Source organism: Lycorma delicatula, chromosome 11 (genome assembly GCF_047948215.1).
Source record: "Lycorma delicatula isolate Av1 chromosome 11, ASM4794821v1, whole genome shotgun sequence".
NCBI lineage: Eukaryota > Metazoa > Arthropoda > Insecta > Hemiptera > Fulgoridae > Lycorma > Lycorma delicatula.
This window is the reverse complement of record NC_134465.1, coordinates 59,703,883-59,992,240: the sequence shown is the minus strand read 5'-3', so window position 1 is coordinate 59,992,240 and position 288,358 is coordinate 59,703,883. Positions and strand designations below refer to the sequence as shown.

At 29.0% G+C, this 288,358-nt stretch overlaps 2 protein-coding genes across 3 annotated transcripts; one reads left to right on the top strand and one right to left on the bottom strand.

The window, feature by feature from the left end:
* Nucleotides 1–55,198: 55,198 nt before the first annotated feature.
* Ndf (Nucleosome-destabilizing factor) lies at nt 55,199–277,478 on the bottom strand. Its single transcript, XM_075379169.1, has 12 exons — nt 277,424–277,478; nt 277,271–277,307; nt 275,398–275,483; nt 270,400–270,526; nt 267,118–267,201; nt 248,089–248,331; nt 208,996–209,169; nt 76,689–76,799; nt 71,104–71,205; nt 66,511–66,673; nt 59,580–59,759; nt 55,199–56,632 (listed from the first exon to the last, which is right to left on the bottom strand). The coding sequence occupies exons 1-12, from the start codon at nt 277,456–277,458 to the stop codon at nt 56,433–56,435; spliced, it is 1,542 nt and encodes a 513-aa protein (XP_075235284.1). The 5' UTR covers nt 277,459–277,478; the 3' UTR covers nt 55,199–56,432.
* On the top strand, nt 156,584–177,171 carry LOC142332623 (uncharacterized). Of its 2 annotated transcripts, none has more exons than XM_075379168.1 (5): nt 156,584–156,746; nt 166,042–167,806; nt 171,030–171,159; nt 173,903–174,043; nt 175,385–177,171. In XM_075379168.1, exons 2-5 carry the CDS (start codon nt 166,083–166,085, stop codon nt 176,159–176,161), a joined length of 2,772 nt encoding a protein of 923 aa, XP_075235283.1. In that variant the 5' UTR covers nt 156,584–156,746; nt 166,042–166,082; the 3' UTR covers nt 176,162–177,171. The 2 variants fall into 2 exon arrangements, with proteins under 2 accessions (XP_075235283.1, XP_075235282.1); XM_075379167.1 differs by having other exon boundaries at nt 156,587–156,936.
* Nucleotides 277,479–288,358: the final 10,880 nt, after the last annotated feature.

The window sequence follows — 288,358 nt, the reverse complement described above, 5'->3', positions numbered from 1 at the left end:
TTTATTGATGGCTGAATTAAAATCCGTAATTTTAGTTCAACGTGCGTTTCGACGTGAATTCGGAAGAGATCCACCACACAAAAATAACATAACACGTCGGTTTAAACGATTCGAAGAAACCGGATCGGTTAAGAAACAGAAATCACCGGCAGACCAAGTGTACCAGACGAAACGGTCGAACTAATTCGACAATCGGCAATTAGAAGTCCTGGGAAGTCCATCCCCCGTCGAATTAGGTATTCCAAAATCAACAGTTCACAAAGTTTTACGTAAAAAACTGAAAATACACGCTTATAAAATCCAGATACTGCAGAAATTGAAACCCGACGATGATGTAAAACGTTAACATTTCGATGTTGAAATGTCGGACAGAATCAGTGAAAACGAATAGTTTTTAGATGATATAATTTTTACAGACGAAGCTACATTCCATGTGAACAGTGTTAACAGACACAATTCACGAATATGGGGCTATGAAAACCCACAGGCAATTATTGAGAACAACGCGATTCGCCTAAGTTAATGTTTGGTGTGGTGTGATGAAAAAACGTGTAATAGGGCCTTTCTTCTTTGCTGAAAAAACAATTAATGGAGTTGTGTATTTTGACGTGTTAACCGATTATTGCTTTCCTCAGCCGGATGAACTCGAAAACATTCATCGACTTCATTTCCAACAAGACGGTGCTCCCCCGCATTTCAATGCATCGGTCACGGACGCTTTGAACGAAAAATTTGGAGATCGATGGATAGGCCGGCAAGGACCCATACTTTGGCCTCCAAGGAGTCCAGACCTGATACCTTGCGATTTTTTCTTGTGGGGGCACATCAAAAGCGTTGTTTAGTTGTTTATACACAATAAATTCGCGACCTAAACCGCTTAAAAAACAAGATTAATAAAACAATGACAACCATTAACGAAGAAATGTTAACTAATGTTTGGAGAGAAGTTGAGTATCGTTTGGACATTTGTCGAGCGACTAAGGGCGCACATATTGAAATTTATTAATTATGTAAAAAAATGTTTGAGACGACAAATTTGAAAAATAAAAAACATAAACTGTAAGTAATTCTGTTTTAATTTAAACCATGTTCAAAACCGCACCATTCTTTTATGATAACCCTGTATATAATAGGGCTTTTCGAACCCGAACTTTTGTCTTTTATTCCAGATTTATCGAAAACTATGAGACGATCTTTTTTCTTTTTCAATTTTTCAGGTCACATTTGATATAAAACCAATAAAGTTACTCCTTAATTTGGAACCTAAGAATTACATCTGGCTTAATTTTACCGATTGCGCAGAAATTACGGCGAAATCATTCGCCAATTGACAACGCTAACGATGCGTTTCCGAATCTTTATTTATATATAAAAAGTAAATCGCTCACGTCGGATAGGGCATACTTTTGTTCTACATATATTTTTACTAACCCGTTCGAATAATTTATTTGCTGTAGTAGATTTTGTCGAGGTTAAAATCTCTATTGACTCAACTAAATGTTAGAAAACAACAATGTATTCTCCCACGTCAAACGCAATGATGTGAAGTGAGCATTTTATCGTCGATAAAAGTTTTTTTTACATCAATAATTCTAATACGTATATTATAAAGATTTTTCCGCTAAGATGAACTTTTACACCAAAATATTAAATGCGTATGTGTTCCGAGGAACTATGCTACTTCATTAGAATTTTAAATTCGTTTGTAGTTCTTTACGTTAACATTTTTTCTATTTTTTTTTTTCGGGGGGGAAATTCTGGGTTTCATATTCCGTTTATTTATTTATATTCAGTAAAGCCTAAGATAATAGCTCTTTCTCTCTATTATTAATAACTTCACCCATTACTCACAGAATATTAGAATTCGTTTACAACAAATTTTATTACATCATTTTTTTTTATGCTAGTTAATCGCTTGGTAAACGTATTGACAAATAATTCCATCACTTTTATATTTATAAAATAATTTATTTACAATTATAATATTTAAAATTGTTTTTTTTCTTTGCTCATATAAATGTGAATTCATGAAGACCGATATTTAATAAATAAAAGATTGTGCCTCAACCATGCCTTTATATTTATTACATTGAGTAATATTTGATAAAAATAACAACCGTCTTTATTCCTAAAAAAAAAATCCACCAAAACTCGTTTCGCGTAACTTCAACGTACAAAAAAAAGGTTTAATACTTTTGTCGCAATTTTTAATCAGTCACCGACCCATTTAAAAGATATTCCTACTAATTAACTAAAAATAAAAACGGAATTTCCATTATCTTCGTTTAATAAGTACCGTAAACAAAAACTTTCCGTTAACACGTTCCGTTAAAATACGCACCGTTTGGAAGAAGATCAAGATGAAGTCCAAGGAAACGATGGATGGACGGAACAAATCTGTGACCTAAACCGGAGAGGAAATTATGATTTTGTTAACATATTTTATACTTACCATTTACACACATACAATTTAATATTATTTCATAAAACTGTTATTTTGATTTATTAATATGGACTTTAATTTGTTTTTTCTTATCAGTAGAATAGGATAATATCCATCCATTCCTGACATGGTGATTTATATAATCTATAATAATAATATACCTACGTGAAAATAATTATTTGTTTATTCAAAAAGATAAATAACAAAATTATCATTTCCTCTCCGGTTTAGGTCATAAATTTGTTCCGTCCATCCATCGTTTCCTTGGACTTCCTCTTGATCTTCATCCAAACGGTGCGTATTTTAAGGCTCGTTTTGGTAATCGTCTTGCATTCTTAACAAATATTCGGCCCGTTTCTCTCTGTAAGCGAAAATCTTGTCGCGGATATAAACTTTGTTTAAATCTTTTCGAACGTTTATTAAAAGATATCTATCTCGGCAATCCGTATAGAACTCAATCTTTAAATTTAAAAACTCCGGTTTTACAACCGTAAAAAAGTACAATTTTAGTTGGTGCCTTATTCTTTAGGTTTCATCTTATACAAAGTGATTCAAAGAAATGGGAAATTTTGAAAGTTGTGTTGGTAGCCGTGGGCGATTGGTACCACTTGATAAGTGGCGCCAGCCTCTCTAACCTAACCTGCCATTTAGTTGTCATGGATCCTTGGAGTGGTGCGCAACGTGCATTTGCTATCAAAGCATTTTACAAAAACAATGACAGTGCGGAGGGAACGCGTAGAGAATTTCGCCGTCATTTTAATCTGGGATGGCATGACCGTGTTCCATTAGCACATGCAATTAAAACACGGATATCTAATTTTGAGGAAACCGGTTCGACAATGAAAAAGAAACCTCCAGGCCGTGAGCGAACCGTCCGTACATCACAGAATGTTCAAGCTTTACAAGATGCTGTCACACGAAGTCCACATCGGTAAATTCGTCGTCTCTCAGCATCTTTACAATCGCATAGTTCAAGTGTTCGAAGAATGTTAGCGAAGGACTTGCAATACCATCCAAACAAGTTGCAGGTCGTCCAGGAACTGAAACCGAACGATGCAGTTGTGCGAGCACAATTCTGTAATGTAATGCTTCAGAAGATAAACGATAACGAAGAGTTTGTTCACGAACTGTGGATGTCAGACAAAGCGCATTTCCACCTCAGTAGATTTGTTAACGAGCAAAATTTCAGATACCGGGCACAAGAAAATCCTACGCAGCTACACCAGCGTCCGTTCCACAGCCAGAAAGTGACCGTGTGGTGTGCTATGTCATCTTACGGTGTTATAGTCCCTTATTTTTTTGAGGATGACAACGGTCTTGCGATTACAGTGACGTCGGCTCGTTAAGTAGCCGTGCTTGAAACCTTTGTTGTGGAACAACAAAAGAGATTGCCACCGATTCTTAGCACAGCCTGGTTTCAACAAGATGGAGCAACGTCACATACTGCACGAATATCGATGGCAGCTGTACGCCGATTGTTTGGACAACGTGTCATTTCACGAAATGGTGACATTAGATGACCTCCCAGATCGCCTAATCTCTCAGCTTGCGATTACTTTTTGTGGGGTCACCTAAAAAGCAAAGTGTTCCACAGTAGACCTGCTACAACGGAAGAACAGAACGCAAAGATCCGAGAAGCGATTGCGGAAATTCCAGTCGACATGTTACGTCAAACCATGAACAATTTAACGAAGAGACTTCGTGAGTGTTTACGTAGAAGCTCACCTGGAAGATGTCATCTTTAAAAAATAAACTAAAATGTATGTATCCTAAAATGGCAACATTTGTACAATTACATGAAATAAAATACATTTTCTAAAAAAAATTTTTCATTAAAGTTATTTAATTTTTTTAATTTCCCGTTTCTTTGAATCATCCTGTATTTCTACACACCGACCTAAAGAAATATTAAAACTAATTTCTTTAGGTGTATCGTTAGGTCCATTATAAAAGGTAACAAAATAAGTGTTTAAAAGGTCTCACTTGTAGAAATGTTTTTACTAAAACGTTGGATAAAATAAGGCGCCTTACCTTTAAAAACAATCACCTTCGATTTCTTAAGAGACAATTTGCAATTAAAATCTTTAGCCGTTTTGCTGAATTTAAGTAGACTGAATTGCAGGTAATTTTAATTCTCGCTTAAAATAATAATCAAATTATCAGCATTAATATAAATATCCCCAAGCGGAATGCCCAGAGACAGTTCCACTTTCCACCGATAGATCAGTTCGTCAAAACATAAATTAAATAATATCGACAACAAAGGACATCCTTGTCCAATTCCTGAATTAATATTTATAAACTTACCACTCCAGTGACCCATCTTCACAGCAGTACCGGTGTAATAAATGTAAAAGCAAATCTTTAATTATTAATAATAAATAAAAAAACTATATTTTTTTTTTATAAATTATAAACAACGCAATTTTTTTGTAAACTACAATAAGAAATAAAATAAAATAAAATGTTCCGACCATTCCTACAAAAGAAACTACGCAGGTTGTGACTTAAGCTTGAATAAGTCTATTCTACGTATCATTATACGAACGGAACAGAGAAAGGGATGTATGACCTAAAGAAGATCAATAGATACTCCACGCTTTTTCTACCAAACAACTCTATAAACACAATTATATCTTTCAGTTGCAGTACTGTTTTATTTTACAAAATGTTTTCTCTTAAAAATAATAATAAAACATTACATTAAAGAACTTAATGAAACGTAACAAAACTTAAGTATTTGTAAACCTATTACGGCGATCCTTAATTATATAAAGCTAAGTACAAATTAATAATTTCGCTACAATTACGCGTCGATTACACGTTTCACGAAAATTTTCTTCCGATCGTAAGTTTGTAAATATTAAATATATAGGCATAGTTTATTAAGCTTTCGAAAATATAGAAAATGTTATATCTAGCGAGCTATCCCAACAAACACCTGTTTCTAAGGTAATGTAAGGAAAATAAAACCGGGACCGAACGGGCAAGTTAATCGGTCTGTAGTTGACCGTTAAACGTTAATCACCGATATACAATCCTATTGATATGACGGTAAGAAACAATCGATGTTTAACTCAAACGGAGAGAGGTGTGTAGAAGACTACGAAGAGATTTATTCCATCCCTCATAATGAAGTAATAAGCTTAAATTCACAACTACACTATATGATTATTAGGTATAGTCAGTACCCTTTAGAATGATTAATAAAAATACCAAAAAGGTAACACTGCGGTTATTTAAAAAAAAAAATTGTGTAATAAACATTCTTTTCTTCCACTTTGAATGTTTTTAAAGAATGATATCGGAGAAGAATGATGCGGATAAATTGATGAGAAAGAACAAGAATGACAAAGTACTTCAGGGAATGGACAAACGTAGATCGCTCTTTGAAAAGAGCCTCCGTAAACGATCTCATAGGTTATAAGCATATCATCGCTCACACTGTTCTCGGGCCAGACAGTCCAACTACTTGTACTTCGAAGCAAGTCGCCCGTCACCAAAGTGACGTCTGTGTTACTTTCTTCCAGTTTGGAAGAGAAAGTTGGTGGCTGCTCCGCATCATTAATCAAGTAGAGGTTCCTGGATTCCCCGAATTCGAGACCAGCGCCCCTGGGGTCAGTGAGTGGTGAACCCCAGGCAGTAGACTTGGTGTTTGCGTCCTGAGCAACCAGCACTCTGTTGCCTGGGAGACCGTCCAGAATCTTATCCAACTTCGCCAGCAAGTCGACGATATTCCATCCAAGCTGGAAGTATCCCGACACCAGTACGACATCGAGCGTACCCCTCGTGATTCGCACGACGGTGAATTGCTCATCGGACGAGTGGGGCATCCAGAAAACACCCAACGAGTTGAGCCAACCACAATCGCGGAGAGCGCCTGTCCCCCACGAGAATGAATAACATTCACCCTGTGGAAGCCGACCATCCTATCCGCAACCTCGTACCGCTCCTGGACCAAGAGGACCTCGAGGAGCCTCATGGCTTCGCTAGTGGCCGCTAGGGAATGGTGCAGGTTTAACTGCCCCAGTCGTAAGCGTTCTACATGGTCCTTGTCCTCAAAGGCTTCCCACGATTCAGGCGTCGCCATAAGCTGTATTTTTTACAGCTCTCGCCCAAGCAATTTCGTACGCCTTACACTGCCTGCCCCCGACTCTGTGTCCAGCATCACTGCCTTTCACCACAGTACAGGCGGCGCACTTGGCAGGCGCAGACCTGGCAGGGTACTTCCCGAAGAAGTACAGTGGCCACACATCTCCGACTGCGTTCTGCAGCGGTGAGAGATGTGCCCAAAGCCCTGACATTTATAGCATCGAGCTACCTCTATATGGTCGACCACCCTACATGGGGTCCACCCGAAAAACAACCTTCCACCGGCCACCAAGACCTGGCGGATCTTAGACGAGGTCTCCAACACCCAGTGACACTTCGGGGAATCCTTCCTCCCCAGCTGCCGAACCACCTTAGTTTCCCGAAGGAAATCTTCGACGGCCATATCCAACAATGGATTTTGACCGTGCAGAAACCTTCGGCGTTAGAAGGCGCGGGGATCGCGCTTCTGCGAATCGGTTAATTTGGTAGTGGAGAGTTGTAAGTTACGGTAGGTGGTCGTGGTTGGAAAAGGCCATACGAAGGCGATAGTAGGCTGCGTAAATACACCGATGGAAATGTTCGCCGAGGGATCTGGATCGGTGGCATCCTGGCAAGCCAAACAGATGACGGTATCGTGTTGTCAGGTTTAAAGGGTCTAAAAAACGACTTCCGGAAAAGTCCATCAGGGCTATGAACGAAAGGGGGGATGTGGCGATCGGGATTGTCACAAGTCGAGTGTCTTCCCCTAAGGGAGTCAGGATGTTTGAATGCTTAGTTTTGATATTTTTGACACAGCACATCCATGTACCACACGATAAATAAATAAAATAACTATTTTTATTATTTATTAACTTAACTATTTTTTAACTATTTATATATACATAGTAGATAAACACTTATACTTAAAAATTTTTTTTTCTAAAATGCCTGCAAAGAAAACTGAAATCGGTTTATTCGCCATATCCCCTACCCCTTTAATGAATTTTGAAAAGAAATCGGTTTGATCAATCTTCAAATATAAGGCCAAAAGCAGTACAACATATAAAATAAAACAACATAAATATGTTGTTTTACCCTAGATGAATAATTGGACCCAAAAAATGTGACGGCCATATCCAACAATGGATTTTGACCGTGCAGAAACCTTCGGCGTTAGAAGGCGCGGGGATCGCGCTTCTGCGAATCGGTTAATTTGGTAGTGGAGAGTTGTAAGTTACGGTAGGTGGTCGTGGTTGGAAAAGGCCATACGAAGGCGATAGTAGGCTGCGTAAATACACCGATGGAAATGTTCGCCGAGGGATCTGGATCGGTGGCATCCTGGCAAGCCAAACAGATGACGGTATCGTGTTGTCAGGTTTAAAGGGTCTAAAAAACGACTTCCGGAAAAGTCCATCAGGGCTATGAACGAAAGGGGGGATGTGGCGATCGGGATTGTCACAAGTCGAGTGTCTTCCCCTAAGGGAGTCAGGATGTTTGAATGCTTAGTTTTGATATTTTTGACACAGCACATCCATGTACCACACGATAAATAAATAAAATAACTATTTTTATTATTTATTAACTTAACTATTTTTTAACTATTTATATATACATAGTAGATAAACACTTATACTTAAAAATTTTTTTTTCTAAAATGCCTGCAAAGAAAACTGAAATCGGTTTATTCGCCATATCCCCTACCCCTTTAATGAATTTTGAAAAGAAATCGGTTTGATCAATCTTCAAATATAAGGCCAAAAGCAGTACAACATATAAAATAAAACAACATAAATATGTTGTTTTACCCTAGATGAATAATTGGACCCAAAAAATGTAAAGACCTGTAAAAAAACCAAACAACCCATTTTTGACATAATGAACTTTCCCGTTTTAATATAGCTATTCTAGTTGTATTCGCAAGCAAAGTAAAACGAAACCTAAAATTATTATTTTTGATTCGGTGCCAAATTAACAATAACTTACTAATGTTTAATCTGGCTCCGATTTCAAAAGATCAAAATTTATGAGAGAATTGAAAAAGTACGGTTATTTTTGTTCCTTTTTTAAGCTCATTTTATCTTACATTTTAATCGCTTACAAATTACGCTTAAGAATATAAAAACCCCTACCCTTACGTAAAAAATGTTGTTTGCGTCTTGAAAAAGTTTTCTTCAAAAAAATTAATAATAATAAAGCAATAAGGAAAGATCCCCGTGGCAGACTGACAGCGTCTCGGCCTTACATCCGGAGGTCCCGGGTTCGAATCCCGGTTAGGCATGGCATTTTTCGTACGCTTCTATGGTGAACTAATTCACTAGTCAATAACAGCTAGCGACTGCAAACTAAGATCCTGGAATGCTAGTAATTTTTTATTGTAGAAAGTTTTCCAGCCAGTTTTCGCGCAAAAATAGTTTGAATATCAGAACGGTATAAGGGTTTATATACTTTATAACACTACTAAGTAATCAAAAGACAAAAAAAAAAATCTTCTAGTAATTTATTCAGACAACGTAATTTTTCGTTAAAAAATTGTCCGCTTAGGTTTAACGAAATAAACGGAAATTGGGCCGTCAAAACAACTTCTTCACAAGATATGAAATGTAACCATTTTTAAAACTAAAATTAAGCAATTTTAATAGTAATGTTAATGATAGAAACTATATAATCAAAATTTCATGATTTTATAACGGGAGAACCTACATCGATTACTGTTGTAGTTATTTATTTTGCGTAACGTATTCATTACTGTACTGTACAGTACGAGTATTTAAAAGACAAACATAACAATTGCAATAATTTCGCTTCTCAATAACTTCTAAACCGAACTTTAAAAGGAAAAAACAGTTATTTTTTTCTGAGAATTTAATAATTTTTCATTTTTATTATAAAAACAAATACAAGAGAAATTATTATAAAACTGAATGTAAAAAAAAAAATTACAGGCAGATAATTTTCCAATATACAGAGTGATTCACGAAGAATGTAACAAATGTTTGTGATATATTCTACTGGGGAAAATAAAGAAGGTTTATATAAATGTACGTTCGGAAACGCTTAATATTGAATATGTTGTTGCGTTTAATACATAGTTAAAATCCCATATTTTTATACGATTTATTAATAAAATTCGATTTATTACGTCTACATTTAGATTCTATGGACTTTATTCATACAATTTTACTCAGAATCAAATTTTCTATAAGTTCTATTTAAAACCTTTACGTATTTATTATCAATTTAACAAAAAATTATGCCAAACATAAAATATTGTGTTTTTTTTGACTCCAATTTTTTGTTTTTTACCCCAGATTTTTCGAAAACTACTAAAAATACAGTTTTGGGACTTATTTTTTCAATTTTTTAAGGTCAGATTTGTTACAAAACCGCTGAATTTACCCCATAATTTGTGTCCCAAGAATTACAGATTGGCCTAATTTTACCGATGGTGGAGGAATCAGGGCGAAATCTTTCGCCAGCCGACACTCGCTAACGAAGTTTTTTCCGAGCCTAGGCTTATATGAACTTTCTTTTTTATTTTCACCGGTAAAACATATGATAAAAATTTGTTACATTCTTTCACTCTGTGATTCGAATCACTCTGTGTTTTGGCCTACGAAAAATGTTTCTCCTTATAAAAATTTGGCCAAAAAATAATTTTGTACCGTTTTACTGAAGTATATATATTTTATATTTTTAGAACAAAGTTAATCCACCGGAAAAATGACTTTTCAGAAAATGTATAATTTATTTATAGTCCAAAATATAAATCAAGAAATGTCTGGAAATACTTGAGTATGTAAAAATATGTGCCAGAATTATAATGGTTATAAACTACCGCACGTGAATCAAAAAATCGCTTCCAAAAATGACAAAATCACACTTAAGAACAACAAGCATTGCAAACCAGGCTTATTAAGAAAATTGAAGTGGTCTGCCGTCATTATCTTTACTGAACAAAATATACTGATGCATATCAGCATCTAGCCCGCTTATGTTATCCTTATAAGTCATACCTTAATTCTGTTCAAAAGGAACATCTCGATTCCCCCCCAAAGGGAGAAGATCCCACCTCGTAGCGTGCCCGGTCGCTACACCACCCCCTCCGTTCCTAGCCAGCAGTGGCTTTAACGGAGGACATCTTCTCGCCCTCAAACTGATTGTGCCACACGGCCTTCAGTCGAGGCCCCGCAGAGATGCCACCGATGCAGATGCCCTGAGAGACATCTACATCGGTAAAATTCACCCCGAGATAGATTTACGTATTTATGCCTTCAGAATGAAGACAACGGACACCTGCAGCTACCACGTCGCCCTCAGGAACTAAGCTAGAAACCTAACCGCGGAAAGAAGACCCCGCGCCTAGATCCAACTATTAAAGAGCCACTTTCTGAATGTCTCAGATCCGTACTAACAACCTCAACAATAAACTTTCCCACTAAAATTTGTACATCGAAATTTAGACCTAGTTCCCTTAAGAACCCCGCTTAATACTCAAAATGAGTTTCTATCTGACTCCGTTCCGGTCTGCCCGGGAGAGGAGAATTAACGCCTACTCCCGCACAGCGCCATCACGGAGTCCCGCGTGACATTCACCATCTTTCGCAGACTGCCGCCAAGACTCCCCTGCATACTACCAAAGCAGCACCCAGGGAAGCCCCGCCGACAGTATTATTAGCTCATTAGTGCCCCCGTCGGAGCGCGACCGCACCCACCGGGCAAGAATAATCCCGCCCGCCGACAACGGCCGCAACTCCGCCGACAGCCTGATTTAATGCATACCACCAGTACATCTAACCGAGGCACGCTGCCTAAGTGCCTACCTTCGGCCAGTCAACTGCCCAGGCGGTCCCTAGCCACCCAGGTTCCTATCACCTACTAGATCCCTTCGGCGGCCCTGCTCAGGGCGAGGAAGCGAAGGAAGCCAGCAACTATTGTCCACTCTCTACGAGTCCTCCAGTTGACTCGTAGATCCAAAACTGAGTTTACTATCTCGAGTTCCCTAGTAACTCTGGTACGTTCAGCTTCGTACCGGGGACATATGTAAAGGACATGGTCCACGGTGTCATCGACCCTACAGTCCGGACAGAAGCCGGAATCAACCAACCTAAACTTAGCCAATTTTTCCCTAAATGCACCATGTCCTGAGAGGAACTGAGTGGTATGCCGATTGGGGGATACCCAGCTAATCGCTCGCAACTCTCTAACATCGGGAAATATACCATGCGTATAACGACCTGTCAAAGAAGTGTTCCACCTATCTTGCCAAGAGTCGAAACCTTGGTCTTCGATCTCACGCATACGCCCAGCAGTAAGAAGGCCATCCATCTTTGCAACATAACGCTGGCTACGTTCCGTAGCCGAAATATCCATAGGTTTGATGCCTGCGATCACAGTCACTGCCTCTCGCGAGACAGTCCTGTAACCACCGACAACCGCTAACAAAAGAAGACGCTGGGCTCGTAAAAGAATGTCCCTATAACATTGGTGCCGCAAACGATGAGCCCAGACGGGCGCAGCGTACAACATAATGGCCTCACAAAGAATCCGCATGGTACGGAAATTCAACCCCCAATCGGGATGGACCACTCTACGGACGCCGAAGAAAGCATCAACTGCCTTCTTCGCCACATACTGAAGGTGCTCCTTGAAGAGAAGCCTCTCATCAAGGATAACACCCTGATACTTCTGAAGACTGACATACCTAATTGAACGACCGTCCATCACAACCCGCGGATGGCGAGTTGCAGCTAAACGGCCCTTCAAAAACATCATTGTGGTTTTCTCCGCACTGAAAACCATCTTATGCTGAAGACTCCACAACCGCAAAACCCTACATGCCTGTGCCGCTCTGAGCTCGATCTCAGCACTGTTCACAAGGAACAGTTACAACAACAATCATTACACTCAGATAAAGCAACGCTGACTGGGGTGAGCTCTTATGTTTAAACTACTTTACCTGTGTTACAGCCATAAATAGACTGTAACATACAGAATAAAGCAACACATTAGAACCGAAACAGTAGAATAACTTCTGCTAAGTTTCCTCAGCAGAAGAAACGAAGAAAAAATCTGACAACACAGTTGTTTCTGATGAACGGCTTGCACACAAGACTTAATTCAAAATATTCATAATTTTATCTAAATATAATATTTTTTCGTTTATTTAATTCAATGATTCTAACTAAAGCGCGCTTACCGTATTTAATTCGAGCATGTGCGGCGGTCGGAAATAACTAAACTAATATAATTTCACAACTTAAATACAACAAATTTCGCTTGTACGGTAGGCAGACCGGTGTAGCCGCGAGACTTAACTCACCAGGTACCGAGTCAACCGGGCGATCGAATTACTTTTTTACACTTTAAATATTATTCATTTTTTAATTCTACCGTTCAGCTATGAAGTTTCAACATAACTGTAGTTTAGAGCATTTTTGGGATAGGGGTGTGATTTTGAAAAAAGTTTTTTTGCAAATACGTTACTTTTTAATCGTAAACAAATGTGCCTAAGAAAAATATGACCTTAATTAAGTGAAATCCTACCTTAATTAGGTGAAGGCTATAGATCGAGGTCACCCTCATGACACTGAGGGTGACCTCGCTCTACAGGCTCATCCCCTTGACCTTTTAAGTTGAAAATTTAATGGCATTAATGTCACCATATATAGAACCTGACCAAGTTTGGTCAAAATCGGTCGAGTAGTTCTGGAGATATAAGGTGAATTAGAGGGTAACACCGAACATATATAAATATGAACATTAACATCTGGAAAATTTCCATTAGGTTTTTTGGGTTCCTTAGATGTGAAAACATCAAGATCCGGTGAAAACCGCATGTGCTCAAATTGGATCCATTACAATACTTTCCCTTCTAAAGCTATAGCGCTACCTAGATGGAGCAAGTAAAAGGTTATAATAAATAATCTCACATTAAAAAATGGTTACACGGTAGATTTAAATGATGCAAATGGATGACAAAAAGTAAAAACAACCAAAACTAATAAAATCATTCTGTTAACATTTTTTTTTTGTCTTCAGTCATTTGACTGGTTTGATGCAGCTCTCCAAGATTCCCTATCAAGTGCTAATCGTTTCATTTCGGTATACCCCCCTACATCCTACATCCCTAACAATTTGTTTTACATATTCCAAACGTGGCCTGTCTACATAATTTTTTCCTTCTACCTATCCCTCCAATATTAAAGCGACTATTCCAGGATGCCTTAATATGTAGCCTACAAGTCTGTCTCTTCTTTTAACTATATTTTTCCAAATGCTTCTTTCTTCTTCATCTATTTGCCGCAACATCTCTTCATTTGTCACTTTATCCACCCATCTGATTTTTAACAATCTCCTATAGCACCACAGTTCAAAAGTTTGTAATCTTTTCTCCTCAGATACTCCGATCGTCCAAGTTTCACTTCCATATAAAGCGAAACTCCAAACACATACTTTCAAAAGTCTTTTCCTGACATTTAAATTAATTTTTGATGTAAACAAATTATATTTCTACTGACGGCTCGTTTCGTCTGTGCTATTCCGCAATTTATATCACTCCTGCTTTGTCCATCTTTAGTAATTCTACTTCCCAAATAACAAGATTCTTCTACCTCCAGAATCTTTTCTCCTCCTATTTTCACATTCAGTGGTTCATCTTTGTTATTTCTACTACATTTCATTACATCATTAACATTTAAAAAAAAAATTATTCCACCAATACATTTTTTTTATTAATAAATTACTACACTTTAGAAAATGAAATCATTTTTTATAGTTTTTTAAATTGATAAATTGCACTTATACTTAAATAAATAAACCTAAAAAAAAATTAAAAAGGTAATTGACAGCAAATTTATTAGCTTTAAAATGTCATACTGTTTTTATCATAAATAAAACATTTGAAATTTCCATTTAAATGGTATTGAAAATTGTTCATAAACAAGAAATATTTTATAATAATCTCTAAAAAATTCATTTTAAAACAATTTATAAAAAAAGCAATAATTTAAACAATAAATTCATAGCTATGTGATATAAATTTAATCGGTTTATTTGCTTACAAAGATTACACATACCCAACTGAAATTAACCTACTTTTCAATAAATAAAAAAATATAATAAATTTCTATTTTTCTGATATAAATATCTTAAAGATTTGTTTTTAAATTTCACATTTTTTCTTAATAAAATTAAAAAATATCTATCCTAAACAAAAAAAAAAAAGTGTTTAAAAACAAACGAGGATAAATAGGTTACACACCATCTTAAAGTTCATAAAATTGATCTTACAATGACTTTTGTTTAAAGATTATGAACAAACAAATGCACATCTTCTTTTCTTTTTCAGATTTTTCTTCACACATTCTAGTAAAAAACTTCTCCTGGAATTCCTAATATTTGATTCCCTTTTTCAAGGTACATTAAGATTTTTCATAAACGCTGATATACGTACATCATCACTTTATGAACAAGATAATCTAGACTACCAAAGCTGCATCAAATATTTTAAAGTCCTTTATACTATTACATAACATAATCTACACTGCAATATACAAAGGAAAGCGGATAGACAAGTAAAACAAAATATCGAACATGTTGTTCACGGGTAAGTACAATGGGGAAATAATAAAATAAAGGAAACATGATATAAGTTTTTAAAAAGTTCAGTAAGAAAAATCAAGAGTAAGAAATGGTGCAATAAGAGAAAACTTACAATGTAGAGCACTTCTGTAGACAACTGAACAGTGCAGAAAATGGAAAGCAGAATAACAGCAAAAAGATTTTCCTTAATAATACAGGAAAAACTTTGAAAAGGGTAATCCAATAGAAGCAATTTAACAAAAAAATAGATAAATAGATCATATAACAACTGAACTGAAAAATGAGGTGGAGAAAGTTTTCAAAAAAGAATTAGAGAGGTAAAGACAAGTACAAGTAACAATAGGTTAAAGTAATATCGTAGAATATTGATCTTTAGTGTTTAATGATCGTAAAAGAACACTGCAGTTGTTTTGAATACTGCATACAATAGGTACACTAATTCACTACACAAAAACCAGTAGGCGGTGAGTGTGATAATACTCAGAGCATACAAGTGAAGAGTGCGTCACATATGTATTCCGTTTAAAAAAAAATCCCTTTCAGAACGCCAGAAGGCGGAGGTAGATTTCACTGGTAAATAATATTTCCACCTTCCCATCTGAAAGTAAAGAAAAACTTCAAATTTACTCAATATGACAATGGTTGCATGTGAAAAAAGTTTTATGTGTTTAGCATACGACAAGCCCCACCTTCTTACTATCCAGCAACATTTTGGTCATCCCTTGCCATAAGGGTTGGTCATATCAAAAATTATTTCACACAAAAGTTTTAGGTAATGTTTAGAGGACTAACGAACACTTTAAACCGATTCGATATTATGCCTATTAAGGAAGGTTTTTGTTTTGAAACCCCATTTTTTCCACCTCCTGGGCCAATGGTTGGTGATATCAAAAAACTTTAATTAGATAATTTTTAGCCCCTTATCTAAAGAATAGTAGGAGCTTTGAACGAATTCGACATTTTTCTAAATAAGAAAGTTATAGCGATACTTTGTTTTTTTAAAAAAGCCCCCCACATTTCCACCTCCATCGTCTGATTTTGCCCATTAACGAACTAGACCAACATTTTGGGACAAGTTATTTTTAAAGAACATTTTGAAAGTGATTGGCGCAAAATTATTGCAGTTATCATGTCCACAATAAGTGAAATATATATATATATTATATATAAACTTTTGAACTGACGGTGGTTTTGGGATCTGGGAGATGTGAAAAGAAGAAAATATGTAGAAATTTTCCGAAACTCGAATCATGGTACCCAATACAATAGGTAGCTTTCTTATGAAATCTACGCAAAAATAAGTACAGTATTCTTTTATTCAATGACTGAGCGCAAGAAGCTGTTCAGCTAGTTGGATGAGTTTAGGGGACAAGGAGTCATTATTTATTGTTAAAAGAATATGCTAGTTTCCTTTTATAAATAATATAACTAAATAATCCTTGAATAAAGTTTATTATTGATTCTGAGAATTGTAATCAATTATCACGATTAATTATAGTAATAGTCACGTTTATAATGATTTTATTTTACACCAATATTCATTACTTATAATAGAAACAAAATTATTTTACAGTTTATCTTTTTATGTAATTCTTTTTCTTGTAGAAATTTTGTTTTTAATTGGATTTTTTAATGATTACTTTATATGAAATTAACATTTATAATGTAATGTGAAATAAAATTTATAAAATACTAGTGGCCCCTTGCTGATCCACAGCATTATTACCAAGTAATTTTACAGATTTAAAAAAAATCTGTAAAATGTTTCACATCTCAACTCTTAACCCCATGTTTTTCTCTTTCCTTTCCTACCACACGTAAAATGCATATTCAAAACCTATTACCAGTGCATCCAGACATTCTACTGGATATAATAGGCTGATTTTTTTTTTATTTTGCTCAGAATGGCCTCCAGATATGTCATCCAACATCAATGGATCTTCAAAGTGATTTTCCTATGAATAATAACCTTGGAATGTTCCTCAATTAAGGAATAAATGAGGATTTTTTGAGGATTTCAAAGAGAAGACTCGAGCTTGGAGTCCGATTACGCTTGATGGTATATCTGTGGGCCATTCCAAGCAGAGTAAAACAAATCAGCCTGATCCTTCCAGTAGAATGCCCAGACGGACTGACTGGAAATATGTTTTCAGCCCAATATTTTTAATATATGATGGGCCTCAGAAAGGACTGAGAGAACCAAATACACAGAAAAAGAATGACGTAATTATAGCAATGAAAGATGTATGAAAAAATTCTTAAACCAGGTAAAATAAAGAACAGTATAAATGATCAAGATTGGAATGGAATGAATGATATGTAGAAGATGATGGTTAGGAAAAGTAAACATGAGATAAACCACATAATGAAGACTTATAACAGAATAACCCAATATGAATCAGCGTTGCAGTGCTGAAAATATGTATTATGAATTAATATAAGTATTTTTTTAATAATTTACTTTTATCAACCCACTATAATAAATATTTTCTTATCAGATGATGATAACTTGTTACTAAAACATATTGTTCAACATAAACAAAAAAAAATCACAAGATGAATTAAGGAATTCATTAAAAAATGTTTAAGCAACTCATCGTTAAAAATTTCATGGAAAATTGAAAAAACCCAAAAGCTTTCCTCAACTTAAGGCTATCCTAGTTCGTAGCGCTGTCATTTTGAAATCAATATTTATTACAATACATCAAGAAATTTTTCTAGCCAAAATGATTTACACTAAATAAAACGCTTAAAGTAGTAATTAGCAATAAATTGATTTTTTTTTTTATTTGCTGAGAAAGCTACAACCAACAATCCTCCATTACATTTAACAAACCTAATAAAAATTCAATTATAATTCAAATTTCAACAAGATCTCTCCTACAAAAAATTGTTGGTGAAAATCTTGGACACAAAAATATTTATGCTGGATGACAAAATCAACTAAAATATGAACGAAGAAGCCAAGAAAATCAGATTGGCCATTTCTATTGTTACAAGCAAGAGTGAATGAATTTCTTAATCGTATTATTACTGCTGCTAAAAAAAAAAAATAGTCACAGATTCAAAAATAAAATATCTACTTCTAACAAACCAAACAAAAAGATTTTTCATGTAAGTGACAAACAATACTTAAGCTTATGAGAAAGAGCCTTATTATGATTACTACCATTTTTAATAAATTACTAAACCATTTTAAAGATATTTCATATCAATTTACCAAAGATAAAAGGGGAAGGCTGGAGCATATACCTCCCCCTGGGATTACATTGCCAAAGGCTAACGAGTAGAAAATGCGATAAAAGTCAGACCGTATAAGCAAAGTGTGCGTCACAATTATTCTGTGATAAAAGTGTAGTAGTATTCTGTTGTGGAGCTGAGTTCAAGAAGCTGATTTGCGAGTTAATTGTGAACAGGATACAAGGTCATTATTCATTGTTAAAAGTATAAGCTAGTTCCCTTAACAGTACAAGTAAATAATCCTTGAATAAAGTTTATTATTGATTTTGTAATTTGCTGTAATCACTTAATAATTTTGTATTAATTTTCATTAGTTATTGTAAATTTCATAATAGAATCACACTAATTACTGTTTGTAATATATAATTTATTTATTTTGCAAATACTAAAGCGTAAATAAACAGTATATTTTTAAGAATTTTAATATTTATTGGCTCTCAATGTCACTTATTGAACTGATAACATACAACAATACAATATAAAAAAATTTGGCCTATCGTGATGCGACAATGTTTTGCATGAAAATGCTTGGTCACACCTGATTGAAACAATTCGATCATCATTTCAAAAATTTGACTAGGAATTATTTGAGCACTACCAGACTGATCTGTTCCTTCTCCATAATTTATATCTGTTTCCTGAAATAAAAGATTTATCTTATAAAGAAATAGAAGAAAAATCACCCCTTTTTGAAGTGATAATAATGTCAAAAAGAACTGTCAATGAGTGGCTGACAAACCCGAAGCATGATTTTTACAATGATGGAATAAAAAATAGTGACACACTATGGTTAAGCATTTAAAATTTAAAAGTTGATTATAATGAAAAATACAGAAAATTCTCATTACATTCTTGATAACTTCCTCATTCATTTCATTAGTTCATTTTTATTTCAAATAATTAAAAAAGATCCAAAACTGCAGTGAATTAAGATTGAACTTCCATGTATTTTTAGGAAAATAGAATACCACTAGTTGCAAGCGCCTTCAATAATATAAAAGTTCAGATATTTTTATTTTAAGATTATAATATTTCAGAACATACTGTAAGCTCAGTTAAAGAAGTACAGGTCTTAGACCCATACCCACCAGGTTGGTCTAGTGGTGAACGCGTCTTCCCAAATCATCAACTGATTTGGAAGTCGAGAGTTCCAGCATTCAAGTCCTAGTAAAGTCAGTTATTCTTACATGGATTTCAATTCGTGTTACTAGATCGTGGATACCGGTGTTCTTTGGTGGTTGGTTTCAATTACCAACACATCTCAAGAATGGTCAAACTGAGACTGTACAAGACTACACTTCATTTACACTCATACATATTATCCTCTGAATTATTATCTGAAAGGTAATTACCAGAGGCTAAACAGGAAGAAGAAAGGTCTTAGGCCCAACATTTCTGAGATGGTAAATTGAAAATTCAAAGTATCACAGTACTAGTAAACAACACAACAAATAAGATCACAACTTATATAAAAAATTAATAACAGAGCAATATATATAAATGTTACCTTATATCTCCAATGGTTACCGCTGAAGAATATCTATCATGGTTTATAAATACATCAACAACATTGTGATTAAAAAGTAACAACAGGTTAAAAAATAATAACTAGAATAAGTAGTAGCTATTATATAAGCTATAATAGTTTGTCGTATATACTTGAATGGAAGGTGGATTTTAACAAAATCTTACTTCATTACAGATGTGGGGTAGACGTCTGAAATATTCCTATGTAAGAAATTTATGGGTTATCCACCTTACATTAATTGAATCAAAATAAAACAAATTTTAAGCAGAACTGTAGCAAATTTCTAATTAAAAAAAAATAAATAAGTATCGGTGAGGTTAACCCACTGGGTTGGTCTAGTGGTGAACACGTCTTCCCAAATCAGCTGATTTGGAAGTTGAGAGTTTCAGAATTCAAGCCCTAGTAAAGTCAGTTACTTTAATACGGATTTGAATACTAGATCGTGGATACCGGTGTTCTTTGATGGTTGGGTTTCAATTAACTACACATCTCGGGAATGGTCAAACTGAGACTGTACAAGACTACACTCATACACATCATCCTCTGAGGTAATATCTGAATGGTAATTCCCAGAGGCCAAAAAGAAAGAAAAAAAAGTACAGGTGAGGTACATATAAAACTTAAACCGTAACTTTGTTAAAAGAATCATTCATTACCTTATACTTAATTTGATCTACAAAATTTAAATAAATTAAACTTTTTTACAGATGCCTAAAAATGCATTATAATTAAGTAAATCTGTTACATGTAAATTTTATAATAAAACATTAATCAAAGACCAAGATTTATTTATTAATTAATATTATTAAAAAATATTTTGATATATAGTAGTATTAAAATCAGAATAGAACTGGCAAATAAATGATAAATAATTTTTTAATTGTTACATCTTGCTTAAAAAGCAATAACCTTTAAATCTGTAAACAGCGCTCATAGTAATGCTTTTTATTGCAAAGATGATTATGTTTTTATAATAATTAGGCATGTGATATATCACGTCAAAATTAATTGCTTAAAAGATGTCATTCAATTTACAAATTTCTTAATATTTTTATTAAACTGGAGGTACTATATTAATAGATTTAGTAGTACAATTATTGATCAGGTTTAAAAATTCAATTCATACACTTTTAAAAATGTATACAAATAGAACGTGCTGCATGGCAACAATGTTTCTGTTTCATTACAAGAGTAAATACAATCCTAATTTTAGCAACATTATAAGGAATTGCCAATTTAATGATTTAAAAATAACTAACACAGCCACGTTAGGAAAATTATTTGTTTAAAAAATACACTTGCAAATTAATTTTAGAAAACCCACTACTAATACAGTGTTACCTTTAAAATTTATCTATTATTAAATAATTAAAATAAACCACAATTTTTTTCAGTCCAGTTATTTATTTACAGAATAAAAAAAAATAATAATAATAACTGATAAAAAATATGGATGGATTTAATCAATTCAAAAATGAAAAAAACTTATACATCAATAGAAAGAAAAATAACTAATTTAAAAAAAAAAATATTTCTTTGCTTTTCACATTTTAATTTTAATCTTGAGATAAATTTTACGTAAAAACTTTCAGATGGGTGGACAATCTAACCTGATCTAGTCTCATGAGAGGGTTAGAGCGGAAGTTTTAAGAAACCATTTAATTTATGGATTGGCTTACTGATAAAAATTAAATAAAGAACTTCAATAAAGTTTATTTTATAACATGTTATAAAAGGAATTGAATTCTTACTACACTGATCATATTCAAATTTATAAAAGGGTTTTAAAATATAGACATTTGCTAAGTGCAAAAAGTTAATTAATGAAAAATAAAACGAACAAGCTGATGAACCCATATTTGCATATATCATAAATTGAAACAAACATTTATGCTATATAAATTCTCTAGCCTTGGCACTGAAGATATTTATAATCTCTAAACAGAGGTCAGCATCTTTAGTTCAGCAGTAGCATCTCAACCTTTCTTCCGAAAGATCCCAGCTTTGAATACAGTCAATTTAGAAATTGTCATATGCTAAAATGATCTTCACATCACAACCCTGTGCCCAAATTTTGAGCTTATATATACAATTAAATATCTAAAAAAACAAAATCACAATACTGCAAACAAAATAATGGCGATATTTATAATGAAGAACATTGACCCCATCATACGTAGGCAATAAACAAAGAAATAACCTAAAATTATATAATGAATTCAAAAGCGATTTCTAATTTGATAACACATTTCATTCAACTGATGAATTTCTTAACACATAAAATATCAAGAAAATACGGGATGAAATTTGAATGAATGCATTTTCTTGGCTTTTATGATTCCTTCTTTAGAATTTTTAAATCTATAGAATTTTCATAAAAGAAAAAAACACCTGGCAACAATATATCAAACTTTCGCAGTGATTGCACAAATTTAAAAAATTCCTCCTCATTATAATTTAACATCAATTTATTTTTTTTATTTAAACTTAAAGTTTATTTATTTTCGTATCTAAAGAAGAATAACAATAAAAACCATCTTCTAACCTGATTTGTTAAACCAGGAAAAAAATAATTAAATTCAAATAACTTCTACTCTTTGCTTAGACAACTTACTAAATTCATTAATCAGAAACGTAAATAAAATTAAATATATAATATTTTGGTTGTATGTATGACTACCATAATTAATAAGGACTACAACAACCAAGCATCACTTTGAACATCGTAAACCATACTTAGTAAGATAAGTAATTAATGAAATGATTTCTGCAGCTTTCATCCCAAAGCTTAATAAATTGTTTCACATCGGAGAGCATTATTATCATTATTATGTAAAATGAAATGGTAATTATAAAAATTAAAATCCTCTCACACCAAGTTTACTAGATAAGATGAAAAGTGAAGTGGTTTCCAGCTGCCTACTTTACTGAATAAAATATAATGTTGCAAATCAGCGTACACTAAGCTTAAGTGATGTTTAGCCCTACATCATTATTTTATTCACTAAATGGATTAACTGTTTAATGAATACCATTACGCTTAAATAAACCAAATGAATGAATAATGCCTCGTGTACTTCAAACGGCTTTCACAAATTACAACTATAAGAAATAGCAGGGATGGATTACAGCAAAAATGAATACACAACAATTGACAAAAATTCTTTTACTCAGAAAATTAATATTTAGGATAATTAGACAAAAAAAGTTATATTTAAAGCTAAAAATATTTCAATGGTGAAAAAACAAACTAAATTTGTTCAGCAGAGATTTCAAAAAATTTAAATTTAAATAATAACTGAAGAAGTATTATTATTCATTTCACAATGTTTAAATCAATTCTATTTTTGTTCAAAAAATATTATTTTATTTTAAATCTTTTATTAAAAACTACACGTTGCATAAAAATACAATTTACAAGGAATGAAATAGTAAAAAACTAACACTGATAAAAAAAAAGAAAGTATACAAAGAAATAACATAGACAACTAGTTACGGGAGTGCAAGTTAAGGTTCATTAGAATACAAGAATATGCTAAAATTAACAGAAGTTTTTCACCCAATTACACTGAATTTCCATGTGAAAATATTTCAATACTAACATCAAGCTGTACATTAATATACTAAAAAAAAAAAAAAAAACTAATACTACACAATGATGACGACAAAGAGATTTAAAACATCTTCAAACCATCAACTATACAATTTAATTTCTTATTTAAAAAATCATATTTAAAAATCTTATTTAAAATTAAATCATTTGAAATGAAAGATAACTTTCAACATCATGAAAAAAATTGTGGCTTGAACTGAGAAGCTCCTTCACTAATTTTGAAGGTAGTTAGAAAAAGAATTTATAACAAAATTTGTAGAATTTTGAGTGATTTATGTAGATCTTTTTACAAATCAATTTTTAGAACAGTTTAAAAAAACTAAATTCAATAAAATTTTTCAAAAACTGATAAATCAAACATTTATTTGTACTTTGCCAGTAAATTAAAAAACAAAAAAAAATTAACATCAATTTTGTTAATAATAAAACAAAGAATTTTATAAATAAATTTACAAACTGTTAAAATTATTATTAAAAAAAAAACTCATTGTATAACAACTTAGTACTATCTAATAATAATTTATCACAACATACAAGAGTTCATTCTGGACAACAGTCTTGAGGTCATAACAGCAACGATAAAATAAAATTCAACACTTTATAAATTAACAACTGAACCACATACATACATAAATCGCCTCATTATAAAACATAATCTACATACTAATTTTCTAATGGTTAAAGGATGAAAATTAAACATTCTGATTTAAAATATATTGCTCGAAATATGTAGTTTTTATATCAAAATAAATCCATCCTTTACATATTTAAAAAAAATTTTACTACGTTTAATAGTCAAACTACCTAATAATAAATCTGAGATTAGACAATAACAGTGCTAAATGACATGATTTTTTAAATATTCAATAAAAAATGAAAAATGTACCTATTATTGACCAACCAAAGAAACGCCCTCTTTTATCAGCTCATCTATTTGTGTGCTTATGAAGTAGTTATGATCAAACATGTTTTCCAACAAGGGACAGAATAAAATGACAGAATAATTTTGACACGACATATTCACGCCTGATATTAACCACCATTTCCAATCTGCCAGTCTTGCTCTCAGTGATTACACATTAGATACTTCATACTTTATGTCTTACTCCACTTTTAAGTCTTCTGTACATAACTGAGACCTGCTAATATACATTAAGGTGCCTTTTCCGGTAAAATTCTTAAATATTTAATTTTACACTGATTTTGATAGATTTCTTTTTAATATTTACTCTTTCCCCTTCATAAAAGAAAAAAATGCAATTAAGTGCAAGTAATGATTCAATGGAAAATGGTCAATGATATTTTATGTTCCTAGAAAGCAATGCTTATGATACTGCTGATACCATACGATTATTTTTTGGCACAAACTAAACCTTCCAAAATCAATTATAATTGATAATTTCAATTTGTAAATAATTAAATTTTACTTAGTAATTAACTAGATTCATCAATTAAATCATTTTAATAATTTAATCTCATAATAGAACTCGCTTAATAAAATTTAGTACAAAATGAATCAGGTCTACTGTTAACAGAATTACTAAAATTATTATTTTTTAATTGTCATTACTGCTTTATTCGGCACAAAAAAATATAAACAGCATGTGGTAGACTGCACCTAACATTATTCCAGTGATCTGTAAATTGATTAAATATAACTCATTTTTACTATTTTTACCTTACATCACACTCTTCAATTTCCAAGATATTATTTCAGAGATATTCCATGTTTGTGGAACCATCAGACTATAAGGATATCATTACTGCCTTACCCAGGACTTGGTTTGTTATTTCTCTATACAGTTTACAATTTTTAAAAAATCTAACATTTTTTCCATTATTTATTTACTGATTAAATAACATATTGTTAATCACACAAATGTAAATTGATTCAAAAATAAGATCATGAATTTTACTTAAAAAAGAAATATTTAATTTTTCACAATATAAAAAAAACCAAAACATTGAAAAAAATTCTTAAACAGTTTCTGTTGATTGTAATATGAACAAAATACAATAATAAAATTGTAAGATGTTACCAAATACCAGTAATTTTTGTCTTGGTTTCCACTCTTAAATATTATGCTTGGAAGTATGATATAAAATAATTTTAGTGTATGCAAAATGCTATTTGATTAGGGTTTCATTCAATTTACAGCTGAAATCTAATACAAAACTTTTGAAATCAGAAACTTCAGTAGTATTATACAATTCTAAAAAAAAAATTGATAAATATATAGATAATTAAATATTTATATACCTGAATAAAGTACACAAAAAAAGGTGGCAAAGCACTGCATGATGTTCCCATACATTAATAATAAAATTTAAGAGTTAGAGGCAAAAAAACAAAATATATATTTTTTTGGTCAAGGCAGTTCCCACACTTCTATATGGCACTGAAACATGGGTCCCTAAAATTAAGGATATAAAAAGGATACAGGCTGTGGAAATGTCCTTTTTGAGGAGTTTGAGGGGTGTAACAAGGATAGATAGCAGGAGGAATGAGGGCATTCATTATAATTTCAGGATATGTAGTGTTAACAATGAAATATGCCATTACAAGTATGTAGGAGCAGCATCTGGAGTGAATACATGATAAATGAATTCCTATGCAGTCTTTTTTATATGCCCCTGTTGGTAGGCATGATAGAGGAAGACCTAAAAAATGCTGGAAAGAAGCCGGAACAGGTCACTAACCTAACCTGTGATGAAAGGATATATTTTTTAGAAGTGGGAAATAAACTTTACGAAAAGGTTTTCTAAAAATATTCATATATAAAAAATGCTTTGTTAAACTTTGTTAAGCTTAACAAATTTGATTAAGTAAAGTTTTCTCTAAATCTAATATCCCTTTGATAAACACTAAAATAAGAAAAAGAGAATTTAAAAAAAATTTCTGCATTTTAGCTCTGAGGGTCTATAATTAAAAAAAAATTTTAGACATTTCTTGATAGCTCAATACATGAAGTATAAACTTTCAAAAATTTTTTTTAAATATTTAAACCAAAGAGATAAAGCGAAACAACAAAAATATGTATTTCAATTTTAAAAGGTGGAGGCTTATTTTTTGATAAAAATATTTTTGGATTATGCATTATCGGTAACAAATTTGCTTTAATAGTTTTCTTTAAAAGCCTCTGAAAAAACCAAATCAGTTTTATCGCGGTAACTTCCACTTCTTAATGAATTAAAAAAAAAAACAATAATAATACAATCACTTGCCCGTACATATATGAGCCAAGACAAATTTGAAGAAAATCAGTTTGATCAATCCTGAGATATAGAGCCAAAAGCAGTGTGAAAAATAGACATAGATATCTTTTTCTGTCTAGATGATCTACCTGGACCCTAAAATATAAAGATTTGCAAAAAACCCAATATCTCAATTTTGTCACGATCACTATACTTTCTTCTTTAATAAGCATAGCTAGCCTATTCTTGCTACATTTGGCAGGAAAGAAATAAAACTTTAAATATTTTATTCAGATTAGAACATAAAATTATATCTTAGAGGCCTCATCAGAAACAGATGAATGCTACTGCATGGATAAAAGAAAAGGAACTACTTCAGAAATTTCCGCAAACAATCAAGGAAGATTTTAATCAGAGCAGCATTACAAAACATGAAATTAACTATGAAAAAAGCGATTAGAAGTGATAACATTTATTCAAAGAGTATAAAAACTGAGCTGTACTTAACAGGTATAAGAATAAAATCACAAATAGAAAATTTTGTTTAAATGTTAACAAAGAAGAAACTAAATAAAATTAAAACTTGATAGCTATTTTTTGATCGATAAGCAGTTATCACCACGGAATAATGTGAAAAAAATGTACTATCTTATAACAAAATCACCAAACAGTGATATCAACACTAAGAGATCAATCACTTTTGAGTGTAATAAGCTGCCTAAGATAATCTTGAATTATTACTTTCAGGACAAGAAGAAAAATGTTGTACATCCTAGGAGGAGACTGCAAGAACAAGTTCATTGAAGCAGCAACAGGTTGTGAGCCTACCACTTGAGACAGAAGGAAAAAAGAACGGAAAACTAAACACTTAAAACAAATCAAAGAAAGAAGATGACGATAAAATAATTAATAACTAGATAAATACTTAAAAATCATTATAATAAGGAAATTTCCATGTTCATAGAATAATAATAATAAATGCTAATTAAAAATTATGTAGTATTATTTTATATAATCTAAAACAAAAGTAAAAAGTTAACTTGAAAATAATTTAAAGAACTCATACTATCTACTTTTTAGATTACTCATGTAGTAGTTTTTTTGTGTTTTATAAGTACTGTTTATATAGTTAATAATTTTATCAGCGTCATTTCTTTCTTTCATTTACATTACACGCTTGTTTTTTTTACATACTAATTTCCTCAGTATCTACAGGTGTTTAACATCTGAATTCTTTTTTTTCTTAATTGACACCTTTTTTTTTTTAGTAAAATGTATTTTTTATTTAAAAATTTATTTCAATATTAATAACTAAAAATTATAACTAAATTAATTAATAGTGAAGCAAATGTGGGTTGATAAATTTATTAAAAATAGCAAATGAAGCATAACAGGCCCATTCTTTTAGACCAAAGTACTGTACCTCACAAATGTAAAAATTATTTTTTTGTTAGATTTGATATGAGGTAGATATTGTTATCGTATTGGAACAAATGACTATTCTTTTTTTTTATAAAAGGTAACATTGCTCATAAATATAAACACCTGGAACAGTTAATTTAACATTCAATAAATATTTGTTTATATGATTCACATTTATGAGCACAAAACAAATCTTTAAGTCTATTTTGTGAAAACTTGTTGACTCTTTTAAGGAACGCCAAGATGTAATGTTACATTTATTAACCATAATAATACAGGGAATAGTTATTTTATTTAGTTTAGATTTGATACTTTTTACATGTACTATTTCTATTAGCCAGTAGTTCAACATTTCGCTTTTTGTTTTATATATAGAGTTAATTTAGTTTTAAAACAAACATCCTATTATGTTAGTGAAGAGTTTAAGGTTTTTTCATTTTACTACGCTGCACTTCTTATACTTAGGTAGAGATCTTTTACACTTAAGAGATAAAATATCTCTATAGGTGTGAGAGAAGGCCATCCATAAAATACAAAAATAATACTAATTTACTAATTATATAAACATTTATTTATTTAAAATTACAGATACAGATGAGAATATATCTTTTCTTCTGGCCCCAACTTGTAGAAAAATAACATGGTGATGAGAGGCATAAGGTTTTATTAAAATATTTCAAAATGGAAAATACAGTTGAATTCTGTTACAGATGGAATTAATTTGATTGTTCCATGAAAATGCATCTTCTTACAAGTCAATCAAACATTTCATACAATGGTGAATAGAAATGTTTAAGTATATTATCCACACGATTAGTAACAAAAAATCTAAATGGAGAAACAAATTACAACAGTTCTCTATATTTAAATTTAGATAGTTAGAATCCACACAATAAATGATTTCTTTAACTGCTCAAGTAGAACTTTTTTTAATCCTATTAAGTAATAAAAATCGGGTACAAGTACAGTCAAACATCTGTAAATAGAATTAGTGGATAAAAACAAACTAATTATAAAAAAGTGTACTTTGGACAAACAGGATGTACTTTAGAAAAAAAAATCTAGTCTTTTCTATAACTACATAAACTTTATACTAATTTTTAACCATTTCACAGTAATAAATTATAAAATATAATTTACTTATACTATGTAAAACGATATATTGTACTTAAGATGCAATAAAAGTGCCACATTTTGTAATTAAAGTAAAAGCAATAAAACTTTACATCAATTGAAGCAAAATTCAATTGACAGTAGTACCTTGGCCTGATACTGGACTAGGTCAACTGCCAAGCTGTACTTTTGCTAATAGCAAGCACTATCTTAACAGTGTAATCTTTAACAGTACTGACAAATCATTCCTTGAAAACTGTTAAGAATAATATTATCAGAAATCAATAGATAAGATATATAATAACTTTTTCACATAAAGTATATGAAGACCAAGAATATCACAAATAATTCATGGGAAAAAAATACAAAATGCAGACATCCACATAGGAATCAATAAATATAAAAAATAAAACGACCATAAATTGGAGTGAGTTGGATATTTTAAAGAAAAAAAAATGAGAGAAATTTTACTTGGTTCTTGTAATTTTAATGTGTAAAATATAAATGGTCATAAATATCCATCACAATACAGGAGGCTCTTTATATACATCCTGCTAAATACAAACAAGATATTAAAATTATAAAACAATTTTATTTAAATTGATTATGCTAATACCATTAAGAAGTAGAAAATAATTTGAAATTATTCTCTCAAAAATTAAATTTGAAATTTAATTACAAAACATCCAAGATGCTTAATTCACACATATAATATAAACAACTGAATAAGAAATTTAATTTGAAAAAATTAATAAAATGTAAATTTTGAATTAATTAATAAAATTTAAAAACTTTAAAAAATAACAAATAAATATTTTGATTTTTTAAAATTTCAAAGTTTTTGAAATTTTATACCAAATAAGTTGGTGAGTTATTTTTAATTTGGCACAGACTTCTTAAATTCAAAATTACAAAAAAAAAAAATTATTTGCATTTGAAATATGTTTAAGCCTACAATAAAAACTCCTGAAAAACCTGTTTGTTAAAAATACAAAATCGAGGTAAGTGCAACTTGATAACAGTAAGGAATGTTGACAAACAACATGAAGAGACTGCTACCATAAAAGCTATTCCTAGTATAAGCAAAAAAAGTATAATTTTGAGCGGAAAGTTTTCCAACTAATTATATTGTATTTTCACATGAAAATGTTTTGAACATAAGGCATAAAGTATATATATCATTTCACTACAAAAATCTAGTACAATGGTAAAAATAGCAAAAATGGAAAAAAGTTGATAAAGTATTGCACAACTTTCCTGGCTGTTAAAATAATAAAAATTAAACAAGTTAGACAAAAAATAGAATACATATTTTTCTGTGGTTGAGAATATATGTTAAAAAAAGTTTTCTAAAAATATTCACATATAGGTTAAGCTTAACAAATCTGTTTAAGTATAGTTTTTTTCTAAATTTAACACCACCTTTAATAAAGGCTTAAATAAGAAAAAGAAAATTTTCAAAAAACCTTAGTTTATATTAAGTATAAACTTTAAACAATTTTTTTAAAGATATTTAATCCAAAGAGATATGGGACAAAAGAATAAAAATTTCAATTTTAAAAGATAGGGGTTAAATTTTTGGATTATTTATATAAGCAGTGTAGGTAACAAATTCACTTTAATAAAGTTTTCTCTAAAATGTCTGTGAAAAAATTGAATCTGGTTTTTCACGATAAATTTTTTTTTAAATTCATGGTTTAAAAAATTTGAAAACTATTATGACCAAATGTATAGAAATATTGAGTGGGAAATCAGATCAGTTAATCCTAAAATAAAAGGCCAAAAGCAGTGCGACTCATACATACATGTTTTTTTAATCTAAATGAACTAGCTGAACCTTAAAACTTAAAGATTTTCAAAAACCCAATATCTCACTTTTTACATGATCACCATTCTTTCCCCTTTAATTCAAAAGAAAAGAAAAAACCATATGATTCTCTATAAAAAAAATCATTGAAATTTGCCTATTTGGCAAAGAGCATATTTAGCTTGAATATAAAAATAAAACAAATGGATGAAACTGAGAACCACTTCTTTTTATGAAGTGAACATTTTATAACCAATCTGCAAATTACGTGTACTTTCATTGTAAAAAAAAAAATTATGGCTCTGATAATTAATTTTTTCAATAACAAAACCAACCAAAGCAATAAGGTTATTTAATATGTGAGGTAATCACGTTATAAAAAAATATACACTAATCCACTAACATCAAACAAAAACTTTTATTATAATTATAAAGAGTGGTTACATTCGCGTCATTATATAATAAGCACTCAAAAATGATTTGTAAAACAAATACTTTACACATATGTCATACAACCTCGTCAAAATAATTAATACCTTCCATCGCATTTAACATTTATTAGAAAAAAAAAGTATAATGGTGTGTGTGTGTGTTTTGTGTATAGGACTGATAACCCACCGGGTTGGTCTAGTGGTGAACGCATCTTCCCAAATCAGCTGATTTGGAAGCCGAGAGTTCCAGCGTTCAAGTCCTAGTAAAGCCAGTTATTTTTACATGGATTTAAATGCTAGATCGTGGATACCGGTGTTCTTTGGTGGTTGGGTTTCAATTAACCACACGTCTCAGGATTGGTCAAACTGAGAATGTACAAGACTACACTTCATTTACACTCATACATATCATCCTCATTCATCCTAAGTATTATCTAGACGGTAGTTACCGGAGGCTAAACAGGAAAAAGAAAGGACTGATAAATATAATCTTTCTGCATTTTTAAAGATCTTTCTGGAGTATTATAAGGAGTAATTGGTGGTTATAATGAAATTGTAACCAAAGAGGTCTCAACAAAATTACTTATCATCAAGCTGCTGGCATTTGCTAGTAGACTTGATAAATGAAAAGTTTTTGGATCCAAATTGATAGATTAAAACTTAATGATTAATAATCACAACTATTATTTAATAAATAATAACAATTACATACACATTGATTTGGCTATTTAATACCTAAATAAAAACAATTTGTTACAAAAAACATTCGAAGCAGTCAATGTAAAACTAGTGTATATGTTGCTAGCAATGACAAACAGATCAGTAATATATTGCTTTAAACCTATTAAAAGTTTTATCGATCTATGTAATCAGATTTTCCCTTCTAACAACTCAACAATTTCCTTACCTTTGATTTTTTCCAGAAAGTAATCAAGAGATCCCCACCACCCAGATTTCCACTGGATTCATATAAATAAAGTACTTCTAAAACTATTAAGTCCCTGACAGAAACACTCTTATCTTGGACTGTGATTGCTTCAGGCAAATTCAATTCTTTTAATATATTTTACGATCAATAAAAAGGCCTCCTTTAGAAAGATAGTAATAGTCACCTAAACTTATACAACAAAAAATAAAAACTCATTCACAATAATGTAGTTTGAATGTTGTATCTGTAAATACATTATTTTACTTAAGGACAAGTTGTTATAACAAGCTGAAATCAGATTATTAAAGTCAATAACACTAGTATAAAAAAATATGTATGGAAGAATTTTAATCATTTTCATTTTCTATAAATTTTAATTTACAACAAATGTATAAGATCAAAACTTTTATTTAAAAGAACATGGTTTAATCTAGCCATCTTAAAATGTATAAAATATTAACAAATAATCAATGCTGATTAAACTGGAAAAATGTTCTTGAAATCTTACATTTTCAATACTTGGTTAATCTACTTGTGACAAAAGACCTTCTGAAGACCACTATATAATGAATCCTTACTCCACACACTCCTTTAGGCAACTCTTGTTTCAATGACTTAAAAGGTTTGAAAATAAATAATACTTTTATTTGTATTAAAGTTCTTAAGTGAATATTTTTTACCTCTGTTGTAGAGTTAAAAAATTGGTAGTTATCTAGCTAATATGCATGGTTCTATCCAGACATTCAAATCTACCTCAGTTCCTTTTATACGGGTTTTAGTAAAACATAATTTTAATAACAATAACAAAAAATAATGAATTCTGCAACACTGAGACAAATAAATCGTGTATGACTACAAAAAGAGTTTTTATTTATATTTAATATTATTATTGTTAAATAATTATTTAATGTATTGATTCAAACAATGTTATAAAAAGAACAGCCACAAAACAATTTCCCATTCATAGCAATATAAATAAATAACAGTATTTGAACTTTCAACTCCCATATACAAAATTGTCTGCTTAATTTATGTTACCTTATTTTTAATTTTTAACAACGGTGGACTCGATGTAAAAAATCGATAACAAAATAACAATACCCAAGAAAATAAGCAGAAAAAAAAATCAGATAATAAGTCTAACAGAAAGATACCTTTTTACGGAAAATATAGCGATTTTATATGGGGCTAAGAAGTTTATAAATTTTGCTGTAAAGTCAAGTTAGATTGACATACTGCTAAGCCGTATGGTTTCATGAATACCAACATAAAAAATTAGCACATACATACATAATTAAAAAAAAAACCAAAATACATGACAGCATACATTAAATCATAATGTTTCTCACGAATAAAAGATAAGAAAGATCGATTACCTTGAAGATTAATAAAAACAGCTGTTCTTGACAAGTAGTTTAAAGAAGAAAAAAAAAACAAAAAAAAAATAAAGCAAAAATGTCACGCACTAAAACTGATTGTATTAACACACTGTTTAAACAATGTCCAACTGTTTGTAAAATAAAATCAATGTTCCATCAAAAATTAACGTTAAGTTAATTCAAACACTTGGGAATTAGCCAAAACCATTACAGTTTCTATTAACTGATATAACTACAAACAAACAGCTTGTAATGAATAATCGAAACATTTCACAACAGGATATAAATACAAAATCAAAATTTATACTATTTGTACTGATCATTACTAATTTTAATATTAACAACCATTTAAATAGAGCATGTTAAAAAAACGCCTCAATGCACCATATAAATAAACGCCATCTTGACGTTAGATCCACGGCCTTTTGTATTTTGAACTTACAGATTTATTATTTAATTTGGTAGTTTAATTAATTTTCATTAAAACTCATAAAATAAATGACTTTATTTCACGTAAAGCATTAACTAATCGCTGGAACATAAAAAAAATAAGTAAAAAAAAAGAAAAGAATTATTTCACTGATAAGGTACGGGCGGTAAATTTAATCTATTTCATGAAACAATTTCCTTTTCTAATTTCAGTTTTATATAATTTAAATTTTTGTATTTTTAAATAAAAATGGATTTGTACGGTCAGTTGAGTAAATCACTCTTTGGGTTTAAGTTAATCATCAAAGAAAGATCGTGAACACAATTTCTGTTTTCAGATTATCGGGATAAGTAACTAATTGTTAGTATTAATATTAAATTATTTTAAAATATATTATTAGTATTTTATGTTTGTGGGATATTTATTTTTGAATATTGTTATAAACTACATAAGATTAACAAATTAAATTCAAGATTTTTTATTACATAATTACTGTTTATTTTACTTCAACCTACCTTTTTTTTTAATAGATTACAAATTAGTGAATTACCAACTCACTAATTTACAATTTTACCATGGAATTTGTATAAGGTTTTATTTTTAATTATAGTATAATTATGATAATGAAAATGAAAATATGTATGTATAACTGAAATCTATATAACGTTAAATGTAGCCTAAAATAAAAATGCAGTAAGGATACTTATTTCTCATTATACAACCGTATTATTTTACTCTCCATGGTCTTCGAGAGTGAGATATTAGTTACCAAAAAGTTAAATTTATTTAAAAAAATTAAAGTACATTAATATAATAGTTATACTTATTATGATGACAAAAATATTGCATTATAAAGAAATCATCAATAAGTAAATTTCATTCCAAATTACGTGTTGCTTAATTTACTTTCACAAAACCTCAAACTGTTGGTAATAATTGCGGTCATCCAACTCAGAGCTCATAAATAAATATATATAATATCTATATAAAAATTTTACATTTTAATAAATCTTTTTCAGCTGAAAATGTTTTTTTTTAACTTATATGAAATTTATTCAGACCATTTTATTTCATGTTTTGTATATCAAACATGAAATAATAAATTGCAATACTATATAAAATCATTAAATGTAGCAATTTGTTTTTCTGCCGCATGTCTTATTAAAACAAATGTGGTGTAAATATATGTCATATGCAAAAGTAATAAATAATAATAAAAAAATTAACAGATCGTTGCTGATTTATTAGCTGATTTTCAAAGTCAAAGGTTCTGAAATTTGAGTCCTAGTAAAAGTTAGTTGCTTTTATACTGATACTACTGTACTTTGGTGGTTGAAATTCAATTAACCATGCCACTCAGGAATAGTCAGCCTGAGTCTACTTGACTACATGTCATACATAACACACCCCCATCTCATTGGGCCATGAGAGTTGCTTATTGTTCACTGTCACTAATATGTGACAGGTATCAGCACATTACAACACTGTACTGAATATTTACAGAGTAAATTAGTACTGGTTGTTTCAAAGCAATACCAAAATGTTCACTTTGATAGTGCATATACATTAATATAACGGGTTGTCAAAAGACCAATGCACTTAGTCTTTCACACAAGTGAAATGTATTCTAAAATAAAGGAATTTCTTCTTATCAAGAAGACTTTTGGAGTGAGATTCTTATATGAATCTCAAGTCATAATATTGCCTATAACCAATATAGTTACAAACTTAACATGTGTGTGTACATATATACTTGTGTGTGTGTGTATATATATTTAAAACAGTGAAAAAGAAGCATTCTATGCCAAATTTACTAAAGAAATTGATGAACAAAGTGGTTTTCCATTATTTCTTCTTCATTGAGTCGAATATACTGTTGCATTCTGCCAATCCCACCAAATGATATCTATTCTAGTCACCACTGGGAATGGCTCTGGCACTGTGAAGACCATAACTATCAGAGAAAGCAAATATGATATATAATTTCTTCTGGATCACTAAATATAGAAGTTAATTTTACAAATTCAAAGCAATAAAATTTTAATTCCTTAAATGTAGTTTCTAGTGAAGACATATCAATAAAAAAATAAATTCTATTAAGAAGTAAACATTTTTTATGCTCTCTCCTAAAAACATTCATAATTTTCATAAAAATCATTCTAAGAACATAAATTGAGCTATTAAAATTTAAAGGATTTTGGTATTTGATTATTTATTATAATCTAAAACTAATTAAGCCTGATTTAAAATATAAGAAAATAAATTTTTACCTCTTTGTATTTATGTTCTCTGATAAGAAAGTAGACAAACCCCTACAAAAAAGATTATGACAAAATTTCATAGGTTTTCTGAAGATCTCTTCAGAATAAATTTAGATACTTTCTTCAGAAGGTTTTGACTTTTACTCTCTAGTTGAAGACATGACTACTCCTTTCGAATGGTAAAATTTTCTAAATTTTCACACTACTTCTGTACATGGTTTTTTGTAAATTTTACCTAATAAAAACATACCATATTTATTAGCTATACAAACTCCTGCCACAGGTGTATAGATTGCAAAACAACAAAGCCTACTGAACTATTACAAGCAAATCAAACTGCAAATTGCTAAAATTCTATTAGAAAAATAATTTTCCAAAAAGCTGCGATTCTACCAAATTTAAAAAAAAAATGTTTTGTAAGGTATAAATTTTATCAGTTTTGAAAATTAATATATAACTTTCCAATTTTAAATAACTATTCTTAACACAAGCATGAATTACTTATAAAAAATATTTTTTATTAGGTGGTAAGTAGGAAATGTTTAAAAAGTTCTATATGATAAACTGGAATTGTGTCAAAAACTAACTGCTAGAGGGAAATTTTTCTTTATTTTTATAAAATGTTTTGGTATAAGGACTTTAGTAATGAAAAAAAATCTTTTTAAATACCTGAATATTGAATTATTCAACTACAAATTTCAAGTTAAAGAAATAATGTGTATACTTTAGAGAAAGTAGAGGGAGAAAAACACAATTTAACAACACAATCAATTCTAAATTTTAGAATAATTGAATTACCACAGTTGGTTTTGTCTACTTTCCAGTTATAAAAATAAGAATGTTTGAGGCTGATCAAACCATTATATCTTAATAACAATGGCACTTCAATACCAGACACTATTCTACTGTTAAGATCTAATTAACAACACATCCCGGTCTGGTGATCAAAAGGTGTAACAAGCTACATTAGTTATATGAATGAGAAATGCACCAAAACTGCCTACGACTGAAAAAAAACACTGGACTCCATTTCAGAAATAAATAATAAATACCAGAATTGTGTTTAAAGTGATGTACTTAAACAAATTCTCTCATAAAATCTGTTTATAATTTTAGGCCTGAACTAAAAAAAAATTATCTTCAATAAACTACAATTTTCAGTGTTTTGTTATATTTTATTTATTAAATAAAACTTAAATATAAAATAAATGAAAAGCCATCATACATTTTAGCATTCAAGTCTAACTTCATTTTGATGATTAATGAATGAGAAATACTATTAATTAGAATACAAATTAACATTATTGTGTTGAGGATGTATCATCAATAACTACAACTATACTTACCATTTACTTGAGGGATGCAGCAGCAGTAATCCATTTTTGTTTTGGACCATTGCTTCAAACACGCATAAGAAAATATTCCAATAAGCGAAGCCACCTATATTTTTTTTTTAAAACCTCTAGTATGGTGGCAACTAGTTGCCAACAGCTAATATATTTATTTACTCAATACTGGGAACAATATTCTGAAGATTTTTTAGATAGATCATCAGTTTAGTAGTGTATGAAAAATGCAAAGCCTGTTCTTATGAATAAAAAGGTAGCACTTACTAATTTGACAAAGAAGTCTGTGGAGTGATGAGTGTATGTTATATATATATATTTTTTTTTTTTTTTGAAAATCCAAATAATTCATTAATACACTGACCATCTTGTTAATAAAATTTAAAATTATATGAAATATAAACCACATAACACAGTAATTAGATAAGTGTAACATTACACAGCATACAAAAACAAGGAGGTACACCTAATGTAGCAGAACATTTGATAGAATGCAAACATAGTATTATTGATTGTAAAAATAATTTAGAGGTTTTGGAAGTTCATAATAATGATAAAAAATTAATATACTTGAGAAATATTACGTTTATAAATATAAATAAAAATATAAAATGATGAACCACCAGATCATCAGATAAAAGATGACGATTTAATAAAAATACAATCTTACAGTGGGCAATAATAGAACAAAGCAAAATACTACGTTTTACATATTTAATCATTCCAGTACTGAACAGCAAATTTAATACACATTCAAAATTTCAAAACGGAAACCAAATTTGAATAAAATGGCAAATTATTAAAAAAAATATGTTTTAATGTAGTTATAAAATTTAATACAACTGAAGATGCAGAATATCACGAAAAATCAATTAGTGGAAATTTATATGGTAATTTAATTTATATCTAACTAGCTCTACCCGCCACGCTTCGCTGTGGCACATTGTGGTTGCATGGATGAGAAATGAGAAACAAAACAAAGCATACGTTTCATAGAAGTTTAATTTTGCAATACTTGTGGATATACAATATTTTTTGTTTTTCCACTGTCTGCGTAGATAGGCTATCTGGTTTGTAGACTCGGGAACATGCAACATACAGTTGCCCATGTGAGAAGCGATCCGCATCTAAATCTAAACCACACAATTCTAAAGATTGACCTTGAGATTTATTGACTGTGATTGCAAATGCTAATCGAATTGGGAATTGCAATCTTTTTAAATTAAAATGGTGTATTGGTCGGGATTATGGGTATTCGAGGAATGAGGACATCTTCACCTTTGAAAGGCACCGTTAAAATCGTTGCTTCCACTACGTTATTCATCAATTTCTTAACTGCAAGTCATGTGCCGTTGCAGAGTTTTGGCTGATTAATATTCCGCAACAGGATAATTGTCATTTTTTGATCGAACTGTTGCTAGAATCAAGCTAATGAGGAATGTTTTCCCAGTTCCTCCTGGCGCATCCAAGAAGAAGGTCCCCCCCCCCCCCCAACTCCGTTATTTATCATTTGCATTATGCGATCGTAAACGCCTTTCTGTTCACGCGTTAATTTGGGAATGCTTGATCGGACATATGACTGAAGATCACCGATGTTGTAACTCTGTTCACGGCGTAAATCCACATCAAATGAAGCAATCGCAGCTCGGGTGGGTGCTGGCATTCCCAATTGACTAAGAACTTTATTTGCAATAGCTAAGCACTTTTCTTCAATATTTATCAATGCTTTGTTGTAAATGCCTTCTGTAAATTCCATGGTCATATTGGTATTTTCTAGGCGAACTCTGTGCAAAATATCCTCAGCCATATGCGATCGATATCTTTTCCATAACTCAGTGGGAGATGAAGGGAAGCAAGCGGTCAATATAATTGCGAATAATGCGCGAATTTGGTTTGGATGTGCAGTGTTGCACACGTCATTAATACATATATCCCACTGTTGGTCATTTTCTAATAAATTCAGAGCTTGGTGAAAGGCGCAGATCAATCACGACACGATCACACAAAAGTACCTCGATTAAAGTGAATATTTAATTCAGATTGTATAATAATCTGAATCAGATGCAAGTGGATACGTTTTTTTTTTTTTTTTTTTTTTGATAAATAATGTAATTGGGAATAGGTATTGTTTCACATGTGACTGCGGTTGTCGTTAACTAGTATGGCGAGTGTACCCCTCACTTCCGGCAGATGGTGTGGTCACTGGTACACAACTGACCGTTAAAAAAACTGTTTTCTCGCGGTCGCGGGTATGTGACTGATGCAAAAAATAGATAAAAACAATCTTTGATGCGGGTTATATATCGTGCTAAAATTTGAGCTCAATCGATGCAGAACATTTTGAGTTTTTGAAGCATACACAAACGAACTTAACATTTTTATATATAAAGATTTATGTGTTTTGGTGGTTTATATTACACACATATATATATATGTATATATATACACACAACACACACACAATTATATTTAAATCTATTTTGAAGTTTATAAAAGTCATTTTTTAATTTTTTTGCATAGTTAATCAACTAATTTTAGAATGGTTAAACTGTTTAAATTTTATTTGTTACAAAAATAAAAATTTTTGTATTTTTATTTAGATAAATATTTATAGATCTTGCAAAATACCCAAGTAGCTGTTGCGGGATTAAAGCCCAGTAAAATGATGTTAGTAACAAACTTCTTTATGCTGTTAGAAAATTGAAATTATTTTTTTAAATGCCTTGTTCAAGATGTGCTCTGTGACTCAGCAACCTATATAGAGCTACCAAATACAGGGAACTATATAATCAGCTCTATATAATCTATATATATAAACTATATAAGTATTAGGTGTTGGATAAATATACACAGAAAACTTAGACAGAGAAATAATAAATAACTTAATTTTTACTAATAAATACTGACTATAATTACTTTTAAAAATGGTGTCACTAAATTATTAATTTTTCAATTTTCTTTTAATAAAAAGTTTTAAGTATTTGCATAATATAATTTCTGTTAAAAATTTAATATAAAAGTTGAGTTCTGATTTTAAATTTTATTTTTGATTCTGAAACAGTTACTTATATAGGCTATTATTCACTGTATTAACAAGTGTTTTTCCTTTTTGATACTGCCTACAACTTGTGTGGAAAACGGACAGTATTTTTACAGAGAATAGGTTAAAATATTACTGATCAATATTTTAGCATTGACAAGTTCTAAATGCTTTTCCTTGAGATATGCTTTTAAATAAACAAACATTTTTGTTATATTTCCACAGAATATTTCATTTAAAAAGTTATTAGTTAATCTTTATGCTGTTTATAATGTGTCTGAAAAGCAAGGAAGTTTTACAGCGATTCACGTACATTATTTTTAAAAGTAAAATAAATCAAGTTTATGATTTTCTTTGTTTACTGTGTTTAGAACAGAAGTGCTTTATTTTATCAAATGTTTGAAACATACGAGAAAAGTTTTTATTCTATTCTCAAGAATTTGATACATTACATGAGGCTGATTATACAAATAATTGTCATATTAGACAATACAACATTTTGAATGATATATTGCTCGTGTATATGGAAGTAAATCGACTAAAGAAAGCTCTTTCCAACACCCAGAACTGTGAGACATGTGGAGATACAAACTGAACATGGCTTAGAACCTTTGTTAGTTACTTCAGTTTAATAACTATTCATAAATAATGACATTCATTACTTATAGTCATAATTTCTGATTTATTTAACCTGCATAGCATTCAATACATAATTACACATTATTTTATCAGTTAATATGTAAACTACAATAAGTTTTTTTTTTTATTATTAAATCACCATATAAGATCAAAGTTTATGCCATGGGAATATGAAATGAAAATTTTGTAATGTACACATATAAAAAGTGCCATGTCTGAGCAGGCTTTAAACCCAGTATCTCCAGATGAATGATGATGCTACCGCTCCACCAAGGACAGGTTAACAAACAAAAATTGTTACTAGGAATTGTATTACGATAAAGCAGAATAATTCAATATCTTGTACATGTAATATCTGTTAATGTATATACAGAGTAGTACACAATAAGTTGACTCATTTGAATTTTGGGTTGCATGTTTATTTTTAAATCTAATATGATTTCACCTTTACATACCAAATTTTTATTTTTTTATTTGTGGAAAGTTCTTTTACTGCATGACATTATCTTTATGGCTTCTGTTAAACCTAACAACCTCTTCAAGGTGAGTGTGTATATTCTAATATCTCTGATAATAAATAATAATTCTAATAACTCTGCAACAATCTCTTGAATCTTTTCACACAATTGAACTCAATGAGGACGAATTTCCATAAAATTTGCAAGTCTTAACAAGAAAGGTTCTTTTAAATATCCCAGTAAAAAAAGGTAACAAGGATTTAAATCTGGTTTAAAAGATATCCAAAAGAAACTTCCATTGTGGCAGTCCAGATAGCAATTTGGAATTAACAATTACCAAAAACTAAATTTAAAAAATTCTCACAATATTAGCGGTGTGAGGAGTTGCACCATCTTGCATAAATGATTGAGTATATAAGCAACTCAGTTTGGGTATAAAATCAATCATTCCTTAACATATCCATATGGCATTCAGAATTAATGGTATCATCGAAAAACACTAGCCCTATCAATCTGTGACTGGATAGTCGCCAAAATGGTTACTTTAGGCCCATGGTTGTTTTTCATGCACGATTTTTGGTGTTGCTGTCATCAAAAAGTGGACAATTTGTTTGTTAACAATCTCATCAATATGAAAATAGGTAATCATTTTTCTTCCGACCACTGTGCAAACTCCAATATTTTTTGCTTGTTAGGTTTCGTTAATTTATGCAAGACAGTCAATTTGTCAAAACAGTTTGAGATCACTGTCTAACATTCTTTGTGCTGAATGACAAGATATTCCCATTTCTCATGAATCTCTTTTTTGGGTTATTGATTTAAATTCATGTTAATTTTTTTTCAATTATTTTTATTATATTTAAATGAGATTTTTTTTATTCAAAATCATTTTGGTATATCTAATCCTGGTTTAAATCCAAATTTAATAATATAAATTTCACCTAAATACAAGCAATTAAAAATAAAATTAAATTAAACCCTAAAAAAAATTGTAACTTATCTGGGCTACCTTGCACAGCAATTCTAAGTGCTTTGATATTTTCCAGAGAACAAAAGGGAGCTGCTTCAGGTCATTTCTCTTCTTTTACACTGCCTTCATCCTCAAATTTATAGTATAAACAGAAAATGATGTTTCTTGCTTGTCTATAGAGTCCGTAGCGTGTTAAAATGAACTCAAAATTATTGCTGAGTAACTGTAACACTTTTTAATTCAGCATACAGCACAACTTTAGCACACTGTGAATTAACCAACATCCTTGATAGCTCAATAATGACTGATGCATTGCAGAATCAAAAGCGAATACAAAGACTAAGCGACAGCTACCGGTAATTCAAGAAATTGGGATTATGCATGCACAATATGAAACACCAGGTATAAAACATCTACTTACAATCGACATTATAAATGTACCAACTTATCGTGCATCACTCTGTAAAAGCATATAATACGTGTTCTACTGATTTTTATAAAATTATTAAAAGGATAAATAGATTATGTTACTAAAAATACAATCCACAGGTATCTATTTTCTTGCATTTCCATAACAGAACTATTTTGTAGTAAAATCTATTAGGATTCTAAGATAATAGATTAATATCAATCTACTAATTTTCTAGTGTTTATAGACTAGAAAATGGATTAGATATTACTTGGCAACATCTTTATAGGAAGAAAGTAAATAACTATAAGTCCCTTACACCTTGGCCAAAATTATCTTTATTATACAGATTGACTTTCAAGAGATGAAAGCTTCACCTCATAAATAACAATGGAAAAAATTGAGTTTTGTACCATATTAAACCTTGTTATTTTCTGTTATTTTTGGAAGTTTCTAATTACTTAAAAAAACTTGTACGTATTATGCAAATTATGTATAAAAAAAATACCCAGCGTTTTCTTATTTTTAAGAAAATGCAATTTCAATGTTTTGAAATAGTATTAATAGTTATTTAAAAATTTATCCATGTGATAAATTTTAATATTGTAGCCATTTAAAAAATAAATCCTATTTTAGCTCCCAGTAATAACAGAAATTATTTTTCCAATGAAATAAGTATTTTAATATTATAAAACTAATTATAATATATATATATATATATATATATATATATATATATATATAATTTCATTATTTAATCAATGACAAGAAGAAAAAAGATTAATGAAAGAAAAAAAATTCTATTTTAACAAGTGAAAATCTGTTAATTATTAGGGAAGAGTATAGTCTGTTTTGTGAAATGCATTACAGGTACTGTACTTATTTTCCATACAGAAACGTGAGGAGTCAAACAGAAAATATAATCATCCTATTAAAACACACAAAAACCCATTATGAAGTAATTCAGAGGTCCCATAACTGTAACACAGATTTAAGGGACATCTAGTAAAAATTCACAAAGTACTAGGGAGTAAAGAGGTGGTTGGGGATTAAAGAACAATCTGATGACAGAGTCTTGTAAATGAACCAAAAGAATATTTAGAACTTCTCTAAGCAATGGGCATCCATTCTGCATACAATTGCATAGATCAGGGTATTGTTCACCTCCGCCACAGGATAATAGCATCACTTACTGATCAACAATTCTGCATGGACATGCTCACAATTATGCCATCACAATTTCCTCTTGAGGCTCTGTAACCCTTCAGGGTTACCGGCTATGAGGCTCAAGATATCTTTCAGATAACTACAGCCTCATATATTGCCAGAAATGTGTAGGATGTGAAAGTATGCAACTGATCTACATATTGTAGTGTTGGACATATTACATATAGACAGGACTATTTTGAATTACAAATAACAGGAAAAAGCATCTGAAAAATTTTATGTCAATAGTATTTTCAAACAAATTACCAATCTTACCTTGCAATTGTAACCATTTTTCATATATTGGTATTGTCACGACATAGTTTTAAAAAAAACAGTCAGCAACACTTTCACTTTACTCCTTTTTGTCTTCCTTTTTATCTTCTGGATGACGGTTACTTCCATTTTACATAAATGAGCTTTGGCTTCTGCGACATATCCTTACACATAAGATTTATCACTAGCTTTCAAAGGCTTAAGGGAGTTAACGATCTTAACTGATAATCTAGACAATCAAATAATCTTGATTGCTACACTACATCAGGTCTCGTACAACTTTGAAATGAATCTGTCTTTATTTGAATGAGGGCAAAACATATTTTGCAGCCATTTCATACATGCAGAATCTAACTTAAAATTACATGTATACAGCCATAAATAATTCCAATATAAATTATTATTTTTCAAATGATTTTTGATAATGAAGCTAATGACTTTCCATTATCAAATTGTGCATATTTTTAATGAAATTTGTATTTATTAACAACCTACCAGTACACTGGTCACTCGGAACTGAAATTCAGCCATTTTAAAAAACAGTTATACAACTCTTTAATTTGTATAATTTCCATACTTTTATCCACAAAATCCTGCTTAATTTGACAAATTTGTTCATTCGGGATATAATCAAGTTTTTGGCATAATTTGACACAGTAATGGGTCTTTCATACAATAAATACAAAACTGTGATGAGCACCTGTATTACATTAACACACACAATGACTACTCTAACAACTGATGTACTCAATGAGGTTATAAAAAAAGAAAGAAAAGATTATTCTAACATCTTGTTAGAACAGGTAGCTTTGTTTTTCTAACAAATTTTACTTTGCTCGTAAATAAATACTTTAAAAAATGATCAGATACTTTTTTAACAGACTTCATATGTTTAGAAAAAAAAAATTATACTTGCTAAGCCATTTTTGGAAAACCATCTTATAATCACTAAACCATTATAATTACAAAATTAATATAAACAATGAAACTATATTTTTAAATTAAAAACTATTTTTTTTTTTTAAATGTAAACTAAATAACATAATGAATAATTTTAATTATAATCTGCTATCAATCCAAATAATTACTGATGTAAATAGAAAAAAAATCAGTATAAAATAAACATGTCATAAATTCATAATAAAAATACAAATACAACTTAAAAATTACTGAAATAGAAGTAAAATTGCAGCTAATATAATTTTAATTAACATTTATGATTAATAGTAATAATAATAAAACAATTAATCTAGAAATTAATTGTTTATTAATTAATTACAATACTATATTATAATATATATATTTTAAATCATTTAACTAATATTATGAATAATATTTCTAATTTTTTTTTCAATCTTTGTTAATTAAACCCAACAAAATTAATATTAACAATAATTAATTTTAATAACAATTAATAAATTTTGATATAACTCTTTAGGTTGTAATAATTAATACTGTTGATAAACAAAAAATATATAGCGGTATATAAAAACATTTTTTTCTCTACGTATGATAAGATTTAAATAAAATATAAAGATATAACTGTAAACATTTTTAATGATGATCCATTATATTTATATAATATAATAGACTCAAACAATTTATGTAAGTCGCTGGAAAGCCATAAAATTATTAGAACTACTGAAAGATGGATTAATAAAGAATGTGAATAAAATGAAATTATTCACCATTTACGATATGTTTAAGTGACAGGTAAATTAGAAAGATGCAACTTCTTTTAATGCACTTGCTCTCTAATCTGGTATTATTTATATATATATATTTCAAGTATTGCTACTATCATAGTAGCAGATTTTTAATATAATTATATAAAAATATATAAATAAAATCATTTTGGAATATACTGTTTTAAATCTTAATTTAAATATAATCATAAATTTACTTTGAAATTAATATAATAATATTAAATGATAATTAAAAAAAATCACTGATTATTGTAATTACAAGCTATAAAAAAATAATTAAGAAAAACAGTTAAATATTTTAATTAAGAGAAATATTGAAAAAATTATAAAATTTCGTCTAATTCAATTAATATATAAATATTTGCCGATAAAGATTACTAGTTCGATGTAAGAAAAAAAATTAAAACCCGATAAAATGTAAAAAGAGAAATTGTTTCAATTGATAAATTAATTAATTGACTAAAAGATTGCAACAAGGAAGAAACTTATACAAAGACATAAAGCATTTAGTTATAGAATAAAACTGCGTTTGAGTGATCAATTCTGTTTTGATAAATTTCAACTGAAATCAATGCAGTTCTGATATAAATCTTGATGTAAAACATCTGAATAATAAATTTAAATTGAAAAATTAATTTCTAACAAATACAATTAAGAAAACAAGATAATAAGAAACACAGAAATCAAGGAATTAGGTATAGAAAATATTTTAAGAGAGGGAAATATTAAGTAAAATCTAATAAGTATAGTGGATCAGATATGTAACAGGAAGATAGAAGAGGGAAAACTACATGACAAAAGATAAAAAACTGCTATTAAGAACAACGTAATCTGTATGGCTAAGTCAAGATATAAAGTTAATCAACTACGATAAGGAAACATAATTATATGCTCCTCAAACAAAACAAAATTTGAAAAAAAAATTAACCGCTATATAACAAAAGTTTTAAAAAAAATTTATTCAAAACAACCGATTTTCTTTTTAATAGCAAAACATTACAATTTAATAGGTCCAGATATAAGTACACCCATAATCCATAAAACTAACACTACTTCACTTTAAAAAAAAATTAAAAAAATTGTTTTACTATCAAATCAAGTAAATTAAATAAAATAAAAAAGCTAAGACTTATTATTTAAATTTATTGAAAAATTAATTTAAAAAATTCAATTATTTTTGTTTTTTATACATTAATAACAAAGTAACAATTTATTATTATTTTTTATTCAGAATCTATGATATACTTATTTATTCACCAACAATCACAATTTACATTATAACGATTACAACATAATAATAATAAAAATAGTACAATAATAATAATAATAATAATAATAATGAGTATTTAAAAATTAAGAAAAAAAATTAAATTAAAAATAATTAAAAAAAATAACAGCACATGTCACCAATTAAATAATTAAAATTACTAAAATAATAATAATATGTACTACATATTTATGTTTATATATAAAATAGTTTTTTAAAAAATATGAAATGTATAACACTACAAAAAAAAGGCAGAAAACAATATTGTGAGACTAATGGATTACTAACTATTGGATAAATAACATTTATTTATCAAAATATATTATAATTAATAATAATAATATGATTAAATATAATTGCATAATACAGCATAATATTGATCATAATAATAATAATAAAAAAAAGGAAATAAATGAAATATTCTACGATATACTCTTTGTTATTTCATTATATTAACATCACACCAAAAATATATTGCATCCTAAAAATGATAAAATAACTAAAATTATCTGTTCTTTATTTAACAGTAAATGCCAAAAGTTAATTTTTAAAATGTTATTTATTACAAGGAATCCATTTGATACCAAACAGCTGTTTATTTTGATTTGTTAAAATTATATTATTACATAATCTGTAATTAAAATATTTATTCTAATATATTGCAAATTAAAAAAAAATATGTCAAAACAGTTTCTAAACGTAATTAGTATATATTTATGAAACTTATCAGGGAATGTGAGTTGTAAAGTAGTTTCCCTTTGCATTTCTCACCAAGCTGAATGTAAAATAAATATATCTGACAAAGTTAAATCAATGTTGTAATACACGATGCAGAGTTCAATTGTATTGATAATTACAACATATATTTCAGTCCAACAAATTAAAAAATGACAAATGCTTGTAAGTAATTAAATAGCTTGAGTAAAACACAAGTAACTATAAATTTCTATGAAATTATAGAAAGAAAAATTAACCAATAATGAAATATGATAAAACTTACTAACGGCTAAAATACTTGTGTTTAATTATTAAAATTCTTACATAATTTCTTATAAATCCTTCTGATTCTTGGAAAAAAAATTATAAATTCCTTAAAAAGAAAAACCTTTATTTCTGGTAACAAAATATACTCTTGTTTTAATAATAATTTTTATCTACAAATTAAATTACACCAAAATATTATTTTAGTAAAAAAAAAATTAATTTACTGCGATGCCTTAAACAAATGACACAATGTTTTAATTGATACAGCTCTCAATTATTATTAAGTATGTTATTATTACAATCAACAGCAGCGTAACACTATTTAATTATTAAAAAAAGTTATGTTGTTTTAAATGTGAAAACATTTTTATGTTTTATTTTTTATTCTTTACAGATTTAATAAAATTGGTTGTAAATTGAATAAATGCTGTTGATTTTTTTCAATCAATTCATCGAACGATATTTATAATCTCCTATTTCAATAAAATAATCACATAAAAAAATGTTCTGTTCATAAACTTCCATTGTGGTTCTAGAAAACTTATTCTAGATCGAGAAAAGTTTTTAAAATTTATTCTCAGAACTTATAAAAATTAAACTTATCAAAATATTTATGAACCGTATAAGGTGAACTATATAACAATACATTGAATTATAATTTTGGATTTCTAATACAATATTATTTAGCGATTTTTAAAAGCAAAAAATCAAAATACATGAATATTATATATATATATATATATATAAATTTAAAGAACTTGATCAATTTAAGTACAGAATAATAAATAAAGTAGGATACATGTCAAAGTACATATTACACATAAACAATATCAAGAATTTTTCTTTTTTTTATTATAATAAAATACAATTAAAACTTTGTTAAAATGTTTTTAAAATATAAATTATAAAAATCAATAATCTATTGATTATTGATTTATTATTCTGTACTAGGTTGATCAAGTTCTTTAAATTTATATACTAATATAGAGGAATATGATTCTTAAAAAAATTTACTTTAGAAAATTATTTACTTTAATTATATATATATATATATATATATATATGTGTGTGTGTGTGTGTGTGTGTGTAATGAGAGCATATCATTTATTAAATACTATTTTATTAAAATAAATATACACCAAATATATTTATTTATAAAAAAAATAAATATTGATTATTTTATAGTCATGATATTAAAAAAAGGTAATAAAAATTAATAAAATTAAAAATATTACTTATATGATAACAGATTTTTTTTTATTATAAAATTCCCCTGTTGTAAGAGTAGAGTATAATGAAAAAAAATATTGGCCCTTCTTGTTTTTAACAAAGGCATGAATGTATAATTAACATTTAAATATATAAATTACACATTCTACAGTATAACTAACACTTTTTCTTTTACTGATACAACAATATTTTTATGTAAGAAAATTAAAGCATCTTACTCAGCATTATTTTTAGGAACCAGAGATGCCCAGTAAAACATACAATATGTGTTCTAAATTCATCAAAATATTAAACAGATAAATGTACAAATCAATACAAGTAAAAAATATATATATATATATATATAATTAAAAATACTTTCTTTTGGAGTAAAAATTCTTAAATTTGCATAAAAGGAGGTACATTTAAAAAAAATACATTATTTAAAACAAGATCATAAATATTTTAAAATGTAGAATGTTGCATCATGTATATTACTTATAAATTTAACTCTAAAAATCGATTCATTCTTAAAAAAAAATGTTTTTTATGCAGTATGTTAATCTAGATTAAATGTAACTGACAAGTGATGTTCAGGATAATCTGGAAATGTCATACCCTCCCAAATCAAAAGTGAAGTGTAAAATATAAAACTTATTTAAAATAATTTTTAATGTATTTATTTATTAATAATAAGTCATAATTTAATTATAGAAATATCAATTTTTAATAAAATAGGTCACAAATAGTTAGTTTATCATTCAGATTTCTTTTAATGAAGAATAGGCAAGTTTAACATACTATTATGGCTACAATAAGTAGCTTACGCTTATATATATATATATATATATATTTTAACAGATTATATTATCTTTAATTTATTAATAAATATAACTGAGAAATCTAATATTCTAATTTGTAAATATTAATAAATGTAATTTAATTATTTTACTGTATGTGTGTGTTTTATATAATAGTGTATCAATTTTGAATATAAAAATAAATACATAATACATGCCTTTGAAGTATTCTCATATTGTACTAGACTTCAGATGAATGGGGGTTGTACTGTATATTCTAAAAATTAAATCAAATTCCAAAAATTATTTCTGGGTGTATATAAATTTTATAATTGTTAACTGTAATAAGGAAAGCATTAAATAAAATACAACCTTAATGAATTTTTAAAACTTATTAATGACATAAAAATTACCAAACAAAAGAAATTTTAAAACTTTACATATAGTAATTTACTTTTTTCTGTATACAAAAAAAAAAAATTGTATAACACTGTTATTATTTCATTTGATTAGAATAAACTTATTAGTAAAATGATAAAAATTAGTAAAGTACAGAGCGACACAAATAAAACTATTTAGATGATTCACATACATTTGAATCTATTTGTACACATTAATGAAATATCACATTCCATTCTAGCACATTTATGTTTGCCTGTTTACAATTAACAAAATATATTTAATCGTAGAAAAATATGTTAATATATTTTAATTAAAGTTTACTTGTAAACAATCAGAAGAAAAGTATCCAGGTGATTCTTTTTTGTCTGGAATTAACCATCCATGAGCTAGTGAAAAAAAAATGTGTACAATTTGTTTGTAGTAAACGTAAATAAATAAAAATTCTTGCCAAGAAGCCCACAAAGATTTTTGTTTTCCACTTAACACAAAATGAACTCTTTCAAATATTCTTCCAAGTGGATGAAATAACTTGCCGCATCCTCTCCTTACGCGATCAACAGTACGCACAATCTTATAGTTCAACTTATCAATGGGCAAATTAAAACTTTTACATCTGGGATTGAAGAAAATTGATCAGAACACAATTACATTTAAGTAAAATATGAAAGCTATAAAGAAATTTCAAAATAAAACTTTGAAGAGAATGATAAAATTTTAATACAAAATAAAATTGAATTTGTTAAGCATACATAATTTTGTTTTTAATTAAATATATTAATAAGTAACAATAATGATGTTATCCTAAGTTTGGGTCCAGTTTTATCTACACTGTTCTGTAGTTAATAGTTAATTGCAATAAAATAGCAAGAAATCTAATAAGAGTTCCTAAAATAATAGAGATGAATTGATATAACCGAATAAATTTAATTTCACAAGATATATTATTAATAATTAAAATCTACCAAAGATTCAAATGCGACAACTAAATGAACATATTAGGTGTGAGCTATAAGGGTCATATCAGAGGAATATTAAATCATTAATTAAAACAAAGTCTTAATTATTGAAAAACCACAAATAACAGAAATCGAAACAAAAGAATAAAAATAAAATACAGGAACATGATAAAAAGATTAGTTACTATTACAAAAGTAAGTGTTTACTAAAAGGTTTTATAAAAAAAAATTGTTAAGACATAAGACATGAATAAAATATGAGCTAAGTACAACTAAACAATAAATATGAATAAATGTGAATAGTTCAAACTGAAAAATAGTTAATTTTTTCTTTTAAATAATTGTTTATTAAAGTTCTTATTTATACTAGTTCTTAGAAATGAACGGGCGAATAACTTTACATCAAGAAATGTAGACAGTTAGTTTATGTAGACAATATTAGCAGGTTACATAACTCTGTAAACTACTAGTAATAACAAAATTTAATAATAATTTTAATACTATTTCATATTAAAAGATATTTTAATTTTTGTGAATGAGTTCCTGTAAAAAAATCCAAAGCAATGCACTCCAGACTAATCTAAATAAATAAGATATAATTTGTATATAAGATTTTTCACTGAAACTCATATTTACTTTAATTTCAACCCACGAAGTTAATGAAAGGATTATGTGAAATAAAAAAATGCATTTTACGTACATTAAAAAAAACAAAAAACTAATACTTAAATGAAATGTACATAGAAAAATGTTTCACTTAAATTGGTAATTAACAAATTATCATCAAAATTAAATAATCTATATTGTCACAACACTTAATTACATTATTATAATCTCAATGAGAATTTTACTATTTGTACATTATTATACCTTGACAATTTTATTTATCTTCAAAATATTAAAAATAGAAAAATTCAACAAGATTTATGTTATGAATGATAATAAGTATAACATCTTCAGGCTGAAAAAAATCGAATAACAACACTATAAAATGCTGTCAAAAAAAAATTGTAAGAAAAATAAATTTAATGTATATATATATATTATTTTTCACCTATCTGTTTCAATTTTATTTCCTCCCTTCACCACACATGCTTGCCGTTTATCGTAGGAAATTAAATTATCTTAAATCATAAACATCTGTCCTACAAATAAACTAGATTAAAAAAAATGAAGACAAAAATAATTTACAAGATATTTTTATTTTAATAAAATGACACAAATCTACGGAAAAATAACTCAATATTGTAATATACAAAATACATTTTCAAAATAAAAAATACATAAACTGATGATTATATTGTTTATGAAGCAATATATAAATACAAAAAAAAAAATACACATTGTGCAGTACATAATTAATACAATAAACTAAAACAGAATAAAAATAACAATTATCATCAAAAAATTAAAAATATACGTATTGTGATAAAAATAAGTTTTTAACCCGTTCACTGTCATTGACGCATCAACACAGAAGAAAAATATCTTCTTCCGATAAGCCAATTGACATTATAATGATTCCAACATGCCTGTGATGTTATTAGAATTTCAGCAACATGTGAACTGTGACTGTGAACATTTCAGTTTATAACTGTAAGAAGATAGTAACATAAATAAAAATTTTATAAATGAAATAGGAAGGTTTATTTGCTCGTTTTAAATATCATGATATGAATAACTCTTTTATAAACAAAAAAAAACAAGTAGACAAATACGAGTACTGTTCAGAAAACATTTTTAATTACTAGCCAACAGAGATATTTAGTAATGTGCGATTAGCAGCATTGTGTTTCATTAACCTCTGTAATCACATGTTCTTGGATTGTTGATATCTCATTTAGTTTTTGTATTATTGTTATTTGAGTGCAATATGTTTAAGTGTTAGTAGTGATTTTTGTAATGTGTGGTTTTCAATAGCAATGATACAACATAAAATTTTTCTTGAAATTGGAGAAAACTCACAGAAATGTTTTAGACTGACATTACTGTCAGAGAACTAGCAGAAGAGGTTAGCATCTCGACTGGATCATGTCGTGACATTTTGACTGAAAAATTGAATGTGCATTGAGTTATAGCAAAGTTTGGAAAGTTATAGCAAACAGCAGGAAGAACATTGAGTGAATGTTTGTCAGCAACTTCTTGAACAAGCCCATGATGAAAGATTCATGCAAAGGATCGTAATGGGAGATGAAAGTTAGGTTTACAGCTATGACATTGAGACAAAAATTCAATCATCAAAAATTTGCACATTACTAAAATCACTACTAACTCTTAAACACGTTGCACTTAAATAACAATAACACGTAAACCAAATGAGATATCAACAATCCAAGAACATGTGGTTACAGAGGAAGTTATGTGGATCACTATGCTGCCAACCATACATCACTAAATATCTCTGGTGGCGAGTAATTAAAAATGTTCGGTTATTTTCTCAATAGAACTCATAAAATGACAAACTTGATTTATTGTAACATTAAAATAATATGTTCATAAATTTATAATGCTTTTTAATTTAAAAACTTTACACCATTTACTGACATATTTATGATATATTAGAAACTTTTCAGAAGCTGCTTTACCTAAATATATTTTTAATGAAAAAAAAATATATATATAATAAAAGTAATAATTATTTTGAAAACATTATTCAACAATGTAAATATATTTACTATAAAAACCTAAAAAAAAATTAAATTTATTTATTTTTTGGTAATTTATTTTACAATGACAGTGAATGGGTTAACGTATAATTTCATTCGTTTGGATTATTAGTAAACATAACACTAAACAATATTACAATAAATATGATCAGTTAAATAGAAATCTTATCTAAATAAAAAACCTAAGAAAGAACATAAAAAAAACAAACAAAACAAGATAATATTGTAATTATTATCATCTTTATAAATTTGTTAGAGAACTAATGGAACATTTATTATTTTATAGTATATATACATATATATATATTTTTTTTTTAATAATTATATGCTTTTTCAAGTACCAGAACAGATAACCTGAAAAAGGTTATAATTATAAGTAAAATAATATATAGCGTGTATTTTGTAATGTAAACTATTCAACTGATTATCTAAAGAATACAAAAAGATAACATTAATAAAATGTATTATCTAGTATTTTGTTATTGAAGCCATTAATAACATGCTATATTAATGTTTAACGGCTTGTCATTTAAAAAGTTATTAGTTTTTCTGGTGTGTTTTTTATATATTTAATTTTTTTAATATATATAAAATTCATTAATAATACGTAATATTGGAGAAAAAATATTTTTTTTTTTTAATGTTAAGTTTCAAATCAACCTAACCACAAATTGAATAATTCATTTTTATCATAATAAAATAAATATTTAATTGCATATTTCATAAAATACTCAAATAATTAAATTGTTTTCACGTATATTATAATTGTCTTTGGTTCCATTTGAACATGGTTTTACTCAATTTTTATTCACAAATCGTAAACAAGCTTATGAAAAACATTCTTCAGTTGAAACTGAATCAATTGGTCCGAGAATAGGATATCCAGAAAATTAGAAGTATATCGACAACCAAAAATTATTTTCATCAGTAATAGATTTACTAACACTCACTTATATCAATGTGCAGAAAATATTTGGATCTGATAACAGATCCTCTTGATGCATAGTTAAAAATTATTAAATTTATTGAAAAAATATTTCAAAAATTAATTCTTTATAAATGATACCAACCTGAAGATGCAACAAAAAAAGATATAAACAATTAAAAATTCTTGTCTAAAATTCAATGATATATTAAATTATCATAATAAATAAAAATTACGAACATTAAAAATCCATTGGCAAGTGGCTTTCCTACACTTGATGAGTATATTAAAAGAAAAAAAATTATACTGAGGAATTAAGTGTAAAATTAACATTTTTACTTTCAATATACATATAACTAATTATGAAAAAAAAATGTCATTCACATTTCTGTCTCGATCTGTAAGTGAAAGTAAGTTAGTTAAACCTTTAACATTCTGACAATTATCTTTAATTACTTTACTTTTTTAAATTCAGAATTAATTAATTAATTATTTAACTTATACGCTGATTTTTTTCCACTAAAAAAAATATTTTTCATATTTATAAATATATATTTATAAGTGAATTATATATAATAATATTATAATATAAAAGAAGGCAATATTAATAAATTTCCTTCAATAACTAATTCACTCTAATTGTGTTTTATTTATTACTCATAATCATTTTTTTAAATAAATTATTTGTATTATTATTAAACCTGAATTGTTTTAAAATCGTGCACGAATATAAACAGCTGATGCATCATGTGTCCCATAACCGAGTCGTTTAGCATGTAGAAATACTTCATTTGCAGTCGCAGTTAACGGCAAAGGTTGTTCTAATTGATCGCCAAGACTTAATGATAATTTCAGATCTTTTTGCATATGTTGCAAAGGATGATGTGTTGAAAAAACACCATCAATTATTGCTAAAATTAAAAAAAATAAATATTTACATAATAATAAAAAACATTATTTTTTAAAAATAAGAATCATTTACATATATTAACAATACAAATTAATAAAACTCTTTCAATGGGAAACAATGTACACTGAGTAGGGAAGACTAAATATATCAATTTTATAACAATTAATTTTTTATTAAATTTTATTTTCATCGTATAAATAAACTTATTAACTGCTTACTGCATACTCTAATTTGTCAAAATTTGAATGAAATAAATCTCAGTTACAATTTATTGCACTATACTCGTATTTTGCTAAATGACATGTTAAAATGATTGCATCAATGGTCCTCACACATTAATTTATTGACTTTTGAATTAATAACAAAACAACAGGTGAGTTAGCATATTATTTACTAATGATAAAAAAACATTATTAGTAAGGGGCTTAAAAAGGTTTTTAATTAATACATATAAACGATGATTGTACGTAAAATAATCAGAAACTACCTTCTATCTACCGGATTAAAAATTAACTAAATTTTAAAACTATAAACATAAAATAAACTACAGATTAAACAAATTATGATCTACCTAGTTTTCATCGGCATTGGATAATGGACTGTAATAAAAATTGTATCATATCAAGTAATTTAAAAAAAAAAATACTGCAGGTCAAATACACATGGTTGAAAATAGAAAATAATAAGTAAAACATATTAACTTACATTAATTCAGTTCATAATTGTTTATATAGTGAAAAAAATAAAAATAAATAAATTTAACTATCCCTCAATGCAGGATGACAAATTCCACACATTACAGGTTATGTCTACATATTGCAGGATGATTTGTAGAATATGCCTTATGTCCTTTCTTGATTTTACAGCCCTAACTGGTTTGTTTTCACATTATACTGTTTTTAAAATAAGTTGTTAATAAAGAGGAAGAAATATGATTATTTTTTTACATGTATAATCTTAATATGTTCAATGCTACTGACGGAAAGCAAGAGATCTTGGTGCCACTGCCAATGTATAAGCTAAAGGGCAGTTATATATCTATGGGCCTGTTAATCAAGTTCACAAAGGCTTTAAACCTCACAAAAAATTTCCAAACTGGTTGAATTTTTACATACAAGTAAAATTTTTTTTTTTTGTATAAATTAATATAAAAAAGTTTGCACTATTGGGTAAAGTGAATAAAAAGGAGCTGACACTATCATTACAGAATTTTTTAAGTTGTAACTATCTTTGGTGTGAATAAAATGAAGATACAACTACTTTAGTGTAGTTACAACTTCATTACTTCAGAGTTTGAGGTAGGGCACACTCCACTTTGTCAATAGTCTTTGACATGGAAATACTTCTGGATGCTTTGGTGAAAACTGCATTTTCTTTTTCACCCAATATTAATAAAAAGATTTTTTCCATTCTTTAAGTTTGATCTTTTTGTTTCCCGTTTTTTTATTCATTTTCTTTTTTATTTTGGTCTTCAAGTTTTGTGTTAACGAATTAACTAACAAAGAGGTGGAAGAATTTTTAGTTTTTTGTCCTTTTGAATTAACTTTTGAATGTTCTTTCATTTTCATTTTGCTGTTCATTACATTCACCGTTTTTATTGTCGCCTTCTACTACCGCATTATTTTCAAAATCAAATCTGTCATTTAATTGTTTTGCTACATTAAATAATACAGTACAACAAAAACAACAACAACTTTTGGTGCTTCTTCAACAGGTACTCGAATGCAATTCACCAGTACTGCAAAGTGTTCCTTGATTTGCCTAAAACATCTTTCTATGATGACTCTTTCTTTGATGTGAATATGATTAAAATTTTGCTGTTCTGTGTTGCGAGGAGGTTTGAATGATGTTATAAACCAGGGTGAAATCCCATACCCGGAGTCCCCCAGCAAGCATGCTGAACCATTGTATTGCAAGATAACAAATGTAACTGGGCTTCACTGCCATATTCTGGCATCATGGACACTTCAGGCCACTCAGTGCTTACACTGGTAAATACTTCATCCACACTTACAAGTAGCTTGTATATTAAGGCCGTCATACCCTTTACAGTTAATATATTCATCCTCGTATCGCTGTGCTTTCTTTATTTCTATGTGTGCAATCTATTGCGCCTATCACTGTTGGCATAGTAAAACGTCTCTTGTCATAGCAACTTCACCTCATTTATTTCTCGCTCTGTCGGTGAGAATTGTAACCAACTATTTGGTTTAACAATAATCTTGTCCATAACAAAGTTAATTGTTTTACTCACACTAGAACAATGGGCATCGAAGTCCAGTGCAATCCCACTCTGAAAAACTGGATCGCCAAGGAATCTTAAAAAATTTCCATTTTTTCCTGGATGATAGGATACCTCCTCAAGATTCAGGTAAAAATTCTTCTGCTACAAAATCTACATTTTCATTTTCAAACCTTAGTAGCTCCTTACGCCTACTAATTTTTATGGCTTTTCTTGGGATGTAATTTTTCCTCTCATGAACTGTCATAAACATCGCAATGACTACAACTAACTTAAAATTAGCCTGCTCTTCATCACACTTAAAAAAGGATAGTTTAAAATAAGATGAGCGTTCTAGAACAATCACAACATTCCAGCAGGTCTGGAATTTTTATGAGATTTTTTGTCAAAATTTTACTTTGGGGTTTGATCAATACGGAGTTGGACAACAACAATTTTTCTAAGCACTTAAAAAAGAGTAGAATAAATAGTACAAAACAAAAATTAATGCATTCCTTTCCTTTCTGTACAGAAGCATCTCTTCTGTGTATGTGAAGCACAGAAGCATCATACACACTGCTTCTATTCAGTAGAAAAAATGAACATCCACTACGTCCATTATATCTCCTCATTTAGATTCCTTTCACTGGATCATAGGGTGGGAACTAAGATAGTAATAAAAGTGGCTTGGCATTCAAAAACTGATACAAATTTCAATTTCATTTACCTTTTCCTTTATCAAGGATAGTTGGACATGCAAATGATGTAAGCTCTATTACTTCAAGGACATCCTTTTGTTGAAGTCCGGCACGATCTGCTAACGCCATACCTTCTGCCAAACCGGCTAAAGTAACACCAGCCATTAACTGTAGTACTAGATTCATCTTGCTAGCATTTCCAACTTCACCTAAAAAAAAAAAAATACGTATTTCTATTTCATGAGTAAGAAAAACGTTATGCAACAAATATGCTGAAAATTCTAAATTCTTCATTTAATGATAAATAAAAATAATTTTACCACCTATTTAACAATAAAAGTAAGAAATTTCCTCAATTTGTAGCTATATAGGCCTAAACACATTTCATCAATGGTTTCAACCGTTTTAATGAATCTTGCACTGTTAGAAGATATCATCTGATATCAAATGTTCTTCGTGTTGGAGCAGTGTATCTCTTGCTTCTCATCCAAAAGATTCAAGGTTCAGAGCCTGAAAAGGCATGATAATATGTTAATCATTTATCATTATGTGACTGTAACTGAGTCAATATGATGAGGGAATAAATTAAATAAATATTTTTTTTTAACTAAACCAAAAGAAAAAAATATGGTGTAGATAAAACCTAAAATAAATCTAGGTAACCATAACTAATGAGAAATTATTTTCTCTCGAACAACTTACTTAAAACAGTATCATTCACTGGATGTGCTGTTGGACCATCTTGCTGAAACTGGTACTCATACTCATTTTTAAGCAGTGATGCATTACTATAACAACTGAATTGCAATCCGTTAATAATAAGTTCAGCTGTCATTGTTTGTAAGGCTTCAATTAATGTCACTTTCAAGAATGAATTCATTACATCTGGGTATAAGGATAATTGATCATTTCATATTGCTTATTAACAAAATGCCAACTTATACAGCTGTGACAACCTAATGGTAAATTTATTACTTCATTATATTTTTATATGGAAATAAAGGGAAATACAGTGTATTATTAAAATAATCTACTGCATTTTCCTTTCACACATTAATAACAGAATACTGAGACAGTACTAAAATGGACACAAAATGTTTATTAACTATGCAAAATGTGTTTGTATAATGGGATAGAGAATATGGGAACAGAATCTTACCATTTTTTTGAACCAAATTTTAAATTGCACCATTTAAGTATTTACATTCATTTTGGAAAAAATCCCTAGAAATATATCATTTCTAGGATGAAAGATAATTTTTTAAATTTAACTTTCTTTGTGTTTATTTTAATTGAAGAATTTATTTATATTATCAGTAGTAAACAATAAAAATTTATTTTTATTTTCACTGTGAATATAGAGCTAGTAATAGCTAATTAATGATCATGTCAAAAATGGGGTATTGGGTTTATTCCACATCTTTACATTTTAGAGCCCAACTAGTTCAAAAAACATACATACATGTGTGTATATATATATATATATGCATGTGTCACACATTGCTTATGGCCTTATATCTCAGGACTGACTGAACTGATTTTCTTCAAATTTGGCTCAAATATTTCTATATATGGGGCACTGAACATTATTTTTTTGAAATTCATTAAGGAGATGGGGGACATCGCAAACGACCAATTTTGATTTTCTTCAATTTAGATTTCTATATTTTAGAAAAAACTTTATTAAAGCAAATCTGTTACCTACAATAAATAATAAAATAAAGTTATTATTATAAATAATCCAAAAAACCTTTTCAAAACATCACCGCCCACTTCTTAAAACTGAAATATACTTTGTTCTTTTAATCTATCTTCCTTAGGTTTAAAAATTTTTTGAAAGTTTATTTTCATATACAGAGCTCAAGAAAAGTTTACAATTATTTTAAATTACAGACCTTGGATCTAAAATGAAGAAATGTTTTCCTCTAATTTAGCATTTTATTGAAGAGGGGGTTGGATTTAAAGAAAACTTTACTTAAGCAAATTTGTTAATCTTAACCTATCTATATATGAATGTCTTTAGAAAGACTTTTCTTAAAATTTATCCTCCACTTCTAAAAAATATTTTTTTTTTTGGCTCTTTTAATTTTTAGTATTAATAATTTTTTTTATTTTTCTTCATCATAAAAGGACTATTAAAATTAAAGTAGTTACGACAACTACATTATATTTCAGACCCAAAATGAGAAGCAATTCTTTTCATTACTTTTATTATACTTTAACTATATTATTATACTATAATAAAGTTATACTTTATTATTCAATATTTTTAAACAATTCTCTTTTAAATCAATTTAAAAAGTCATGCAATACTTTCTTCTCAGGTTTTTTAAAATTTAGGGTTCACTGGAATGAAGTACGAACATATTGAACAATGGTTACCTTCCAGCAGATGCTGCAAAATATATATTTTCAGTGAGTGAAAACAGGTGTATGTTTCACAAAGGCTTCATGTAGTTTAACTAATTAACTACTGTATTCAATGTATTTGTTTTTTTATTTCTGTTGAGAAAGTGATGAACTATACCTCAGGTGAAGCTGTAGATAGTTTCTTTCTCACAATTAATTCATCAAGTTTTTAGTAAAAAAACTTTCACCAAATCAATTAAATGATTTTAAAAAAGTTTTTTTAAAAATTATTAAAATAATTTTTAATCTGTAACATAAGCAAGTTCTAGATCTTCTACTGCAATTATATAATTCTTAAGATTGCAGAAAAAGTAGATCAAAAATTAAAAAAAAAAATTAAAACACAGTAGTAGGATCAAGTTTCTCCAGTAAATACAGTGATTTAGAAAGGTTTTACGGCTAATTATTAATCAGTTAATGCTGATAAAATTATATTAACATACGAGGCTGATCACCTTATTATAAATGGAGGTATAACAAAATTTAAAGAATAATCTAGAAAATATTATATTAAAAAATGTAAACATTAACATGCATTTACGAATGAACATGTAAAATCTTGAACATGATGAATTATTTAAATTAGTATGTCTGTTTTAACAGTAAACATCTGCTTAACGTTAAACAATATTTAACTGATTATGACAAATATCAGTTTTTAAATCTAACATTGGTTTGGTTATGCGTTAGTTAAGACAATATTTTATAATTATTAAATAATTGATGGTAAATGGTAACTGATATTTTATAACCGATGATAAGTTCATGGATTCAAAAAAAAAAAAAAATATATAAAATTGTATAATAATATTAAGCTTAATAAGATGAGAAGATTGTTTTTATTAGTTATTAATTAATTACAGGATATTGCAACATTTTCAATAAAATTATACATAAATTTTTTACAGATATTTAGTTAGATCATCTAGATCCAAGTGATAGGGAGGAATTGGGTTTTTTCATGTGATGAAGTCAGGCAAGTTATTGAATTCTTAATAAAGCTGTATGCGTCATTATAAAATTGTAATTTAATCATTTTTTCTCCAGAACATTATAATTTTTGTTTAAATTTTAGCATATCTTTCAACTACAAAAAAACTTCATATCTAATGCATTAATAATAAAGTAATGTCAGTAATTCACATGAGCTTTATTTTACAACTAACAGACCTGGCAATACTTCGCTATTGCTAGATTTGAATATATATATAGATTAAATGAACACAATTGAAAGTTTGATAAAACATTAACAAAATGAAGATTATAGAACTTCACAAGATTTAACTTTTCCCTATTTCCCTTTCTCTATTTTCATTTTTACCATATTCCCTTTTTCCCATTTTTTCTCTCTCTTTCCCTTTCCTTCCACCATTTCTCTTTCCCTTATTTACCTTTTTATTTCCTTTTCCCATTTTCCTTTCCCCTATATTCTTTTTTCTATTTTCCCCTTCTTCTCTTTTCTGATTTTTCCCTTTCTCCCTGCACGTAAATCAGTACAGTAGTTTTTTGTCTATAGCGGACACACACATCGAAAACACTGAAATGGAATCGTAAAATATTATAAATAAGCGTGTGTTGCTTTTACGTCTAACAGATGGCACTGTATTTAAAAAAATCATGTTTTTACCTGTCATAGGTGTGACATCTTAGGTATATAAAAGCATGCGCGTATTCGAATGCAACATTGTGTCAAAATTTCAAAGCAATTAGTGAAGAACTTTCGGAGATTTAAGATTTTGAACAAACAAACATTTACATTTTTATTTATGTAGATTTGAAATTTCAGATAAATTAATTAAAACAGATGTACCGTTTGTCTTATAATACATTTTGCAAATGTACCATGTAATATATCTATCTGTCAAAATTCTTTCTGTACTGTCTTTAATATAAAAACCTTTTCAAAAAAAGGAGGCAATAATATTGTAAATTTCACATTTAGATGGTGTCCCTAAATTAACATAGAATTTAATTTGTGTATCACTTTTTTCTTGCAGGGTTGGGAGCATTCTGTAAGATCACATGTTATAGTAGACATAAAGCAGTTGGTCAATAAGGAGGAAGTGTTACACAAGAGAGAAGTGAGTGACAATCATAAAAATCCATTAAAGTATGGAGAATGCTTTGCTCGGTCCATATTCAAATTTAGGTATGAGAAACATATGTGAAAAACCTAGTTTGAAAATTTGAGCAAACAGATTTGGTTGGAGACAAAAAAAAAAAAAAAAAAAAAACAGGCTGATCACTGCTATGGGCAATAATGTGGTGGATTTTAATGTAGGATCTACACCTGCACATTCAAGATTTTTTTTTTAGTTCCTACACCTAGGAACTAAAGCCAAATGACTGTTTGAAATGTACGACACTAGTATATTGGGTACTGGAAAATCTACAAGTGGACAGTAATTTTGCTAAGAAAACCATGCTTAGTGTTAAGGCACGTTTCCACCTTAGTGGGTATATCAACAAGAAAAACTGTCACATTTGAAAATGTAGCCGGAAATGCAGTTACTGTTAATAGTAAGTGTTATCAAGAAACGATATTGCACTTTTCGTAACCTCATTTACATATGGTTTTGGATGACACGTGGTTCCAGCAGGATGGTGCCACCTGGAGTACAGATACCATGAAACTATCCGCTTGTAGAAGTAGAAATTTAATGGCTCACTCATTTCAAGCAGAAGTAAAGTGAAGTGGCCACCACGATCGTGTGACATCACACTATCCAATGTTTTCTACTGGAGATTAATTAAAATCAAAGTTTATGCTATGAAAATAAGAACAATTTCTCAATTGAAAGCAGAAATTCAGAAAGATATAAATGGCATTTTACTACAGTTATGTGAAAAGTGATCCACAATTTTGTCAAAAGGATTAGAGAGATTAAAATGTGTCATGGAGGACATTTGTCAAATATCCTATTCCACATTTAATGACAATGTTAATTTCAAATAATATAACCTTGCCGATTAATAAATAAAATAATTAATATACAAAATAAAATGTTTTTTTCTGAAATTAAATCCAGCATTTATTTTGGGATATTCTATATTAGACTTATATCTGTTTACCATGAATTAAAAAAAAGAAGAAAAGTTATAAATAAAGGACGACAGCCATCTAAAAAAAATATATATTTATATGTAGTAAAATAATAGGATTATAATGAAGATAAATTTTCAGCAAGGATCCTTACAGTACACTATAATTTAAGTATTTCTCCAGCAGTTTACTATTATTAGCTTTCAGTCTTAAATTCCATAAATTATACAGTCTTCTTCTCTTAGATAATTTCATATGCATTTAAATCTTTAAAATTAAAAAAAATATAATCACTATACACCATAGATTCAGTGACTCTTGCAGATTTAAAACATTTTGCTAAATGCCACTTCCCCCCATTCTATTTGTACTCCCAATTTATTAAGCAGAATTTCACTAAATTCAATCTCAATATGCTCTATACATATATATATATATATATATATATATATATATATAGCTTATTAAGATTGAATCTTTTATATATATGTATATACAACACTCACAGCAAGAATGATATTCATATAATGATAATCATGATATAATGATGATCACCTTGTGTGACTGAAACATTTATCATGTACTAATTGATCAAATCCAATCAATCACCTTCCTTTCAAATTGAAAAATACCAATAGTCCTAACCAGTTCAAGTGTAATTTTAGGGAGTTCTTTAAGGCAAATTGTTTTAATCTAGCCATGAATATAAGGATTTTTAAATGCCATGAGAGTTAATAAAATGTATGGTAACAGTAATCTCTAATTATTTTTATTAAAAACTATTTTTCTCTATTTCTTAATCTGAGAAAAACTTACAATACAATGAATTTAATCAATCTATGTTTAGTTTAATCTAATTTTGATGAATATTGTAACTGTCTTATATAAAAACAAACACACAAATTTAATATGATATTAATAAAATTTGATTTATTTTTCAGCTTTCAGTATAAGTAAATAAAAATTATTTTAAAATACTTTTTTCTATGAAAAACCAAAACTCATTTCTTCCTCTCTTTATTGCTTATTACTTCAGATTTCATCATTGTCTTTATCTTGGTAATTATTTTTAAATTGATTTATTTGATATAATGTGCTTTATATATGTCATATTTCGATTACCAAAGTAATAACAGATCTTTTATCAATTATTAATACTTTTAAATATTTCCTCAAATTGATAATTATTGAAGTTTATTATTTTTTTATAGTTCTGAATATATTTAAAAAATGCTATATATTTTATACATAAATTTAGATACAAGTTAAATGATTGTGTGCAGCTAGGAGTTATCCAGGAATTCAGAAACAAATTATGAGTTACTCTTATAGATCTAATTGATCCCCTGTTTTGGCGATTCCAATCGACTGAAAAATTTATTAAACTTTATAATATTTATTACAACTGATCATAATTCAGAATGATGAAAAAAAAATTATTTAGATTGGTAGATTAAATAAATGACAAAATCATCATACTGGTAGTGTTAATTATATTTAATACATACCAAGATAAAAGGAATTTTTCCCCATAGCTTCAAAACATGACTGACAATCATCAAAAAGTGACCTATCCCCGGCTGCCAAAATAACCAGTGTACCTTCTTCAGCCTGGGTCTTACTGCCTTGTACCTGAGCTTCTAAGTAGCGACCACCTTTCCCCATTATAGCCTAGAAAAAATTAATTGTTAATAATTTTAGAGTAATTTTAAACAAAGATAAACAGAAAAATATTAACTAAATCAAACATTTCATAAAGAACAATTTTTAACCATTACATTTATGATGAAGTTAAAGACAAAAAAGTATTGCAAAAAAGTTATTGCAGTAGTATAACAATTTACCTTATTTTGTATAAGTGGAAACTTTTTAACATAAAATTAGAGTAAGGTTTTAAAAATCAAACTTCTCCAAAAGAAAAGAGCTGTAGGAAGATGTAACAGAAAAATAGTAACTTAATTCTGTGTCAATTGTGTTCAATATTGCCAACTAAGATGATCTGAAATTTTTATATTCTTTAAATATACATCTTCTAGCTGTATGACGCCAAAAGAAAAAAATAATCAGGACCCAAATTAAGGGATAAATTTAGTGGCTTTATATATAAAATCTAACCTGAAAAAAAAATAGGCCAAATAAATGTATTTTTAATAGTGTTATAATAAATAACTGTTAAAACAGATAATAAACACATAAAACTTTAAAAAAACTAGTAGATCATTTTATAACGATATGAATAAAGCCAACAGAAACTAAATATAAACAAGAATTTCAAAGTTTATTAAACAAAATATATATATTTTCTAAAATATTTTTTTTTTGTTTTATACTACTTTAGAATTTTGTTTTGTTTAATACCTAAACAAAAAAAAAAAAGAAGAAAAGTGAGTTAAAGTCTGGCACATGTTGATGAATTTTGTTTTTAATAAACTTTGAAATTCTTATATTTATTACAGTTTTTGTGGGACTTTATTCAGAATCAGATGATTCTCTACAACATTTTGTTTAAAACTCTTATGAATTTGCTAAAAGTTCAACAAAGTTATAAAAAAGTGTTTTTCAATCCCAAACTTTTTTTATCCCAGATTTTTCTAAAACTACAGTTCTGGGACCTATTTTTTTTTTTTTTAATAATTTTTTAGAATCGATTTCACATAAAACCATTAAATTTACCAATTACTTTGATTCCCAAGAATTACAGTCTAACATAATTTTACTAAAGATGCAGAAATCAGGGCGAAATCTTTTGCCAGCCAATGGTTGTTAACGAAGCGTTTTTGAACTTATATTTATTGAAAAATTTCTTCTTTATTTTTACTAGTAGAACATGTCCTAAAAGTTGTTTACATCCTTTGTGAATCATCCTGAGCTTTTAAATGTGAAAAAAGCTTCCTTTGTGAAAAAATACACAGCTTTTAAATGGTTGTAGCATGATGAAAAACAGCCATATTTAGATCTGATTTGTTTCAAATAGTTGATGCAGATATTTATAAGAAGAAAAAAACATTAGTGTTTATTCTTCCATTCATGTGTCCAATATAATTACTTTTATTTCAAATGTTTAACTAACATAGAAACAAAACCGGTAGATTAGATTATGCCAAGTGAAAATTAAATAAAGATTTTATTTGTTTTATAAAAGATAACATGATGAAATTTATTTGAGAATAATTATATTCTTGGAATGAATATGAAAATAGTAGACGTGTTTAACTACTATTTAATGCCTTTGCATGGTCACAGTATTATTATGAAATTCTTTGTATAATTAAAAAAATCTCTATATTTTGTAATAATAAGGTAAGTTTACTCATAAATAAAATTCATAGATTGCATGTCCATCAATAATTAATAAAAAATTAAGTATGCTAAGAGGTTATCGAGGTAAAATTGCAAAGAAAAATATTCAAAAAGTATTAACACAAAGATTTTAACATTAAAAAATGTTTTAAAACAGTTCTTGAGCCTATTTCTCACTTCAATTGTTATTTGTATATATTTGCACCATTAACACAACTACTTATTCATAGAGGCTGAATAAATAATGAGCCGTCAACTCTCATGAACAGTCTGAATTCTACTGAAAATAAATAGTAATAAGAAAAAAAATTAAAATTCTACTATAAATATACTTTGAAGCTAATTAATTAAACATTTTCCAAATATGCTTTTATAGATGGTCTTTTTTTTGTAATTTGAAACATTATAAAAATTAACATTTAATGTCTCATCTGAGATACAAGTTATATTAGTCAAGAGTTGATTTCTCTGAGAAAAAAAAAGCTAATTGTACAGCTAGTCAGTCCCTGTGGTGAACAGAGAAAATATATGGATTTTGGAAGGCTTGGCATGTTGACATGAAAAAGCGAGTATATTTGGCTCAGTGAAAGGGGTAAAGGAGGATAAAAACCAGTTCAACTGCCACGATATCTCGTTATTCTAAGAAATGGCTTTACCATATACATGAACATGTGGGTACAATCAACATACTTACAGAACTTATTATACATACTTTTGAATAAATATAGGAAGTTTTAGATAAACAGCAACAAATCAGGGGTGAAGGAAATGAAATAATGTTGAAATATGGATCTAGCCTATGGATACAGCCAAATAAACTGTAGTTTAAAGCTGTTTGAATTCCACATTTAAAGGATTAACCAATTAATTTACATATTTTCACTTTTTATATTTAAATATATAATATATTCATTTTCCAAATAAATATTAAATAGATAACACACAATGTTTTTTTGTTAATAATATTTAAAATATTTATACTTTTTATTAAAAAATTAAAATGAACATACTGAAATTGTAAACATCACAAAAAAAATTATATTTTTGAATTAAATTAAACATTTCTGCTTTTTTTTTCTTTAGTTGATATTTATTTAACATAGCTGCAAGTATAATACAGCAATAAGTTCATATGGTGTATTACTTATAGTTGTATTATTATTTTTCTTGTTTGTAGTAATCTTGAGAAAGCAAAACAAATACAGCAAATTACTGTATACATTATTACAGAAACCTCATTTAGGTAATTATTTTGAAAGCAACATATGACACAGTTCAACACAGGTTGAAAAACTAATATCTAAGTTTCTTCATTACATAAACCTCTGATGAAATCAATAAAAAAAAAAAAAAATCAACTGTAAAAACTGGTATCTAAATACTAGAATAGTTCTAAAGAATGACTATTATATTAAGTTAATGAAAGATTGTGAAAAACTATTTCCACAAAACCCAATTCCATTCAAAAGTAGATTGTAAAAAAAAAAAAGTCCGATTTCCCTAAAATAATCAAAACAATCAGTGAAATAAATACAGGTGATTCAAAAATGATTTCACAACTTTAAAACATAAAAATTTATTTAGATAACTTACAGATTTGATTGAAGACTCATTTAACAGACAAACACATCAAGTTTGTCACTCAACATTCACACTGGTTTGATATGGATTCCATTTATAAAGAAACATACATCCCACGTGAAGTCAATTTCATTTCAGACTAGCCAGCAAGTTAGGAGTTACATTGCTAGCTGCGGCGTTAAATCAAAGTCTTAGCTCAACAAGATCAGCAGGCAAAGGTGGTACATAAACCTGAACTTTAATGAAACCTCACAAGAAAAATGTAGCAGGGTCAAATCTGGGGAGTGAGGTTGCCATGATATTGGATCTTCACAATTGATTTCACCTGGGAATAAAGTATTAAGAAAATCTCTGACTTCTAAGCAGTAATGAGGTGGTGCCCTGTCTTGCTGGTAGTAAGGACGTCCATCTTATCATCATTGTCTAACTGAGGAATTGAAAATTTTGAAGAATGTCTAGTTAAACGATACCATTTACGAATGCCTCCTGGAAGAACGGGGCATTCTGTCTGTAAGAAGAACAATCCTGTCTCAATGAAGGTTTGATGCGAAGAGTAAATTGTATGACTACTAGGAGGATCCCTACAGTACACTCTACGAAAATTACGTTGAACTACAGTTGCTGACTGCAAATTGTGAAACAAAAACACACAAGAAGCACGTTTTGCTTCAGCAAATAGATTTAGTTTTAACAATACGGTGACAGGGCTGGTGGCTGAATTTCATACTAAAGAACTACGCGAGCCAATACTTGATATGTTTTGCTATGAAATTAGACCTCAACTGAATCTGTAAGTTATCTAAATACATTTTTATATCTTTTTGAACTATGAAGCACTTTTTCAATCATCCGATACAATTAATAATTTATTAGGGAATAATAAATTCATTTATAGTACAAGTTGGAGGGGGAACACACAAGATAGAAAAAAACTATAATTTGGTACCTAATCGTAAGTTTTTTTCAGGAACAAAACATGACACAAGAGGAAAGCTAGAAAAACAAATAAAGTTTAAAAAAATAATATTATACAAAGAAGCAAGTAAAAAATTAATAGAGTTCATCAAATACGAAATGAAGAGGTTTTAAAAATAAATAGAAAAGATAGATGTACATAGTAGAATCTTATAAAAAAAGGACAAGGAACTTTTAAAGTTGTGAAGTCCATTTCGAATCACCCGGTATTTAAATTGATAGCATAAATCTAAATTGAATTATACCTCAGCAATATCCTGCGATGTCTCTGCATCAATACTAGTCATTTCTACATATCCTTTGGATGGTCCCGCTTCAGGCAATACACCACAGTTTCCAAATACCATCTGAAAAAATTATCAATATAAAAAAAAATTATATAATAATTATAAATAATAGAAACAATGGGAACAATAGATAAGTTTAAAATATATTCTTATAATACAGGGTTCTAGAGAAATAACACACTGAATTGAAATGTAAATAAAAATAGACATTAAAAGATTATAAAAAAAATTAAATATATTCTGAAAGAACAGTGTTTGCCATTTATTTTCAAATACCTTTTATTAATTTTTAAAAATTATGTTATTCATATGCCGACGTTCACTATCTACACAGGTCTTTAACCTCTCCCTAAATTTTGCATTACTTTTCTTGTCATTTCCAAAGGTATTAAAGCGATTCGAAGGCTCTTGGCTTCTGTTTAAAGATTTCTGCCTTTACATGTTCACAGAAAAAAAATCTGATGTCAACACCATTGAATTTCCTTGTACACCTATTAAATTACATGTACACATTTTTGAAAGTACATAAAATTTTATTTCATTAATAACTTCAGATTTTTTTTTGTTATTATTGAATTATTATTTATTGTAAAAAACTTTTTACAATCAGAGATTCATAATTATTACAAAATCAATATATTTAAATTAAATTAAAAAAAAAGGAAATGATGTCTGATTCAAACCAATGTGCTTTCCTCTTGTAAGATCCAAATATTTCTTTAATTAAAATTTTATTTGGCTATAACTCTGGAACCAATGAAAATAAGTACCACTATTCCACTATTTTTTATAAGTACTACATAAGTACCACTATATCGTTGAAAAGCTCTCAATGAGGGTTTATTAATGCAGTTAAGAAAAAGTCCAAAATCCAAATATTTTGGGATTTTTGGAACACTTGATCAGTCGAGTGCAATCAAAAGGGAAGGGGCACAACTAGATGTTACAACAATCCTAAATCCAAAATTTCAACATTCTACAGCTAATTGGTTTTTGAGTTATGTGAAATACATATGTACATATGTATGTACAGATGTCATGCCAAAACTAGTCAATAGCAAACAGCTCAATAACAAATTGAAATCCAGTGTTTTGGGAGCTTTATATTCATTATTGGAGTGAATGATGCACTTTCTGAAAACTGGCTCATTTACTTTTTCATAGACATTCCACTACTATATTTAAGGCAAACCATCTAGTGTAAATATAAGGAGTTTATAATTTTTATTAATAAACGAGTTAGATCAACACATCTGGCTTCTAAATCGGAAGGTTTTGAGTTCAATTCATGACAGGTTTTTGGTATATTTCCGAATATCATTTCATCCCTCTTTATAAAATACATGAGAAAGCACACAAAGAAATGATTCATTTTACTAGTCTAATAATTTAATAAATACTTTGAAAAATTACTAAATTGCTAAGAACCAAAAGAAAGGTTAGAATTTCAAACTGCAACATAAAAAATTCTAAGTTTCCAAAAATTGAAGAAGTTCAAGAACTAAACTCAGAACTTAAAAATAACAAAGCTTTGCATGAAAATCTAACTGCAGCAGAACTTTGGAAAAAAGCATACTTATTTTAGCAAAAGTAATTCTAAATACTTTGGGTAACATCTTAAGGAGCTAAACTGGGACTTTTTTGGGATAAAAAAGTTACTAGAAGTCTGGAAAACAGCCTTAATTCATCCTTTTCACTAAAGGGCTCAAAGATAGATCTGAACAACAGCACAGGCATTTCTCTCTTAGAAGTAACTTACAAGATCTTATCAAAAACATCTTAAACCGAACCGAACCAAACCACAACTAGAAGAATATAAAGGTAGCTTCAGAAAAAGCAGATCATAGCAGATTCACCCTTAAAAGTATTACGAAGTATCTGAAATTTTCAAACAAAACATATGTAATAACTTTCATTCATTTCTAAAAATTGAATGAATGCCCAGCGAACTGTTTTTTCAATATTAAATACACTGTAAGTAACTGCTAAAAACTGAACAGTTTAAAAAATTAAATAAATTTTATTCATGAAAATACTGTAATATTAAAGCACAGAATAAAATGGTCATAAAATAGTCAAATTATGCAATAAATTGATATACGTTATTCCCTGGCATTAACTGAAACATCCTGTAGCCTGCATTGAGAAAAATATTAAAATGAAACTGTTGCTTTTAAAAACAAGCAATTTAGCAATGTAATGGAAAGATAAGTCATGAACATTAACAGATCAATAATTCAACCTGTTTTTTCCCAACAATTTGTACAAACAGCTGCTTTTTTTTTTAACGAACAATTCATTTTTATTTGGCAGCAACAACAGAAACGCCTACCTCTAGTTGGAACACACTGGAAAAGCATAAAACTAAACCCAGGACACACAAGACAAATCACATGTCAAAAATCAATCTCTTGAATGCTAAAATAAAACATTACAAAATATTAGTAAAACCACAAGCGTTATATGCAGCAAAAACATTGGACCTGAATAATGAGGGACTAATGGAAAATCTAGCAGAAAAGAGGTAATAAAGAATCATAAGGAAAATATTAGGTCCAAAATTAAAAAAAAGATACACTTAAACTAATTTCCGATAAACTTTCAGACACAATGAGAAAAGAAAATTAGCTTCTACAGTCATTTCTCAAGAATGAATAACAAACAAATTGACAAAACAAATCTTTAAATTCTTCAATTAAAAAAAAAACAAAGAGCAAATAGTTCAAGATCTGGCAGAACTAAGCATAACAGAAGAAACCGTTAAAGAGAGAAAAAAATTAGGAAAATATTAAAAAAATGAAAACCAAAGATTCCAGGAGAAAGCGAAGACAAAATGTGGACAAAACAACAAAACACCAAAGCATCAGAAAAAGACCATCTTCAGTTATTTGACTGGTTTGATGCAGCTCTTCAAAATTCCCTATCTAGTGCCAGTCAGTTTCATTTTGGTATACCCCTACAGCCTACATCCCTAATAATTTGTTTTATATATTCCAAACGTTGCCTGCCAACACAATTTTTTCCTTCTACCTGTCCTTCTAATATTAAAGCGACTATTCCAGGATGCCTTAATATGTGGCCTGTAAGTTTTTCTTTTCTTTTAACTTTTTTTTTCCAAACGGTTCTTTCATCAATTTTCCGCAACACATCTTTATTTATATCTCTATCCACTCATCTGAGTTTTAACATTCTCCTATAGCACCACATTTTAAAAGCTAATCTTTTCTTCTCAGGTATTCCGATCGTCCAAGTTTCACTTCTATATAAAGATACGCTCCCAAACATATACTTTGAAAAATGTTTTCCTGATGTTTAAATTAATTTTCGATGTAAGCAAATTATATTTCTGACTGAAAGCTCTTTTCACCTGTGCTATTTGGCATTTTATATCACTCCTGCTTCATCCATCTTTTGCAATTCTACTTCCCAAATAACAAAATTCTTCTACCTTCATAATCTTTTCTCATCTTATTTTTATATTAAGTGGTTCATCTGCATTATTTCTACTACATTTCACTACGTTCGTTTGTTCTTGTTTATTTCATGCGGCAGTTCTTGTGTAGGATTTCATAAATACCATTCATTGTTTTTTGTAAATCTTTTTTACTCTCGGCTAGAATTACTACATCATCAGCAAATTGAAGCAGCTTTATCTTTTCACCTTGCACAGTTACTCCGGATCTGAATTGTTCTTATATTTTCTACGTTCATCCACTAGCTGCAACATATCCTTTGATATCCAAGATGTTCTACCAGTTCTCTTTGTTCCGCCTAAGTTCGCTTCTGCTGATTTAAGAATTTTCTTTTCATCATTCTCCCATTATCTTCTATATTTTCTACCTTACCTTTTCTAAGAACTCTTGTAATGATCTCCTCAAAAATCTTCTTTACCTCCTCTTCTTTCAAGCTTCTCTAAATTCCACCAATTCATCTGACACCTTTCTTCAGGTTTTTAAACCCAAATCTACATTTTATTATTACTAAATTATGGTTGGTATCAATTTCTGCTGCAGAATAAGCTTTGCATTCAACGAGTTGATTTCAAAATTTTTGTTTAACCATAATATGATCTATCTGATACCTTGTAGTATCACCTGGATTTTTCTATGTGTATATTCTTCTATTACGATTTTTAAACTGGTTATTGACAATTATTAAATTATACTTCATGCAAAACTCAATAAGTTGGTCCCCTCTTTCATTCCTTTTGCAGAACCTGTAAAAGTCAAGTTTCAAGTATACACACTCCTACCTCATCATCATCATGGGCACTTGTAGGCAAATAGTCATTAACAATCGTCTGCTTAGGTTCTAATTTTACCCTTATTACAATGACTCTATCGTATGCATTTTTAAATACTTTACTTTCTTCCCTATCTTCTTGTTCATTATGACACCTAATCCTGCCTGCCCTTTAGTTAAAGCTGAATTAATTATTCTAATATCATCTGACCAAAAGTAGTTTTCCTCTTCCCACTGAACCTCGCTAATTCTTACTGCACCTACATTTAACCAACCCATTTCTCTGTTTAAATTTTGTAACTTACCAATATTTTTTATATTTCTAACATTCCAAGCTCCAACGTGTAGAATATTTACTTTTTAATTTTCTGGTGACCCCTTCCTTAGTAATTCCCACCTGAAGATCTAATCTAGCCGAGGGGGTAGTTTATTTCCAGAATATTTTACCAAGGAAGGCGCCTCGCCTCTATCTTTGTTATATTAAAATGCAGAGAGCAACATTTTCTTAGAAAAAAAAACAGCTGTAGTTTTCCATTGCTTTCAGCTACTCAGTACTCGAAGATTGAGTGATGTTGATATGTTTAAGTCCTTCTGACCTACACCCTAACAACTACTGAAAAGAGCTGCTGCCCTCTTTCAGGAATCATTCATTAGTCTGGCTCTTGACAGATATCACTCCGGTATGGTTGCACCTTCGATCCAGCTGCTCTGTATTATCAATGAGCACTCAAGCCCCCTCACCATCGGCAAGATCTCATGATTCATAGTGTCTTAAAAAACGAAACCTTACTGGGAAAAAATAAAAGAACCAAGAACGCGTAAAAAGTAATTGATTTAATATAGGTGAGTGATTGTGAAGAAAAAATGAACTAATTACTATTATAGTTTAAATATATTAACTGTAAATAAAAACTGGAATATAAAAGATAATTCTTTTTTGACTTAATATAAAGTTTTTCTTGAAGAAATTAAGCTTAGGTGTAATTTAACAGAAAGGAAATGTGGTACTATTCAGTAGCTCAAACCAAACTAACTCGATTAGAAACCTCAAAAGGTGAATAACCTTAATATATATTGAATTAATATACTATTTTCTACTAGTTTTCCTCTTCTGAATTAACCTTAAAATTTCTTTATCTTGTACATCAACCTGCCTGAATTTTTCAATTCTTCTACAACACAACATTTTAAATCCTGAATTCTTTATCTTTCTATCTTTTTCTAATAATAACATTTCACCTTCACAAAACTACTAAAATTAAAATAATTACAACAATAAATAAGAGAGTAACAATACTTACATCTTTTGCAGCCTGAGGATCAGCAACACAAGAAAACGTGATATCAGCAGCTTGTATTACATCTGATGGTGTTAAACCTTCATCAGCCCCAGCTTTAACAAAATCTTTGCACTGCAACAGATTATAACATTCTCATATAAATAGTGAAATATATATATAACTTAGCTTAGCAACATATATGTAAAACACATTCATGATTTATGATTGACTGACTATTAATCTTAAAAAAATTATATACATTTTTGAGAAGCTTTGTTGTTAAAATTGAGATCCACACCCATTTTGTAATTACAATTATGAATTCACATGTGACGATATGACATTATGGCTGACTTTACCTGTTTTATATACTTAAGTATACACTAGCATCTTAGTCGTGGCTTTGCCTGCTCTATATAATTACTTGCATTACCCGTAGCGATCAATTTTTTTTTATTTTGTGTTTTTCACTCAAGTAACCAGAGGCAGGTGCAGCCAGTCATGTCACACATACAGTAACAGTGGCAGTCTTACTTGAGTTGCCACACCATACAACACACTATTTCCTGGAAAAATTAAATTCAAAAAACCCTGAAATAATATTTTAGATAAATATCAGGCTTTTTGAGTATTTGCAAGCCCAGATCTATTGAATATCTCATTTAGTATATTCAGAAATGGGAAAATTTTGCTAGCATGGCTCAAAAGCTTTTATCTTTCTTCATTCCTTTCAAGATAGAATTTCAGAAAATCTAGAAATTGATTTTAAATATTTACATGAAGATTGCACACACCAAAAAGCAAGTTGATATCTTTATTTGTAAAAGATAAATTAAAAAAAAATAGTAAATTTTATTGTTATTTCATTTTAACTGTTTAAACTTGGAATTTTAAAAATACCAATAAATTTATTTTAGATATTCCATGTTGATTACACGCACCAAAAATCAACTTTATTTTTTCATTGTTACTCAGAAATTAAAAAAAAAAAATAGTAAATTTCATTGTTACGCCATTTTAACCCTTTAAACTCAGAATTTCAAAAAAATCCTTTCTTAGTGTGCACTTACATCATAAGAACACACATAAAGATTTTTATGAATTAATCTTCAGTAGTTTTTGCTGGGCGTTGATTATAAATGACTCACACATGTTATTTTATACATATATAGATTATGTAACCGTTGAACAGAAATCTTCTAGTCAGTTCATAGGCAGGTCCCCCTACCATAAAAAATGTTATATTATAATAAAGGAATCCTCAACGTGGAGGATCTAGTTAAATTAACTTTACATCTTTTAACTCTTAATGGAAAAGATGAGATTAAGGTAAAGGAGAACGTAGTGAGAAAGAATAAATAGGATATTTTAACATCTCATCTACAACTCTGCCTATACAACTTTGTACTTTGTATTTTAAAAGGGATTACGAAACCTAGCGTTACTTAGTAGACTCTATAAACAATAATTTTAATGTGCAACTGACAGAAAACAAAGTCCCTTGGGCTCAATTTCCAGTGCCGGTGAACTGGCACTCTTACTGGATGTATTAACTCAAAAGATCCTAACATTCTCAGTGTGGATTTAGCAAGATCTATACTTAATAAATCCAAAACATAGAAAAAAAGCTCAATGATAATGAAAATGAATAAATGGTGAGAAAGAACAGCTCAAGGAAATTTTTGTATACTACAATAGACACCTATTGTTTATTTATTAAATTTATACTCTATTATTAGAAATAATGGCAGACTTTTTTTTGTGAACCATATTTATTTGACCTTCTTTTTTATTAAATTTTAAATGAATTTTTTTTTAATTTACTTATTATTACTTAATAATTAAAAAAATTTCACAAGTTTCTTTTTCACAAAGAATAAAGTTATATACGAGTATTAACTTCTTAAATACAAAATAATATGATTTCCATTCTTTATTTAGGGAAAACAAATTAAATATAAATATAGCATTTAAATTAAAAAATAAATCAAAATGAAGTACGATTTAATTTGGAGATGGCTATAGATGAAATATACAATTTATATATTTTGTCAGTAAAATAATGCAAAAGAAAAAAAAAAAAGGCAATCAACAAAACTTAACATGCATCAATGGACAGACAAAACTAATCTTTCCTGTCCTTTATACCTTCCAAAATATTTGTTAAAAAAAAGTAACGGTCATTTCCGTTCAATCCTAACAGAACTAATAAACCGTAAGGATATCTGTAAAAAAGAAAAAAAAAATGCTTATTTTTCCTCCAGTGAATTTCAACTTCTATAAGTTTCCATTACTTTTTGTAATAATTTACAAAATTAAATACATGATAACGTATCTAATAACAAGATACGTTAAAGATTACATATCTTTTATAATTTGATGTATATCCTAAAAGATGATCTAAATGAAAAATTTACTGTAAAAAACGACCATTTTTCTTCTGATTAAGAAATAAAAAAAGTCTAAATTAAATTACGTTAAGAGCGTACTGAAAATTATTAAATTCATATTTTAAAATAAAATAAGGTTGATGTTTAACTGTCAGTGGACTAAAGAAATTAAAGTAGTGTAATTCAAAATAACGATAAAACAGAGCCGATTGAAAGAAAAAAAAAATATATACTATATTAAATGTACCAATTATATACTTTATCCAAGTTAAGCGCAACTAATAATTTTTAAAAATTTCTACTTAGGTAATATCTCTTTAATTCTTAGGAGTTAACGGAATCAAGTCAGAATTGAGAAGATACGATAAATTATCTTAATTCGCAAATAATGAAAAAAGTTACAGTTTCCTTATTCGAGAGTTTCTCTCACATGAGGGTCTGGAATGAATGGTTTAGTCGAGTTCAATATTTCAGAACGATACACAATTCTAAGGTTAGTGTGGTTTTCATTAAAAAGCCTAAAAAATCTTATTAACATCTGGAAGAAATTAAGTCTGTTACAAAATATGTTTGACTGTCAACCAGACTGTTAAGTAATACGAAAATCGTGGAAATATCAGCAGCTTTAATTTTTTTTTTGAAGTTGGGATAATATTGTATAAAAAACAAGGTATTTTACAGATAACATATAGTATTAAAAAAAATTCTGAAAATAGGTCTATAAAAAAAAAAAATCAAATGTAGAGATATAATGAAAAAACCTATCTTAACCTTGAACAAAATGGAATGACAATTTAGAAGATAAGAATGCATGTAAATATGTGATTTGTTTAAATAAATCATTATCTTTGTTGTCATTTCTCCACAAACCTTACATAAAAGTAAGAATGCAATTAATTCCGGCTAGTTCCGATATAATTAGATCGCAACATTTTAATGGTCAACCAAAGCGTTTTGATCTCTATACGTGTACTTAAATTTTTCGATCATTTATTTTAATTTTATATTTCCTAAATGATTTCGGAATTGGAATATATTTTTCTTTATGAAAATCTAAGTTTTTTTCTTGAGATGGTTCTTTAAAATACTTGAAGAAAACAAATTTTTATTACATATATCTTCTAGTTTTATACGTAATGGGTAAAGGAATGAATTACCGGTTACCACATAGATTCATTTAATTTCCGAAAGAACGGTGGTTAAAAAAAGGGTATAAGAATTCGGTATTATTAAGAGCACTACGCCACAATTATTTTAAATAAAATGTACAACGTAAGTAGGAAAACTGTAGCGTTATCTGGTGCGATAAGTATGACGAACAATGAAGTTAAGTTGTACTAATATAAAAGGTAACCGTTAATACTAAAGAGATCATTAAATATTGAAATAAAATAAAATCAAGATGACATCCTTATAATAGAAAACAAAAAGTTAAACTAAAATATGTACGTAACAAATTACAGCTTATTTATATTTTGGTCTAATGTTATGGGTTAGGCTAACGTAACTTAATACGGTAAAACAAAATACAAGTGGTATTACAGTATTAACAACCAACCATTATAAAAGCGTTTCATTTGTAATTATTCTATAACAATAATTAATCCACAGCTACACGATTATCATGTCCAATTTAAATTACATTTAAACTAATAAAATTGACAGGAAACGCCATAGCATAATCTAAACAGGGTTATAAGACCAACAACACCGTGTATACTTCCAACAGATCATACAAGCACACACCCGTAATATTAAACGAGGCAGCATAACAATATTCAAGGTCAAAATATATATAGCAACAAACTTGTACGTACACAGTACATTAATATAAAATACAGCCGATAGATAGCGCGCGCTGTCTATCGCACGACTATGGACTCTACCCAAAAAAACGAGCTACGTAACAAACAGCTTGGCCAGATGTTTCCTGAATGCAGTAAACGTGTTTCTCCACGTAGAATTTTTTACGTTATATAAAATATGAATAATTAATATTAAAAAATAAATGTTAACCATATTTCCTCTTTGTTCTAATTATAGTAATATACTACCAGGTATATTATGGCAGATTGTAATTAAAATATGAAACTATTATATTTCACTAAAATAAAAACATAAATCATAATAACTACGTCACAAAATTAAAAATACGCTATTCACAGAGTTATAATATATCGATAAATGATAATCGAGATGCAAAAGGTTATTTTTGTTACACCATATTATTTATTAATATATTGTTACGCCCACTGAGTAGCACGTAATCAATCCTTGAAGAACGAGTTCGACAATGAGCAATCTGTTTCTTCTTTTGCTCCCAATATTTTTCATGCATTTTTTCATCCGTTTAGACTTGGCACCCTTATTTCTTTTGTGTAATAGGGTTGTACATTTCTCTTTTTTAGGGGAAGTCTGATAGATTATTTTCCTTTAGGATTCTCTTGTCTTCTATACCCACAATCATTCTTCCGTTATGGATTTAGAGTTTAGATTGAACAGAGTTTCACAGGCGTACATGGTTCAGGTTTTGCAACCGTTACAATGTCATTTAGTTAATGTTCATTATTACTGATTTTTTTTTTTGTATTTGGACCAGGTTAATCCTTGGGCTTTTTTAAATTTAATTGTTCTATTCTCAATTATTTAAGTTATTATTTCGCTAAGGTTTTAAATTTGTCAACTATTTTTAATTTCTTATTAATTAGTTGAAGGAGTGGAAATTCTGTTTTAAAGGCGAGCATAACTTCTGTCTTTTCGAATGAAATCAGAAGATTTTTCATTTTAAAATGTTCAGCGTGCAATTGTCCATTATAATTATTTTTTATTAAAAAAATTAACGGTGTATTATTAAAAACCCAACGTGATAAAAGTGTTGTAACGTAATAATAATAATATAATGTTGATGCTATGTTTCATTCGGATTTATAAAGTACAGTTTGAATAGTTTCACATGCCATAAAAATAGGGAGTTAAACGAAGTTTTAATTTAAGAATCCAGTACATGTTTTCTTTAAAAGTTGTATAATTTGCGGCGAAAATTATTGATCAGTTCGTTCTCCTTTCCACAGAGTAAGAATCCCTCAATTTCCGAAAGGATTGTAAAAAGCATGATCGCACATTATCTGGAAGGGCCTTTAGGTAAAGTTGCTTGTCTTACACTGTATTTATTTTTTTTTAAATACAGAGAGATTACGAATGAAATATTCACTTTTGATAGCTTATAAAACCGGTGTTATGAGTACAGTAAATGATATGGTTTTACAGGGAATTTTCTAAAGTTTATGTTGGTATAACTGCTCTGCCGCTAATGTCACTTATTGATGTCATGTTACCAGTCTGGCAAGATAGCTTACTACTGCTATAGAGAAAGCTTTTTATGCGCTCGAATTAGTCAAAACAAACTCGGTAGAGCGACATTTCAGAACAAATATGGTAAATCATCACCGACAAGAAAATCAATCTACGATTGGAATAAACAGTTTCAAACCACAGAGTGTCTGTGTAAAAGGAAAAGTGCTGGAAGACCTCCTATTTCAGAAAAACAAATCGATCGTATTCGTGATGTGTATCAACGTAGCCCTGGCAAATCTACTGTATCGGGAAGTTTAGAATTCTTTCTTTCTTTTTCCTGTTTAGCCTTCGGTAACTACCTTTCAGATAATACTTCAGAGGATGATATGTATGACTGAAAATGAAGTATAGTCTTGTACAGGTCGATCATTTCTGAGATGTATGATTAATTGAAACCTAACCACCAAAGAACACCGGTATCCACGATCTAGTATTCAAATCCGTGTAAAAATAACTGACTTTACTGGGAAGTTTAGAATTGTAAATTCCTTAACCGACTGTGAGGAAAATTCTGTGGAAACTTTAGAAAATAACACCTTATAAATTTGTGATTTTAAATGTCGACGATAAAGTCTTATGTGGAGTTGCAGAAATGTGTTGAAAAATGATGATGGCAATTTTTTCATCGCCTAATTATCGGTGATGAATGAACGTTTCACATCAGTGCAAAAGTTAATAGCAATGTATGAATAACCGATACAGAAAACCCAAGAAAAAGTTTACAACATATACGCGAATCCCCTAAAGTGAACGTGTTTTGCGTTGTATCTCGTGAAATGGTGTACGGACCGTTCTTTTTTGACGAAGTAATAGTAATCGGAATTATCTGGACATATTAAACTAATGTATCAAATCGAGGAAGAAACTGACAATTTCGACTTTATAAAAGATGGAGCTCCTCTTCACTGGCACTTACAGGTCAGAAATTATCTGGATAAACGCCTTCCTACACGGTGGATTGGTTGTGAAAATCACCATATTTTTATGGTGATTAAGCGTTGGCCATCACGTACTCCAGATTTAACGCGTTAACCCACCGGGTTGGCCTAGTAGTGAACGCGTCTTCCCAAATCAGCTAATTTGGAAGTCGAGAGTTCCAATGTTCAAATACTAGTAAAGACAGTTACTTTTATACGGATTTGTATACTAGATCGTAGATACCGGTGTTCTTTGGTGGTTAGGTTTCAATTAATCACACATCTCAGAAATGATCGACCTGTACAAGACTATACTTCACTTACACTCAAACATTACCTCTAAAGTAATACCTGGCGGTGATTCCCGGAGACGAAACAGGAAAAAAAAGGATGGGTAGTACAGCCACCGTTAGTTACCACCTTTGTGGCTACAAAAGCCGGTCGCATCGAAATCACCTCGACCGACACAGTCAAATCGGCGGAAAGCCCCAACAATCGATAACTTACTGATACCGTTCTTTTTTTACAACGAAATGAGGAATTATACGAAAATTACTATATAAATCTCGCCGAATACTACAAAAAAGTATGTTAACAAGAATATTATCAACTTTAGCAAAAATTCCATTTTTAAAACACATTTTTGTTTTTTTTTCGTAGATATAGTTTATACTAAACTTGCACATGGCTAATTAAAAAAAAAGAAGAAATCAAGATACATTAAAAAATATTATATTAACGAAAACTTATAATAAAAACCAAACATTTTCTTTTTAACTGATTTAATAATTTTCCAATAATATAAACTAATACCGACTAAATAAAATACTCCTTTAAATAAACTAATATTAAGTTTATGTCTAAACACTTCAAATCATTTTGCTTTCTTTCTTTTTCCTGTTTACCTTCCGGTAACTCCGTTCAGATAATACTTCAGAGGATGATATGTACGAGTGTAAATGAAGTGTAGTCTTGTACAGTCCCAGTTCAACAATTCCTGAGATGTGTGGTTAACTGAAACCCAACCACCAAAGAACACCGGTATCCACGATCTAGTATTCAAATCCGTGTAAAAATAAACTGGTTTTACTAGGACTTTAACGGTGGAACTCTTAACTTCCAAATCAGCTGATTTGGAAAGACGCGTTCACCACTAGACCAATCCGGTGGGTTACAAATCATTATGCTAAATCTACAATAATGTATGGATTATTTGACGGTTATTCAGAAAGATAAAACAAATTACTGCCCATTCATTACAACACCATTTTGAAATTAAATACAACGCGTAAACAACATATCAATCATCTAGTCAAACAGAAGTTTTGTATTAATAATAAATTGTCAGAAAGATTTATATTCAACCGATTAATACTTTATTTAATGGAAACGTATTTTTATAAAATAAAAATAAATAAAACTATCAACAATATTGGCAATGTAGAATTGTAAAGTCGTTTTATATCTTAACCTTTGAGTTAAAAAACATAATTCTCGCTTGTTGATAACTGTAAAAAACTGAGACTGATTCTTTACTGTTAAAAAAGGAAAGTCTTACATCAGTTAAAATTTAAAATTATTTAAAAAAATCTCAGGGTAGGTGGAAATACAACTTAACGTTAACTTCATAAATTCTATTCAAAATAAACACATTCTTTGTAAAAACTTGGATAAAATTATAATAACCGGTAATAAAATATACAGAAAAGTTACAACAAAGTAATTTAAGCATTCATTTTACATATATAATTATACAAACTCTTTGTAATCATTTATACAAAGGCTAGAAAGGCACAACTGTTAGTAGCGATTTGTGTAACGTGCGGTTTTTTGATGATTGAATTTCTGACCTAATGTCGAAATCGTAAACCCAGCTTTCGTCTCCCATTATGATCTTTTGCATTAAGGTTTCATCGTCATAGGGTTGTTCAACAAGTTGCCCAGAAACGTCCATTTGATGTTCGGTCATCAAACAAGGAACAAACTCGATGCATGATCAATTTCTCAGTCAAAATGTCATGGCGTATCCAATTGAGACACTAACCTCTTCTGCAAGTTCTTTGACAATCGGCGATTTACACTCACCAAATCTTTGATTCTCTGAACGCGGGTGTCATCAGTTGAAATCGAAGGCCTTATTGGTGGAGGGACGTCTTCAATCGACTGACGATCGATCACTTTTAAATTGTGAAAACCATTCGTAATATTTCGTACGACCCAGAGCATAATCTCCGTTAGCTTGTTTCAAAAGGTGAAACGTTTCGGTGAAAGTTTTCCCCAGTTTCACGCAAAATTTTACGTTGTATCGTTGTTCCCGAAAATCGCATATTACAAAAATCGCTGCTAAAAATTGAACACGTTGCACTCAAATAACACGAAAAGTAAACGAGATATCAACAATCCAAGAACGTGTGGTTACAGAAATGGTTATGCGGTACACAATGCTGCCAAACGCACGTCACTAAATGTTTCCGTTGGCGCATAATTAATGTTCGTTTATTTTGTGGACATACCTCGTATTTCGATTCATAACTCCGTTGGGGAATTGTTTACTCCCAAACTACTATATTTCCCGTTGGGGATTCGTTGTGTCAAAAAATGACACAATGCTCTTATTGATAACTTAACGTATCGTATTATTCCATTTATTTCTCGGTCATTATCAAAAATGTGGATAGCCATGAAACAGGTGTTAACAAGTCACGGAAAATTCAATCTTTGACAAGGAAGATGAATGTAAAATATTTTATACAAGTCATATGGAGAACATGAGTTTGATACCAGATATGAAATTTCTGTTTTTTTTTTTTGTTTTTTTCAGAGCAAGAGGATTTTTAAAGATTATCTTTGAATAAACTACGGCAGAACGGATGCAGCTAGAGAAAAGTTCAATATTGAATCTTTACAAATTTGGTGTGATTTAATCGATCTAACAAGCGTGGATAAAGTGTTGAAACAACGGGTATTAATTAACTGTATGCATACAGTAAGCTCATATTTCTTGCAAAATTCTTTAAAGTTATGGCTATAAGGACTATCTAATTAGAGCGTTGGGTTTAATTTCGGGAAGTAATTGGATTTACAGTTTTTTTGTTTTTAATGGTGCAGTACCTAATAAAACTTAAAACCTACTAATACCTATTAGAACCTAATAAAAATCCCATTGATGCTTTACTGGTTCCATTCCGGTTTCTTGTACTTTAGACGTTCGATAGTTCCGTAACAAGCAAGTGAAAAGCTTTTAGTCATCATTTGGGCGTTTTCCTGAAAACTGCTTATGACCGTATCCGATGAAATGTTCTCAATATGGCAGCTGTATAAAAAGCTCAATTTCAAGCTGAGGTAAGTAAAATTGAGGGTTCCTTCCTTAGGCTTATGAATTCGTGAGATACAAGATAATGAATGAATTAATGACATTTGCTTTTACGTGTATACTTATTAATCGATTCCTGTTTATTCTCATAAAACTCATTAAAACAAAAAAAACACGGTTTTTATTTGTAAAATCGAATTTTACAATTCAATTACAATACGAACATAAAAAATGTGTAATTTTATTTTGTGAAGTTGAACAGCTATTACTCGAAAAGCGTTACTTATAAAAAAATAAAAACGAAATTAATGTATTTTGTTAACTTAAATCAGTTTGCAGTTACAATTCACCTCTTTTAATGATGTGTCACGTTAAATTTTCATCATCTCTTGAAAAAAGGCTTTTAATACAAAAAAAACCAACTACGATGTAAACCAACGAACTAAATTTCTTCGGAAAAAAATCACCCGAATCTAAAACTTTTAATTTGACCTCTAATATTTCCATGAAAACGTAAATGTTATTTATATATATTGCAACAAGACCGGTATAGCGGGCCTGAGTAACGGATTCCTACCAATTATTATGAAAGTAATAATTAATATAAAATGGGAGGAATCCAGAAAGGGACAAAAAGGAGAACCCTTTTGTAAAGAACAGGTCCGCTTTACAATCGTCTTTTGTTATACTGCCCGGTAACACACAATGAACACCTGTTGTACGGTGAGAAGAAACCAGGTTTGGAATTCATGACCCACCGGGTTGGTCTAGTGGCGAACGCGTCTTCCCAAATCAGCTGATTTGGAAGTCGAGAGTTCCAGCGTTCAAGTCCTAGTAAAGCCAGATATTTTTACACGGATTTGAATACTAGATCGTGGATACCGGAGTTCTTTGGTGATTGGGTTTCAATTAACCACACATCTCAGGAACGGTCGAACTGAGACTGTACAAGACTACACTAAATTTACACTCATACATATCATCCTCATTCATCCTCTGAAGTATTATCTAAACGGTAGTTACCGGAGGCTAAACAGGAAAAAGAAAGAAAAAAAGGTTTGGAATTCATGGGAACAAAAGCCTCGGTCGACTGTTCTAACGCTTCGATTTGGGTCCGGTCCGATAGGTTAACAGGCTAGAAGTATAAACGGCCTAGTAAGACCAGCTAAAAGAGAATTCTATTAGAACCAGTCTGCGAGATGTTAGGCGTCGGTCCCGCAAGGACAGTTCTGCGAAGAGTTCCATTAGAACCAGTCTGCGAGTTGTGTGGGTTCGGCAGAGTTCTGCGAACCGGTCTAACGAGATGTACGACGATGGTCCAACATGTAGAGTCACAGGTGTGAGTGTGCGAGACGTCAGCCCAGCAGGAGAGTATCCAGTTCGATACGATTAAGGTGACGCCACGAGTAATTCCAATAACCAAGAAATATTACCTGAGTTACAGTAAACTCCCCGAAGACGACCAGCCGCAGGAGACCGTTTCTTCGCAGGAGAGCTACCCTTCCCGTCCCTATTATACCTGATTAAGACACACATTTCGTTTGCTCTTTACAGTTACGCGTCCCCCCATGCCATCATCGGGGGCTCCGACCCACCCACTCTTGCTCGTGAGTAGGCCCGAACATCCTAGGCGTAGAGGCTGCCTCTCTGGCCCCTACACGCATCAAGATGGACTTGTACCTGTCCTCAATCCCCCACGCATTCCCATGACCCCTCATTACTTGTTGCGCCATGTCTCCCTCGGCGTCAGCGGTAGAGCACCGCACACAATATCCCCCCACTCCATGTCCATCGGTATATTCGGCAGCACATCCCAACAACAACATGAGCAAAGATACATAATACGATCATAAATTCGTAACCTAACAAAATACATTAACAACTACAAAAATAAAACACATTTCAACGCCTCTGATGATTTCGAGGGCCGTGTGCACGTAAAGGGGTTCCTCCTCCCTCTTCGCTGTTAGTACGAGACGAGCCACTCTCTCTACCTCCCTCCATCCATTCTCACTCTGGAGCATGTGTCTGACAACGTTATCTGGTGTTAAGGCCACCGGCATCTGACGTCTCTCATCCCACCTGACACAGTCGAACCAGGTGTGTTCGGCTGTATCAGCTGTCGCACAGTACCTGCAACCCGCCATTCTCCTCCTCTTGAAGCGTTGCAGATAGCTATCGAAGTCCCCATGGCCCGAAAGTAGTTGAGTGAGGCAGTCCAACTTCACCATACTTACGTCCCACCCAAGCACTCACGTCCGGAATCAGACGCATAGTCCACCGTCCTACCTGGCTAGCCTCCCACCATTGCTGCCAGATGACCATGAGTTACAGTAAGATTAAAAGTGTATAAGTGAAAGAAATAATGCAATAGATTTCATTCATAAACTGTTAGGGCAGATAACAAAAGGGATTTGCAAATGAATTTTATAAGATGTTAACATAAGAGTAACGGTTAAGAAGGGTTAAAACTAGAGGTTTCTTTTGTTAACGGGTCTGAATACTAGTTTTCTGTTTATATAAATGGAATAAATTCTGTACGATTAATTATTTTGAACTCTGTCTTATGCGTAATCTACATTTATTATTTAGTATTTACACTTCTATCACTATTTGATGTGTATAATTTTGATTGTTATTCTTTGTTGATTACGATATGTATTTTTCTCTGTTTTTATGTCACGCTTACTGTTTTGATTATGTTATGTTTTATGTCATATAATTAACGTTTACTGCTATTATTGTGGTTACTATATTAATATCTGCGTTCATTAATTATTTTATTATTTCTCTTATTATTATTATTATTATTATTATTATTATTACCATTGTCATCATTGTTATTAATTTGCCTGGCTGTAATTTGAACATTTTAAATCAATAAACTGTAATTATATAAACACTCTAAATTGTCAATAACCTCTCAATATTCAGATCGAACCGCCAGAAACACGACAATATATATCAAAGTCAGGGAAAGAAATACAGCGCTAATTCTGTTTACCAGAAATAAAAGCTATAAATAAGATTTTAGAAAAAATAAGATTCACATATAAATTACATATAATCCAACGAAGATTTATAAGTCTATACAAATAATAAATTTAATTTTGTTTCAATAAATGTTTAAAAATTAATTTGATAATTAACAAATAGATGATTCGAAGTTTTCAACAAAGAAAAGTATGTTATGGAAAAGTTAAAACAATTTACAACTAGCTTGTATAATAACTTTGTACTTAAGTGTGTTAAAACTTCTTGAGAGTAACAAACATCTCTTTACGTTAATGGTTTTCTTAATTAAACTGAAACTTAGCAGTACTATATTAGCTTGAAGATACTTGCTTAACATCTAAGTTAGTAAGGTCAAGTTAAATAAAAATGTTAAAAGAAAGAGGAAAAAAAAGTTAGTTTTTTTACGTCTAACGAAAAATTAAAATCAATTCTTTTTAATAAAGATTTTCTACATATAGTATGTTTAAACTACTTTCCTTAAATAAAAAATAAAAAACTGCAGCTTGGCCAGTAAAATAATATATATATATATATATATATATATATGTCGTGTGTTCTTGAGCTATGCTACAAGAAGAAATAAAATTGGATATTTTTTTTTTGCATTTCTCGACGTTTTATAATCCAGAGACCCCAAAACCAAAAAAAAGGGGGGGAAGGTAATGTTCATACGTACGTGTGTTGGTGTATTTGAAAAGCTTAATAACTTTTGATAGGATCAATCAATTTTTATATAATTTTGTACAGAGACTCTCGTATATAAGACACTTTGTTGGTAAAATTTCGAAGCCAATATTCTCAAAATTTTTCAAACATAACCAAAAATTATATTAAGCTCAGAACACGCGTGCATGCATTATCTTACTACAGTGGAACCCGCGAATAACGAAATCGCTTGTAATGAGAACTTAGCAGTAAAGCGCAAAATTACGAGATTTTTTTTGGTTTTCTATGTCGTTAATGATAAATTAACTTGCTTTTAGTGAGGTATCGACGCACCATAAACTTCATTTTCATCTTTTAAAATACTTTAATTCAATAAAAACCAAATAATCTCAACGCAAGGGAAATTCTATTACCTCATTTACGAAATATACATTTACGATTTAAGCGTAAAGATTGTGACATTTTATTTTAAGCTTTTTCAGGTCAGGACTGTAGGTGAACAAAAGGTTTGTAACAAACAGGACGTTGTACAGTACAAGTTCCATTGCAGTATTACAAAGGTTGGTAGTTATTTTAATTAAGCGGGTTCTTGTTTGCAAAATTCCAGGAAATTAAATACTTTTTTACACGGATTTGAATACTAGATCGTGGATACCGGTGTTCTTTGGTGGTTGAGTTTCAATTAACTACACATCTCAGGAACGGTCGAACTGAGAATGTACAAGACTACACTTCATTTACACTCATACATATCATCCTCATTCATCCTCTGAAGTATTATCTAAACGGTAGTTAGTTACCGGAGACTAAATACTAGCAGACCTGGCAATGATTCGCTATTGCTAGATTTGCATAAATATATATATATATATATATATATATATATATATATATATATATATATATATATATAGATTAAATGAACACAACTGAAAGTTTGTTAAAACATTAACAAAACGAACATTACGGAACTTTACAGAATTTTCCCGTTCCCCTTTTCCCCGGGTCCCTTTCCATTTCGCCAATTATCTCCCTTTCCTTCCCCCATTTTTCTTTCTCTTGTTTCCCTTTCCACCTTTCCCCTTTTTATTTCTTCTCTTTTCCGCTTTCCACTTCCTTTTCCCGTTTTTTCTCTTCCCCTTTTTTCCATTTTCCACTTCTTTTACCTTTTTGGATTTTTCCCTTTGTCCCTTTTCCTCCGCGCGTAAATCGGTCCTAAGTTTTTTAGTCCATAGCAGACACACATATCGGAAACATTGAAATGGAATCGTAAAATATTTAGTACACCGTGTGTTGCTTTTACGTCCAACAGACAGCGGTGTTTTTCAAAAAAAGCATGTTTTTACCTGTCACAGGTGTGACATCAGATATATAAATAGTAGGTATATAAAACCCACCGGGTTGGTCTAGTGGTAAACGCGTCTTCCCAAATCAGCTGATTTGGAAGCCGAGAGTTCCAGCGTTCAAGTCCTAGTAAAGCCAGTTATTTTTACACGGATTTGAATACTAGATCGTGGATACCGGTGTTCTTTGGTGGTTGGGTTTCAATTAATCTCAGGAATGGTCGAACTGAGAATGTACAAGACTTACACTTCATTTACACTCATACATATCATCCTGATTCATCCTCTGAAGAATTATCTAAACGGTAGTTACCGGAGGCTAAACAGGAAAAGAAAGAAGTAGGTATATAAAAACACGCGCGTATTCGAATGCAACGTTGCGTCAAAATATTAAAGCAATCGGTGAAGAACTTTCGGAGATTTAGGATTTTTAATGAATAAACATTTACATTTTTATTTATATAGATAATGATAATTATACAATAAAAATTCATCATAAATTACCCCCACCCAAAAAAAAAGAAATCGTAGGTAACTTTTTTTTTTTTAATGTATCGTTATTTTACCACTATATAAGAATAAATAACCAATCCAATACCAGGAAAATATTACAACGTTGTTGAAAACATTTTTTAAACAGATGAATATAAACTGTGAAGTTATTTCCCGTAATATACTTCAACACGTCATAAATTCAAGGAATGGGTGAGGTTAGAAATCCAGTTTTAGAATATCTCGTTAATTTCTGAATGAAAATAAATTTTTGTGGCCAAAATTAAAATCATCTAGCTGATCAATAATATTCTGTTTTAATCAGATGCCCTGATCTCCTAACATATAAGGAACGTTAATCACAGTTTTTAAACATTTAATTTTCCTCTGGGCGGGGTTATTTTTTGTATTTCCTCCTCCGATGAAAGATCTTGTTCTTTGCCATCGGACTCTTTCCGTAGGAAGGTCTACGCATGGGTAGATCTATAAAACCAATATCATTCGGGAGGTATTAGGAAATAGCGGGAGATTGTGACGTGTTGGTAGTGGTGGGGTAACGTTACGTTTAAAGTTGCAAGGAGAGGGGATGTACCCAATCCGTCCATTGTCTAATCTATACATCCCGCCTATGTATTACTATAGTTTACTCCAAAAAAAATTAAAAAAAAAAAAAAAAAATTAACACAAATCAGCAATTGCGACTCCTCCGGAAAAGGGGACGCATTGGTCCCTCCATATAGTTAGTGCCCCGTTGTGGCGTATTCCTGCTAGCCTATGAAGCGTTAGCACCGAAAGGATTTCAGTGGACGGTCTGAAGGGGAATTACGTCGGGAGGACAGGTTGCATAAGCCTAGCCTTCCGCGGTCGGCCCATAAAATGGGTTCAATAACGCTGGTTTAACAACGGATTGGAATGCAATTAAATCCGTCCTTAAAATAAATAAAACAAAACTTGAGAAATTAGACCCGTCATTGAAAATAAACTTTTTAAAAAATAAACACGCCCGATTAGAATCATCCAGCAGCAAGGGACTCTGTCCAGGTTCTGCGATACGAAGGGAGAAATAAACTCCCGCCAACTTTGCATTCCATAGTTTACTCCAACGGTCATGCCCGCTACCCGGCTAAAACGATCACTGTCTACGCTACGAAAACTTTTGTATATATAAAATCCTTGCTTAAGTCTAGTAAAAGTAAATTTGTGGACCGATCCGGAACGCTCCAATCCGATGTTTAAATAAAAAGCTAAAGTAATTATCGGGTAAAACCGGATCTTCTAAGTATAAAGCTACGAATAACGTTAGCGACGAAAAAAAAATCGGTCGCCGGTATTCTTTAACAATACTTCACATGTATTAAGTTTAGTTAGACATCGTTAAACGGAATAAAGAATGGTTTCCTTAAATTTATCAAAATCAATGGAATAAAAAAAAAAAAAATACCAAGACAAACTCCGCAGGAATGAAGTACAAAAAAAAAAGCTGCTACTACTAACACAAATACATCAAGATAACACAATCCGTACATGAATGGGTTTTAAAAGTATACTTACTTTACGGTCACGCAATGTTAAACGACACGTCTGGTTAGTAAGCGATTGCATTATACGTTAAAAGACAACATTGCTCGGCGGTTACCCATTTAATTAAGGAAATAGAAAGGTTATCGCCCTGTTAATAGTACAGTCACGTGAGTAATGTGTATTATAAAAGAATAAAAAATAAAATGAAGAAAATAATAATGAAAGGCGGTATGTATATAAAAGAAACGCCTAAAGGCAGGAAACTACGTAATACAAGAAGAAAGGTGTGTATGAATATGCGCGCGCATAGTTTTACGTGTAGTTATCTTTAAAAGTGAAGGCATATTAAACCGTACTCAAATTATTATTGTAAACCGGTATAAATACATCAGTCTTAACATCTAAAATTTATATTTTATTTTTATGTATTTCAGTAATTCTAAAAGAAAATTTGAACAAAGAGAAATGAATTGAAATCATGAGGGTCATTTACAATGGAAGTATTACATTTACAATGTAAAACGTATTATATAAATAAAAATAGTTTTCGTAAAAAAAAGTTTATTTTTCTATGTATGGAAACTTACGGGACAATCTGGTACAATAAAATAATTATATTCAAATAATTCTTTCGATATGTACGATGATCTCTAAACAATTCACTAATGTAAATCGTGGATAAAAACAACAAACTAAAAAAATAAAAAGAGTAAAACTCGTAACAAAAGGGAACACTTGAAATGGATCTAGTAAAGGCAATTTATCAAAATAGGTTGTATTTGAAAATCCTTACCTAACGATTGATCTTTTGTCCATGCGTTAGGAGTGATGAGGGAAGCTTAACTCCAGATTTTTGAAAAAGTCAAAAAGTTTTTGAAATGCGTTTTTCTCTGAATCTATGCATTTTAGAGAAAAGTTTTTCAAACAAAAAATGTAGAGGACATTCTCCTCTACAGTTTATGTCTGTGAAGTTATGCCGCATAATTTGAAATTGAAATACTAGGTGGCGCTGAAGTTGTAAAAAACGTTGTAAACGACTAGACCGGTTTCGAACAGGTGCCCAATTCACAACAATTTCACACTTTCACAAGCTACAGCTCCAAAATGGTAAGTCGTATAAGAAAATTGTTTAAATAAAAGTTTTTTTTTGAGATTAACAACTTTTCCAAATGCAATACAGACGAAAAACACGTTTTTTTACCACTTCAGCGCCACCTAGTATTTCAATTTCAAATTATACGGCATAACTTCAAACACATTAATTGTAGAGGAGAATGTCCTCTACATGTTTTGTTTGAAAAACTTTTCTCTAAAATGCATAGATTCAGAGAAAAACGAATTTTAAAAACTTTTTGAGTTTTTCAAAAATCTATGGGAGGGGGATGTTAAAAATCTGGAGTTCAGCTTCCCTCATCACCCCTAACATATGGAAAAAACATCAATCGGTAGGTAAGGATTTTCAAATAAAAATACAAATTGACCGGACTTTTTTAATTTAATGATACAAATTTTCAACCACTTTTTTTATATCCTATTGCATTTTTTCATGCGATGAACTTTATATTTTTCATACAGGTAGAATTAATAATATATATATTTAAAAAATAAACAAAAAAATTCTAAGAAAAGGGCATGCAGTCCACTATAGAAATATCAAAGACCGAAGAAGCTTTATTTCCTACGTTACGTCAAGATAAATTAATACCTTTCTTTTTGGGGGAATCCTTTGCAGAAAATATACTCGCATTTTTACTTTAAAATTCGAAAAAGAAGATATATTCGTAAACAAATAAAAGATTAAAAAAAAACTGAAATATTTCGTTAATTTTCTTGGAAAATTTCTTTTTAATGCTTTAGAAGTGTAATGATAAAGGTGTAACTGCAGATGTTTACAAATAAACTAGCATAAACAAATGTATATCTTTACTTAAAATATTTGCATGAATATTGTATATTCATGCATTTGAAAATAATTTTAAAATGCAAGATAAAATAACAAATTTAATTAATGTGGTTATCTCAACAAGCTTTGATACGAATTTTTTTTCTTTCTTAAGACTAGATAACCTTGGTTTTCTTTTTTAAGTACGAGGCGATCAAGTTCGAATACATTATATAAATAAATAGAGTCTGTATTTTATTTCTTTTTATGCCTGTGTAACTCCCCACAACTGCTACATTTGATTTTCAAAAATCTTAATTTTTTTAACCAAAAAAGTTACAATGAAATTGTAACGGTAAGAGTTTCGCAGATAATCATTTCTTCCGCTCAAAAAACAAAAATTTCTGTAATATAAATAAAAAATGTTTCTAAAAAAACGTTACTGATATCAAAAAAGGTAAGACACTACTACATTTCAATTATCAAAATCTGTTATTAATTTAGAATTTTGTTTAAAAAAAAAACCTTGTTTATATATATGAAAATGGACAATATATTTACAATAATAAACAATATTTAAGCGCTCCATATAAGAAAAATAAAAAAAATTGTTACAAAACTCTTACCGGCCCGATTTCATTTATTAAAGGATAAATAATCATAAAAATTGTATTATTTCTGTAAATGTGATATGTACTACATATAAATGAAATCGGGCCGGTAAGAGTTTTGTAACAAATTTAACTATTTTTTGCTTATTATATGGAACACTTAAACATTGTTTATTATCTATTACTGTATATCTATTATCTATTTCGTATACTTTTTTAACATATATTTTAAATTATTAATTTAGAATTATGTTTTTAAAAAAATAACAAGTATTTTTTTGTAAACAAAACTCTAAATTAATAACAGATTTTGATAATAGAAATGTAATGTCTTACCTTTTTTGATATCAGTATAGTTTTGTTAAAAACAGTTTTAACAGTTTTTGTTAAAGAACAATTTAGATTCGGAGTAACAGTACAAGGTGAAAAGATAAAGATGCTACGATTTACTGATGATATAGTAATTCTAGCCGAGAGTAAAAAGGATTTAGAAGAAACAATGAACGGCATAGATGAAGTCCTACGCAAGAACTATCGCATGAAAATAAACAAGAACAAAACAAAAGTAATGAAATGTAGTAGAAATTACAAAGATGGACAACTGAATGTGAAAATAGGAGGAGAAAAGATTATGGAGGTAGAAGAATTTTGTTATTTGGGAAGTAGAATTACTAAAGATGGACGAAGCAGGAGCGATATAAAATGCCAAATAGCACAAGCGAAACGAGCCTTCAGTAAGAAATATAATTGGTTTACATCAAAAATCAATTTAAATGTCAGGAAAAGATTTTTGAAAGTATATGTTTGGAGTGTAGCTTTATATGGAAGTGAAACTTGGACGATCGGAGTATCTGAGAAGAAAAGATTAGAAGCTTTTGAAATGTGGTGCTATAAGAGGATGTTAAAAATCAGATGGGTGGATAAAGTGACAAATGAAGAGGTATTGCGGCAAATAGATGAAGAAAGAAGCATTTGGAAAAATATAGTTAAAAGAAGAGGCAGACTTATAGGCCACATACTAAGGCGTCCTGGAATAGTCGCTTTAATATTGGAAGGACAGGTAGAAGGAAAAAATTGTGTAGGCAGGCCACGTTTGGAATATGTAAAACAAATTGTTAGGGATGTAGGATGTAGAGGGTATACTGAAATGAAACGACTAGCACTAGATAGGGAATCTTGGAGAGCTGCATCAAACCACTCAAATGACTGAAGACAAAAAAAAAACAGTTTTATTTATATTACAGAAAGTTTTTGGTTTATGAGCGGAAGAAATGATATCTGCGAGACTCTTACCGTACGGTTTACAATTTTATTGTAATTTTTTTTGGATTTCACTGCGATTTGTTAATTATTCTTTTATTTTTTTTATGAATAACTGATTGATTATCTTATAGATTTATAATTAAAAGTTACTGCCATTCTAGAACAAATATACATTTTTTTTTAATTTCTTGACCAACTTTTACTTCCTTGTACGAAGTAAAGGAAGTACTGTGATCGCGAAAAATTTCGGTTTTCAGATTTCAACGAAAATATACATTTTGACTAATTTCGGCGTGTACGACGTGTAAGTATATGTATCGCATAACTCAAAAACGATTAGCCGTAGTATGTTGAAATTTTGGATTTAGAACTATTGTAACATCTAGTTATGCACCATCCCTTTTGACTGGAATCGACTGAACCAAAAGTGTCCAAAAAACCCAAAATCCAAAAACGTTTGGATTTTTTAAATTGCAGTAATAGGTTCCAAATGAGAGCTTTTAAACTATATATATCATAAGCGGTACTTATCTTCATTCGTTCCAGAGTTATAGCCAAATAAATTTTAACTAATAAAATATTTGGATCTTACAAGGGAAGACACGGTTCGAAGCCGACTTCATCTCTTTTCTTTCTTTTTTTTTTAATTTATTAATAATTATTAACCCGTGATTGTAAAAAGTTTTACAATAAATAATAACAATAATAATAAACTGAAAAAAAATCAGAAGTAATTAGTGAAATAAAATTTTATGTACTTTTAGAAATGTATATATGTAATTTACCAGGTATGATTACATATGTGTATATGTAATAGATTTGGTGAAACATCTGATTATTTAATAATTAATGAAAATTATAATTTAGAATCGAATTATTGTTGGATTTTCGAGTTTAATTTTATCTACTTTAAAGTTAACTACGGAGTGACTGAAAAATAGACCCTCACAAGAACAACATATCAGTGTATATGTTGTTGTCGGGCATACATGCCCGATCTTTAATAAATTGCAAAAAATTCTTATATTTTATTACATTACTCCTCTGATATTGTTAGACAATATTCTCCCTAAGGCGGAGTAGAAAATCAATTCGTTTATTTCTTGCCAATCATTTAATCGCTCTTTGGTTTGATATAATTCTTTTGATCTAAAGTTGTGTACACGTTCTCTAGTTTTCAAATGTTCTCTTTCTTCATATTCGTCATCTTCTCTTAATCTTTTTATTCTTTCCTTGGTCTTAACGTTTTCTTCCTCTTTATATCTATCATCTTCTCTTAATGTTTTTATTCTTTCTTCTTTTCCTTTTTTTTAACTTTTTTGTTTTTTAATTTAGATATATTGATTTATTAATAATTATTAACCTCAGATTGTAAAAAAAAATTACAATAAATAATAATTCAATAATAACGATAAAAAAAAGGGGGAAAAAAACAGAAGTGATTAGTGAAATATTTTACGTACTTTTAAAAATGTGTTTATGTAATTCAATAGGCGTACAAGGAAGTCAAGTGGTGTCCACATCCGATGTTGTTTGTTGATAGTTATTCATTCGCGTCATACATATTATTCCTTTTTTAACAAAACTAGTATAAAAATGACCTTCACAAATCGAAGATCTGTCATTAATATTGCACGTGTTACTTTGTAAATGTAACTCTCGATTTTTATCGTATCCGTGGACACACTTTTTATATTATTATTAAATTAATTTTTTTTTTTAATTTCTACATCAATTAGTTTAAATAGTTCTAAATATAAAATAAATAATTTACCAATCGAATTTATTTCTGTTTTATGTAACAAATTTTTGTTGCCGCATTTGAACACTTTCCTACCGTTCGTGTTTTTTTGTTTTTTATTAGCGGCTATAATCTCTTGTTAACTAATACTTTTATTTTTTTTATAATGAAGTGACTGGAATTAAAAAAAAATGTTTCATCTTCAGTACTTTCATTTACATAAGAGTATTTACAATTAAAACAAGCTGTAGTATATTTTCTTTTAAATTTTATTATTTCAAATACATTTTCAATTTTTGTACGCTACCTAGTATTATCAAGTACTGCTACCTAGCGGCACGATTCGTAAACCAACCGTTTTGAGGAAAAGTGACGTATTCGAGTCCCACACGGTTCATCAAATGGAAGAATAAAACGTTGTTTAACAAAATTCGAGGTATTTTTTGAAAATATTTTTTATTACAAATCTAACTGAACTGAAATATAATTTTTTCACGTTTATTTTTTTAATTTTTCCCATATTTTCATTTAACTTTTAGGTTAGGTCATGCTTAGAACTGCAATAAACATAGCTCGTTGATTTCACCGTGCCGTCCAGTTCTGCGGAATCTTACCGGCGAAGTTCTAACGAATTTCTTGATTTTTACTAGAGAACAACAGGGATGGTTACAAAAAAAACCACACGAGTTAGCAATGAAACATTTTAATTTTTAAAATAACGTATATACATAATTATGAAATTTCAACAAAAAAAAATTAATAAATAAGACACAGTAGTTAAACCCGAAAGTCTTTATTAATCGGAAAGTTTAAACCTTAACAGTAAAAAAAATATAGAAAAATTAGGGGAAAAAGAGAACATTTTTTAGGAAAATTAAAAGATTTTTAGATATAAATATAAGAAAGAAAATATTAATGTTTTACGGGAATTTTTTAAATACCGACAAAAATTAATTGATAAAGAGAATATTTTAATTCATTAAAAAAACAGCAAAGATTAATTAACTGGGTAAGTCTTAGAAATCAGGAAAAGATTGATAAAAAAGAAAAAATTGGAAGATTTCCAAGCCGAAATAAAACAAAACTACGAATTAAGATCTAATGGTAGAAGGAAAGCAGGAAACAGCATAGTGAAATCGAAATAAAAAGTAAAAGTCTGAAATCTTACTTGTAAAAATAAAATATTTACTCGTATTAAAGCTTATAATCATCATTTACCCGTTCTTTATTTTTACTTTACATTCAATATTGTCCGGAAACGCTTAGTTTCCCGGCTATCTACCATTTTTAATTTTTAACATAAAAATTTATTTCTCAGGAATCGCATCGAGTTGAAACTTCGTATATACTGCTTAGGTTACCTAGAAGTTTACTTACAAAAAAATAATGAACCTGATCATCTCTCCATCCGTTTCAAAATGGCAGCCATGAAAACTATTTAATAGTTAACATTTTTGCAATCGATGAATGTTATGTCGTTACAAAATATGTTGACCGTTTTATGACAAACAAAATGATACCTTATTTATTCAAATCAGTTCATTAAATAACATAGTTATGGGAAAAATTGTTTGACCGATTACTCTAGATTAAAAAAAAAATTGGGTTTTTTCTGTTTTTCCCCCACAACGGTTTTTTTTTACGTTACGTATTACGTATTAGTAGTTTCTTATGTTTTAATTATATGCTTATAATTATAAATATAATCTAACCAAATTTAACCTACGCTCGCTGATCAAGGTTAGCGACGTAGGTTAAGTTTGGTTAGATAATACTTATAATTTCTCTGCAAATACCTCCAAATGCCATATAATTATAACATAAAAGAATCACTGCGGGAAAAACAGAAAAGACCCAAACAATTTTCATTTCCTCTTGAATAAAATTATAATTCGACACGATCTCAAGTGGAATAATTTTATTAATGTTATATAACAAATAATAATAACGAACGTATTAAAATAAAATGAAATTGTATTGCAAAGACGTTCTTTAAAAATTTCCCATAGAAAAGTCTATATAAATTAGTGGTTTATTGTTAATCTATTCCGGTCATAAACACGATTCATTTAAAACAACTTAGATACAAGAAATAATACATTATTTATTTTCTCTGAAAGTAATAATTCTCATTAAACTACTATTACATACGTTAAATACCAATGAAGTAAGAAAAGGGAAAGCTTTTGGAAGCGAGTTGAATCTTACGTCTTCTTTTTACACCACAGATGCTTACATAGAAGTTGTATACCGTGGGAATATGACGAAGGAAATTTTTAGCGTATAAAGAATGCCATGCTTGGCCGGGATTCGAATCCATAATCTCAAGTTGAAAGGCCCAACCATCTAGCCATGGGTTGAAACTCTGGACCCCCCCGCTGTGATCAGTATTCTAAGGTTTCTGAAAATATTGAATACATATACTTTTTTTTAAAGAAAGAAATATGATGTGAACACCACATGACTTTCTTGTACGCCTATTAAATTATACATACACATTTTTTTGCTGGACTTCATTTAAACTCATTTAATTTGGAAGTGAGATACGATCCTCCAATTCTTTAATAAAATGGACACCACATTGAATCACTTTTTTTTGTGGTGTCCGTATCAGAATTTTATATTAGTTTATATATTAATTTTGTTTCACGTTGTTCAAGTAGTTAAGTGAGAACGTGTCGGATCCGTAACCATGCACACATCGGTTCGACTCCAAAGTTCACATGTATGTAATTTTTTTAACTTTTTTTTTTTAATTTAAATATATTGATTTATTAATAATTATTATTCTCTGTAAAACTTTTTTAAAATGAAAAGTATATACAATTTTATTTTATACTAATAACCTCTCATTTTTTTATTGTCATTGTATTATTATTTATTGTAAAATGTTTTTTTACAGTCAGAGGTTAATAATTATTAACAAATCAAAATATTTGAACTAAAAAAAGAGATGAAATCGGATTTGAACCGATATGCCTTCCCCTTGTAAGAACCAAATATTTGATTAATTAGAATTTTATTTGGCTATAACTCTGGAACCGATGAAAATAAGTACCACTTATGATATATCGTTGAAAAGCTCTCAATGAGGGCTTATCACTGTAGTTAAGAAAAAAGTCCAAAATATACATTTTTTTGGATTTTGGGCTTTTTTTTGGACACTTTTGGGTGAAGTCGATTAAAATCAAAAGAATAAGGTTTAAAACTAAACGTTACAACAGTCCTAAATGAAATTAATTTCAACATCCTACGGCTAATCGTTTTTGAGTTACGCGAGATACAGGCACATACGTACCTGCAGTCGTCACGTCGAAATCAATGAAAATGGATTTAGGGATGGTCAAAATGGATAGTTCCGTTGAAAATCGAAATTTTTCGCGATCGCAATACTTTCTTTACTTCGTACAAGGGATTAAAAAGAATAAGTCATATTGATTCATTATATTTCTGTTGCCATGGTGACAGAAACATAATATTAAAGTAAAAGGATACGTTTTTTCTTTAATATCTTTCAAGAGGGTTAGGGTTTCGATCTACGGCTTAAAACCTTCCCTGGTATAACACAAATTTATCTTCAAAATTTAAAAACAATCGCTCATTTCAAAGCATCACTCTCGCGTGATGCTTTTGGTAACAGACAGATCCACAAACTTTCGCATTTATAAGATTCATATTTTTGGCGAAATTTAAATATATATATATATATATATATATATATATATATATATATATATATATATTGGTACAAAAATACATACATATTATAGAGCCAAGTACTTAACTCTCCTTTTAGCGCTGCAGTTTGAGCTAAAAATAAATTTGTATAACTTCTAATAAATCAATTTAAATATATACAAGCAATATTTATTTATTTTTTTTAACTATGTTAGTGTAACAAGGAATAAACCAAATTATAAAAACGAAATCAATGTTTCGTGAAAATAAATACTGTACTATTCATGCATATAGTTAAATAACATGACAGCACGAACACAATTCTATACCGTATAATGCATATTACATCTTTCTTTTATACAATACGTGTGTAGTGTGTCAAATAGATAAGATTTAATAACAGGATTTAAAGACGATTACTATCTTGTCAAAATAATATAATATAAATAAGATAAAAATATCCATAACACATGTAGATGACGTATTTAAATAATAAAATGCATAATTTTTTATAAATTATTTCTTTCACACCCCTCAAAATTAAACTAAGCTTTAATATTAAATTTTATTTGTAGATCTTTCCAAATTAAAAACCGATTAAATGTCCGTTAACAGAAGAATTCTTAATGACATCATTACTCAACAAATTATAATTTATTTATAATAACAACATATATAACTGGATTTAAAACAAGACGATTTTTGATAACCATAAGAAGGTTAATTATACTAAAATAGCAATCCCCGCCGATTTCGCCCGCGTTATATCCACTTCAAAAAATTGGAAATAATTATTTAGTAATTATGTGTGGGTTATTACTCAAAAGTTATAGTTATTCACAACCAACCAGATAAATTAAAATGTTTAAATAAAAGATGCGTTCCAAAAATCGGATTTTTAATGAAATCAGGTTGAAGTTTTTTATGAATTACTTTCTCCAGGTACAAGAAAGTCCAGTAGTTTCGTAATTCCATTATTTGGGATCACAACGGTTACGTATCATAACAAGACCGGTACACAGGAAAGAGACCAGATTTAAAATTTTATAAAATAATGGCCGAACCGGTTTTATTATATGGTTCAAAGATCTGGGTATCTAGAACAAAGTATACGAGCAGAATTCAAGCATCAGAAATCTGGAATATGAGATCTGTAAGATGGTTTCACGAGACTGGATAGGTTAGACAAGACTGGAATAGTTAGAATTTTGATAACGAAAGATGATTAGTGTATCTGGAGAGGATGCCAGAGGAAAGAATAGCAAAGAATGTATGAAAATTCAAACATACAGGCCGATGAAAAATGGGAAGACTAAGGAAGCGCTGATGACACGTTGAGATATTTCTCTTTTGAGATCGGAACAGGCGATTCGCTTATACCCTGAAGGACGCAGAAGAAGATGGATGAAATCCGTTTTATAAATCTCGCTAACTTTTATTTATTTTACCGATCGATTTAATACAAATTTAAAGTTTTGATACAGTTGAACTAATTTCAATATTCTCTGAAAATATATTTTAATATTTCCTTTATTTGACTATTTAATTTCGTTGAGATATTACAGTAAGGCTATAAAACCAGAAAAATAATAAAATACACCTATACTTCACGTAATTCTTGGAGAAAACTGTTCTTATCTCTTACTATAACAAGACCGGTATAACGGACCTTTTTTTCTTTTTCCTGTTTAGCCTCCAGTAATTACTGTTCAGATAATAATTGAGAGGATGATATGTATGAGTGTAAATTAAGTGTAGTCTTGTACAGTCTCAGTTCGACCATTCCTGAGATGTGTGGTTAATTGAAACCCAACCACCAAAGAACACCGGTATCCACGATTTACTATTCGAATGTGCGTAAAAATAACTGACTTTACTAGGACTTGATCACTGGAACTCTCGACTTCCAAATCAGCTGATTTGAGAAGACGCGTTCACCACTAGACCAACCCGGTGGGTTGACTTATTTTTTCTACTGCAATGCAACATTTTCTCGCTTATAATGACGGACGGAAGTAACTCGTCAGTAACGCAGTATATCTACACTGTAGCTACAGAAACATGTTGACGGTTAAAATGAGTCACCTTTTCCTTTTTATCTGCGTATGTACTATATCTTCTTCCTGTACCAGATTATTGTAAACTGAAGCAGTTACATTCAGTTGTTATTAATCTTTTACTGGGAGCGTTGCGTTATCATATCGTGCGGGTACAATATTTTATTTTACGTATCCTGTGTAATTCATTCAACAGTGATTTAATTATGACTTCGCGAAAAACATTCTTGATAGAGGAAAAGGCGCGCATTATCAGGCGGTTAGATGTTGAAACTAATCAGGACATCCCCCAAGAATTAGGCGTAGGTCATTCGACAATATCGGTAATATGGAAGGTCCGTGAAAAAATGTTGTAACAAATTGTTTGAAATCAAAAAAAATTACGTCCTAGTCTACATAATGATGTAGACCAAACGCTGTTAAAATGGTTTAAATACCAGAGGGCTAGTGATATCCCTATTACCGGCCCTATATTGCACACAAAGGCGAACGATTTTCTGAAAATTTTGGTAACCACGTGATTTTGAACGAACCTTCAAAAACTGTAATACAACACGAAATGTTCGAAACAAATCAATTAACCGATCCTTTGCACAAAAAAATAATTTTTACAATTTTTCTTTTACTCTACCGATTTGTATTTATTATTGCGTATTTTTGTTATTATTTTATTGCGGTAATAAGTTATTATTATTGTTATACTGTATTACAATACCCGTTTAGATGGCATATTAAAGTAGTATCACTACCTAAATATCGGTTATCGTGACTATCGGTTATAATGGTCTAAAATAGTTGGTCCCTTGGACGTCACTATAAACGATATTTACTGATGTAATATCAAAAGCGACTACAAACAAAAATCACGGCTTTTTTTCTCCCTAAGGATACCAGCTTTTTTTCGCGAACACTAGAAGAAAAATTCAATTATAAACCCCAAAAGGGTTTTGAATTTTCTCAAATTTTTAATCTAAAGGAATCAAAAATACTAAAATATATAAATATTCTAACATTTAAAAAGATTTATTCAAAAGTATTTTAATTGTATACATTGAAAAGGATCATTTGATCTGCATAAATAATGAATTATTATTTCGTCATGTATTATTTTTAAATAATGATTATACTATACAGATGTGTCATTAGAAAAAAAAATGTGTTCAATTTTTGATATCAAAAATTCAGTGATACTAAAATATACATCATTTAAATAAAATATCCAAAAAAAAACTTTTTTAGACGTGAAGGATTAAATATAAAATCAATTCCTCCCAAAATTAAAATATAACCTGTACGATAATTTTGTAAATTAAATGGAGCGTACGAAACATAATTTAATTTAAACACACCTTTATCAGGTTTCCTTTTTTTAGTACTAATCCTATTTAATTTTGACCTCATTTATTATGGTATAACTTATAAAAGCTAGAAGCTACTCGGTTAACGATATCTTACGGATTAGTTTTACAAATCTCTCAAATACGTCACATAATATATTTTGCGTTATTACTCATTGTGTAACTAATTTCGGTATTTCATCTTATTGAATTTTTTAAAAGCATACACAAAAATATTTCTGATCATAAATTATAAAAAAAAAAAAAAAAACAGCTGGCAACGATGTTACTGAATATCCTCGGCGTTCAGGAATAGAACTAAAAATGTTATCTGTCCTCATTTGATAAAATTGAAAATTATTATTACCCATATTCACTTATTTGTTTTATCATTCATTTTTTTAATAAAAGAAAATTAATAATTAAAAAAAAAATGGAATGAGAAGTTAAAACTTATCACAAAAAAAATACTATTCTACGTTACGGTATTTTAAGATACCATAAAACATAATTTAAAAGAAACTTAAGAATCTATATATATATATATATATATATATATATATATATATATATATATATAACATTTTTTTCCTTATTATCATGAAGAAAAAAAAACAACCAAATTTTATTTCACAAAGTCATTTTCGGAATTTTTCATTTCTCAATTACGGTACGTTTTATTTATTCATCTCAAAAAAGGAAAATCACGAAGAAAATAATAGGTAACGAATAATTATTTACCAGGTAGACGTAATATACTGCTGATAGCGTTAATATAACTCCCATTAATGATAAAGCTAGTATTTCTGGGTATTTTATTTGATGACAAGTTCTCGCGAGATGATTAAATTGATTTCGTTTGTAACAAAATCAAGCCTTACTTAAAACGCTAAGCTTGTAATCGTTACTAAATGACGTCTAAATATAGTCTCGTATAAAGTTTAATGTTATCTCTTGGATTTCTCTCAAAAAATAAGAGAAAATATTATTATAAAAAGATAAGAATTGTAGACATGTAGTGTCTACATCAGATGTTTTGTATTTAACTAACTAAGATAGACTTCTAAAGATATAATTTTTTATTTTTATAATCTATCTTAGATTGACGTGAGATTTTATGTACCGATCAGATTAAAGATTTATTTATTTATTTATTAGCCAATTAATAAAACATATTTATAAATTCCAGTTAGATTAAAATGAAAAAGTAGTAAAAAAAAAGTACGGTTCTTCCTTTTTTAAGTTACATACATCCAACAGAAAAGCAGTAGGAAAAAGTATATTATAATAAATGGATGTTAAAGATTCAAACTCAATTGAAAAGGTACGAGAGAGTATACCGATTTGTTTATACCTATATTTCAATCTACGGTACGGAAAAAGTAAAATGTGAATTATCTACTAGAAATTATTCGCAAATTTTATTATTTTATGTTAACAGAAAACATCTCTATATTCTTGACGTTATACTTTACTTTAGTTGATAAAGTGTTTTTTAAAACGCTGTAAAACTTGAAAAAAAAAACAAAAAAAAAACACTGTATTATGGGGAAAACATGCATAAGTGACAAATATCCGCATATTTATTTGTTATCAGTAAACAGCAATAAATAGTTATATCAAAACAATATTGATAAGAAATACAACTTTTAGAAATAAAAACGTTTTTATTATACATTACATAATTTAAAAATTAAGAATACTCTGTTTTTTTCCAATTAATTCGCGGTTTAAGATAAAATTAATATACTTTACGTAATATTTAGCTTACACACTTACACACACACACATTTGATTTATTGATACACAGATTTATTTGATTTTACGTAATACAGAGGATTTATTTACATGAAAGTGAGTTCTGTATTTCAAAAACTACCGTTGAAATTATTCAATACAACAAATAACTGATCGAGAAGAAGATATATGTATCAACGTGTGTTAAAATTATTAGCATAATATGTAAAATATGGTAGGAACACAATTTTAACTATTACTAGCCGATCAGGGCTCTCGCTTTGTCTGTCCTTCTCGTCTAGCCAGGGAGCTCTCTCTTTTTTTGTTTAGCCTTCTTCAGAGGAAGAATGAGAATGATATGTATGTCGACCATTTCTGAGATGTGTGGTTAATTGAAACCTAACCACCGAAGAACACCGGTATCCACGATCTAGTATTCAAATCCATATAAAAGTAATTGCATTTACTAGGATTTGAACCTTAGAACAGTCGACTTCGAAATCAGCTGATTTTCGATGACGATTTGCGGGATCCAGGGGGCCGAGGTCCCTGGATTTCCACGGTGATCAGTATCCTCATATGAGAATACTGTTAAATAACAATTAAAGCCTGTTCAATTTATTAAAAAAAAACTATCAGTGTATTGTAATTACTTCATAGAAACAGTTTAGTCAAAACAGGATTCGAAAGTTTAAGTTATCTAAATGCAGGTTTCAGAATAGCCATCTTAAAAATATCGGGTGTTTAAAAAAGGACGCAACCCTAAGATTAAGAAGGCACAAGTCACGCATACGTAAATTTTATTTCTCCTATATGTCAGTTGGCAACACTGCACTCAAGGTTAGCGGCTTATAACAGTTGAAATGTCCTTATGCACTAGTGTTATACCGGAATACATTTATCTCTATTGTGTTAACTATGTCGTCTTCCAAGGACGAATGTGTGTTAATTATTGAGGCTTATTGCACGTATAAATCTTACCAAGTGAAAGGCGCGTTTTGGATAAAATTTCCCGAACTCAAGGTTCCTAATAAATCGAAAATATCCCGTTTGATTAATAGATTTCGTAAAACCGGGAGTTCAATGATCGGAAAAGCACAGGTCGATCGTCACTGTTAACAGTAGAAGTTCCGTAAAACGTAAAAGAACGTCTGATTCGCCGGCCCAGAAAGTTATCTTCAGAGGCCGGGGTTTCACTATTTACAGCTTTCAGGTCTACTAAAAAATTATAATCGTATCAGTGTCGTTCAAGAATTGAAAGAAGTCCACGGAAAACGTTTATTAGTACCATCGTCGGTTTCGTTTTCTTGTTGATAACAAAGGTATTGAAATTTTGGATCGTATTTATTTCAACGACGAGTCACGGTTTCATTCGGATGGCTACATTAACAGCCAAAATGCCGAATATGAAGCGTTGAAAATCCTCACGCGTTTCACGAACGACCATTATACGCACGTATAATTGTAAATGGTGTGCGATCTCCCGGCGTTGTGTCAATATTTTTTGATAAATATGTAGACGGTGTGGTTTATCGTAACTTAATCGAACAGTTTACGGCCAGGTTAGATTTATACGAACGAGAATGTCGGTTCCAAGCAGGATAAAGCAACGCGTCATACCGCTAATGAAACGCCGAATGTGTTACGGGAATTTTTTGAACGTCGTTTAATATTAAAATATTTGTGACCACCAAGATTCCCAGATCTTACACTAGAAGACCGTTTGGGAGGTATTTAAAAAGTGTGGTTTTTAAAAACAATCCTCATACTCATACGCTTGACCAGGGGTTGGCAACCTGCGGCTCGCGAGCCACATACGGCTCTTAGGATGTGAAGCTGCGGCTCTTTAGTTCCATACGCAAATATTATTTATTTTATAAAAAAAAAAAAAACATTTAAAAATCGTTCTGAATCGATTAACGAGGATTAGGCACCGATTCTATCTCTTTGCCACTTGTACTCGCTTTTCACCGCACCCCTCCCTCGTGACACGCGTCGTCACTGTCGTCAGTCCGTCAGAAGCTCTCGAATGACGCCGTAGTCGGATGTTTCTATGTAGGTTTTAATTCGCTTTCGACGCAAGACAATTTGGCGTCTTCACCAGTGCTTTGGCTGTGACGTATAGTTTGTTATATCACGTAAAAGAGTTAGAAGCGAATTATCTTCTCAAAGTTATTTATGTACAATTATATAATAATAATAATAAAAAAACCGAAGTAAAGATAGGTAACATAAAATATAATTGTAAAATACATATTATAAATATTTTTTCCAAATAAGATACCTAACTACTCTTTTGAAGTCAGTAAGAATTGTCAAAAAAGAAACAAAGTACTACTGTTGGATATTACCGCGAAAGTGTTTTTATTAAAATATATATTTAATAAATTACCTATTTTATTATTTATCTATTTTATAGCTTTTATTATTTAAAAATTAGCGTTATAATAATAATTATAAGTGTAAGTACCTATAAATTGTTATTTAATAAACCTAGTTTCAAAAAAATTTTGTGGCTCTTTAAAAACTTTGAAATTTTGTAAATTGTAATTTTTGACTCTTCTGACTCAAAAGGTTGCCGACCCCTGCGCTTGACGAATTGATAGAAAGTGAGATTTTAAACATTACGAAAAGCGGCTACAAATGTTATGAAACGTGTACGAACGTGCATCGGGATCACAGGAAATCATTTTGAACATCTCTTGTAAAGTTATTAAAGGTAATTTGAATATTATAGTATTTTATTAACATTAATATTTTTGTAATAAATTCACGTCATTAAATGCGTCCTTTTTGAAACACTTGTTAGTAGCTTTATTGTTTACCCGTCCTTTGTACGATTAAAAAAAATATTTTCGACAGTTCTTAGCGTTACCCCGACATACACCTCGAGGAAGTGATAATTCATTTTTAATTTTTTAATCAAATAACCGGAGGCAAGTGCAGCCAATCGCTTCGCAAACACATTAACAGCGGCAACGGTTGTATTGGTTGAGCCTGCGCCGTACATCGTCGCGCGTTTAAACCTACTTTACTGATAACCGAAAGACAAAAAAAGACCCCTTTTTTATAGAAAATTTAATTTCAAACACTGCAAATGGTCTCCGAATTCGATGTGATCAACGGTTTGATCATAATAAAGTTGAATGTCGGACAAGGAATATAAGCCGGTTATTATCGAAAACAATTAAAACGGCCACCATTTTGCAACGGTAATAACATTACGTTCTATCCCGGTATAAAAATTTTGTTCATGCTAAATTTCAGCTCAATCGGTTGATTAGTTTTTGCGTGAAAGGGTAACCCAGTTATCCGACTTACAGAAACCGTTAGATTTGCATACAAAAATATATCATATTAAGAAGAAAAAGTTTATCGAAAATAAATCTATACGGAGGTTTCATAATCAAAGTTTTACGGGGTTTTGAATGTAAGCTGACATATCTCACAGCTATTTTAAATGTTTAAACAGTTTCGATATTCCATGGAATTATTGCTGGTACTGGATCTCATATGAATTACTTTCATAATTTAAACTATCGGTTTTCCAGCCGTCAATTACGGTTATAATTTTTCATGACTACGACTACTGCGGTCTCCCGTGAAATCGTTTATATTATTTGTTTCCATATCCTCAACATCCCAGTACTTGTTTCAAAATTATCAATACATAATTCGTATGTTTTATCAGATTGTTCGTTAGGATTAATCTACTCAAGATATACAGGGTCATTCACGGGAACGGGATGTTTTTGAAGTGCGTTGTACTCGGGAGTTCGTGGTAGGAGGGGCACGTGGCTGGTGTCTGACGTTTCCTTTGTTCATGGCATTTACATTTTAGTCGTTGAGACGGAGCCGTGGACGCTAGACCAACGCCTGTACGCGTATGACAGTTTTGTGCGAAATGACGAATCCGTAACTGCTGTTCAGCGAGATTTCCGCCGTCAGTTTAATATCCATCGTAACGCAAGTGTCCCTTCTCGTAACACAATATTGCGATGGGTAAACAACCTTCGAACAAGCGGTTTAATATTGAAGAAAAAACCACCGGATCCCCGAGGAACTGCTAGCACTCCGGAGAACATCGAACGAGTAAGGGAAGCCATTGTCAGAAGCCCACGCCGCTCTATTCAGAGGCATTCAGCAGCGCTTCAAATGAGCACAAGTACGGTAAGACGAATTCTGCATTCAGACCTGCATTTCCATCCTTACAAGACAGCCGTCGAGCAGCAGTTAAACGAGCAAGATTTCACGCAGCGATTACAATTTTGTCGACAAATGCTTACCGTTTTTGAAGAAAATGAAAATTTGTTATTGTTAATAAGTAACGAAGCCCGTTTTCATCTGAATGGCTTCGCCAACAAACAGAATTGCCGGTATCGGGCAGAAAGAAACCCACATCAGCTTCACGAGAGACCACTTCGTAGCCCAAAGGTGACTGTCTGGTGTGCAATAAGAAAGGTCGGTGTTATTGGACCGTATTTTTTTGAAGAAAATGACGCCTGCCGTAACTGTAACAGCTGATCGTTACATTGCGATGTTGAATACGTTTTTCATCCCTGAGTTACGAACCGGGGAATCGATTTTCAAAATGTGTTATTCCAGCAGGATGGAGCTACAGCGCACACAGCGAGAGTAACGATGGCTGTTCTCCGTAACTTGTTTCCGGGACGGATCGTTTCCAGATTCGGCGACATTCCTTGGCTCCCTCGGTCCCTCGACTTGAGTAGATGTGATTTTTTTCTGTGGGGGTTTCTGAAATCGCGTGTGTACGGCAATAAAGCGTGTACATTGGAGGACCTAAAGATCGCAATTCGTCATCCGCATTAATGTAGACATGCTGCAAAGAATCGAGGCCAGTTACCGTGAAAGGCTACAACAATGTATTGCCCAAAATGGACATCACTTGCCGGACATAATTTTTCGTTCATGAGTAAGTAACAAATGCTTTGTTTTAACAAGTGTTTCAGTTCCAATAAAACTTTTTTAAAGTAAATATTCAATTTTTTATGATTATTTTAAAAACATCCGGTTCCCGGGAATGACCTGTATATATATATATATATATATACACACACACATTTAAATTTTGGTAGCGAAGCTATCTGTGTATTATAAATAAAATTAAAAGTGCGACAGTAAATAACCGATAAGATCAGTTTCTTTTAATGAGTTATCTTTGCGTTCGGACTTTCAAACAACAAAAGAGCGGTTTTGTTTTAATAGTTTTGTTTATTTGAATTTAGTCTCGTTAACAAGATTTATATTCGTTAACTGTTTATACGGATAATGTATGAACGATGTAGTTAGTTTATTTTAACTAATTAAATATATAAAACAACAATTTACGTGGTTTTATAACTTATCGTCAATTATTTTAATTTGAAATATTTTTCACTGGATCCACCTACCCATACTTGACCAAAAAGTAAACACGTCACAAAAAAAACCCTCTCTCCTTTCTTCAAAACTATTTTTAATTGTTACTTCTCTAGAAAAACTTTAATTATTACGAAGGGAAAATTTAAAAAATTGATGTGGACACCACATGACGTCCTTGTACGCCTATTAAATTACATATACACTTAAGTACATAAAATTTTATTTCACTAATAACTTCTTATTTTTTCCCTTTACTGTTATTGAATATATTATTATTTATTGTAATTTTTTTTTACAATCAAAGATTAATAATTATTAATAAATCAATATATTTAAATTAAAAAAAAAATAGAAGAGGAGATGAAGTAGGATTCGAACCTATGTGTCTTCCCTTGTAAGATCCAAATATTTCATTAATTAAAATTTTATTTGTCTATAACTCTGGAACCAATGAAAATAAGTACCACTTATGATATAACGTTGAAAACCTCTCAATTGAAGGCTTATTACTGCAGTTAAGAAAAAGTCCAAAATCCAAACTTTTTTCATTTTAGACTTTTTTGGATCGATCTTTTGCAGTCGATTTGCAATCAAAAGGTGAGAAAATAATCCTAAATCCAAAATTTCAACATACTACGGCTAATCGTTTTTGAGTTATGCGAGATATAAACATACAGACGTCACGCCGGAACTAGTAAAAATAGATTCAGGGATGGTCAAAATATTTCCGTTGAAATCTGATAACCGAACTTTTTCGCGATTACAATACTTCCTTTACTTCGTACAAGGAAGAAAAAAATGAAAATACATAAAACGTTTGTTAAATTTTAAACCGGATTTCCATCTCCCATGTTACTTGAACAGTTTTTTTTGTAATTTACTTAGTGCGTGCGGATGAATTTTAGTAAAAGATTATAGGGCAAAAATTACGTTATATTAGGAATTTTTACTACGTTATATACAGAATGTATCACACGAAGTTCTCCCGAGACTGTCATAACCTATTCTATTGGTGAAAATAGTGGAAAAAGTTCATATAAACATAGGTCATAAACGCTTCGTTTGCGAGTTACGACTAGTAAAATATTTCGCTCAGATTTAATCTACCCCGGTGAAATGAGGTCGTACTGAAATTTTTAGAACGTTAATTAAAGGACAGAATTAGTGATTTTTTCAATATTTTTGGGCTGAAAAATCAAAACAAAAAGATCACAGGACCGTATCTGTAATATTTTTTTTGTTGAGAAATCTAGGGTGAAATCCATCAGTCTTGCTGATAGAAATAGCGTCCATCTTGGTCATCGTCGTTTAACTGAGAAATTAAAAAAATTTGAAGCGCTGCAGATAAATAATGCCATCTACGATTACCTCGTCAAAGAACGGGCCGTAAAATTTTTGTTTGCGTATAGCACAACAAGCATTGACCTTAAGGTTACCACGAATGTGGTGGAAAGTTACATGAGGGTTTTTGCTAGCCCATATTCGGCAGTTTAGGAAAATTACACATTGCCTAAAACTGTATCATTGTCTGCAATTCTACCCAACATTTCCACACAAAACTGCAGCCGAGGAACTTTGTCGTCATTTGTAATATATTTAACTATGGTTAATTTGTATGGTTTCAAATGCAAACGTTTACGTAATACGCGCCAAAAAGTCGTTTGTAGAATGCCAGTCTTAGGTGATGCACGGCGAATTGATTTCTTCTGATTACGTACAAAACTTACTCTGAATTGTTCCACAGCAGCTTCAGGGATACGTGGGCGTCCTGGTGAATTTGTAAATTTAACAGAACAACCTGTCTCAACGGTTTGATATCAAAAGTAAATTGTTCGCCTATTAAGAGGCTCCCCATCGTACACTCTACGAAAAATTACGTTGAACTGCAGTTGCTGACCGCAAATCGTAAAACAAAAACACACAGCGAGCACGTTCCGCACCACTAAATTATCCATTTTTAACAACAACGATGGTCAAATTCGGTAATAATGAATTACGCGAGTCAAAAATTGATGTGTTTTGCTATGAAATGAGACCTTAACCGAATCTGTAAGTTATCTAAATAAATTTTTACATGCTTTTAAAGTCGTGAAATGCTTTTTGAATCATCCGGTATAATTACTAATTTATTAGGGAATAATAAATTCATTTGTACAAACGTACAACTTTGGGGAAGAAAAAACAAGTGAGAAAAACAACTATAATTTAGTTACTGATTGTAAGTTCTTTACAGGATTGAAAGAAGACACAAAATAAAGACGAGGAAAACAAAGAAAGTTAAAAAAAATAAAATATTATACATAGAGGCAAGTAAAAAATTAATAGAGTTCATCAAATAAGAAATGAAGAGGTTTTAAAAATAAAGATAAATATGTGTGTAGTAGAATCTAATAAAAAAAAAATTCAATGAAGAGGGATGGAGAATACCATCCTAATGTTCATAAAAACATTATCGTACTGTAGAGTTAAATGGACAATTTACCTTCTCTTTTTATCGTTGAATAGTTACACATAATTTCATCCTTTTTCATTCAACACAGTGTTGCCGTCTTGTGCAATACTACAAATCTTTGTGAAGAAAAGACGAAATCTTATTTTTAAAAAAAATCACATACCTGATCTAATTTATTGTTAAAAAAAAAAAGAAGCAAACGAAAGACCAGGAACCTAACCCTCTTATTAACTAGTGAACAAATAAATACTTATTATAAATAACGCATGGTTTTACGTAATACAATGAAGGTAGAAATATTATTATTTAAAATTACAAAAAAATATCCAAAAATGCACAAAAAAAAGGTGACGACAAATTTGTTATAATTTTTTGGTATTGATTATTTATTCTTATAGAGTGAAAAATAATAATACGTGAGAAAAGTTTAAAAAAAAATTCCGAAAACCTATATTTTTTCTTAACTTTTTTGCTGCTCCCCAAATCCAAAATCACCTCCCAAGAAAATTTTTTGATATGTCTACCTTTGCAATGTTAAAAGGAAGAAACTAAAAAAAATCCACTGAAAAATGTACAATTAAAAAAAAGTTACAAATTTCTTTTTTTTTTTGTGGAAGTGAATTATAATGAAATTTTATTGTAATATTATTATTTCAAGTTTAAATAATCTAAAAAAAAATCAATATTTTTAAACTTTGATCGGCTGTGCCACCCCCAAAGTATTTTTTTTTTTTTTTTTGGGGGGCTTAATTATATTACTATTATGGTTAGGAAGACACAAAAAAATCCGTTAAAAAATATGCCATAAATGAAAAAAAAAATAGCTTTTTTCGATTTTTTGGAATGGAAGAGAGAATCTGGGGGGAAATATATTTTTTTAGACGATAAGATAAGCACGTACGCATATAATAAGCTTAATATAAACGAGGTTATATTTACAAAATTTTGAGAAAATTGACCCCAAACATTTATTAACAAATTGTTACACCCACGAGTCTTCCTGTCAGATTTCATCAAAATTGGTTTATCTAATCAAAAGTGATTAAGCTTCAAACACGCCAACACATGCATGTACATACGTATGTACGAACATTGACCCATAATAATTTTTTTTTTGGGGGGAGTCCCTTGGTCATGAAATGTCGAGAAATAAAAAAACTCATACCCCATTTTTTGATTGATTACATTATTTTCATTCATGCAATATATCTCTAGAGCTATGATGCCAGGAAAGTCAAATCGAAATTAACGTAGTAAAAATATCTTTATTTCGGAAAAATCAAAAAAGGTTTATTTTTGGCACTAAAAAAAACCCCCAACAAACGAAGAAAAGATCACATTACCAGCAGTCAGGCCAGAGGGCTCTGCCCCCTGGATTCCCACTGTGTTGGGAACACTGTTCACTGTGATTCAGTGAATAGAAATTTCTTCAGAGAAACATTTTAGTCAGCACACAGGTCTCAAAATTCTGAATGATCTGAGGTATGCCGGTTTTAGAATAGTCAGCCCCATTCTAAAAATAGTAGTTATAGCTGGTTACCCGTCCATCGTAAGGGTAAAATGTATTTTGCACGGTTACCCGACAAACATTAAGAGAAAGTGACGATATTCCAGCCTGGTGGATCCTACTAAGGGGATATGAGGCGGGCGCAAAGTAAGATCCAACTGTCGGGCCGAGACGCGGAGGCCCGTTAGAGTCCGTTAGGATACTCCCCTGGGTTGTGTTATACTTAATTGCAGGATCCGGCCCAGGGGAGAACGTGAAAAAAAAAATACTTCAAGAAGTCTCTTAATTCGACTTGACCAGCGGTTTGGCCATAGTAAAGTTGAATAACAAGTTACAATTCGGTTGTTACCACAAGCCATTATTCGTTCGTTAAGCTCTTTTTATTGTTTAATCTGCCATACATCCTGTATATCAATGGCTATTCATTGGTTGAATAAGTGTAAGCGTGTCGGGAGTTTTACAGATATTAGAGGTGTGGTCGCGTTCTGAAAATATGCTGTTTTCAGAACATCAAATCACAAAAATAGCCCTTCTTTAAAACTGGAAACCTTTATGGCCCATTTATACTGTTAGTTAACGTATCTATTACAGTCCACGCTTTAATCTTTTAGTTGAGTTATAATTTATTTAAAGTAAGCCGTATTCTGTAAAAATTATTTCTCACAAAACTGATGATTTTAACGTGAAATCAGTTCTTCAGTCTAACTACCAATTAATACCGTAAAATAATCAATAAATTTGTTCTCAACGTCCGAAATTTATCATAAAGATTTCGAAATGCATAGTCTATGAATTAAGCTTTCTTTCTTTTTCTGTTTAGCCTCCGGAACCACCGTCAGGTATTACTTCAGAGGATGATATGTATGAATGTAAATGAACTGTAGTCTTGCACAGTCTCAGTCAACCGTTCCTAAGATGTATGGTCAATTGAAACCCGACCAAAAAACATCGGTATACACGATGTAACCCACCAGGTTGATCTAGTGGTGAATGCGTTTTCCCAAATCAGCTGATTTGGAAGTCGAGAGTTCCAGCGTTCAAGTCGTAGTAAAGCCAGTTATTTTTACACGGATTTGAATACTAGATCGTGGCTACCGGTGTTCTTTGGTGGTTTGGTTTCAATTAAACTCATCTCAGGAATGGTCGAACTGAGACTGTGCAAGACTACACTTCATTTACACTTATACATATCTGTTTTCAATCAATTTTAGAAGTCTTTCTAAAATTTCTTTGTAGAAATATTGGTCAACTGTTTGTCCAGGAGGCACCCACTCTTTATGAACAATTCCCTTGGAATCGAAGAAGCACACAAGCGTGCATTTCACTTTTGACTTTGACATGCGAGCTTTTTTTGGTCTGGGTGATCCCTTTGAGCACCATTGCGAACTTTGGCGTTTTGTCTCTGGATCGTATTGAAAAAAACCAACCTTCATCACCAGCGATAACACGGCTCAACAAATCTGGATTGATTTCCGTTTGCTCTAGCAGATCGGCTGCCACATTTTTCCGTGTTTCTCGCTGTTGTTGTGTGAAATTTTTGGGGACTATTTTTGCACAAATCTTTCTCATACCAAGATTTTCAGTTAATATTAGACGAACCGTTTCTCGATCGATGTTGAGTTCTTCTGCAATCATTTTCAAGGATAATCTTCGATCAGATCGTACGATTTCACGGACCCTGGTCAAGTTGACATCTGTCCGTGAGGTTGATGGTCGTCCACTGCGGTCTTCATCTTCAACATTCGTTCTGCCTTCACTAAAAATTTTATGCCGCCGAAAAACTTGAGCTCTTGACATAACCTCTCCAAAAGCCTTCTGAAGCTTACCATAAGTTGTCGTCGCGTTTTCACCCGATTTAACGCAAAAAGAAATGGCATACTGTTGCGAAATATTTTGCGGTTTCATTTTTGTGAAGAGAGGCACAAACACGTGTTCACTTATTACAGTACAACTCACGACTGAGTAGTTGCATCAATGTGCCGCTTGGACTAGAAGTAGCTTATAGACCAAGGTCAAAGATGGTGTGCCTACGCAAGCTGCAGGGTTGCCACATCTTGCAAAGAAAAATCAGTCTCATTACTTTATTGTCGCACCTCGTATACCCAACTACGTAAATTTTCTTGCAATCGTGTCGCATCATTTTTTAAGTGTTATTTAAGTATTAAAAACACAATTCAATTTTAAGAGTGATTTTTTAAAAAGATATACAGAATGAACATAAATTGTTGGCGCGCGTTGTTTTTTTCCAAACATTAGTACAAGTAATAAAGTTACTGATGATGACCTTAAATGAACTTGCCGGCGCGTGTAACGACAGGAGGGATCGTCAGTTACCGTGCAGGAGAAAGTAATGTGCGTACTATGTCTCATGAAAACAGATCTGTTATTATTGATCGTATACGTTTTCCGTTTAGAGTACGGCCGTGATCGTCCTAATAAAAAGTTAGTACAGCGGTTTAAAATACTGAAAATAGTAAACAAAAAATATGCTGGAAGATATCCCATCTACGAGGAAGATATGGATCGAGTAAGAGAAACTTTTCAGAGAAGTCCGGGTAAATCGACTCGTCGTGCGAGTTTAGAAGTGGGAATACCGCAACCGAAAATCGTAAAGGTCCTACATAACCGTGCGTACAATTTAAGATGACGATAAACAACGCCGTTACAATTTTTCCGCGGGCATTCTTAATAAAATGAACGAAGATAATACGATTTTAGAAAAAGTAATCTTCACTCACGAAACTACCTCTCTTATTCTGTTCATTAACCGTTAAATATCGGATTTAGGATAGCGAGAACTCCCATGTCGTTCGAGAAACAAACGTGATAGCACGAAAATTAACCTTTGGTGTACGTTGACTGCTTATGAAGCGATCGAACCATTCTTTTTCGCCGAGCCAACTGTTACTAGCGCTAGTTATCTAGACGTGTTACAGGAGTATGAAGTACCGCAAATTGAACATCGGCAACCCGACATTTACTTCCAACAAGATGGTGTACCACCACCGTACCGGGATTTACTTTTTAGAGACCGTCTACATGAACAATTTCCTCGATATTAGATTGACTCCGATGGACCGCTTTCTTGGTCACCTCAATCTTCTGACGTCATGTCATTCGATTTCTTTCTTTGGGGATTTGTCGAAAACAAACCCGAAGGTTGTCAACATCAATGAGACGGTGTAATTCACGGAATATATCGAGACATTCTTCGTAATTTTTTTGTGGGCGAAATATTACAAAAGCTTCGTAATTAATTGAACCGAGACATTTATAATTATTAATTTAATGTTAATAAAGTAAGAAAATATTGAAGATACACGAGTTTTATTTACTTTTATCTCTTACTTACGAATAGTCATACTTTTACTTAAGGTAGGGCGCCATGGGGAATGTAGGGAACCACTAGTCTAGTCATATTAGAAGACACAATAGGTGCTCATGTAGAACTTGTTTGAAGTTAATAAGTGTTGTAAACAAAACCGTTTGAAGTGTCCTGTTTAACAATAAAGCATGCATATAAGTACACTGCTTTGTTATTTTATTATTAAGACCTAAAATGCGCTGAATAATTTATAATCACCATATATATATATATATGATAAGATGCCAACATTTTTTATTTAATACTTTACAAACGATCAGTTATAGAACTAACGACTATTCAAATTCGTTTAAAGCTACAATATAATCGGTTTACGAAAATTTTAATGTCGTTGGTCTGATATTAGATATGGTATTTTTATTGGATTAACGGACGATTGTAAGGCTTATATGTATTAAAAGACCAGTAAGCTCCTTAGCCCTTCGGTGGACTGTTTATGCTACCAGTAGGGGAAATTGGAGGGTCTGTATTAAGAAAGAAAAGAACTTTCAATCCTTTAGGGATGTAAAGAATTTCATCAAATTCTTATATATTTTCTTTTTTTTACACAAACCGTATATACTTGCCAATTATTAAAGCCGTTTCTTTGTTACTGAATCGGAGGGTAGGACCTGAAAGCGGAGAAAGGTCAAGGTTAAAAGATTTGCCACATTGGAATCTTTTTTTTTTTTAGTCAATGCAAGAGTACTTCAGTAATCACAAAAATTACACCTTTGAAGCTCATCAGGTAAAGTTTAAATAAAAAAAATCATAATCACACCCTATTGTATACGTAAAAAAGAAATGATGAGATTAAGCAACGTTAATATATATATATATATATATATATATATATATATATATATATATATATATATATATATATATAAAAACAAAATTAACTGCAATCTCGGCATTCCGTTTCTTTATACTGCAATATTTATATTTTTTAGTTTGGATTAACAAATAAATAAAAAAATTTAATGGAGGTCTAGATAACGGCTAAGCTCAGTTAGTTACTTCAACATTCCATATAATTTCGGGAATGGAAAAAAGTTTTCCATAAAAGAACTTAAACCTTACCTAAGACTGCTTTTAAATATTTTGGAAAAAAACTTTTTAAAAATATATTATAGTCGATCAAAATAAAATTCCTGATTAAGGGTTTGTTGTTTCCGTCCTGGGTAAAGATAATCCTATATCTGGAGAACGGTAACCGCGGGACGGCCTTCTATTATTAAGACGGATATCGGATCTATCATTAAAAAAAACCAGATTATTAACTTCTTTTCGTTTATCTTTAATTTTTTTCTTGAGTTTCGGCTAGATATCTAGGCTATTACGACGGATACACAGTTTTTTCGATACTTTATATTTGCACGGTTCAGTGAGGGAACGGTACTTCCTACGTTCTTGTCTGGACACTATACGTAAGTCGTCCAAAAAAAACCTTTTGCGCATCGTATGCGCGCATCTTCACTCACAACAACGGGTCAAGGCCAGCTGATCTCAGTTGTTCCGCTAGCGGTGTACGAAATTTCGTTAACTACTGTGACATAGTGATTTTGGGTAACTACAATGAATAAGAAATTCAAAATTCCTTGAGGTACGATCGGAGATACTTTTTTTGAATACGCAAGGTGTTTGTTCTGGGGAAATTAATCGATAAATTACTAACGTATATAGTGACAGAATAATGAATGAAGGAAATTATTTTGTTTATTTACGGCAGGGAGAACATCTGTTCATGACGAGCAACGCTCAGGACGTTCTCATTATTGAACAGGTGAATGAGCAGACTGACAGATATGGTAATGAGAACCGGCCTGTTACGTTAAACGAAAACGAACTTAGGGCTACATTTCCTGTACATTCACGGTATCTGTTAAATTACCCACTGGGTTGGTCTAATGGTGAACGCGTCTATCCAAATCATCTGATTTCGAAGTCAACCGTTCCAGCGTTCAAGTCCTAGTAAGGGGGCTGTTATTTTTGTACGGATTTTATACTAGATCGTGAATACCGGTATTCTTTGGTGGTTAGGTTTCAATTAATCGCACATCTCAGGAATGGTCGAACTAAGACTGTACAAGACTATACTTCACTTACACTTATACATATCATCTCCTTCATTCATCTTCTGAAGTAATACCTGAAAGGTAATTCCCGGAGGCTAAACAGGAAGAAAGGTCTCTGTTAAATGAAAGTGACATCAAGACAGCTGTTTGTGAGTGGCTTAATGGACTGGCGACAGACTTCTTCGACGATGACATACAAAAACTATTACTACGATTTGAAAAATCCTTGAACTTCGGAGGTTATTACGTAGAAAAATAGTTTTAAAAATTAAAATTACGATGCGCTTATTAAAGATAAAATAAATACAAAAAAATTGTAATAAAACAAAACCGGTTTCTATTTTCCGGACGACCCTCGAATTTCCTTTACTGGTCGTGTATAAACAGTCCACCGAAGGGCTAATGAGTTTACTGGTCTTTTAATACATATAAGCTATACAATCATCCGTTAATCCAATAAAAATATCATATCTAGTATCAGAACAACGAGATTAAAATCCTCGTAAAGCGATTATATTGTAGCTTTAAACGGATTTGAATGGTCTTTAATTCTGTAACTGATCATTTCTAAAGAAAAATATTCCTCGGCATATTAAGGATTTTTACACATATCCTTTACTAGACTATACAGGAAAAATGATTACAAAAATGTATTTTTTTTTGTACTTAAACGCTTATTATTTATTTAATTTTCCTATTGCGATATAATCACTCTAATAATTGATTACATTAACAAGAAATTTAGTCGTAGCAAGTTAATAGAGGATAAAGAATTTTTAACATAGATTCAATACAAATTAAAATTAATTTTTTTCCGGGTTTACATCCGTCGACCAGTGTATGATTGACTGAAACAATTTGATAATATATAAATAATTTTTACGAAATATAAACTAAAAATTTCATTTTAAATTCAATTATTGTTTATCAATTCAGCTATGTTATTAATTCGTTCGTTACATTAATTAAACAAACGAGGACGTCCAGAAAGTAACTTACGTTTGTGCCTAGCGTGAAGATGGGTGGGGATAGAGCCGCCATCTTGGTGTCAAAACGTTTCTACACTCAGTACGCATCAAGCTTTCGTAGCGAATGGACTGTGATTTTTCTACTGTGTTCAATGTGAATTATTGAAATGTGCGCTTCGATAGAAAATCCAGCGAGTTGTGAGGTGCGTTTAGCGATTAGTTTTTACTGGCAAAAAATCTCAAAATAATTGAAATTCATGGGACACTTTGTGAGGTGTACGGAAATGGAACAATGAATGAAGGTGGAATGAGGCAGTGGTCCATTCAGTTTAAAAATGGCCGCAGTGGTCGGCCTAGATGAACTGACGATGAAAATCAACGATAAAATTCGTGAAAATGGACGCATTACGATTACGAAACTCTGGCTTCATTTCACGAAGTTTACTGCATGAAATTGTATCGGGGAAGTTTGGTTATCATAAATTTTTTGAAATATGGGTGCCAAAACTTTAAAGCGGCAGATTTCTACAGAGAAGGAATCGAAAAGCTTGTGCATCGTTATGATAAGTGACTCAATTTAAATGGCGACTATGTACAAAAATAGTTTAAGATTGTCCCTTTCAAATGTATACAACAAAATTTCTTTTTTTTAATTGGTTGGTTTTTTATTTCAAAACGTAAGTTACTTTTTGGACAGCCCTCGTTCGTATTTCTCAACAACGGACCACCTAAATAACGGACGCGGACAATGAATTTACCTATAAAAACTGTTCAATCGGTTCTGAAAAACGGACAGCAGAAATAAAAATTGTAATTTTTCTTGTTTTATTTTATATTCTCTTTTTCTGTTTAGCCTCCGGAACCACCGTAAGGTATTATACTTCAGAGGATGATTTGTATGAGTGTAAGTGAAGTGTAGTTTTGTACAGTCTCAGGTCGACCATTTCTGAGATGTGTGGTTAATTGAAACCCAACCACCAAAGAACACCGGTATCCACGAACTAATATTCAAATCCGTATAAAAGTAACTGCCTATACTAGGATTTGAACCTTAGAACTGTCCACTTCGATTATCAGCTCATTTGCGATAACGAGTTCACCACTAGACCAACCCGGTAGGTTTTATTTTATACTCAATGCGACTAATTTGTTTATCTATCGTTAATTGCATCACCTGCCGCCTAGACATTGACGTTACGATTTCAATTAATTCATCATTCAGCGTGATTCGTCGTCAGTTATGCGCAAGTGTAAACTGTACATTGAACACGTGTAATATTTCTGTTACGATATAACAAAAATTATCGTAACAAAAGGTAAAGTAGATGCCGTTCCAGGACGATGGTCGTTTTATTTTATCGATCATTGTATTCTGAATAATCCCCTGGTCAACCGCTTGATCAGGGGATAATTCAAAACTTTAACATTCAGTACAGAAAATAGTGTTACAGTATTAATTGTCAACAATGAATGAAGTTACAGATGCTGATGAGCTTTCTAAAAATATTAGTGTGCTGGATGCAGTTTTATAGATTCATATGGCAATAAAGCAGGTTACTAGTACGATACTGAGAAATTGTTTCGTAAAAGCCGATATTAAACTTCCACAAAGTAACTTTAATTGTAACATTGGAAATCTTACTGAGTCAGATGAAAATTTTGTGCAACAAAGTAAATTACAAAACTTATTTGGAAACTATAAACAGTATACGGATATTGACGACGCGCTCAACACAGAGGACGTATCAACTGACATCCGTGATATTGTTGCTGACTCAGACTTGATTACTTCCAAAACTAAATATGATGAACCCGGATTTATCATGACGAGTAAGGAAGCACAGAAGAGGTTAGAAAATTAAAGCGATATTTCTTAAAAAAAAAAAACGATTGCCAGACGGCGTTATATTAATATCAGAAAGGTAGTCGCTTATTGAAAAAAATATGAACTAGTACTTAATTCAAACGAAAATAGATAGCTATTTTAAACCATCTTCGTACGTATCCGTAATCGATTTTTAATTTCTTTTTTTACTTCCGGAAGTTACCTCAAAAACAATAAGCCGTAAGATGTTGAAATTTTGGATATAGGGTAACGTCTAGTTGTGCACCTCCTTTTGATCGCAATGAACTGAACCTAAAATGTCCAAAAAAAGCCCAAAATCCAAACAAATATGGATTTTGGACTTTTTCTTAACTGCAGTAATAAATCCTCATCGAGAGCTTTTCAACGATATTCAACGAGCTATTTCAATTAATGAAATATTTGGATCGTACAAGGGAGGTTCGAATCAGACTTTTCTTTTTTTTAACTTTTTTAGGTAGATTTCATAAGAAAGCTATCTATTGAAATGGGTACCATGATTCTACTTCCGGAAAATTTCGACATATCTTTGCGTTTTACGTCCCCAGACCCCAAAACCACCGTCAGCTCAAGAGTTAATATAATATTTCAATTTCTTACGGACACGATAACTGTCGTAATTTTGCGCCAATCACTTTAAAATTGTTCCTTAAAAATAACTCGTCCTAAAATCACGGTTGAGTTCGTTAACGACCAAAATCGGACCATGAGAGTAGAAATGAGGGGACTTTTTCGAAAAAACAAAATATCGCTATAACTTTCTATTATTTAGTAAAATATCGAATTCGTTTAAAGTTCCTACTATTCTTTGGATAACGGCCTAAAACTTATATAAGTAAAGTTTTTTGATATCACCAACCATTGGCCTAGCGGGTGGAAAAAATGAGGTTTCGAAGACAAAACGTCATACCTTCCTTAATAAACACAGTATGGAATCGGTTTAAAATGGTCGTTATTTCTCTGAACATTACCTAAAAATTATCTGAAACAAATTTTGATATCACCATTCCTTACGGCAAGGGATGACCAAAATGTTGCTGAAATTATAAGAAGGTTTGTCGTATGCTAAACATGTGAAAAATTTTTCACATGCAACCATTGTCATACTGAGTAAATTTAAAGTTTTTCTTTACTTTCAGGTAGAAATCTTTTTTATCCCCTACTTAGTACCGGTGAAATCTACCTCCGTCTTCCGGCGTGCCGAAAGGTATTTTTTTATTTATTTAAATATATTGATTTGTTAATAATTATTATTAACCTGTGATTGTAAAAATATTACGATAAATAATGACAAAAATATGAAAAAATATCAGAAGTTATTAATGAAATAAAATTTTATGTCCTTTTTATTAAAAAAAAAAAAATGTGTATATAATTTAATAGGTGTACAAAGTAGTCATTTGGGGGACCACATCAGATTTTTTTGTATATGTTTTAATTAATATTTTTGTATACTGTAGCGTATTAATTTTTTTGTAGCGTACTTTGTTTTTTATACCATTTTTAGTACAGCACTAATTTATTCTGTATTTTATTAGTCGATGACTGTAGTGCAGTATTTTTTTGAAATTAAAGTATAAACATACAGGACAGTGTTTTATTTTCAGAAAAACATTTTTTAAAAATTGAATTTTTACGAAGTCGTTTAAATTAGCTTTTATTTTCTTCTTTTTTTTTTAATTTACATGAAATAAATACGCAACACTTCTGTTCTGATGAGTGTTTTTTTCTGTTAAATAACCGAACATAATATTGTAATCACATTTTTCTGAATAACGGACAGATTGCTGTTCCACAGCTGTACACGGCTGTGGAATTTAAATAACATATGATTTTAAAAGCTTTTATGATGCGAACGTGTTATATCCTGCATGTTCCATATTACATTATATTAATAAATCAAAGTATTAAAACTCTTTTCCAATAATTGTGTCAGAAGACCGAATTTCCAGTTTTAATTAAGTAAGAAAGGATGTAGGCACTGCTGTAATGATTTTTTAAAATAATATTAATTTCTATGTTCTTTTTGCATTTCATATTTTGTTAATATCATGTGTTCTTTTATATAATACTGCAAGGTTCTGTGTATTATTCCAGTAAAAAATATGTTACGCTTGCATACATTTTTTTTCTATCTCCTTTTCACATAGTTGTTAATCTTCTTAACCCTGCTACTTGACAATAACACACTTTCATAATGTTAACCAAAATTTGTGTGGTTTTGGAATCGTGCTCACAGAAAAGAAAAAAGACCAAAAACGATTAAAAATGATTTTTTTTTGACACCAACCTATTTCCATCGTACCAGAAAACGGACCGAAACCCCAGTTTTTTGCCTGTGAAACGATTCGCTTGAAAATCAATATAGCTCTATTCCCGATAGATTTACATCACCCCACCAAGTTTCCTCAAAATCCACAATATGTATAGACATTGAAAATCGTACTCAGGAGCTTACAAAACGTAAAGAAAAGCTGGTCCTTTCTCCCGACAACTTAGAAAAACTGACCCGGCGCAGCGGAGATTTCTACAAATTCTTTGAAATCCTCTATAAGGTTTTTTCATTACATCCCTCATATGTACGTAAAATGTAATGCGTCAATATTTCTAATTAAGGAATTAGTTCAGGTGGTAGTTCGTATCACCTTATGTCATCGACTATGTAACAAAAACTGATATTATTATTTTTTTTAGGTTAAAATAGCTCCTCCGCTATTCCTACAATATAAGAAATTTTCAATATCCAAAAGTTTATTTTTATGGTTCAAAATATAGCATCTCACAGCTAAGTTTAAGTACCAATAACTAAAAACGGTTATAAATGCTGTAAAAATAGTATAAAACCTAAGTATTGATGAATGCTATTGGTTTTTTTTTAAATGTAGTTACACCTGATTATAATCTATAAAGACTAGATAAAACTATAAATACATTAGTCAGAAATAATAATAAAAATGAATATATATATATATATATATATATATATATATAATATTTATTTATACAGCAGTTAGGTAGCAAACCGGTAGAGGGAGGTTGTGGGCAAAGGGATAGTTACAAATACCAGAAAGTGGGAACAATCAATAAACGTTCGTGTAACATCGTATAGTTTCGGTTTAAATGGATCGATGTTAACGTTGAAAGGTGGGGATAATGTAATAAAGTTCTACGGTTGGTGATAGTCGGTGGTGTGTAGTGAAGGGGTTGTAAATGTTACAAGTAACGAGGGGAGGGAGCGGTTTGAAAGCAAGGCCAAAACGGTAACGAACTGTACACTGGGGTACCACGCTTTTACACCGGCATTCACTATATACTACCAATAGATATTTGACCTAGAACTTGAGGTGAAACAGCTTCCATATGATATATATTTACAATAATGGAATTAATCATGCTATAAAATAGACGCCCATAGCAACAATTTTAGATAAAAACTAATATTGATTATTTGCTCATATATATATATTTTTTTTTCTTCCTTATTTAAAACTACATTATTTTTTAAACATGTAAAGCTTCTAAATTTTTGTTTCTCTTTTTTTTACTTATATCTTTACACCTTATCTTACTCCTTCCATTTCTCAGCCGATGCGCCAGTATTTCACCATTTATTTTATCTTTCTCTCCAGTACGCGAATGACTACTATGCATGCAATGATAAATTAAAAGTTTAAATTAATTCAAGCAAATACGATATGCTCGAATGTAGGTCGACCACCATTTCTGAATTTAATTTTCAGAAGAAAAAGTTGGCAGAAATTTTTTTGCACACCAAATAAAATTTTACCACCGATTCATTAACCTTGAAATTTATTATAGATAATTACATATGTTTTTATTATACTATCATATTAGTATTTATTATTTTAAAACAGATTGGAAAATAGTTCGCATAAAAGTTTTAATTTAAAATCTAAAACTAGATTATGTTTTCAATTATTAAACAATCATCATTAGATACTGAGGAATGCATTTCAAAATGAATAACGGGGTTTTAAAGTTATTAAAATATTTATTTAGTTTTATATACATTGTTTAATATGAAACGAAAGAGCAACGAAAATAGTTTTTCTTACAAGTGTTCAATGTGAGCAACATTCGACAAACTGCACACATCCAACCGACAAGAGAGTTCATCCCATACTTTAATCAGCGAGTCTGGAGTAATCGATGCGACAGCTTCTTCAATCCTGCATGTCAAATCGGGTACGCCAGCCGATAACGGTGGCACATACACTAGATCCTTTATAATTCCCCAAAGAAAAGAATCGCACGGGGTCAGATCGGACGAAGGTGGATGCCACGCCAAACGAGCCGTCATCTGTTCCCCGACGACCGATCTAGCGGTCGGTTAGAATTTCATTCATCCCATCACGTACAGCGTCATGCCAATGAAGAGTCGCACCATCTTATTGTCAAATACAGTTGTGCGGTTCGTATTGCAGTTGATGAAAAAGCCATAGTCGTAGCACATCAAAGCCACCGGGTTGGTCTAGTGGTGAACGCGTCTTCCCAAATCAACTGATTTGGAAGTCGAGAGTTCCAGCGTTCAAGTCCTAGTAAAACCAGTTATTTTTACACGGATTTGAATACTAGATCGTGGATACCGGTGTTCTTTGGTGGTTGGATTTCAATTAACCACACATCTCAGGAATGGTCGAACTGAGAATGAACAAGACTACTCTTCATTTACACTCATACATATCATCCTCTGAAGTATTATCTAAACGGTAATTACCGGAGGCTAAACAGGAAAAAGAAAGAAAAAAAGAAAAATCGTAGCATATCAAGATAGATCACTCCAGACACACTCGCTTCCATAATAAAGAACGGTCCATAAACTTGCCGTCGGGATACGGCACATAAAACAATCAGTTTCGGAGAGTCTCGTTTACATTGCAATACTTCGTAAGGATTTTCTGATCCTCAGATACGTACATTATGAGTGTACTTTTCTATTAACATGAAATGTTGATTCGTCGCTGAATACAACACGATAAAAAAATCTTCATCGTTGCGGTGCATCATTTAATTTACAAAGCTAGCTCACAAATCATAATGTGTAGGCTTTATAGCTTGTAACAGAAGTACACGGTACGGACGCTAAAACTGTTCTGAGTTGTTCTTTCATTTCTCGTATAATTATTCAATGTACGTGAAGATTGAGAAATATTACGTAACTTTAAAACCCCGATATTCATTTTGAAATACACGGTATTATAGCTCAAGACAAAACTGAAAGAATTTTAGGACATGTTCTACAAGTACTAAAGAAAAAGGTTTTTTTTTTAAAAACTCGAAACACTTTGTTTTCGAGTGAACTGGAGGTTATGGAATGGAAAAGCTTTCACACACTGGAAAAAGTGTATCAGCGTAAACGGGGATTATATTGAAAAATAAATACTTCATTTTGTAGCTAATGTATTCTACTTTAATCGTTTTTTATTTTATTCTAATATTGCTTTTTATTCCCATTCTACGCAAATATATGTACAAAATTTATCACCCGAACCTCGTATAACCATCAAAAAACAACTCCTTTGTACGGGACGGCAGATTGCAACATACGTTCCACGTCTCCATCCGATAATCTATTCACAAAAGTCGGTCGAAATGATTCATGTCTTTTTTTTTAATTACCGTCATGCATTATTGATGGCGAAATATTAAGTTAACAGCTCGTTTACGAATTAATTTTGATAGAGAATTATAAAGACAATTAATTGAATAAGAGAGACTTCTCAGATGTACTGAACAAAACCGTACCATTTTTATAAGTAAATAAAATAAATATTTATACTAGTAAAATACACCCACATCAAAATAACAGTGGGTGTCAACTTGGCAAGTATTCAAGAAAATAGAAATCCTAACAAAAATACCATCATGCACTGTTTCATCTCGTATGTACTCTATCTTTTTTTAGATATTAATTTTAACCACCCACGTTATAAAATCTAGGCTGACACAAACATTTTCAAATCGATAACACGGTATATTGCTCCTTATCGTGAAGTATAAAGAAGCTCACATCTGTATTTTACTAATTTAATATTTAAAAAATACGTAATTTGTTATATTAAAATCTTATTTATTTTTGAAATTTTATATCTTATAATTATAAAATATTTTATTAATTCCATTAAACAATTAATCGGTAATATATTTGGTTGCACAATATATTTTTCGTAAAAATATTTTGATAGGTTATATGAAAGTACGTTAAGTAACAATTGAACGAGTTGTACAACAATACCTACCCGAAACAAAAAAATTTAACTTTATATAATGCCTTATACTGTGTACATTATAATAAATAAAATAAGAAATAAAATCAGAAATAATCACAAGAAAATTGGAAAGAACAAAAAATCAGGGTAAGTGAATTACGACAAACGAAATTTCTTTACCAAACATAGAATGGACTGGCAAATTTCCATATTGGCAAAAATATACAATTTGCATACACATTCCATTAATTCTTGGCAGTTCATTAAAAAAAAAACAAACAAACAAACAAACTTGAAGACATTCCATTATATTTATAAAAGCAGAATGCATAATGTTAAAGGTAATATTATTGTAAAAAAAAAAATTAAATTAAATTTAAGTTTTCCTAATTTACAGTTCCTTTTACCGTTCTGCTCACATGAATAGAATAATCATTCTATTCCGAGCGAAGCTGAATAACCCAGGTTTACATTTCAAGAGAAATCTAGCTCAAGAAGCAAGATAGATAAAAGAAAGTTCTTAAAATAAAGAAAGGAACAAAAAACAAAGAAATTGAAAAGAAGACAAAAAAAAGAGTGGTCAATTTTATCCTGTACTCAAAAATATTTCATCTAATCAGAATATTGTAAAAATTTTTGAATATAAAAAACAGATAAAGGTGGAAAACGAAGGATCTTACACTGTCGCGTGTTCGCGGTTCGATCAGGCTATTGAGAGATTGTCAATTTGAAATGTTTATTTAATTACAATTTATTAATTAAAGAATATAAGTAAAACAAGGCGAAACATTAATAATGACAATAAATAATAAGCGATAATAATAAACAACTTAACAATAATAAATTTGTAAGCAAGTTAATGGATAACGTAAAGCATATAAACAAGTTCGGCTACATAATACATTACAACCAGAGTATAGTTAAATGAGAGAGAATTGCTATTCCAAGTGTGTCCTTTTAATTCATAAATAGTTTTCAAATCTGTGTCCATCATCACACATTTCCATTATTTTATTTCGATTTAAACTGTTATAATCGAATTCGTATTGCATTACCATTTCAATGATACAAATTTATCGCAAAAAATCCATCAGATTCCGGGATACGGTTCTTTGCAAATAAAACACCGGGCACTATTTAAAATTGTTTAATAAAATTGTTACTCAACAAAGAAATAATTAAGGGATGGATGAACAACACGTTACAACAAACACCGAATTTTTATTGACATCGATTATTTTGTTATAGCTGTCAAAATTTTATTTATCCAAAAAATCTTCTGAAAACCATTTTTTCTTATACTTTCAAACGAATAAAGAAAGAGTTACAACAAAGTTGTAATACTTTCATAGCACTGATTTTGATGACTTGCACTACTACTATGCCTAGGAAACATTAAAAAAAAATCGTTAAAAAATGCAATAAATAAAAAGATAACTTCTTTAGATTTTTGGGTAAGGGAGAATTTTGAAGCAAGATTTTAAAAAAATGTTAAAATAAGGACGCACGCATGTATTGAGTTTAATATAAAACGGGATTGTAACATTTTGAGAAATTGATCGAAAAAGTTTGAGATCAATTTCTCAACAACAGATTGTCCCCTAAACCCGAATCTCTATATAAAACTTAAAATCGGTTTATCGAGTAAAAGCTCAAAACACTCCAACACACGTACGAACATTACCCCCACCATTTTTTCTAAATTTTTAGGGGGTCCCCGATCATGAAACGTCGAAAAAACCCATATTTCATTTTCTGATTGATTACTATGGTTTCCTTCTTGTAGCATAACTCTAAAGCTATGATGCAAGGAAATAAAAAATTAACAAAAACACGCAAGTACGGTTTTATAAATTCTATTTATTCTACTTATACATCCCGGTCAGGCACGGCATTTTCACACACGCTACAAATCATTCATCTCATCCTCTGAAGCAATACTTAACTGTGGAGCAGAAGGTTAAACAACATCAAAAACGTACTTAGCTGAATCAACAAAGATTCAAAATTTAAAACAGAAAATAAATTATTAGAATAGGTTCAGAAAATTATTTACAATAAAAGTGTACCCTAGCAGACATAAGCGAATAATTATTTAATTTGTTTATTAACAAATGAAGGAAAAACCTTTAGTTTTTCACCAATAGGGGATTTATTTTTAATCAAATGTATAGAAAAAAAAACCAATAGATAGCTGAGGAAATTTTTCATAAAAAATCTACCGGGTAATTTTTCCTACGAGCAAAACTAAGAGCGCTAGCGAATTTTACAATAAGCACTAAAATCGCGCTACGTTAGAGTAGCTTTTCTTTTTCCTGTTTAGCCTCCGAGAATTACCGTTCAGGTATTACTTCAGAGGATGATATGTATGAGTGTAAATGAAGTATAGTCTTGTACAGTCTCAGTTCGACCATTCCTGAAATGTGTGTTTTAATTGAAACCCAACCACCAAATAACACCGGTATCCACGATCTAGTATCAAATCCGTATAAAAGTACTCCTTTACCAGGATTTGAACGCTGGAACTTTCGACTACCAAATCAGCTGATTTGGCAAGACGCGTTCACCACTAGACCAACCCGGTGAGTTACGGTAGAATAGCTTGGAAACCGGGGTACCTTTCTCGTATACAGTATAACTAAATTGATATATAATTATTTACCCGTAATTTCTTAATTTTTTCCTAGAAAAAAAGCGTTCGGCAGCTTTTTTATGCAAAATTGTTTTAATTTTCTACTGGTGGAACTTTCGACTACCAAATCAGCTGATTTGGCAAGACGCGTTCACCACTAGACCAACCCGGTGAGTTACGGTAGAATAGCTTGGAAACCGGGGTACCTTTCTCGTATACAGTATAACTAAATTGATATATAATTATTTACCCGTAATTTCTTAATTTTTTCCTAGAAAAAAAGCGTTCGGCAGCTTTTTTATGCAAAATTGTTTTAATTTTCTACTGGTGGTATGTATTTTTCATAAGATTAGAAATAACCAAAATAATGACGTAAAAAATATATTTAAAAAAAACAACACTTTTTCAATAACAAAAAATTTGCAAAATCAACCAAATCTAAGGTTAAGTACTGATAAATGATATATTTTTACATAAATCTACGAAGCTGTATAAAAATATTTGTTTCTATTAATTTTTTATAACGTCATTTTAATGTGTTTACAAAGAATACTAAAAACATTTATTTTCTTACAAATAACAATTAAAATATTTTTATGTTTGAAAAAACAAATTAATAATGATCGATTTGAGCGTTAAGCGAGGTACCAAAATACGCTTTTTCTAAAAAAATGTAATTTTCAAATTTTGATAAATAAACAAAGTATCTCTTACGGAATGAGTAAGTAGTAAGCTCACGAATAGAATGTGCTACATTGTCTTTTTAACTTTTTGCAATTTATTTATAATGATAAGCGTTTTACAACTTGCAAATTTTCACAGTAGATCCGTATTAGCAGGCGATCAGAGATTAAAAATACTTTGAAAATTCGACTAATTTATAGCCTTGGGTCTTCTGAATCTATAACGTTTTGAGATTTTATTTATCTCTAATAGGAACAGAGTTATGGAAGCTTATTTATTGCGCGCCCTCGAGCTTCGCTACCTATTTATGATAACTACAGCGCTATTTTCGTGCTTATTACAAAATTCGCTACCACCCATAGTTTTGCTTGTAAAAAAAATACCCGGAAGATTTTTTATGCGAAAATTTCTTCAGTTATTTATTGGTATTTTTTTATTTTTACATGCAATTAAAAATAAAGGCGCTTTTGGCGAAAAACTAACATTTTTCCGTAATTTGTAAATAAATAAAATACTTAATCGCTCATATCCGACAGGGAACACTTTTATTCTATATATTTCTCTAAACTCATTTCAATAATTTATTTGCTATAGCAAATTTTTTCGAGGTTAATATCTCTATTAACTCGGCTAAGAGACTGATAAATTTAATAGTGTAATTAAATTTTTTCTAACATTTTTTGAACGCAAAAAAAACATCAAAGTTGTTTACAAAGTTAGATGGAGGTTAATAGTACATAACAATATTTGTATGAAACTTTATGGTAAATTATTACAGTCTAATAAAGACGATAGTCTCTGTAACGAACATTTAAATTTTATTTTTACTAGATGCTACCCCGCGGCTTTGTCTTGACTTATACACTGAATTCCTTCGACGCTAATTTGTATAGCCTATATGTTTTTCTACAAAAAAAAAAGAAAATACAAAAAACAAATCCATCGAAATCGATATAGTAGTACTCGCTGAATGAAGAAAATTTACACGTTTCACAAACTGTAATCTTTTCCAAAATTACATAATTTCTTCATTTTTCGAAAAAAATAATGCACGATACTGTTTTTTTTTTGTAGCCTAAATGTTCCTTTTTTATTAAGGCCGCAAAGGATCACTTTAGTCAGAATAATACAAGTCTTTTTTGCCGATCTTTTGGCCTTTAAGTTCTTAGCTTTTACTTTCTCCTAATATTTAGTCATTCTTAATGATCTTGCTTTACGATCCTCTTCTGAATAAACCCTTTTTGTATAATTAAAAGTTCTTTCTTTAAAGTTGGTATTCGGATCTTTAATAACAAATTTTAATTTTTCGGATTTATTAAGTAAATCTTCGTAAGTCAAATTTAATTCTTGCATGTCTTTTTTAATTTCTTTGATCCATAATGGCGGATTTTTTAAAGACCAAAATCGATCGATAATTCTCTTAGTAATCCTTTCTTTTTTCTGTTACGGTAGCCTCCGGTAACTACCGTTTAGATAATTCTTCAGAGGATGAATGAGGATGATATGTATGAGTTTAAATGAAGTGTAGTCTTGTCATTCTCAGTTCGACCATTCCTGAGATGTGTGGTTAATTGAAACCCAACCACCAAAGAACACCGGTATCCACGATCTAGTATTCAAATCTGTGTAAAAATTCTCTTAGTAATCCTATCCAGCGGGAATCTTAACAAGCGTGCACACAAAGAAATTCGCTTCTTTTTCATAGTATCGATTAAGGATACCAAGTTTTTGTACAGAAATTTATTAGACGATAATCTGTACTGATTTTCGAGTTTATATTTTTTGTTTATGCAGGTTCTAAGAATCCTGCGTTCAACTTTAAGCAAGGTTCAGTCAGTCCTATTTTTCTGATTTAATCAAAATAAAGTTTCGCTCGCGTAAGTAATTACCGGTTTAACCACAGTTTTGTAATGACCAATTTTAGTGTTAATCGAGAGCGATTTTTTGTTGTAAGTATTTCTGGTTACTTGTAGCACTTTAAATAATTTATTAAGTCTTTCAGTTCAATTTTGTTTTTCGTTACAATTACCAGTAATGATCTCTCCAAGATATTTAAATTTTTCTACAAGTTCTACTTTGTTTCCATTAATATTCACAGAATTAATAACTAAAGGATCTATAGCCATCATTTTAGTCTTTTCGTAAGAAATTTTAAGTCCAATTTTATTCGCAAGTTCTTCTATACTTGTTATTTGTATTCTGGGTTCTACGATACTAATAGCTAATAAGTCGTCGGAAAATCCTAGGCAATTTAAATTTAAATTATCTCTTTTGTATCCTACGTGAATATTTTTTGGATTAGTTTTAAACCATTCGCGCATCAGAAATTCTAGTGCACAATTAAATAAAAAAGAGCGAAAGTCCGTCGCCTTATCAAAGTCCGGATTTTATGTAAAAAGGTTCGGAAAATTCGCCACGAAACTTCACTTTAGATTTTGTATTTGTCAATGTTATAAACCGATCATATTTACCAATTTAGGATCCAATCCGAGATTTCTCAGAATTTTTAACATCGAAGGCCTATGTATGCAATCGTACACTTTTTTGAAATCAATAAAAGAAATAATCATCTGTTTTTGATTTCTATTATGTTCCTTTATAAAAAGGATTTTTTTTTAAATTCATCGAAATCGTTTCAATGGTTTTGCGTGATTTAGTAACAAACAAATTTTCAAATTTACGTATTAGTATATGAATATAATAATGAAATTAAACACAAATGATCAGAGATATAGAAAGAAAATTGATAATTCCCATAGTTAAAAAAAGGTAATTACGTAAATCCAATTAAAAACGGTTATTTAATCCAACACTACAACTACTTAAATTGAATTATTAGATATATTAATTTTTACATATAGTAAAAAAGAGTTGAAAGTGTACGGCAATAAATAACTATTAAAGATACGTCAGAAAGTTTTGCGCCAATAGGAATATTATATATTGGATTGACGTAAACATGAAAATCACATCAATAAATTAATATTATATACTAATTAATTAAGAGATTTTTAAATTGTTAAAATATATCAAATTTGATGAAAATAGAAACATTAAAAGATCTAAAATAAAAAATAGTAAAGATAAATGAATGAACGGATAACAGTAAACCACAAAGAAAAACTTAGGCAGAAAAATTGAAACTATTTCGAGTCCAGAAGTAATTTTATTCAGTACATGCCAAAAAACAGAATAATCTTTTTTTATGTTGCTTAAAGAATTATCGTGCGCTTTATATTTTTAATTTAAAAAAAAACAACCAGTAATTAATGTTTTCAATTCAATCCCTTTAAGCTATCTTGTATCTTTGAGATAAAATTATTCCTTTTTATTAAAAAAAAACCAAATGAATTCTTTGTTTTTTCACATTTTTATAAAATAATCTTTACATGGAACTAGCAGTTAATGATGTTAAAGAACAATTTAGATTCGGAGTAACAGTACAAGGTGAAAAGATAAAGATGCTACGATTTACTGATGATAGAGTAATTCTAGCCGAGAGTAAAAAGGATTTAGAAGGAACAATGAAGTCCTACGCAAGAACTATCGTATGAAAATAAACAAGAACAAAACAAAAGTAATGAAATGTAGTAGAAATAACAAAGATTGACCACTGAATGTGAAAATAGGAGGAGAAAAGATTACGGAGGTAGAAGAATTTTGTTATTTGGGAAGTAGAATTACTAAAGATGGACGAAGCAGGAGCGATATAAAATGCCGAATAGCACAAGAAAAGATTTTTGAAAGTATATTTTTGGAGTGTCGCTTTATATGGAAGTGAAACTTTGACAATCGGAGTATCTGAGAAGAAAAGATTAGAAGCTTTTGAAATGCGGTGCTATAGGAGAATGTTAAAAAATCAGATGGGTGGATAAAGTGACAAATGAAGAGGTATTGCGGCAAATAGATGAAGAAAGAATCATTTGGAAAAATATAGTTAAAAGAAGAGACAGACTTATAGGCCACATACTAAGGCATCCTGGAATAGTCGCTTTAATATTGGAAGGACAGGTAGAAGGAAAAAATTGCGTTGGCAGGCCACGTTTGGAATATGTAAAACAAATTTTTAGGGATGTAGGATGTAGAGGGTATACTGAAATGAAACGACTAGCACTAGATAGGGAATCTTGTAGAGCTGCATCAAACCAGTCAAATGACTGAAGACAAAAAGAAAAAAAAGATTTTTATGAAAAATATTTATTTCTAATTTTATGAAAGGCGTGAAGATTTTTGGTTCAATTTTATTAAAAAGAAAATTTTATTAAAGAATTTTTTTTCCAATAAATATTAAAGGGTAAGGGCTATCCACCCTATTTACATTTACCTAGTTACATTTTAAATGCAACCGGTTAGATGGATTTAAAATTAATATAAGTATTTTATTTTAATTAAAAAAATATTTTTTGTTATCAGAGATCATTGGAGTGGAATGGGCAAAAAATTGTTTTTAGTATATTGAAGGCCTATTAATGTAGAAAATATACATGCAAGAAACTCCTTTTTTAAAACAAGATATAGATAAGAAAAAAATATATATAGTCTATTTTTTCGAGAGGGGTGAATATTAAATAAAATATTTAGTTAATTTGTATCTCGATAAAACTGACTTTTGCAAGAAGAATTTTTTTGGTAAAGAGTCCCGGTAAAGATTTGAAATTTCATTTCGGTCAAAACACCCCCGCAATTTTTGTACAAATTTAATACATTCCTTCCCACCCGAACGTAGTAGCTATCTACCAAGCCTGAAGATAATCGATCAACGGGGTCCAGCGTTATTAGACGAAATATAGGTCAACACAACCAAACGTTCATCTGACAAAAATAGGTGTTTTGGACTTTGGAGTATTAGAATAAAAACATTTTTTACAGATTATTTACTATTTGTTTAAATTTATTTGTTTGTTAATTTTTTTATTTGCTTTATTTTAACTCGCAATGTTTTTTTTTTTTTTCAATTTTCTTTTTTGTCCTCAAATCTTGCATCCTTAATTTAACAAACTTCCTGATATTGCCGATCGATGAAATTTCGTACAGTTACTAAGGTCGAGTGAAAATACAATATTCCACCATGACTTCTGCAAAAATTCCCCCGTACGGTGATAAATTAAGAGTACGGATGTAAAAAGTTGCAAAATCTGAAAAACGGCTATGCGGGGTTTTAAATCCAAATTAACCTACCAATTATACTCATGTAATACATGATAATAATTTGATTAATGTATGACTAAAAACTATAAAGCAACTTTTTAAAAATATTTAAAAAGATTTATATTATTATTTAGTATCTCCTTAAGGCACAAACTTTAAAAACGAACTTTTTTATTACTTTTTTTACCATTCTAGATATTTATAAAATATAGCAGCATATATTGCTGTAGCCGGGGATGTACATATTAATAAAAAAAAATAATAAAAATGAATAATTAAAAAATATATTTGATAAACAGTATATTTGAATAATTCGTAAGGTGTAAAACACCTTATACACAAAAATATATTATTTTTGTGTATAAGGTGAAAAATTTATTCGTGTAACGTAAAAACAATAATTAATAATAATAATAATTTCATTTTTTTTAATGGAAAATATTAATTGGGATTGAAATCTGCTAATAAAAAAGATATAGGAAGTTAAAAATCAATTATAAATCTTATTATTTTTACGTAAAATAATCGTAAAAAAAATAAAGGAACGAGAACAAAGATTACAAAAACTAATAGCTGAAAAATTGAGTTGCTAAAAAAAAAAAGTTGTAAAACTAGTATAACATAATACGTATCTACGTCTTCTTCGTTTTAAAAGAACAGGTTTCTTTTAAATAATAGACTAGGGAATACCACATCAAGAACGTCTACAATTCAAAATAGTTTTTATGATACTTAGTGGAATAATAAGAGATTTCTAAATTTCCGAAGATGATTGAAAATAAAAAAAGGCTCGAGACCAAACGCTCAAAAAAATTAGAAAAAAAAAATTATCTTAGTGAACGGATAACAGTAAACCACAAAAAAAGATGAAACTTTGGATTTCCAGTAAGAAAATTGAAACGGAAATTTCGATGTCGGGAATAATTTTATCCAGTATACATCTAAACTCAGTCTAATATCTCCTTATGAGGGTTCTAGAATGCTCCTATAATTTTTAAAATTATATTCTTCTTTTTAAGATAATAAAAAAAATTTAAAAAAATTATAAAAACATGGGTTCCAAAATTCCCTTGATCTGGAATTATGTTTAGTAAAAATATTTGCCATCTACGATGTACAATGAAGTACTGTACTATAATTTAAACGCCTAAATTATTAAAGTGAAAACTTCTTTAGGCGGGTTGGATCAGAATTTTTTGTACACACGAATTACATGGGAACATGGGGGAAAAAAATCGCTGATTCGTAATCAAAATCTGTAACGTAACGCAAGACGCTAAGCATATATTTATGAAACAGAAAAAGACATAGAGCGAGATATATACGCATACATGATTGTGCAGTATAATATGTAGTAGCAGAGGATGGGAGGTGGGAGAAAAAACTGCCGGTGATTCACAATAATTCTCCCTCTCTATCGCTCAAAATAACAATAATAAAAAAAATTGTTTAAATTCAATGTAAGTGTACATATATTTTTTTATTGAGTTTGGATAACATATGTGAAAATTTTCAAACCTAATTTATATGCATTAAAAAATCATTAACCTTGAAAAGATTGCTGTTTATTGTTAAAAAATTACTTTATACGAAATATTTTGGTCCTGCAATTCTGTTGGGGTGAATTTCGCTCACTATCGTAAGCGAGACCGGTGGCCGCTAGACGCATGAGATTAGGACCTATCGTTCCGGTGGTCGCAAAGCACCCTCTTCAATTAAGCCTTCCAAAATCGCGTTAAAAATGCCCTGTGACGTACCGTTTTCGAGATACGCCCTTTTTTTATTTAACGAAAGATATGTCTGAGAAATCCCGTTTCTTATGTGAAATATAAATAAAATAACATCAGCTGTCAATAATTAGCTTTCAAAAGTATAAAAAATTAAAAATCTACAATACTCGCTTTCGCTGAAAGTAATGATGACTGATTGATGCAGAATATCATTATGAATTTACAGCTTTAACTGAGTAATTGTTGGATTATAAAAACCAACAATAATTTTGAAGTTTGAATCGTAAATAATGATCACTGCATATATTAAATAATGATCAATGATATGCACACACATCGCTTGAAAAAAATGTCACATTCATCATTGAAAGTAGCCGTTCTTTAATGTATTCGAATAAACCCGTGAAAAGAGACGTGGTGGTTCAATAGCAAATTTCTTTGTTGTAATTTTGAGGGCATCTCAAACCCGTATTTTACTACGTATTTTGCAGTAAATCCACTCTTTCGGTGTGAAAATTTAACTACAAACGGGGGATAATCGTGGAAAACACACGTTCAAATTGTGCGTCAAATTGGTTCTAGGTGTCAAAGGTTAAAGTGGCTATTGAATGTAAACATTATATGCTACATGTCTCATCGATATTTAATTCTAAACAAAATTTTGGAAAAAAAGACAAACACATTACATGAATCCATAAATTGTATTTTCTACTAAAAAAAAAAATAATAATACAGAAAATTAGGTTGAACTCGGTTCACAGTATTGATTTTATTACTGATTTACTAATGTATTATTTTGCCGCTAGGATGCACTATAATGCTACATAGTATGAGTATGTCTATGTTCTACAAAACTTCACAATGAAATTCATTATTTTTCTGGCATCACACCTCTTGAATTACACTGCAATAAGGTTCGTCAAAAAATTGGACATGTTTTTTTTTTCATTTCTTGATGTTTTATGTCCCGGGGACTGAAAACAAAAAGTGGGAAGTAATGATTTGTTCGTACGTACGTGTGTTAGCGTATTTGAAGCTAAATAATTTTTGACAGGTTAAACCGATTTTGATGAAATTTTTTACAGAGATTAGCGTATATGAGATAATATGTTGGTAAACGTTTAGGGTCAATAACTCCATGGGGTTGGGGGAAAACAGTATTTCGATTTTTTTTAAATTTGCTTAACATGATCACACTTTATATTATGTTTAGTACATGCGTGAATGCCTTACTATTTGCCCAAAATTTAAAACAAATTGCCCTAAACTTCCTCCTTCCCCCAAAAATCGAAAAAAGCTGTTTTTTATTGCATTTTTTAATTTCTTTCTAAGCATAGGAGTAGTGTAAGTGATCCAAAAAATTATGTTATAAGCGATATTTGTATTTGGGAGCCGATAAAGGTTTAAAAAGATCGATTTTTAAAAATGTTTAATTATAATATTACAATAAAATTTCATCACCACCCAAAAAAAAAAAAAAAAATACATAGGTAAATTTTATTGGTTGTACATTTTTAGTGGATTTTTTTTTTTTTTTTTAATTTTCTTCCGTTTAACATAGAAAAAAAAAGTGATTTGAAGGAGGGGGAGCAGACAAAAATGATTTTTTGAAATTTTAAAACTTTTTTTGGTTTATTTAAATATAAATGATAATCTTATAATAAAACTTCATCATAAATTACTCCATCCCAAAAAAAGAAATGTTAGGTAACTTTTTTCACGTATCATTATTTTTCCACTATATAAGAATAACCAATGCCAGGAAAGTATTAAAACTTTGTTGTCAGCTTTTTTCTTTTTTTTTTAGATTCATATTTCTTAAATAATTTAAAAGCCGTGTATTCGTGAGTTTACTTTTGGTGAAACAGTTTCTTTTTTTTTCAAAACTATTTACATAATAAGTTAGATACAGTAAAACAACAATTCCATATCGTTTCAAAAATGAGAAATATGTTATTATTTTACTCAAGTAGTTACTGAAAGAAATTTCCTGCCCAAAATTGTGCCCGCTAATGGAGGACTATCTAATAAATAGTTTAAGGCAAATACGGAGAAGAGAATCTCTTATACCAATATCAGAACCAGAAATAAAGAATTATGAATAGATATTGCTTCTGATACACTAAAGTCCACCTATTAAATCCCAAAGATTATCTTTTTGTTTGCAAATTCGACACATTGTCAAATGAGAAACATTACGTAATGATTGTCTATATAAATAATACCCGCAACCGATACAAAATCTTGAAAACTTTAATTATATTATCAGGAAATGAATTATTTGCCAATTGGTAACAGAAAATGATGCGTTCCGCTAAAATTTCTTCACAAATGAAATCATGCACGTATTAGTTGTATAAACGAGTCAAGGAACACATTTTTTAATGTGTTTATCAAACAACCTTTCTTTTCTTTCTTTTTCCTGTTTTGCCTCCGGTAACCGTTTAGATAATTCTTCAGAGGATGAATGAGGACGATATGTATGAGTGTAAATGAAGTGTAGTCTTGTACATTCTCAGTTCGACCATACCTGAGATGTGTGGTTAATTGAAAACCAACCACCAAAGAACACCGGTATCCACGATCTAGTATTCAAGTCCGTGTAAAAATAGCTGGCTTTACTAGGACTTGAACGCTGGAACTCTCGACTTCCAAATCAGCTGATTTGGGAAGACGCGTTCACCACTAAACCAACCCGGTGGGTTAATTACAAACAACCTACATGTAACCATAAAATATAAATTTAATGTCATTAAATAACTTCTTGGTGATTTTCACAGGTCTCTTTTGAAACTAACTTAATACCATTCCGGCAATTCTGCAGAAACCAAAACAAATGAGTTTAATGGTTCCAAAGGTTCAGGCTATAGGATGAATTAAAACCGCCCAGACAAGTTCTCTCAATCGCTGACGGGTCTTTAAGGATGTATACAGTCTGGCGTTGTCAGATCGGTATACGACATCCTTTGTTGACCGGTTCGGGTCGTTTATTTTGAATTTCTCGATGCAATCACGATAACTGTCGACAGTAAAGGTTTGAATCTATCGTTCTGCCTGGCGTCAGAAGCTAGTTGTGCACGATACACTTCCAAACCCACCGCATAATTACAATCTGTGGGCTTTGCCACAGACTTTGTAGCTTCTCCTCGGTTCGATCAAGATCTTTTTCGTACATTGTTGTCGTAGGTTATCCACTTTTCATCCATTGTGATCAATCGTTTCAAAAACGGCTCGATTTCGTTACGTTTTACTGCAGATTCGCAGATAGAAATTCGAACGAGTAAATTTTTTTGAGTCATATCATGCGATACCCGAACGTCCAGCTTCTTTTTGTGGCCGACTTTCTCCAAACGGTTTAATAGCGTTTGGTGATGGACGTTTAGGTCACCGGCGATGTCATGACCGGTCTTCCACGACTTTTATCAGACCATCATTCACTTTTTCTGTGACCGGTCATCCACTACAAGGAGCATCTTAGACATCCAAGTTTCCAGAACGAAAGCGACTGAACCATCTTTTGGCTCTGTCGAGGAAATGGATTCCCATGCAGCCGTGAGGTGTAGCGGCAGCTCGACGATGGTAGTAAGTGAAAGTAAACGTCACGCGGGACTCAGCGACGGAGCTGAGTGGGAGTAGGTGGTCTGACCGCCTGTCCCTGATAGCCCAGACCGGAGTCCATAATGAAACCAAGTCAGGGCATGAACTGAAGTTGAGTTCACTAAGGGAACTAGGAATAAATTTCAATGTTGCGAATAACGTTTTTGGTGGTATGTTATTATTCAATTGCCTCGAATTTATGAGACATTTACACACAAATTGGCTCTATTAAATGTAGAACTAGGCGCGGGGTTCCTGCTTCCGCGAACTCGTTTAGCTAGTTCAGAGGGCAACGATGTAGGACATTCAAGATGTCCGGATGAGGCCTGCAGCGAAGGCAAAAGCTGAGTTTATAAATCACTGATGTATATGTCTACCGAGGCATTTACATCACTGGCATCCCAACGAGGCCTGGCTTATTACTACGACATGTAAAAAGTTAGAAGGCAAAAGACGACTCCCGTTAAAGCCCATCAAGGATATGAACGGGGGGGGGGAGGGGGTGGCGACCGGAAGCGTCACAAGGCGGGTGTATCTTCACCTACGGGGTTGGGATGTTACTTATGATAATGTATCTTGCCCGTAAACAGTACAAATATCTTCACGGGCCTGCGCAGCATTTTCGCCTTTACCGAAATAAAATTGTAAAATGTAGCGCAGTTTTGCGGAAAGTATATTTATTTTCACGGCGCAATACCTTACGTCCGAGTAAAATAATTTCAACACTTTTTGCACATCTACTAGCTTGAACAGCCGGCTGTCAAATGACGTTCGGCCTGACCCACTGCAACTCATATACCCTGAGATTTGGGACGCTACAGTCATCTCGTGCGCAAACGCCTCACTACTTTTTAGACTACCTATTACATACCGTTGATTTAATAAAATTAAACGCGACCGGAAGCGTCACAAGGCGGGTGTATCTTCACCTACGGGGTTGGGATGTTACTTATGATAATGTATCTTGCCCGTAAACAGTACAAATATCTTCACGGGCCTGCGCAGCATTTTCGCCTTTACCGAAATAAAATTGTAAAATGTAGCGCAGTTTTGCGGAAAGTATATTTATTTTCACGGCGCAATACCTTACGTCCGAGTAAAATAATTTCAACACTTTTTGCACATCTACTAGCTTGAACAGCCGGCTGTCAAATGACGTTCGGCCTGACCCACTGCAACTCATATACCCTGAGATTTGGGACGCTACAGTCATCTCGTGCGCAAACGGCTCACTACTTTTTAGACTACCTATTACATACCGTTGATTTAATAAAATTAAAAAAATTCTTGAGAATGCCATCTCATCTATAACTCCACGAGATGAAATGTGTATTCAGTTTATTGTGAACAATTTGAATATTTCCTGTAATAATTTAATTTCTTGAACTAATAAATTTATTTATTTATGAAATTATTTTGATATATAAGACAAGGAATTTGGCTTAAGTACTGAATTTAACATTATTCTTTTTTGTTTTATTTACTCTTATTCGGGCTTACTGTTAATTTTTTATACGAGTTATTTTTTAACAAAAATATGAAAAGAATATTTTCCAATTTTTTTTTAAGGGAATTTTACGTTTATTCTAAAAATACTCTTGCTAATATTCATCTTTAAATACAATTATTTATCGATTAAAATTCAATATTTTTATTAACAATAATTTGTTGAACGTTAGTATAATAAATAAAAAAACTCGATAACTCAAAATTAATTTTGAATAACCTTTATAATTTTAAATCCTTTAACGAGAAAAACTGATGAAGAAAGAAGCATTTGAAAAAATAAAGTTAAAAGAAGAGACAGATTTATAGGCCACATATTAATGCATCCTGGAATAGTCGCTTTAATATTGGAGGGACAGGTAGTAGGGGTTATATACTGAAATGAAACGACTGGCACTAGATAGGGAATCTTGGAGAGCTGTATCAAACCAGTCAAATGACTGAAGACAAAAAAAAGAGAAAACTGTAAAATTCATAATGCATTTTCTTTTTTCTCCTCAATTTCGATAGTATTTTCATGTTTCTTATAGAAGTATATAGAAAACTCTACCACCTAATTTGTTAATAAGATAAATCTGTGGAAAATTGATGTTAACTTGTATTACAGTCTCGTCGCTTTTTTCGAACCAAACTCAACCGTTTACATCATCATAAATAATTATCAGCTACATGCAGTCTACGCTACTTAAAGTAGAGTGTTTACATTTTACGTTGTACTGTACTATTATGAACAAACTCGCTGAAATAAAAACCTTATCTCCTGTCTTACGTCATTAGTCTAGATGTAAAACATATAAGCTTGCACCTACGGAGGAACAATGCATAATGAACTATAAATATTTAAACAAGTCCTAGTATTCACGCTGGACAGGCGCCATTCGCCTGTTCAGCTGTCTTGAATGTACGGTTTTGCGATAAGCAACTACGAATATCCGAGTAAGTAAAGGTTTTAATAAAACTGAAACGTCAGATATTCAAGAACTTCTGTAAATTAAAATCGAAACCTTATAGAAAAAGAATTAAAAGAGTTGATAACGAAGCCCTCAAACTAACCACGTGGAAGAAGATATTACAATTAGGTTTCAGTTACGCCTATTAATAACAAGTCGTTGAATTAAATTTTTAGTTTAGCTAGACAGCGATTAAAGTTGTTGAAACTAATCCTTTTCTAGAACGTTCTATCAATTTCAGACTCAACCAGTACGGATGAATTTTTTGTTTGTTTTAAAATAAAATTTTGTAACAGTTTTAGCGCTGTAGAACATTATTTCAATGTTTCATAATAAGGCTGGATGTAAAAATTCCTATGAGAAAAATATTTATTTAATCTACATGTATTTTAGTAAGGATTTATCTGTATTACCGCTTTTATTTAACTAGCTTTGTGCAGTATGTCGTACGGCACGGAATAGTCAGAATTTTGTTAGCAATATTTAACATACTTTCAGATGAGATAGAAGGCTAAAATTTGGCACACATGCTTCTTATCGATGAAAATGCATTGTGTTAACAGAAAAACTTCATAAAAAAAAATCTATTTTTCTTGAAAATTTGTAGTTTACAAATAACGGAAATTCGAACAATATTTATGCGTATGAAAGACTTCGACGCAGAATGCCAATCAGCTGTGCCTTTCTACTACGCAAGAAAATGAATAGCCTGCAATGTGAAAATAGATTATATATAGGTGAGCAACACAAAAAACCGAATCCATAATGAAACCGCTACCCAACACTACTTATGAAAGACTCTCACACAACTAGCGCGACTAGTGGACGTATATGTTACTACTGATTGTTACTGCCGTTTGTCAGGTGGTTAGTCAGTGCAGTTGTGTTTGTGTAACCTTACGGCTTGGTCTAGTGATAAACGCGTCTTCCCAAATCAGCTGATTTCTAAGTTGAGAGTTCCAGCGTTCAAGTCCTAGTAAAGTCAGTTATTTTTACACGGATTTGAATACTAGATCGTGGATAACACTGGTCTTTGGTGGTTGGGTCTTAACCACACTTCTTAGGAATGGTCGAACTGAGACTGTACTTCATTTACACTCATACATATCATCCTCTTAAGTATTATTTGAAAGGTAATTACCAGAGGCTAACAGGAAAAAGAAAGAAAAAAGTTGTGTTTGGGTAAAACGCCTTATTCGCCCAGGAGAGGATAACTATAACCGAGGCCTATTCTGGATCATTTGAAGAATCACGTCAAGTATACGTAGAAAAATTCCCGAATGTCTGTATCCCAGCTAAGATTAGCATACACGATTTAGGTAAAAAAAAAAAAAAAAATGGCGTACATCGGTTTCAAATGAAAAAGGCAACCTTTTGTTAGGCCTGCACAGGCTATTGTCGATAATCAAAGGAGAATTACTGCCGGTCCAAAAAATATTACTATGCAAGTTATCCCAACAATCTGGTGTTAAATACACATCTTGCTGTAAAAAATTCTTCACGAATTAAAATTGAAACTATATCGCGTTACAACTGTGCAACAACTGAAGAAGACAGACAACGAGCTATCAGCAGAGGACGGTGGTCTCCACGTTCCCCAGAGTTGTCTACTTGCGTTTTTTTTTCTTTTGGGGCTACTTAAAGGAGAAAGTTGCAGCTAGATGTCTGTACCAAAATGTTGTGCTCCTAGCCAGCGTTTCATGGGAGCAAAGCGGTGAAAATCGGATGGAGCCAAATCCGGGCTGTATGAGGTGGGTGATCAAACAATTCCCAACAAAAACGCTGCAGGAGCTTCTTTGTTACAGCTGCAGTGTGCGGCCGATCATTGTCATGGAGAAAGACAATGCCTGATTACAACATTCCTCTCCGCTTATTCTGAATTGCCCTTGGTATACGTTGAAGAGTCACGCAGTATGAGGCTGCAGTGATGGTCGTGCCACGTTCCATGAATTCCACCAAGAGCTGCAGACCAGCGTAGAAACATGGCTGAAAACAGAGGCGGCTCCGTTCTACGACGAGGGTATTAGAAAGTTGGTACTACGCTACGACAAATGTCTAAATCGGAGTGGCGACTATGTAGAGAAATAGCGTTACTATGTAAGTATTTGTTACAAATAAAACATTTTTTATTTTCACTGTGGTTTTAATTTGGTGACCGATCGGATCTTGAAAAAAAATTACCCTCGTATTTCAGAAGAAAGCCATCTGCGATTGTATACAATTGTATAGAGTTACGTAATCATTTGTATAGTATGTTTAAAGATGATAAAAATAACACATTTTGCTGAGATTGTGTACGAGAAGTTTCATAATAACACACTGCCTAATTGCGACAGTAATGTTTTTTTAGTCTATTGAGACAAAAAAGTATAAAATAAAATTAAAAAAAAAAAATATGTTTAAAAATACGCTATTATTTAACTAATGAAAAAAAATAACAGAAAAGTACCAACATTTTACTATTTGAAAATTATTGAATTAAATTTTAATTTGCGATTAAATTCAAATAACATTTTATATTAATAATGACGATAAATTTATCTGTTTTCTGTTTGTGGTGTACAATATATTTTATAACCACTTCATTGATAATTTGTTACGCAATACAACGAAAGGCGTCGTCCCATGCTTTTATTATTCGTCATGTAAAATCTAAAATAATTTTGTTAATAAATTCCTTCAGTGTCAATTATAATAAAATGTAGTTAAGAAATGTAATAAATGAATTTATAAAATGTTATTTGAATTTGATCAGAGTTTATCACAATTTATACTTTAATTCAAAAATTTCCAAATAATGAAATTTGTTTCCTTTTTTGTAATTTTTCAACGATTAAATGAAACCGTATTTAACTTTTTTTTCTATATGTAAACAAATCCAGTTGTTTACGATTTAAGAACGTAACCGCTTTTATCTATAAACATGTAAAATTTCCATATTCGTGGAATGTAACCAACGCGAATGGCGGTAATTATTGTAATACAATTTATATGAAAAGAATCCTGATTTGAATAGCGGAAGATTTTTTTTTTATCAGCCGTAATTCCTTGTTTTTAAACACACAATCCATGCATACGGTTTTTAACTGTACGAAAATAAGAAAGGAACACATAAAAATAGTGGAAGGTCAAGAACGATAACAAAACCATTTATTTACATTAAAGAGAAAACATAATCTAGAGTTAACAACCGCTGACATAGCGAAATGTTCAAATCACAACCGTCAGCAAACAAATGTTAACCGTATAATTATTCAATCTAAACTTAAAAGAGAAGATTAAATTCTAAGAAAACTAGAAATCGTTAAGTAGGTAAATATAGGTCGTCTATTAGTTGTAGGGAATGGACAACGCTGTATAAATACTGTGTTTGAATTAAATTATATTTCACTAAGAAAGTAAATATTTTATCTTTTTTTTTACTTAAAACCTTTTCAAGATCATGTAGCCTTGGAACTGGTTATGTACGGAGTCAGTTTTAAAACGCTGTTACAAAATCATTTTACATGGCATCTAAGTTTCTTATTTTGTTTTATATTCACAAAGGAATCGGTTTTATTACACAATTTGAACGACGTTTATACGATGTAAAATGTTTTATTTAGACTAGAAAGAATATGACCATTTTTTTCTCAGAATTGTGCTTGTGTATTATAATTGCTATGAGGATTACGGATTTATTTATTATTGACATAATTAGCTTATCTTACTAGCAACATATCGATATATTGAAACACATAATAAATTATGATATACGGCACACACAAAAAAAGAAGGAATTTGTGGTCATAGATACGTCACTTTTACTTGAGGTCTTTTTCCTGTTTAGCCTCCGCTAACTACCGTATAGATAATACTTCTGAGGATGATATGTATGGGTGTAAATGAAGTGTAGTCTTGTACAGTCTCAGTTCGACCATTCCTGAGATGTGTGGTTAATTGAAACCCAACCACCAAAGAACATCGGTATCCACGATCTAGTATTCAAATCCGTGTAAAAATAACTGGCTTTACTAGGACTTCAACGCTGGAACTCTCGACTTCCAAATCAGCTGATTTGGGAAGACGCGTTCACCACTAGACCAACCCGGTGGGTTTACTTGAGGTCTAAAAATATATTTTGTGACAAATGATATCGGTAAACATGTAACGCATATCGATTCGTAATGAATAACAGTATACAAAAAAATGGATTTTTGTCAATCTGAATAGCCGCTTTTTGAATGGTGGGAATTTTTTATAAAACGTAGTTTTCTGAATCTACTTTCACTTATATTAACATATGTTACTAATCTGTGATTTATGACGGGTTTTTCATCATATTTTGCCCAACTTTCAACCGATTTACCTGAAAGTATTATTTTTAAAATCAGCAAACTATGTTTCATAAACACAAAGCAAAAAAAAAAAATTTCGCTAATAAAAAACTCGGTAGAAATGCCCAAAAAAATTCTGTAATTAAATTATCGTAATTTTTGTACCGATTCAATTTTTTTGTTGTTAAAGGCATAAAAAATATCCAATCGTAACGATTTTTTTTGTCTGTTAAATCTCTTTAATATACTGTAATGTTTTGAACTTTTTTCACAAGAGGGTAGCATAAGACTATTAAGGGAGGCAATCAGACAACAACATATTTTCGCGGAGCGCTGATCAACCGCGGATCATTGTGATGGGAAAAGGTTAAAAAAGTACAACAGTAAAAGGTTATAATTATATTTTTACAAACATAAACATTATGTATGAGTTAACATTATTTATTAATTTTTCTTACTACAGTAATGTAAACAAAGTAAAGTGATGAAAGGTTTTATTGTTAGTTATGTAGTCCCATTTTGCGTACCTCTGGTTGATTCGAGAGGATATACCGTGAATACGTACGATGGGGTGGGGAATGAATGAGACAAGCTTGCTATGCCAAACCCACCGGGTTGGTCTACTGTTGAACGCGTCTTTCCAAATCAGCTGATTTGGAAGTACAGGGGTTCCAGCGTTCAAGTCCTAGTTAAAGTCAGTTATTTTTACACGTATTTGAATATTTGATCGTGAATACCGGTGTTCTTTGGTGGTTGGGTTTCAATTAACCACACAACTCAGGAATGTGTCTATAAAACTGAGACTATAAAAGACTACACATCATTTACACTCATCCTCTGAAGTAATACCTGAACGGTAATTCCCGGAGGCTAAAACAGGAAAAAGGGAAGCTTGTTATACCGGCAGAAAAGACACGGACACATTTTAGGCGACCGTATGTATATCTTTGACCCAGTGCTACAATATAGTTCCGCAGATAAAATACCTTTTCTTCTTTCTTTTTCCTGTTTTTCCTAAGGGAATTACCGTTCAGGTATTACTTCAGAAGATGAATACGGATGATATGAAGTGATATGTAAATGAAGTGTAGTCTTGTACAGTCTCAGTTCGACCGTTCCTGAGATATGCGTGGTTAATTGAAACCCTATCACCAAACAACACCGGTATTCACGATCTAGTATTCAAATCCGTATAAAATTAATTGCCTTTACTAGGACTTCAACGCTGGAACTCTCGACTTCCAAATCAGCTGATTTGGAAAGACGCGTTCACCACAAGACCAACCCGGTGGATTAAAATACCCTTTTTAATCGGCGCAAACGATACGCTTATAAAACTTATTTACCGTACAAAGTTTTCAGTTGTAATAACAGAATCCGAATTATTACATTTGCAGTCGATACTAGTTGGTTCCTCTTTCTCACAGAACATCTTCTGTCATGGTACCTTTCCGTTGCCGAAGGTTATATTGAGATTACTTTATTATTTGACGTTTTGATATGAAGTACCGCTTTTCTACTAATTTTACTTCACTTCGGTTTGCCTCTTGGGTTGGTACATAAGGACTAGCGTGGAATGTGCGTGTCATTCTCTTCGAGTCTTCCGGTTCACCCGTACATCTAGAAAGAACTCTCTCGAGCTCCCTATCAATCTTGAAGCGTTCAGCTTCGTACGTCGGGCAAACATACAGGATACGGTGCAGTGACATCGACTCTACAGTCCGGAAAAAATATCGAATTAACCAAACCTAAATATCGATGAAGAGCCTCGGAAACGATTGCAGTATTAGCCCTAACTGATCGGCTCGCTAACGCTACAGGAATATCTGCTGTTGAAGTTCAACCTTTTATACTGATTAATATTAATATCATCTGCCGAGACTGTCACACGTCCTTTACTTCTACAAACTGTATTGGCGAACATCGTCATCGGTGCATATTTTTTGTTTTTGAGTTACCACCTACTAAAGTCCATCGTTTGGTAGAAATCGAGGGTTAATGGCGCGGCAAAACGATTTGAGACCTAAAGTCGAGAGGAAGTTAACGATTCGATAACTTCTTGAACCGGTCAGTGATTTGTAGGCATCATCGCCTTCAGAAGATGACAACATCTCGCTTGAAGTGTCAGACGCCACCCGATTTACTATGTTTGTAGCATCGAAATCACAATCACTAGCTGGAAGTACACAACTAACGAATAGCTCGTCAAATTTCATCAAGGAATCTTCTTCTACTGCCGTACAGCATTTAGTGTTTCATTTGCCAACATCGGTAGCTGCAGAGCAAGTTTAACTGGGAATCGACATCGAGAGAGCAATACGTTATTATCGAGAAGGAACCCAGTTTATCCCTACCGGCGGCTACGGCGCAGCTAAACCCTACCGTAGTCCAGACTGTAGATATGGTAGGCGATGGCCCCCTCCATCAGTGAAATCGGGCTGAAATATGAGATAGCGCTGAGTCCGTTTCCCGCGTATCACGATACAATTATCCCGCTTGTCCTAATCGATATCGTTCGACACGGGTACAAATGTCAATCGACTGATACGACTAACGTTTTACCGTTATCTCCAGCTCACTGGAAGCTTACAGCCGTTCATGGTAGCAGACATTGACAAACAGGTCACGTGGTTTTCCGAATAAAAATACGGTCAGGAAAAAACGAGTAATATCTGAATAGTCAAAGAAGGAATAAGTAAAATATTTACAATGAAGAAAAGAGAAGCCGATCGGATCCGACATATACTTACAAAAGATGGAATAATCTATAAAAACTCAATGATAGATTGTAAAATTGACCGGAAAAGAAGATATGGTATTACTAATTTGAAGAAAGATGGGACTTTCAAGTAGCCAGTATGAAAATACTGTATATTTAGTTAGAAAAAACAGAAAAAAATGTTCTATTAGGACCTGTCTTCGGTTAGATTTAAAATTAATTAATTTAGATGTTACACACGAAGCTACAAGACTGATTTTATTTTCTCACAATCACAAAAGGAGTTTTTTCTTTTATATATATATATATATTAAATTTTTTTTACGTGATTCACCATATATGCTTGAAGGTTGTGCATGGGAGTATGAAATGGAAATTTTGGAGCGTATAAAAAATGTCATGCTTGACCGGGATTCGAACCCGGAACCTCCAGAGAAAGGCCGAGCGCTACCACTCCGCTAAGGAAATCGGCAAGCAAATATTTTTTAACATTTCACAAGTAAATTATAAATCTTAATTCTTTCAGTTACGACAAAATTGTACTAAGTACAGAGTCGTTCATTTTAACAAATAAAACTATTTCTTACGGTGTATCCAATTCAAAAATATAAACATCTTCCTAGGAAAGGATTTCAAAAAGAATACAGAGATAGATTACAGGTAAAAAAATTCTTCAAGTTTATTTTCCCGGAGCAAGCGAATCGTATTATAACAAAGGGCGAACAAAATAACAAAAGGTATTTGATATACTGTCACAGCGACGTTACCTCTTTGTTAATGGAAAAGTACTGTAGCTACTTTGTTTAACCACTTAAAAAAAAAAAAAAACTGCATAGGATGCTAAAAATACGCTTATTTGTATAACTTTGTACGTATATTACTGATATAGTTGGGCGTATCATGTACTCAAGATTTAAGTAGTTAAATGTAAACTGATCGTTACGTAATATTAAAATATTATGAATTATAAATTTTTGAATATATGAAACAATCTAGAAATACATCAGTTATTCGTTACATGAACATTCATAGCGGGTAAGAAAATGTAGTAGCAGTAGTAATAATAATAACGTAAAACCTGTTATCAAATTGGCCATGAACTAGGTAAAACAATAAAATATTTTATTCTTCTATTTAAGTAATACGGCAACCGAAGAGAAACTTAATATATTTTATATAGTTACACAACAGTCATAGTACATCGTTCTCTAACGGAAACAAAGAATGAAATAAATTGTTAACAATACAAAAATATTTTAAGTGATTTCATGCAATACCAACGGGCATCATCAACAGAGATAACAAAAAATGTGCACAAGCAAAAGTAAAAATTTTAACCCAGGAAGGACCGCCCACAAGCAACAAAAGAGTGACCTAGGAGAAAATGGCAAAATGGTAGGGACATTTTATATTTACGTTTATCGGTACGACAGGAAGGGGTAAGAAAAGAGAGAGAGTGTGAAGAACAAGAGACGTAAAGGCGGCCATCTTGATTTGTAAACCAGCTGAGCTAGCGCCAGCGCAGCTCGGGATAAACTGAACTGAAGTCAGTCTGGTTATTGTGACCGCTGTTGTTTGTACGTAAACTAATGGTTGACTGGTGTGCGCGCGTGTGTGAATTTAGTTTTTCTTACGGTGGTGTATAATGTGTATTAAATAATCTAATTTTATTTATATAAGATTTGTGCTTTTTGTTTTGCTTCCTGTTTCAGAATAAAAAATTATGGAATCAAATAATATTAAAAAACTGAAATTAAGTTACTTAAAAATTAAATAAAATAAGAACCATATGTTACAGATTTCATACAGATCTGCCACGAACAAGGTATGCATACCAAAAAAAAACATATAAATATATGACTATAAGTCGTATTTAAAAAAAAATCAACAAACAAATATACAACTGAAGTCGATTTCTCCATTCGGCCTCCATTTTTCTCTCTCGTTAGAAGAGACTCTTCGTTCACACGTATTAAATTAAGATTTCGCCGATAAATTAACACACAAATACGTTGAAACATCATAACAGAAACGAAAAACAAATAGGCTATGAATTTATGCTTTGGGGAGTGTTAAAATGGGCCTTTATGTATATAACAAAGATTACAAATTCTTTGTTATTGTTGAAATTTAATTATACTACCGGTCACCATTTACAATTTTTAATGTCAAATAATGCGTTTACATTAAACTAAAACCATTAAAGTAACATTAGAAGCAAATTTAAATTATAAAAAAAAGTATTTTACAACATAATAAAAGAGTTAAGGTTAGAGAGTGTGTACAATCAGAATTAACAATTCTGTTGATAAACACAACCTAACTCTTTGTTTATGAACTTTAATCTTTGTGACTGCTTTTTGTTTTTTATTGTTGAATAAATTGTTAAGAAAAACAAAGTAAATTTTCAAGCCTTTTTGTTTTATTTATGTATTTATAATACGGCAATTTAGAAAACTTTAAAAAAAATTTTTTTTTTAGCATGAAGTGCTTTCAGTTTATTATTTACAGTAATGTACAAATTATGAAGTACTAACTTAACTTCTGTAACGTTAAATTTAGTCACAGCGTAACAAAACTGAATTCATATGTAATTTAAATTTCTAAAACAGGAAAATTAAAAAAAAATATTATAAAAATTGGGGCGGGTAGATTAAATCAGCTGATTTCTTTCCATAACAGGCTACTTTTCTTTATACTGTTTTTAGGCTTTTTACTGGAAAAAAATATTTTACACTCCTGATGTGTCTACATTTTCAATGACACTAAAATTTGAAATTATTAATCTAAACAGTACAAAAAAGCGCATATTATTTAGTGTTAAATGTTGAAATGTTTTCAAAATGTACAAATACTTTATTACTATCAGAAATTACAGGCAAAGCTGATCAAACTAATAAATTTATATTTATTTATAATTAACAATAGCAAATTATTGTGCCCAGCAATTTGATGTATACAAAAAAAAGAATTAGGCTAAACATGGTTACTGAAATAAATTAATTTATTAAAAAAGTAGGGCCTCAAAACAAAACAAAAAAATAAATACTTAAATGGTTATTAAAATACTTAAAAATGCTACAAACAAATATTTTTGCTACCATTGCATAAAAATAAAAAAAATATATGTAAAACCAATCAAAAGTGCATATTTAGCTTTCAAAATACAAATAATTGAAATGAAATAATTGAAATTTGACTGGGGTTACCTAAAATTATTCTTATATGGTTAAAAAAATGTTTATACTTATCTATTAATGATTACAATTAACAATTACATGGCCACTAATTAAATTCTTTTGTAAAATATCTTTGAAGTAGTTATAGTTAACTGCCCCCACAAAAAGTACCCTTAAACAACAAATACTACCCTGATCTTATGCCTGCTGAAATTGTTAATATAAAGAGCAGTGAATAGTCAACATAATTTATGTTATTAAATCTAAAGCTGTTTCATAAACATTACTATTAAAATTATGATATTATAAGAACAGCCCTACTCAGGGGCTCTATAAATTGCTTTAAACACTTTTTTGTAGTAAAAATGAACAACTACTTGCTTTCAAATTACATGTAAATTAATCTTATAAACGGTCTTTCCGAGTTTAATAATAACATCCATATTAAAACCGATAGAAAATCAAATTTAATCTAATGAAATTCAAATATTTGGATTGTTTTTTTCCAATGTTGTAAATCTTTTGTATGTATTTCCTATTTCTCTAAGACGAATAAGAAAAAACCGATTCTGTTACCGTATGTTGTTTCCTTTATATATTCTTTATATCTAGTTAAATCCAGTGAAGCAGACTAATAAAATAACATTCAAATGCTACAATGGACAGACTGGATGCCTATTTATCCACAGATACAAGGAACAGCACTAAAGTATATGTACAAAATTATTAACACAGATCATGGATTTTATATGTGATAAGATAAAACTAAGATGTCAACAACTTTGAAACAAACAAATACAATTTAAATAGAATGTACTTAACGGTTTTTTTAAAAATATTAACCATACTAGGTAACTAAACTAAAAGATAGTGCTATTTTAGTTACAAAATTCCTTTAAAAGAACAAATTTTAAATTAATTTATCTGGAAAAAATGTTTAGGTCGAATGTTAATATTTTATATTTAATTTAACAACTACAGACTTCAAGATGAACTGTATAAAAATTTCTAATTCGGATTAAGATTGTGCAATCTTAACAGGTTATTATTATTAAATTGATAAGTACAAATTTCTGAACATTATATAAATAGATATTCTAATTCTTTCAAATTTTTTAACTCAGTTTTAAATAATTATTAAAAACAAAATTACATCTTGTGGTGTAAGATATGTACTGTTTAACGGTAAAAAAATTAATTAAATCGTAACTAGATTACACTGGTACAAGAAGCTTCATTTTCATTGATAGCAGTTAACACTATAAAAAAACTATATAATAGCTATAATATAGTGATTTAAAATTATTAATCATTAAATGTTCTAAGTAACACACACACACACATACGTAATATATACAGCACGTGTACTACATACAGTGTTATAAGAACTGTATGTGACCTGACTTGAATAATCACAAGTTGTAAAAAAAACTTAACCATTCTAAGAGTAACAAACAACTCATGCCAGGCTTATAAAGGATAATATATAAACAAATATTTCTATTTAAATCAAAATATATGAAAAATTATATTTAATCAAGTCAAAGCTTATAATTAAAACTTATAAATATATTCTATTAATATGTTACGTAATAGTTTGTCAATTTGAAAATATCTCTGCATGAGACTAATTATATAAAGGAGAGTTGAAATGTTTAGTTAACAGTATTTAAAAATATCGCATTATAATGAGTAAAACTAAAGACGTTAATAAAAATTCTTCTATCCGAACCTTACTTTTTCTATATGATTTATTTACTATTACAAAACTGGAGGCATGTTAAAATTCTACTCATTTGTCTTCTCAAACTTTTATTTTAAAGGAGAATTGACAAATAGAAATTTTCATACAATCCATAACAAGTTAACCAATATAAATTATTATAAAAGATTTAAATCTCTTTATACCATACTTTTGTACTATAATTTTCCGATTACCATTACACTTAGTGACTGTGATGAGATGGTTATCCCTGTCATTATCTTGAAATATTCTAGGACTGAATCCTGTTCGGGCTTGGCGTTTAATCATATGCTACTTAATCATACGGCGTAAATTCATATCCTTTCATAAAAACAAAGAAGAGTAGGTGTAATTAGGTGCGAGTCTATAGTTACTATAAATAATGAAGACGTAACTTCCATAACTTAATCGGTTATTCTGTTCACATTTTTAATTAAAACACTTTCTATATCTTATATTCAGAACCGTGTTACAGATATTATATTTTCTTTTTTATTTTCATATTTCGCTTTTATTATGCGACATCAAATACTATTGTCAATGAAATGTGAACAGAAAAATGCAGATAAATTTGCAAGTAATGTTCAATGATCTTTTATTTTTCCTGTTTAGCTTCTGGGAATTACCGTTCAGGTATTACTTTAGAGGATGATATGTATGATTGTAAATGAAGTGTAGTCTTGTACAGTCTCAGTTCGACCATTCCTGAGATGTGTGGTTAATTGAAACCCAACTACCAAAGAGCACGGGTATCCACTATCTAGTATTCAAATCCATATAAAAGTAACTGCCTTTATTAGGACTTGAGCAGTGCTAGAATTCTCTACTTCCAAATCAGCTGATTTGGGAAGACGCATTCACTGCTAGACCAACCTGGTGTGTTTATGTTCAATGATCTGGACGAACATGTAACTGAACATGACTACAACTAGTTTCATTAGGTTTTATAATTACATATGTATTATTTTTACATGCTGCATTTCTTATTTGTTTATATATTTATATTAAAGAATTATAAATAAATAAAAAAGTTCGATAAAGCAATGATTATACATGTCATTTGTGGTTTTAACACTAATTTTTAAAAATTTATAAAAATATAACTATAAAATTTTAATTCTTTTGTCAAATTAACTAGATCAAAGTCTTATCACATATTTTTCCATTTTGTTAAAAGATATAACGTTAAATTTCATTTAAACATGTAAATTTATTTTTTGGGAAAATAGGACAGACATAAATATTTGTTGGTACTGATTGAAATGTGTTTATATAATTTAAAAAATTTACAAATTCAAATGATTAAAAAAATTCAGAAAAAATAACTCTCCCAACATTTAATTTACACCTTAGACATACCATGTCCATGTAATTAATTGTGTTCATCTAATACTAAAAAAATAACATTTTTGATAGGGTAACAAAAGCAAACATTTTTTGACTTTTACTAAAGAAAATAGACCGATGAATGAGGTAAGAATGACTTTTTCATACCAATCCAAATTATTGGGTCAGTATTTTTTTTTAACAGCATTAAAGATTTCACACACGAACAAAATATAATTACATTATAAAATTTTCACAAAAAAGTTTCCTTATTTAATATAATATAAATTAATCTAACATTAAACTTTTATGTAAAAATATGTTCATTTCTCCCATAAACAATTCATCAAAATCAATCGTGCTAAATAAAAACCATTCATTTCTTTTATAAACTATTATTTTCTTTTTAACACTTCAATAGCAAACCTCAATTTTCTATAATAAATAACGTTTATCCTATTGTATTTTTCAATATTTATAACAAATACAACAAAAGGTGTTGATAGATGGTATAAAGAACTAAAACTACTACATTAAAAAAAAAGTTAATATTTTTTTTCCTGAAAAGACATATTTTTAAGGCTAATAATGGATTGGATAAATTCAATAGATATTTACATTCTATGTTAGTATTAACAATCAATAACCATTTTTTATTTTAGTTTCATATAAAACAATTTCTTTATTACTTATTAGACAGTAAATTTATTTATAATATTGGTTTGATACGTTAAAAATAATTAGAAATTTTATTTTTCCATGAATTATATATAACGCTACATCTTTTTATTTCAACATGTTTTTTCTGAACACAAATCTATTTAAATTGAAAACATTATTTTTAAATTATCTTTAAGAGAAATTTTCTAGGACTTCATACTACTTTTAATAATACATTTTTTGTTGTAGAAATTTTCTCAGGATGTATAAGCGTACCGAATAAAATGTCAAACTACCGTTTGAAACTACGGGAAAATTACTCTTTTGACAATTATACAGAATGTTTCTAAAATTGTGGGCTATACTTATTCGGATTCTACTTGTAAAATTAAACAAAAAGTATCCTTAGGAAAAATGGCAATTTCTCCTTTATTTTCCCCCGTCTGCCATTTTGTTATTTTTATATCGTAAGTTCGGATAGAGAAATATAAGCATCTTGGTAATAAAATTTTAAAATTAGCAAAAAATCAGGACTTAAATACCATCGCAAATTACAAAGTGGCGGCCATGTTTATTTTTCAATCCGTTATATCTCCATCAATATTAGTTTATAAAAAATTATGTTATTTGCTAAAATAATAAACCTATATATATATATATATATATATATATATATATATATATATATATTATCAATTGCCTGAGGAAGTGGACGTAATTATATACAATTAGGGACTGGTCTCCGAGTTTGATTAAATTTGGAATATACATTATTTTGGAACAAAGTTATACATAATTGTATGAACTTCGGTACACGGAATCGTTAGTTACATAACCTAACAAAACTTTGACCTAAATCTAACGAAACCGATTGAATTTCGCTTGAACAAAGTTATTTACTCAGTAAATAACATATATAGTCCGTAATTTAGTTTTAAGTGAATTTAATCTCACTCTTTAACTTAATTAAAACACAAGTTATTCAGTCCGAAACTTATGTATATTACACTTGTACGGTGATGAATTACGAAATTTTTGGTACTGTATAATTTACGACGTACGTAACTCGGGTGAAAGGCGTTTCCGATGAATAATTTCAATTGTAACGAAAAACTTTTCCAAAATAAGGTATATTCAAAATTTCATCAAAATCAGAGGTCAGTCCCTAATTCTATACACACGTGGTAATCTATAAATAATAAAAATAAAAGGGATCAAAACATCACCACAGAGCAATTCACTTTCTAATACCTAAATTTCTATTGATTTATCTGTACAGTAGCTTTTTTTATATTTTATGAACTTGACATGCTGATCTCTGCAGCAGAGTGACTTGTCTTAGGCTCGAGTACGATGGGGTTCTAGGTATGAACACAGATCAGACTAGGTATTTCATTACTCATCATCAGTAATTCTAACACGTAGGTACTAGGAAGGTTACATGAATGTATTATATATTGTTAATTATAATAATTAAAAATTTTGTACTGGTCTATCATTTGATAGATTCATTTCTTTCTGTTCTATATTATAATCTCTATCTGAAATCCTGAATAATTTTATATTTTGTTAATTAAACATGAATTTAACAATATACAATGTTACTTTACAAAATTGCTTTTGGTTTTTTAATTTGTCTTTAAACTTATTTTTAAATCCTTATTTAAAAAATAGTAATTGATATTTTTTATTACAGATATCATTAAAGACTTTTTTTACACATTTTTTTGTATTAAACAATAATCGCAAACCATACTGTATCACTATTATTATTATTATGACCATCATAATAATCATCGAATGGTTATGTGCCCTTAGGTAGGGCCCTTGTAACATGTTCATCTCAATTATCTTCTGCTATCAACTAAACTTTCACGTTCGTATCTCTAATTTACCTTTAAATCATACATAATTTTTTAATCTGTCTAGCATAATTTTAATAAAATTTTCTCTTATTATGTTCTGTCCAATTAGCTTTTGTATTTAATTGTTAAACTTCAATTAAATCATACTTTATATCTTATATTTCGTTTTCAATTTATACAACGCTTTGTTGATGGTATATCCCAGGTCTATATTACCTAATATGTTTCCGTATTAAAAACTGGTTATTTAATATAGTTTTAACCGATTAAAATTTGATTTTTTATTGAAATAGTTTGGCGATAAGATATTGAGTATAAAATAAGGCTACTTATCGACAAACAAAACATTATTTATTAGAGAAATAGAAATGACATCAACATTTTCTATCATTTATTAGTACAATATCATTTATTATACAAGGGTTCCTTAATAGTTATTATCATTTTATGATAAAATCAAGTTCATAAATTTTCAAGTGAATATATATTTCATACTTGTGCTTAAAGAAACAAAGAGTAATAAACCAGTTTTATGTTAAGTGAATATTAATATAAATACAGGATTGCGAAGGTCATACACAAATCAAGCTTGACTTGTGTTTTTTTTATCTTCTATTATTAAAAATGACTAATGAATTTAGTCAAGTGCAATAATTTGGGCTTATATATATATATATAAACAACATAATCGCCATTTATTTGTGAAAATTATGTTGTAAAATAATAATCTTGTTCAACAAACAATTAGTATCATCTATGGTGATCATTAAACCGATCGATAATATCGTTGTCATTTTCAAATTAAAGTAGTGAGATTCATTAATTTAACCTTTAAGACATCCAGATGTGTAAATGGTTGATTAAAAAAAAATCACATTTTACAAATTACCTCACAAAATTGAACTGTTGCTGAAACTCTACAATGAATAACCAATCATATTTTTAATGCAAAATAATAGTTTTACTATGAATAGCGATTAAAGTATTTTTAAAAATAATTATGAAAAAGATTCTCTGTAAACATACAGAAATTTTATTACCAGAAATTCTTTTTCTAGCTATTATTGCAACTTCATAAGTATTTCACATTATGCTATTACTAGACATTCAAGTCTTGAAGAAAGAAACGTTTTTAGTAATTGATGGCCAAAAAAGTTATTTAATCTGTTTTATAAATTTGTATATCGATAAACTGAATTGAGATCATGGCTTTGTAAAGTATCTACGGGTAAAATCTTCAAAGGTTGATTGATTCTTTATAGTTTGTTATAGTGCTTTTATGTGAATCTGAAATAAATGAGTCTGAGGTTTATCTCATGTTTAATGAAGTTAACCCAATTAGATTGTATACTGTTGGATTCATATTTATTTGAAATTTATATTTAGTTACTTTTAAATATTTTGTTTGAATTATAGTTAATATTTTTAGCACCTATGTTTAAATATAACTTAATTTTCTAATCACTTCAAGTTGAGCGTAAGCAAAAATGTACCTGAAAACATCTTTTATGAAATTAGCTGCAAAATAGTTAAAAGCTAATTAAAATAATCTTCTGAAAACATTTTATTTAAACAGCAGGATAGCTTCATTTATAAAAAAACAGGGGGGAAAGAATTGAATTTTCTTCCTTTTTATGTCAGAATTCAGTCACTCTTAGTCAGGGTCACTTCTTCTCTGCTGAATCGGTTTTACACAGGAACTGGTCATAGCAAAATGGATTAGTAGGCTTTGGGGGTGTTGTTACAACAAAAATAAACTTAATGAAAAATTACAATAAACCAAAACAGTATCTCACGCAAACATATAACCTGTAATTAATAAGTTATATTTAATATAACTTCCAAAATTTTGCTGTAGGGAAATGAACACGCAGTCTTTAACATTAATGAGTATAATGTAACAATACGTAAAGTAATTCTCCAATAATAATTGTTAAACTGGTGAATAATAGTAATTTTTAAATGTAAAATTCATAATTATCTTTGGTATCTTTTTCTTAACTATTTTCCTTTAAAAATGAACTTTGGTGATTTCATAAATAATAAATCATGTTAGAAAGATTTAGCAAAAGTACAATTTTGCTAATTTTTTTGTTTCTATCTAGTTAAAATATTTATTAAACGTTTTTATAAATTCATTATTAATCGTTTTACAGGTTGGCAAGTTTTGGTTATGGAATGTATTATTAACTAGAAGATGAAACAAAGTCGACATACAAGTTTTGAAATTACCTTATTGGCATTGGCATTACTAGCAACAGTATTAAGAGGGCAAGAACATAGGACCCGCCATTCGATAATAACAAATTCAATAGAATGTCCGGCATCATGTCAGTGTGGAATCATAGCAAATGATCATCATATGCAATCGGTATCTGTCACATGTCGAGATCAAAATTTCACAGAAATACATTTACCAATTGATACGACAGCGATACATTTTATAAATGTAACGACTTCATTAAAAGACTTAAATTTGAATCGTGATATATTAGAAATAACATATCGTTCTAGCAGAATTCATCACATCAAAATGTTAGAAGGAATTCAAAATTTGAAATTATTAGATCTCGGAGATAATAGATTGAAAGATATATCGCCGTCCATTCTGTCCAGTTTAAATAATTTAGAAAGACTTAATTTAAGCGGTAATATAATACATCACCTAACTTACGAACACTTTCAAAATTTATCCTTATTAAAAGATTTGGATCTGTCACATAATCACTTACACGTTTCAAAACCGATGATATTTTCATCGCTTAGTTTATTAGAATCGTTAGATCTTTCCTACAACCAGATCACATCAATAATAGATCAATTTACAAATAAAAATTTAATAAATTTATCATTAAGCCATAACAAAATACGTGATTTACATACACATTCATTTGCAGATTTACATCGCTTAATGAAATTAGACCTTTCGTACAACACATTAGAAGTGCTTCCTGATCACTTATTTAAAAATACATATGCTCTACAATACTTAGATTTGACTGGTAATTTGATAAAAAATTTACCCGGTACAATATTTCAATCGTTAAAAAAATTAAAATGGTTAGGATTAAACGATAACCAAATATACAACATACCAGATGGTTTATTTGCATCGAATGTGGAATTAGAAACATTGAATTTAGCAAGAAATAATTTGGAACGATTCAATTCTAAACAAGAAATCGGACTGTATAGTTTAAAAGAATTAGACGTAAAAGATAATTTCAGGTTAGATAATATAGAAATAACGTCAAAAAATCTTGAGCTCATAGATTTATCAGGAAATAATCTAACACATTCGCCAGAATTTTTAAAAAAATTAGAACACTTGAATAAAGTTAGTTTAAAAAACAATCCTTGGCTATGCGACTGTCAAATGAAATGGTTCACAAATTGGTCGATGATACATCAAAATATATTAGATGATAGCCAAATATGTAATTCACTGCTGAATTTAGAATGTTCACCGCCAGTATCTACAAGAAATATCTCGTTGCAATTAATCGAAATGCGTTCAAATGCGACTATCGATTGTAATATAACTGGTTATCCTACACCGTCGATTACATGGGTAACCCCTATGGGTTTAGTATTACATTACAATGTTCCTGAAAGTCCGATATTCATAGATCATCCACCTATTCATCAACAAGATATGTCAACAGACGGTATCGATGGCCGTATAAAGTTACTCGATAAAGGTGTATTGTATATAAATTATGTTTTAAGAACTGATGCTGGATTGTACACGTGCTTCGCATCGAATTCTTTAGCAAATATTACGACACATATAACCGTTCATTTAGATCGTGATACATTTTACAATTTCAAACTGACCAGCATTATAATTGGGATATCTTGTGCAGCCGGTTTTCTACTGCTAACTTTCCTAGGACATCTTATAGCCTTCATATTTAGAAAGTAAGTACAAAAATGTTACGCTAATTACTATTTTTTTAAACTGTTAAATGAAAAATGATTAAATTGTTTTATAAAATAATCAATTTTACGTGAAATTTATATATATTTAAAAAAGCGATAGTGATACAACTCATCATTGGACTGATGTAGTTAAGCGCAAAAGATACATTTTTTCTTTATGAAATCTTATGTAGAAACTGATACGCAGAAAAAAAGGTATACTTCTTTCTTACTCTTTGGCCACAGCAAAATATTACAGTTAATACGTATGTGCATTATTCTTTGAAGTATATGTTTTTGTAGGGTTTACATGTACAGTATGCTTGTTTTCAATTGACTTCTTTTTAATGGATCCTCTTGGATGGATAAAACTGAGGTTTTACTTGCTTCCTTAATTAGGAATAATTCTACTTATAAGTATACTTTTTATTTTCAAAACAAGTTTTCCTTTAATTTTTATTAAATCAAATCTTCAGTAATGTATATAAAGCTTTATATTACGTTATATGACTATCACATTTTTATTGTTTTTAATTTATGTGTTTGTATAACTGCAAAATTTATCAGTTTTTATTTGTACTTTTCGTGTAAAAAAAAAAAATTGTGTAATGTAACTATAAAAGAAATTTATTTATACGTGTTATAATTTCATTTTATTAGAAATGGAAGCATTTGAATGATTGGATAAAAGTGAATTGATGAAAAAAATTTCTGTCTCCTGGAATTGGTAGATTAGCTGGTTAAACCCTTGAAATAACATTATCGGGTCTACAATTTTTTTTTTGTTTTTTAAAGTAATCAGAACTTCTATCCAGAGCATTAAATTTTTTTTTTTAATTTTATTTTATCTCTAAATAAAGGTGTGTTTGTTTAACAGACTAAAAAAACAACAACAAAATCTCTAAAGTCTTTGTATAAATACTTTTACTATTTAAGTAATATTCTGACAAATTTTAATTTTAAGTGTTCTGTAGTACACTTCATCAGTCCAATGAAAAATGGGGATTGCATAAAAATCTATTATTAATGAATTACTAATTAATTAAATTTATTTCACCATATCCTTTGTTATGAAAATATGTTTTTAATGTAATTATAGATAAGCACGGTTTTAAGGTTTCTGGTTGCCTTGTGGTTGTTTACTCCTATTGAACAATTTTTTTTATTTATTGTAAATAAATACTCAAACAATAAGACAATATACGATTCCTGTGTGTAATTTAAACTAACTTTTAAGCATGATCATTTTTTAGTAATAATAATAATAATAGTGAAATGTATTATATACAAGGAAAATAAATATGAAGCTTCAGAAAAAATGCATATAAAAGTAAATATGTTGGGAAAGAATAAATATCAGGATATTTTAGGTTACAAGACTTTCATTATATTAGAAAAATTATAGGAAAAAAATTTCTTTTAATTTGTAAAAAATGTTGAGACTGCTTTTCAGGTTACTAGAAAATCAATAATTTAATTTTTGTAAATATTTTTACATTTTTAGATTATACAAGAATGGATTAACTATATCAAATAATTATGCACAACCATCAATATTTCTTTCTAACATATCTTATTTTCTTATTAATAACAGAATAATACATCTGTTATTTCATAACCACTGGACCAAGTTTTCTGGGTACTTGAGATCCAGAAAAACCCATACAAATAGAACAAAATTATTAATCCCAACCAGTTTATTGAATTTCTCACAATTTAAAAAAAAAAACATAAAAATTACTTACTGGTAGAAGTTATGTCTACAATAAACCGATTAAGTAATTATTAAATACCAAATTAGTACTTTATAATGGACTGAGTTATATTGCATTTTTTAAAGGTATTACATTCTATCTGGAAGAATCTGTCCTTAGAACCTGACTGTAAAGAATATTTAATAATGGTATTTAAAATTATACCTGCTTACAACCAGCTGTTTCTGCAATATATGAAAAATCTCAATGAGTAACGACCTTAAAATTAAAGGTTGTGCAGTAGGATAAAACACCAATGGTCAAAGCCAAACCATATTCAATGAACTATACTTCAGTGTAGTTTAATAATGATGGGTGAATTCACCGCATGCTATTGGCATTTTTTATTATTTAATTACCTTCGGAGTTAATATCACATAAATTAATAAATTAAAAACAAAAAAAATTCCTTAGGATTGTTAAATAGACTCTTCCTGATCTGGATCACTAGTTGTTTCCGATCAAATTCAAATTATCAGGTTTCTATTGTTATATAAACATGAATTTTAAAAGGTATCGGCGGTACTTATAATTATTAAACATTAAGTACTAAAAGTGAGCAAGAATAATGCATTCGCCTTATTTAAATTAAATGGTATAAGATTAGTTTATAAAAACATGAATTAAGCTGTAATGGGCATTTTATAATTACTTCAAAAATTTCAATTACCAAAATTCTAATGCATTATGAGATATTTCAACTGTTATGGAACCAGAAGCTGTAATGAATCTGAAATAAGTCTTACCCACCATGAAGAACGATCACAGTTATAAAATTAAACAGTTGAACGTATTTTGATTTTAAGTTAAGGTTAAAGTAATAAAAAACTAGATTTTTCAATTTCAAAATAATTACCAGCATGTAAAAATAATAATTAATATCAATAATTTGAATCTACTGATCTGTTGGTTAGTATATTTACTTAACGTTACTGTCAATTTAGCTGTTGCGATTGCTGTTCCACGATGCGGCGGAACCCTAGATTGAAATCCAATTAAAAGGTATGTTTTTTATTTGAATTTCGAATACTCATGTTACTAGTATGTGTATCTTGCTTATTAGGGTTAAATTAATGGAACTAACTCATGAGCAATCGATCTAAACCTAGTCGAGATCAAATGTTAATTGAACCCAGAATAAAAATGAATCCTTTTAGAACTATCACTCAATTTTTTTTTTATCCATGATGGTAAACCAAAGGGCAGAACCATCATGTTAAGGAAGGAAATGAGTGATGGTTTCAAAGTGATCCGCTATTAAATTAAACCATATAAAGATTTTTTTTGTTCATTTTAAGATTTATAATAACATTTATTTTTTTTAATTTTAGATACAATGATAAAAAAAACTGCATGTATAAAAAGAAGTTTGGCATGTATAATTTGAAAAAAGGAAAAAAATAAAACGAATGGATGTGGAATGTGTAGAATACATGTTATGTTATTATGTTCTGTTTAAAATGATGTAGGTGTGGATGGACATGTTGCTGCATGTCAGAAGATGTACCCCGTGTTAAACAATTCTACCAGATGATGGAAGGAATAGAACTGTACAAGACTCAACAGCTAGAAAAACTAAGAGAAAACTACACGCAACAGGTTTTTTCTACAAACATTTTTTGTTTCTGTTGAATCATCAATTATTCTCAGTGATCAGTTGAACAAATAGTACAAAATATTTTTGCAAATATTGATTTTAAAAATAATATTTTTTTAATTGTTAACTAATCATATTTACAAAAGAAAATTTAAGTACTATTTGTTACTGAATTACTTCAAATAATAATTGTTATAGTCAATTTTTTTTTTTTTACTAAAATTAAATAACAAAATGGGATAAAAAAATGCCAAGCCTGACTGAAATTTGAATCCAGAAACCTTTGAATGAAAGGTAGAAAGCCTTATTATTCCTGTACCACTTAGATTGATTTATTAAGTCAACACATATATTTAAAAAATTACTAAAATATTTATAATAAAAAGGAGAAAAGAAAATCACATTAAAATTTCAAGAAACAAGGTTCACTAAAAAATAAAAAAATGTTTTAGAGGGAGTAATATATTTTTTTTTTCATTAGAAGAAAATAAAATCTAATAATTTTCATATAGAAATTTTTACCAGATTTTAGATTTCTTAAATATTCCTTAAGTTTTTCTGTCAATATTACAGTTATTAAATAATCAGAATGAAATTTTAAATATAATTTTTTCCCGACTTATAATTATATATTAGGTGGGTTCAACAAACAGTGCTACTGGCACAAGAAAATTAGATTTATTATACTCCTGAATAATGAAAAATTTAACACTTTTTTTTTTTTTTTAATTTATAAAAATTTCTTATGCAATTCTGGAAAAGAATTTTCATTATTTTATTCTGTTTCCTTCTGAAAAAGTATCAACTCATTCTAAAATAAAATTACACCAAAAAAACTTTGATCCATAAAAAGTAGTTAAAGTAAAAAAAGAATTAAAATAGAAAATTGAAAAAAAAACAAAAAATTAAAAATTTCAGTATTTGGAAGTTTAACCCAACAATAGATACTGCAGAAAAACTTCAACGTTCCAACTTGAAGCATCATATGAACTAGCCCCACTCAAATTTTTTCAACCTTAAATTGAGCATAATTTAAAAACAACTCAACCAGTCTTCATCAAATTTTCACATACACAACTTCAGATAAAGTTTTGGAAATGTTGAGAAACTAATATATATATATATAAGGAAACCGGAATTTAAGTGAATGATATTTTCTTATACCTCAAAAGATAAAGAAAATTAACTTTCACCCCTACTCACACCATGCAACCAAAAGTAATACCATAATTTTCTTCAAAAAGTTTGTTAAAAACAAGTTCAGATCAGGCTAGTTAACTTTTCATATGGATACTAATCTTTGCAGTCATTGAATATCCTTAAAATATAAATTTTATTTTTGCAATTTATATACCAAAAATATATGATAGCATTAAATGACTATTTTAAATGAGAATAAAACGATGAGTTCTGCATTTAGTTGTACTTTGGGAACAATTTGCATGTTTAAAGCTGTAAAAAAAAAAAAAATGTAAAATTATACAACTATTGGTTGGATTCACACTTTAATCATAAACTATCAGCACATGATACTACAGTAGTTTTGATCCAATTCCATTTACAGGTATAGTACCTTTGATTTGAAAAGCTATTTACCAGTTACTTAGGTGGTAAAGGATCAGATAATAGGCACTGTCAGGAGCTATTGGCCTAAAATAATATTGAAATACAGCGATAAAATAAGTTAAGTATAATAATAATCATTTGTAGTGTTTTCACCTGTGATGGCTGGTGTACATAAAATTGTTTTTAAAGATAACTCAACCAGATATATTTAATAAATATTTATTCTTTTTTTTTCATTTCTGTTAACTATAAGTATTAAATAAGTAATTAAATTTTTACTCCAATTAAATAAAAACCAATAAATGCACTGAACTAACATATATATAAAGGCTATAAATAATAATATTAAATCTCTTGCTGATGAACAGATCATTTTTCCCTTATAACTTGTACATAACCTTAAAAGATTACATGGAAATATACTTTGTAGTGACCGTAAAACTTAATTATAACAAATTTTCCCCTTTTAAATGTTAGTAACTAAATTAGATAATGTAAAAATACACTTTTTCTTCATTATTTTTTTTCTTATTCTATGCATACTATTTTTTCACAGCGAAAAAATACTTTTTAAAATTTTATGTATTGTTAAAGAAATTAAAAAGCAAAATGATCTAACAGTAACTTATATAATTATTCAGTTATACTTAGCAGTTATATAAATATGTTTATAAACATGAAACCTCAGCTAAACATGGATATTTTTCATTATTAAATAATCTAAACAAAAAGATATAAAATAAATAGTTAAAATTAAATATTTATTGATTGACTATAATAATAACAATTAACTTTTTTTTCAGTTCCAATATTTTTTTTTTTAAAACCTGTTCCTGTAAGTTGAGAAGATTTTTTCTTTTTATTTGTAATGTATGCATGTTTTTTTCTACAGTTTAATAAAAGGATAAATATATATATATATATAAAAATACCAGTGATGTTGCGTATCAAATTAACTCTCACCAACATGACATGGAAACTAATCAACATACATTTCAGAAGATACATTCATTACATTACAAATTCGTACACTATACATTTTTTTTTTTTTTATCAAGATGATTGGCATCATTGCATTTGTTTTATATAATATTTAAATAGTAGTAGATAAGTAAGAAGAAAAGAAATATAGTAAAAAAATATTTAATGTTTGTTTATTTTAAACAATGTTTTTCATAGGTGCATAAAATTAAAGACAATTGTGCTGAGCAAGTTGACTGGATTAGAGATTCCTACCAAGGACAAGTCCAACACCTCAGGGACATCAGAGACTATGGAACACATCATTTAACTTCAATAAGAGATCAATATTTAGACCAGGTATATATAAATGTGTTTTTCAATATTTATTATACAAATTGTTAAACGAATACAGAAAACAAGACTTATTTATCCCAGTCATATATTTAAAACTAGAAACTATACATATATTCTGAGAAAAATTATGAGCACAATTTGTTAAATAATTGTTGCACAGGTTTTAAAAATATATTTTACGAAACATAAATTTAAAAAAATTCAAATCTTAAATCATTGCTAACCTTAGCTATTATAATGCTACAGTTCTTGATACAAAATTTTTATTGCGTTAGTAATAAATAAAAACTGCAATCCTTTACTGCTAAACAGGAATAAAAACCACAACTCCATTTAAGTTTCAAAATATGTGAGAACGGATTACAAAGAATGTTTAATAAATAGATATTGATCTATTGAGAGCATTAGATATTATGCAAAACATCAACTAAAATTGTATTTACTGCTGTAATTAAGCTTAAATTAATAACAAAGAATTAAAACTGCAATTCCTATCCATTTTTAATGGCTAAAAGGAATGTAAGTTTGTGGCGAAGTAAATTTTATTGATTTTAATTTCATATGTAGGAAAAAAGTAATAGGCATTGATTTAACTGTAAGTTGTGGCGAGTGGTGGGGGATAAATTTGTCACGATATATTATATGAACATTTATCATTTGTATTCAGATAGAATTGTGCAGAATGTTTATAATATGAGTAACTGTTATATTACTGTCAGTAATATAATAATGATGATAAATGGTCAAAGGTCAAGACAGTGAGAGCTCCACTACATCAGGAACATCACATGACCTGAGACCCTACAAGACTACACTTCATTTACATTCATACATATCATTCTCTCTGAAGTAATACCTTTCTATGGTTCTAGAGGCTAAACAGAAAACTAAAGGAACATCACATGCAGTCACAAACTGTAAACTGAACTGCAATAAAATAAATTAATAAACAAAAGTTGTGTAAGATTTGACGTGTACTCATAAATCACTAAAATACAAACGATTGCAGTTTTCATCGATTATTATCAATAATGATTTAGTGATTTTGTCACTGTAAATGATTTAATTTAGAGTATTTATTAATAAAAAGTACTTCAATTAATAAACAATATTTAGTCGATCAATTAATTTAAATTCATGCTAACAATTTTTCTATTTACAGAGTTAAACCTTCCTTCATAACTCACAAGCAACCAATAATGTGATACATAAAAAAAAAACTATACACATTTATATATTTAATTTAATGATACACATTATATTATTTAATTATAATTATGTTTTAAAATTACACTTATATATATTTTTTCATTAACACAGTAGTTATTTTTATGTGTTTAATAGATGAGAAGAGTACGAGACTATTCTACAGGCCAGTTGAGTTGGGTACGAGAAAATTATGTTTTCCAGAGGAACAGAATAAGAAAATTTAGCACGCATCAAGTCCTTCGATTCAGAGAATCATATAAATATCAACAACAAACATTAAATAAAATTCTTGAAAATCTTCCTAATCTTTATCTGGATAATTGTCGATCGGGATCGTGCGGCAGATCAGATTCAAATGTCGAAGGATTGGATGAAGCCGATATAGCTGGAATAGACATTTATATCAAAAGAAAAATAGAAAGCTTAACGAAACCATCACAATTAGACGACGCTAATGACGATCAATCCGTATATTACACGCCATCAGAATTATCAGAAAGTCCTAGAAGTCCATCTGGATATAATCAGTTTCCAAGAATACCAAGCGAAGATGAAGACGAATCATCGACAGCATCCTTAAAATCGCCACATTATTTACCAAGTACATCAAGAGACGTTAGCGATTTACTGCGATTGTCAAACGACGAATCTATATTAAATTTGCCATCAACATCGCATTGCGGACAATCTGTGTCAGCACCATTAAGGCCATCGATACCATGGTTAGATAACAGTCCGTGTCATGTGTTTAAATGTCAAACAGAATATGGTAAAGATTGTGTTAAACCATCAAAAAGTTTACCGGTGTTAGCGACAGTGGTGGTGAACGGTAAAGTTTTAATAAACAATGATGCCAAAGACAATTATTCAGATGATACAACTAAAACAATATCACTTGAAACAGCTTTGTAGTAGTGCCAACAATAAAATAATTTTAATTGTTCTTTTTACTTATTATTATTACTGTTATTGTTACAATAATTATGTAATTAATTTTAAATTAATCTTCCAAATAATAAAGATGAAAGAAATAAAAAGCTAATAATAATGCTCATTTGTTGTGAAAAAACTATATTTAACTAAAAATAAAAGTAACAATAATACTTATTTAAAAGGCTGTGATAAGGCGAAAGAGATCAGATGTGATCTTTTTTTTAATTCTTTGTAATAACTTTATTTACTAGTTCCATTATTTTATTTTTTTTACTGAAACCTCTTAATATATTTTTCTATATATTATTTTGTAATTGTAAGCGTGTCTTTTTATAAATATATAAAATATTTTTTTGTTTGTTCTTTTTTTTAAAATTAATTATTTATTTTGACATTTAAAAGTGATAATCAGGGTCTGAAAGTGATTGTTTCAAAGAGACGTAATTTCATTTTATTATTATATACGTTAAAATAAAAAAAATGTTACATATTATTCATAAAAAAGTTTTAATGTAATTAAACTATTTTCTTGCTGTAATCATAATCGTTATAAATATTATTAGTACTATTGTATTACTTTTTTTTTTAGAGGAGGGAGAATGATTATTTAAAAAAAGTACATAATATATACAATACGTTTAAATTTAAACACATTGTTTGGTAAATATATTAATGTATAATATATATTTCTAATTATAATAATTTACATTTTCATTTGAATATTACTATTAATATTTATTTAAGGATGGATAATGAAAGTAATCTAATTTTATAAAAAGTTAATTTATAGGAAATAAAAATAAGTAATGATAGAGAAATATGTATTTTTGTATTAATATCTAAATTAAATAACTCAATAAATTTTAAAATCTATTGTGTATTTAGCAGTTATAATTTTTGTATTATAAATAATTTATTAAATGCAAGTTTTTGTTTGTTAATGATGAAAAAATGGAATAAAGTTCTGGCAAGGAATTATTCTTTGGTAATTCTTATTAAGGATTCATTTATTATATAAAAAAAAAAAATTAAACCAATAAGTTATATACTAATTATTATTATTATATATAAAACAACACTGATAGTCAACAATTTTTTTTTTTAATGTTTCTCTAAGTGTGATACCATTTCTCGAAGTGCTTTTTTATGTACATTACAGATTTGTAAATATGATTTTTTGATCGCCCTTACTTTTAAATAAATTATGCTTAAAAAAAATTAAGGGGAAATATAGTTAAATCTGTAAAATTTATAATTTTGCATGGCCATACCTGTGTTAGAATAATTTTGCTGATGCTTTTCTTTTATAAATAGCCTCAGGCACATCCCAAATTAATGTCCAACAGTAATTGGCTAGCATGTTAGTATTCCATTTCCCTATATAGTGGCTTTCCATCAATAAAATGTCTTGGTGGAAACATTCACCATGTTTGTCACTTGCGTCTCTGAGGTTGTCTTGGAAAAAATCCAGATGCGAGTGGAGGAAAAATGTATTTTCAAAAACATATTACATATCACAGCTCTGTATGAAGTAAGAAGTTGATTAACATCAAGGTAGTTGTTGAACTTTTGTTTGCTTAGAAAATCTTTGCAAATGTCTATAAATGAAGCCCAAGTTGCACTTTGTACATTATAACATTGAGTTAAATATACATCATCTTTGACCAACTCTTATTTGAGGATAAACACATATTCCTTCTTTAATTTTTCATCCACTTACAATCAGAAATTTTTGGCTAATGTATAAAAATCCAAGACTATACTTCACTGCTTTTAAAAAATTTTTCATTAGTTCTAGCTTGATATGGGGAGGGGGTAAAAGTATTTTTTTGTGTTCAACTAAGGGCTCGTGAATAATATTTTTCCAATTTGGAGTTAGGTTGTTTTGTTTCTTCCACTCTTTGGTAACATAATGTTTATCCCTAGCTCGGTTGTCCCATTTGTAAAGAAAACACATGTACTTAGTATAGCCTAACAAAGTTGCTATAACTTTCAAATTACCACATATGTTCCAGCTACATTTTTTATAATTTATTTTTTCAAGAACGTCTTTCACTACATCATATGTCTCTTTCAAATTAATACCATAAGCGATTGGTATTGAAGGATATTTATTACCATTGTGTAGTAGAACCACTTTTAAACTATACTTGGACCAATCTATAAAAAGGCGCCACTCCTAAGATTTATTAACTTGTAATGCAACATAAGCTAATCAATATTTGTGTAATAAATCAAATTATTTTCCTCAATAAAGTACTGAAAAAGTTCTTTTTGTTGACTTTGAAAGCCCGAAATTTTTGTATTTTTTTTTAAGTAATTTCCAACCTTGCAGTCTTGATCCTAACAGTTCAGCTTGATTTTTTGATAAATTTAAATCCCTAACCAAGTCATTTAATTCAGCTTGTGATACAAGATGTGGCTTACTGGAAGATAATTCAAAATCAAAATCATTATCTTCTTCAGTAACCTGATTCTTCATCGTTGCTTTCGAAACATACATTCACAGGTGGTTCAGGAACTTTAATACTTTCACTGTGAGATACAGGCCTGATTGCAGATTGCAATGAAGGATATTTTACAGTATGTTTAGATTTTTTGAAATTCCTGACACACTTGTTAAACAAAAGTAACAATTGGTTACATGATCCTTTGGTTCGCGCCAAACCATAGGAACATATGTCATAATACATGACTATGTTACGATTGAATTCTTTGTTTAGTAATGTTTATTTATAGCTTACAAATTGTGTTAACAAAGTTAAACAATAAAAACTTGGCTAACAAAATACAATATAGGAGCTTAAAACACTAACTATGCATTGAAAAACAAAAAAATCCTTTAATTAAAATAATTTTTTTTTTTTCAAAAATGGTGGATGATAGAAAGATTCTGAGTTTATATTCGTTTTCAACATAAAAAAACAAGATTAAAATCATGTATCGCATGTTAGGAAACAAAAATTATGTTTATCAGTGTAATCATTTAAAAAATTTATCTTTTTACTCATATAAAAGAACCATTAATATTTAAAGATTAACAATTTTTTTTTAAAACCATTTTTCCAATAAACCTAATAAATGAAAGTATTCTTTGGTGTTTTACATTTTTGGTGTATCACATTAATTCAGAACAAAAATCATAAAAAAAAAAAATAACTGAAATTTGTTTTTTATTCAGTATGCAATAGTTTTTATATCATCAAATAAAAATTATGTAAGAGAAATAAATTCAAAACGACAATGTTGTTAAGATATTACTTAATTTTTGCGATCTTTAGTTGTCAATCGTGTTGTCTAAAGTCGTCAATCGAGTTGATAAATTAAGTAGTCCAGCTAACATACATACAACCTAATGTGATTCTACTATAACTGGAATGTCTCAGGAAGAATTTTCCAAGGAAATTAAATGGTGTGTAGTAAGACTGAAGTAACAACCATAAAATTGAATTAACTAGCTCATTTGACTTCACCAAAGCAATACAGAGTACAATTCCATTAAATGCTGTTGGTGTTTACTAATAACTAATTACCTTAACAGTTGATGCTAATTAAAACATTACAATTAAAACCTGTTATGAACCAATTCAACCTAATTATTATGCTACAAAAAATGTTTAAAGTGTAAAAATAGAAATCTAAATAATTTGAGTTTGTTTTATTATGAGATAAAATGCATTACAGAATTTTACTCCCTTTAATGCAACCATAAAAGTACTACTTACTAGTATGATCAAATAAAATCTAATTTTCATGTAGTTTGTAACAAAAAAAAATACTGAATTGATATGTACACTAATACAAAATTCCTATTATAACACTTACCTTAACCTAAATTTCCTTTTAGTTAACCCAACCTAACTTTATTTTAACTGATATAACAACTTACCGATTGCAAATTATGGATCTACTCATTAAAGAAATGTAATATATAATAAGCTTAATATAGCAGAAAAACAGAACTTATTATTTTGTTTTCAATTAAGACCATAGTGATACGTTACAGTTTTTAGTAATAAGATTTGAACCCTATTGATTCTTCATATAAATTTAGAAGACTTGTCCCTTAATATCATCCAATTCGTTAATTCTTAAAGTAAATCCATAATACAAACTAATTTAAGAAAAGTATTTTCATACATCACATAACACAAAAATAAAATTCTGTGATGATATTTGTTAAATTTTTTTATAAGTTATAATCTAACGACACATAAATAAATAAACATGCAAGAAATCTCATCAGTTAAACAAAACAAATATTTATTTTACTAAAAATAGAAAATATAATAAATCTTTTTGCATCATGAACTTAAATCTATTTATAAAAATGGCTATATTAAATCTTTTCTTAAAAAAAAAAAATAATTTTTTCTGTAAATAATAAATTACATCTGCTTCAATACATTTCCAAAGAAAAAAAATCCAGACCAAGTCACATATATATTCATAGAATAAAATGTTATGACCTTTTTTTAAGCAGAATTTATTACAATACAAACTAAATTTCAGTTAAGTTGAATTTATTAATAAACACCATGGCATTGATTTTTATCAAAAAATTACTAGAAGGAAGCACTGGGTTAATGCTTGTATTGTTATAGATCCTTTTGATTTTGAAATATAAAAAAAATATAATTAATAAAAAAATATTCATTCTGATTTGGTGTACATACTTTACAACCACCACCATAATAATTCAAGGTTGCACTTTAGGGTAGTAAAAAAAAAATTGAAATTGCTAAACTAATTTGATGATCCTTGATGCGTATATTTTGTAATTCGGAGAATGTCCCGTATTAATAGTTAACGAGTTGCTTAAAATGACACTTCTAAATTTCACATATTGATCGTTTTATTAAAAGCAGTTTATGGTCCCGGGTTCAAATCCCAGTCAGGCATACCATTTTTTATTGAAGTAATAAAAGTGTAACTAATTCTTTGTTTTGTCCTTTTTTTAAACAATTTTTATATTTCCTGATTGCATATGTTAATGGATCATTCATAAAAAAACAATAAGAATTATTGATTTAAATATGGATTACCATTCTTTTAAAAAGACTGCAAACATGAATATTCAGAAAATAATAAAACATAATGAAAGTTTTAACTGAGATAGTAATATTTTCCAATATTTCTTATCTTAACAAATGTACTTTCTGATTTAGGAAAATCAGAATTTTCAAAGCTTGATAAATATCAATAAGCAATTAGCATACTAAAGGATTACGTAAACTTGTATATAAATATATATTAGTCATCATTTTAACACCATTGGATATTATTTCAAAATAAAGTGAACAAATATTTATTGTACTGCAGTTAAATAACAATCATCTAAAAAATTTAGATGGCGTTACAAGTAGGAAAACTTAATAGAAATTTTTTCAGAGCAGCTTTTTAACAAAATATAACATTAAAAACTACTAAAGCAGATAATCTAGAAAAAAATGTCAGTAATAAAATGACAATTACCCAATTAGAAATAAACAAAACAAAAAAATCTTGTTTATATTTTTAATTTGAATTTTGTAAAAGAGAGCAAACTAGAAGATTCTGTATACAAAGCCATTTAAAATATTTAAAAAACTTAACCTAACCATTAAAATGAGAAAACCTAACCTAATCATTACAAGGTTATATTTTATTTACATAAAAAAAATAAATAGAATATAAGATTCTGATAAATAGAATATTAGATGACAAATTTCTTCATGTTATAAAAGGCTTCCTATAAAAATACTGAGAATTAATTTCAGTTAATAATAACAAAACATAATCTTCATCTAATTATTTACGAGTAATTCAATTAAACTTAATTCCCTATATAAATATCAAAATTACAACGAAAAAATACCAGTATCCCAATACACGTATACCTTCCCGAGTCATAATGGAAATAGCTATAGATAGGATTATACAAATCACAACGTATCCCTACCCCTTAAAAAAAAGAAGCGTAACATAATGCCTGGGATTACAAGGGAAAAGTAAGCTGTTCTTTCCCTGTTGACATCTTCACTGAACCTAGTATAATGTGCATTTCTATGTGCTAAAAACATGAAATGCACACGTTGTAATAAACTTTAACAAGTGACACTACATTCATGTTTTACTAATGCTAATAGATTAGGTGATGTACATGAATCAAACTCAAAAGAAAGAGTTGGGCCTTTTGGAATAAAACAAATTAATATGTACCCCTTTATGTTCCTTTAATAATATTAAGTCACAGCTTGTAGAGCAATTTTATTGTAATAGAATATAATTTAATTTATCTCTCTTCGTCTTAAGATATATATGTGTGGGGGAATAAATTAAAAAGAATAAAAGAAATCCTGAAGTGAACTAAAACATTAAAATAAGTAGCAATAACAAAAATAGGTTATATTATCGATAAAAATATACTTGTAAACTATTAAATTCTATAATTTTGTGTAAAAATGGTATCGGTGATAGATTAGAAGTCCTTTTTACATTTAAGTTACCCTGGGTTCAAATCCCGGGAATATTTAAGATATATTAGGGAAACAAATGAATGTTCTTTCTTTTAAAACGAACAACAGCAAGCTTATGTTTATTAATATTATTTTATAATAAATACAACTTGACAAAACTGAGCATTTAACCAACTATTTGGGGAACTAAAGGTGTAATTAATCTGATATCAATAGTATTTCATCATGAAAAATAAAAGGCTACAAAATCTTTTTACAATGTCTTCTGGTAAAATAATTTCTTAATTACTTATTGCTTTTTCACTGATAGGATGCATTTATTATAAAATCATTATATTTCAAATAACATTTCACTTATTAAATGTGAAATTAATATTTTAATAATGTTTAATGATTTCACTTAAGTTACAACATATTTATTAATCATTAATTTAATTAAATAAAATGAAGTACATGCCATATTGGCGTATAAATGTTTATTATTATACATGACGACTGAATATTCTATTTATTACGTTTATTTTGTTAGTCTATGGTACATAATAATGTAACTGACATTTAAAAACCTTTCCCTAACACATTGTAAAAAAAAACCAGAGGTGCTAAAAAACCTTTGTTAAACTAAACAATTAGCTTTGTCAAGTTTTATTACAAGATATGTTGGCAATTTATCATGTATAACATGATTAACAAAAATTTCTGATGTTTTTCATGTAAGAAAAAAATAAAAATATTTAAATATTATTAATATAAAAATATTTTTATTAGAAAATAGTTTATAAATGTAATTAAATATAATAATACTGATGTTATTTATTGCTATTTGTAAAATTGTTTTTAAATAAAATATTGATAACATGATCATAAATTATATATTTGGTATAATAAATATTTTCAAAGCACCTTTTTTTTTAATAAATTATTCATTAATTACAAAATCCTACTTTTTAATTAGATGTTAAAAAACACTCATTAATTCTTAGAAAGAAAAAATAAACATACTTTGATACGTCTTATTAGGTGCTGAATAAAATATAATGGCAAGCAAAACCAAAGAAATTGAGATTTCAGGTGAAATGGAAATAAAGATAATCAGGGCTACAAATAAAATTTTTCCGTCTAGTCAGGACATGTATTAGACGTATAACGAAAATCATTAATGTTCAAGAAATCATCTCTTGATTCTTCGGCAAGTTCAGATGATTTGTATGTACTGCAACAATAACAATTATAGTTGTGGCTTGTGACTCACAACAATTTTCTGCAACCTCTTTTCTTGCAGTCCTGAATGACCAAACTAAACTGGTTTTAATGTGAAGTATTAAATTTAATATTCTGGGTTTTCAAAACTCATTATGAAAAATTCATTAACTGTAATCACTCTCGCTGATTGCAAATGAATAAAAATAAAATTTTAAGAATGATAAAGCAAAAAAGCTGACAATACAGCTGTAGGCTTTTCCCATTACACGGTTTTTTCTGATGCATGGCTTACATACAACTTAATTTAAAACATATAAATTTTATTAAAATATAATATTTTTTGTACATCAGTGCTACACTAGCACTGCTTGTGGTGACAGGGGATACTATTGATGGAGTTTACCCACTTTGCCACTAGTTCAGAGCATTTTTTAGAATGGGGATGTGATTTTGAAAACGTTTTTTTTGTAAAGATTATTTTTTAAACAAATGTGTCTAAGAAAAACCTTAATTAGGTAAACTCTTGAGATAATGAGGGTGACCTTACTCTACAGCCTCACCCCCTAAACCTTTTACATTGAAAATTTAATGGCATCAATGCCTCATATACAGAAGTAATCTCTGATCAAGTTTGGTCAAAATCAGTCCAGTAGTTCTGAAAATATAAGGTGTGAGACACTGAACACACACATGTACAAACATTTGGAAAATTTCCATCAGGTTTTTTGGGTTCCTTAGGTGTCAAAACATCAAAATCTGCTGAAAATTGCATATACCTAAACTGTACCAATTAGAAGACTTTCCCTTCTACAGCTATAGCGCTTGATGGGAGAGTAATAAAATTTATAGTAATTTGTTCATTTATAGAATTGTAACTGAAATAAATGCCTCTTTTTTTAACATGTCACGCAAAGTAGGAGGATTTTAACTCAACTACTCTGTAGATGAAATAAATCTGTATTTTAAATGGGAATGCACTCCATAATTCTTAAATTGCAAGAAAACTAAAATATGGCTAAGTTATTACTTTTTAAATTTTTAGCAAATATACAGAAAAATTACTCTGATCAACAAAGAAGACTCCTAAGTTTAAAAATAATGTATTTACCCATGTGAACTGAAAAATGGGTATTTCTTCTGCTAATAGTTTAATAATAACTGAAAGTGACTAAAATTTCCTTTGTTCAAACTATAAAATGAATTTCTATGACTTTTTGATGTCATATAAAGTAATTTGATATAATTGTTGGCAATGACCCAAACAGGAAGAAATTTTAAAAAAACACGAGATTTTTTAATAAATACACCCTTCACTGCAAAAAATGTGATACTTTTTAGGACTTAAAATTAACAATATTAACAGGTTTTACATTGATTCTTCATTAGAAAAAATTACAAATTGTAAAAAATTAATTTGTATGAAAAAATATATGTATTTAATTACGTTGATGTAACAAAAAATCAAATTATTCATAGAGATTAAATCAAATTTAACTACATAATAAAAATAAACAGGATAAAAAAATTCATTGAGTTACTATACTACAAATTATTTCTTAAAAAACCTACAAATAAAATGAGATGATAAATATAACTTATGTTTAAACCAGTAGTAGCAGATGAAACCTTCAGATTGGATTGCAGTAAATCTGATTTTAAAAAAAAGAAACAGAAAAAACTAATAATTACTATGGGGATGAGAACTTTAACTAAGTTGCATTTTTGAAGAACAATCACAGTGTAAAACAGGAAGGTTTTACAGACAATAAATCTATTTTGAAACTGTCAAGAGAAAAGTATCACAAATATATTTGAAAAGAAACAAAACTGCAGGTGAATAAACCTATATTATAAATCTTTTATATGAATCAGAAAGCATGCCAGTAACAATACTTAATGAGGGTAACGAATAAAACACACTAGGATGAGGAAAAGAATTGTAAAATTAAAAGACATTAAAAATAGAAGACTGAAAAAACTAAGAAGATATATGCATCACCATATATCCAGCATATATATGCTGGAGAGGAGGTGAAAAAATTACAAGTAATGGGTAAGGAAGCAAAAGCACATAATAAAAATAGAACTGGAATAAGTTGGTAGCAATATGTAGAGGGGAGAAACGAAAATAAATAAGAAAGATTGAGTAAAATTCACTAAAGACTGGCATCACTGACATAAAAGGAAAGTGAAAGTAAAACTAGATAGCATATATTCTGTTCCTTAATCTATTTAATATATAAAATCTTCTACAAGAAGGGATAAAAAATTTATCATTTTACAGTTGGTACATGGAGAGAGAAAAAACTGCATTCACAGTTCTGTTCGCTGATAATTAGATTCTTCAAAATATATTACAAGAGATAATTCAGCTGTAATTTAGATTATATGGAGCTGCACATGTTCCCCACAAAGAACTGTACATATATTTTATGATATTATGTAATGTTAAAGTATCAGAAAATAAATGAAAATATATAGCATAGGACAAGTTCCTTCTAGATTGAACATTTTAATATAGTCCCTTTTCATCTAAACTGGGACAGATATGACATCTGATAATGTTAAAGTTGATTAAACCAGTATAATTTATTTTGTTTTTGAATTGTTTAGTTATGAAGTAAAAGTATTATTACATTTTATTATCAATAACGTAATATTTCTAACATTTTTATTTTCTGACAAATAACAACTCTTAAATTTCTTTGTCAAATAAACCAAAACCAAAATCTCCAAATTAAGTGTCCTTAATGTAGAATGAAAAGAAGTCTTACAAGATACATGAATAGTATACGCAAATAGGTTTTGTTTATTTTTTCATCTCTAACCATTGTTTCACTAACTTGTCTTTAATCAATAATTCTAATGACTTCAACTTATAATATAATGAAACCAGAACCCATTTATGTTTGTCCCTGGTAATTGTAGCACAAGGTTTATTCATAACAAAAATGGATAACATTGAAAACAACTGAAACGGATTAAAATGTAATAAAAAAAATATATAAATAGAAATGGCATAGCTATAGTTTTCCATAAGATCATGGAAATAGTAGGTTCTGTATAATGTAATGTAAAGTAACGTATACATAACTTGTAGGATCAATGAGCCAGTGAAAACATAAAAAACAGGAAATATACATGTTTGCAAACTCAACCAGTATGTATATTCATAAATTAAATTATTTTTTAGTAAAACAACTGCGAAAACATGCAGAATATTTAATTAACTCGTTCATTAACCAGAACCAAATTAAATCTATTAAAAGGAAGTCTACTGTATATTCAGGTGGTTAGCTTCCATTTCTTCAATCATGACATCTCTTATCAGGGAAGGATAGTTACATGTAAGAAAATTGAGTGGTTTAATTACAATGATATGATTAAAACAGCATTAAAAAAACTGGTTTGTCAAGTAAATGTAAATGATAATGGCAATGTACTGTAATGGCCAAAAACAACACGGCGAAAATAAAAAAATAAAAAAAACAGAAATTATATCTTCTATTAATTTTTCCATATAAAAATATCTTATCCATAATATAATATGTTATAATATCATAACATAATATAACATAATATAATATAATAACATAATATAATATGTTATAATATCTTATTCTTTCTATAATATGGCTGAATACCACCACAAAATGTTCATTGTATGGCTGGATAATGGACTGGATTTGAAGAGAAATTATGACAGAGTATAACATAGTTAAAAAAAAAAAAAAAACCAGGCTGGTGTATCATATCAAAGAAAATCATGAAACAAACGTTCATAACATATGAAAGGCTAACTACTTAAAAGAAAAATCTACTACTGTTTGCAATAAAGTGGATTCTTTTATAATTAGATAGTTCTACAATGCTTAGTATTTTGAATATAAAAAAGATCCTAAACTTTTTGCCTATTAGATGACACAACTGAATGGTTTTAGACAAAAACAAGTAACACCTGAAAATCAGGAGTAATGTTGTTTATCTTGCTATCTTAATAGAGCTGAATGAATATCTTGCTGTACAAGAGCCAGTCATTTGTTTACATTGAACATCATCATTATACTCAGGGACTGTACTTCTTATACTAACATCAAAATGCATTTTGTCGTATTTCTAATTTTTTTTTTTCAAAATGTGGAATTAAAATACATAAATCAATTTTTTATTTGCAAGATAATATAATTTTTATTTGCTTCATAATTTTTATAAAATTATCATTAATTTAATAATTTATTTAAAAAATAATAATATGAAAATAATTATAAATAATTATTTATAACGGCTCTAAAAAAAATGTTCTCTATTGAAATAAAATAAAACTGAACAACAATTAAATTTAACATCCTCTTCTAATTTCTCAGTTAATTTTTTTTAAAAGAAATTATAATTCATTGCCATGAAAGAAAATCTATGAAATGTATTACAGAAAAATTTGTAACTATAAATCTTATTAAAGTACAAATGGTAAAGTCATTATATACAACACAAAAAAAAAAATGAATTAACAACTCCTGTACAAGATAAAATTAGGATCATAGTGGTCATCGTTTCTTCTATTTAAAAATGAAGGTCAAATTATAAATTATATATTTTTTCATGTTCAGGTGTGAATCACAGCAATTAGAAGTAAGTATACTAATTTCTATATTCTGATTATTTTTTTATGAAAAATGGAAATTTTGTCTACTCATATACGTAATGTATATTGAAAACAATAAAGCAATAAACACAGTGTTATTATCATGATTGATGTAAAAAAAAAATATCTTCTATTATATTATCACCCACACAATAGAAAAAAAAAATTCTTCAATAAAAGACAAAATATGAAATGCAATTCATTATATTTTATTTATGTTCCTTATAAAGTGTCCTGGAAGAATTTACAAAACTTAAGTGGTCCGATTCAAAACATCTAAATAAGGTATAAAAATTAAATAATTTTGGCAATTTTACGTTGAAAAATTCCCAAATACCAGCCATTTAAATTTTTTAATCATTAATAGCTCTGTAAATATTAATTTTATTGAAATACGTTTATTAGATAAACTGTATGCTTTTTATTTTGAACAGAATGACTTGATTTATTCAAATTGGTTAATAAACAGTTTATATACATCTGAAATTCTTAATATGCGTCAAAAGAATTATCCAGTGTGACAGTTTTAAGAATAACACTGACACAAAAAAAATTTTTTTTTAATGTTTCTCTAAATGTGATATCATTTCTTGATTGCTTTTTTGTGTACATTACAGATAGGTAAATACAATTTTTCTAACTCCCTTACTATTAAATAAATTACACTTCAAAAAAAATTAAGGGAAAATATAGTTAAAATCTGTAAAATTTATAATTTTACATAGCCACAACTGTGTTAGAATAATTTTGATGATGCTTTTCTTTTATAAATAGCCTCAGGCACATCCCGAATTAATGTCCAACAGTAATCGACTAGCATGTTAGTATTCCATTTTCCTTTATATCGGCTTTCCATCACCGAAATGTCTTGGTGGAAACGTTCACTGTGTTCGTCACTTACTCCTCTGAGGTTGTCCAGGAAAAAAATCCATATGTGAATGTATTTTTCAACGATATATTACATCCCATAGCTCTGTATGAAGTAAGAAGTTGATTAATGATATCACGGTAATTGTTGGATTTTTGTTTGCCGAGTAAATTTTTGCAAACATCTTTAAATGAAGCCCAAGCTGCACTTTCTACATTATATAACATTAAGTTAAATAATACATCACCTCTGAACTCTTATTTGAGGACCACAAATATTCCTTCTTTAATTTTTCATTCACTTACATTTGGACATTTCTGCCTAATGTACAAAAATCCAGAACTATACTTCATTGCATTTATAAAATTTTCCATTAGTCCTAGCTTGAAAAGGAGAGGGGATAAAAATATTTTTTTGGTTTCAGGTAAGGGCCATGAATAATATTTTTCCCATTTGGAGTTAAGCTGTCTCGTTTCTTCCACTCTTTTGTAACATGTTTAACCCTAGCTTGGCTGTCCCATTCACAAAGAAAACACATGTGTTTAGTATAGCCTAACTGCATGTCTAACAAAACAGCTTTAACATTCAAATCTCCACATATGTTCCAACTATGTTTTTTATAATTTATTTTTTCAAGAACGTCTTTCATCACATTGTATGTCTCTCAAATTAATACCATAAGCAATTGGTATCTAAGGATACTTGTTACCGTTGTGTAGTAGAACAACTTTTAACTATACTTGGACGAATCTATGAATAGGTGTCAGTCCTAAGGTTTATGAACTTGTCCCAAGTGCAACATATGAAACTGCACTGTTAACAAACTTAAAAAAGCAATAAGATTGAACAATATTAATTCATTCCTAAATCCAGTGCTTAATACAAACAACACAGCTGTGATTTCAGGTACATTTTTTGACCTGTATATAAATGATTAATCTTGTCCATGAAGGCTCACTTTTCAGTATTAGATATGATGCCATAATATGTGACTATGATATGATTTAATTCTTTGTCTAGTATTGTTTATTTATAGCTTACAAATTATGTTAACACAGTTAAACAATAAAAAATGAGCTAATAAAATACAATATAGGAGCTTAAAATGCTAAATATATGTTGAAAGATGAAAAAAATCATTTAATTAAAATTTAAAAATTTTTCAAAAATGGTGGGTGATAGAAAGATTGAGTTCATATTCGTTTTCAGCATAAAAAACAGATTAAAATCATTTATCGCATGTTAGGAACAAAAATTATGTTTATCAGTGTAATTTGTAATAATAGTAAGTGAAAAACGGCACAGAAGTGAAGGTACAGAGTGAGAGAAGGGGAGGGGGGAAAAAGAAGATAGAGAATCTCTTTCTTTTTTCCTTCCTGTATATGTATTATTGTTATTAATCACACAAGGAAGCTATTTTTAAAAAGTCTTTCCTATCTTTCATTCAATGTAATAACAGCTGAATTGAAAATATAGAAATTTATACAATTTAATGATTACCACACACATGACAAACTTCTTAAATGTAGTGAGATAAAACGGTTGCAAAGTTCTACTTGTAATACTATCTTGTGCTAATTTTAAATATTTTTATCTACATTATCTTAATTGAAGCCAGTAAAATAAAATATGTAACAATAAAAACAAAACAGATTTAATTAAAAATTGAAAATAATAATAAAAATTATTTTTTAATAAACATACATGTGTATGTTTTTGCTTTATTTTATATATATTTAACATGAAAGTACTGTTAAGTGCAACAACTATAATGGTTATAAATAAACTGGCATGAACCAAAGTACTCCCAAAAATGGCATGGGAATTCACAACAGTAACTAGCATTCCATGCCAGGCTTATTAAGGAGAGTGAGCAGATAAGCGATTTCCCATTGCCTTCACTGAGCTAATTAAATAGCACGCCGATGAAGCAGGAAGATTTAAAACCTCAGTATTTAATTACAACCTTATGATAGTTTCAGTTTAATTAAGACTGTTAATTAAGACATGCCATTTTATTATTATTTTTAAGTAATGCTCGATGCTTGACAGGAGGGCACTGTCAAGAGTTTATGCATTCTTGCAGCCTTAAAAATTTCCATTATTTGTCAAAACGTGGCTGTTGTAATGTATGCAACTTTTTCTTGAATTTTTAATTTTAGTTCCTCTAATCTTTGTGATTGCTTGATATAAATCTTACTCTTGAGCAAACCCCCAATAAAAAAGTTGCATGTAGAAAAATAAAGAAATCCAGCCGACCAAACAACGTCCCCATTTTTTGATATTATATAGTTTGAAAAGTTCCCTTAAAACAGTTGTGTTTACTTGATCTCTTGAAAAAATAACGATCCAATAATGCCAGATAACAAAAGTGCACAATACACACTGTTACCTTATGATTAAATGTTTCTCATCTAACTGAAGTAAGTATTCAGTGCTCCAATATTGATTATTACGATTATTTATAAAGCTGTTCAGGTGAAAATGAGTTTCGTCTGCAACATTTCTTGACAAAAATTCATGCAAGCAACTAAATCAGCATCTTTCAATTCCTGAATAATTTGAATTTTTTTAAGTACTTACATAAGTATATGGAAAAAAAATTTCCATCCTCTATTATCTTACAAAAAAATCTCACTTTCCGTAATTCATTTTATCTCCTTAGTAAATCAAGTAAAATATAACATAAGACAAAAATCACTTGGCTAGGTTTAAAATGAAAGACAAAGCGATTTTGTGTCAGTTGCTACACCTAGCCAAATAAATTATTGTCCATCAGCTTATCAAATCTATCAAAATGCAGTTAATATGCATCCAAATAAGCAACAGCACACTTTATTCACTACATGGATTAGATGAAATAATGAACAAAATTACTATCGTAAAAAGTAACTTGTGACTATTGTCTCTTGTGTATCAGATGCATTACACAGAAAAACTGAGATGGACAGTCTAAAGCAAAAAATTAATGTATCCCTTTTATTGAGAAACAATGACATATATATATATACTGCTTTAACTTGGTAGGGTGATATTAAAATATATGCGAGGTGTGGCTGTTAAATAACGAGACTAATGCTGTTCCAGAACTGCGCATGCACCAAATTCATACGACCGACAGCTATTTAGCATGAAACCTTTTCTTTCGATTGTTGCTACTTCGGTTTCTGTAGACATATTAGTCTGGCCGTGGCCTTCATTTGGATAAGATCTGTTTTTTTGTTTTGCCGGAAAAAAAAGATAAGTATTTTATTAGAGCAAAGAATTTTTGTGAAATTTCATATGAAACATGGAAAAACTGCTACTAAAACTTATCTTTTATTAAAAAGGTTTGTTGCAGTGAATGTTTATCATGTGCATGGGTGGTTTAAGTGTTTCCAAAATGGCTGAGAAGAAGATGTTTGCATGGGTCGCCCTTCCACGTCAAAAACGGATAAAAATATTGAACACCTTGGTAATCCTATCTGATCTGACCGTCAGCCGACTATTCTTGTCTTTGTTCAAGGTCCTTGCTCAACTCTGTGAAAAAGTAATAAATAAAACACGACCCGAATTGTGGAAGAACAAGTCATGGGTTCTTCATCAGGACAATGCACTGGCTCACACTTCATTGTCTGTCAAGACGTTTCTAGCCAAATATAACATCCCAGTATTAGGCCATCCATCTTATTCGCCTGATCTTGCACCATGCGACTCTTATCTGTTCCCCATGGTCAATTCTGCATTAAAAGGAACAAGATTTCAGACTGCTGAAGCTGTGAAAGAAAAAGCTTGAATGTGTCATGAAAGTGCTCACAGAAGAAGACTTCCAGCATTGTTTCAAACAATGGAAAATTCGCATGGAGCATTGTAGGGATAGAAGAAGGGTGTATATTGAAGGGGATAATAACTAAAATGTATAAATTTAAAATAAAATATTTTACAGCATTAGTCTCGTTATTTAGTAGCAACACCTCGTAGTTATATAAGTACAAAAAAAATTCATCAAAGCGATAACTACAAAGACAAAATAAATTAATAAAAAAAATCAACAAACATTCACTCAATAAGATTTTGAATAAATTTCACAGAAATATATTGACATAAATATAATAATCTGCTAAATAATTACAGACGTTACGATGAATCAGAATATAAGATTTAAAAAAATCTGATGTGGACACTACATGACTTCCTTTTACGCCTATTAAATTACATATACACATTTTTTGCTAAACTTCATTTAAATTTTTTCATCTGAAAGTGAGATATGATCCTCTAATTCTTTAATAAAGTGGACAGTTACACAATTGCATTGTAGTAGACACCACATTGCATCAGCATTTCATATTAGTTTATATATTAATTTTGTTTTATATCGCTCAATTAGTTTTGTGGTTTGAGTGAGAACATGTCGGATCCATAACCATGCACACATCGGTTCGAATCTGACTTCATATTATATATATATATTTTTTTTTTAACTTTTCTTTTTTTAATTTAAATATATTGATTTATTAATAATTATTAACCTCTGTAAACAGTTTTGAATTAAAATGAAAAGTACGTAAAATAATTTTATATCACTCTAACTTAGTTTAAAAAAAAACTTTTTATTGAGTTTTTTTATAACGCTTTTGTAGAGATTATATGAAAAAATAAGGTGAGTGTCATTTTAATTCATTCAATTCTGTACTTCAGTGGATCAAGTTGAACCTATTTTATATATGTACATTAATTATTAGCACAGAGGTGATATGGGTCTTGAAAAGATCGACTTTAGAGAAATATATATATACATATTTCTGCATTAATATATTATATATATATATATATATTTCTAACCTGGGCCTGTAATGATTATTACATCAGCTGGTGAAATGAAAAACAGGAGGAATTGAAAAACTTACCACATCTAGTCAATAAGTTATTGTAAGGTTAACAACTAATTAATAAATCTATCTAATTAAAAAAATAAGTAAATACACCCAAATAGTAAAACAAACAGAACAAATTAAAATCATTATAATTAACACTCCATATTTTAAAATCCTCTGAACACATTGTTTTGATTAAAATTATATAAATCCGGTCTCAAATAATTTATAAAAGTTCTGTTTCTTTTTTTATAATAAACAAATAAAAACCATTTTAAAATAACACTAAGTGTCACTTAAATATGAAAGATATAAACTATTATTTTAAAATAAATAAATAACATCATTTTAAAATAATATAATGTATCATTTAAAGATGAAAAAAAAAAGTTAAATGCTTCATTTTAAATTATTGTCCCAGAAATAAAGATGTGTTTATAAATATCAACAGAATTAATATGCACTGTATCCACAAATACATTGTGTGTGTGTGTGTGTGTGTGTGTGTGTGTGTGTGTGTGTGTGTGTGTGTGTGTGTGGTCGCACACGCGCAAACATGCTAACTGAAAAGGAATTGGCAAGAGAGAAAGACAACAGGGACCAAACATCAAAGTACGGCAAAATAATGATCATAAGAAGCAGTACATATCAACAAAAGATTTAACAGCTGAAAATAGTAGAAAAACAAGGAATGGCATTCAGCCAATCACACTATACATTGACACGCATTATTGGCAATAAGCCTAAACAAGATTTAGTACAGATTTTTGGAAACTAATAAAAACAGCTACAGTAAATTTAGGAAATTGTAAAATTTTTTTTTAATATATTTTTGTCCCCAAAACCAAAATATCTATTTTGTTTTGAGTATATAAACTGCTAGTTTTTAATAATATAATTTACTATATTTTCTGTACACATCATAATTTAAAAAAAAAAATTACAATACAAATATTTTCACAATACTGATATATATATATATATACAGCAAAACATTCCCTACAATTCCTATAAAATTGATCTATCTCTTAGGCCTAGGTAACATTACACTAGCTACAATATTTTTCTTTCACATATCTCAGTTTCTATACTTCAGTTACCTTCAGATACTAAGAAATAAATTAGAGCATAAGCATATATTTCTAGAATTAATAAAAATTCACAGACGTGTGACGACTCATTCAGAGACTGAATGGAAATTTTTCTTTCAGAGTTGATTGCTAGTTCCTTAATAGTAGTTATCATTGACACTGATTAATGCACACATCTTAAAAACTTTGGGAAACTCTATTAGTTATGCATCAAATATATCTGTTACTGAAGTTGATTTTTTTTTTTTTAAGTAAATGTGCATCCTGTCTGTCCTATGTAGTATTTAATGCAATCAATTCATTTAATGTGTATACACAATAAAGATCAAATATTGCATTTATCTCCATATTAAAGATGCTTCCTTTGTGGTCACCATTAAAAATAGTAATAGTAGTAGTATACAGAATAGAGAGTTGCACTGATTATCTGTAAAAAGCTTTGACAGAACATTTTCTATGCAATTTGAAAGTAATTTCTCTATAATTTTAAATGCAATGATACTCAATTACATTGTTCAATAAATCATGGATAATATATTTTGAAAATACATAAAAAAAAACAGCATACAATTAAGGCCTAGCTTTGAGAGCATTTTAATATAATATTGAAATTTGTAGATGTATCTCAGAAATTTATTAAAATAAAGAATTACTAAAGAAAGATTATCACATTAAAAAGAACTGCACATATTACAAGACTAGAGCTGAAGTTTGGTCAGTTATTGCTCGAGTCAGAGTGGGGTTATGTATCAAGTAAAAACAACTAAAAAATATGAAGAATAACTAATCGATAAATTTATAATTCTGCAATAATTAAATCATAATTTTAGTGTGTAAGAGAGAGATGAACAGGCATTCGGCGTCTTGAATAAGGTAACACAGATAAAAGAGTTCCTAATCCACTAATTAAGAATTCAGAATTCTTAAAGGGATGATTTAAATCTTGGTTTTTGTTGTGGTTAAGACAATGTAAATGAATGAAATGATGTAAAATTAAATACGTGGTTAAAGTGAGCTGTACTGCAGAAGATTTAAAGATATGCATTAAAAATTAATATGTATGGTGCGCCTTAATAGACTTTGTAATTCCAAGATATTAAACAAATATACACATGTACCAAAAGGTACACTGCAACTGTGATAGCTAATGAAAGTGATTGACATAAATCACTAACTTTTATATTTCCAGTTTTCAACTAACATAAATGATGTATTACGGGTCTTGTAACTTGCAGATAGAGTTAACAGTTTTTAACTCACTCAAGCTAACTTCTGCACAGATGTGGCTGCCACTTGTATTACTCCAACAAATTTAACATTTATCTATTTGTTTCCTTCAACTATTTTTTAATGCAATATGTTTTTGTTAGACAAAAACATATTGCATTTCTCATTTTTTGGCACGGCTTTGTTTTTGCTTACTCATCATTTTTGGCTTGCCTTTTCTTTTTTCTGCCATGAGAATTTGTGTATCATAAATTATTCTTCAGAGATTACCTCTTGTAGCAACAGTCCTTTTCTTTCAAGCCAATCATTTGGAGGTCCTCTTCCATTTGTTTCAGATAATTTGACTTATTTTTCATGTTTTACATCTTATTTAAAATTTGTTTATTTAATATCTTGGGATCCATCGTGATCATGTGCCTCATGAAATTTAACCTTCTTTTCCTTGTCACTGTTTCCCTGTCTCCTTGATTTTGGTAGATCTCCTTGTTAGATTTCAGTCTGTATCCTTCTTCTGTTATTTTTGGACCATGAATTTTCCTTAGAAAGCTTCTTTTGATCTTGAGAAATTTTTTGAGGTCAGTTAGGTGTAATGTTTCACTGCCAATAAGATTACCAGTCTTAGTACAGGTTTATAATGCCTTAATTTCGCGATATTGGAGAAATTCTTCTTACTGTAGATGTCTTTAACTTTTGATATATCTAAGCTTCAAGTTTTAATATTCAATTTTCAATTGATGTTTTATCTATTCCTGTTCTGCTCTTACAATCTCTCCTAGGTACTTAAAGTAGATGTTATTTACTTCTATTGTTTTTTGTGTGAATGATTTAAAGTTTGTCAAAATTTCTTGTCTTAGTAAAGGATACATGTAGGCCTGTTTTTTTTTTTTGGGTTATTCCTGTTAACTCTTCTAGTTATACTACTGTGTTTTACTTCAATTCAGCTTTAACAGCCAGGTCATCAGCAAAGGCTAGGCATCTTATTTGACATTTTGGTGCTTTGATCCTACCTTCATTCATCTGACAAAAAGTTTTCAATATTTTGTCCAAAACCAAGCTCAGTAGGATTAACAAAAGTCCATTACCTTGTTTCAACTCTGTTGCAACTATAAGAACAATATGAAGGCTGATTAGTTCTTGGATATGTAGTATTTTAGGATCAATTTCAAACTTGTTCTGAAACAAACATAATTGTTCTCAAACTTTAAATTTGATCATCTGTTTCAAAAGCCTCCTTGATACTGTCCTATTTTGTGATCTATCTGGGGTCCTAATCTATTCAATAACATTTTCAACAGTATTTTATAAGTCACTGGCAATAATGAAATACTTCTCTACACTTGTTGACATCTGTCTTACATTTTTCATGCTTATTGAGTATATTAAAGGTACTTTCCACTATTCCACAATTTCCTTCTCTACCCAGAGATGATTATTATAACATTAAACAATTTTTCTCTTGAAAATCATAAAACGTTTTCTCCCAAAAAATGTTGTTTCTTTTTCAATTTTAATTGATGTGAATATAAAAATTAAACTTTTGACAATTTTAAACTATATAGATTAAAGCAGTTTTTCTTATGATTCTAAAAAAATAAAATAACTGCTTTACTTTTCTTTTTTTTCAAAAATGACTTAGTTTTAAAAACTATTTGCTAATCAGTTACACAAAATTACTTCACATTCATAATCTCTTTTGTTTTTCATTTTTACTTGTACGAAGTAAAGGAAGTGTTGTGATTGTGAAGAATTTCGGTTTTAAAATTTCTATGAAAATATCCATTTTGACCATCCCTGAATCTATTTTGACTAGTTTCGATGTGACATCTCCATGTATATATATATATATATATATATGTAAGTACATATTTATCTTGCATAACTCAAAAATGATTAGCTGTAGGATGTTGAAATTTTAGATTTGGAACTGCTGAAACATCTAGTTGTGCATCTTCCCTTTTGATCCAGTTGATTGCAATCAACTGGATCAAAAGTGTCCAAAAAGCCCTAAATCCCAAAAATTTGGATTTTGGTCTTTTCCTTAACTGTAGTAATAAGGCGTCATTGAGAGCTTTTCAATGATATATTATAAGAGGAACTTATTCTCATTGGTTCCAGAGTTATAGCCAAATAAATTTTTAATTAATGAAATATTTGGCTTTTACAAAGGGAAGGCACATTGGCTCAATTCAAGTGCATCTCCTTTTTTTTAACGTAAATACATTGATTTATTAATAATTATTAACCTCTGTAAAAAAAGTTTTATAATACATAATAATTCAATAATAACAATAAAAAAACTATGAAAATATAAGAAGTTATTAATAAAATAAAATTTTATGTACTTTTCATTAAAAAAAAAAAAAAAAAAATGTAATTTAATAGGTGTACAAGGAAGTCACGTGCTGTCCACATCAGCATTATTAAAAAAAATAATAATAATACAGCTAAGTAGACCACAATATTTAATATTAAATATGGCTGTATTGCTAATGATACAATCATAGGTATTAACTAAAATTTTTATAATCATCAGTATTATACATTAAATCAGATCAAATTATTCAGTGAATGTTCTTTATTTTATTTTCTTGTATCAGCTTTCTTAAAAATAGATCAATAAAATATTTTTATTAAAAATATGACAAGTTCAATGTAATATTTATAAATTTACTCTGATTAACATGCTTTAGCCAAAAAACCAACCTTTCACACATACTATTAATGAGACCTTTAACATGCATTAATTATTAAATCATTAATAGCAGTAGTTTTATACAAAAACTTTTATTACATAATAAAAATGAATATTAATCCACACAGAATGATCTATAGTAATTGGTTAGGCAAATCATTAATAACATTTACCACTCACAGTCAAAACAATAATTCTGTAATGGTAAAGGAGTTATGTTTTAACACTTTTTAAAAAAAAATTATCTTTACTTCACTATGATTTCTTGAAGTTTATTCGCATTATACCATATGTCTTAATAACTGCACAAAAAGGTTTGGCTGTTATTCTCCAATTGGATATTTCCGAATTTTCTGAGGATGCATAAGACTTTTCATTCAGGAAACCTAAGCCAGTTCTCAGGAAATTCTTTTAATGTCCAGAGAAAAGCAATTCATTACAACACATATCAACTGTAAAATTATGAACCTGTAACATGCTGTTAATCTCTGTTAACCTACGGGCTGTGTTTATGTTAAATGAACAAACTGGAGGATACCTTGAAGTATTCTTTGGGGAGATTTTGAAGATCCTCAGGTCAGTAGTTTTTTCATGCAAACCACACCCTGCCCTTAAACTTCATCTCTTCCTCTCCAATGAGTTGTAGGTTTCATTCAAATGCCCATCAGATCGTGAATATGTGAACTTGTTAAGTATATAAGTATAGTTTGGTCGAAATTCTATCTATAAACTTATCCAGGAATTATATTCTCTATCCAGTGGCTGTACAAAACATCCAACATCATATTAAAATGGTTATCAGATGAATTAGGCATCCTATAATTTCAAAAACTATAAGAGTAGTTGACTGCCGGCCTCTGTGGCATGAGTGGTAACGTCTCGGCATTTCATCCAGAGGTCCCGGGTTCGAATCCCGATCAGGCATGGCATTTTCACATGCTACAAAAATTTTCATTCATCTCATTCTCTGAAGCAATACCTAACGGTAGTTCCGAAGGATAAAAAAAAAGGAAAAAAAGTTGATTAGAATATATGAGAATAACTGTTCAGCTCTGGCTCACATGTCCATAAAAATTCCATTTTTGGGGATTCTTTACTATAACAGCTGCTAAGGTGATTTCCGGGAAACACAATTTGAGTTGCATTCTTTATTCACCTTTGCAAAACGGATATTTTATGAATTTACATACCTTTTATTAAATCTGACCAACTAATAGAGATGACTGGTAAAATTCTGAAATAGAAAATTACTCTATTTTAACTCTTCACTGGATTGCAGCTTAAACCCCTTATCATAAGAGGTCTCTTCATGTCTTTAAACCTTTTTTTGCGATAAAAAATAAACTTGACCAATTTAAAAACCTATTTAATAAGAAGTTCAAAAATGTATAAAAAAAATGAATGGTATACAATAGTAAAAATAATAATTTCGTTAAAGAAATAGATTAAAAAAATTTTTACTTAGAAATAGTTTACCAATTTCTTCAACATTTCTTAATGTTTTACAAAATATTCAATTTTAACCCGAGATCATTTCACAAATCATATGAGGAAAAATATAAATTATAACACAAAATGACCAAAACCTACAAAGTAAAATTATAAACCAGAATTATCCACTGGGAAAAAGTGGATAATAGGGTGTATTCAAGTAACCGACACTAAAAATGTTCCTTTATTAATCGTCATATAGAAGAAAATAATATTGTCATCATAGAAATACAGAATTAAAATATCATTCATACAATTATACATATCTGAAGTTAAGATGTATCTTATCATGATATACAGGAAACTTTGGAAATGCCTGGAAAAGTTTTGAATGAGGAGACAACAAAAAGGAGCTTTAACGAAATTAAATGTGAAAATATAAAAAATATAATAAAAAAAATGAAAGTATCTAATATATATATATATATATATATGTAAACATTTTCCAATATTGTCATGTATTTTCCCCTTCACTGTTTTAACAGTGTTCTTAATCCATCTGGCCATCTACACTGCTAATAAAAAATATTATCTTTCAATTACTGTGTTGCCTGGGATCCAACAAACAAGTAATAACTATATTATTTTAATAAAAACATTTTTATGGCAGTTTTTCAATATTCTGATATAAAATGTTTTATATTTCAGATAATGAACTTAAAAAAATCATATTCTACTTACCACAGTTACCATTCACACCCATTGTTGTTTCTTGGTTGTATAATAATTAGGCATAAATTAGCACATTTCATGTATTTCAAGGCACTTACACGTTTATTATTGATACTGTTATTAATCATTACATAAACATGACATTACTTGATATATAATATTTTATAACTGATTATGAAAACGTGGATTTAAAAAGTTTTTTAATAAAAATTATTAATTACAACAAATTAGAAAAGATACTTCATAAAATATATATTCCCCAACATATATTATTACATCACCATGAACACAAGTTTGAATGAAACAACCATTTCAATAAAAAATAACAATGCTTTTTGATTTTGAGTTTATTTTTGAAAATTAGGTGGTGACAAAGCCAAATAACTGACTGGCTGGTCAGTAAACTATACTTCTTTGTATGAATCTGATAACAATAGTACATACCTTTTTATGATAAATGTACCACAAAAATTTATGTATTAGATTTCTTTCGATATATACTATTCTGCCATTTTTAATTTAGATATTTTATCATGCAATATTTAATATTACTTGCAGAAGAAAAAAGATAATATAAATATTATATTACTAATAATTTGATTTTATTTTTGTTTAATGTAGACACTTTTGCAATTCGATGCTTTTTTGGTTTTTTTTTTGTCTTCAGTCATTTGACTGGTTTGATGCAGCACTCCAAGATTCCCTATCTAGTGCTAGTCGTTTCATTTCAGTATACTCCCTACATCCCTAACAATTTGTTTTACATACTCCAAACGTTGCCTGCCTGCACAATTTTTTCCTTCTACCTGTCCCTCCAATATTAAAGCGATTATTCCAGGATGCCTTAATATGTGGCCTACAAGTCTGTCTCTTCTTTTAACTATATTTTTCCGAATGCTTCTTTCTTCATCTATTTGCCACTCTTTCATCTCTTCATTTGTCACTTTATCCACCCATCTGATTTTTAACATTCTCCTATAGCACCGCATTTTAAAAGCTTCTAATCTTTTCTTCTCAGGTACTCCGATCGTCCAAGTTTCACTTCCCTATAAAGCTACGCTCCATACATATACTTACTTTCAACGATCTTTTCCTGACATTTAAATTAATTTTTGATGTAAACAAATTATATTTCTGACTGAAAGCTCGTTTTTCCGGTGCTATTCGGCATTTTATATCGCTCCTGCTTCGTCCACTTTAGTAATTCTACTCCCCAAATAACAAAATTCTTCTACCTCCATAATCTTTTCTCTTCCAATTTTTACATTCAGTGATCCATCTTCATTATTTCTACAACATTTCATTACTTTTATTTTGTTCTTGTTTATTTTCATGCGGTAGTTCTTGTATAGGACTTCATGCCGTTCATTGTTCCTTCTAAATCCTTTTTACTCTCAGCTAGAATTACTATATCATCAGCAAATCGTAGCATCTTTATCTTTTCACCTTGTACTCTTACTCCGAATCCAAATTGTTCTTTAACATCATTAACTGCTAGTTTTATGTAAAGATTAAAAAGTAACGGAGATAGGGAACATCCTTGTCTGACTCCCTTCTTATTACGGCTTCTTTCTTATGTTCTTCAATTATTACTGTTGCTGTTTGGTTCCTGTAAATGTTAGCAATTGTTCTTCTATCTCTGTATCTGAACCCTAATTTTTTTAAAATGCTGAACATTTTATTCCAGTCTACGTTATTGAATGCTTTTTCTAGATCTATAAATGCCAAGTATGTTGGTTTGTTTTTCTTTAATCTTCCTTCTACTATTAATCTGAGCGCTAAAATTGCTTCCCTTGTTCCTATACTTTTCCAGAAACCAAATTGGTCTTCTCCTAACACTTCTTCCACTCTCCTCTCAATTCTTCTGTACAGAATTCTAGTTAAGATTTTTGATGCATGGCTAGTTAAGTTAATTGTTCTGCATTCTTCACATTTATCTGCTCCTGCTTTGTTTGGTATCATGACTATAACACTTTTTGAAGTCTGATGGAACTTCCCCTTTTTCATAAATATTGCACACCAGTTTGTATAATCTATCAATCGCTTCCTCACCAGCACTGCACAGTAATTCTACAGGAATTCCATCTATTTCAGGAGCCTTTCTGTCATTCAAATCTTTTAATGCTCTCTTCAATTCAGATCTCAGTATTGTTTCTCCCCTTTCATCCTCTTCGACTTCCTCTTCTTCCTCTATAACACCATTTTCTAATTCATTTCCCTCATATAACTTTTAAATATATTCCACCCACTTATCGACTTTGCCTTTCGTATTATATATTGGTGTATCATCTTTGTTTAACACATTATTAGATTTTAATTTATGTACCCCAAAATATTTTTCCGTCTATTTACCACTTTTTTGGTTATACCTAGGATTCAGATATACCATACATAAATTTTCTAATTTAATAATGTAGAATTAAATAATGGTTAAATATAAAAAAAGATCCTTTTGTGAGGATTATGACCATCATATTATGGTCCTTCTGGAAATAGGAAATAGTGCTTAGATCCAAAAATTCTGAAAATAATGCTTAGAAATTTTGCCCGTTTAAAAACTGTGATAAAGAAGCACATAAATAATCTGATCTATAAATAACTTTATCAATTAAAAGATACCTGCGGAGAACCGGACATATGACAAACTATTTCAGCTCACAGAATAAATATTAACAATAACGAATTCGTTTGTCAAACAATCATTGACAAAGAAATAACACAGGATGCATTAAAGATGGAAAACGACAATGATAAAGACAACAATGAAGCAACTAATGTTTCTTCAGAATAGACAATGAGATTATAATTATCAACCAGTTGGAAGCAGCAATAAATGAAAAATCTACTAAATGAGTTTCAATTTAATTCAATCAAAACGTTAATTCTTTTTTAAAAAAATTGTATGTCAAGTAACAAACTTTAAAAAAAACAATCATGTCAGCATATCGTTACTGGATTTTAAAAACTAAAAGTTTATTAAAAAAATTCATTTCTTTTAATAAATTAAAAACTTTTTTTACCCATTACTGTTCATTAACATTATAAGGTTGTCAATTTTGAATGTTTAAATAATTAAAATATATTTTTTTTAAGAGTATAACATTCATTACTCATAAATACAGTGGTATCTTGAGATATGAATGTCCTAACATACGAATGTTTTGAGATACGATTGTCCTAACATATGAATGTTTGGAGATACGAATGTCCTAACATACGAATGTTTTGAGATACAACATGAAATATTCTAAAATTTATACCTCGACATACAACGAAAAATTTGAGATACGAATTTGTGATGTGCGATAATTGCATAGGTGATTTTTAGATGGCAGAGCGTTCGCTCAGCTTTCCTCCCGCTATGTCGCTCTGTTTGGTTGTTGAGACCACAGTCCTCTGCATGGCCGCCACGATGTGTTATTCGCTTTGTTTGTGCCTGTTTTTCGTGTCATTTTGGATAGTAAAATGACACGAAATATGCAGAGTACAGTATTGTACTCTGCATATTTTGTTATTTTAACCATAGATCCCAAAGTTAAAGACAAAACTGGTGAAAAGAAAAAGCCTAAGAAAATGATCTCAATGGAAGCGAAACATAAAATTATTGCAAAGCATGAGCGTGGGGTTCTTATTATCAACTTGGCAAATGAGTATAGGCGCATTCCTTCTACAATATCAACAATCATCAAGCAGAAGGAAGCGATAAAGAAGCTGCAACCTTCCAAAGGCATCACCATTATTTCAAAGCTACGAACTAATATACGTGATGAGATGGAACAGCGACTTTTATTATGGATTAAGGAGAAGCAACTGGCAGGTGACTCTGTTTCTGAAGCGATTATTTGTGAGAAAGCTGGCGCCATCTTCCAAGACCTCAAGCGTAATGTAACCGAGACGGAGGGAGAATCATCGCAAGGCGGTGAGGGGTTCAAAGCTAGTCGTGGCTGGTTTGACAATTTTAAGAAACGAAGTGGCATTCATTCAGTTATTCATCATGGAGTAGCATCTAGTGCAGATATTAAGGCGGCTGAAAATTTCATTAAGGTTTTTCAAAAACTCATTAGTGAAGGAGGATACCTACCGCAACAAATGTTCAATTGTGATGAAACAGGGTTATTTTGGGAAAAAATGCTAGGCGCACGTTTATCACGGCTGAAGAAAAGAGTCTACCCGGCCACAAGGCTATGAAAGATAGGCTAACGCTTGCCCTTTGCGCTAACGCTATTGGGGACTTCAAAATAAAACCGTTGCTAGTCTACCGCTCGGAAAACCCAAGGGCCTTCAAAGCTTATAAAGTTATGAAAGAAAAATTACAAGTTCTGTGGCGTGCAAACAGTAAAGCATGGGTGACCCGTCAGTTTTTTATTGAGTGGATGAACATAGTTTTTAGGCCTTCCCAAAAAAAAAAAAAAATACTTAATCGATAATGGTCTACCGCTTAAGTGTGTCCTTCTGTTGGATAATGCTGCTCATTCTCCTGGCCTTGAGAATGACCTTTTAGATGAATTTAAATTTATTAAAATTGTCTATCTGCCACCCAATACAATGTCTACCCTTCAGCCCATGGATCAACAAGTTATCTCCAATTTTAAGAAACTTTTCACGAAGCATCTTTTCAAGCGTTGCTTCGAAGTTACCGAAAATACGAACCTATCATTGAGGGAGTTTTGGAAGAATCATTACAACATTGTGATCTGTCTTAAGCTTATAGATATTGCCTGGCAAGGTGTTACCAAAAGAACACTGAACTCAGCTTGGAGAAAATTATGGCCAGATGTTGTTTTAAAACGAGAGGGATTTGAGGGATTCGAAACTATTGAGGAGGAGATCGTATCCATTGGTCGATCCATGGGCCTAGAGGTAGACGAGGCAGATGTTGCTGATCTCATTGAGGAGTATGCTGAAGAACTCAAGTCAGAGGAGCTGAAGGAGTTACAGAAGATTTCCCACTCGGGGGTAATGATGGAACTCAGCAGTTAGGAGGAGGTCGAGCCGGAGGAGAAACTTACTTCACGTGAAATTAGTGATATCCTTGGCAAGTGGCAGGAAGTGTCTGATTTTGTGGAAAAAAACACCCAGAGAAATTGTCTACAGGGAGAGCGAGTGCCTTATTTGATGATAGGTGTCTCACATTCTTTCGTAACATTTTAAAAAGAAGGCAGAAACAGACCTCTCTTGATCGTTACCTTGTGAAGGTCTCACACAGTGAAAGTCAGGAAAGTGAGGCCAAAAAGGCCCGACGTTAAAGTGATGATTAATAAACATTGTGTGTTATTAATATATTAATAAATAAATTAATAAACATTATGTGTGTTATTACTTGTTTATTTATATACAAATTGTGTATATTATATGTAATTTAACTGTGTTTTGGGTTAGTTTCATATCACTAGAACGCATTAATATTACATTATTTTAAATGGGAAAAATTGCTTTGAGATACGATTTTTTTGCCATACAACGATGATCACAGAACGAATTAAATTCGTATCTCGTTCATAAATTAATCTTGTTTATCACTGAAATATATTCTTCCCATTGTGAATATTTTTAAACAGACTATCAGTTCTCACAGAATAAGATTAAAGTGTTTTATTATGTTGCTTAATCACAAAGTAATTTGTCGAGTGGAACATGATGGTTGCTACTGTATATAAAAAAAACTGTTGCTGTATAGTAAATAGATTTTATACAACAAATTTATTTATTGAAATAATTTTGGTAGTTTGTAAAGCATAATATATAATCTAATTGCATAAATGCAGGAAAAGTGTGACTGTGAAATTTCAGTTTTTTATGTAAAACTTGTGAACTGTTGATTTTGGAATACCTAATTCGACGCTTCGACGGGGAATGGACTTCCCAGGACTTCTAATTGCCGATTGTCTAATTAGTTCCACCGTTTCGTCTGGTACACTTGGTCTGCCGGTTGATTTCTGTTTCTTAACCGATCCGGTTTCTTCGAATCGTTTGAACCGACGTGTTATGTTATTTTTGTGTGATGGATCTCTTCCGAATTCACGTCGAAAAGCACGTTGAACTAAAATTACGGATTTTAATTCGGCCATCAATAAAACACACTTTGCTTTGTCTTTATCCAAGAACATAGTAACTCGCTAAACTCACCGCAACAACAATACAAGAACTGACGTTGTGGTTACAACTGCTGATAAACAAATTTTTGGGTTGGAGGCTTTCAGGGATACCAATATAACCGCTAGAAATTTCCCTACAATCTTCCTATGAATTACTGAAACCGCACCATTCTTTTATGATAACCCTGTATATTAATCACTATTTATAAAATAATTTATTTAAATATAAATAAAAACTAATTTATTTTTATATAAATGAACAAATCAGGATAAATTATGAAATGAAACAAAAGCGATATACCGAAGTGGAACACATTAATAAATATTTCAATTTAAACAAAGGTAAGTTATACGCTATATATAAAAAACTATTCGAAATGTATTAAAAATACATAATTAACATTCCAAATTTCCATAAGAATGAAAACAATGAAATGAACTTGGAAGTGAAACAATATGGATTATAAAATAACAATATTTTTTCAACTCTTCTGAAAATGTTGATTTTGTTAAATGAGCACCAAATTAAAAGCACAATAACCAACCAATTATGAACCCCCATAATTTGGTGCTGATTTCAAAATATCAAAAAGTAAAAAAAGAAATTGAAAATATTTTCTAATTTTGTCCATTTTTTAATAAAAATTTTATTACTTATTTAAAAATGAATAGACTTATAATAATACTTCCCATACAGAAACAAAAATCTATTCAAGAAATGTAACAGGCAAAAGAAAAATGTGTTTATATGTACATAAAAAAAGAAAAAGATAAAGTATACACACAAAGTATGAGCAAAAGACTCCAGAATATGAGTATTTAAGTTTATTTATACAATTATATAATAAGTCAAATCGATTTTAATTCTACTTTTAGGGTATTTTTTATATAAATTTTTAACAGATTTTCTAGAAGTTTTTCGCAGAAATATTACATTGAATGTTAAAATGACATATCATTATGACATAAAATTCAATAAAAATTGATTATTTACACTAAATAGTTTAAATTATATGGAAGAAACTTACTGCATAACTAACAGAAAACAAAATTGCTATAAAAATAAACCATGGAGGTTGATGCTTCTGATCAAAATTAAGGGATAAATTAAAAAAAAAAAAAAACTATGGATCGAATTGAGAGATGTCACTTTTGGAAGTCAGGTACAAACACAATATACAGTTATCAAAAACTAAAAGAAACAATAAGATATTGCAGTTCACTGTAAAATACAAATGAATGTGGAAAGGTCAATTCTATTAAAATTGGGATAAAATATATATTCTATTATCACCAACATACAATTAAAATATAACACATTATTACCAGAAGATAGTTTCCATCACAAGTAGGAAGCCATTGCCTTTGATAAATTGTAAGGATATATTAATTCAAGGATTATAAACAATAGGTGTATGCATTTTAAATCACATTATATAAAAACAAAATAATTCCATTAAAATAAAAAAAAAATTTACATTATATACAAATAATAATAAAAAGAAGAGACTGTCCTACCTTATCTGGAGTTCTATTCCAAACAATAACCGAATGTCCTGAGTTAAGTAAATTTTTCACAATACCAGATCCCATGATTCCAAGACCAAGGAAACCAAATTTTAAAGGCGATGGAAGTATATTTTTTTCTTTTAAAGTCTGCGATACACTTTCTAAATCCAGTGGTGGAGTTAACTAGAAAAAAAAAAAAAAACATTAATGTAGACACAAAAAAAAATGTATAAAAAATTATGTTTACAAAAGATAACATTTTTATTTAGAAAACAAACACTGTATTATTAAAAAAAAATTAATAGTTTAAAAAAAATTAGGCAGCTGAAATATACTTTCTTGTTCCCTTTAAATTTTTCCATGAAAAAGACAGCAAAGATATCAAATGAAAAATTAAAGACCATATAAATATGAGACTTAATAAAATGTAAACTCATTAATATTTTGAACATATATATTTATGCTTTTTTCTGTCATTTTAATTGTTTCAATCTTAACTATAATGATTAGAATTAATTATTCATTCAACTGAAGCAATAATGAATTAAAAATATCAACTGATGATACAAATTCACTGTTTAAAGGAAAATAAAATTTGCAAATAAATAATAATAATAAATGTAAATACAAAAAAGATTAATAACATAAAACAAAAAATTGTAGAATTGGGAAATTTACCAAACTGACTTTTTACAACCTAAGGTTCTAGAAAAACGTACAACATTTCACTAAGTACTATCCTAGAAACTGAAAATGTAAAGCAAGATAAAATGCAAACAGCCATATTGAGGAACTGGTTCCCCCATAATCACCAAAATTAAAAAAAAATAAAGTAGTTAAATATACAAACAGAAAGTAAATTTTTTCTCAGATTCACTAGAGTAATTGTTGCAGAAAAATATTCTAGAGAAAAAAAACACTCTGGATACTGGCCTCTTTTAAGTCAAGGAACAAGTCAAAGTTCGACCATTCCCATGTCTGGACTATATGAAAGTGGAAAGTACATGAGTTGAGTTACCTTCCACTTTTACTTACTTAAAAAATTTGTTAAAACCTTCGAGAAAGTGTAGGGTGAATGTCAGCAAAAAGAGGTCCATCTCCGAGTAGTCGATTAATTTTTTGTGCATTTTTCTACAGTTTTTGTATAAAGTTACAATAGTAAATCGCTGTAATACTTGTTCCAATGGAATTTTACTAGTTTGATTGCATTCAATATTTTCCTGGAATTCAGAAAGGATGAATTTTATGGTGTTCATCCATTATGAAAACACATAGCCTGGAAGAAAATTTGAACAAACTTTTCTTCTTCTTCTTTTCTTGAACTGTTTTTCCAGTTTAGCCTCTGGGAATCACTATCAGGTATTACTTCAGAGGATGATATGTATGAGTGTAAATGAAGTGTAATCTTATACAGTCTCAGGTCGACCGTTCCTGAGATGTGTGGTTAATTGAAACCCAACTACCAAAGAACACCGGTATCCACAATCTAGTATTCAAATCCATATAAAAGTAAACTGGTTTACTATTTGCTCACCACAAACTTTACACAAGGAAGTGAACTTCTGTTGCCATGTAAAATTTCAATATTGATTAAAGTGTATAATGTTCAACATTCTCAATGTCTGAAACGCCATCATTTCATCGTTATTAATTCAAAAAATGGAATATAGTAGGAAATTATTAAAAATAAAGGAACAAAGTCTTCAACTGAAATTGGGATCACTTAACAATTGTGTCCTAACTAGCAGTGTTCCCATCATTTGCATTATTTATGAGATGTCCTTCGAATTTATATGGAATATGTTTTTTCAACAATAAGATATTGGGTTTTAAAATTAAGTACCAGAAGAAGTTTTGAAAATTAAATTTATACTGGTTAATATAAAAAACATTTAAGATGAATGATGAAAGACACAAATTTTTAAGAGGATTTTGAAAAAAGAATGGTTGATCAGGTAATACGGTATCAAAATAACAATCTGAAAGGATAGGGGGAGTAAAACACAACGAAAGAAGTTATGATTAGAATATAAATTTAAAAAAACTGAAAACGTTAAGATTTGCAAATACATTAAAGTTGTAAGACTACAAAAAATCAACTGTATAACTAATAAAAACAAAATCAGTTAAACAAAATGTTGAAAAAAAAAAAAACCAATTCAAAGTAGGGTAACAAACTCGCTAATTATCAATAATATAGAAGTATTTATGTAATTTTCAGAAAATAACTTTTCATCACTAATTCTTACTTTCACATCTTACTTTCTGTTTTAAGTCTGGTGTAGTTTTTATTTTTCATGAAAATGCTTTTGTCGTTTTCAGAAGAATGACTAGCCACCTCATTTCAAGTAGCCTACAACCACTACATTTATGAAACGTAAAAAGTTAAGTCATTTCCTACACCTTCATCAATGTCAAATATATTGCTCCAATTTACCATATCAATCCCAATGAAACGCAGCTAATATTCCAACATAAAAATGGTGCCTTTGATCGGTTTATTATAGGGACTGAAAACGTAATGAACATTATTAATCTTAGAGAAAGCGATTTCAACTGGTATCTCTTGTACCTTTGGTGCTTTACATGCATTGCAATTATAAGAAAAACTAACACAGATAGCATAGAACAAAAAATTCATTTATACCTTTCAAAGAAACAATATACTACACATTCTGCATAAAAAAACACTACTAAGCAATAAATAATTATCTGTCAATTTCTGTGGTGAAGTGGTAGCATCTTGGTCTTTCATTCAGAGATCCCAGGTTCAAATCCCGCTAAGGCATGGCATTTATCATATGCTACAAATTTTTATTTTCATATTCCCACATACAAGCTTCTTTGTAAGCTTCTGTGGTGAATTAATTCATCAGTCAGTCAACATTACAATAATAATTAGACACACATTCATTCACTAATTAATGAATTTTTAAAACTCTGTTCATCAATTAAAATTTTTTAATTATTATTTTTATTTTATTTATTATTTTTTGTATTAGCGCTTTCAGGGTGAAATGAATGTCCTTATATATGCAAATATTTAAAAAAAATCAAAATTATGTTTATACTTCTAGTTTTTTTTCCTTCAAATCTCTATGTATATGATGGTGGATAATACAAAAACTATGTTTTAATATTTTATCTTTACGAAGGAAAATGCATTTCTGTATATTACTAGATATTGATTTCGCTGCTGTAAAAATACAGATTATGCTGCTTATACATACAATATTTTTAATATAGTTTAAATAAAGCATAGCTTGCAATTCATAATACAATAATAAATATTTCCATTTAAAATAATATATATTATGTATATTATTTCTAAACTAGTTATACAAAAGTAACCTTTAATAATGAAAAAAGTCAATAGCTTACAGAAATGTTTAATACAACAATGAATACAGTATATATTCAAGTTTCATTTACAAATGTTCAATACAGGCTACCTTTTGTAACACGGCAATGTCCCATCTGTAATAAGTTTCCTGCCAAATCCTATGAAGCATGTCTTGATCTATGGTGGCAACCATAGAATCAAGACATGTTTCTTTTTTTTGTTATCCGGTGCTGCACCTCGTCGACATTTTCTGGAAGTGGAGGAACACTCTTGTCTTTAATGTAACCCCATATAGAGAAGTCCATTGGAATTAAATCAGGCAATTGTGGTGGCCAAGAAAATGTTTCACCACATCCACTCCAAGTCGGCGACCACTTTGCTACCGAGATATGCGATTACTTCACGATGATAATGTGGTGGTGGTGGTATACCATCTTTCTGGAAAATGAATTCTGTGCCCATATACTGTTGTAATTGTGGCATTAGATAATGTTCAAGCATATCTTGTTACGATAAGCCAGTTACAGTTGACTCGGCAAAAAAGAAAGGTCCATAAATTTTATAGCACCTTACAATATACAAAAAATTTACCTTAGCCGAGTCCTGTACATGTTCAATTGTGTGACGTGGATTCTGTTCATCCCATACCCGAAAATTATGTCGATTCATTTTACTGCTGGTATGGAAGGTTGCTTTGTCATCAAACACAATTTTATCAAAAATTATCTTTAGTCTCAATTTTGTTTAAACCATTTACATAAAGTTCAGTTAGTTTTTCTTTGTCACTTTTACTCAAAGCTTTACCAGTTGTAATTTGTAGGGTTTAAATGATAGTCGATTACGCAATACCCTCCACAATGTAACCCTAGAAACACTCAATTCTAAGCTGGCACGTCCTGTTGATTTTCTTGGACTACACAAACAAATGTTTGCTGCACTTGTTCAATTGCCACTTCAGAAAATGAAGGTCTACCTTGATCTAGCATCCTATGTGATACACAATCTGTTTCAATGTAACGATTGTACCACACAATAGTAGACTCCTTGAGGTGGTTACTTGCGATATTTAATCATGAACCGTTTCCAAATAATAGTAGTCGATTTGAATTAATGAAACCATAAACAACACTGAGCATGCTCTGCAATGGTATATGATTCCATGATGACTGATGTAATTACTCATTTGCGCGTGCCACCTAGTGAGAAAATCGGGAACTAACAGTGTTAAGCAGGAATAAAACTAGAAGATATACTGTATTCAGTGATGTATCAAACAATTCTGTAAGTTATTTACTTTTTTCAGATTACTTTTGTATAACTAACTTAGAAATAGCCTGTGTATGTATGTGCATATATATATATATATATATCTGTACGTCCACAAAATTTTAATGGATTTATCTATTTACTTGCAAAAAATTAAAAAATTGTTAAGTTGGTTATTATATCACATAATCACACTTTTATGTAGCTTGAGCTGTAATATGCAAAAAATCTCTACTATACTGTTTCCTCACACAAAGGAATAAATTAATTTTTTACTACGTACAATTTATAGCATTCTTCTTAAAGCTGCAATGCATATAAGAACCACTGGTTAAAAGTTACTTTCTCTGAGAATAATGCTGTTCATTATATATGAAGTTTAAATGAACAGCTGAATACCAAAGGTATTTTGATGTGGTGATATATAGCATTATAGTTGGTTTAAAGGAAAAAGTAGTGGAAAATATTTTACTTCTCATTTTCCCTAATACTTATGAATTGCTTATTATTCTGAAGCAACTTATGTAGCTCCACTTGTTTTTGTACAATTTTTTAACTTATCTTAGACTGCTACATTCATTAACTATTAATAGACCTACCAACAGCATTAATAAAACTAAATTGGATATGGTTTCATTTTGTTTATGTCCAGAAAGACAGTCAGTCGATTAACAATTTTACAAAAATTTACACTTTTTTATTTTAAAATCTTTATATATTTTTTAATGACATTAATTTGAGAAAAACATTATGTAAGTTATAAAAGAAAAAGGATAAATCAGAGAATTTAAAAAATTCTGATCAATATACTTCTGATGATATTGAAAATTAAACAAATGAGAATTTGACAAGTTCCCAATTCCAACAGCTTCAAGGAATCTTAAACACAGAAGATGGAAATCTTAAATCACAATTTAAGAGCAAAGTACAGCTTAAAATTCCCCTAAAAGTTTTTCTTTTTATAAATATGTATCATCATAACATTCTTCTTAACCTCATGGTTTCACAAATGGAATGTCAGAGGACAGGATCTTAGAAAATGGATGTGAAGTAAGAATAAAAATTCCAATGGCTGAAGCAATGGTAAATTAACTATGTTATTAAACACGGCTAATAACCTACTTTTACTAGTTTGACTTACAAGTAGGTTATAGGATATTAATAACAAATACATATGTCCACAGTACTGAATTTATATATTAAAAAAATCTGGCAAGAATGTTGTTAAACTTTCCCTACATTTGTATACAGCCTAAAATTTAACTGAATAAAGAAAGTAAAAAATTATTGTTTCTTTACAATATAACTTTCTTTATTTACAAAAAAAAAAAAAAAAAAATTAGAGTTATTAAATTTGTAAAAAAAATAAATAATAATAATAAAAGTTAACACTAATTCAATAGTTTTTGTACAGATGTTCTGAAGTTTAAAACTTTAGGAACCAATTTATCAACTGATTTGAATAAATGAGTTGTGATTTTGTCCTAATAAAAGGATTAACATTTTATTTCATAAAAACTAATACTAACTCGCTAAAACTAATACTTACAGAGGAATTAACAAATTTAAATAGTGCCATTTTGGAATTTTCAAAGGTAAAATTTTCAAACATTAATTTTGTTAACAGTTGTTGATGCATAATAAATCTCTTAATGAAGGTTTTTTTGGTGAAAATTTACTAATAATTTTATAATTTATAATGTAATTTCAAAAAAATCATACAGAAGGATAAATGAAAAATTAGCAACCAAAAATGTATATCTAACTTTATATTACTCTAAACATAGATCTGTAGATAAGATTATATTCTTACATTTTTATTTTAATTGGCATAAATTACTATGGTCATTAATCAGAAGAAGCATCCTAGAAACTGAAGTGCGAAGCAAGAAACTTTCTTTATGCTTCCATTTCTAAAGAAATTCCAGGTGTTACCATAGTCATGATGTAAAGAGTGCAGTTTACAATCTTATTTGTGACTCTATATTTATGTTAAATGATTACTTTCATTCCACATCTTAAAATATGTTTAGGAATCACCAGAAAAATCACATTATTAAAATCAAACTCTTTAAGTTATCAAATATATATTATACATTTTGTGATCATAATTCATGAAATATTTTTGCATGTTATGAGTTCTGAGCTAGTGTAGAGGACCGAGTTATTGGGTGTGAAAGGTTAACATTCCAAGGCCAAGCTAAATAAATTACATTGTACTCATAACTGGCTTCCTGATAGTGGATTAAATTCAAATCAAACCATTAACATTTACCTTTTTAAATTATAAAATTGCAGCTATTTAAATTTTTAATCATTAATAGCTCTGTAAATATTACTTTTATAATTTTATACTTATATATTTTTTATATTATTATTTTATTTTACTTTTGTTAAAGTGCATTGTGAAAATTATGGACTCGATTATTTTGTGCCCGTATTCAACTTCCGTTACTAATTGTATTAAAAATAATCAATAATATTTTCTATTAAAAATTTGAATTTTTAAACTAAAAAGTTAAACTAATCAAACTTATTTTATACAAAAGTATTATTTGGTAAATGTAAACTAAATTTAATTAAAACATTTCAATCCAATCTTAAAACTTAATTTTTTTCTGAAAAATCACAAAATGGTAGACAGAGGTAAAATGAAGTAAGATAGAAAATTTGTTAACATGATCTTGCTTTTACTTTGATGGCCTGACGCAATTTTTCAGTAGATCACCTTAAAAACCTCCGGCCACACCCCCTTTACTTTCATATATAAAAATGTGTAGCAGTACTCTACATTTTTATAATTTATTAAGAAAAAAAAATCTCTGCTGGTTTCAATTCATTCTTTAATAATGCTGATTTTTTAAATTACACAAAAACATAGATTAAAAATAATAACTTATTATTTAACATAAGCCTATTTTTTTTTTGCAAATCTTTGTAAATTTATTTCTAGCACATATCAAAAAATAAAAAAAAGGAACCAAAGAAGGAAGTACCTAATTAAGAAACATTCTCATGCAGTTCTGTGCAAGAAGTTTGACTTTTCATTTCCGACGCCCTCATTATTTCACAGTCACAAGCGCTCTGATTTTCTGAGTACAACACACTACATATGTTCAATTAACTAGGAGACCCCACACACAAGCATCAAATTTTAACTCACTCACTGTGTAAGTGCGTATGAAAAGTACACTTACAGAGTCAACAACATAACCTCAAATATTTTCAACATTAAAATGAGCATAACTCAAGAACAACTCACCAATCTTCATCAAATTTTCACATGCACAACTTCAGATACACTATTACAGCATAATTAAATTTCAATGAAATTGATTAAGTTATTTTAGAAATTTTCAATTCACAAAATTTTATACATGGGCCTAAAATATATAAGGAAAGCTCATTTTATGTTAATGGCATTCTCGTATTCCTAATGCTTCAAATAATAAAGAAAATTCATTCCATCCCCCACTCAAACCATGCAACCAAAAGTAAATACTACTGCACTTTTCTTTGAAAAGTCCATAAAAAATTTCATAAATAAAAAAATGAATGATTATCAGAATAAATTTGTTTAATTTTACTTTATAAGGTGATTCAGTGACTTGAATGTAATAAGACAAATGATATTTATAACAAATGTGTTTAATGAAATTAAAAATTACATTGAATTTCTAAAAGATTAACCAGTTTATACGGGCATGAAAAGAGCTACTGAAAGAGAGAAACTTTAGTAAAAAAAATTTTGTAACAAAATTAAACCACAGTGCTTTAATTGTGGTAAACATATTACCATTAAGGCAAAAGACCTTAAAACCTTAAATAATTTCAAAATGTGGATAAAATAATCCGCACATAATTTTCTTGTAAATTTATCTATGTAAAAATAATCATTACTTATCTGTTAACATTTTATTTATAAAAACAAAAACTCTACTAAAATCTAAAAAAAAAGAAATACTCAATTTTATTTTTTTTTTTAATTTCAACTTTCTGATATCTGTGAAAAAATTAAAAACTATAACCTTACTAAACCCTTGATTTACCAACTACCAACTTCAAAATTTAAAGATGAATTAAAACACGAGAATTTTTTACTTTAGTGTTTTTAAATTTGTTCTACTTATTTATGTATTATTTAAATTTTCTTCATTTTAATATGGAAAAACCTATATAAAATGCTGCCCGTGTTAAAAAAAAGAAATTTAAAGTAAGGTGAAGGTGAGAAACCTGTATCTTGATAAACATAAGAAAAAGTATTTTAATAAAATGTATTATCTTACTTAACATAAACTAAGCTACTGTTAAAATTGAGGAATATATATTACTTTTTTACTCGTAAATATTCTTCACTAATTACACGCAAGTACATGCAAAGTACGTTTAAATTAATCCATTTTATGAAGAGTAAAGCCTGCACACAAACATGTTAAATTGAGAACCGAGCATATTAATTTTCACTGAAACTATTAATAATCATTAAAACAAAAATTTCCCTCTATGAATCATGAGACCTTGCCGATGGTGAAGGGGCTTTGAGTGCTCAGTGATGCAGAATAGCTGGACTGAAGGTGCCCCATATAGGAGAGGTATCTGTTGAGAGCCAAATTAAGGAATGATTCCTGAAAGGGGGTCAGGAGGACGAATGACCATACCAACATCACTCAATCTTCTGAGTATTGCACAGCCGAAAGCAACGGAAAACTACTGCAGTTTTTTTCCAAGAAAATATAGCTCTCTGCATTTTCATGTAACAAAAATGGAGGTGCCTTCCTTGGTAAAATATTCTGAAGGTAAACTAGTCCCCCGTTCGAATCTCTGGGTGAGGACTACTAAGGAAGGGGTCACCAAAATATTAAAAAATAATATTCTAAGAGTCGGGAGTGTGAAATGTTAGAAGTCTAAAAAGGTTGGTAGTTTAGAAAATTTAAAGAGAAAAATGGTTAGGTTAAATGGAAATGTATTAGGAATTGGCGAGGTTCGGTGGGAAGAGGAAAACGACTTTTAGTCAGGTGATTTTAGAATAATTAACTCAGCGTCAAATAAAGGGCAGGCAGGATTCGTAATGAACAAGAAGACAGGGAAAAGAGTAAGTATTTCATAAAGCTTAGCAATAGAATCTTTGTAATCAGGGCAAAATCAAAACCTAAGCTGCCGACAACAATTGTTAACGTCTGTATGCCTGCAAGTGCCCATGATGATGAGGTAGAGTGTATATATGAAGAAACTCAATACCTACGGGGTGGGCAAAAGGAATGAAAGAGGAGACCAACTTATTGAGTTCTGCACAAAATATAATTTAGTAATTGACCATACCCAGTCTAAACATCATATAGAATAATATACACATGGAAGATGCCAGTTGATAGTGCAAGGTATCAGATAGATTATATCATGGTTAAACAAAGATTTAGAAATCAACTTGTTAACTACAAAGCATATCCTGGAGCAGACATTGATAGCAACCATAATTTAGTGATAATGAAATGTAGATTGGGGTTTAAAAACCTGAAGAAAAGTTGTCAGATGAACCGGTGGAATTTAGAGAAGCTTTAGGAAGAGGATGTAAAGAAGATTTTTGAGGAGGACATCACAAGAGGTCTGGGTAAAAATGATAACATAAAAAATATAGAGAAAAAAATGGGAGAATGTTAAAAAGAAAATTCTTAAATCAGCAGAAGTGAACTTAGGCAGAATAAAGAGAATTGGCAAAAAACCTTGGATATCGGAGGATATATTGCAACTGATGGATGAACGTAGAAAGTATAAGAATGAAAATGATGAAGGTAAAAGGAACTATTGACAATTAGGATGTACCGAAATGAAACAACTGGCACTAAATAGGGACTATTGGAGAGTCAAACCATTCAAATAATTGAAGAGAAAAAAAAGTTTAAATAAAAATTTATGGAGCTTTTTATAAAGTCCGGGAAAGCAGATAAAAATAGATCCTGCTCTTTTCAATAAATATATAAATTTTTTACATTATTTTTTTTTAAACTAACAAAACAACACAAACAAATAACATTTGTAAAATGTTTGGCCCTATTTTAGATATATCACTCCCTAAATATTTCCCGTGCCACTTCATCAAATTTTTCCAACATCACAGAAAACTTTATAAATGTAAATTTATCTCTTCTTGAGATATTTACCAAATAGAGATACTTACACATTTTGTGACAAACATGTTAGCATTTTTGTACACAAGGATCGAAATATGAAAGAAATTCTCCTCTATTATATAGTATAACAGCCAAGAAAATAAAATTTCATAAAAAAACTATAATTAAAAGCAACAAAAAGCTTAATAATACTGTTTGTAAATAAGAATCATCAGTTATATTGTAATCAAACCACAGTACTATAGCAAAAACATGAAAAGAAGATGATGAACATGATGCAAAGAAACACTAAAAATTTTATAAATATAGTAAAGAAAAAGAATTTTTATAGTGCACAACAAAATAATAATAGCATGGGTACTATAATAGAATTGACTAAAATAGCATCTACCATAAAAGACAATAATAATAGTAACAACAAGCTACCATTATAGAACCAACCCATAAAACCCAAAATAGTATGATTATAATAATGATAATCAACATTAAACTTTTTTTCATTTACAAGTTAAAAGTTAAATAAAAATCAGTTCTCTTTTCTGTCAATAAATCAACAGCATAAATTTTACTAATATTATCAACAAACAAGATAAGTTGTGTAAATAGAAGTTATTTTTAAATTTGTCAGATCTGAAAAAATCTTAAAAACTATATTTTAATTTAAATAAATATTTCACTCAAATTATGACACATATTTATAATATATAATGTATATATATATATATCAAGAATTTATGTGGAAAGATCAGGGAAAACATGCAATAGATTTTTATCAAAATATCAGTATATGTTTTTAATGAAGAATAAGACTAAAAAGTGGTTATAACGTGCACATATTAATAGTATGTAATAATTAACATAATGCATTAATGTGAAGGTATTAAATAAATAAACCTATTCAGGTATGGAATCCCAGTCAGGCATGGCATTTTTCATGTGCTATAAATTTCCATTTTCATATTCCCAGGCACAAGCTTATTTGTAAGCTATTGTGGTGAATTAATACATCAGTCAAAATAAATTAAAATTTTTTTTTAAAGAATTAACTGATAAATATTTAAATATCTGTTAAGCTTTGTTTTATTATTTAAAAAAAAACTTATCAGCAGAATACTACAGTTTTCATAAATTGTAAGAGGATCTTTTACTTCATGAGGTAATTTATAAAATAAAAAAAAAAAGAAGAAACTAAAGCATAATAAGGTCTTTCCTTGTAGGACAAAGATTTTATACAATGTAATAAAAAAATATTTCTGTTATCTTGTTTGATAAAAATGGTAAATGGATTAACTTTTATAATTCTAATTATTATTTTCTTCTTAACACAACCTTCCTTCTATTACCAAATTAACTGAAATGAACTGAAGTTATCTTAATATATAGCCCAACTACCTAGTTTTTCTCTTTATTATATTGTACCAGAAGTTTCTCTCCTTTCCCTTTCTCCTTAAGACGATATATAATTTTGAATTTTATCAATTCAACCTGCTAGTATAATGATTCACATGCTGCAGTCCAGCATTCATGATTTCCAGAAACATTATATTTTTAAGCAATGGCTACTGCATTCATAAATATATGCGCATAGATAATTATGTTACAGTTTTTTATTTACTAAAAGCCCAATTTTACATCCTGAAATTTATTTTTGACTTTTCAAAGTACAACTAAGTTGTTTATATTTTATTAGACATAATAATATTTATAAATGATGTAAAGCTTAACAATTGGTTTATATATTTCAAAATAAACATGATATGGTTTGAAGTCGTCACAAAATCAATTCAACAGTCCCCACAAAATTTTATCAACTAAAACGGCAAAGATTTCAAAAACAGGTAAGAAAAATACTACAATTATCATTAATGGAAATCTTATCTAAACAAGATAGTTAACCATCTATAGTTGTATTATTAAAATGAATATAAAAAATAAAAAAACAAACCTAAAATATCTACAATCAGAAACAGAAATGTGCTAAAATTGCCTGTAAAATAATAATAAAAACTAACAGTTATTTTGACATATTTATTAATCTTTTTTTTCCTAAAAAAAAATCTCCAAAGAAAAACACAATTTTTGAATGTATTTTACAGATATTGATGTGAAAGTGTTCCAAATGCTACACAAAAACTGTTAATTTAGAAAAGAAATAAGATATTTTTATAAAATCTTAACTATAGAGAATATGTAAAAAATTTATACTCTAACTCTATAATATAAATGAAAATGGATCAAGTACATACAAATAAAAGTACGTAAGAAAGTGATGAAGTTGTTGTAAAACACGAAGAGTTATTTTATTTACAAGCCTGAGGGAAATTATAAGCATGGTCTAGTGTCACCAGGCAGTTTTTAATTACAATTTTGTCCCTAAGTTAGTAGTAGGGTTTGGTCATTGCATTAAAAAAAAAAAATTGATTTTTCATCATACAAGGAAGTATTGTAATCATGAAAAATTTAGATTTTCAGATTTCAACGGAAATATTAATTTTGACAATCCCTGGATATATTTTGACTAGTTTCGGTATGACGTCTGTACATATGTATATATCTTTCTTAACTCAAAAACAGTTAGCTGTAGTATGTTGAAATTTTGGATTTAGGACTTTTGTAACATCTAGCTGTGCACCTCTCCTTCTGATTACAATCGAATGAACCAGAAGTGTCCAAAACATCCCAAAATCCAAAAAAATTTGATTTCGGACTATTTTTTAACTGCAGTAATAACCCTCATTTAGAGCTTTTCAACGAAATATCATTTGTGGTACTTATTTTCATTGGTTCCAGAATTACAGCCAAATAAAATTTTAATTAATGAAATATTTGGATCTTACAAGGGGAAGGCACATCGGTTCAAATCAGACATCTACTTTTTTTAAATTTAAATATATTGATTTATTAGTAATTATTAACCTCTGATTGTAAAAAAAAAATTGTTATGATAATAATTCAATAATAATAAAAAAATAAATAATTAATGAAATAAAATTTTATGTACTTTTCATTTTAAAAAAAATCTGTATATGTAATTTAATAGGCGTACAAGGAAGTCATGTGATGTCCACATTAGATTTTTTAATTCTGCACCTATCTCACACCAACTATCTGTTTTATACAAACCTTGTCTTACTTTTATTACTTCCACCCGATACACTTCTCCCTATAAACAAATCCACTAATCCAGAATGCCTTAAATATACGCCATCAATAAGTTCTTATTTTACAAACTTCTATCTTTTTGAATTAATTTAAAAGCTTCATAATTTCATATTCAATTGGTTCATCTAATTTACAATATTCTACTGTAACATCCAATTACAAGAGATCTATTCATTTTTTTTCCAGTACATCAAAAATCTGTATTTCACTATATAATCCGCTACATTTTATACATACATTGCTAAATACTAATCACGTTGAACTTTTTTCAGTATATAAGCTTTTCTGGTTTATGCTATCTACAATTAACATTAATTTTATTTAATCAATCTTTTGTCATCTTATAAATGATGTAATAAATCAAATACTACATGGAGTCAGTGCACAATATGATACACTGTTTCCATAGAAAAGAATACATTAATTTGTTGGGTAAACACTATTTTTCTTACGATTAAAATACAATGCATCTGCGATATAAGCAGTACTAATCAAATTTTCTTTCTTTGAAAGTAATGATGTTTAGTTTACAGCTATTTCTTGCAGTGAGTAAGCAGAGTAAAAGTATAACTTGTATAGCTTGCATTTCAGTGAGCTCATGCTGATATATAACCCATACATTTGGCTTGATGAAGAAAGCAAACCAAACCAATTCACTCCTCTTAATAAACCTAAACTTTTATGCTTGTTATTCTTTGAAATAGCTGTGCTATTTTCAGACATGCTGCTGTTTCATGTCAGATTGCCTACAACCTCTGCAATGCTAACTTATTGATTAAACAGGTAGAGTGTTAAAAAAATAGTATATTTCACAATCTCTAATGGATTTAATCTGCAGTAATACACTGCAGTATTGTCAAAATATATGAAAACAAATAATTTTAAGTGTAATGAATTTTATTTGTTATACTTTAACGGTGAAAAAAATAGTACAGGAAACATTAATAAAAATTCATTACAATGTGACTAAGAATGCACTATGAAAGCATTCAGTTAAAAGAAACCCCTATTTAAATTGATAGGGTGCATTCTCATAAAATATTTTTCAGTTCCATAAAAATGAACAATAAAATTATAATACTTAATAATTTTAGACAGTTTGAACATATTAGTATATATCAGAAATCATTGATACTTTTATTATTTTTTTAATAATAAATAATAAAAATATAATCCTAGATAAGTCAGTAAACTGCAAACCATACAATCTGATGAAAATATTTCAATTAATAAATTGAAGGAAGATTGAAATGCTAATTACCAAATCCATATTTAATAAATTGGTTCCCATATACTATTAATGTTAAATAAAATTGAGTGAAGTTTCAGTGAAAGCTGCTGGACTTTATTAGAGGCTAATCATCTTAGCAGTTAATGTCACTGAAAAAAGTCACTAGTAAACATAAAAGTGAAAATTTACTGGTAGTTTTGTAATTTCTAATGTCATCCCCAAAAAAATCATACAACTGGATAAATGAAAAATGAGCAGCCAAAAGAGTATAGATAACTTTATGTTACTGTACACAAAAATCTGTAGTTAAGATATAACGCTCTCATTTTTATTTCATAAATACATTTTAATCGGTAAAAACTAATAGTACTGTCATTAATAGAAGAAGCATCCTACAAAGTGTGAAATAAGGATAAAATTTCTTCCAGCTACAACTTCAATTTCTAAAGTTATTCCATGTTGTTACCACCACCATCAGGATGTAAAGGGTACAGTCAACCACCTTAATCGTGATTCCATACTTTCACGAGAATGTTTAACTACTTTCATTCCACATGTTAAAATATATTTAGGAATCTCCACAGAAAAATCACATCAAAATCAAACTCCTAAAATTACCAAAATATATATAAATTTTGTGAACATAATTCATGAAATATTTTTGCGCAGTATAAATTCTGAGCTAGGGTAGGGGACTGAATTATTGTGTGTGAAAGGTTATTGTTCTAATAACAAGCTAAATAAATTACACTGTATATAACTGGCTTCCTGATAATTTCTCCAAACCATTAATTTTGTTGTTTGATTCAGATTAACAAAACACAATTTGGCTTAGCATTCAAGAAATGCAACATGTTACATGTATATTTACGACAAGAAAAAGTAACATACTGTCTGGATGCCCTAATGAAAAAAATTCAAAACTATCTAGAGGGGAAAAACACAAAAATAAACTGATTCCCACTTTATAATTACAAAATAAAATCTTGAGATTACATAACAGCAATGTTTAGAATAAGAAGGAAGGAAAAAATAAATCACATAAAAGAATGATGATATTGCTTGAATAAAGACAATTAAGTAATGATGGTTTGCTAAAAATGTATTTACTTATATTTCCTGACTTAATAAACATTCTCCATCTTTTATTAGCTTTCTAAGACAAATATTGAACTGTTGAAGTACAAAAATGAAAAAGTAGTTCAACAGATAATTAAAAATAATCACACCACTTCAAAAGTTTTAAGCTTTTTACAGCAGTGCATACAAAATATTATGTAAACTATCAAAACAGAGCTGTATAATTTAATCATACAATTTATAAAAAAAAGAAGATATGTACTTAAAATAACATCATAATTACTTATGAAGAAGTTAATAAAAAAACTTGGTAATACAATGTAAAAGAGATATAAAGATATAATCAGAAGGGTAAGCATAAAAACTGGTAGCTATAATATAATATAATGATGAAATTACATTTGCGGTATACAAGATGTTTTTTCATCATAAAAGTCAATGAACTGCAGCGTCAGGACAGGGGAATATGGAATAGGTGTGTGGTGGGAGACTTAAAAGAGGGGATAAGCAGGATAAAGATATGGAGGGGGAATATGAAGAAGAGAAGTAAAAGAGGGAGGACAATAAAGACAGGCAAACAAAATTGAAAAGGAATGGAAGGAAACCTCATTTCATTAAATAATCCATATGACCTTCAGTTACTTTTTTTAATTTTAATAGTGACACAATTTTATATTTGATGGAAATTATTAAAGATTAAGGAAGAAAAATAATTACACTCAAAAAAATTAAAATTTTACATTAATAATAAAATATAACTTAATTTTCCCAGCTTTATAAAGATATATAATTTTTAAACTCAACTTATAAGATAATTTTTATGAATACATTCTTTATTTTATTATGTAAACCCTACATCATTTTTTAACAATAAACACATTTACTCCTCTGAACAAAAAACTGTGAATAATAACCGTTTTAAGGTTTTGGGTTTGACATGAATCATAATCACTCCTGCAAACAACATACACCATCATCTCAAAGAATCATAAGCATCCACTGCTAAACTTATTAGGAAAAGTAAGGAACAAAGTGGTTTCTCATTATCTTCTTCACTGAACCAAATATATTTGTGACTGAATATCAGCATGCCAGGTCAACCGAAATTCAGGCAATATTCAGCCATATAAGTGACATCTTCATTCTGTTTACCTAAGAGGAATTGGCAATATGAGTATCATTACTCTCAGCGAAAGCAATTTTTAACTGGTGATTCCCCTGTTTCAGGGGCTTCACATGCATCAAGACATAAGAAGACTGGGGTTGATAATGTAAAGAAACAAATAAATTTATAACTTTCCATCAAGAAACAATGCATTATACACACCGTCTCGACTTTTTAAACCACTTACAACTTGCTTTATTGTGTCCCTTTCTGTAGTGAAATGTCTAATATACATTACTTCAACTCAGTACGGGATGTAAAGTGATGAAAATACATCAATTACAGTTTTCATCCAACTATTTTATAAATCATTAATTGATACGGTTTTTTTATAAAGGCAGAAAGATAATGAAAAAATACCATAACTCTTAGCTTAATTCATATCTTAAAACAGCTTTCTACTTTCTTTCTGATGGTGGTACTGTATTTTGAATCATTAGTCAGCAAATATATGTAAGAGATCTGTTCAAAAAATAACTGAACATTTTTAATTATGCACCAACAGAGATATTTAGTGACAAGCGGTTGGCCGCATTGTGCTCTACATAACCTCCTCTGGAACCACATGTTCTTCTTGTATTGTTGACATCTTGTTTAGGTTTCATGTTATTGATATTTGAGTGCAATGCGTTTAAGTGTTACTTGTGATCTTTGTAATGTGTAATTTTCAAGAGCAATGATACAATGTAAAATTTTGCGTGAGACTGGGGAAAACTTTCATCTTTTGAAACAAGCATATGAAGATGATGTTCAGGTCATACGTAATGTTATGAATAGTTTTCACGATTTAAAAGTGGTTGTCAGTCAATTGAAAATCACCCTCAATGATGAAGGCCTTCACTTCAACTGATGACACCCATGTTCAGAAAATCAATGATCTGGTGGGTGCAAATCACTGATTGACTGTCACAGGATTTGCAAAAGAGGTTAGCATCTTGATTGAATCACGCCATGACATTTTGACTGAAAAACCGAATATGCATCGAGTTGCAGCAAAGTTTGTTGCTCACTTGATGACTGAACAGCAGAAAGAACATCAAGTGGACGTTTGTCGGCAACTTCTTGAACAAGGCAATGACGATGAAACATTCATGCAAACGATCATAACGGGAGATGAAAGCTGGATTTATGGTTACAACATCAAGACAAAAATTCAATCATCTCAATAGATTGCCAAAGGATCTCTACACCCCAAGAATTCAAGTCAGTCTCGATCCAATGTCAAAGTGATGCTCTCAATTTTTTCGATTTTAATGAAATTGTGCATTTTGAATTCTTGCCTCAAGGTGAAACAGTGAACTGTGCATACTATCAAGGCGTTTTACAACGGTTATGTGAAAAAATCTGCAAAAAGAGACCAAAGTTGTGGCGAGACAACTCATGGTTCCTTCACCAAGACAATGTGCCCGCACACTCAGCTAAGTCAATTTGTCAGTTTTGTGCCCAAAATCAGATGACTATCCTTCCTCAGCCTCCCCAATTGCCAGACCTCTGTCTATGATTTTTTTCATATTTTTGAAATTAAAATAACTGATGAAAGGATGCTATTTTGAGACTGTTGATGACAGTAAAGCAAATTCGTCACAGACCATAAAGGCCATTTCAAATGAAGCTATCCAGGGCTGCTTCACAAAGTGAAAACACCACTGGGAAAAGTGTGTAAATAGGGGAGGAGAGTACTTTGAACGGGATAAGGACCAATTATCTGTAAAATTAATAATGAAGATTAAAAAAAATAAAGTTCGGTTATTTTCTTAACAGACCTCGTATATAAATAAATAACTAATCCAATTTCACTTGCTGTTTTTTAAAGGTTTTTTTCTCTTTTTTTCAGAGAATGGACTGCTTCATCAAATGGCTGATTTAAACAGTTTACTTTATGACTGAAGGAAGGAAGTTTTTCTATTAAAAAAAAATTTACATTATACATTTACCTAAGGTAAATATGTACTAAGAAAGGTTTACGATCAGAAAAAACACAGTAAGTATAATTTGATTAATCATTTATCTGTAGCCTGCTGCTATGATGATTCAATTCAATAAATTATATATACATTAAAAAAATTGGAAGAATTGAAGGGAGGGAGGGAGGGTGTGAGTGAGTTTCATTTTTGTGAACTTGGGAAGTGATCTTTTAATTTTAAATAAGACCGAAGAAAAATCCCCACAAATATAACTGAAAACACAATGTTTTTTCTGTTAATAAATTTTTGTCAAATTAAAATATTAGAATTGGACAAACATATTTTAATAAAATTTGACACTCATGTTTATTTATAAGGAATAAAATACATGAATGTTTTCAAATTCAAAAGAATGGCCATGAAAATGTTTAATTATTGTTATCTCTATATCAATACTATATTTGGCAACTAATTTTTTATTAGGTAAAATCTTAAACATTTCATTCAGAACAAAATGACAGCTCATTTATTTAAGTAAGATTTCAAAAAATCTTGTTCTATCAGAAATAAAAAAATAATAATTTTTACATAAGTATATACAATTCTTTTTCTTTTGGAGGAAAAAAACAGTTGTAGAATTATATATATTACATTTCCATCATAATGCTTAAGATTTTACCTAATAAAAGAAATAATATTTGATAAACAATACACATTAAAAAAAAGATATTACGGGTTTAAAAATTACAGGTGCTGTTTTGAAATTTGAAAAAATCATTTTTTTATAAAAAAATAAAAATTTAAAGAAATTTACTAATTTCATTAAAATAACTCAATTTCATTTTTTATAGCTTTCTATAGGTGAAAAATACTAGAAAAAACTAAGCATTTTTGGACATATGATCAGTTTTGAAACAATCTCTTTGTGTATGCATATATACACACACGCATTTAATATTATTTAACAATACAATACTTCAACAATTAAGATCAAATTGATAAAATAAGTACTTTTTATTATAAAAAACTTACATTTTCATTTGCAGCAAAGTGGATTTAAATACGTGTGTGATAATATTAAATAATATGGTCATATCATAATTTCAGTGATAAGACTGTCATTAATTTTAATTACTTTAAAATAATGATAAGAAAATGTAAAAAAATTCTGATTAAAATTGAGTAATAATTTTTTTAACACATAACACTCAACAATTTAAATATAATATATTTTATAGAATGCTTGATTTCTTATTTTTTAAATTATTATTTCTTTACTTCATTGAATTTTCCATATAAAAATTGTATATAATATGATTAAAGTGTCAAAGCACCACCTATCTTTCATCCTATCAGGAAGATACTAGTTATAGAAAGAAAAAGTTTATAAAATGGTAACAAGTATTGGCCACTTTGACCTGGTTGTAGTACATTCACTTCAGTTACCATGAAAGAACTATTTGATCTGTTGTCCTAGTGGTATCTCTAGAATTTTCTCTGTTTTTAGGATCAGTTAACAGAAACACTGGTTATAATATTCCTAAAGGATGGAAGGGACCATAATAATGTCACTAGTTTTAAGCCAATAAGTCTCTTACCAATCCTGTAAATTGCTGGAATGGATCATAATAGAAGCATTATTATCATGAACCGCATTTAAAATCAACACCAATTAACAAAATTATTGTGATGATGATCCTTAGAACTTTGACCAAGCTAATAAGCACTGGCTTATATATTTTGACAATTTCCAATGATAATGTAGCAGCATGAATTTTTTTATTTAGAATTTGATTATTTTTTATCTTTTTTGTCCTACCAAAGTTTACCAAGAAATGATAAGAAAGTATTTTATTTATATAGAGCACTTTTTAAAACAGCACACCTGACTGAAAATAAATTGACCTCCGAGGAAAAACAGCATCCTATGCAATTTGTATTTTCTTTCAAAACCATTCAATCAAGTTTCCAGGGCTTACTTTTCGCAGAAAAGCTTTTCTTTTGGTAGAAAAAAATTTTTTTTTCTACCATCTTATATTACATGGTAACTCACACCCACCATAATAAAAGAAAGGGATGCAGGCAGCATTATCTGATGTGGAGAATTATATAAACATCAAAATATAATTAAAGTTTTTACAATCAAATGTATGTATACTAAGGACATAACTGTAACAATTTTAGCCAATCTGATATGAATTACAATATCAATATTCTAAAGAATAATATGCATCCCATGCTGCTTTTAATAAGGAGGGAGAAGTTTCTTATTGTCTTTTTCACTGAACCAAATGTACGATTGTGTACCCCCATGCCAAGCCCACAAAAATGCATGATAATCGGACCTGCAAATCACATCTTCATTCATTCAGTTCACAACAGAGATTGATTATATAATAAACATTATTACTCTTGGAGAAAGTTACTTTGACTAAATGTATTTCAGGTACTTTACATGTATCACAGCTAACAGAGAGATTGAGTAAGTTAGTGTAAAACAACAAATTAGTGTATCTATATTTATTATGTAACACTACTTTGTATACAGTGCTTAAATGCAGTGAAGGAAAAGCAAAGGATTACAATTAATCCCTTCTTATTAATTCTTAAGGAATTCAAGGTAAAAGTGGTGTTATTTGGTTATTTTCTCTGAAAGTAATGATGTCATTTGTAGGCAGAATATAATCTGCAATTTGGTAGACTTGGTATGCTGATATGTAATAGTATATTTTGCTCATGAAGTCAATTGCTCTCCTAGCTTTCTTTAATAAGCCTGGCAGAGGATACTTGTTGGGTAATTGAAGTTCCATTTAAGGATGCCTACAATTTTACAGGTACGGCAGTAAAGTTATTTGAACAGTTTCAAATAAAGTTATAAATTATGCAGTTTTATAAGAATGGTTTCTTTATTTTTTCCATTATCATCATGGATTTCATTTTCTTTTTAAGGCTGGATATTTTAAAAGCGTGATATTACTACCATAAAAAAAAATAAATATGGAACTAATAATAATTGTTTAGTTTCATAATTAGCATACATCTAATTAATGGCAATTTACTTTATTTTTTATAAATAGAACAACATAATAGGCATATGACAAAAATAATACTGTACTGAATACATTACAACATGAAACCATTATAAATGACTGTACTTAATTTCATTTTTTTTAAATACACACCAAATGCTACTTAGCTGCAACGCACACACACACACACTCATGCACGCACGCACACACAATAGACATCTCTCCAATACAAATTCTTAGAAATTATTTTGAAACATTTTCATTTGTTATTTATTATTGATCAAATTATATCCACTTTCAAATTCAATAAAACTTGTCAAAATGTTCACAGTACCGATTTTTTTGCTTATCAAAAATTAAATAAATTGCTTATTTATTAAATCTATAATAAATATTCATGGAATTTTAAACAATGTATAATAGTTTTTTGTTAGATCAAACATTAAAAATTTCTCAAAAATCAATTTAACAAAAGAAAATAATCAAATAACATATCCTATACCATCAGTTAAGTTTTATAATTTTAATTTTCCTCTTAACACTGCCTTCAGTTACTAAATTAACTGAAATCTTAATATAAAGCCCAACAATCCAGTTTTTCTTTTTATTAAACTCTGCCACAAAAACTTTTCTACTCTCAGTTTCTTCTTAGGACATTTTGAATTTTATCAATCCAGTCTACCGGTGTAGTGATTCACACGCTACATTCAAGATAACATGGTATTGGTTTTGACCCCAGTAAAATGCATTTACTGACCAACCATTTCATCTATACCATCTATGACAGCGAAGTAATCTATGATTACTTGAAAAAGCACATCCAAAGCATAAATAATAACAATTAAAATCTTCTGTTTTTTTTTTGTTTTTTTTATTCGCCTGACACTTTTTAAATACCGTACTGATACCCTGAAATCATTTGATTTTATTTCAACTATTACCGTTTTATATCCATTGATTTTTTAATTACCTTACGATACCTTGCTGGTTATCACTATATCAATAATTCTCTTAGCTCCCTTTTCTCATCCAATCAATCTTTTCTCCCAATCTACTCATCTTTACTCTTCTATCCTTCTTAATTTTTAATATAATTCATTATCGTCTTTAAGAAATTTTATTCCCATTAGGGCATGGATTATACAATTTTCTCTGTGATCATTTATTTTTTAGCACTAATGAACAGGATCGGTGTAAAGTTAACTTTTAAGCTGCACCTCTTTAAACTTCTATGAAACCTTGGTAATTTATCTCTCAATAATTCAGCCACACTTTGGTAAAATCGATCGGCTTTCTGAATTCTACTTCCTATTTCATGACTAGTACGATCAACTATTTTTTCCACTGAAATCATCACTTACCCTATTTTTGAAAGTTCTCATCGTTTTGAAACTAATTCCTAGTCAATTTCATCTTACCCAATCATTATTCACCTGAATTTCTAAGTACTGAGTACTTATCCTTAAACTACGTGATTAGTTCAGTTATTTTATTTCACACTTCCATTTACTTCTGCTTATTGTCATAATATATAACATTATGAATGAATAGCCCATATTTTCAGCCAATCTTTCCTCCACTTCCATAAGTGTATCATACATTAATCTAATTACTACACCAAGAGAAATATCGTTTTTGTTCCCGATAACCATGAAAACTAACCAATCATTACACAATTTTAACTGTAGTTTTCATACGACCTCCAGAATGTTTACCAGAGTTTAAACCTCACCAATTTCACTACTACGTAAATTACAAATAAAAAAAAAGTATAAATAAATAACCTACAATTTCTTTTAGCAAATTTAATGTTATTGTCTATATCAATCATCACCTATGTCAATACAGACTTCTTCAGAGAATTATGCAATTTACTAAATTAAATGTAACTATCTATAAAAGATCAAGTTGCATTACTTCATAAAATACGTAAAAACAACTTAGTTTGGTAATAAAATTAAAGGGAATGACTACTACTTACATTTTTAACAACTGAAAATTATTTTATATATTAAGTTGTGAATAGAAACAACTCAAAGAGCAACAGCCGACACATAATTACTAAAAAGCTATTTCCAATTTTTGAAGTTCTATACACATATACACCATGATGGGAGATACTAGTAATTTTATAAACAAAAGTGGAAACTACACAATTCCCAGCCTAATTTCTCATTATTATTATTATTTTTACTTTACCTAAGCTAACATCCAACATTTAAAAAAATAATAAACGCAGAGGAAACATTTCATTTAATATAAATGGAATGTGATCAATCAGCACTTTAAAATTAATTAATTCAATGTATTCTACTAATGTATATGATTTTAAGTAGGACTTACACAAATTATAATAGAAATCTTACGTTACTGCCTGCTAGTCAAAATTCCACTAATCATAACCTTTATGAAGCATTTACCCTTAACATAACTGAATTTAATAACAAAATCCAATCCTACACTTCAAGAATTAAAAAATATATATATGCGAACCTTATTTCCTTGGGTATTAAAAATTTCAAGCACAACTAGTATTTGAACAAAGAAACTTTTGGATGAAAGGTAAAGAGACGTTATCAATAGATTAACAAGCTGATGAATTTTTACAATGAAAATCCTAATTTTTATACAATATTTTTTGGCAAAAAATCTGGACAATAAAAAAAAAAATGAACTGGAATACTAATTTATTTTCAAATATTGTCAATGAAGGAATTATGTTAGCTTTAAACAAGAATCTACAAGAGAGTTAAATTGATTTAAATAAACAACAATAATCCCAACAAAAAAATCTGATTAATATCAAAAATAAAAAATAAAGAAATATCTATTGATCCATATGAGATGAAATGAAAATGGAAACAAAAGTAACAGAAGGTTGAAGAAATTATATTATAGACCTGAAATTATTGAGATAGTAAACTGAAGAAAGACAAAATGGGCAAATGGATAGAGTAGAAAAAAGCCAAACATCAAAACAGCCCTGCACACATAAATAAGTGGAAGGAGAGAAAAAGTTAGACCTAGAAGATGAATTTTTAGTGTAGAGAGATTAAACAGAAATACTAGGATAAAGAGCAGAAACATTTAAGATGTGAAAGTAAAAAAAAAAGAAAAAATGCACACATATATAAAAAATATTGCCCAAACAACGACACAGTGGCATAAGTACATCATGAAAAAATGAAAATGCTTGAAGATACATAATCTTCAAGGACACTGAAGGTTAAAAAGGGTGTAATGAATGGAAGAGATAAAAAAGACAAGACTATAAGGAAGCAAAAAAAATTCAAGATAAAAACAGATGTTCATTGGTAAACCCTAGAATATATAACTTCTATGCCTACTTCTTAAGATTAAGAAAAAAATTCAAAATAGCAAGCCATTTTAATTTTTAAAACACCAATATCTTGATGATTACAAGTTGTATAAAACATTAAGTATTTTATTATAAATAAATTAACAGCTCTCATTTACTTTAATATCCGGTAAATAAATTTCTTATTAAATCTATTAATGTTTATTTTTTAATTCAGTTACATCATCTGGGTTAATTTTTTTTTGTTTTTAAATTGGCATCCTGGAATAGTCGCTTTAATATTGGAAGGACAGGTAGAAGGATAAAATTGTGTAGGCAGGCCACTTTTGGAATATGTAAAACAAATTGTTAGGGATGTAGGATGTAGAGGGTAAACTGAAATGAAACGACTAGATAGGGAATCTTGGAGAGCTGCATCAAACCAGTCAAATGACTGAAGACAAAAAAAAAAAAAATTGTAGGGATTAAAAACAGGCTCAAAAACATTTTTTTGAAACTTATATTTAGGCTAATGTTTTCCACTATAACTCAAATTTTGAAAAAAATTATCAAAAAAATGGGAATAAATCAATTCGTTCACAATAAAATGCTAAAATTTGATATAATACAACATAATTATTCATATGAATTTTCTTAACCCTAAAGTTGGGCACTTCTTTCTGGACTACTTTTTCACATGGATGGGAGATGCAACTCAGGACAACAATATCACTAAATCGGTCAAGAATGTATGTAACTACTAAACAATAAATAAATCATACTTTACATTCATAAACACATGCAGCTATTAAGGTGGATAAAAAATTGAAACGGTACACCTCTTATTTTTTTAACCACTGTCAAATGTTACAAGAACAGAATTCTTGTCATTCTTTATAACAATTTAATAGTTAAGACAATACATACAAAACAGATATCAAATACTAGATGGAGATATTATAAATAGCACGATAAAGTCCTGAACTGAAAAAAACTAGAAGAAAGAAAATAAAAAACTAGATGAAACTAATCTTTTAACATTCAAAATTATATTAAAATACACATTTTCAAAAAAAAATCACACCACCAAACAATCAATCCAGTCATACAAACAAAAAGCCAAGCAGGCACTTTCAGTATTGATGATTTTGAGAATTTAAAAATTTTAACAGACTTACAGTTGCAGATGCAAGGCAGTCCTCTATTATTTTTGTCAGCAGACTTCTAACTGGTTTGATACAATTCTCTATTACTTTTTGTTCTACTATCTGTGTTTCAGCTATTCTTGTCTTATTCTTCTCTCACAATATTTACCATCTACACTTTCTTCTAATTCTAAATTAACCAATCCTGGATTCGTTAACATAATATCTTCTTTTAGAAAGATTCTATCATTAACCTGTTTTCATTTTCTTCTTCAAAATTCTCTTAATTTGTTTAAAATCTTTCCATTTGCAACTTCATCACAATGCATCATTTTCAACAATCTTCTCAATACAGTATAAAATTCAGCATTTCTGTACCATTTACCTTCTATTACTAATATTACACTTGGCTTTATGCTATATAAATAACAAAAAAATAACGTTCCTTAATAATTCCTGGATCTGTGTCGATATTAATAAATATATTTTCTATACAAAGCCTTCTTCTTTGAGTCTGCTTTTTACATCATTTTAAGTTGATCTATTTTTTTTAATTTAACAGCCTAAAGCAATAGCAACAAAATTAAATTAAATGATATAATTTCTTCTCCCTAAATATCATTTATGTAATTTTCTTTTTTTAATTTCAATTCCCGATAACTTTTTTATGTCTTGATAAATTAGATGTCAAAACCAAATTGGTTAGAAGTAGGTAACCCGATATGATATATAAGTCACTCGCGAAACTGGCAAGCAATTTTCAAGGTAATAAATATCATAGTGCCAGACTTAATAAATAAAATGAGAAGTGAATTGGTTTCTTATTGCCTTCTTCACAGTCAAACATACTGTCATAGATTAACATGTCAAGCCTACAAAAATGCAGATGTCACAGATAGAAAAAAACATTTTTTAATGTTTCTCTAAGTGTGATACCATTTCTTGAATTACTTTTTTGCGTACATTACACATCTGTAAATACAATTTCTCTATCACCCTTAGTTTTAAATAAATTACACTTAAAAAAAAATTAAGTGAAAATATAGTTAAAATCTGTCAAATTTATAATAATTTTGCATGGCCATACCAGTATTAGAATGATTTCACTGATGCTTTTGTTTTATAAATAGCTTAAGGCACATCCCGAATTAATGTCCAACAGTAATAGGCTAGCAGGTTAGTATTCGATTTCCCTTTATAGCGGCTTTCCATCGCCGAAATGTCTTGGTGGAAACATTCACTGTGTTCGTCACTTACGCCTCTGAGGTTGTCCAGGAGGTCGTCCAGATGTGAACGGAGAAAATGTATTTTCAAAGACATATTACATCCCATAGCTCTGCAAGAAGTTGATTAACAATATCGTTGTAATTATCAAATTTTTGTTTGCAGAGAAAATTTTTGCAAACATCTTTAAATGAAGCCCAAGTTGCACGTTCTACATTACTTAACAGTGAGTTAAATACATCATCTTTGACTAACTCTCTTATTTTAGGACCAACAAATTTACATTCAAAAATTTCTGCCTGATGCACAAAAATTCAGGACTATTCTTCTTCATTGCTTTTATAAAATTTTTCATTAGTCCTAGCTTGATATGGAGAGGAGATAAAAATATTTTTTTGGAGTTCAACTAAGGGCTCATGAATAATATTTTTCCCATTTGGAATTAAGTTGTCTCGTTTCTTCCACTCTTTGGTAATATAATGTTTATCCCTAGCTGGGCTGTCCCATTCGCAAAGAAAACACATGTACTTAGAATAGCCTAACAAAACAGCTATAACATTCAAATCACCACATATGTCCCAGCTATGTTTTTTATAATTTATTTTTTCAAGAATGTCTTTCATCACATCGTATCTCTTTCAAATTAATACCATAAGCGATTGGTATCAAAGGATATTTGATAACGTTGTTAGTAGAACCACTTTTAAATTATACTTGGACGAATCTATAAAGGCGCCAATGCTCAGGTTTATCAACTTGTCCTAAGTGCAACATAAGCTCATCAATATTTGCGCAATAAACCGAATTATTTTCATTAATAAAGTTCTGAGAAAGTTCTTTTTGTCGGCTTCAAAAGCCCAAACTTTTTGTATTTTTTTAAAGTAAATTCCAATTTTGCAGTCTTGATCCTAACAGTTCAGCTTGATTTTTTGATAAATTTAAATCCCTAACAAAGTCATTTAATTCATCTTGTGATATAAGATGTGGCTTATTGGAAGATAATTTTAAATAAAAATCATTGTTGTCTTCTTCAGTACTACCTGATTCTTCATCGCTGCTTTCGAAACATACATTCACAGGTGGCTTAGGAACTGGAATAACTTCACTGTGAGGTACAGGCCTGATTGCAGATTGCAACGAAGGATATTTTACAGTATGTTTAGATTTTTTTAGAAATTCCAGACACACTTGTTAAACAAAAGTAACAATCGGTTACATTATCCTTTGGTTCACGTCAAACCATAAACACCAAATGGCAAAGCCTTCCGTGTACCTTTCAGCCATTCTCTTAACTATACAGAACAATTAGTGCATACTATATGAGGAGCCCATGTCTTATCCTGATAACCAATTTTACACTGAAAGTAAAAATGATATGCTTTTTTAAATAAAGGTATAATGTTTTTTCTATTTGATTTTACCTGTAAACTCACCACACACATAACAAAAGCCATCCACATCAATTACACAATTTCGAGGCATTATGAAACTGCACTGTTAACAAACTTAAAACAGTAATAAGACTGAACAAAATTAATTCATTCCTAAATCCAGTACTTAATACAAACAACACAGCTGTGTTTTCAGCTACATGTTTTGACTTACACGGACATGATTAATCTTGTCCATGAAGGCTCACTCTTCAGAATTAGATATGATATAATATGTGACTATGATATGATTTAATTCTTTGTCTAGTATTGTTTATTTATAGGATACAAATTATGTTAACACAGTTAAACAATAAAAAATAAGCTAAAAAAATACAATATATGAGCTTTAAATGCTAAACTATATGTTGAAAAATGAAAAAAATCCTTTAATTAAAATTTTAATTTTTTTCAAAAATGGTGGGCAATAGAAATATTCTGAATTCATATTCGTTTTCAGCATCAAAAAACAGATTAAAATCATGTATTGCATGTTAGGAAACATAATTACATTTATCAGTGTGTTTAGCTACAATTAAAGAATAGCAAAATATTTAAGATCCCGATTCCACACTTACTAAGCAGAGTGAGAATGAAAATAATTTCCTATATTCTTCTTCAGTGAACTGAATATTGTAAATTCCAATGTCAAACTCACTAAAATATAGCCAATATTCAGACCTGTATGAAATATATTCACTGTATTCATTCAGGGATGATTATATATTTAACATTATCAATAATGGAGAAACTAACTCTAACCAGCACAAAACCGTATGAATTGACAAAGTAAAGCAACACATTGCTATACTCCTTCTATCAAGAAACAGTACATTATATGCAGTGTCTCTAGTTAACACGGATGATTCCTTCTATAAACAATTCGAAATACAATAGTAACAGGCTACCTAATCAGACATTATTACGACTTTAATTGAAATATAATAAAAATGATTTTAAGTACAACAAGATTAATTTATCCCCGATTACACAATAAAATAAAAAATTATTACATAAATTATATGTGAACTATATAATGATTTACCATTTTCCAAGACATGAAATAAAACATCAAAGAAGTAGAATATTTGCATATAGCACTCATGAAGGTGATGCCCAACAACAATGTAAGGTCAAATAGCAGTTTCATGTTGTGTTAGCTCAGTCTCAGCCCATAATTTTGTTATTAATATTTTCTTAGGCATTTATTTATAATATGTAAAAACAGAAGAAAATCCTGCCAAATGTGACTTGGGAAAATTCAAAGTATAATTTAGTTTTAAAAACACAAGAAATTTATAGGCAAATAAAAGGAACTGTGTAATAATGAAATTATAAATTAATCGAGCACTAGAAAAAATGTATTATCATGTTTATAAGGAAGATCAAATTTTGATAACCATGACTGTTCTGGACAATCTTCTTGCATGACTTAATAATTGAAGCAAAAAACAGAAAATTAAATTCATAGAAATAGATGATCAACTACTGATATAATAAGCAACTCATTTTCTGAGATTTCAAGGACTTTCATACAAAAGTTTGTCCTTATATATTCTAAGAACAGCATCTGAAAACGAGAAGAAAAATAAATCTCAATGGCCTTGACACACTTCTTGATCAATACAAGGATGAGAACAATGAGTCTCTTAATCACATTCTTACTGATGATCCAACGTGAACCTCTTATAAAACCATTGAAAACAAAAGCCAATGAAGTAAAGTGCCATCCTTAAGAAACTCCTAACAAATCAGAAAACTCTGAATGTATGGAAATTGATGATAAGCACTTTTACTTCCTTGTACAAAGTAAAGGAAATATTGTGATCTTGAAAAATTTTAGTTTACAGATTTCAATGGAAATATTCATTTTGACCATCCCTGAATCCATTTTGACTAGTTTTAGTGTGACATCTGTACGTATGTATCTCGCGTAACTCAAAAACAATTAGCTGTAGGATATTTAAATTTTGGATTTAGGACTGTTGTAACATCTAGTTGCACACCTCCACTTTTGATTCCAATCAACTGGGCCAAAAGTGTCCAAAAAAAGCACAAAATCCCCAAAAATTTGGATTTTTGACTTTTTCTTAACTGCAGTAATAAGCCCTCATTCAGAGTTTTTAATGATGTATCATAAGTGGTACTTATTTTCATTGGTTCCAGAGTTGTGGGCAAATGAAATTTTAATTAATGAAACCGCCCAGAAAGTAACTTACATTTGTGTCTAGCGTGGAGATGGGTGGGGATAGAACAGTCATCTTGGTGTCAAAACGTATCTACACTCACTATGCATCAAGCTGTCATGGCATGTAGACTGTGATTTTCCTACTTTGTTCGTTGTGAATTATTGAAATGTATGTTTCAATAGAAAATCCAGCGAGTTGTGAGGTGCATTCAGCGATTAGGTTTTTACTGGGGAAAAATCTCAAAATAATTGAAATTCATCGGACACTTTGTGAGGTGTATGGAAATGTAACAATGACTAAGGTGAAATGAGGCAGTGGTCCATTCAGTTTAAAAATGGCTGCACCAATCTTCATGACAAGGACCTTAAAATTAAACGTGGTTGGCCTAGCCTTATGAATGATGAACTGACGATGAACGTCAATGATAAAATTTGTGAAAATCACCACATTACGATTACAGAACTCTCGCTTCACTTGACAAGGTTTACTGCATGAAATTTTACCAGGGAAGCTTGGTTATCACAAGCTTGGTTTTGTGCAAGATGGGTGCCAAAAATCTAAGGCAGCAGATTTCTACAGAGACAGAATTGAAGAGCTTGTAAATCGTCATGATAAGTGCCTCAATTTAAATGGCGACTATGTAGGAAAAGTTTATGATTGTTCCTTTCAAATGTATATAATGAAATTTCTTTTTTTTATTTCGTTGGTTTTTTATTTCAAAATGTAAGTTACTTTCTGGACAGTCCTCATATTTGGATCTTATAAGGGGAAGACACATCGATTCGAATCAGACTTCATTTCCCTTTCTTTTTCATTTTTTTTTTTAATTTAAATACATTGATTTATTAATACTTATTAACTTCTGATTGTAAAAAAAAATGTTCACAATAAATAATAATTCAATAATAAAAAATAATAATGAAAATAATCAGAAGTTATTTATGAAATAAAATTTTATGTACTTTTCATTTTAAAAAAATGTGAGGTATATGCAATTTAATAGGTGCACAAGAAGTCATGTGGTGTCCACATCACATTTTTAAGGATTCAAAAAACCTCTTACTTATTGATTTCATGGCAAGAACAACAATAAACAGAAAGTGTTACTGTGAACACTCAACCAACTCTTGTTAGTCTGTTATAAAAATAAACATGACCTATTATCAAGGAACATTATTTTCATTGCACAATATTGCCTGAAACATTTAGGGGGGATTATTTGAGCATCTAATGTACAGCCGTGATCTAGCCCCCAGCAAGTTTCATTTGTATTCTAAACTAAAAGAATTTTTAGATAGCAATCATTCTGGAAGTGAAATCAAAATATCACTAAATAGCTGATAAAACAACAGTGAATTTGTATAATGATAGAATAAAAAACAACAACACAAGATAAGAGAAAGATTTTTTCCTCTGAATTATCACACAAAAAATTGTTCATTATTTCTTGTTCAAAATTTATTTATTACAGCTAAATGTTCTCAAATGATCCTCATTAAAATATAAAATATCACTTTATTAAATGTAAACTAGTTAATTATGATATAACAATCAGGATTTTATTATTTATTTTTCAACATGTGGCTACTTATCCAGATGTGAAACTATAAGCCTGAAATAGAAAGTTGTTGACAACCCAGGCCAAGACCTAAAATATCATTCATTAATTCATAAAACAAACTGTTTAATCCTTTATGATTCGTAGATCATTAAATATTCTCATTTAAGTGATAAATATAAAATCATACTTAACTGTGATACCTGGATTATAATATCTTTAACTATATTTATAGGCAAAAAAGAATTTAACTCAAGTTGAACAAACAACCAATATTTACAGCAAATTAATAAACATTAATAATTAATAACACTTCTATTATTTGTTCTTTTAATCAACTGAATTAAGTTGAACTACCTAGCAGTGATTTTTAAAATCATTTATAACCATTTCTTACAGATCTTTTTTTTAAAACATGTAGGTTTTTTATACTGTATTACTTAGTACATCGTTTTAAATTGTATTAATATGATTTTGTGAGATGTCATTTTGTTATTATAAAAGCCAAGCAATCATTAATATATATATTTTTTTTTAACTTAGCAAAAACAATTCTTTCGTTATTGTATTTATCCACATTCCCCTCTGTACTAATATCACTAAGACAAAACTATAAAAACTGTTTACCACCAAGAGTACAGTATTTAATAACACTTCTTACCTTATAATTTTTATTTTTTTAATAGCACTTTTGAGGTTTTCCCTCATCATCAGTTAAATTTTTAATTTTTTTTTAAATTACACAAAATATTAAAGTTACAAAATATAAAAATATGTAGTCAAAATATTAATTAATATTAATATTAATATAATAACATAATATAATTTATTTTTATTTTTAAATAAAATAAAATCTAAAAAAAATTAAAATAAATCTAAAGTAAAATAAAATAAATAATTTATTAATTTTTTTTTTTTTTTAATATAAATTTAAAGTAAAAATCTTATAGTATTATGGTTTCTTATTTATAGCTCCTTATAGACAAAGATAAATCGTGTAACTGTTAAGGAGATTACAGTTAAATAGTCAACAAAAAATAAAATATTTATATTTCTAATGAAGTTTTTCCTTTTTTAAATAAGAATGAAAATCAATCAAATGAAAATAAATAACTGAAATTTTTACAATTTGTACTGCACAATATAATATAAAGCTTCATCTCTGAGGCTTAATTATTTCTGTAATAAATATTAAATATACCTCACTTACTAATAAATTCTCAAAAAAAATAAAAAATAATAATAAATACAAAAATAAAATTAAGGAATAGTAACCGGATAGAAACAAACAAATTTATGGTTAAGTTAAATTACATGGCCTTGAACAATACCAGCCTATTTGGTTAATTTGAAGGAAACAAGCAAAATTGTTTTATAACAAAACATGACAGTAATTAAAAAAAATAAATAAATAAATACAAAAACAAATAATGTAGAACAAAATTTTTAATTTATACATTAAACCCCTAACTATGTTATAATAACTGATTAACATACTAGAAAGATTCATTTATGGCAATAGAACAAGATATCCACTACTGTCATCTAACCACGATCATGTCTGATAATTAATCACATTCATACTGACATTAAGGAATTCAGTTGAGTTCATAAAGTGACTAGTAGAATTAATAACTTCAAACATTAAAGGAAAAAACACAATACAAAAATATTTTTTCAAATTCCCTATACTTCTTAGACAACAGATTTATATTTAAATATTGACATGTTTAAAAATGATACGTTCTTTACACTTTCTTTCTTTTTCCTGTTTACCCTCTGGTAATTACCATTCAGATAATACTTCAGAGGATGAATGAGGATGATATGTATGAGTGTAAATGAAGTATAGTCTTGTACAATCTCAGTTCGACCATTCCTGAGATGTGTGGTTAATTGAAAACCCAACCACCAAAGAACACCGGTATCCAAGATCTAGTATTCAAATCCATGTAAAAATAACTGACTTTACTAGGACATTCTTTACACTATTTTTCCACATAATCACCCGAAGAATTGATGTAATTGTGTAGAAAAAAATAATTAAAAGGAGATAACAAGATAGGATCTTGATGATGTATCTCTTACATTTTTTGATGATAAATGACTCAGCATGCTTCAATACCATGCATTGGGCTTTTTTTCCAGAAAGTGCAATACCAAATTATATTTCATTTAATTATTTCCTAAAGAAACCATTACGTGTTCATTAAAACATGAGAAGATAGAAGAATGTACCCACACAGTTTTTCTTATGGATTCCCATTGGTTACTAAGGAACCTACTTACTCCACATTTTTTGAGCAACATGGAATGCTTACATATCAAGGAAAGTGTTTTTTTTCTCAGTTAAGTAATGGAATATACATGTTTTACAACCTATAATTATTTTTTCTAAGAAATCATAATGTTCATTAAATCAGAAGAAATAAACTAAGGGCACACCTATGTTTCCCTTTAAATCCTCTGTTAGTTATGTCCAACCTACTAAACATTTTATAGTATTCTAAATACTGAAGAACAATTTTCTAGATTCAACTATGTGAAAAGTTAAAAATTTTGTCAAAATCATCGAGTTTTACGTGTGTGATTTTACAACGTACATCATCTGCTGACATGACATCTGTTTCTTTGTTTATCCATTACTCCAATTAAACCGAAGATATTCATGAAATTTGTTACACATGCTGCACACTTAAACAACTTAGCCTATAAACAACTGAAGTTCATGATGAATTTCAAATCGGTACTGACCCTTCTGCCCACAAACACCAAATAACTGATCACGCCTCTAGTTATATACAATGTTGAAAGGCTAATTCAGCTAAAATAAAAGTTTGAATGAAATATAAAATTTTACTTAGTATAAATTGTAATCTACAAGACCTTTTTATAAGTCTCTTTTGTCATACTGCACAACTACTTCTAGCACCTTTATTCTCTCATCACTTTTAGCTAACTAATCCTTCAATCAAAAATCAAAATCACAAAAATTATTCTTGAAATATATTCCCACATTCATTGCCCAATACCACTGTGTGGCATGGAATTCAATAGTAAAATTTTCCATCAGTTTTCAATAACAGGTCTAAAATTCTTATCAAAGTATGTATATTACATCCTTTTCAAATAACACAAACTATTTCATAGTATATTCCATAAGTGCTTTGTAGAAGGACAAATAAAATTAAAGAAAGCAAAAATATTTAGAAAGTTTATAAAATTTAGAATTCACACTTTCAAATGTGAATTAGTGGACCTATTCTTTCTTAAAAAAAACCGTTATTTGTGATATACCTGATTAAGATGCTTCTTAGTAAAAATAAAATTTTACATTACTTTTTTTAATTTCTAACCAGGGAGTCACTCACCCTAGTTATAAGCTTTTTTAATGATTATTTTAAGAAAAATTAAGACAAAAGAGGAAGATCAATGCACATAAAATTAACAAAAACTTTTTCAAAAAAAAAAATTTCCAATATCTACAACTTCCACTCAAAGGAAACAAATTGCTCAAGATACAACCACCATAAGAATAAATAACAAATTTGTCAACAAACATTTTTTAAAATTTCAAATGGGTGCTGATCTAAAAGAAAAACACCTTCTAAAGGTAAACAATTTTATAATTAATTCATTGAAGATGTAATCTACCAGAGAATTAAAAGTGGAATAAATTTTAGTGAATTATTTCCAACTCATGAAAATGTTTTTCAGGGTTTAATTTATCAAAATGTATCACTGAACAAAAATTTGTAAATATTTACTGGAATTTTGACTCATAATTTCCATTAATAGTAAAACAAGTTTTTGAGACAAACTGATTGCTTTTTATGAAGATTAGTAAAACCTATCGGAGAAAAACTATACATCTTAAAAAAAAAAGCATATATATATATATATTTTAAGATATTGAGATTTACACAGGATTTACAGGAAACACACGATTTTATATTATATGGCTTTAAACACAAAAATCTTGTTCTATTTTTTTTTTAATTTATCTTTTCTAAAAGTTTATTTCAAATCTTATATTAACTTGCTTTATAATTTTCAAAAATATCATACCAATTTCATTTCCTTCAATACAAAAAATTAATTTTTTTTACAAGACACTTGTTGAACATGAATACATAACAAAAGAATAACAATTTTTTTAATGATAACTGAAGCAAAAAAATTACATTCTAACAGTTTAAAAGACTCAAGTTTTCACTCCTAGTCAGAGTAAGCTACAAACAGATGAGTCTGGCTTGCATTAATATATATTTCGGCTGAATTTTGTATTACCAATAAATAACCTTCTAATCTATTAAGTACTGTCAGTTATTTGTATATGTTTGTATTGTTAGAAATGGAACCCACTGTTAGCAAAGAAACCTAGTTTCTTTGCTTACAAAAGTGTAGTACTGAAATTTTACGTTATTAAAACCTAAACAATCTAAAATATCATAAAATAAGACTCCTTAAATAATTACAAAAGTTTAGTTATTGGAAGACTTCTATGAGAGAATTTTTCAATTTTACTCAAAAATACTTTATATTATCTAATTTATTGAACAGAATTCAATTTTAACAGATATATACATACATTCTTATTAAAGGAATACATTTAATTTACAATAATCTCTTTAATAAATTAACTGATTTACTTCCGAAAAGTCTTCATCAAAACATCATCTATCAGATTCCACTTTCCCAAAGCCAGCTGATATTCAGGAGACCACATACCTAGAATTGTCTCTTGTTATTTCTTTCAATAACATATCAGATATATATTTATATAAGATGTAGCTTAACAAAAAATGTCAGATGAAAAAAAGTCAAATCATTACCAAAAACTGTACCTAATGCATACTGAATCAAAAGTCTGCATCCTGATGATTTGATGATTACTACACAGACTTTCACAATTAACTGAAATGATATGACATATAACTAAAGATAATATCATTTCTTACTGTTCTGACTTACAATATTTAGAATCTTACTTCTTATCTTTAAGGAAAGTTTTTCCACAAACTATTACTGTTAATTATGAGATACTCATGTTAGTAAAGTAATGTTGGTTACGGGCAAGCTGTAAATCATCTCAATTTACCCCACGAGCCTCTATAAATTGATTATCCCCAACCACTCGTTGCTTTTCTGGATAGGTACATTGGAAATGCATCAAGTTCACTGGCTCCATCTGCGATACTGTCATTTAATAAGAACCAAATGGAGCAGTCTTTACTTTTATTAGATGGCAAATCTATTTGATGTTCAGAGGATGTTAAATATAAAAAAAAGAATGGCAGTTAATGGCAGTATATAAAAAAGAATGACAAATACTAAAGACATTTATTGGGGAAAAATCAGACTAAAAGTAACCTACTACATAATTTGATCATTAAGTTCAGTTAACATTATTATCTCAAGATTGATCATCCTGAAGCTAAAGAGGGCCAACAGCTAAAAAATAATTTGACTTACAACCTGTTGAAAGGCAGTATTTTTTTTTTTTAAATAAAACAAAATAATGTAACAAATTTACTCCAAAAACAATTTTACGCTTAAAACTTGGAAACTTCTGATTTTTAAACTAAATACAAGACCTCAAAATTGGAAGAAAGCGTAATACTATTTTTTTAAAACTATTCTTAATCTTTCATACGTATTTTATATACATAAAACTATTTTTTTTTTTTCATTTTTAGAGAGAAAATTTCCTCAAAAGCATCTACAATTTAAATCTTTTTTTCAGATGCATTGACTTTCTTACCCAGATTTCACTTTTTGTGCTGCTTGTCTCGTAGAGTAATTAAAAAATTATTAAACCTTAAGAAACTATTTGTTAAATTTAATAGATCAATGATATTAAGCAATTTAGTTTCACAGTTTACTTAAAGTAGTTTGTAAATTATAAATAAACAATAACAAAAAAAAATTTTTAAATGTTTATACATACAGGTCTCATAATATTAGATGGTCGTTCTAATAGATTAGAGCCAGGTCCCTTTCTTAATGGTGTCGAATGATTACCCAATAATCTATGATGGTTAAGAGGGCTTTCCAAATCATCACCGTCTCCATTCGCTTCAAATGTATTAACGCTGTCGGTTGAGTTGACACGTTGTTTTTTCTTCTTCTTAATCGGCGTTGGTGAGGATTCACGTTTACTCGTCGTCTTTTCTGCTTTTGGTGGTGGATCCTTAAGCAAAAAAGAAATCTAATTATTAATAAATAAATAAAATATTTAATAAGAAATCTCAATAACTTTCAATAAGATCTCAATTTAGAGGGATTCTCAATCCCAGTAACCCGTTAAAAGTTACAGAAAAAAATAATTTTTATGTTAAATATTATAGATGAACATCAAATTATTGTACTTTGCAACTTAACTGATCTGTTTATTTTTCTACAGCATCAAACTTATCAATGTGTTTGTTATTCCTTCCTATTTTTGGTATTTTTTGTTTCTAACCATAAAACACTGATTTATTTTCAGAAAAACAAATCATGAGTGTTACAATTTGATGTCACACAGCCTAATCCTAGCCTGTATTTAATTACAAATAACAGAAGGAAAGACAGCTGGATAAAGAATCAAATGAAGAAAAAGATATGAGGTGTTAATTGACTGGAAGAATAAAAGAGATTAAAAATATATGAAGAAAGAACTCAAAATAGAAAAAAATAGTCCATCTTTGAACAGATTTACCATTGTTGATAACTGTATATAGAACTTCAATTATTAACACTATCTCAAGAATTATAATCTTAACAACATTTTTGTCTGACATTCAATAAGATTAACCATACCAGGGAATTAATAATAACTAAAATCAATAAGATTCAAGCCTTTATGACAACAAAATTTGAAATTTTTTATGCAAAAATAATTGATTGAAATATATTTCAAACATTAATACAGTACGTAGTAATAAATATATTTCCTTTTACAGTTACATTTAATTAGTTTTGACTGTATATATAAAAATTTGTTTGCAATATTGTAATACTTATATGCATTTTTCATTCCATTTCTTTATATTCAATTTAAAGTTCAAAGGTAAATTCAATTAAATACATTAATGTTTAATTTTTAAACAAACTAGATTGGGAATTAGTGAAAAAAGGTGCATTCTGCTATTATTTTTGTAAAAGTAATAAAGCAAATCCAAAATTATAACAAAAAATCAGAAGGTCTAAAACATTATAGATACTACAACAGTGTTATAAATTATACATGTGAATATTAAAAATCAAACAAAAAAACACACACACACATACAAAATGAAGAGTGAGAGTGTAGAGTAGAGGAGAAAAATAAGAAATGAAAGCTAGAAAAAAAGAGAGGGAAAATGAGAATGACAAAGAGAAAGTAAAATTCTTTCATTTCAATGAAGCCATAAATATAAATATCTAAAATTACAATCCAATAATTACATTTTCATATTTCAGAAACAAATTTCAAATCAATCATTCTTTTAATAAATATAAAATTTATAAAAATTATTTTTACCGTTTTTATTTAAGAATTAAATGGACAATTTAAAAGATATTATTTTAACACAGTGTGCCAGTTTATTGACTCAGTTACTCTCCTAATAGAGACAAAATTAGTCCATGAAAAGTATCCAAATACAGAAGATTTCACTGTACTTCAGATTTTAGATGAATAAATAGCTTGACTTTACCAGACAGGTATCTTAACCACTAGTTTACTGTTGTGCACACCACTTCCATGGAAGTCAGTAATAAATTGAATCCAATTAAACTCCCATAGGAAGTAATATTTTATTTTAATAATAAATGCATTCTAATGATGAGGCTGAAATGAACAAAACTGATGGGTGAAAAAAATCCTAAACCTTTGTCAGAAATTAAACCTAAGGTTAATTGATCACAAAGACAACTTGAAATCATGGAAGGACTACAGAATATGATATGATTTCACTGTATTTATTAATAAAATATCTAAAATTACAGTTACAGTTACACTTACAAAAAATTAGTTACAAAAAAAAAAATATATAATACAATATGAAACATAAAATACTCATTTGTTAAAAACTATTCATACACAAGAACACAGTCTGATAAACTATTTGTTTAAAAATGACATTAATAAATAAATTAATAATTTAAATATTCTTTCCTTTTAATAGTCAAAAAAATGTACAAAATGGTAAAATTTTGAAAATCTAGCCATAAAAAATGCAACATTATATACTGTGTGCATTTAAAAATACAAAAATATTACATAAAAATGATTTTTTTTTACGTATCAAACAATCTTGAACAACTATATAAAGTTAAAACATTGTCTCACATAAACTACTCAAAAATAAACAATATTGTTGAGGATAATCCAAGAAATTAATTATCATTTATTTACGTAACATTTCCATTGTTACTTATATAATTATATAGAAACTGGTTTACTAAAATATTATTTTGATGTATATAGGATTCCAGAATAACAACTGAAAGACATCTTAAAATACAAAACAGTATATTTAAATTTTTAACATAGCATTCTATTATTACAGAGACTGAGCAACAATGTGCTAACTCAATTTAACAACATAGAAAAAGTATAAACATTTCATGAAAGAGACAGGAAGATAGAGACAAGAGGTCAATGACCCTACACTGAACAAATGAGAGAGAAAAAAGACAATGCCAGAAAAGAAAGGAAAATCATGAAAAAAAATCAAAGAAGAGGCAATAATCCTTTCAAAATGGCTCTCAGTCAATATCTAATGATGAAATATTGATCAACCTGTAGTAAATCTATCTAACATAACTATCAACAATGATATAAAATAAGCATTAACTCATTTTAACTAATAACCACATTTTTCTTTAAAATTTAATTGTGATTAATCAGTAAAAACTAATAGATTAAATTAATAATCACAAATGATAAATAATACTTATAATTAATATAAATTAAATAAGCAATAGAGATAAAAAAATAAATTAAAAGAAAAATATAAAACATATAGGTCAATTACCTTACAAGGAAGTGATTTTAAGGAGAGGAAAATAACAGGAATAGATGAAGGTGGTGATTTTTTTCTAACACAATATTCAGTCAAATCGATTTTAGGAAAATTTAATTTGCACATTGACAAATCATCACTAGAATCTGTTTTATTTAATGTAGCCTTTTTACTTTCTTTTATTATATTTACCTATATAAATAAAAATATAAAAATACAATATTTAAAACAAAATAAAAAAAAATATATAAATAAAACCATATTAACAAACGCTAAAAGAATTCCCCCTTAAATAAACTATTTCCATGAAGTTGTAACCGTACACAAATATGAATAAGTGTCCTTCAGTAATTAAAGAAGCAAATTCCTGTGAAGCTAAATTGATTTATTTAATCAATGTGTCCATTTGACTTTACCGGTGAATATAGCTATATTAAAGGGAAAGTTTGGTGATCTCATAAAAAATGGGGTAATGGGTTTGTTCCAAATCTTTATGTTTTAGAGTGCAACTAGCTCATCTAGAAAAAAAAAACATATGTATGTGTATCACCATTGCTTTTGACCTTTTATCTCAGAACTGACCGAATAGATTTTCTTTAAATCAAATGTCCCATTTGAGCCAGATCATCATATTAATTTTTTCAAAATTTATTCAGGGGTGAGGGAATACTGCAAAAAGACCGATTTCAATTTTCTTCATAGGAACTTCAGAAAAAAACTTTGCTTTGGCAAATTTGTTTCTTACATGGGCATATATATATATATATATATATATAATTCAAATTTTTTTGCAAAAAATCAATCCCTTCATTCCCTCAATTTTTATAATTGAAATATGTTTTTTCTGGTTTTTTTTTCTATTCTTGAACAAAAAAATTATGTGTGCGTCGCCAATGTAATCTTTTACTCAGGTAGCAGGCGGAATTTTGAAAACCTTTTTTTATTTGGTTGAACACGACAAATGATATAAATGAAGCAAAATCATCTACATTAATCTCACTCAAATAAGGAATTTTTTTTCAATTTCCATAACTAAACCTAACGAGAAGTTACTTTTCTGTATATAGAAAGAAGTTTCAAAATGAAAAACTTAAAGACTTCTTTTCTACTGTACATACCTAAAACTATACACAAAACTTATTGTACACCTTAACCTCCATAATAAAAAAAAACTACTATACTTAAATACTTATCAATTAGAAAAAATAAATATACAATTTAAAAATTGTATTACTTTCCTGGTGAATTTGGCTAGAACAGTTACTCAAGGGGGGTTATGGTTATGGTGATCATGTAAAAGATGGAGTATCGGGTTTTTTTGTTGTAGGGTCCAACTAGTTAATGTAAACCAAAAAACAAATGTATTTATGTACGTGCAAGTGTATGTACAGATGCATGTCACACACATATGCTTTACAAATACATTACTGCTTTCACCTTTTATCTTACAAGTCGATTTTCTTAAATTTGGCTCAAACATATATACATGTATGGGGAATAATATTCAATCAGTATGGGAATGATATTAATTTTTTCAAAATTTATTAAGAGGAATAGGGAATATCAGGAATAATCAATTCAATTTTCTTCAGAGAAACTTTAGGGAAAATTTTATAAAAGCAAATTTGTTAACTACAATACATAAATAATCCCAAAAAAAAATTTTTTTCAAAAAATCAACCCAATCTCATTAAAATTAAAAAAAAATTTTTTTTTCCTTTGCTCTATCCCTTCAGTTTAAATAATTTTCAAAATTTTGTAAGTTTATATTTATACTTCATATACAGAGCTATTAAGAATGTCTACAACTTTTAAAAATGATAGACCCGATACCTAAAAGAAAAATATATATATTTTTTAAAATCTTTTTTCTTATTTTAGTTTCTGCTGAGAGGTGTTCAATTTTCAGAAAACTTTACTTAAGCATATTTAATTAAGCTTAATCTATACACGAATATTTTTTTGGAAAAAATTTTCTTAAAATTTATTCTTCATCTTTAAAAAATATAAAAGGTTTTTTGGCTCTAACTCTTAATTTTTATTATCAATAGTCAGGAAAGTATATACGGTGTGCTAATCTAATTAATTTTTTCAAAATTTGTTAATGGGCTGGCGAATATCACAAATAATCAATTTTGATTTTCTTCAGAGAAATTTTAGGGAAAACTATATTAAGGAAAATTTGGTACCTACAATGCAAATATAAATAATCCAAATTTTTTTTCAAAAAATCAATCCCCACCTCTTAAAATTGAAATATTTTTTTGTTCTTAAAAAAAAAAAAAAATATTATGCAAGCTTTTCTTTTCACTTATCAGCATAATATCCAGCAACATTTTGTTGCACTTGTCACATCTTTAAATCATGCCTGAAATTTAAATCATGCATGTTTATTTATGCCTGATGCAAAAAAATGCCTTAATGTTGGAGCCAATTTAGAATATTTTCTCTGATGTTGTTATTGTCATTAAATTTCATACCACGTAGAACCTCCTTGAGTAAACCAAACAAATGGAAATCTGATGAGGCCAAGTCAGGAATGTATAAGAAGGTGAGGTAGTACTTCCTGATACAATTTTTTTATGGTTTCTTGAGTTATCTGAGCTGTGCAGGACTAAGGGTTATCGTGATGCAGGATTACACCTTTGCACTTAGACCCAGAGTGTTTTTTCAATGCTGCTGACTTCGCTTTTTTGATAAGCATGCCAAAGTAGTATGCACTGCCTATTGTTTGCTTATCTTTTAGAAAACTGAAAAAAAAATTGGACCTTATGCAACCCAAATATTGCCATCATGATTTTTCCTTCTGATGGATGATTACGTAATTTTTTCTTGACAGATGAAATCATTCATATATTTTCTCTCCATGCTATGTCATTTTGATTGCAGTTCACAACGGTAATGACATCTCATTACGATTACAATATTGTACAAAAAAAGCATCAACCTTCCTGTACAGCTGTTTCAACTCTGTACACATGGAAAGTCTTGTCTTCTAATTTTATGAACTGTATAAACACTTGCTTGCAATTTTTTTGCTAAAATGTCAACAGTTAGTCTTGGATTAGAGGGTCTATGCAAGTTTCAAGCACTGGAGCTGAAACCTCAACTGGACATCTAGAATAGTGCTTGTTAGTCACTTACGTTCGACTGTATTGAAATTTTCCTACCCACTTGTAAAAATTTCTGCAGTTCATACAGCTTTGTCTGCATTGTTTGGTCATACGAGGGTAAATGTTAACTGGTTTTCACCTTTGGAAAGCAAAAAGTGATGGAGATGGTAGAGAGGAACAAAGGAAAATGTTTTGAAAAAATTGGAAGAAATCATGCACAGAAAGTTTAAGAGAGAGCATTACATCATTAAGAAACTCTAGATGATGATAGGAAAAGCTGCTGAAATAGTTACTACATGTAGTACAAATAGTAATTTTTCTTATTAGAGCGTGCATTCAATACTTTAATAGTATTTTCCTTGCAACATTAGAAAAAGGTTTAGACAGAGGGCTTGGCAAGCTGGTTGAACTTTTGCTTTATCAACACACAAATTAAATGTAAGCTGGGTAAAGAGAACAACAAGAAACCACTTCAATTCTCAGAACTCTTAGTGACATGGGATGTTTATTACCACGGTAATGGCTATCCCTGTTTCAAGAATGGCTGGTATCTTGTGTCAGATTGCCAACGCAACCATTTTGGTCTTTTGTTTCCATTACAAAAATGGTATCCCAACATACAACAAATGCAGTTAGAAATAAAGTAGAAAAATAACAATAAATATATATTTTCTGTACAAAATAAAGAAGTTTATCATACTTTTATGATCCATTTTTTTATACAAACATTATTTTTCTTTGATAATTATAAATTTTCATTTCTAGATTTGCGAGTAAAAACTACTTCTGAAAAAAACTATTTCCATTCTTTTATTTAAATATTGAAGAAAAAATAGATACCAAAATAATGTTTTGGAACTAATTCGTCTGTATTGGAATACTCAAAATTCACACCAGGAGTATTAATAAATAAATAACGCAACAAGCAACCAGACAATTCTTGTGATTCTCGTAATTAGAAGACATCACAATATTTCAAAGAAAACAAAATGAACGGATCAAATAACTACAAAAACTTGGACCTGGCCTCTAAATTTAGAATTAAATGCAAAGATCAAAGGGATAAAAAGGGTTAAATGACATAATTTCAAAGGATGAAAATGATACTGACATTTCTCCATATACGAAAACCAAACCTAAAAGGAAGATCAATTACATAGAAATATTCCATGATAGATGTACTCAGTACTATACAGATTTGGCCAAAACATAAGTACAGGTGAAATTGAAAATTCTAATACCTGTACTTGGGACAAGATCCATTAATAAAAAAAAGAAAAATATTTGCAAAATATTTTATACAAAATATATTTTGACAAATGAAACAAAGCTGTAAAAAAAATAAATTGTTATATTAAGGTTTATAATAATTAGGTCATAATATCAAAGTTAAATTAACAAAAAATATCTTATATTGGAGAGGGCAGACATGTTTACCAATTTAACATTGCTCCTACAGAAAAAAGCCTTGTAATCAAATTTAATTTTGTAAAATGCTATGCAATTATACATTCTAAACGAAATGTAACCATCAAGATGCGTTGCATGTATTTATTTGCCTTACCCAGGATACAAGTGTATTATTAAATGGACTTTGATTTGCATAGCTTATCATTGACACTTAATTTTGATTAATCCTGACACAGATAAGCTTCATATTTTCTCATTTCATAAATATGTGCAATTGTGTAATGCATAATTATTACAAAAATATTTTATATTATATAAAAATTTTTTTGAAAATAAGTAATATAAAATTATGTAATAGATTTGAAATGCATTTTTCTATCAGAAATAATTAAAGTTTCTAATAAATTGTAGATAAACTTAATCTTATAACATTCAGCAATAGGTGTATATAAAATGAAAAGAAATATATATTAATTTATGTTTTAAATAATAAAAATTTAGATAAATAAAATTCTTATGCAAAATTTGGCTTGAATGTTTTCAGAAAACAGATTTAATGAAAGATTAAGAAATTATCATTAAAATAATAAAAATAAAGTAGTGAGTAATTGGTAAAAACCAAAATACTTTTCCAGAGTAAAAATAGTTATTTCTTACTATTTAACATAAATAATAATTATTATTACTGAAGCTGTTGTACCAGTATTTGATCAGGAATTAAAAAATGGGATATCAAATCTCTTATCATACAACTAGAATAATTTGTCCAAAAGGTACTGCAACTATAAAACCAAAAAAATTGATTATTTACTGATGTAAAAACCTAACTAGGCCCTCACTCTTTAATATTCTTCGGGAACACCCAAATTTTAAAAGTAACTTCCAAAAATCAGTAATACCTCTTTTTTTGTCTTTATTAAAAAAAAATTAATTAACAAAAAACAACTACAGGTTATTATCCCCTTTTGGAAGATTGTGGTCTGTCAAACATGTGAAAGTCCAGTCAAGCCTAGTTTAAATTTGTCAATACAGGTTCCTCTATTTATTATTGTTCCGGATAAGAAATAATAGTTATTTTTATTAATATGAGCTCAAACATGCTTCTTATACTAATTTTATCATAAATGGCAGATACATGAAACAATACAATTAAAAAATGTCAAACCCTGGCTGGGAATCAAACCCAAATCAGCCGATCTATATTCAGCTTACCGACCACTACACTAACCAATTGATGTAATAGAAAATATCATCCTGGCCAATATACAGGATAAAAATATAATACAGTTTCAAAATATATTTTAAGTTTAACTTCCAATTTTTTTTTTTTTTTTTAATTTTGCAAATCTAAAATCTGATTATCAATCAAATTAATAAAAAAATGTAATTAATCGACAACACTTCAAAAAACTGTACTTTTTAAAGATACCAAAATAAACTACTACAAAATATTTTTTTTATTGATTCTATTAGAATGACATGACAAAAACATACTACATTAAAATAACCTTGGAATTATTAGACAATGTTTTGTATTATTTGTCTGACACTAACGCTGATTACTGAATTTATGTTATTAATAATACCAGCATGCTGATGTTAAAACCAGACTAACACAAAAACCAGAAGAACTATCCATCCAATTTCAAAGGCAACTAGAATTAAACAAAAATTTAAAAAAATGAAAACAAAACTTTTTGGTCCTGAAAGATAAATTCCTTTTATAAAGTGGTATTTCTGCAATATCTGAAGTGTCTCATGAACCAGTATCTTTAAATTAAAGGATAAAAAATAAAGATAAAGGCAATTACAAAAATTTTACAAATACACCAAAATAGAATAACTTTGTGTGGCTGAATCATATCAGCAATCTCTTTTCTATGATCTTTTGTAAATGATTTGCTAAATAAAAAAAAAAAAAAAAAAAAAAATTAAATTTTATACAATGATCTGATAGTTGCGAACGTCGGTAATTACTATTTAATATTTTAAATTATTGATACCTCATTCAATATCTTTAAAATTATAGACCAAAAGTAATTGATGCTGATCAATTAAATATTAAAAAATTAAAGTTGTGTTTCTTAGATAAAACCTATTGGAAAAAAATTCCCTATTTTAAATTAGAGTCGACCTTGGAAAAATCCATTATTTTTAAAATTGATACTAGGATTACCTTAACATTTAAAATATCTTTTTTCTACAACTTAAAAAAAAAACATGATGTAACAATTCTGTCCTTCAACTTCTCTGATGGAATGGTAATATCTATTTGATTCTGGATTCAAATCCTAGACTGATTAGTAGAAGGGATTTATTTAATAGAATAAACTGAAATACTCTGACGTCAAGTAAGCACCATGATGTAGAAAAATATCAGCCATTTGAAAAAAATTTTCATTATTTTAACCTACTTTGTTTATGTCAAAATATCGGCTCTGCTTGAAACATATACTGTGGAAGAACACTTTGCTTTAAGATTGCTATTTTCACGTGTAAAACCAGCCGAAAGACACTCGCAGATATAAGAATGGTATAGTAAAAAGTATATTACAAATTTTTATAAGAGGATTGAACAGTTTAAATTGGGCAGAATAAGAGACACCAACTTTCATTACAGTGGAAGACCAGTAGAAGTTTCAAATAATGCTTTAAAAAACTCCACCAATGATCTCATTTACAATATTAGAAATTCTGGAAACTCCTAAAATTTGTAGTTTGAGTACTACCCATTCAATGATAAGGTAAATTATGACAAATGTGTTCAAAGTGGATTCCGAGGCAGGTGATTCAAAATCACAGACACCCAAATTCACATTTGTACTGAACTTAAACAGTGGTTTGTAGTGATGCTTTTTTTAGATTGCAAACTAACTTGAGGTGAAACTTGAATTCATCGTTTTGAGCCGGAATATAAACATCAGAGTATAAAATGGAAACACCCATCAGGAAAAAGTTAAAATCCTATGTGTAAGCCGGTAAAATGATACAGTGTTCTGGGACTATAAAGCGCTAATTTGCAAGAACAATGGATAATCAACAGCGAATACTGTTGTGACACTGGAAAATAAAGTAAAACTCTGAATAAGAAGGAAACATCATGGTTCTCTCTCATAAGACATGGGAAGCATAACTTTAATTATTGAACGATTCTTATATGTAAAGAGATAAATCTAGATTTATCAAGAACAGGTTTCTTGATTTAAAGTACATAGGCATCTGCGTCCCTTATTCATCTAATGAGCGCAACTTTAGTTTGTTACTTTCATAAATCATAAAGTCAAGATGTGTTATTAATAATAAACCAACAACAAATGGTGGCCAGGAGCAGTGTTGAAAAGCCACTAGTGTAAAAACACAACTGGTTTGGCCACATCTCATCATCAAACTCCTGTCTGGACTAATCTAATAATTTGCACTGTTCTGTTATACACTAAAAACTTCACTGGTTATCATCATTCATGATTATTATTGGGTTTCGGTCAATTGTTACTGGAGAAAATAAAAAAAGAATAATAGTAATAAAAAAAAAATAGATGTGATATTGAATTAAAGTCAGTGAAATTTTAAATTTTAGTATTAGTGTTTTAGAATTTTTTTTTCTGAAAATATTTAGAATAATTGTAATATGGTAAGGCCATTATAATTAATTACAGAGGAAATACCACCCAGGTAAAGCCAGATTAGTCTTTAAACACATTAATTATACGCATTTTTCCCCATTAATATAATTTAATAATTACTAGACAATATTTGTGTACAAATTATTATTTTTAATTAATAATTATTAATTAAAAATTATTTTTTATTACTTAAGCCGGCTGTAATTATTTTATTATCTCAAATATAAATAAAGCAATGTCAATATATGAAGTACTTTTTTTTTTTAATATTGATTATAATTATGCTGAAAAATTTTCAGATAGAACAGAAAGAATGATTTTCCCTAGATTTTATAAGAACAGTATTTCCATTAAATTTAAAATTAATGCTCTATTACAAATTTCAGTTGCACTGGAGAAAAAAATATGCTCTTTATAAAAATAAATACAAAAAAAAAAACAATTATACATAGAAAGTAGTACACATAAAAACAATAGAAAAAAGATAACAGAATTTTTAAGAGATAAATAACAACTGAAGACTTTCAAAATATGTTTACAGAATATGTTTACAGAACACCAAAAAATAAACAGAAAAAATTATTAATTAAGGGCATTACTATTAATTACTTACTAAATTGCCTTAATTAATTATTAATTAAGGGCATTAAAAAAAAAAAATTATGTAGAAAATTCAGGAAAAAGGGAAAAGCAAAGGAATACAAAATTTATTAAAGTATAACAAATACGATTCCTGTTTCAGAGCAAAATCAGAAAACAAAATAATACAAGAAGTTTTACAAAAACGTTTATAAGACTTATAATTAAATTAATCAATATTAGGGAATAGTGGCAAAATTAAGAAAATTTCAAAATAATGGAAAACTTTATACTGATAATATAGTCATCCAATCTGGAAATGAAAAACTGAAAACGGGAATGCGGTAATTACAATTAAGGAGAAAATAAAATGACTTATTTGAATAGACCGTTGGATATCATTAAAATGAATTTATAAACAGTTTATATTATCAGTGAAAACAATGCAGTTTCTTCAAACTAGAAAACAATACAACGCAAGTTAGCCAAGTCTTCCAGAATGATAAAGCCAATTATGAATTTGTTTTTGTGTAAATACACACATAAGCACATACCATACTGTGTATCATAACTGCAACAATAATTATAAACCAACTGATATGCGACAACAGGTACTACTCCTATAAAGGAAATATTTATGTTCAAGAACAAAAAAAATTTCACTGTTGAACATAAGGAGTCAAATGGTTTCCAACTGCATTCATCACTTGGTCAAATATACCGATTAATAACAGCACGCATGTCTATTATAACGCTGGTAACAATCGATGTTAAATTTCATTTCACTTGCACAAAGCTCTTTGTGATATATAGGTGAACATCATTACTCACAATTTTCTCAGTGGAGAAAGTCACACACAAAAGGGCTGACAACAGTTGTAGGACTTTCCTGTCACACGGCTTTTTTCCTGATGCACGGCTTACACACTCGACTTAATTTAAAATATTTCTCATTTTATTTAAATAAAATATTTTTTGTTTATTTAATTCAATGATGCCAACTAAAGCGCACGCGCATACTGTATTTCATTTGTGCAGGTCTTATCCCCTAACTTTCAAGTTGAAAATTTAATGGCATTAATGCCTCATATACAAAATAATCTTATCGTGTTTGGTCAAAATTGGTAGAATAGTTCTGGAGATATAAAGTGATTTCGAGGGCGATACCAAACATACACATGTACATACTAACATCCAGAAAATTTCCATCCGGTTTTTGGGTTTTTGAGTTCCTTGTGTCAAAAGTAAAGATCCCGTGAAAACCACATATGCTCGAATTGAACTGATTACAATAATTTCCTTTCTAAAGCTATAGCACTAGATGGTAAAGTAAAATAATAATAAACTTTAAAGCCTAGGAAATTTTATTACACCAATTTAAAGGAAAAATGTTTTAAATTAATTTTATCAAGTTTTTAGTAAACCTTTATCTTTCTTTAACAAAGGAAAAAATACATAAAAATCATTTATATTCAATACAAATACACGAATAAAAATTTGCATATTCAAGAACTGAACTCCATACAGAAGTAAAAATATAATATCAAACAAAACCTACAACTATAAATTTTCATTAACCTGCAATCCGGCCATGTTAAAAACAAGTAAACTGTGAACATCAACTCAAAAATACAAACATGACCAACCCCCTTTGGCTATTTGTTTATTTTTGTGTTTTATAAAAAAATTAAATCTTCTGCATATCTAACACTTTCTTTATGGAGGAATGGCAGTCACTGCTTTCTTAGCAAAATGGAAGTATGTAGCACTTTATTAACATCCTGGACCGAATAATTTTTAAGAAATTTTCAAGAATGAAAATTTTCACAACAAAATTATTTGAACAATGTTGTTTCAGTAAATGAAATTTTCAACTGTTCACCAGTAACATGTATCTCTCATAACTCCTAGTTGTCAAATACAAATAATATATTATATGTCAATGAAGGAAATTCATAATTTCTAAGAAAAACTGTTTTAAAAGGCTTTTATTGAAAATGAATCAAACTCTGAAATCCAATATAATAAGTACATGATTTTCAACTTTGGATATTTTAAAATGATTTTTTCATTTATATTTTGATGTTTATATTGATTAGACTAATTAATAACTTATTTAAAAAAAAAAACAAACAGTATTTAGCTAATAACCTAATAAGTATTAGGAAAAAACTTCTTTTTAAGAAAAAACTTCTTATATAAGTGATAATATTTACTAAACTTCGGTAGTATCTTATCTTTTTATATGACTGTAAAAAAAATAATACAGATGAATAAATTAACTTAAATCTATTTATATAATAGAATAAGAATTTTTCAATTTTAAGCATTGAAAAAATATATACCTACAGCAAAGTTGATAAAAAATATTTTTCTTTAAACTGATAACTGGTTAAAAACCATATAAAAAACTAAATTATCTCACAGTAGGGAAAATTGACTGACCTATGTATTCACTTCACTTAGTCATATGCCTACAATGCTGCTTGTAATTTATAAAAATTTGTTTACTGTAAATACCATAATTTCATTTGAAACAGCATATTTTGAGTGTGTGCGTATATATATATATATATATATATATATATATATATATATGTATGTATATGTGTGTGTATGTGTGATGTATGTATGGCTGTGTTTTATAACAGATGGGAATACATTAATACATTGCTTTACACTATCTGACCTATTCTTTCTTAAGACATGTGCCTTAAACAATTCTGAGAGATCTAAATTTGCTTTCTCTAAGAGTAATGATGTTTATTAAATAGCCTTCCTCTACCGTAAACCAGAATAATGTGGAGCAGAACATCACCTTCATCCAGTTCAGTAACTTAGAAATGCAGATATGAAAGTCATTTGTTTTGGTAAACAGGCAATTATCATCGACTTCGTATTATGATGTACAAAAATATAAACATTTCAAAACAATGAATTATAATTAGAATTTATAAAGAAATCAATAATGTTAAAGAATTTTTGTAAGGTTGCTTTTACAGACATAATCGTTAAGTACAATTGTAAGTATAATTGTAAGTACAATAAACTTTGATAGTTTTTAATGTTTTTTGTAACAAATATTCTCATACTAAATATAACATAAAAAAAAATCACTATGAGAATCTGCAATTTTAAGAATAATACTATAACAATTACAGTCAAATTCCGATTTTTCAATTTGATTTATATATAATTTGATTTGAACATACAAAAATGTACAATAACCTCAATATTTTCAAAAACTGTATTTTTTACAGAACATTAAAATTGATTTCAAAAATATTTCAACTGACAAATCGTTATTTTGATATAACAACTGATTATTCAATATTTCATAACGTTAAAAAAATGACTCAATGCAGTTTTTCAAGATATTTATAAAAAAAAAAATCCCCTTCTTCTCCACCCTAGTATAAAAATAATACCTTTTTTTCTAGGAAATTCAGTTTTAATTGTAAATATTTTTCTAATGAGCATACAGATTTTTATCAACTAAAAAGTTTTTAGCTTTTTCCTGTTTCATAATCATAACCAATGTGTAGAAAAAACAAGCACAATTAAGAATTTGACATAATAAAATAAATCTTGAATCAAGTTATAGACAAAGCAAGTCATTATCATTATCACTTAATGTGGTTTAACTTTTTTTTTTAAGAGTTATTATACAAATTTTTTTTTTATCATAATTAATCAATCCAGTGGACTTGCCAGTAGATGATATTGTTTTTTATTTACAATACTTTTCAAATAAATTTTGTATAGTTTTTTCAATTTAGTATGTAATTTCATTATGTGTGATGTAAGATGAAATATCATTACTCCCAAAGAAAGCAAATCTGATTTGTACCAATTATCTCTTAAGCATTTTAAATATGTCACAACTAAAAAAGCTGGGTCAAATAATATAAAACAGCATATTAACATACATCTTTTGTCGAGACACAAGGCATTATACAAACTGTTAATTTAAAAGGAGACAAAACTCTTGCACATGTTATTTACATTAATGCACAACAAATAATGTAATTGCAACCTTAAACTTTATAACAAAAACTGAAAAACCTATATGTATTTTAAATATGACTCTGTTTTTTTTTGTTTTTTTTTAAATAATGAATTTTATAATTATTTTTATTTAAGAGTAAAGGACAGAGTACAGTGAATGTAATACACATAATGTCCGATTTAGAAAGAACATTATTTATGAATTTCTTTCTCTGAAAGTAATGATGTTCCTTATTCTGCCAGTCTCTATGGTATATGGTGAAAATGTTAATTGTAGGGCTAATTATCACTTGCATCTCATAATTTTGAAATATGCAGCCGTGTACTTATTTCAGAAAAAAATATCACTTGACTTCTCACGTTTCCTAGCAAACCTGGTTTATGCTTGTAATCTTAGAAACGAGTACAGTTATGCTATCTTCTAAAGCAACTTAAGATTTATATCACCTTATGAGTTAGTGGTATACAACATACCTACTATTTTTGTAATAATTATACCGTATTTGTCATTTGCAAAAGTGAATGTGAAATATAATAGTGCATACATGCAAATAGCACTGTATGTGTGGGCATTAGCAAATCTTCCAAAATGAATACAAAAAAACTAATTTTATATAATAATTTTTTTTTTCAAACCCTAAACCTTCCCAAGTGATATAACTGGAAACAATATTACTCATCATGGAAGTCAATAGTGAACTTTATTTATTCAATAGTATATAGAGTTCATTAACACAGTGCAATAAAAATAAAATAATTATTTCTAAAATATAATATAGTATGAGCAATAATAATTTTTTTTATTTATAAAAAAGATAATGTGTTTGTGGAATTGTGCAGTAATAAATTAAATCTTATCATATTATTAGTATATTAATATTTTATTTATTTAAAAAATGTTGGAGCATCCAATCTGAACGGCAAAATTGAATTTTATGAAATTTGCAAGATGGCTTTATCTTGAATCTGGTTATGTTTTAAACCATTCAGAATTTGAAAACTACTGGACTGAAGTTTTTTTTTATGTATGTATTTAAACAATCTGCCAAAACTGTTAATTCCTACATTCTGAACCGATCAAACCCTCTGGGCCACACAACTGTGGAGGGATTGACTTAAAATTCCAAAGGACCTGTTGATCCGGTCCATACATGATATTGCATCAAGCATCAAATATTCTCCCCTTATTAAATTTATCCTAATTACTATGAAAAACATTTTTTTATTTTAGAAAATATTTCTCTCAATTTTTACAGACATAACTTAGATATTACAAAAACATTTTGTATGAATTAAGCAGCCGAATGAAGTAATACACACCATCTATATGTGTATTAAATTAAAAAAATAATGTTTGCTAATTTTCAAATCATTTTCAGAGAGACTAATATAAGCTGTAATTTGGCTTTCTGCCTGTGAAAGTATATATATATATATATTCAATATGCTACTCTAATGCGACTATTATCCTAGATCAACTTATTATGATGGGCATTGAATTCAGCTGCATTTTTATGAATCCATAGCTACATGGGATACAGTTGTGATGGACAACCTGGGCAAAGCCAGATGCACAGCTAGTTCATAAATATAATTAAAACAGATTTTTAAAATTGTTAAATGTAAATTAATACATAAATATGAAATGGTAAAAATTAAAATGATCACATTTAATTTTTTTTAAAGTAAAATGATCACATTTAATTTTTTTAAAGTATTTCACAATTAGTACTCAGAGAAAAGTAAATCAAACTATATATTACAAAATAAAAAAATAACATTTTAAAAGTAAAGAAAAAAAGAGTCAACTCACAAAAATCTTCTTTTTTTAAATTTTCATGCATAAAACAAAAAACTCTTATCACCAAAGAAAATTTAAAAATAAATTTAGTAAAATTGTTACCCATGTAGCAATTACTAATCTGCAGAATTGTTTCATCAGAAATTTTAATCGATTGGTTTTTTTTTTACTTCCTCTTATTTCATAATAAATATCTTATTTATTCTTTCTGCGTTGACATAAAAATTACTAGAGCCATACTTAAAAAATTAAAAGAAAGGATTGAAATTTCAGAAGGCACAGATACAGAATTGCTGGTTCACACATTGTAGTAGTAGAGATGGACTTGGGAGGGCAGAGAAGTTATTAAATTCACCAAACCTGCAGCCATTTAAAATTGATCTATACTTTCTTATCTATACTGTCTTAGACAAATTTGGCATGCTTCATGAGCAACAAAAGAATACTCTATATGTTCTAATCCAGTTCTGCAGAGAGAAGCAACCTTGAGTATCACTATGATAATGACCTTCATATCTACCAATAGTAGCTGGCATCTTTTAACCTCCACCAAGCTCAAGTCCTAAACTCAATTATCTTTTTAGAAAAAATAATGTAGTATACTCTCTGCTGTATGCAGAATACCAATAATAAGAAAAATATCAAATTTATATATGTAAATTATATATATATATATATTTTTTTTTAATTTAAAGCTGCTGTTCTAAATTTTATGAAGAATAAATAAATTACATTCTTATTAATTGATTTATTAAACTAACATCTACGTGATACACTGAAAGAAAAAAATTTAACCAAAATCAGCGTGGCATCCCCAATTTATCTATTATATAATTTAACACTGTAGTACTAATTTAAGTGGTTTATGGTTTACCTCAGTTTTTTCAAAGTCAAATACTTCTAAATTCTAATAAAAGTAACATTTATTTTCAATCATTTTTATTCAATAAAATAAATACTATTATATTAACTATTTTAGAAGTAACTTAAGTAAATAACATTTTCTTACAAGATAATGTCTGCCAAATAGAACCTGCATAGAAACCCTATGAATATGTTAAGTAGAAAAAAATTTTATAATGAATAATAATTCAGCTTATCTTTTATTTTATGCTTTTATTTTCAATTCTCATCTTATGAACACTTTTTCAACTAACACTTCAAATTAATAAAATTTTACTTCTCAAATTACTAGAATAAGACTAGTTAAAATAAGTTTTAACTAAGTTAACTAGTTATAAAACTAAGTTAAAATTAGTTTTATTTTAACATTGAAAAAATGGATTTTATTTATTTAATTTTTTTTATTATAAAACTTATTAGATGAAATGGAAATCACTAAAAAGAGTGCTGAGGAACGTACACAAAAAAAAGTCAGGTGACTCAAAAATAATAAATAATTATTTTATACTGATTAAATTTTTCTATAAAAATTAAGTGGAATTAACTTACCTTCTTTGGCTTTGGCTTTGGTTTTTTCTCGGACACAGACTCAACGAGCTTATTAAACAAATCATCAGGATCATCTTTAAAGCTCTGCAAAAAAAAAAATGTATATATAAAATGTAACATTAAATTACGTTATAATAAATTACATAATAATAAAATGTAACATTATTATAATTTTAAAACTGAGAAAAAATTTTATTATTAAATATCACACATGAATATTATGAAAATAAAAATACTTAATTCTCCAGTCCCACTCACCCACCCCTGGGGTGTCACCCACCCCTTAATGTCAATAATTATATCTAAAATTATTTACGAGAGTAAATCTTACCAGTACTTAACAAATAACCATTAAAAATTCAAATACATGTTTGACAATAATGGCTTATATTTTATACCTTAATAACAAAATAAAATTCTGAAACATTTAATTTTTTCAAGAAAGCTTTTAATTCAGGGAATAAGAAAAGGTTGCGAGAAGAAATGAGGAAAATTGTACTGCAAAAGATATACATGATAAACATAAATGAAATTTAAGTATAGAAATCACAAGAGTAAAGTTTTTTACCGATACTGGATTGTGAGGTACAAGAAGCAAACCAAAAAGCAATTAAGTATTCTATTCCCATTACATGTTCAACATTGCGATTAAGGAAATGAACAGGCAGGTAAGACAGAGGAACAATAACATTCTTATAAACACACAATGATACGGAGGCAGAACGAGGATACATCTAAAAACTTGTGGTGGAGAAAAGTGGGAAGACAGAATATGTAAACAGGATATCAGACCTTAGCTAGCTGATATGAGATCAGGATCTGCAAATAAATGTATGTTTATATGGTTACTCATATGCCACAAATTAGTGGATTGGTATTTAAGATTACGTTATAAATACAATATGCTAGGTAAAAAAATAAAACAGTAGTAGATAGAAGATACTTTTATTTTAACAAACTCAATCGTAAATTAAAAAAAAAATTAAGTAAATTAATTCGTAAATTAAAAAATTAATTAAAATTAGGGCATTTTATAGTATTTTCATGAATTAAATAATGCCCAAAGAAAAAACTATGGCAAAAATAACCTTAAAAATAGCTTTCCACCAAAAATTAGTCAATTGATAAAATAGTTTAAAAATTCAGAACAGACAAAAAAGGCAATGGCAAGGAAAAATGTAAAAATAAATTTTCTATTACAATACCTAAAATACAAATGAAAAACTTTAACTATTAAGATACTAGCAAAAAAATAGGCTAGAAAAAAGATAGCTCTAGGTAATAGAGAAAATTAAAATGAGGTGAAGCAAGAGCAGTTTCCAGCAAACAAACTTTCTCTTTATCTCTTAATATAAAACTTAAATAATCCATAGAGATACCAGTTTCTTTACAATATTTAATGATTATCGAAAATCTAGATTTTGATATAGAGAAATAATTTTTAAATAAATTATTAAACAGACTGGTCATCATTTTCTCAAAATATTGTAATTTCAAAATTTTAAATCCAGTAACCTCTCATAATGAATAAGATGATTTATATTTATGTTTCTCTTCAGAGATATTGTAAAACTTTAAAGCTAACTAAACAACTACATAAAACACACTAAATATTATTTACATAAATGATAATATCTGGTTAAAGTAGACAGTAGAGAATAAATCCAAGATGTTAGCTATAATATAAAAGAAAAGATATTGGTTTATTTGGAACATAGCAGCATGATTGAAAAAAAAAGATGCATTAATTAGCACTTGCACGATCTATAAAATCCCTTCCCTAATGATGTGCAATGAAATAAACTTTTATTAATTATATGATACATTGATTTAAATTACACTAATAGCCATCGGTCAACAACATGGTTAATGTGAACAGTGAAAACAAAAGACCAACCTAATACCTAAAATAATAATTTTTAGAACTTAGTTTCTGCTCAAGAAGCAATAAAAAAATGCACGATTAAAAAAAAATCAGTAATAACGTTTTTTTACTGGGCCCTCTACTGAAACCATCTGGTAAAACAACTTTTGAGATTTACTCAAAATAAATAAATCCAGAAAATAATTTTGAGATGAAGATTAAGGAGAATAACATTAAAAAAGTTAATTATAAATTAAATTGGAAACACCACCTCATTTTACATGAACTGGTTTAACAATTTACTCATCGCACTTTTAATAACTATAATATGAATTCTATCTTTACTTAGAAATATTTTTAAACATTTCAAATTGAGCAGCATTCATTTGAGCAAACCTGTATTTTACACAATACTCATTAAGGATAGATTTCAACAAGGATTTAAAACGAAATGATTTTAATGTAGTTTAAAGAGATCATCTACTGGGTGTTCATTAATTTTTACACAATTTATATATTTCTTAATTCATTTCTAAAATGATTATAAACATTTAAACCCAATTTACTTTACACAAGAAGATAATGAATTTTGTACCGTACAAAATTTTTCCGAATGAATGGTATTTGAGCCTAGAACCTTAAATTAAAAACTAATATTTAGGTAAAAAAAATATTTTAATTTCCGGTGTTCCCTAATAATCACTCCCTCTGTTACTTACAGTACCATTAAATTTTCTAGTTTTCCATGGAGTTACTGGTGAATACTGTGACACCAACCTCTTAATGCTGCGACATATAGAAGGGACTGAGTACAAGAAAGATCATTTAGCCATTTTATGTAGAAATGATATTCACAGTAAACCACTAGTCACAGTAAATTAACATTTTGAAGGTACTGGTTACCATAGAACTGAAATTTCATGCATTTGCGTTTTAAAGGATTTTATATGCTGATTTACAATCGTAAAAAATAATCTCATTAAAAATGACAACTTCAAGATAATCATTTCTATTTCTTCGCCGCTTATTTAAATGATTTTTCTTTTATATCACATTTCTTAAAACCATTAAAGATATTATCTACGATCCTAATATAGAATACATAGTAGCTCTTACTTCTGAACAAGTACATCATTAATACTTAGAAATGACCCAAACTGCTACAGAGACAAGAGTCTTAAAACACATAAAAGTAACTTTTTTCCAAAGACCATGTTGCCTCACAGAAAACTCATTTGTAGTGCAGCAGTTTATCTTGTAAGCTGAATAAGAATGATACAGTATCATTAACTGAACCCAAAAAAACCAAAACATTAAGGTTATAAATCGGTTCAAATTAGCTGTAATCAGGAATTAGGTATTGGTTCATAATAATTTTATTCTATGAAAATTACTTAAATAAAACAAGGAAGACTTACTTCTCCTTTCTGAATAAATTCTTCAATAGCTTCAACAGCTTCTCTGAAGCCGCCAGATTTGTTACTTTTGACGAGAGTTTCTTTAAAATCAAAATAAGGCTTTAAATTGCTTTCTTCAATCCATGCACTGAAACAATATTATTATTGTATTAATATAAAAAATTACATTATGCATTAAATAAAAATAAATTTTTAAGCAATTATTCGTATTAAAATTACAAAAACAAATTCATCAAAAATTGGATGAAAAATTTTCCATGTTCTTCTCCAGCTTAAATCCAATCAATAATTAAAGTAAGTTAGATCCCTAAAGGAGAACCACAAAAAAGTTTGTTAGATTTTCAGGAAGATCTAAAAAAAAGAACAAATAAAATTGGAAAATGTTTTTGAAGAGGAATCTGTGGAGAGTCAGAATCTCTCCCGGAAAGTGTTATTATGTGGATGGTAAAATCTTAAACAACAATCAGTAGTCTGAGAGTAGACAATCTTCAGATTGGATAATTGTCATTACAACTGTTTAAAGATAAGGATATGATGATGAATTTCCCATAAGTACCGATCAATATTTTGTCATTTTGTTAATTGTACTGCATTTATATTTTCAGGAGGATTAAAAGTTTTACTTGATATACTACCTATCCTTCAGTCTCATAGAGCAATAAGGTAGAGGTGAAATCCCACATTGATTTACAGGTAACTTCTCCATATTATAAGAAATTCAGTTAACTTGTAGGTTGAAATAAACAAACTGCACTGATACAAAGGACATGACTCTGCAGAAACATGACGAAATCACTAACACATATAACAAATATGTTTGTTTATTCTTCACCCTACAAACTAACTGATTAGTGTAGGTTATACAAATGCAAAATTTTTTTACTAGTTCTAGGATCTGCAACGTAGATATAACTTCCTCCAAAATACATCATTGGCAAATTCAAACAGGAAAAAGGAATTAATGAAAAAGAAAAGTAGAGGTTATAATGAGAAAATATGATTTTTCAACAAACTAAAATTAAGTATAAGTATAAATTAAGTATGGAGACAAAAAACTCCACCCACAGGATAGTTTAAGGCACCCTCCAGATAGCAGCCCTGCCAACATCCCTTGAGAATGTGCAATTTCACCTAGCATGGAAACGATGCAATATAAAAAAATTTGGTGCCGAACACTTCTGATTTAGATATACAATAAAAACTGTTTTTCTCTAGAAATTAAGAAAGCCCTCAAAGGCAAATTTACCAAAAGCACCTCTCTCGCAACCCTGAAATTGTGAAAGCATCTGTACAAAATGTAAATTAGATTCATAACTTGAATATTATTAAGTACATAATTCCATCAGGCATATTTTATTATGTAGGAAAATAGTAATAAAGTATTTAGTCATGAAGCATAGCTTACAGAACAGAAACTAGCATCATTGGTGGAAAATCACCTGCATGAATAATATAAACTAACATTTTGTACTTTCTGAATTGGTCCTTGAATTTTTAATTTTTAACACTTTACATCATTTTTTAGTTATGTAAACATTTGTTTTAATTTAAAAAAGACCAATCTCCGTGACGAGTGGTAGTGTCAGCTTTTCATCTCGAGGTCCAGGGTTTGATTTTTATATACTACAAATTTCAATTTTCATATTCCCATGTACAAGCTTCTATGGTGAATTAATTCATCAGGCCATTTATAAAAAAATATTTTTTATTACCTTTTTTATATCAATAGCTTAAATAATAAATAGTTCTATAGCTTAAATATTAAAACACAGATATGTTTAGATATATATCATTCTTGAAATTAGCAAGTAAAATGAAAATAGTAATTATCTATAAGTGTTCAAAAACAGTGTAATACAAACATTTGATGCATATGTTATCCACATTAATTATAAGTTAAAAACCTCACTTCTTACAAAACAGCGGATTATTTTCTGTGATATTATGCTATAAATAAAAAGACAAAATGTGGTACCATAATTTTTATTGCGTATATACAATTAATTAATTAGGTTTTTTTTTATTAAGCTCCATGGACTACCAAAATGTTCCAAATAATAAATCGTTATTCTAAATCTTTTCATTGATATACAGTAATGGTGTGTTATTTTTTTTAATTTTCTTGAATTGGTTATTAATAAATATCATATAATATAAAATACAACATTTAAAACTATAAGGTAATAAAATGTAAACAGAAAAAAAAAGGTTAAATCAAATAATATACAGCAAAATTAATTATATACTATTTCTAAAAACAACAATAAATATTCTATAACAAATAATTAAATAACTGAATAGTACAGAAAGATGTGACATACAAAAAGTTCTGTAGTGGATCTATTTATAACAAGATATTGTAATAGCATTGTCAGATTCACATAAACAAGTATGGTTTACTTAAACAGCTGGTTTACTAACTGGCTTTGCCACTTAATGCACACACATATATATATATATGTATGTAAGAACAAAGCTTACACAGTTTTCAACAGGGATTTATCCCCTTCTTGGTGAAAGGAAAAGATTTTCTTATCTATGATGTATTATATATATATATATATATACACACTTCTTTCTAAGTTCTAAATATATTTCAGCTAAAAAATTCAACAAACAAAAATAAAACTTACTGAAAATGCATCTCTGAGTTAAAATAAACCCTATTTTCAGCAATTTTTTTTTAAAGATATCTAAAATTCCACAACAGAAATCATTGATCTCTGTTATGTAAACAGACTCCTGAATTTTACGATGCAGATCATTTTTTTTCAGTTTAAAAAAAAACAAGAATTAAATCAAATATACATTTAGAAACAAATTTTGTAAGAAACATTTTTCATAATTTTTACTATGGGTTTTCTTCCAAGAAAGAACAAGTACCTTAAGAAATGGAAGGTAATTAAACTAGTAAAAAATGTAAATTCTTTTTACTTCAGTACTGTAACCATTTTTTTCATATTTCCATTTCAAGTTAAGGATTTTAAAAACCCTAAAGTGATTTCCCGCTAAAAATATACACTTTATACTGTTTTATAAGTACTCTTTATTGGTCTACTTTGCTTTTTTTAAATTTATTTATTAGATTAATATTTTAAATAAACACATTTTCTGCATTGTTAACTGATGATAGAATAAAAACCACAGTAAGCATTTAAAATAACTAACTTTTGAAAAGAGTTTTTGAGCATAATCTTCATTTCAATCTTTATCAGTATAGTTTAAAGTAATCACAACCAAATGAAGTTACACCAATATTAAAATTAAATAGTACTGCATTGAAATTTTCTGGCAAACATTAAAAAAGAAATAAAAATAATAATAATATGTAAGATTATAAGTATTGAAATTGTTGAAAATATTAACTAATTTAAAAATTGTTATCTACAGGTATTTAGATCACTAAGAGGTCCATTGATGTGGGATCCCTTAGGAATACTCTACTAATTTACAGAATATCATACTTTTTGGCATGGATATTACAGAATAATGGGAATTTAACACAACAGTTTTTCATATCAACACTTTCATTCAAATCTAAAGCCTAACACAGTAAACAAAATTATACTACAATCAAATTAGAAAACAACAGTTTATGTTTATTTTTATATCGTAAGGAAACAAACAGATCTGAATTGTCAATACATCCTAAGAAGATATAATAAACAGAAAAATACATAGCAAGGTCTATTTATAAATTAAGTAGAAAAACTGAATGACAATCAACATTTTTAAAATTGAATTATCAATGTCTTTACAAAAGACTTAAAATGAAATAAGTAACCTACGGAAGTCTATAAAATAAAAATATTATCAATGATATGAGCAGTAAAATTTAGTTAGTATTTTCAAAGAGAAGACAAACAAATAAAACAACAAATATTGTAATATATTCACCTGCCACCACGACATATTCATTAAAAGTTATTTTCATGACTTACTGAAATTATCATACACTACTTTCATCCATTATACCACCATACAAAAGAGATATAACATCTTCCTACACTATGTCACACGGGGAACAAATTGATATGAAAAATTTATAGGATTTCAGCACTCAATAATCTTAACAAGTTAATTCGTAGCAATAGAGCAACATATGCTAATATTATGAATATAATAACATAAGAACTTTAACGACAGCAAAAAGCTTGCTTTCAACACATTAAAAATAAAAGAGATGGATATACTAATAACTGATAAAGGGCTTACTAAAAAATAAAAGGAGCATGGAATAAATATTAAAAATATCAATATAAAGTAAAAAATTACAACAAAACACAAATTCTCACAAAAATCCCCAAATTAATGAATTTCTTATTAGATGCCTAGACCATATCAAACCAGAAATGAAAATTTGTAAACGTGAAATTGGCGGTTAATGAATGATGTAAAAGTACATGATACAATTGATATGTTAAAACTAGAAGATTACAAATAGATAACAACAGTAACTAGATTTCCTAATCTTTAATAACCAAATAAACTTCCAGTCAAGTTAAGAAACAATACTAGTTAACAAAATTATGTTTATTATACAGAAATAAAAAATTTTCATTCATACAAGATAGAAACTATAAAAAGTTTAATAATTTAACCAATACAACTAAAAATAATATAAACTACTACACAACTATGTTGATAGTTAATTACGTTGACACCATTCAAATGAAATATCATCTGATCTAAACCAACCTAACAAAAATCTACTTTTTTGTTTTCTAATATTACATGACTTGACCGTACTCTCACAAAAATCATTATGAAACAACATAAAATAATACAGAAACTGATAAACAGCACCATAAATAATATACAAATCTAATTTAAAAGTGCTAATACAAACAAGTTCAATTTAAAATATAGATTACAGAATAACCAAGAATATAGAAAAACATAACCTTAAAATAAGTATTTGGCTTGGTACATTAACATAATAACAAGGGAAAAGTTAATTCAAGATAAATATGATTATTGTAAAAAATAAATACTTACTAATTCTTGCTCCCAAAAAAGAAAATGCAATGTGTTGCTCCTTTTTTTCCACCAGGTTTTTTAAGATCTTTCGGTGGATTAGAAACCTGAAAATATATTAATGAACAAAAATTAAGCAATATCCTAAAAACAAAATACAATTTTAAAACTTAAAATAAAAACATATTTTTTCCTTAGTTTTCAGTTTGACAAGCTAAAGTACAACAATTATGATTAACAACTCTTGTCAGATTTTGAATAAATAACATAACAAAAAAAAAACCAATTATATGTATATTTTATCTCTGAGAAATGATTAAATTTAAATTATCATAACCATTTCAGTATTTAATTTCTTAATAAAAATGAGTACAGTATTATGGATTTAAAAATTATAAAATTTTAATACAATTAAGATACACATGACTAGCAAAAGCAATCTATAATAATGATCTTTTTAAATTTATTTAGTGGTGCTTGCAGTAATAAAACATATTATTAAAGAAAAACATTAATAATTATAATTTAAAAGCACCAAATTGTAAAGTGAATAAATGTAAATGTAAAGCGATACGTCACAAATATATATTACAATAAGATTATTATAATTAAATAACCTGAACTTTTTAACAGTTGGTAGAGAAAAGAAACATGTTTATTACTTGAACATTAATCTGCCTTCAAAAATAGTATTAATGTAAAAGAGTAAATACCATTAGCCTAAAGATTGATCTTAGAAGGCAGGGTAAAAAATACTTATCATAAAATTCAAACATGAAATCTTATTGTGTAAGAATTAGTCTGCTATTATTGAACACAAATTAATAAAAAGGAAATTCTTTAAAATATTAATTATATAGTTTAGTACTTTGTGGGAATTAAACATGAACATCTGTTGAAATATAAAAGCATTAGAAATGTCATCAGAGAATCTAAAAAAATTATATAGATTGGTAAAAAGTAGAACTACGTATATGTGAGAAATGATGATATAGTTTATTATTATATGTTTAAAATTGTAATTATTTAATGACTAAATAAATATCAAAGATTCAGAAATACACTGCTAAAAAACACTTGCTACAACTCAATTTACTACACCAATTAAAAAATAAATTAAAATAACTATTTTGAACAGTTATGACTTAACAAATGAAACTGTTTTGAATTTGATACTCATTTGCATGAAAATAATATATTCTTAAAGGAGGTAAAAATTAACTGTACAAATACAAAATTGGTCTAGCTATGATGTTAATATGAATAAAAGGCGGACAAAAATGTACATGCTTAACAAGAATATGTATATAAAAACAAAAAGTTGTATGTTTGAAAATGAACTGCGACATGTTTAAATAAAACAATAAAGTTGAATAATTCTTTATAAATCCCATAGATAATATTAAATAACTTTTATCTGAAAAAATGGAGTGTTTCCAGTAGAGTTAATAAACTTGCACAGGGTACAATTTTAATTTTTCTACATACACAAAGCAACAAGCAAACCTGTTTGAGAATAATGATTAAGAGAAATAAATATTTTTATACCCACCAAATAAACAGAATATACCTTAAAGGGTAACAATGCAAGTGTTATTTAAAATAAAACTTACTCAAATTTACCTTTAATAATACCTTCATTACTGCTACCAACGAAATCGAATGAATTTCAAACATATGCAAGTTGACAACATCCAAACGAATAGTAGCTTGGTCTAAGCATGTCTAGGTTAATTAATTGAGGTTATGTTTATGTACAGTTATACACGTCAAACAACTAAATATAGGAAACACACCCTAACTAATAACAATCTTCAAAATATACAACAAGGAAAAGGTACACTGAAGAAAATAAGGCTTTAAAAAAATAAGTAAAAACGCATATGAAACTTACCCGGCCTGGCCATGGAGGGAAGCCCTTCATTTTGGCCCTGAAAATAAATTAAACAAACAATAAATAACGGATATATTTCAAATGAAATGAAAAAATACTGATTTATATCATTAAAATTTATTCATAACTTTTAAAACTATTAATAATACATACCAAACTAAATCACCAAGTTTAAAAGCGTCAGCCATATCCCCTACCTCAACAGATAGCAACACTCAACTGAAACGGAGAATTTAGGAAAGCGTTCTTTTGTTTTGTATCTTACTACAAATGTCAAAAAATATATTTCTTGTAAAAGTATATATTTAAACATTTATAAAATAAAAAATGATGTTAATTATTTTATTTAGAAAAATAAAATCTTAATTAATAACTCAAACAAAAAACTATTAACATTATATTTACATCAAAAAATTAATTTAGTCTTTTAGTTGTCTTTGTTATTACATTAGTGAAATCAACCAATCATATTCAAACATTTTATAGCGCTTTAACATTTACACCTTTGGGAAAACATATCTATTTATAAATTAATACGTAGAAAAAGTGGAATATATTTATTTATATTATGTTTACGAGTTAAAATTTGAGTTTAACTTCCAATCATATTATTAATCTAATTTCTTTTATACTACACTATTTTGTGTTTTAGAACGTAACACACAATATACATATTTATGTATATTTTGTAAAATGATTTAGTCTTACTCCGCGAAAATTTGATTCCAGCAGAAGGCGATATACAAATTTTTTTTCTGGTTAATACAATAGATTATCCCCACCTACTTATCTAATTAAATCAATTGCAGATTTATCATTCCTCCACCCTTTTAACATCTCGAATCTACTTTTTACTGAAGAAAAAATATTGGGGTCTGTTATCAATCAACACACATGTTGGCAATGTATTAAACTTAACTTTACCTGTATTTTTCTAAGATCTGTTTCTACCTGGAATTCCAAAATAAAGCCTAACTAGGCTTAAGACTATCAGATAAAATCAGGTCTTAATTGTTAATCAATAAATTAAATGTTTTCTTCAAAAAAGGCTATATTTGGTTGTTAAAGCTAACTTCAAACCTAACATTTTAAATTTCATTATTAAATATAGAACCTACAAATTTTCATTGTTTTCCCGATTACCCAAATCAATTTGACATTAGGATCTTTTTAATTCGTACATTGGTTACAAGTTATTTTTACAAAACATCATAACTTTACTTCCTTCATAATTTTGTTCTACTTTAAGGTTTGTAAAGTGTCATGAAAATGCAATAGAATGAATTTAATGTATTAATATTTTTTTTTAAACTAAATTAATTGGAGTTTACTTAGAAGTATTTACCCATCAGTAAATTAAAGAATATAGATTTGTTGAATTATAATGAGAACTCAACTGGAAACTGGAGCTGTGCAGTACATCTTGGTTCAAGAGTACCCGAGTTTGACCTTTTTCTTAACTAAAAACATAGATAACTATAATTATAAATTGTGTTATCATCATTACACATTAGTTCAAATTACCCCTTAACATTGCCTTCCTATCTTTTAATATTCCAAATCTCTATTACATATTTCACAATATATCTGCAATTCATATTATTAAGTCATCCAAAGATAACAACAGCACCTAAATAATTTTTATAGTATGCATTAGACTAGTTTTTTATATTAATATAATTTATACATTAGCTCATTTAATCTGAACTAAAGACCTCTAAACCACCAATTTACTCGACAATCACATGGTTATAACTATTACAGCTGTCTGATTTATATTAAGCATTTTTACTTTCTTTTACGGACTTTGTTTCTAATAAATAAACATTTGATACAGTACAGATATCAATGTTTAATTTGCATTGCTTATTTCAGTATTTTCAGTTATATTGAGTAGTCTATTAGTACTTTTATTTTATTTAAGGGAAGTTCATACATTAGAGAAGCTGTATATTTACAATGAAGGTGGTAGTATTAGTGATGCTATTAGTATGAAGTGAAAAAAGGCAGCTACAGTTACAAGAAAAATATACAAATTTCAATTTATGGTAATAATCATCTTGAATGAAAAATATTCAGAGAAATGAAAAGGATATAATTTCTGAGATGATAAATATAATTCATCCACAACATCAGAAAATAATCATAGTGAAAGTATACTATTTAAGTCCTGGAAAAAATGTAAAACAGAGTAGCTGAAAAAACTTACTGTTTATGAATTTTGAATTTAATCTTTTCACAAAATTGTTAGTTTTTTACGACTGAGAAATTAGTCCCAACAATAAAAAATTTAGCACAATTCAGATGTACCACATGTCAAGATAACCCAATAAACATCAACTTTATAAAAAATGAGATGGAGTGTCTAATTATGTTTTTTTTTTAATTCGCCTTTTTTCTTCTGAAAACAGTATAAAGTAAAAGAAAGATTTTAGAAGATAGTGTCAAAGGAATAAGTGTGAACTCAGATACTCTCCAATCTTGATGTACTTTACAGCTACAGTTTTACTTAGTAAAGTTCTCAAAATAACACAGTTATAACACAATAAGTTGAGTTGATTACAGCATTCTGCTGATCAAGATAAGATGCAATGTAAATTTGGTCATAAGTAGTTGTAGGTTACCTGATATGAAACACAAGTCTCTCCTAAAATTAACATAGCTACACTCAAAAATAATAATTTCTTGTAGAGCCGGTTGAAATTGGTGTTGCTCATACACAAAAACTTCTGCATATCAGCATACCAATCAAACTGAAATGTAGGTGATAATTTTCTTAGTAAGTGACATTGTGAACTGACTGAATAGTGAAATGTCATTACTCAAGAGAAAGTAACTGTTGACTATTACATCTTAAAGATGCCTTTTTATCCATCACATTCATGTGGGAAAAATTATACAAAACAATAAATTAACATACCTGTTACTGTCGAGAAGTATGCATTATGCATATAGTGAAAAAAAAAAAACAAAAATTATACTTGATAATCATTTATTTTTTAAAAAAGTAACAAAAATTAGATCTTCTTAGTATAAAAACAATATAAAATGTAAAAAAAATTACAACTTTTTCCTTAAATAACTATTAATTGTACAGCTTTAATACATGTAACCTTTTGAGAACACAGAACTTTAAACTCAACAAAAAAACAAGATGGTTAACTGATACTAGTATTAATAATTTAACAATACTTAAAAAACTACTTTCTTACTGAAATCTTTCTTTAACAAAAATTAGTGATGGATGCTATCTGTAAACATTCATTTAAAAAAGTATCCAAAATATCACATCATCTATGACTTCTACAACTTTTTTATTAAAAATATTTAATCACACTACCATGAACAGATTTTTCAGCACCTCTAGTTTAAATTACGATAAGAAAAGAAAAAGAGTCGACCCTTAACATTTTCAAATGCTGGTTTACCTAAATAAAAACTAAAATACCATTTAATTATTTTAGTTAATTGCAAAAATTAAAAATAAAGTTTTTTAGATGGTTTTTCTTTTTTTTTTATGTAATTCTTAAAAAGTGCTACGCAAATTCAAAAATATACACTTTTTTTGAAAATGCATTAATCTGAAGTTTGTACAAGTAAAAAAAAGAAAATTAAATTTTAAAATATATAATGATTTGGGTATTTACATATTTTTTTAATGACAAATTTTTATTACAACAGTCAAGAAAAATTCTAAAATAAATTAAATCATTGGGGAAAAACCTATACACTAAATAATTACTGCGTGTAAACAAGATCATTTGTTCAGTATGAGGTAAATTGATAAAAAATACCAGTACATTATATAAATGTATTAACTACTAAGAAAAATGAATAAGAAGAATTGGATCGATGCTGAAAATAAAATATAACATTTATACTGAAACAAATAATGCTAATTAAAAAGTATGAACAATATTTCATCAGTAGCCTCTTTCTTTTGACAAAAATCAATGGCATCTGAAACATTACTACACTCAAAAGGTTTAATAAACATTATATTTTTAGCATTTTTTTTAATTTAACCAAATAATTTCGACACAAATCCAAAGCTATCAGTTAGCTTTGAGTTTAAGGCACATAGTATATCTACTGCTAAAAACGTACATTGGCTACATAGTTTAAAAAACACATCATGGTGAAAGAATGAAAAACAAATTAATATGAGAATATAAGAAAGACTTCAATAATAACAATATAAAAGAATACTTGCAGTATGATATAACCTCGATTAACACTTTCAGTATTGCCACTACAGATATATAACGGTAATTATTTTAGCAGCATGTGCCATACAAAGGTACAGCACATATTAGCCTGAGGCATGATCAAAAATGTTAATATATGAAACGTATTGCATTTCAGCCGAGCAGACTAAATTAATGCAGAGTAGAATAATCTAACATAATGTACTAACAAAACATTAGTAATAAGACATATATAGAAGAACAATCTACCATAAAATGACAGTGGAACAAGTCTGGGTTGACTGAAAACCATATACAGATTTACAAAGGTACATTTTTTATAAAATAAAAAAAATACGACTATTTTAACTAAACTAAAAAAATAAGTATATTCTTAGTATCACAAATAAATAAATGAACACTTAACAAAATTATTACAGTTAATAAAATTTATAGATAAAATTAACAGGTGTAATAAGCATAGTACTAAACAAATAAAGAGCAAATTCTGCTAAACTAAAAAAAAATTCTTTTTTACTTCAAAATAATGTATGATTCTTTTCCCTCAGTTAAACCTCAAAGTTTACTATTCATATATATGACTAATTTTGTAATAATAATGACAAATCATGACATGACTAATCATTTAATAATAATTAAATAAGTTTTAATTTTTTTATTTAAATCGAAAAAAAATTAAAAAGAAAATCTACTTTAATTAATGAACTATAAACAATGTATGATAATAAAGAGAAAATATTCATAAATAAAATTATAAGAGTATAGTTACTAAAATCATTAATGCTGTATAAAATTAAAGCATGAAATATTAAATTTATTTTCCACGATCAAAAATTTTACCTTTTTACACTAAGAACCAAAGAAAATATTTAAATAACATTTAATGCTATTAATTAATATTATAATCCCATTCTTGAGTTATCCTGTCCCAAAAAAAACTCATTCCTGAATTCAAGACACGACTCGACTTCTCTATTACTTTTATCCAGTATTCTTTGTTGTCAAATATGTTGTACAGCATCTTGGATTTAATTAATTTCACACACACAGAAGTATAAAAAATTTTTAAACCCAATTTTCAACTACTGCATCAATATAATCTAACTCTGTAGAATTCCTCATTCATTTAACATTCCATCTTCATATATGAAAATTCTCTTTGCTTTACTGGATATTATAGACACCTTTGTGGATTATTACATTTAAAAAATAATAATGTTACTGTTGTTGAAAATTCTATAATATAGTTTTGGTAAGAAAAGTTTTTACAGACTTTTTTGTTTAAAACAACAACAATCGAATAGTTTTTTTTATTATTAATTTTATGCATAAATATTCTAAAAAGATAATAAAAAAATATTTTATTTTATTTATAATTTTAATTTTAATTAAGTTATTAAAGCAAATTTGTAAGTAATCATGTTTATTTTCAATTAATGGATTAAATAAACAACTATCCATTTTAAATAATAAGAATGGTAATTTAAAAAATAAATAAATATAATGCTCAGACATTTTAATAATCCAAATTTACTGTTTTATTTTATTGTATTTGATGCAAATGTAGTGAAAATAATATAAGTGGTCTAAAACCATAAAAGCTTAGTAAAAAAAAACACAGACAATTTTTTATTGTAATGCAAACTTATAAAAAACGAAAAAATTATATGACATAATTTTGCATTTATAAAAATAAATCCATTCTTTTCCATCAATGATTAAAAATAGGGAAAAGGTTTTTACAAAACATAACAATTAAAGTTAATTTACATAAACTACTTTGTGCTATATTGTTAATCAATCTGCAATTAAATAGCACAAAAAATTTGGAAGTACATAAATAATTTTAACAAATCGAAAAACATTTTTTTAATATTTTGGCATATTTGATTATATTTTACAATTAAAGATTTTATTAAAATTCTTACTTACTTGGGTTAAAAATTTCCAATATTTCACTGTAATGATATACGACCAATTAATAATCATGATGAATTTCAGAGATAAAAGTCATCAAATTGGCAGGACCCCTTTGAAAACTGAACTGCTATAGAATCAACCGAACAATTAAAATAAAATTGGAAAACCTATTGTAATTGTATTTCTAAAATTAAGGATCTACTAAGCTAGAATCACTTAAAATAAATAAGCTAAATAATGTTATTAAAATCTTGCGTAAAAATTTGCCATTCTTAACCATAAATGAACAAATGTTTTTACCCCCATAATGTTTTTAAAAACAAATTCAGGGCTTTTAAGATATTTCAAAATAAAAGGAACAATTAAAATATATCAAGCTATATTTGCAAACACTCTTAATTAACTTTTTAACATTTTTGTTTGTTTTTCTAACACATTTTTTTTACGATAGTTTTTTTTATAACTGCAACTTCATTTTTTAAACAAATTAAAGAATCTATTTGCATGAAGCCCAGATAGTGCAGGATAACTTAATTTAAAACTTAGATAAATTAGATTTTATATATCAAAATTTATCTCAAGTCAACTTTAAATTTTTAACAGATTAAGATAAGTTATTTAATTAATGATATCAATAGTTTAAATTAATTTAAAATATAAAGTTTCAAAATCACAAATAAATAATAACATTTATTAATGGGTTACAGATACTATTATTTTATAATAGATTAGATGCTTGTACATCTATTTTTTTAACTCAAGTTATTCAATGCGGTCTGGGTATCTTCATGTCAAGTTAGACTAGTCTTAACTGAAAAATAAAGTTTAAGTAAAAATAAAATATAGAAAAAAATAATATATAAGTAAAAAAGCACATTTTAGTGTGAGTTAGATCTTATAAGATGCATTTTAACTCTTTTCTAATTGCTTTCTTTCAAAATGGTTCTGCAAATTTATACATAAAACTCACTAATATTACTTGTAAATAATTTTTATACTTTTTCTTTTTTCTGATCAAGAAATTTAATTTATTTTATTAAAACCCAAAATATTACAGAAATATGAACAATATTATACAGCATTACTTACTACATATTTTACATACATTCTCTTCTCGTATTCATGTATAATTTGATTACTATTACAGAACTGTACAATAATAAATATTATATTTATTATTATTATTATTATTATTATTATTATTATTATTATTATTTCATTTAATTTAATAAAATAAATAATATTAAAATGTAATATATATATATTTAAATTATATCCTACTTCTGAAGTAGTAATGTTTTATAAATTCATATTAATTACTTAATCAGAGCTATCGTCAGACTTAAGATCAGGAGGTGAATAATAAATGTTATTAATTTTCCATCTATTAATTGGACTAGAACTGACATTCTCACTACCAGTTGTGTAACTATATTTGTTACTACTCTGATGTGATTGTGAAGAAAGCACTGTTAATCCTTGTGAAACAGGTGACATATTTAAATCCTGTATATAAAAAAAAAAAAAAAATTACATGAGATCAGGGATAATTAAAAAAAGTCATATTTAAATGTAGATAATAATCTTTAATTTTATGTGAATATTTGTATATGCAGTTACAGATAGGATTACCTGAAAGACAAAGTTTAATTAAGGCAAAAATTTCAAAGCGTTGCATATATTTTAAGTCTTAAATTTTATCTGATATCTGGTAAAAATCATGTCATTAAAATTTCTACAACTAAATCTTTTTGGTGAGGGATATATCACTTTTATAACTGAAAAGAATGTGACAATATTGAGATCTCTTCCCTGCTCTGTCCTGTCCACCATGCGATGTAGTTTTAAAAAGTACAACAAAATTACAACTTGGCACTGCAGACAGATGCATACACGCACACGTACATGCACATGCACACACACAAATATATATATATATACTTAAATTCTATTAAATAAACCACCTAGTACATACAGAATAATGAGATAAGACATATCTTACCTTCATCTTTCATGAGATCCTGCATCCTCAATCATGATCAAAGTAATTCCATTATTGCATAATAAAAATAGAAATACTAAAATAATGATAATTGTATACTAATGAAGTGGTGCTATCTGTTGCATTTTTTATAAGAACATTTCTCTCAAACACTGTCTGATGGTTTTATTAAATTGAAATTTTGTTGATTTATTATATACTATTTTTTTCATTTATGTAAAAATATGCAAGTACAAGTATATTATATGTATTTCTAAGTCATTGGATAAGATCCATTTGTAAAAAGTTACAGAGAGATTTTTCTTAAATTTTGAACGAATGATTTTCATAACTAGCAAATAAGTGACTAAACCGAATCGGGAAAATCTTCCAAAAAGATATTTGAAATGTTAAAAACAAAATTTGAGAACAAAGCTTTAAGCTGATGAGTAGTGTGAAAAAATTTCAAATACGGCCAAATTCTAATTAACGATGACCCTTGTTCAGGACAGTTGCCAATGTCTGAGATTAATAAAATTGTAACACATGTTGGTGTTCAAATCATTTTTTACAGCATTCCATTTTTCTTTTTATAACTCTATTCCATTCAACTTACATCAATCTTGAACTTCATTTTATTAAGAGTTACACAAAAAATTCTACATTATTACCTGAACATTGGTTTGAATGTATATTTAATTTTTTATTTTTATTTCTGTGACATGGTTTTGTTGAGTCTACCTTTGAAAATTTAGCTAATAAAAGTATAATTTTTAAACATTTATTCAAAATATAATATAAAATTATTTAAAATATAATTTAAAATTTTTCAATGTTTTTAATTTTTGATTACATTCAAATATTTTTTTGAAATCAGTCTTTTCAAGACCCATATCATCTCTGTACTAATTATTTATTGTACATATAATTGTAAAATAACACTCACCTTATTTATTCATATGTCTACAATAGTATTTTCGTGGCAATCCACATCCTCAGTTTTTTTTTTATAAAATGTTTGTTATCACATTACAAATTAACTCAAAATGATAATTAAAATATATAATATATACAAATTTAATATACAAGATTTAAAATTAAATTAACCCATTCGAATCATATGATACCCAGAGGTCGTCATGTGATTTTTTGGCACATAAGTCATATGATGACTTCAGGTTGCAATGCTGCAGTGCTCCATATACATACTCATAGATGGCATTATAATGTATTCTGAAGTGAAGTGCTGACATGTGATTTTCATAAATCCCCCTTTCTAGTCTCGCTCACTGCTTCTTATCAAAATAAAATAATCTCATGGTTCATATATTTTTGATGACCTCAGTAGCCATCATGGCAGAGAAAAGGTCGTGGTGGTGATGATGAGGAACAACTGACAAAGTGTTTAGAAAGCGTTCTAAACAGTGATTTTCTGATGAAAACTCAAAATTAATTTAAATTCAATTCAAAGTCTGAAGAAAGTTGTAGTGATAATTCTAGTGAATCTATTGAGGAAAGTGATGATAATAATAATGACGCAAAAGCGTATACATATTGTGACACAGAAAAATCAAATTGACTGGAATTGGACAAAAACTTAAAATAACCCCATTATATATTGTTTTACCGAACATAGTGGCGTTTATGAAGATATATTGATTAAGTTTGAGAACCTTCAGAACTTCAAATTTTTTCGAAATATATGGAACCTTTGATAAAATATGTGACGAAACTAATGCACAAGAGTACAACCTTCAACTAGTACCAACCCCATCAGACTGCGGGTATAAACATGGGCCCACTTTCCAGTTCATATTCCCACTACAGAAAAGAAAAGAAGTGACAAAATGGTGTGTTGTATGCTATGCTAGGGGAAAAAGAAGTCAAACTGTATGGCAATGCAAAAAGTGTGATGTTGCTCTTCATATACCAGGTAAATATGAAACCGGAATTTTTGTATAGAAAATACACATTTATTGTATGAAAATGATAAAATAATTTTATCTGAAATATCCTCCATTGTTAGCTATATATTTTTCCCATCTCTCTCACAATTTATGAATGTCATGCCAAAAAAACTATTGCTCTTTTGAGGCAAACTAGTCGTTGAGCCATTTTCGTACATTTCATAAGAAGTTAAGTGCTGTTCAGCAAGTGCGCGTCCCATCGATGCAAATAAATAGTAATCGGACAGAACCGTTGAGTAAGCTGCATGCTTACTCAAGTATTTCCCAACTGAACACCTCAATCGTTTCCTTGACCAGTTTTGTTGTATGTGATGGTGCATAATAATCACTTTTTGTTGCCTTTTTTGATATTCTGGTCATTTTTCATACAATGCTCGATTAAAATTGATCATTTCTTGTCGGTAGTGTTCAGTATTAACGGTTTTGTGAAGTTTTAGCAGCTCATAATAGATCACATCCTTCTGATCCCATTAAATACAGAGCATTGTCTTCTTTCCATAGCGATTTCACCTTGAAATCGATGTTTTATGTTTAGGATTCTCAAAATATACCCACTTTTGATCACCTGTCAGAATTTGATGGAGAAATGACTTTCTTTTGTACTTGAGCAGCATTTCGCAAGTGGTTTTTCAGTTTTCTTGCTGTCTTTCATTCACTTCATGTGGAACCCATTTTACTATCTTCTGGATCTTTCCCATCACTTTCAGACATATGGATACAGCTTCTCGTGCTACATTTAATTGATCTGCAAGTTGGTGTTGCATTTGAGCATCATCCTCATCCAACATCGCTTACAATTCGCTGTCTTCAAACTTTTTCAGTGGTCTTCCACATTTTTTGTTTCTCACATCAAAATCACCACTTTTGAATTTTTTTTATACCACTCAAAGCATTGTGATTTACCAACAGCATTCTCACCGTAAGCTTCAACAAGCATTTGATGTGATCCTGCAGCAGGCTTCTTTAAATGCTAACAGAAAATCAATGCTGTCCGCAAATCGTAGTTTGTAGG

Coding starts and splice junctions, on each gene's coding strand:
- LOC142332623 (XM_075379168.1), top strand. CDS start 166,083: ATGAAACAAAGTCGACATACAAGTTTTGAAATTACCTTATTGGCATTG. Junction 167,807..171,029: donor ATAGCCTTCATATTTAGAAA/GTAAGTACAAAA, acceptor AAAATGATGTAG/GTGTGGATGGACATGTTGCT. Junction 174,044..175,384: donor GAGATCAATATTTAGACCAG/GTATATATAAAT, acceptor TGTGTTTAATAG/ATGAGAAGAGTACGAGACTA.
- Ndf (XM_075379169.1), bottom strand. CDS start 277,458: ATGGCTGACGCTTTTAAACTTGGTGATTTAGTTTG. Junction 71,206..76,688: donor ATCCTCAGGCTGCAAAAGAT/GTAAGTATTGTT, acceptor TAATTTTTTCAG/ATGGTATTTGGAAACTGTGG. Junction 56,633..59,579: donor TATCCTTGATAAAGGAAAAG/GTAAATGAAATT, acceptor TTTTAATTTTAG/CAATAATTGATGGTGTTTTT.